This window comes from Grampus griseus, assembly GCF_964374135.1.
Source record: "Grampus griseus genome assembly, chromosome: 5".
NCBI lineage: Eukaryota > Metazoa > Chordata > Mammalia > Artiodactyla > Delphinidae > Grampus > Grampus griseus.
Genome location: NC_138998.1, coordinates 137,560,926 through 137,831,647, shown reverse-complemented (window position 1 = coordinate 137,831,647; position 270,722 = coordinate 137,560,926). Strand labels below are relative to the sequence as shown.

Below are 270,722 nucleotides of genomic sequence, written 5' to 3'. Positions count from 1 at the left end.
TTGCAATGGTGTGTTAATTTCTGCTTTATAACAAAGTGAATCAGCTATATATATACATATATCCCCCTATCCCCTCCCTCTTGCCTCTCCCTCCCACCCTCCCTATCCAACCCCTCTGAGTGGTCACAAAGCACGGAGCTGATCTCCCCATGCCATGCAGCTGCTTCCCACTAGCTATCTATTTTACATTTGGTAGTGTATATATGTCCATGCCACTCTCTCACTTCGTCCCAGTAAATTTTATTTGAAAGCCCACCAAAATTTTATGTTAAAGCCCACCATCATTTTTGCTTTTCTTCTTTGCTGTATTTTCCAAAATTTCTACAGTGAGTATATACTATTTTTGTCACACGAAATATTTTTTCAAACACCTTAGTCTTAAATCCACCACATGAGCATACTATTTTGCTGCAAATGTTATTTAAGAAAGTAATAAGCTCTGTGTATTTCTTAATGCCTTTGTAAGTTAGTGACATAAACTGTGGCTCATGTGCCCTAGAGAATATACATCTGCTGATCATATAGTATAACTGAGGAAGACCCTATGGGGCCTCCCTGGACAGACCCCTCCCCCCATATCCTCTGCCTGCCTCTTGTCTGTAGAAAACCTATAGTTATCTCAGGCCTCCCCTGAGTCACAAAAGCCTGGCTCAAGAATTAATGATTGAAAGGATGTGAACATGTAGTGACAAAAGTATCAGTTGGGCCAGGAGAACTGGTAACAATTTAAACAGTAAATCAGCCATGTGGCAGTCACAGAACCTTTAGTTCCTCCCTGAAGGACATAGATAAAAGTATTTGATGCACATTCCTGAGCTGTTTTACAGATACTAAAGCCTCCCCCAAATGGAAGAAGCTAACTGCATGATGATGGTGAGCACGTAGCCCCCAGAGCAACTGGAGCCTGAGGATTGATGATGTTAACTCCTATGACACCATCCTGATGACTGGTTCCCTCACCATCAACCAATCAGATACTTGTGCACAAGCTGACCACCCACCCTACAGCACCCCCCTCCCTCACTTTACCCTTGAAAACACTTTCCTGAAACCCATCAGGAAGTTCTGGGGTTTTGACCATCAGTTGCCCACACTCCTTGTTTGGTGCCTACAGTAAGTCCTGCACATTCCTTCACACCTGCATACCACAACCCAGTAGATTGTCAGTAGATTGGCTTTACCGCACACAAGGCCAGAGGACCCAATATTGGTAACAACAGGGCAAAACCTACCTCAATCTTGACACCCCCTCCAGCTGCCTGCCCTAGGGAGAAAAATATTTCCTACTTGAACTAATAGCTAACAATTTTGAGGTGTTTGCCAAGCCAGACCTGCTCTAAGGGCTTTGCATAAACCACTCCCTTAAACCACACAACAGCCCTAAAACCGGGTCCTATTACTATCCATCCTCACCGGTGAGGACTTAGAATGGGAGATGAGGGAATTCCCTGGCAGTCCAGTGGTTAAGGTTCGGCACTTTCACTGCCGAGGGCCCGGGTTCGATCCCTGGTCAGGGAACTAAGATCCCACAAGCCTCGAGGTATGGCAAAAAAAAAAAAAGAAGAATGGGAGATGATAGGAAAGGTACCGGTGTATCCAGGATTTGAACCCAACCCCATTTATGTCCACACCACACCAGAAAAACTCCTGATTTCCTACCCTCAAATTCCCAGTGCTCCTTTATTTCACTATGAATTACTTTTAGAAGCTTATCCTTTTAATAATGACCATGAAAATGTACAAATCAGAAATTTGAAAACTCCAGCTGACACATCTTTTGTTACAGCGACATCAGTGAGCTTCAAGATAATTAAAAGGAATACAAAACATTCCAAATGAGTCTTAAAAGAAAGCTCAATGAATCTCCGACTTTGAAAATTCAATTCAGAAATAAGTTGTCTACGGCTTCCATGGTGGTGCAGTGGTTGAGAGTCCGCCTGCCAATGCAGAGGACACGGGTTCGTGTCTCGGTCCGGGAAGATCCCACATGCCGCGGAGCGGCTGGGCCCGTGAGCCATGGCCGCTAAGCCTGCACGTGCGGAGCCTGTGCTCTGCAACAGGAGAGGCCACAACAGTGAGAGGCCCGTGTACCGCAAAAAAAAAAAAAAAAGAAAAAGAAATAAGTTGTCTAATCGAATGAAGATGCAAGAGGCTAATTATTTCAGATCTCTAATCCCTGATGTTAAAGTCAAATAACAGTACTTTTAGATCTGACCTAATTTTTAACAGAATTTACTTTTTTTTTAAACTTTATTGAGGTACAGTTCACAAATAAATTGTAAGATATTTAAAGTGTACATTGTGATGATTTGATATGTGTATACATTGTGAAAGGACGATTTGACATAATTTTAGTGATAAAAGTATGAGGTACTGGCTCCAAACTTCACAGAGATCCTCGAGGGATCTTATAATAAATGATACCAGATGCTATGTTTGGTTTATTTATATAATTTTACAGGTAAAATAAAATGAGAAATAAAGGCTGATTTTTTTTAAATTTTTATTATTTATTTATATTTTTTATTTTCCTTATTTATATTATTTATTTATATTTTTATTATTATAACAGTGGTGACCACCATAGTAGCAGTAGTGGGTAGAATATTGTCCCGCCAAAATTCATGTTCCCCCCAAACCTCAGAATGTGATCTTATTTGGAAACAGGGTCTTTGCAGATGAAATCGATTAAGGATCTTGAAATGAAATCATCCTGGATTTCAGGTGGGCCCTAAATCCAATAACTGATATCCTCATAAGAAGGGGAGAAAACACACAGAGAGACACAGAGAAAAACACTATGTGAAGACAGAGGCAGAGATTGGAGTGATGTGGCCACAAGCCAAGGAACACCAGGAGCCACCAGGAGATGGAAGAGGCAGGAAGGATCCTCCCCAGGAGACTTCAGAGGGAACACAGCCATGCTGACACCTTGATTTTGGACTTCGGTCTCCAGACCCATGAAAGAATAAATTTCTGCTGTCTTAAGCCATCAGTTCTGTGGTTATTTGTTACAGCAGCCTTAGGAAACTCATACAGAGCTATAAAGGCCTATGTTAATATGTAGCATGATGGAGGTGACCACCATAATTACTAAAAGGCAGTTCTTCAGCTTCGTACAGTAAGGGCCTCTCCCCCTTTCATAACACACAGACAGGAAAGAAGTACTTCTTTCCAAGGCAGAAACAAAGGTGATAGACTGGAAAGAGCTAGAAAAAAAGAGAGGGAGAGACCATTCAGATGGGAAAGGACGTTCTGAGGAGCCTCCATCTTTCAGGTTCCTCCAGTCCTGAGAACCAGGGTTGGGATGTTCTCTTAATAATAAACAGCCACTTTTGGACTTCCCTGGTGGCGCAGTGGTTAAGAATCCGCCTGCCAATGCAGGGGACACAGGTTCGAGCCCTGGTCCGGGAAGATCCCACATGCCGTGGAGCAACTAAGCCCATGTGCCACAACTACTGAGCCCTCACGCTACAACTACTGAAGCACGCGCGCCTAGAGCCTGTGCTCCGCAACAAGAGAAGCCACCGCTATGAGAAGCCCGCACACTGCAACGAAGAGTAGCCCCTGCTTGCTGCAACTAGAGAAAGACTGCATGCAACGAAGACCCAACGCAGCCAAAAATAAATAATAAATTTGTTAAAAATAATCATAATACTAAACAGCCACTTTTGTTACTGTCTTGGGAGCACCAGCAGCAATGAACCAGCCATCTTTCCATGAATGACAAGTCTAGGGCAACACTTGTCTAATGTATGTCTACTTGGAGATGGTGCCCAGCTCACCCACAACAAAAACCACTACCCAGCTTATATGAATAACTCACCACCCAAGGTTGTAGAAACACATAACGCAGCAAAATTAAGAGTGGGCACTCTAGGGCTTCCCTGGTGGCGCAGTGGTTGCGAGTCCACCTGCCGATGCAGGGGACACGGGTTTGTGCCCCGGTCAAGGAGGATCCCACATGCCGTGGAGCGGCTGGGCCCGTGAGCCGTGGCCGCTAAGCCTGCGCGTCCAGAGCCTGTGCTCTGCAACAGAGAGGCCACAACAGTGAGAGGCCTGCGTACTGCAAAAAAAAAAAAAAAAGAGTGGGCACTCTAACAGGATAGGGAGGAGCAGGTGGTGATGGGACAGGGAAGCCTTGTCTGGCACCAACCCCTAAAAAGCCAGAATTAAATGGGGTTGGCTTGAATCCCACTTCTGGGCATATGCCCAGACAAAACTATAATTGGAAAAGATACATACACCCCTACGTTCATAGCAGCACTGTTTACAAGACATGGAAGCAACCTAAATGTCTATCGACAGATGAATGGATAAAGAAGATGCGGTACATATACACAATGGAATATTACTCAGCCATGAAAAAGAATGAAATAATGTCATTTGCAGCAACATGGATGGACCTAGAGATTACCATACTAAGTGAAGTAAGTCAGACAGAGGAGACCAATACCATATGCTATCACTTATATGTGGAATCTAAAATAAGATACAAATCAACATACCTAGGAAACAAAAACAGACTCACAGATATAGAGAACAGACTTGTGGTTGCCAAGTGGGAGGGGTGTAGGGGAAGGAAGGAATGGGAGTTTGGGATTAGCAGATGCAAACTATTATATACAGAATGGAAAAACAACAAGGTCTTACTGTATAGCACAGGGAACTATGTTCAATATACTTTGATAAGCCATAATGGAAAAGAATATGAAGAGGAATATATATATATGTGTGTGTGTGTGTGTGTGTGTGTGTGTGTGTGTGTATATATATATATATATAACTGAGTCATTTTGCTGTACAGAAGAAATTAACACAACATTGTAAATCAACTATACTTCAATAAAATTAAAAAAAAAAAGAAAAAACAGGGTCTGCTTGGAGATGCCCACTGCCCCCTATTACATAAAAACAAAATGAAAAAACCATAAAGGGAAATGTGATAAATTTGAGCTACACAAATACAAGATACAGTATAAACAAAATTCAAAGGTAATTGACAAACTGAAGGAAATATCTGCAGCATATACCATAGTCCGAGTTTTACAGAATGTCAAAAGTTCTAACAAATCAATTTTTACAAAGATGAACGCCAACTGAAAAAGTGGGCAAAAGGCAAATCACAAAATAAGTACAAATGGTCACTGAAAGTACAACAAAAATGCCTATCCTTCCTAGTAATCGAAGTTGTGAAAAACTCAAAGTAAGGTGTCACTTTTTGACAATAACATGGGCATACTTTTTTTTTAATTTTTAAATTTTATTTATTTATTTTTGGCTGCATTGGGTCTTCATTGCTGCACACAGGCTTTCTCTAGTTGTGGCGAGCGGGGGCTACTCTGTTGCACCGCGTGGGCTTCTCATTGCGGTGGCTTCTCTTGTGGAGCATGGGCTCTAGGTGTGTGTAGCTGTGGCATATGGGCTCAGTAGTTGTGGCACATGGGCTTAGGTGCTACGTGGCATGTGGGATCTTCCCGGACCAGGGCTTAAACCCGTGTCCCCTGCATCGGCAGGCGGACTCTCAACCACTGCGCCACCAGGGAAGCCCCTACATGGACATCCATTTTTAAAAGAAATAAGATTATCCGCAAATGTGGATTAAGGATTGGAGACATTTGCCTGGAAGGCAAACTTTCGTATACCTTCAGAAAGCCTCAAAGTGGGTCTATCCTTTGATCCTTCAACTTCACATGTAGGAATTTATCCTAAAAAAACAGTCGGGTGACCCCTAGGATTCATCTACAAGGACATTCAACAGGGCATTGATACAATGGGAGGGTGAGGAGGAGGGAAGAGGAAAAAAAGAAATAATGTTATTGTTCGTTAATTATGCCTACGCATCACTGAAAACTCCTATGCAATCACTAAGAATAACCTATAGGGCTTCCCTGGTGGCGCAGTGGTTGGGAGTCTGACTGCCGATGCAGGGGACACGGGTTCAAGCCCTGATCTGGGAAGATCCCACGTGCCGCGGAGCAACTGGGCCCGTGAGCCATGGCGCGTCCGGAGCCTGTGCTCCGCAACGAGAGGCCGCGGTATTCAGAGGCCCGCGCACCGCGATGAAAAGTGGCCCCCGCTCGCCGCAACTAGAGAAAGCCCTCGCACAGAAACGAAGACGCAACACGGCCATAAATAATTTTTTGTTTTACAAAATCACCTATAATTTTTATAGGTGATTTTTACTTTTTCTTGGTACTTTCCTGTACATGGTAACTTCTCTACACCAAACATGCATTGCTTTGTGATCAGATTTTCTTCCACCAAGAAATCCATCTTTATAAAGGTTAACAGAAGCGCTCTGCGCTTAGTCCACGGCCCTCCCAGGCTGGGAACCGGACATGTGCATCGGACTCAGATTCAAAACACCCGGTGCGCGGGCGAGAGCTACCGGGCGCGGGAAGGAACCGCGGGGTCAGCTCGCTCGGCCCGAGCGCGGCCAGGGCGTAGGCGGGATCCTGGGCGCCGAGGAGGGGTGGCTGGAGGCTTGTTTGCGAAAGTCTATGCAGCCAGCTAAGTTCACCCTCACGGAAGAGTCAGGTGAGGCAGGCCTCACAACCCGACCCTGGACACCTGGCCCAGGACAGAGGCGCGGACCCGGGTGCGCGTGCGCGCAGGCCTCGCGGCCCCGCCTCTCGTTCCTCCCCTCCTGCCCGGCCAGTCCCAGAAAGCCCCGCGCGCCGGTTTCCAGGGCGACGCGTCAGAGCCAGGAGGCCGCGAGGTTGGCGCTGCAGCGGCAGCCGCGCGGAGCAGGTAACAGACCCGCTGCCGCCGCGCCCCACAGCCCAAAGTCTCCGCCCTGCCCCAGCCGAGCCTGCTGCTAAACTTTCCGAGTCTTCCGGTGTCGCCCGGTTCCTCAGTCCTGGCCCCTGCCCAGCTCGGGCCTCGCTGCTTGGCTCTGCAGTTGGTAACGTAGGCAGGCCGTGAGGCCGCTTCCTCCTGCAAAGCGCAGCCTGGTGAAGAGCGGCCCTCGGCGTCCTTCTTCCCAGTTCAGACACTGTGACTGCGCCCACGCAACACACTCACAAGCCCACGCTGGCCCGGGGACCCGCGGACCCGCCCGCGGGAGCTGGCCCGGGTATGGCCCGGGGGAGGGGCCCGGCCAGTCACCTTACCCCGCCTTCCGGCCACGCCTTCTTCCTGCCCCGCCACGCTGGGGCCGATTTCACCCCTTCACCAGCTTGCAGGCTTTCGCCGACATTTTTCTTTTATATCTGAATCTGTTACCTTAAATTTTGCATCTGCCTGCTTGCTTTTGCTTTGTTTTTTCCTTCTAACCTTAGCGCTGACATTTCCCTAATCCCCATCCCTGGGAAATCTGAATCCTTTGCAGTGTCTTCTGTGTTTTTGTCCCTCACCCGCTCAACTCAGCCTTGGAGCCCTCTGTCCACAATTTTCCGGTGGTGCGTTAACATTTCCTTGCCACACGTGTGCCAGCGGTTAAGTTTTCAGGCCAGTTTTTCACTGCCACCCATGACCTCGAACTTTTTTTTTTTTAATCTACCCTCACTTCCTAGGTGAATTCATCCAGTCTCATAGGCTCAAAACCCATCTAAATGCGAGTGAACCCCACATGTGTATCTGCAGTCCTGACCCTCCTCTGAACTTCAGACGCATGTCTGCCTGCCCATATCTCTGCTTAGATGTCTAAGGCATCTCCAGCACAGCAAGTCGAGAACATTCCCGCCAACCTGCTCCTCCCTTGCTTTTACCCACCCCAGTTACTGGAAGCCATTCTCCCAAGTTGTCTGGGCATTAGTGTCCTCCTTGACTCCTGTTTCTCTCCCTCCCCACATTCAGTCTGTCAACACATCCTTCGGAACGTATCCAACGCCCACTGTCAGCACCCTGGTCCAGGCCTGGATTATTTCAGTAGCCTCCTAATTGGTCTCCCTGCTTTGAGTATAGACAGCCTTATGCTGTTTTCTTTTTCTGTGTTATTTCATGTACGTTTTTTTTTGAAGTATATGAATTTTATAGTTTCCATAGATAAAAATACAACATCTTTAGTATGCATTTTTGCGACTTTTAAACAAAGTAGACGAAGCTACGTAAGCACCTTACGATTAAGCTAAAAATTGAAAGATGCCCTTTAGCTTTCTGAGATATATGACAGTGTCTCTGGATAGATCTATGGCAAGAACTTTAAAACTGACTTTACGGAAGAATGAAAGAATTCTTCCAAGTGAGAAAAAAAGTCACGTAGGAATTTACGCTCCGTCTGTTCTGTATTCTTTCTTTTTTGGTTTTTTAGAGAAGCACCAAAAGAGGCAAATTGAAATGAAGACAAGTGAGCATTCCTACGCTGATCACTTTGATAGTAAGTACCTGGGCGCTGATACTCCAGTCAGGCACAGAGTGAGGCAGTGATTGATATGACAGGTCCCTGCCCTCAGGGAGCTAATGGCCCCAGACACCTGTCCCCTTGCCAGTTGCAAACCCCCAGCTTCCGTTGTCTCTTTTTCCATCTAGTGAAACCCTGACGGACCAAAGTATAATGGTAGGGCAGCTGCAACTTGCAGAGGGTCTATAGGATGTTCCGCCCTCCAGCCTGCCCTTGTCCTGTCACTTCATAGAGGCTCTTAAAGCCACCTGAGGGGAATCTCCTCCATCTTCAGCTGACACAACTGCAACCCCCCTGTGGTTTGGATCTCACCCACTCCCACTTGCTGTCACTCTCGGCTGTCCATTCTCTCACCTGTGTCATCACCTCTTCCATCTTGACTGGCGCTTTCCCTCGGCTTTTAAACATGCTCAAGGGCTTCTCTGGTGGCGCAGTGGTTGGGAGTCCGCCTGCCGATGCAGGGGACGCAGGTTCGTGCCTCAGTCCAGGAGGATCCCACATGCCGCGGAGCGGCTGGGCCCGTGAGCCATGGCCACTGAGCCTGCGCGTCCGGAGCCTGTGCCCCGCAACGGGAGAGGCCACAACAGTGAGAGGCCCGCGTACCGCAAAAAAAAAACATGCTCAAGACCTCCCATCACAAAAGAAACAGAAACAAACTCCCTTGACCTCAGTTCTCTTTCATTTTCCAGTTATTGCTCAATTCCTCATCCCCCTTGACAGGCAAACTTTGGTAAAGAATTGCCATATTCAGTGTGTGCATTCCCTGCCTCTCATTCCTCGACCCACTCCAGTCTGCCCTGCACTAACACCGCTCATCAGACGTTCCCGGCCACGTCTTGTTCAGTCTCTCAGCAGCACGTAAGTTTGACACTGCTGCTCCCCTCCCACTGGCGAAGCACTGTCTTCCCTGGGCTTCTGCACCCTCAGCCACGCCCAGCCTTCTGATCCTCCGGCTCCCATAGGTCCAGCTGCTGGGCAGCAGTGCCTCTTCATACCTCTCAGACCCCTGCAACTCAACACGCGCGAGACCTGGCAGTCTCCCACCACCCCACCCACTGGGACCCCTTGACCTTTTCCCTCACCCCAGCATCCAGTGGGTCACCAAGCCCTGGTGACATTGTCCCCTGTGCATCTTTCACATCATCACGGGCGCCTTGGTCCAAGCTCCCGCCTTCCTTCGTCCCGCCTCCTGCATCCGCTGCTCTCTGACTCTTCCCTCTTCTGTTCTCCCCCGCTGCAGCCAGAGTCACCTCTTCGGGAGGCAGTGCACATCATCCCTTCCCCAGCCTCTCTCTCTTTTGCTTACTGCTAGCTGGCTGTTCCTCTTGGATGAAAGATCCAGACCATAAACATGCCTTCCAGTGACCCTGCAGCTGTTCACCCCCCTGACCTCTGGAGCCCCATCTGGAACCGCTGGCCCTTGTCACGGGGCCCAGCCACAGGGGCCTCCTCTACGCGCCAGCCCTGGCACTGCCTTCTCTGTGCTGTTCTTCCTTCCCACCCTCCATTCCTCTTTGCCCAGTCAATTCCCACTGACCCTGCATATCTCAACTTAGAATGCACCGCTCTAGGGAAACTCCCAGGTCACTGTCTAGATCAGGCTTCTTTGCCACATATCCTCACAGAGTTGTAGCTCTTTCCTTTAAAACACTTAGAACAGTCACTGTTGTGATAATTTTATTACCGACGTGTTAGCTCCACGAAAACAGACATGTTTCTGTGTTCATTATACCCTCCACACCTCACACAGCTCCTGGCACATGGTACACACTCAAATGTGTGTTGAAAGAATGAATGAAACGGACATTCGAATGTGTAACATCAAATGTGGGATATTTTCGTAGAATTTTATTAAAATAGACAGAGTGAAAATTCTAGTAAAAAGGAATCAGGTCAACACTGTAAATTAAAAAGAAATGTGGCAGTGGCCGGGAGGGGGCGCTAAAAGTTCACGCGTCTGTGCATGTAGCCCTAGAGTGTGGGCTCTTCCTGTAGCCCATGCAGGAGCTGCATTTGCCGCCACCTGGTGGGAGCAGAGAGGCACAGCTTCTAACCCTGAAGGCGCTGCCTTGGGAAGCTGAGTCTGGGGATGAATTTGAGCTCTTTGTCAAAAATCAATTAAATATATAAAATTGTTAAATAACCAAAACCTACATAACTTGTCTATAACCATCCAAAGCTTGAATGGCACAATTCCATGTTATCCAATAAAGCCTGAGATTTCTGATGTATATAGGTATATTTAATTGATGGACTTTCATGCCGGACTAAACCTTAAACGTCATTGAAAACAGCAAATTTCGTACATTAAACCATTGAGGCCAGGCAGCTAGCTAGTAGTGGCAGAGCTGGAACTAGAACTCAGACATCTCGCCACACAAGCCTTTTTCCTTCTGTAGCATACTTCCTCTCTTCTTAATTCCAGTGTTCATTCCTTTCTTTTTTCGGCTGCGTTGGGTCTTCGTTGCTGCGCGTGGGCTTTCTCTAGTTGTGGAGAGCAGGGGCTACTCTTCGTTGCGGTGCACGGGCTTCTCATTGCGGTGGCTTCTCTCGTTGCAGAGCACGTGCTTTAGGCACGCGGGCTTCAGTACTTGTGGCTCATGGGCTTCAGTACTTGTGGCTCGCAGGCTCTAGAGCACAGGCTCAGTAGTTATGGTGCACGGGCTTAGCTGCTCCATGGCATGTGGGATCTTCCCAGACCAGGGATCGAACCCATGTTCCCTGCATTGACAGGCAGATTCTTAACCACTGCGCCACCAGGGAAGTCCCCCAGTGTTCATTCTTAAACTTCCTTTCTTCAATATTAGAGCAACCACATTTCTGAAGCCAAAAATTGGGACACATCATCTTAAAAGTGGACACAGTGTTAGAAATCGTGTTCTTGAAAGCCTTGAGGTATGTGATCATCTTGCCTGTTTTTATAACTATTTTAATAAGCTAAGGGAAGAGCTTTTCTGGTCATTTAACATTCTGCTGAACTTTAAGTCAAAGAGTTCAGGCCTTTTGTTCTGTAGGAAGACCCTCAACCTGGGTCTGGTCGGTGTCTCCCCCGACCTGACTCGGGCCTGATCCTGGCAGGGAGACCACAGGGATGACCCTGTGCTCTTCTCAGTTTCCGGGAGGCACATGAGGTCCCCCTGTCCCACTGGTGGTGCGGGCCTTGCTGACCTGGTGATGGTCAAGGTGTCTGCCAGGTTTCTCCACAAAGCCACCCTCTTTCCTTTTGTATTTGATTAGTGTTATCCCAGATCCCGTTCTTTATCGGACTTCTGTTCACTGGCCTTTAGCCTCCACTGACAAGTCCTGCCTGTTTCAACTACCTCTCTGATGCCATCAGTCATTGACCCTTTCAGCCATTCCTTGTACATTTATTAGCTGTCATTCTACCATAAGGAAGAGCTTTCTCTTCCTTTCTCTGTTTATTTATTCATTTGTATTAGTATGGACTCATGGGTTCCTATCTTATTTAATAGGTTGTCATCTTATTTCATCCTTATTTATTTTGATGCTCAAATTGTCCTAGATTTGATCAGTGAAAACTTCAAGTTGGCTTCTGTGTCCTTTTTCACATACCAGCCTTATCTTGTACTTTGCCTGCCCCAAGCCTGAAATCGTCCATTTCTCTGAGGAACCCTAATTCCCTTTAGTAGAGAATGGTATTTAGTGGAGAATGATGCTGAGTGTGCTTATTGTTACCGGGGTGTCATTGCTTCTAGGCCTTCAGCAGAGTTAGGAAAATTACCCCCACACACACACGCGCGCACACACACACACAGGCACGCACATATGCACATATACGCACATAGATTGGTAACTAGCTATCCTCGTGTGTGTATATATATATATATATATATATAATATATATAAAATATGTGTGTATATATATATTAACCCAATATTCCCTATTCTAATCGCACACCTCAGAGTTATTTCTAGACGTCCCCCTTTCTATGTAAGTAAAACCCTTTCAGGCAGAAATAAACTTGTCTTCTATGATTCTAAATATATTTATTTATTTCCTCAATTATCTTGTTTGCTCTGTGTAATTAATTTCCTGATCTTGCCACTACCTGTCACCTTTTGTCACACACCCCCACACTTCTCCTCCCCACCCAGCCCTCTCTGCCTCCGGGCATGCCTCCACCGAAGCCCCTGCGCAAGGGCCAGCCTTCTTGCTCTTTAAAATCCCCGTCCTGAGTGCTTGATAAGGGAGTTTGCTCGTTTCCCCAGCTAGTTTTTCTGAAACCATCCCACCAGCTCCCCAGAGTTGGTGATCTTTCTCCTAGGTGTAGTCCAGACAAGGTATAGCAAGATGGTTTTGAGAGCGTTAAGTTATTTCCCCAAAGCACGTGAAGTCATCCTCTTCATTGACTTCTTGAAGTTGATAATAGTATGTTTCATTTACATTTTAATAGCCTGCTTTTAGTCTCATTTTGATTTATGATGTTTTTCATGATAACTTCTATTAGTCTCCTGTTGCTGCTCTAACAAATACCACAAACTCTGGCTTAAAACAACACAGATTTATTCTCTTATAGTTCTGGAGGTCAGAAGTCTGAAGTGAGTCTCATAAGGCTAAAAATTAAGATATCAGCAGGGTTGGTCCCTTCCAGGGATTCCAGGGGAGAATCCATTCCCTTGCCTCTTAACAGCTTCTAGAACAGCCAGTATTTGGCCTGTGACCCCCTTCCAACAACCTCAAAGCCAGCAGGAAAACATCTGTCTCTGCCTCTTCCTCCCTCATCCCACTGCTATCTTCTGACTGACTCCCCCTGTATACCTCTTATAAAGGTTTTTGTAATTGTATCAGGCCCACATGGATAAACCAGGATAATTCAGGATAATCTCCCCACCTCAATCAATATCCTTCAAGTGGTCATCTGCAAAGTTCCTTTTGCTCTATGCAGGTATCACATTGTGTTCACAGGTCCTGGGGATTCACAGTTTCTAGGGATTAAGATGTGGACATCCTTCGGGGCAGGGGACAGTATTCAGCCTAACACAGTACCAAATGTGGCCTAAATCTTAAAACTAGGATTTTAACTCCTTTCTTTATGGCAGGTGATGAGCAACATGTAGACAATGATTAGGAACATGACTTGGAGATCTTTGCATATCCACACATACAAAGATATATTTCAGTCTTTTATTTATTTATTTTTTTTTTTTGCGGTACGCGGGCCTCTCACTGCTGTGGCCTCTCCCATTGTGGAGCACAGGCTCCGGACGCGCAGGCTCAGCTGCCATGGCTCACGGGCCCAGCCGCTCCGCAGCATGTGGGATCTTCCCGGACCAGGGCACGAACCCGTGTCCCCTGCATCGGCAGGCGGACTCTCAACCACTGCGCCGCCAGGGAAGCCCCAGTCTTTTATTTTTTTAACAACCATGCAGTATCAGCATTACTATTAATCATGGGTACAATAACAACGTTTCATCCAATTTTTAAATTTTTGCCATTCTGATAGGTGAAACTGGAATCTAATTCTTTTGATTGGCATTTCATTAATTAAGAGCAAGCTTGAAAAACATTTTATATATATTTTTGGTTGTCTGTGTTGCTGTAATGTGCTTGTTCTGTAATGTGTTCATACCCTTTGCCCATTTTACTTATGGAGTATCATAAGAGTTCTTTGTAAGTTAAGGAATTAGCTCTTTGTCATATGTGTTGAAAATAGTTTTCTCAGTTTCTGAAGTGCCTTTTAACATTATGATTTTTTTTTTGTTATAGAGAAGTTTTAAATTTTTATATATGCATCCAAAATAGGAGCACTTAAATACATAACAGAAAAAAAGGGAGAAATTGACAGCAGCACAATAATAATAGGGGACGTTAACACTCCACTTACATTGATGGACAGATCATCCAGACAGAAAATCAATAAGGAAGTTCTGGCTTTAAATGACATATTAGAACACATATATATATAGATAGATAGATTTTTTTGGGGGGGGGTGCTTTTTCCATCCAAAAGCAGCAGAATACACATTCTTTTTACGTGCACATGGGACATTCTTCAGGACAGATTACATACTAGGCTACAAAACAAGTCTCGGTAAATTTAAGAATATTGAAATATATCAAGCATCTTTTCTGACTGCAATGCTATGAGACTAGAAATCAACTGCAAGGAGAAAAAAAAAGACAGCAAAAAAAACAAACACATGGAGGCTAAATAATATGCTACTAAACAACCAATGGATCACTGAAGAAATCAAATCAGATATTAAAAAAACACCTGGAGACAAATGAAAGCAAGAACACAAGGATCCAAAATCCATGGGATGCAGCAAAAGCATTTCTAAGAGGGAAGCTTATAGCAGTACAAGCTTACCTCAGGAAACAAAAAATCTCATATAAACAACCTAACCTTACATCTAAAGGAACTAGAGAAAGAAGAACAAACAAGACCCAAAGTTAGTAGAAGGAAAGAAATCATTAAGATCAGAGCAGAAATAAATAGAGACTAAGAAACAATAGAAAAGATCGATGAAACTAAGAGCTGGTTCTCTGAAAAGATACACAAAATTGATAAAACTTTAGCCAGACTCATCAAAAAAAAAAAAAAAAGAGGCCCGAATCAATAAAATCAGAAATGAAAAAGAAGTTACAACTGACACCACAGAAAAACAAAGGATCATAAAAGATTACTACGACCAACTATATTCCAATAAAATGTACAACCTAGAAGAAATGGACAAATTCCTAGAAATGTACAGTTTCCCAAGACTGAACCAGGAAGAAATAGAAAATATGAACAGACCAATTACAATTTCATTAGTAATGAAATTGAATCAGAAATAATAATTTTTTTAAAAGTTTCAACAAACTAAAGTCCAGGACCAGATGGCTTCACAGGTGAATTCTACCAAACATTAGAGAAGAGTTAACACCTATCCTTCTCAAACTATTCCAAAAAAATTGCAGAGGAAGGAATGTTTCTGAACTCATTTTACAAGGCCAGCATCACCCTGATACCAAAACCAGACAAAGATATCACCAAAAAAAAAAAAATTATAGGCCAATATCACTGATGAACATAGATGCAAAAATGCTCAACAAAATATTAGCAAACCAAATCCAACAATACATTAAAAGGGTCATACACCATTATCAAGCAGGATTTATCCCAGGGATGCAAGGATGATTCAATATCTGCAAATCAATCAATCAATGTGATACACCACATTAACAAATTGAAGAATAAATACCATATGACCATCTCAGTAGATGCAGAAAAAGCTTTTGACAAAAGCTAACATCAATTTATGATTACAAAAAAAAAACCCTCCAGAGAGTGAGTATAGAGACCCAACATAATAAATGCTATATACGGCATAATAAATGCTATATATATATATATATTATATATATATATATATATATATATACATATATATACAGTTCACAGCTAACATCATACTCAATGATGAAAAGCTGAAAGCGTTTCCCCTAAGATCAGGAACCAGACAAGGATGCCCACTCTCACCACTTTTATTCAACATAGTGTTGGAAGTCCTAACCACAGCAATCAGACAAGAAAAAGAAATAAAAGGAATCCAAATTGGAAAGGAAGCAGTAAAACTGTCACTGTTTGCAGATGACATGATACTATACATAGAAAATCCTTAAGACGCCACCAAAAAACTCCTGGAACTCATCAATCAATAAAGTTGAAGGATACAAAATTAATATAGAGAAATCTGTTGCATTTCTATATACTAACAACAAGCTATCAGAAAGAGAAATTAAGGAAACAGTCCCATTTACCATCACATTAAAAAGAATAAAATACCTCGGAATAAACCTACCTAAGGATGTAGAAGACCTGTACTTGGAAAACTATAAGACACCAATTAAATATACTGAAGATGACACAAACAGATGGAAAGATATACTGTGTTCATGGATTGGAAGAATTAGTATTGTCAAAATAACCATCCTACCAAAGGCAATCTACATTTTCAATGCAATCCCTAGCAAAATACCAAGGACACTTTTCACAGAACTAGAACAAATAATTTTAAAATTTGTATGGAGGCACAAAAAACCCCAAATACCCAAAACAATCTTGAAAAAGAACAGAGCTGGTGGTATCACACTCCCTGACTTCAGACTATACTACAAAGCTACATTAATCAAAACAGTATGGTACTGGCACAAAAACAGCCACATAGATCAATGAAACAGAATAGAGAGCCCAGAAACAAAACCATGCACTTATGGTCAACTAATCTAACACAGAGGAGGCAAGAACATACCATGGAGAAAAGACAGCCTCTTCAATAAGTAGTGCTGGGAAAACTGGACTGCTCCATGTAGAAGAATGAAATTAGAGCATATTCTAACACCATATACAAGAATAAACTCAAGGATACACTAATATGTATAAAACAGATAAGTAATAATAACCTGCTGTATAAAAAAATAAATAAAATTTTAAAAATAAATAAATAAACTCAAGGAACTTCCCTGGTGGTCCAGTGGTAAAGAACCTGCCTTCCAATGCAGGAGACGTGGGTTTGATCCCTGGTTAGGGAACTAAGATCCCACATGCCACGGGGTAACTAAGCCCAGGCACCACAACTACTGAGCCCACACAACTCAACTAGAGAAACTGCGTGCCACAAACTACAGAGCCCACATGCTCTCGAGCCTGCACGCCACAACTATAGAAGAGAAAACCCGCATGCCACACCTAGAGAGAAGCCTGTATGCTGCAACGAAAGATCCTGCACGCCTCGACAAAGATCCCATGTGCCAAAACTAAGACCCAACACAGCCAAATAAATAAATAAATAACAAATAAATCTTTTAATAAATAATAAAAATAAACTCAAAATGGATTAAAGACCTAAATGCAAGACTGGAAACCATAAAACTCCTAGAAGAAAACATAGGTGGGATGCTTTTCTTTTTTTGACCGCACCATGCAGCATGTGAGATCTTAGTTCCCGGACCAGGGATCGAATCTATGCCCCCCTGTAGGAAGTGCGGAGTCTTAACTACTGGACCACCAAGAAGTCCAGGTGGGACACTCTGACATAAATTGTAGCAATATTTTTTTTGATCTGTCTCCTAAGGCAAAGGAAACAAAAACAAGAATAAACAAGCAGGACCTAATTAAACTTAAAAGCTTATGCACAGCCAGGGAAGCCACTGACAAAACAAGAAGACAACCTATGGACTGGGAGAAAATGTATGCAAATGATATAACCTATAAGGGGTTAATATCCAAAAATATATAAACAGCTCATACAACTCAATGTCAGAAAAACAAACAACCCCATTAAAAAATGGGCAAAAGATCTGAATAGACATTTCTTCAAAGGAGATATACAAATGGCCAAAAGGCACATGAAAGATGCTCAACATCATTAATCATCTGAGAAATGTAAATCGAAACCAAAATGAGATATCACCTGAAGCCTGTTAGAATGACTATGATCAAAAAGACCATAAATAACAAATGTTGGGGAGGATGTGGAGGAAAGGGAGCCCTTGTGCACGGCTGATAAAAATGCAGGTTGGTGCAGCCACTGTGGAAAGCAGTATGGAATTTCCTCAAAAAACAAAAAATAGAACTACCACATGACCCAGCAATTCTACTCCTGGGTATATATCTAAAGAGAATGAAAACATCGATTCAAAAACATATATGCAACACAATGTTCATAGCAGCATTATGTACAATAGCCAAGATTTGGATGCAACTTAAGTGTCCATTACCAAATTAATGGATAAAGAAGATGTGGTATATATGTGTGTGTATACACACACACACACACACACACACACATACATACATATACATATACATGGAATACTACTTAGTCATAAAAAAGAATGAAATATTGCCATTTGCAACAACATGGATGGACTTGGAGGTTTTTATGCTAAGTAAAAATAGAGAAAGACAAATATTGTATGGTATCACTTATATGTGGAATCTAAAAAATAAAATAAACTAGTAAATGTAACAAAAAAGAAATAGACTCACAGATATAGAGAACAAACTAGTGGTTATGAGTGAGGATAGGGAGTGGAGAAGGGTAGGTGATAAGTACAAATTATCATGTATAAAATAAATAACCTACAAGGCTATATTGTACAGCACAGGGAATATAGCCAAAAATTTATAATAACTGTAAATGGAGTATAACCTTTAAAAATTGTGAGAATCACTATGTTGTACACATGAAACATATACTATTGTAAATCAAGTATATCTGAATAAAAAAGCTTTTAAAAAATTTTATGCAGCCATTTTTACTAATTGTTTCCTTTGTGGTTTGTGAGCTTTATTTCTTACACTCCATGTTTTCTTTCAACATTTACATTTTTAATTCATCTAATATTTAAGTGTAAGAAATGTAATAAGAATTCACTTTTGTTCTGATTTCCAGACAGATGTCTAGCCTGTTGCCCCACACCATCATTTCTTGGAAGTCTGCTTTTCTCCACCTTTATCTTATACTAGGTTTCCATATGTATTTGTTTCTGTTTCTGAACTCTTTATTACATTATATTGCTCTGTCTATTCAAGCACTATTATCAGACTCTTTTAATGACTATAGTTTTATATCACAATATCTGATAGAGGTAGTCCCTTCTCATCATTTTTTAAAAATCCTTTTGTTCTTATGCATTTTTCATATTCATAATTATATGAATTTAGTATGATCTTGTCACATTTCCAAAAAAAAATTACTCTTGACATTTTTACTAGGAATACTGTGATTATGTACATTAAATTAGGGAGAATTTACATCTTTATCACCTTGGTCCTTCTTATATAAGAACACTATATGTCTTTCCAATTACATAAATCTTCTTTTATTTCTTTCAGTAGTTTAAAAGTTTTTTTCATATTATTTGTATTAAACCTGTATCAGATGTTCTAAATTTTTAGCTGATATATAGTAAGTGGGATCTTTTTATCTATTTTCCAAGTCATTTCAGTTAACATATAGAAAAGATTGATTTTTATATCCATTTAATAGCCAATAGTTTTATTGAATTCCCTTTATTTTATACTGTTGTATGGGGTTTTATAAGTTTAAAATCATGTTACCTGCAAATAATAAATGATTTGCCATTTCTTTTCCAATATTTATACATGTTATTTCTTTCTCATGTCTAATTTCATTGGCTAGTACCTCCAGAGCAATATTAATTAGCAGAAGTGATCGTTGACATCTTTATCTAAATCCTTACAGCAATGTAAATTAATGGTTCACTGTTAAGCATGAGATTAGTTTTTAGTTTGAGATATGTATTAATATTTCTTTATCATATTGGGAAAGCATTCATTTAGGGCATCTTGAGTTGGGTCAGCACTAGTGAGAAGTTTTTCAGGAGTAATGGATATGGAGAAAGGACTTAAGAAGCATAGAGGCACCCTGAACATTCATTTATTTAGTCAATCTTTATTGAACACTTTATTTCCCAGGAACTCCTCTAGGCACAGGGGATACAGCAGTAGACAAAACAGTCAAAAATACTGCCATTATGAAGCATACAATTTAATTGAGAAGTCGGGCAACAAATCAGATGAATAAGTAAAATATGTATGAAATTAGACTAGTGATATGTTCTAAGAGGAAATATAGTGGGAAAGAGAATAGGAAGTGTTGAGAATGGGTGAGAAAAGAGGGAAAACTTGTAAGTCAAACTACCGTTTCCCACGAAGCAGGACTGAGAATACAGTTAAGAATACAGTTACCTACCCACACAATAATTTGGGTTGGTAAACATAGCCGTAACCACTTTTTGAAAACTAAATGGTCCCTATAAATTAATTATAACTTCACTACAGAATATTTACCTTTAAGAATTAGGATTTTCTGGTTGTAATAAAAGCCAAGAATCTGACAATTTGTGAGATAGATTGTTGAGTCAGAAGGTTACATTTCAGTACATAATACTAGAGTCTATCAATATCAGTGCTTCTAAGATAAGATCCAGTGCCCACCAGTAGTACCTGCTGCTTTCAGGCAAGTAACACATAATCCAAAAACTTTCATTATTCATGTTCAAATTTTTATTAGAATGGAAGAACAGGCAGGTGGGCCACACGATCTTTTGTTTTGTGCCCCAAATTTTGAGATGCACTGCTCTGCTGTGGCCCCTTCAAATCTTATTTCAGCAGGACTGTTTGATAACTACAACCAAGAATTTCCCAATCAACTGCCAATAACTGATTCACTTTGATAGAGAGAAAGCCTTATAGTGTGTGAAGTATAAAGCAATCCATATGCAAATGAATATATATAAATTAATACTGGTTCAAAACTTTTAATTTCCAATTATATAAATGTTTATTGATGAGCTCTTAACATTTGCCTTTTGTAATATCATTCTAGGTTTTTTGAAATGTATTAGTTTCTTTTTTTAATATAAATGTATTTATCTGTTTAATTTTGGCTGCATTGAGTTTTTGTTGCTGCACGCGGGCTTTCTCTAGTTGCGGCGAGCGGGGGCTACTCTTCGTTGCGGTGTGCGGGCTTCCCATTGCAGTGGCTTCTCTTGTTGTGGAGCACGGGCTCTAGGCACGTGGGCTTCGGTAGCTGTGGCTCGCAGGCTAAGTAGTTATGGCTCGCAGGCTCTAGAGCGCAGGCTCAGTAGTTGTGGCACACTGGGCTTAGTTGCTCCAAGGCATGTGGGATCTTCCCAGATGAGGGCTTGAACCCGAGTCCCCTGCGTTGGCAGGCGGATTCTTAACCCACTGAGCCACCAGGGACGTCCCTGAAATATATTATTTTCTTAGAAATAGACCAAAGAATGTCAGAAAACACTACCCTGGAAACTTCATAAATATTACAGTGTGAAGAACCCTCCGCTCAGGACACAAAGTTGATTTCTCATACATCTTAGGAACATTTGGTAAAGAACGGCAGATACGCATTAATTCATTTTAAAACATTTTTGCATGTGTTTAGTTTTTGGTCCGCCTTGTTGTAAAAGTAGAATTGAAGGCAACTACACAAGACTGTAGTATTCAGAATTATTCAGATGTATATCTCGATCTTGAACATTCTCATTTCTCATTCTATAATTAAATGAATGTGATATACAAACTTACTGTATTTATAAGCAGCCACCCCTTTTCACCACTGTGCATTCCAGAAAAAACATATCATCAACAGGGTCACATTTTTCCATTAGGTTTTTAATTGTGGGTTGTATTCCTGAGTCATACACAACAGCAAAGAAACTACTATAAACTCTATAATGATAGCAATATAGTGAAATTATGTTTCAAGTGCAATAAAATGGGCACTGTTATACTGTAAACACTAATTGTTTAAAATATGGTGCCAAAAATTTGAACTATACACTATCATAAATTTGATATCAAAAACTGGTATGCTAACTATATAGTGAGCATTAATTACATAATTACTAACTTTATTTTCAAATCCTTGAAGGCAGAGTTTGCCTTTTTCCTAACCCCAGTGCCTGGCAGACACTAAATAAATGACATTTGACTGAACATTTTAAATTAATTAATTAATCAATTAATTAAAAGGAACATTAAGGAAATAAAAAGAATCCAAATCGGAAAAGAAGAAGTAAAGCTGTCACTGTTTGCAGATGATATGATACTATATAGAGAGAAACCTGAAGATGCTACCAGAAAACTACTAGAGCTAATCAATGAATTTGGTAAACTAGCAGGATACAAAATTAATGCACAGAAATCTCTGGCCTTCCTATACACTAGTGATGAAAAATCTGAAAGTGAAATTAAGAAAATACTCCCATTTACCACTGCAACAAAAAGAATAAAATATCTAGGAATAAACCTACCTAAGGAGAAAAAAGACTTGTATGCAGAAAATTATAAGACACTGATGAAAGAAATTAAAGATGATACATATAGATGGAGAGATATACCATGTTCTTGGATTGGAAGAATCAACATTGTGAAAATGACTCTACTACCCAAAGCAATCTACAGATTCAATGCAATCCCTATCAAACTACCACTGGCATTTTTCACAGAACAAGAACAAAAAATTTCACAATTTGTATGGAAACACAAAAGACCCCGAATAGCCAAAGCAATCTTGAGAATGAAAAACGGAGCTGGGGGAATCAGGCTCCCTGACTTCAGACTATACTACAAAGCTACAGTAATCAAGACAGTATGGTACTGGCACAAAAACAGAAAGATAGATCAATGGAACAGGATAGAAAGCCCAGAGATAAACCCACACACATATGGTCACCTTATCTTTGATAAAGGAGGCAGGAAAGTACAGTGGAGAAAGGACAGCCTCTTCAATAAGTGGTGCTGGGAAAACTGGACAGGTACATGTAAAAGTATGAGATTAGAACACTCCCTAACACCATACACAAAAATAAGCTCAAAATGGATTAAAGACCTAAATGTAAGGCCAGAAACTATCAAACTCTTAGAGGAAAACATAAGCAAAACACTCTATGACATAAATCACAGGAAGATCCTTTTTGACCCACCTCCCAGAGAAATGGAAATAAAAACAAAAATAAACAAATGGGACCTAATGAAATTTAAAAGCTTTTACACAGCAAAGTAAACCATAAACAAGACCAAAAGACAACCCTCAGAATGGGAGAAAATATTTGCAAATGAAGCAACTGACAAAGGATTAATCTCCAAAATTTACAAGCAGCTCATGCAGTTCAATATCAAAAAAACAAACAACCCAAATTAAACATGGGCAGGAGACCTAAATAGACATTTCTCCAAAGATATACAGAGTGCCAACGAACACATGAAAGAATGCTCAACATCATTAATCATTAGAGAAATGCAAATCAAAACTGCAGTGAGATATCATCTCACACCAGTCAAAATGGCCATCATCAAAAAATCTAGAAACAATAAATGCTGGAGAGGGTGTGGAGAAAAGGGAACACTCTTGCCCTGCTGGTGGGAATGTGAATTGGTACAGCCACTATGGAGAACAGTATGGAGGTTCCTTAAAAAACTACAAATAGAACTACCATATGACCCAGCAATCCCACTATGGGCATATACCCTGAGAAAACCATAATTCAAAAAGAGTCATGTACCAAAATGTTCATTGCAGCTCTATTTACAATAGCCAGGAGATGGAAGCAACCTAAGTGTCCATCATCGAATGAATGGATAAAGAAGATGTGGCACGTATATACAATGGAATATTACTCAGCCATAAAAAGAAACGAAATTGAGTTATTTGTAGTGAGGTGGATGGACCTAGAGTCTGTCATACAGAGTGAAGTAAGTCAGAAAGAGAAAGACAAATACCGTATGCTAACACATATATATGGAATCTAAGGGGGAAAAAATGTCATGAAGAACCTAGGGGCAAGATGGGAATAAAGACACAGACCACTAGAGAATAGACTTGAGGATATGGGGAGGGGGAAGGGTAAGCTGTGACAAAGCGAGAGAGTGGCATGGACATATATACACTACCAAACGTAAAATAGATAGCTAGTGGGAAGCAGCCGCATAGCACAGGGAGATCAGCTCGGTGCTTTGTAACCACCTAGAGGGGTGGGATATGGAGGGTGGGAGGGAGGGAGACTCAAGAGGGAAGAGATATGGGAACATATGTACATGTATAACTGATTCACTTTGTTATAAAGCAGAAACTAACACACCATTGTAAAGCAATTATACTCCAATAAAGATGTAAAAAAAAAAAAAAGTAAATAAATAGTCATCTTTCTCCCGGCTCTTTAGTTCCAAAAAAAAAAAAGGAACATTAGATGGTTTGCTTAAAGCCTAGATTTTTAAATAATACACCACATAATCAGAAATCCATATATGTGGAGACTGCTTACATTTTTTTATTGATAACAATGTGGTGTAGCCCTACTTACATTAATACAAATATACTCTAAAACAATTTAATCAACTTAAAGGTAGTTATAGGCCTGATACTAGCCCTCTATCAATTTTTAACAGATCAATGAGAAAACTACCATTTAACAGACTGAATATTCCAGAGAGCTGCTTAATATGTGCTTTCAAGGTACATGCTGACTAGGAATAGCCAAAAATCAAAATTGGGGGGCTTCCCTGGTGGCGCAGTGGTTGAGAGTCCGCCTGCCGATGCAGGGGACGCAGGTTCGTGCCCCGGTCTGGGAAGATCCCACATGCCGCGGAGCGGCTGGGCCCGTGAGCCATGGCCGCTGAGCCTGCGCGTCCGGAGCCTGTGCTCCGCAACGGGAGAGGCCACAGCAGTGAGAAGCCCGCGTACCGCAAAAAAACAAAAAAAATCAAACTTGGTTTTACCTTGCTGATGACTCTTAGATTCATTTTCATGAATTAGAATGGAATTCTCACAGGTGAACCCAAACAAACCCATATTCCGATTATATAAGTAGAAATTTTAGAACAGTTCTGGGTCCTGGGATTTTCAGAATTCTAAAAATGTTCTCTCTTGGGGAACTTCCCTGGTGGTCCAGTGGTTAAGAATCCGCCTTTCAATGCATGGGACGCAGGTTTGATCCCTGGCCTGGGAACTAAGATCCCACATGCCTCAGGGCAACTAAGCCTGTGAGCCGCAACTAAGATCTGACACAGCCAAATAAATTAAAAAGTAAATAAAAATGTTCTCTCTCTCTGGTAGGTATAATTTGTGTTAAGCCCAAGTAACTCTTTTGGAAACTGAACCACCCTGGGAAGATACATCTGAGTGTATGAGTGACCTACACCTGTGTAACAAATCACCCCAAAACTTAACAGCTGAAAACAACAGTGTGTTCGGCCACCACTCCAAAAAACTACTTTGATAAGATCATGATTTTATTAAAATTAATGGATTAGAGATAGAGAAAATATGGTATTATATAGATTTTTTCAAAATTAAGTAAATACACATTCTAGAAAGCATCTATTAACCTAAATAAACTAAGTTGTTTAGCATAAAATCCCGTTCTTCCATTTTTCTGCAAGATCACTGTGGTTTCATAACCTCCTGGGATCGATTCACACGGAAGTTTGCTGTTTTATAAGTCTGTCTCCCGTTCTCAAATGAACACCTACTGGCTGGAAAAACAACAACGAACGTTTTTTATCCGGTGGGTCAGGAATCCGGGCACAGCTGGGTCCTTTGGCTCAGGATGTCCCGCAAGGCTGCTTCAGCATGTCGGCTGGGGCTGCAGTTACCTCCAGACTCGGGGGGAAGTTCCAAGCTCACCCGAATGGCTGGTGGTAGGATTCCGCTCCTGCAGCCCGATCGACGGAGGGCCTCAGGTCCTCCCTGGCTGTGGGCCTGAGGCTTCAGTTTTCTGCCATGTGTGCTTCCCCGTGGGTCAGCTTACAATACGGCAATTGGCTTCCATCAATGTGAGCAAATGAGAGAAAAAGCGAGGGTGATTAAGAAGGAAGTCAGAATCCTTTAGTTACCTTACCTTGGAAGCGATACCTGAGTCACACTGGAGGGGACGGGATTATACCAGGAAGTGGGAGTCAGCGGAGGCCCTTAGAAGCTGCCCCCCATGCTGTGTGCGTTCCAAAGACAGCCTCAGAAAGGTACGTGGTAACTCCCTTCTTTATCACTCTCTGCGGAAGGAAAAGTGACTGACTACACATGGAAGAATCACCCGGTTGTTTTCCCAGCTGAATGAATGTCTGCAGTTAGGTGACCCTCAGCATCCAGTAGACTACAGTGAGGGGCTACTTCTGCCTCTTGATAACCAGTGGAGAGGCCTTGGTATCTTCCAGACAGTGCCTGATCACCCTTTCCCAGAGCCAAACACAGTTCAGACTGAGTCTAAGGAAGCTCGAAGCGGTTCTTACAGAAAGATTCGGGAATAGAACTGGTTTGGGGACTTAGAGCATTCTTTTTTTGTTCTAGCATGTATATGTATATGTATATGTATATATATATATATATGTATACATATGACTGAATCACTTTTCTGTACAACTGAAACTAACACAACATTGTAAGTCAACTATACTTCAATTAAAAAAAAAACAAAACAGCCAGCCTTAGAGAATGAGACTGTAATTCACTAACTTTTAAATTGTTGTCATTGTTGTCACCTGATGTGAACTTTATATTTCCTGTGAATATAATCTCCCCAAAGTCCAGTCTCAGGAGTCTTACATTTTAGGTAGAAAAAAATATAAAAACCAAACTGAAAATTTTTCCAGAAAATACTTCAAAATAATGTGTTGTTTTGTATTCCTAATTATTCATTTATAGTTAAATATATTAAAGCACAGGTTCATTTCAATGTCAATAGCTATAAATCTAAAAATACCTTTCTTCTATTAGGTTGTTTACTATGTCATTGGCTGATCTAACAGAAAGGAATCTAGATGGACATTTCCCCAGTGTGGCCTTAGAAAACGGCAGGAGGTCTGCAAAATGCCAGAGCAGCCGCCCAGGTTTTCCCAGGAACAGCAATGATTCCGACAAGAGTGTTGATTACAGCAGATCTCAGTGTTCCTGCAGAAGTTCAAGTTCTCACTACGATTATTCAGAAGACTTTCTCTCTGAATGCTCAGAAACCGCGGCTAAAAAGAATTATTTAGAGAAGCCTGTAGTGAAAGCAAAAAAGGAGAAGAAAAAGTATAATGTTTCTAAAATCTCCCAACCTAAAGGTAAGAAGCAAAACTTCCCAACCAAGACCAAATTTCTGGTTATAATGACATTATTATTTAATGCACTACTATCTGAAGTGGTCCATATTCAGTTTTATTGTTTTTCCAGATTGTAAATCATACACATTATAAGTGAATTTTTATAGAAGGAATGGGAAATAGAGAAATTAAGGATAATTACAAAATAACAGAAAGTTAGGCTTAAAACATAAAGCCTAGCCCTCTTGCGGTTTTTAGTTAACAGGTGGACTTGTTACAGAATACCACAGTACTTGGAATTCACTGGCCTCTTGCCTTTCATCTCAGCTGAAGAATCAAGGTTTCAATCACCAATGAAATGTAAATATCTGTCTCAGCACCCCAGGAAGATGGTCTTCACATCCGGTGAGGCATATTGGCAAAGATGCTCTTTAGAAACAAGGAAGGTTCAAGAGGCTGTTAATAATGTCATTTCCCTGTGGATTTTAAAAGGACTCCATCAGCTCCTAGCTATCCGAATTGGGATTAGCTTTGCAACATCCTAGACCTCTTCACTCCCCGCCCCCTGCCCAGGCGGTTATTATTCCCAGACAGGCAATCCTAGGCTTATAAATATTCCCTATGTAGAAACAGCTGGAACTCTTTTTCCACTGTGACTATCAGAACTGCCCACTCAGTAGCTGGAAAATAATTAAGAGCCTACTCTAACTGGAGCACATGTAGTGTCACATTTACCCAGTACCTGCCTCCCATCCCCAGCCTGCCATGACCAGCTGTGCCTAGGACCCCCAGTGAAGATCTACAATCTTCAATTGCCCTTCTTCCCAGCTGTAGAGCAGGGATTCTTCGTCTAAGACCCACATCTGCAAACCCCAGGGAATCCTTTGCATTTTTGTGTGTATTTAATTGCATTTGTGAACTTTCTAGGGAGAAGGACCCATAGTTTTCATCCAGATTCTCGGAAGGTTAACAGCCCTTTCTCTGGAGAGGTGGAAGTCCCACACATCCTGGCAAGGCCCAGGGCAGAAGACTCTGCCATGGGAAGTCTGTTCGGGCATTTGTAGATATAATCACAACAGCACATACATCATGGACAGGCTCTACAGTCATACTCCCTCAGCCACATTTGAAATTTACGGAACTCTGAAAACCAAACGTTTTTTTATATCTTTGGCACCAACACTGATTTGGCAACAAAAACCTGATTTGAACTGACATGAGATTCATCTTTATTTATTTCACTTTGTGCAAAATATAATCATATAAATTTCACTACAAAAATATTCATTACAAAAACAAAGTGTGATGTCCCCAGCCCTACTGGGCGTACTTTGGAAAATACTATATATGCATCACGAAGAATAAACCCCCCAAAATTCAGAAACAGTTTGGCCCCAGGGGTTTATGACAAGAAATCCTCAAACGATATACTACATCTTACATGGAGTCTGGGCTTTTGTGGGACTGCGTGAGAATGCAGTTAGCATTTATAAAACCATTTCTACAAGAAACGAACTGTATTTTGAGTTCTAAGCACCTTATAATTTGACTTTTAAAAACTGATTCCTCATTTATTTATTCCGCAAATATTTATTGTGTCCTTTATGCAAGATACCTGTTCATAAATTGGGAGCAGCCTAAATGAACTGTCACTTCACAGGGGACTAGAACCTAAATTCCATGATCCGAGTGAGGGCTTGCTCTCCCTTGGGTACGCTTTCGTGTATAAATACTCTGAAATTATTTTAAGCAAATCTTGGCTGCATCATTAACCCAAATTATATGTCCCTGAGGATCCTCGTACTGGTGTATGATGACCTTAAAACACTCATTGTAACATCAAGCTTTGTCACAGAATGATAAAAGTGTCTCTTGGTTTATTCTTTTGTTCTCTCCCAGCTCATGTTTTGCAAGTGTTTGCCAAAAAAATTTAATCAGCAAGTAATTGATGAATTAATGCTGGGTTAATGTAATTCTAAGCAAAAAGGCGTTACGTTTTAGCCAGTGCAGTCCATTCTCCAGTGAAGGTTCAATTTCTGTTCAGCTTTCTTATATATAAAAGTAGACCTCTGACCCTCAGGGGCTGGTAACACTGGATCAGGAACCACCACTACAGACCCAGAATTCACTCAAGAATAGTAACATCAGAGATTATTTTCAATTCCCATCTTAGAAAAGCAAATTTTATAGCAGAAAAACATTTCATAGAGAAAAATTATAGGGATAAAAAGAGGACTTCAGTATGATAGAATATTTGCTCTGGTCAGATATTGGAGATTTATTTAAATCAATGTAAATAGCGAACAATATATTCCTATAATTTGATTTTTCTTCCTTTTGTAGAAAAATGTACTTTCAGAATTCCTTCAATTATATATCCCTCCTTGATGTGTTTTGTCAATACAGTGCTAAACTATGTGATAGTCATTCCAAAACTGGTATACAGAAAACAGTTATTCTACTGCATTCAATTGCTCTGGACAGCTTTTGCCCTGTTGTCTTTAGTCGGGGGAAGGTGGAAGCCCTGCGGTGGGGTTGAGGGGATGCCCTCTCCAACACTAATGCCAGGGCTCTGGAGAACAGGAAAGGGAAAAGCCTGCCTTTAAACCTCTTCTTACCCTGGTCCTTGAAGGAAGTGAGCTACGTCTTTTAAGGTGACCTGGAAGACAGAGAGAACCTGGCAGAGGACAGAGCCAGCGCCAGCAGGGACGTGGCTCAGGCTAAGGACCAGAACCAGATTGAGGGTGTGGACGACTTCGCGAACAGAATGGGACCGAGAGGCCAAAGAGGAAAGTGACCAGGAGACGGGGCTACGACGGGGCCAGGGAAAACGGGTGAAGAGACAGCATGGGTACAGCAGTGAGACAGGAGGACAATCGTGCTTTTAAAAGGAGGGGCAGGGGCTTCCCTGTTGGCGCAGTGGTTGAGAGTCCGCCTGCCGATGCAGGGGACAGGGGTGCGTGCCCCGGTCCGGGAAGATCCCACATGCCGCGGAGCGGCTGGGCCCATGAGCCATGGCCGCTGAGCCTGCGCGTCCGAAGCCTGTGCTCCGCAACGGGAGAGGCCGCAGCAGTGAGAGGCCCGCGTACCGCACACACACACCAAAAAAGGCGGGGCTGAGGATGAGGATATGCACCTGGGGAAATGGACGGGCTGGAGCCGGTGAAGAGGCGAGTGCGCGGCTGTCCTTAGGTCTATTCAAAAGAACACAGTTCACTCTTTGTAGTAGGAAGCATGCCTACTCTTAAGCAATGAGAAGAGTCCCTTTTTGGCTAACATGGACTTAAATGTACATGTTTTTGGTGAATTAAGTGTTTTAGCTTTGTGGTTTAACAATTAGTTATCTTAAGAATAGCTAAATCATTCAGCTAAATCTGCCTTATTGTGTGAAATGGGACAGAAATTGTAAGCTTTACCATTCTTACGTATAGGTTAGGATAATGAGATACAAATCTTTAAGGATTAAACCCTATTTCAAGTTTCCTAACCTTTATTATTATACAAGCATGCATGACATATATAGTATGGATTCATTCTACATCACTCCAATGCAAGTGGGATATTTACCTTCCTGAAGCAAAACAGTCTGGTTCATTCTCTCACACGCACCCACTAGGGTAGATAAGACATTGAATCTCAGTCATGTTTGGGGAATGAAGGGCGTATGGGGGGCCTTACACAGACAAGGACGTTTGGGGAAGGGTCTCTGGCCCTTCCATTTTCATCACGTCTGTTTCTTGTCCAGGCCCATGTGATCCTTAAAAGGCTGACACCTCCTGTTTTCGAAGCACCCAGGCCCTCGGTGCACATCTCGACCTGGGGCCTTGGCCAGTGCCCCATGCCCGTGGGGTTTAGTCCCCACTCATGCTGACTCTGCCCTCCCATCACTCGAGTCCAGCATGAGGTGGGGACACAAGCCTCCAGTGCCCACGGAACCCACCACCCCTCATCCCTCCAGGCTCAGGAGAATCTCTTTCTCCTCCACTGTCACACCACCCAAGAGCTGGAAGGCATTACAAGTTGGGGTCAAGTTCAATCATGCCGGACATGGTGTGGAGCCTGAGAGCCCTCAGCCACCCCTGTTTTCATCCAGCCTGATCCACACTGCCTGGGTCTAGAACTCCCCCAGCCAGTGCCCAAGGTATTAGAGTATCCGGCCTGATACAACCACAGACACCTCTTCTCTGGCCTTCTAGTAGGTGTCTTAAGAGTCTGACCTCTGCTTCCCAGTTTTCAGTGTGCTCAAAAGTCTATTCCAAGATACTCAAGTATTCAACCTTAGCCCCTACTACATTGTTCCCAGTGGGAAAATAAAAACCTCTGGAGGCATAGTTGTAAAGACAGTCCATTGGTTATTGATTTGATACTGATCCTGTGATCATTGTGAAATCTGTGTGGTCTGTCATGCTCAAGATTCACATGCTTTATCCTCAGAAAGCATCTTCTGTTTCTGTTGACTCATTGTTTCCATCACAGGCAGAAATGCCTTTCCCACCACCTAGACCAAACATGCTAATAAGCCATGTCTCAGATGATGTGTCCACACTCGGCCAATAGCTTAGGGTTAGGACTCCAATGACACTGGCCACTAAGAGCCTTTCTCTCTCCACGATGAGGACAATATTTTTTTCAGATTCTAGAATCCAGTTTCAATCTCTTTCTTTCTCAGAGTATAGATATACTAATATGTGCACATGCACACACACATATAGTTACATACACAGATGCACATATGAATATCATACAGATGCACATACAATACATATGGGGCAGTGACAAAGGTACATAGACGTGAGTCTGTCTCACCACTTACCAGTTGTGTGCCCATTGATAAATGACATCACTCAGCACAGTTTTTTCATCTTTAAAATGGGATAATAATACAATGAGGTTACACATACATTTGACATACTCGAATTCGGTTACATAAGCTTCGTGTAATATCGTTTAGATGCTTTTTGTTCAAAATAGAATCCCAAATACAAACCATCTAACTGGTTAATTTAGTGCTCACTCAAAAGTAACAGAGGAAAAACTGGTTGTGTTGGGTTTATTGAGAGATGGAATCCTTATATGAATACTCTAAGCAGTTTAATGGCTTTTTAAGGTTCTTTTTAAATATATGAGATCATCATATATATAACATTAGGCTCTAATGTTACACTGTGATTGCCTTGTAACGTTTTGTTGGAAGAATTACGTCAGATAATCTACATAAAGCATTTAATTCAATGCTTCACATATGGTAAACCCTTAGTAAATGTTATCGAGTATTATGATTTTCAGTATACCTTTTATGATAGAAATAAGTACAGGTTTTAGAGTCAGAGAAGACCTGGTTTTCAGTTCATTTTATGTCACTTTGTGGTTATGTAACCTTTGAAAAATGACTTATAATCTCCAGCTCTAAAATAGACTACTGACGTTAAAGGATTGTATTAAATGAGATACCTAAACATAAAGTACCCAGCCTAAAGCATGGGTGTTCATTCAGTGTTAGTTCCTTCCCCTTCTAGTTGGCATGTGTGTATGTATATGTGTGAGGGCAGGGGGCGGGGGGCATTACACACGCCTGTATATTTACATATCTACATATCTATATACACATTACTAGTAACAAACTGGATTATCTGCTTACACAGGCCAGAAGGAGATCGCGGTGGAGAAAAAGCACAACTGGAATGCACCATTTTTAAATTCTCAGATCAATGTGGCTGCCCAGAGACGAGATGCCATAACTCACCGCATACTCTCAGCAAGGCTTCACAAAATTAAAGAACTGAAAAATGAATTAGCCGATCTACACCGCAAGCTGGAGGCCACCGTCGCAGAAAACCAATTTCTGAAACAACTCCAGCTTAAGCACTTGAAAGCTATAGGAAAATATGAGAATTCACAAAATAATCTACCTCAAATTGTGGTTAAACATCAGAACGAAGTAAAAACTTTAAGGCAGCTACTCAGGAAATCCCAGGGAAAGGAAAGAGCCGTGTCTGGGAAACTTAGAGAAACAGACAGCGAGCTGTTGAAGACTAAAGATGCCTTGCAGGCACTGCAGAAACTTTCTGAAGACAAACATCTTGCAGAGAGGGATGAGCTTACTCAAAGATTGTCTGTTCTTACAACAAAAATGGAGGGGAATGACAGACAAATACAGGTCTGTATTTCAGAGGTCTAGAAACGTTAAGTTTCCAAAGTTAATAGAGAGAGGGTGCACATTCATCATATATGCCTGTGGGATGAAGCACTACCAGCTGCTGTGCTGAGCAAGAGCACACGGATGGTGGTGTCTGATGGGGGGGGGGGGGAAGGGGAAGGGGAAGGGGAGGGGCACAGGAGAGAGAGAAACAGCTCCTTCTGTTGTGCACTGAGCGAGAGGTCCTGTGGCTATGTTACCCAACCTAACTCGGGTCCGCTTGCCCGTGCACAGTAAAGCCAATCTACTGACACTGGGCTGCAGTGAAGGACGGTGTTTACTGCAGAGCACCAAGCAAGGAGTCCAGGCAGCTAGTGCTCAAAAGGCCCAGACTCCCTGATGGCTTTCAGGGAAAGGTTTTTAAAGACAGGGTGAGGGAGGGGGGATGTGGGCTGTGTGATCACCTCGTGGACATTCTTCTGATTGGTTGGTGGTGAGGTAATCGGGAGTCAGTATCATCAGCCTTCTGGTTCCAACCCGACTGCAGTCTCCATGCTGGTGGGCAGCATGCAGTTAACTTCTTCTACCTGATAGGGTTTCAGTATCTACAGAACAGCTCACAGGACATGGCTCAGAATATTAACTGTAGGCCCTGAGGAGGGACTAAAGTTCCTTTACTTTGTTTAATGGCTAAACTGTTATTACTTTGTCTTTCTTGACTATTTTCCTTTCTTTCTTCATTTTCTCATTTCTCTGATTAAATTTACTCTTTGGAACTCAGGAAAGGCCTAAGAGGATAAAGCTTTTCTACAGACCAGAGGCAGGTGGAGGACACTGCAGGGGGTGGGGTGAGGGGTTCTGTCCTGGGAAGGCCCTGTGCGGTTCTGCTTAGCTACGGCTGGGCTCATTTATCTGGAAATGACCATCTCTCAGGCAGTCCAGCTGCTGAGGTCAAGGGAGTTTGTTCACATGCTGAAGGGGGTTGTGCTGTGCTGTGTTGTGGGAAACCTCTCCTAGAAAGCAAGCCTCTACTCCAAACTGCCTTCTTAAAAGGCTACTTCCCTAAACCCTGAGTGCATCTCCTCGCCAGCCCCCTCCTTGTTCTGTCCCTCATCAGTCTGTCGAGACATTTCTAATGTCCTAGAAATAGAAAATTTCCCCAGGTAATATTCCTGGGGACAGATAGGGAAAGGGAATTTAAATAATTTTAGAAATGAATAGATAGATAATCCTCAAGGGTACATGGTGGTCAAAAGCCTGGGGATTACATTACAAGGGATGATTTGGGAGAACACTCTGATCATATTGAGAATTCTGCCTATTTTACATTAGGTAGTTTCGGTCTCTATGGACATAAACACAAATGGAAGTGATTTACTGTTTAATTCCCTAAAGGTGAGAGACAAGTATTTTCAATGATCTTGAAATAATAATAAGATATCAAGTTCATTTCAGCCACTGTTTTTTCTGTTATTTCTTTTTTGGTGAAACCCTCCTCTATTTTCAAAGAGAATTTTTTCACATAAAATGGATATGGAAGCTACAGGAAATAATGAGCCACCTCATTTTTCATTCATGTAAATAGTGTACCAAACTTCTAAAGTTTGGCCTTTCGGGTAGGATTGGATCCATCTTAGCATCTGTCTGTCATGTGAAAGTAAATGTATTTGTATCTCATCTACATATTTTTTACACAAACATGTTCAAGTAGCTCATGTTTTTAAACTACAACCAAAACCAAAAAGAATTTGAGAACTAATTAGCTATTTTCTTATCGGAGGCACTTGGTTGTATGAGAAATTTCATTTGGTTGTAGGGCATTTGGTGGGAGAAAAAGTTTGTGGGCCAAAACATGTCGGTATTTTTTTTAATGTTAATATGTTAGGAAATGGGATTTTTAGCGATTATTTCGCCCTATTAGCTTACCATATTTTCCACTTTAATGAGAAAGTATTAATGTTGTAACGAGGGAAACCACACTTTATGGAAAAGAAGGAAAGAAAAGGCCTTTGGCCAAGTTCCTGTCAAAGACCCGCTCAAATAGTTCTCCAGTAAAACAGTTCTCATTCCACAGAGAAGGCAAATACGCAACAGTGAGTCCTTCGTATGTATAGATGGTTACTGTGCTAAGTCAGTCGTTTCATTGGCTTATAATTCATCCACGTGGTGTGGCTCTGTGAGACCCCATCGTAACTTCCCGTCTCAGTTATCTGAGAATCACAGTCCGAGCGTGATGGTCTGCACTGACGCTGGTCAACCCTTTGGCAAGAGAGATTTGAAAGGTTTTCACGGAGTGCACCATGCTAAGTTAGTGGTATACTTCATTTCAACAGAACTGCTTAGGTTTAGTTGTAAAGTATAACGTTGATTTTACTTATTGATTTTTCAGGATCTGTTCCAAAAATTTTTTTTACCAAATTCCAGAGTGTAAAAAAACATTAGGCTGGAAACATGATATTTATTCCCTAGAGTTGGGATCTGGAATTTTTTGGCTTTTTGTGTGTGTGGTAATATTTAGTTCTAATATGTGTCCTCTAGACAAGCCATCCACTAAAATTGTATTAAAATTTTGCACTTTTCATAAATGTAATTAGTTCCATTAGAGTCGAATTATTTTATAATACTACACTGGTTCCAGAGAGTTGAAATATATACTATTTTCAGAGCTTGGAGAAACAACTGAGGCTGAACAATAAAGCCTTTACTCGGCAGTTGGCCTTTGAGAACCAGAAGACCTTAGCAGCTCAAGCAGCTACAAAGACTCTGCAAATGGAAATAAAACACCTTCAACAAAAACTTAAGGTACTTCTTTTAAAGCAAAATGTAACAAAATTTGTGAAATGCTGCTTCCCAAACTATCAGAGCTATTTATGCCTAATATATCTTTGAATTACTTAACTTCAAGTATAGCTTTCTCAAATTAACTTTTTTCCCTACAACCATATGAACAGAGGATCTGAAATTATGAGAATCAGTTAACAGCCTGGTGAATATGTAATTAGAAAAATTAAAACTCTTGTCTATTCATTCACAAGACTTATTATCATTTTTATCTCATCACATGAAGTAATATTGTACTTTGTTAACATTTTAGTGGAACCCAAAATAAGTTTTTCTATTTAAAAAATTCACTTATAACATTAAAATATTTAGAGTAATTTTTGTAGCCCATAAATTCATTTTTTCATTTTTTTTATTGAAGTATAGTTGATTTATAATATTGTGTCAGTTTCGGGTGTACAGCAAAGTGATGCAGTTATATTTTTTTCAGGTTATTTTCTGTTATCGTTTATTACAAGATATTGAATATTGTTCTCTGTGTTGTACAATAAATCCTTGTTGCTTATCTACTTTATATATACATAAATCATTTTAAGGCCTCACTTGCAAATATGCTTACAAAACTGTCTTTTAAAATGTGCCCTCACTTGGAGAGTATTATGCTAAGTGAAAAGTCAGACAGAGAAAGACAAATACTCTATGACATCACTTATTTGTGGAATCTAAAAAATACAACAAACTAGTGAATATAACAAAAAAGAAGCAGACTCACAGATAGAACAAACTAGTGGTTACCAGGGGGGAGAGGGAAGGGGGAGGGGCAATATAGGGGTAGAGGAGTAAGAGGTTCAAATTATTAGGTATAAAATAAGCTACAAGGATGTATTGTACAACACAGGGAATATAGCCAATATTTTATAATAACTATAAATGGAGTTTAACCCTTAAAAATTGTGAATCACTATACTGTACACCTGTAACATATAATATTGTACAGCAACTATACTTCAATTTTTTAAAAATCTGCCCTAAAAGTGAGAATTAAAAATATTTTCTTTGGGGAGTTCCCTGGCAGTCCAGTGGTTAAGACTCAGTACTTTCACTGCCGGGGCCCAGGTTCCATCCCTGGTTGGGGAACTAAGATGCCACAAGCTGTGCAGTGCAGCCAAAAGAAAAAAAAAAAAAAATTAAAAAAATTTACTTTTCAGACTTTTGTTCTTTCTGCCTTCAAGATTTCTAAAATGTGCAACAAGTTGGAAAAGCTAGATAAAATACTTAAGAAATATAGGTCGTTCAAGCCTCAGTTAGTAAATCTTAAGCATGATTCTTTAAGACAAGAATCTTTAGCTTTTATGTCAAATAGGAAATACAGGTTTCCCAGGAGCCTTGAGAGCACTCAGAGACAGGGAAGAAAGTTGGATGTAAACTCTCCCTTTGTAAAGCAGGGGAAAGAGTTCTGTTTCATTCTTCTCTGGAGCCTCAGGAAACTTCAGAGAGAAGAATATGCCAGAAAATGGGCGTGGCTACAGGAACTACCTTAGAATCTAACAGAAGAGGCTTCAAGATCCACTGGTCAAAGCAAACACACACACATATGGAGACACAATCAGGGAATTTTAAAATAAAGTTTGTGCTTTCATATGCAGCCATGTGCACATATATACTATACAGTCATTAAAAAACAATTTTGACAGGAGAAAAGCTTAATAATTAATGAAATGCTTAATGAAAAGAAAGATACAAAATTCTATATTCAGTAACATCCAAATTTATTTTAAAAAGAAAAGTAAATATACGCAATGGATTTCTGTGCATCTGTAAAATGGCATGAGGGTTCTTTATGTTGTAATATGGAGTAATCGCCAGGATATATTGATAAGTGAAAAAAGGAAGGCAGAGGGAAGTGTGTAGTATGCCATCATGTAAGGAAAGGAGACAATACAAATATATCTACAAATTTGCTTCTATTTTGAAAAAAGCATAGTAGGATAATAGTGGAAATGGAGAAAAAATAGAGTAGAAGGGACAGCTATAGAACCTAGATTTCCTTGAATATCTTTTTGGTAGATTTGACTTTGGAAATATGTAAATATTTTGTGTAATTATGAAGCAGAATGAAATGTAAAAAAAAAAATCAAAAAACGTTCCCTAAAAATCCAGAGTAAAATGAAAAAAAAAAAGAGCCCACTGTGTATTCCAGTGTAGGCATAATGTCACAGAGAGACACCATTCCAAGAGACTTAAAACACGTCAATTTCACTGCATATGCCTAGTGAAATACACTCTTGATGACAGAGTTGGTACGGTTATTTTGAGACTGTTGTATGTATCTTATGGAATAAAGCACATAATGAACTATGTTGGTGTCACTGAGAACTGGGATTTGGGAGATGGAAGAAAGAAAATACAGAAGTAGGATAAGGTCAAATAAAAATCCTGTAGTCCTGATTGTGAACTGAAGTGAAGGTATGATTTTATGATACATTTTTATCTTTAAAAATAAATACATATTTCCTAATGTGACCCACTCACTAACAATGAATACCCCTAATGACATACTATCATCTTCAAAATCCATAACCCACTAAAAAGAACTAAGGCACCTTAAAAAAATTCTAGGTCTGGAGCATGAACTATACTACGTGAGCCTGGGACATATAGAGAAGCAAGGAAACTACAAAGAACCATTAGGGTAATGTCAAAGAGATTCAGGAGCCAAAGATGGTTCTTACTGGCCAAAGATGGGGCAATTTAGGATCAGTAAAGATAACTGTGTGGATTGAAACTTAGCAAATATACAGAAATCAGAAAGTTCATAAGGATATTTACAAAACAAAACACCTCAGTGATTACTCAGTCACCTTTAGGGGATGCTAGGGAACCAGCACACTGTTTCAAAAACTGGTAAATAAAGGAAAAGAAACAATTACTTTTACCTTTCCTATACTCAGAGTAACCAAATAACTTGTGAGAAGGGAAGACCTTCCTTGTAAAGGCATTTCCATCAATAATGAAGGAATGAAAGGATGAGAATATCACTATTTTGGAACTTCTAATGAAATAGTGGATCTGAGCAATGATCGCCACAAAGGGAAACCATCCGATGCTATGCACTTCCTGACAGACGTACACACCTCCACCTAAGGAGTACTATTGCCAGAAAAAACATACCTAGATATGATTAAATATTTAGCTCTAACAACCAATTTAAGAGAAATATGGTAGCAGGGGAACATGATAAGCAACGCCTCAGGGATGCGATCAGCAACATCAGACTGTGGCAAACTCTACAGCACAAACTACCCTGTTTCCACAACAAATAAATATCAATGTGAAACAAATAAAAGAGATGAGGGTGGGAACTTATAGAATAAAAGAGACTGTGAGGAAAAACTCAACAACCAAAAAACAAATAACCCAATTCAAAAATGGGGCTTCCCTGGTGGCTCAGTGGTTAAGAATTCACCTGCCAATGCAGGGGACATGGGTTCGAGCCCTGGTTCGGGAAGATCCCACATGCCGCAGAGCAGCTAAGCCCGTGTGCCACAACTACTGAGCCTGCGCTCTAGAGCCTGCGAGCCACAACTACTGAAGCCCACGTGCCTAGAGCCCGCACTCCGCAACAAGAGAAGCCACCGCGGTGAGAAGCCCGCGCACCACAACAAAGAGTAGCCTCCGCTTGCTGCAACTAGAGAAAGCCCATGCGCAGCAACGAAGACCCAATGCAGCCAAAAATTAATTAATTAATTAATTTAAAAAATATATATTGTCCACTCACAATGGTTTGTTACTCTGTTAAAAAGCTAGTGTTTTTGTTTTTTTTTTTAAAGCTAGTGCTTTTTGATGTCGGGAATGATATATAATGATATGGCCCATTTCTGTTTCTGCTGGAACCTATAGATTTTATCCAAAGAACACTGAGCTCACTTTAAATTGTTTTTTTTACAAGAAATCAAGGTTGATAAAAGCAAACAATTATAGAAATATTGGTATTGTGGTTCTCTTTAGGAGAAGGGTCGAGAGCTGGAAATTAGAAACATCTATACTAACCAGATACTTAGAAATTTACGTGACAAAGAAGATTATCCAAAAGGTAAAGTATGTTTTAATTATTTTTGCTCGAAATCTATTTTGAAGTATCTAGTCAGATTTTCTAACTTATATCACCAAGATAACAGACATTTTAAAAACTCGTTTTTGTTAAGCATTGAGACACATTTTGTGATTCTAGAATAACAAAACTGTGACACGGTTGAAACAGCTAGAAGAGAATAGAGAGGCTTTCCCGTGTTCCCATCCTCCACTCAGTCTTTTATGTCCCTACTCGGGTGAATGAGACGGTAACTTTCAACGTGATGCAAAACGTCTGCCAAATACTGGACTTTCTAGGTAGATCTGTTAGCCACTGTGTGGATTCTTAAGGTTAACTTTATTTAGGTACAGTTTACCCCAATACGATGCACCCGTTTTAAGCGTGCAATTCCATGGGTTTTGACAAGTGCTTATACCCATGCAACCACCACCTCCCTCAAGATTTAGAACACCCACCCATCTCCTCAGGAGGTGCCCCCTCATGCCCCTGGCAGTCAGGGGTCCCCCAGCCCCAGCCCAAGACAACCTCGGATTTCCTCGGTCACAATAGCTCAGTTTGCCTGTTGTAGAATTTCATGAGTGGGATTGTACAGCAGGTCCTCTTTGCTGTCTGGCTTCTCTTGGCCAGCATGTTTTTGAGACGCATCTGTGCTGTGCTACTATCACTAGTTTGTACCTTTTTATTGCTGAGTAGTATCTTTTCCTTGAAGACAAGATGTACTTATTCCCTCCCCCTCAAGATCTCCCAGCGTAAGATTCTGCTCAGAAGAGGCACAGTAGGAACACTTGCCTCTCATTTTGCTACAAGTAACTATGTGTTTACTTTTCAAGGCAACAACCTCAGATTTCCTTGCCTGCCTTTGTTTGCTTTTGGTTTATAATCCAGAACAACAGCCAGCAGAGAAGATGATAAAATCAAACGTGGGGTCATTTAAATGGGATAACACTTCAAGGAAAGTGACTACTAGGTTTAGCGTTCGTGCACTTTAGCGTGGGCAATCCAACCATCGACAACCAAGAGCTCTGACACAGGAGACACGATGGCGCACACTCTCTGCACAGCTACGGTTCTGAATCCCTTCTGCCAGCAGGGACAGCCGTGTCCTCCAATGGCAATGCCGACCCATCCTAACGCCTGCTTCTTTGGTACTTTACCACTGTGATCGCCATAACCTCTGGGGCCCAAAATAAGACAAAACAGGCGAGATGCTAGGGCAAAAAGTGAAACTGGCAAATGTTATACATTTACTGAAAATCTTTAGAAAACATCTACTATACTTTGTTTTATAATTACATTACAAACTTCAGTTGTTATTTTACATTTAAAGTCAGTATTGCTTCCAAATGTAAAATATGTTTCTTACATATAATACACCTGTTCTGTAGTTTCTTCAACCAAGTCAGTACAAGCAGAAAGGAAAAGTGTTTCACTTACAAGTATGCGACACCAGGAAACCCAAATATCGGAAGATGTTCCATCTTTGACAACTAAGGTACAGCAAATTTGAATTCTTGCAGTGTCTAATTAAACATATCTTTACAAAAATAAGCTTTACTCACTTGTTCTATACAAAAAGTATTTGTATTCATTAAATAAAACACAATTTAAAATTACCTCTACTGCCAAAAATATGTTTTTGCCACTTTTCTAAATTATAGGGTAAAAAGACAAGAGGAAACATTGGTCATAAAGAAAAATCGATTGAAATAATCCATGCAAGTTCTCACTGTATCAGTAAACTACCAAACCAAGAGGATTCCAAGAGAAAATATGAAGGTAATTTTAACAACTTTCAAAAGTCTCCTTTACTTTTTTTTTTGGCTGTGTTGGGTCTTCATTGCTGCATGCGGGCTTTTCTCTAGCTGCGGCAAGCGGGTTACTCTTCGTTGCAGTGCGCTGTCTTCTCATAGCAGTGGCGTCTCTTGTTGCGGAGCACGGGGTCTAGGCGCAGGGGCTTCAGTAGTTGTGGCTTGTGGGCTTAGTTGCTCCACGGCATGTGGGATCTTCCTGGACCAGGGCTCGAACCCGTGTCCCCTGCATTGGCAGGCAGATTCCTAACCACTGCGCCACCAGGGAAGCCCCTCTCCTTTACTCTTACTTTATTTTTTTTAACTTGTGAATTACTCAGTGTGTGTATAAAAGTATATATAAAACATATATATTCAATTTAAAGAACTGTTATAAAACGAACTCCACTACCTGCTTAAGACGTGGAACATTACTGTCCCTTGGGACACCCTGCGGGCCCTTCATAACCATAACCCTCCCGCCGCCCACCACAAACAACCACGATCTTCCATTTTATGCCAGCTTTTCCGCACAACTCCCGATCCCATGTGTATTCTTAGACAACATGTTCAGTTTTAAAAAACTGAGTCTCAATCTCAAACCCAGCTGAGTAAAGGGCAGCACTGCCCCTAAAGAAGATTCCACAGCAGGCAGGCTGGCCGCAGCTTCCCTGAAGGCACCGGGGCCCAGCCAGGGCCAACGTCATGCCGGGTCCTGGGAGCTGGGGACCCATCGGAGACAGGCAGCGGCAGGGCTGCTCTGCACATGGGGTGTGGGGAGAGGCCCCGTGTGCTGGACCCCCGAGAGAGAGCAGAGGGTTCTGTGTGGTGAAATGAGGGTCCTCAGCCCACCCAGGCTGCAGGCACCATAGTGAGGGCGACAGCTTGGCCAGGCCCCACGTGGTCAGGTCAGACCAAGGACACTGGAGGCTGGGGGGTTAGCGGGGCAGGGGCTTGGTGGTGCAAGCCCTTAATGCTTAAGCCCTTGCCTTGGTGCCCTCTGCGGTCCTGGGGCCTCCCTTCACCCTTCCTGCTGGTTCCTGTCACCCCTTCGCCACCAGATCTCTTTCCTACCCTGTGTCCTTCCCTTTTCTGGTAAACGCCATCATGTCCTACGAGTACAACCTCTACTGGCTTCTTGAGAACACTTGCGTGGAAGGCAAATCTGTGTGCATTTCCTCTGGAGATGTCATGTTTCTACTTAGACTTGATTAATAATTGACTGGAAAGAAAATTCTAGGCTGGAGATCATCTTCCCTCAGAACGTTGATGACACTGCCCCATTGTTTCCATGTTAAGTTATTGCTAAAGGGACATCTGGGCGACACCCCACCGGGCTGGGCAAGCACAACCTCCCTGGAAAGAGCAGCCGCGGGAACAGCCCCCGAGGGGCCCAGGGCCGTGCCGGGAGGGGCCACCTTTTAGCAGTGAGGCCAGGCTGGCTTTAGAACGAGGTTTAAATAACACCGAGGGTGGGCAGAACCCCTGGAAAGCCACTGGCTCCCATGCGGTTCCTTCTGTGGTCACTGGTCAGTTTACATTTTCCACCTATTTTTTAGTCCATTTTCGTAATTTTTTTTTAAATAAACTTATTTATTTTTGGCTGCATTGGGTCTTCATTGCTGCACGCGGGCTTTCTCTAGTTGCAGCGGGTGGGGGCTACTCATTGTTGTGGTGCGCGGGCTTCTCATTGCCGTGGCAGAGCACCGGCTCTCGGTGCACCGGCTTCAGTAGTTGTGGCTCATGGGCTCTAGGTGCGCGGGCTCAGTAGTTGTGACGCACGGGCTTAGTTGCTCCGCGGCATGTGGGATCTTCCCGGACCAGGGCTCGAACCCGTGTCCCCTGCATTGGCAGGTGGATTCTTAACCACTGCGCCACCAGGGAAGCCCCATTTTGGTAATTCTTACTGTCCTAGAAAGTTTCCTCATTCACTTGACAAATATTTTCTGCGCATATGCTGTGTCAGGCACTGCTCCGGGCCCTGGGGACAAGATGCCCCGCCCTCGGAGCCTGTGCCCTTGGAGAAGACCTGTGGGGCTGCGAGAGGGCGGTGGGTGCTGGAAAGAAGGTCCCCACCGAGAAGGGGACAGGGAAGGGGCTGAGGGTGAGCTGACGGCAGCTCAGGAGACTAGAAGGAAGTGATCCACGTGGAACCCCGAGAAGAGATGGTCCCACGGACGCTGGGCCCAGAGGAGGGGTCGCACAGGGGGCGAGGAAGTAGGAGGTGGTGTGTCGGAGGGGGCGGTGGGCAGGGCGCTTCGGCCACGATGAGGACCGTGGAGCCGGGAAGGAGCTGGTGCGGAGGAGGCACCAGACCTGCTACTGGGCGGCAGCGGGGAGGCCAGGCGGGGCTGGGGAGATCGTGGAAAATAAGTACTTTCCCCCATGTTCTCAAATGTTAACATTCTCATCAGGTATCATAGGGCATAATATTAACAGCTATTTAGAGTTAATTGTACGTTTGACTGGCTTCCAGGCTCAGCATTAATTCTTTTTTTTTAAATCTACTTTTTTTTAACTTTTTATTTTATATTGGAGTACACCATTCTTGAAACATACTTCTTTCTCCTGCTAGTATTATTTTCATTCTCCTAGAGTATAAGTGAATAATTTTATTCCAGAATGTAGTCACATGAGGAAATGTTCCAACTCTTTGCACACCCGATATTGTCCCCATCCTCCCTCACAAACGATGGCCTCACTGAGCGGTTCGCCGTTAGCGATGCTGTTTGCTCAGAACCCGCGAGGGTCTGGTCCTCTGAGGAGGGGAGAGCTGCACACAGGGCTTCCTCGGTGCCTGGGGAAGGATCTGCAGAGGAAGGGACATCTTTCCATACAACAGTATTCTGCGATCATCTCCTCCTGGCAGTGCATGCTCACCTCCTCATTCAGTAACTCATTTTCCACAATCCCACGCGCTCTAATTCTTTTAACCAGGAATCCTTGAACAGATGTTCAGGATGTTTCACTCTTACTATACCAGGTTACAGGACTTCCCTGGTGGTGCAGTGGTTAAGAATCTGCCTGCCAATGCGGGGGACACGGGTTTGAGCCCTGGTCCAGGAAGATCCCACATGCTGTGGAGCAACTAAGCCGGTGTGCCACCACTACTAAGCCTGCGCTCTAGAGCCTGCGAGCCACAACTACTGAGCCTGTGTGCTGCAACTACTGAAGCCCGCATGCCTAGAACCCATGCTCCACAACAAGAAAAGCCACTGCAGTGAGAAGCCCGCGCACCCCAACAAAGAGTAGCCCACGCTCGCCACAACTAGAGAAAGCCCATGCGCAGCAACAAAGACCCAATGCAGTCAAAAATTAAATAAATAAATTTATTGGGGGAAAAAAAAACACAAACAGGCTGCAGTGAACATCCTTAGACGCATCTTTGTGTATATTTGTAGGGTTTGGTTCTACGAGTGAAGTTGTTGGGTCTAAGAGCATGTTCCCTTAAAGTTTTGATAGATACTACCAACCTGCCATCCAAACTGCACACCAGCTTACAAAGCCACCAATGGGGAACCAAAGTTCCAATGTCCCCATATTCTGGCCAACTCTGGAAATTATCTGCCAATTGGATGAGTAAAAAATATTCTCTTGTTTTAACGGGCACTACTTCTAGCTGGTGGTGTTGAACACCTATTAATAACATATTGGCAAAGTTTATGAATATCATTTTCTTTTGGTTTCATAATTCTCATTTATCTGGTATGTTCTAGGAAAGTATAACATTTCAAGCTTGTTAATACCACCTTTCCCTGTATTTGCTTTCCTTTTTGTCATTGTAACGTGCTTGTCAGTAGGTGTAAATAACTGTGTTCAACATGCCATCTTGAAATAGAAATCCATTCATTTTAAACGTCAGTAAATTAACTATTTTTCTACTACAGATTTATCAAAGGAAGAGGAACATATAGAAGAAGCACAGCCATCTCTAGAGAATATTGGACAACAGAGAGAGAGAACAGAAGATCAAGAAAAGAAAACCACTTTAGTAAAAGAAGAACAGGAACTACCACCAGAAAGAATTCAAGTAATCCATCCCGAAGGGGAAAGTGGTCAGGAAGACGATACAGTAAATGAAAAGTCTAAAAGAAGTCCAGAAATAAGTGAAATGGGTGAAATGCCAGATAAAAATCCTGCTCCAAATATCAAAATACCCTTCAGACAAAGAAAGCATTATTCATTCACAGAAGCGATCGAAAACTTGCATCATGGGCTTCCTGCCTCCAGCGGGCTGGCCAATGCAGGCAGCACGAGGTGCACTCATAGCACAGGCAAGCACCACAGCCACAGGGGAGAAGTGAGGCTGGAGCACCCTACTGTCACCTATGAACCCTCTTTTGGTACATCTTCCAGAACAAAAGCAAATGACACAGCTTTCAGAGAGAAGAAAAGCAGTCTAATGGAAGAACTCTTTGGATCAGGCTGTGTCTTAAAACAGAACCAAACAAGCACTGCTGTCATGAAGGGGCCTGAAGAGACTTTGCAGAGTAAGAAGATGCACCACCTACCCGCTAGTCAGGCCTCTGCCAGCAATGCTTTTGGAGACTCTAAAGTAACTGTGGTAAGTTCTATTAAGTCATCTTCACCTACAGAAGGAAAGAGAAAAATAATTATTTAAATATATTCCAATATCCTAATCCACTCTGGTTTGATATTCTGGTCTTATGTGCCTTTAATCTCGTAGTTTTAATGTGTGTGTGTGTGTGTGTGTGTGTGTGTGTGTGTGTTTTCAGTACTTAAATTGACTTTGAATAATTAAGGCTTTGTTTTATTGCTAATCTAATTTTTAGAAGTTCATTGTATATTAGCCAATGACAACAAACACAAAATTACATCTTTTTTCTTCTACAACTGACACATGTCCATTATCTTTTGGAAGACTGATTTACTACATGGCTTCAATATACTATGGGATTCCATAGCTAGTTAAGTGTAAGGTAGTCAACCTAAGACATACACATGTCACGCATGTAAGAACCTTATCAGGAATCAAATTACATTGTAACTTAAAAACACGGAAGCAGCTCTGAAAGGAAACAATATAAGAAGCCTCTATTTAAAAAAAAAAAAAAAAAGCACAGCAATTACCAAACTTGGTTTTATGAAAATTACTTTTGAGCATTCTCTTATTCAGCTAAACTGGGCATCTAATATCCTGCCCTTGTGGGTGACACTTTCCTCATATACACCCAAGATTCAGTATTTTTTATCTGTTGCATACCCTGTACCCTGACCGTTTTTCTGTTAATCTTGCTCTTTAAAAAGAGCACATTGGTATAATCAGGGTCCATGCAAGTTAGCTGCTCAGTCCTAATGATTATATTCATTATACTTAGATTATTTTATATTAGGACTATACAGAGGAGGCTGTACTCCCAATGTTAATCAATTAACTTACTTTCATTTATTTATAAGGGCAACCTATTTGCAATGTAGACCATACTATTTCCAAACATGTTTATGGGTTGGTGTGTAATACAGGCAATGAAAAAAATTAATCAATAGTTGATCTAAGAAAGAAATGGAAAATTTTATTCAAGCCAACCTAAGGATTATAACCTGGCAGTCCTTCAGGAAGTTCTGAGAACTGTTCCACCCATTAGAAGTCAAAGTGCGGTTATATAAGTTTTTGAGGCAGAGGGCTATATATCAAGTGATGTATTATTGACAGTTTACACAACCCAGATCTACAGTATGAAGCGAGTAGCGTGCATCATCATGACCCCTTATAAGACTAAGAAGGAAGGTTATCTCCTAAACAGTTGTGACCCTTCCTAAGATTAAGGAGGAGTGTTATCTCCCAAGGAGGTCTGGTTAATGCAGATGCACAACGCATACTAAAGTGGAGAGAGAAGGCCCAAATGGGCAGAGAAAATTTTTATGTTTAAAGTCTTGCCATAAAATGTGAATTTTATTTCATTAATATCAACACACTTTTGAAAATTGAGAATAGTAAACTTTCAAAAGGGAATGAAAGTCATGGTGGGAAAAAAACTGTGTTTAAAACCAAAGATGAGATAAATACTACAATTGGCATAAGCTTTGATCTTTATGAAAATCACAGTGGAAAAAAAAAAAAGAGAGAGAAGGAAAGAAGGGGAGAGAGGGAGGGAGGAGAGTTAGAATTCTCAGAGGCGTAACATGGGGAGATACACAAATACACATGAAATGACACAACTACCAAGCTCAAAATTCTAGAGAAATGTACTCAAAGGATTTAGAAATGGTGTACAGAGTAATATTATAATATTGCAATGCCTACTCCTGCTTTATAGCAGATGGAGGATTTTTCAAGGGATCTTTTCTTATGCCTACTCACAACAAAAGCACAAATGATAACATTAAATCAGCGCAGTCTAAAAGTGCTTCTGGGGAATTCCCTGGCAGTATAGTGGTTATGACTCCACACTTATCACTGACAGAAGGCCCGGGTTCAATCCCTGGTCAGGGAACTAAGATCCCACAAGCCATGAGGGGCATGGCCAAAAAAAATTAAAACTTAAAATAAAAAATTAAAAGTGCTTTTGTACAGAATAACTATTGAAATATAATCTAAGCCTGTTACCTTCTGGTCATCTTGTTTAAAAAATTATATGCATAGGAAGTTGTGGGGTAATAAATTAAAATGTTAACTTTTTATATCTGAGGAATGAGATTGTGGCCAATTTTTAAATTTATTCTTGGTAATTTTTTTTTTACTATGATTTTCTATAATGAACATGACCTTGTAATCAGGAGGAAAAAAGGTTTCAAAATAAAAACAAGAGATCCATTTCCTGTAGTCTGGTAGAGAAGGTACTCTGGCACTCCTGCTGTAAAAAAGCTAAAAATGCCATATTAACTATACAAACATGTTTTTTAATCAGTTGTTCAGCCGGTAAACACTCAGGAAAGTGGGCATCAGGGAGGCAGGCAAACAGAGCTCTGAAGTCAGCTCACCTAATGGGCTGTCAACTGAAAAAAAAAAAAAATGAACAAACTAAAAATTGAGAGTTGCGTTTTATTCGGCGGACAAAATTGAAGACCTAAGCCCAGGACAACAGCATCTCAGATGGCTCTGAGGGACTGAGCTGAAGAGGCAAAGCGGGGGCCAGGATATACAGGAGTTTTTGCAGCAAAGACCAGGTAATAGGAACATCAAAAGATTACTATTAAAGAAAACCAGACATCTCAAGTTAAGGAATTTAGTGCTTTTCTGTATATGGGAAGATGCAAGTCTGGGCTCACTGAAATCATTCCTTTGATGTGCACCTGTTCTGTCTGGGGCCAGGAGCCTGTGTTTTCCCATCCTGAGTCCCCTCAGGGTGCACCCTTGGAGGGGGGGGTGGGGGGTGGGTGGGTGTGTAGCTGCCGTGGCTGACAGCTTGATGGCGGGCATCCTGTTTCCATCCTGAGTTCCCTCAGGGCTCACCTTCAGGGAGGCTGTATTATGATGGCTGCAACATTCTTTGTTTACTGATACGGCAGGAGACATTTTTAGTTCACAGGGCATTTGCTGAGCACCCAAAAAGCCTCCAGGACAAAACCCAGGGGACAAAACCAGCCTAAGTAGGGGCCTAGGAAGAGGTCCCTCTCACAAACTGGGACATCCAACCTGAGTGAGCTACCAAACTTAAACTCTGTTGACATTAATCAGCCCTCATCCTATTGGAGAGCCTGAAATTGGGTTACCCGGTCTCTGTAATTTAAAGTTTAAAGCGATTTAGGCTGGTAGTACCCCCAGGGCAGTGGAGATGCAAACCCTCTCTGGAAGAAACTACCTTTAATCCAGGCCTCAAGAAATTCCCCTAGAGAGGTCAGAGAAAGACACAAGAAAACAAGGTGCTATGAGAACCAACAGGAACAACAGATATCTGGGTCAGATCTACGAAAACTTCACATATCAGCGTTATTACTGTGGACAGAGAATGCCGCCTGCCGTTTCACTAAACGAAGGATGCTGTGGCCAGAAAACCATCAGCCACTGCAGCTGCCCCTGACTGCTGAGGGGATTCAGGATGGAGAAAAACAGGACACAGGCCCTAGACAGGAAAGATGCATATCAAAGGAATAATTTCAGTAAGCCCGGACACCTCAGGATATGGCTGAGTTCCAATAAAATCAACACACTCGAGCCTATAGGCCAAGTCCAGCTGCTCCCTGATTTTGCAAATAGTGGTTTGTTAACCCTGTTCTAACAGATAAACTTCAAGCAGGAGGAAAGTGATTTGAGATAAAAGGTCTCGTATGCAAGAGACTGGTAATTCTAAGAGAACATTACCGTTTTATACAACTCGTGGCGTTACAAAAAAGTAAGATATAGCTAAAGTATCAGGTATCTATCACATAGGTTTATGACAAGAGTAGCAAATACGTCGGGAGGGAAAGACTGGAGCTAAACTGTTGTGAGTCTTACACTGCTGATGAGGAGAGAAGAATATTAACTTTAAGCACTGATAAATTTTCTAGTATAAGCACTATAGCAAAAGTCAAATAACTTCAACACGTATGGGCGAGAGGGACGTGAAAAACAAAAGGTAATTGTGAGATAACAGAGTGTATGTATTGGTCTCTGCCCCCAGTTCTCGGCACAGGGCTCCTGAAACCTGGTAACTGAGTGATGAGACCACCAGGTGCATCTTTGGTTCTAGTATTTCATCCTTGACCCCAGTTCCTGACACGGAGCTCCTAAAACCCTTGTCATTTCCTGGGTGACAGGAGTGTCTTTTGTCCTAAGAACGCGACTCTTGGCGGGCTCCTGAATGGCTCCTGGATGGGGGCTGGTCTTGGTTAGAAGCTTAGACTGTAGCTCCGCACCCCACTGTCTAGAGAGGGGGAGAGGCTGAAAATGGAGTTAATGATCGAACATGCCTACGTAATGCAGCCTCCATAAAATCCCAAAAGTACAGGGTTGGGGAGCTTCCGGGTTGGTGACCCCATGAAGATCTGGGGAGACTGGTGTGCCCAGAGGGCACGGAATCTCCCGCCCCTCCCCACATACCTTGCCCTGTGCTTCTCTTCCTCTGGATGTGCATCTGTGTCCTTTATCCCATCCTTTATCATGAACTGGTAAACAGTAAGTAAATGGTTTTCCTGAGTTCTGTGAGCTGCTCTAGCAAATTAATCGAAGCTGAGGAGGGGGTCGTGGGAACCTCTGAGTTCTAGCTGGTCGTTCAGAAGCACAGGTGACAACCTGGACTTGGGGCTGGCATCTGAAGTTGGGGGGCAGGGGAAGGGGGAGGAGGGCAGTCTTGTGGGACTGAGCCCTCAACCTGTGGGATCTGATGCCATCTCCAGGTAAAAGAGTATCAGAACTGAGTTAAACTGTTGGACACCCAGCTGGTGTCCCAGAGAACTGCTTGTTATGGGGTAAAACCCACACGCATTTGGTGATCAGAAGTGTCAGGAGTTAAGTATTCTGTGTGTGTTGTAAAGGGGACAGAGGAGAAACGCAGGAGGAGGAAAGAACTGTAGGTTCTCCTAAAACAACAAATAAGGAGGAAAAAGAAAACAGGAAAGTGGAACGAATACAAACAAAAATAAAAGTACAAAATAATATGACATAAACCAAATATATCAGTAATTTCAATAAGTGTAAATGGGCTATATGTTCTAATTAAAAGACAATATAGATTGGATTTTTAAAATACAGCCATGTGCTTTTTATACACATATCTAAGCCACTGAGATACAGAAGGTCAAAGGGTGAGAAAAGGTCTGCCAGGCAAATACCATCCAAATGAAAGTTGGTGTAAAAAAAAAAAAAAAAAAAGACCTGAAGGCAAAAATTATTGCTACAGATAACACAGGTTACTATAACACAACAAAGAGTTCAATCCACCAGGAAGCTGTATGAGTTCTAAACATGCATACATTTAACAATAACTTAAAAACATAAAGCAAAATTGACATAACTACAAGTCTGCATCATAACGGCAGACTTTTATATACCTTTCTCAGTAATGGATGGCTCAGGAAATAAAAGAACAGCAGTAAAGATAAAGATTTGAATAAGACAACTGGTAAGTCTGACCTAATGGACATATACAGAAGCCATACCCCAAAACTTTAAAACTTGTATTTTCCACCACCAACAGAGTATTTACAAAAATTCTATCCAAATATATTTGAAAGTTGAAAAGAAATGGATAAATCCCTACCCTAACATGCCTAATATGACTCAAGAAGAAATATAAAACTGAATAACCCCAGAATCATTATTAAGACACTGAAATCAGTAGTTTAAAATCTTCCAACAAAAATAAGAGAAAACCCAAGCAAGTTTTTACGAGCAAGTTCATGATATATTCAAAGAATAAATAATTCAGATCGTAAGCAATCTAGTCCAGAATATAGAAGGAGGAACACTCTCCAACCCATTCTTATGAGGCTTGCAGAACCTTGATACCAAACCAGATAAGGAAAAAGGCAGTAATTCCACACTCATCATTTCTACAGCATCATACCAAACATCCCAGCCAGAGCAATTAGGCAAAAAAGAAATAAAAGGCATTAATCTGAAAGGAAGAAGTAAAACTACCTATATTCACAGATTACATGATTTTTACATGGAAAATCCTATGGAATCCACTAAAAAATGTTGAATTGCTAAATGAGTTCTGAAGGTTACATAAAACAAGATCAATGTACAAAAATCAATTTCTGTACACTTGTAACAATCTGAAATTAAATTTTAAAACAATCCCATTTATAATAGCTTCAAAACAAGAGATGTGGGACTTCCCTGGTGGCACAGTGGTTAAGAATCCGCCTGCCAATGCAGGGGACACAGGTTCGATCCCTGGTCCGGAAGATCCCACGTGCCGCGGAGCAACTAAGCCCATGGGCCACAGCTACTGAGGCTGTGCTCCAGAGCCCATGAGCCACAACTACTGAGCCCGGTGCTGCAACTACTGAAGCCCGTGCTCCGCAACAAGAGAAGCCACCGCAATAAGAATCCCACCCACTGCAACCAAGAGTAGCCCCCGCTCGCCGCAGCAACAAAGACCTAAAACAGTAATGAAAACCCAATGCAGCCAAAAATAAATAAATAAAATAAATTTATAAAAAAATTTTTTAAATAGTGACACGTTTAAAAATTAAAAAAAAAAAAAGATTGAACTCAGTGGTAAGAGTCAGTATTCTGAGTGTTGAAAGAGGGATGCATACACTTTACATTCCAAACATGCAGGCAGAAAAGGTGACCCACACAAACAATAGTGAACCCAGAGAGAAAATGAACCGTCTGCCCTGCGATCCACATGGTGTGCAAACCAACTACACAAAGAGCTTTAAATCTTGTGACACCACCAAAAGGCTCTGTCATGAAGGACCGGTAAGAAAACAGCACCCTAGAAAATTTCCCTGTTAACTGGTAACCCCCCAACTATGAAAATGTACTCCCTGTAAAAGGTATATGTGGCCCTAGTGGAAAACCATTATGTGTGTTTTTTTTCAAGTTAAATATCCCTGGGTACTGACTTAACACGCTGGAAGGGGTATAAAAAAGTCTAAGGAACAGTCTCTGGCCGTAAAGGCACTTGCGGCATCGACAGAAAACCCTTTATCACAAAAGTATCTAAAACATTAGAAATAAAAACACACAACAATAGACACCACAAGTCAATACAAAATTAGTTGACAGAGCAGTCATATTGATACTACTTAAGATGTTCTGACGAGGAAGGGAAGAAAAAAGAAATCACTATTATCTAAAGCGGTCAGAGAAGGCTTAAAGGTCCAATAAAATATAGATTGGACAGGAGGGGCCAGTGTGCGCACCACACACATGCGCGCGCACACACACACACACACACACACACACAGCCCCCCCACACACAGAGAGCTATGTATGTGTAAGAAAAACCATGGGAGGCCACAAAGTCTGGCCAGGTCAGGGAAGAGGAAACTAGTTGAGCTAGCTTTCCACCCACTTGCACTGGCAACAGAAGAACTGTATTAACCCCATACAAAAATGACTGTGGGTTTGTACATAAAGATTTCCCTGCTTGACTCACCATAAATATAAAGCAAACAAAATTGGCGTGATGAGAGCTTTAGATGTATTTTTTTTATATATATTTATTTATTTTATTTTATTTTTGGCTGCATTGGGTCTTCGTTGCTGCGCGCGGGCTTTCTCTAGTTGCGGTGAGCGGGGGCTACTCTTTGTTGTGGTGCGCGGGCTTCTCATTGCGGTGGCTTCTCTTGTTGCGGAGCACGGACTCTAGGCGCGTGGGCTCAGTAGTTGTGGCTCGCGGGCTCTAGAGTGCAGGCTCAGTAGGTGTGGCGCACAGGCTTAGTTGCTCCGCGGCATGTGGGATCCTTCCAGACCAGGGCCCGGATCCGTGTCCCCTGCATTGGCAGGCAGATTCTCAACCACTGCACTACCAGGGAAGCCCACTTTAGATGTATTTTAAATCAAACAGATGTCTATTCTCACATGAAACTATAAACTATACCCAGTAATTTTAAATAGAAACACAAAACCTACAGCTATCAATAAAATTTTAGAAAAGAGCGAAAAGCACAAATGTTAACACCAGTCGTCCCACTTCTGTGGAATCACAGGAGACTTTGCTTCCTCACTCCTTTTCTGTGCTTTCCAGGTAGGATTTAAAAAAAAAAAAAAGCAAACAGTTTTTGTGGGGGTTTTTTTTAGGTATTACTTTTTTTTTTTTTTTTTGGTACACAGGCCTCTTACTGCTGTGGCCTCTCCCGTTGCAGAGCACAGGCTCCAGACGCACAGGCTCCGCGGCCATGGCTCACGGGCCCAGCCGCTCCGCAGCACAGGTGGACTCTCAACCACTGCGCCACCAGGGAAGCCCTAGGTATTACTTTTTAAAAGCTATTTTAAAAGCACGTACATCGATATTCATAAATGTATGGAATACCATGGGAAGAATCATAAAGAAACTAGTAATAGTGGAAAAATGGGTGACACGACAGTAGAAGGTCAGAAGATGTACTTTCATCACATCCCTTTCTGTATCTTTTGAATTCAGTGCCACGTTTACTACCTATTTAAAAACAAACACCAGGGATTTCCCACTGCAGAGGGCACAGGTTTGATCCCTGGTCAGGGACCTAAGATCCCCCACAAGCCACTGCACAGCCAAAAATAAATAAATAATAAAAACTTTAAAAACACACACCATTTTTCAAAAACCACAAGAATGTGAAATGTGATGGACATTTAAATTTCCCTTATTTCATCTTCACAAACTATTAATGTATGTGGAAAGAGTGAACAGCTGTGAATTATAAATTTTTTCCTCTAGCCTCAGTAAAACCTGTCAAAAATCTTGCAGTATTAATTGCAAGAACATATCCCTGGGAGATAAATACGGGTCTTGTCAGGGAGACTTTCACCAATTAGTGATCCCAGGATGGTCCACAGTGCGCGTACCTGGCCACCCGACTGTTGACTATGTGACCTGCCATTCACGCCACAGTTCACGAATCACATAGGGCCTGTGGCCTCGAAGGGGCCCAAGACCCCGAAGCTTCCTTCTGCTGCTATCATGTCCTCGGCAGGTCATCTGCTCATGCTCTGTGGCTAAAACGTACCTGTGAGGTGACTGGACGCTGGACACTGGTGTTTGCTGTAAATACAGCCGTATTCCCAGTTCTACATCCTCTCCCAGAGCTGCAACAGCCTGGGGCCGGGTGAGTCTGAGTGATGAGGGGAACCCAAAACCCACTCTGTGACCATCAACTAAAGCAGCACAGTGCTCCGTCTCTACACAGCTCGATTACCAGAAATAATAACGAACTTACTATCACACCGTCAGGGAACACAAGGATACAAAAGTGATCTTTTAAACACTCGTGCTAGAAGTTCGCTTCACAGGGCCGTGGCCCACTTAGTGATCGTTTCAGGCCCTCTGCCACCGATCGGTCGTAGCAAGTAAGTGGCCGTAAGGAAGGAAGTCACACAAGCACTTGCAAGATTGTAATTAGAAAAAAGTGTTTTTAAAAATACTGAGCAGAATTATACTTGACGGGGCAAACATGTAGCCGTTGAAATTAACTTAATCAGCCTTCCCAGTTTGTTTTTTAAGTTTGTTCCATTCTACAGAGCATAAATATTAAATGCTTTAAAAATACCCTTCATTCGAAATACATTAAATATAAAACACACTGTTCAAACACAAAACAATGCATTATGGGCTCATGAATACATTTATAAAACACAGTAATGAAAAGTTAACAGCTTCAAATAAGTGGATAACACCATCCAAAGGCTTGCCCAACAAATGACATTTTAGGAAGGAAAAAGCACAAGCAATGTCAATTAGTGTTATTCTCCTGGTAGTACTGCATGAGATTAAAAAACAAATTTTCAAATTCTAGTAGTAGTATTAAAATTAAGTTACTTTCTAATCTGGATTAAAAATAGCACAAAGTCTTTAAAGTACTTAAGTTATTAGAAAAGTTTGACTTTCCAGTTGGCAATGTGACCTTTAAAATATGCCGAGAGTGCAAATCACAAGTAACAACATGTAGCCCATAATGTCACACACTTCTTATCACAAATCTGGTGCCGTGCTGGCTGGTACACACGAGACTGGCCTCCATGGCTCACAACAAATGTACAAAACTGTGATTCTTCTAAGAATCTCAACATGAAGTCCAAGAACAAACACGTTCAACAACAACAACTAACCTGTGGCTTGTGTTTCCTTTTTTAAAAAAACAAGCAAACAAAAATAAACAAAACAATAAAACAGTATAAATCAGATTTGTAATCTCCTAAGTGAAAATTCGTTTTTGAAAGTGCTGTAGCCAAATTCATCTTCTTTTTCAGCTGAAAGGGTGAAGCACAATGGCCACAACTTTGTTACAGACTAAAATCCAACAGGTAATTCCAACACCACCTAAAAATAAAGAAATTCAACATGAGAGCATGCCAGGAGTTCCGCCCACATTTCCTGCCTCTGCTACCTTTGACTTTAGGAAATAGAGCACTTCAGTCCTTTTTGAGTAGTGTTGGGCTAACACCAAGTTTGTGTTTCCTGGGTTCAAATTGATCACTTTTTGCGGGGGGGGCTGCTCTGGGTCTTCGTTGCTGCACGCAGGCTTTCTCTAGTTGTGGCGAGCGGGGGCTACTCTTTTGTTGCGGCGCGCGGGCTTCTCATTGCAGTGGCTTCTCTTGTTGCGGAGCACGGGCTCTAGGTGCGCATGGGCTTCAGTAGTTGTGGCACGCGGGCTTCAGTAGTTGTGGCTCTCAGGCTCTAGAGCGTGGGCTCAGTAGTTGTGGCTCTCAGGCTCTAGAGCGCAGGCTCAGTAGTTGTGGCGCACGGGCTTAGCTGCTCCGTGGCACGTGGGATCCTCCCAGACCAGGGCTCGAACCCGTGTCCCCTGCATTGGCAGGCAGATTCTTAACCACTGCGCCACCAGGGAAGCCCGCAGACTTTCTACTGATTCACAGAGCTGCCTTCTTTACTAAGCAGGAACTACTCAAAACAACAAACAATGATTTGAATTTATCTTTCCTGCCAGAGGGATGTGCATCATTATTTATGATATTAATAGACTGTAAGACCACCCTGTCAGATGATCTGTTTCTCCCTTCCCACCAAAGCATTACAAGCACGAAGGAATGTTTACCCACACCTTTCTTGCCCCACTGATGCTGAGAGACAGGAAGAGAGGCCACAAGATGCCCGGAAGGGTGGCCTCTGGCTCCTCAGCTCAGCAACACTGAGAGCCACCAGCTACAACAATCCTGGCTGGGTCCGGGAAGAGGGAGGGGGAGGGGAAGGAAGGGGCCTGGCTAAATTGGAAATCTTTGACACGGTCATCCCTTTGACTTAGCGATTCACCTCCAGCGTGATCACAAATCATAACCAAAGACTGGCTGACCAGGATGTGTACTGCAGCGTCATCTCTACAGCAAAAACTGGGGACTTAAATAAATATCCTTTAACAGGGAAATTAGTAAATTATGACACATCCAAATCAAGAACAGCTATTCAAAATTCCTTAATAAAGAAATTTATTAAGCTGCCCTCTCAGCACACCCAGCAGCACGTCCGTCTCTACTCTGAAGAAATTTATTGATGTGGAAAAAGACTTACATAATAAGAGGGGTAAAAAATTGTATGTGCCAGATAACCTTAACCATACAAAAATAAATAGAAAAGAAAACTGGAAAAAATATACTGCAATGTTAAGAGCGGTTCTCCACAGCTACTGAGTCTTTTTAAAAGTTTTTTCTTATATTTCTAATCATTCTACGATGACATGTACTAATTTTAACACCCAAAAGAAATTCTTTCAGAAGTCAAAGAATGGCCGATAGCAGGAAATGCTGCAGAGGGGCTAAGCATAGCGTGAATTGAAAAGGAGTCACAGAATTTGGGAACCAGAGGTGATGTTCCAATAAACGGGGTATCAGACCCCAGGTACTGGGCTTGGATCACGGAGGCAGGCTTGGGTTGGACTGTAGCCCCGCTACTTCACATTTCGGTGACACTGGACACGTAAGTCCTCTAGACATCAGCTCCTTTGCTGCAAGCCCTGTGTGAGGCGGAGACGCAGAGCTCTCACTGTGGGCGTCAGGCTGAGCTCAGCTGACCGAACCTCCCGCCACACGCCCCTAGGTCAACCTGGCCACGCTCTCCCGCCACGTCTGCCAGCGCCCACGTACCTGCCACTCCAGTGGGAAATGCTACCAGGCGGTCTAGTGGAGTTATCCACCGACTCGGCACCACGGCCACAGGGACAGAGTAGTACGTCCAGATGAGTGTGACCATCAGGGCAGCCTGCAAAGACACGGCTGGTGAGTGGAAACATCCCGCCAGGCACACAACCGATCACCACGGAAGACGAGGAAACATGGAAACAAACCAAGGAAACTCTCCAGATCGGTGACCTCAAACCCTACCCATCCAGTCCTCACAGCCAGCACATACACACTACCAGATTAGCTGATAGAGTAACCAAGGTCTCCCCCAGCGTAAGTGTTCTTTCCTCACTGAGCACCTCCTCTAAGCAGCCAGCTTACGCTAACTACACCTCATCAGTGACAAAAGTGACCTCACGCCTCTCAGATCCTTGAAAAACTAGCTACCGCTCTCACCCACACACCCAAGTGCAGAGGTGAGCCCTCTGCGAGGTTAAGTGGCGGGACGAGAAGCGCTGCCTGCCCTCTCCTCCTTTCCCAGCAGCGCTCGGGCAGCTGTCTTCCATCCCCTTCGTGGCCTTGAACGTGCCACTCGAGCGATCGGACCTCAGACCGCGGCTTGCTCAACTCCTCTCCCTGTGAAACCGCTCTCGCACCAAAGGGACAACGCCTCAGGATCAATGTCCTCAAACAAACCCAAACCACCTGGGCTTTGGGGGGGCTGGGCGCAAATCTTTTCCCCCAGGAAAGATCACACATAGGACTGAAACTCGGAGACCATTTACAGCAGCCACTAAGTGTGCGAGCGGCACTTCCACACCCTCGGCTGAAGGAAGCAGCCACAAACAGAACAAGTAAACATCCCCCAGGTAAGAACGTTGGGAATCAAAGGTCTTGGACTGACGTGAGAATGACGTGTTCCCTGCCTGAGAGCAGGCATCTACACGTCACCTACATGTCTGCACACCAGGTGACAAGCAACAGCCACAGTCACTGACCACCTTAGAAAATACAATGCCTAAATATCTACAGTCACTGACCCCCTTAGAAAATACAAGGTCTAAATAAGCTTCCTCACTCCATACACCCCCAGGCTCCCAACACTGCACTGAAACAAAGGCAAAATGAAAGAACTCCAGAGAAGCGCATCTGCTAAAACATCCCAACATTTAACAACTCTAAAAGACAAAGGCTAAAAGAGACTAAGAGAAACAAAGGCTTCATTTTAGTCTAACATAGAAATTCACAGAGTGTTCAGAGTTACACGCTAGCAGGACCACACAGCACAGCAGCTGAAAGGGGAAAAGCCAGAATTCCCAGGCCCGGATTCTGGGCCACATGGTCTGGAGGACAGTCCGTTACCAACTTCAATGACCCCAGGTGACAGAATAGGACACTTACTTGCAATATGTAGAAAGCAACACTTATAACCCATTTTATCTTGGCCAACTGAGCTGTCCGTGCTTTCACTGAAAGGAAAAACAGGATGAAATGGTATCAGTCCTAAAAAAAAATGAAGAAGATATTCAAGCACACAGAAATGTTATTTCTTCTCATAAACTATTTTCTAACTATGTATGTAACATCTGCTCAATATACTTAGAAAAGCAAGTTCCCTGATGGTCCAGTGGTTGGGACTCTGCACTCTCACTGCCGAGGGCCTGGGTTTGATCCCTGGTCGGGGAACTAGGATCCCACAAGCTGCGCAGCACAGCCAAAAAGCAAACAAACAAAATACACACACACACACACACACACACACACACACACACTTAGAAAATATAAAATAGAATTTCTTTGAAGTCACCCACTGTGCCGTTACTTAAAACAGAATCACCCACAGATTATGAGATCTGAAGCTTTAATTTTAAAAACTCTTAAAGCTATTCATCTAAATCAGAGACTCTTTTACGAGGCACTTACCAACGGGACTACCTTTTTCCTCCTGGATTTCCCAGACCACACAGCACACTAATCCGTACGTGGGAGTCAGGTCTGTCTCAGGCCTGGGCAGGCCCCTGTGCATGTTCTACTAGCCACGCACTCTCTCAGCACACAAGCTGACCTCCTATCCATCAGAGGAGACTGTTAGGAACGGTGGCCAACATAAAGCTGAGTGAGACCTGATCCCCAGCCTGAAGTCTACACTTGGATAAGGACACTGCTGGGCATTTTTTAGAGCCTTCACAAAAGCTCCTGGGAATCCACCATGAGATTTTTCTAGGCTTCTCTCAGAAAAGTGTTGAATTTGAAAATGTCAACCTACAGAGAATGAAGAAAATCAAAGATGTTAGAGGTTTCTGTGTGGTTGCGTGTTTTTTTTTTTGTTCTTCTTTTTTTTTTTTTTTTTTTTGGCCATGACTCTCGGCTTGCGGGATCTTAGTTCCCGGGCCAGGGATCGAACCCGGGACCACAGCAGTGAAAGTGCCGAGTCCTAACAACTAGACCACAAGGGAAGTCCCCAGGCTTCTGTGTTTAGAAAGCAAAGGTTCACCAGCAAATAAGGAGAAAGTAACAATTATTATTACTGGGTCTCTTCTAGACAACTCAAAAGTCTCTGTCAGCATCAGAACCTCAAAGATCAAAGCACATGTGCCGTGCCTCTTTCTATAAAGATTTCTCTGTTAATCAGCTCGTACGAAGCTTCCCACGCTACACACGAGAACAGTACCGTGAGTTTTGAGCTTATCAGTCATCTTGTTGATCTTCCTCTCCAGCCTGGCGTATCTGGCAAACTCATCCATCATGCTGACGGTGGAGAGCTCCTGCTTCATGCCCTGGATCTCTGCTCGCATCTGTGACTCCTGCTTCACGTCCTTCTGCAGCACCCTGGACATCTGGTGGAGGTGGCAGCCGGGATCAGCCTTCTCCCCCACCCCCTCCCCCATCCGCTTGCTGCCTCCTGCAGCTGGGCACGCTGCCCTTTACCCCCACGGCCAGGCTCTGCTGCCCGGTCCCGGTCCTGCTGCCCCCGACCACAGAAACGAAAACTCCCCCCCACCACACCCCGCCCCGTGAGTCTTTATTCAATTACGTTTTTCCTTCTGCAGATATGCCCACGGACTGCTACAGCACAAATGTATGTATCCCTCACTTTTACTGCAAAATTGTGATTACAGGGTGAAAACCGATTCCATCCCCAGAGCTCCATTCAGGTGACAAGGACCGTGCACGCCCCTCATTCCTGTACAATTCTGTGCTAAATTAGGTGGGCCGAGCAAGGGGGGTGCCGGCGGTCAGGGATGAAGCGGTGGCAGGTGAAGAGGGCATTCCCGCAGAGGGGCTGCCTGGCGTGAGAGTCGGGGTCCCACAGCAGGAGGGGCACACGTGACAAGAGGAGGTGGTGGTGGAGGCCGAGGGCGAGTTACAAAGGATTGCGCAAGTCACGGAGACCTACTGAGGATACTGTGAGCCAGTTTTCTCACTGTGAGAAAAGGGAGTGAGAAACATGCATCGGGAGAGAACCAGAATGAATCCCGTGGGACTGGATGAGACCTGGAGGCACAGGTGTGACCTCGTGGTTTTCCATAGATACACAGACAGATGAAATAACAGACGTAAATGTTTGTGAAGAGGAGTCTCTGACCGCCAGGCCCCACGTGGGACACGACCGGCCCAGGAGCCCTCCTGGCCGCCTGGACAGTGGAGGGGACCCAAGTGTGACGGCACCTGCCCGCACCGTCCCCAGACGCCCCCCACAGACACACACAACGGCCAGGACACCGCCAGCGGCCCGGGTACACATGCAGTGGCTGCCAGGTAGCACCCAACAACCCACCGGGACAGGTGAAGGTCCCAGGAGAGCGAAGGGAGAGCAAGGGGACCACACTCGCACCAGCGCGGGGAGGTCCACGGGCGACCTCGTAGGGGACTGAGAATTCCTCAGGGACTGACCCGGAGTGATGAGTGTACCTCCCCAAATCAACGCCCATGGTACCTGGTGAGATGCAAAGAGAACACAGCATCCTTTATGTGACATCCTCGCCAAACACTGGACAAAGATGTCCACAGGAGGCCATTGTGCAAAGTCACTGCCCTGCGACATTCGGAAATGTCATCCTCGCAATTCAAGGCAAGACCAAGACTCCTTCTAGACTGAAGAGACATGACAAGTATGTGCTATACATGGTGCTGACTGGGGTCCTTCTGCTACAAAGGACGTCACTGGGACGAGGAAACCCTGAACGAGACGGGAGGATTGTACCTGACAGCTGTACTGCGGCCAAGGCCACTGTTTATACACTAATGTACTGGGGAAAGAGGGCACTCGGGTTGACAACTTACTTTCAAATGGTTCAGGAAACAAAACCAGTTCTTTCTAATGAATGTATAACTTTTTTTGCACATTTGTGTTTGTTTCATCTTCTTAAAAATATATTAATAAAGATACATTAATAAACTATATTAATATATTTCCCTGTACTGGTACATAGCTGGTGCACAATAAATCAGTCTGTTCCTCTAGCCCCTGATCCCCCCTGCCTGGTGCACAGGAGGGTGACTCTTCAGTTCGAGCTGGCCAAGGACATACACTCTAGCCAGATCCACCCTAGAGCAGAAAACAGGAATGCACCAAATTATCTTTAAAAATCACAGAATCACCTTAAAGAGCAAGGAATTCATAGATGCTGCTTCAACTCTGTAAATCAAGAAACAGGGGCAGGGACTTCCCTGGCGATCCAGTGGTTAAGACTCTGTGCTTCCATTGCAGGGGGTGTGGGTTGGATCCCTGGTCCGGGAACTAAGATTCCCGAATGCCATGTGAAACAGTGAGGCACAGCCAAAAATTCAAATAAAGGTGTATTTTTTAAAAATTTGATTAAAAAAAAACAGGTGCAGGGTGGAGAAAGGACTTTCAGAGGTGATGGAGATATTCTCTACCTTGATTGTTTCAGTGGTTACCCTGATTAAGTGTGCCAAAACTCATCAAACTGCCCATGTACAAGAAGTGAATTTCACTGAATGCAAATTACACATCAATAAACCTGACTTTTAAAACTAGGATGTAGGGCTTCCCTGGTGGCGCAGTGGTTGAGAGCCCGCCTGCCGATGCAGGGGACACGGGTTCGTGCCCCGGTCTGGGAAGATCCCACATGCCGCGGAGCGGCTGGGCCCATGAGCCATGGCCGCTGAGCCTGTGCGTCCGGAGCCTGTGCTCCGCAACAGAAGAGGCCACAACAGTGAGAGACCCGCATACCGCAGAAAAAAAAAACAACTAGGATTTAAAAAGAAATAGAGGGGGGACTTCCCTGGTGGCGCAGTTAAGAATCTGCCTGCCAATGCAGGCAACACAGGTTCGAGCCCTGGTCCAGGAAGATGCCACATGCCGCACAGCAACTAAGCCCATGTGCCATAACTACTGAGCCTGCGCTCTAGAGCCCGCGAGCCACAACTACTGAGCCTGTGAACCACAACTACCAAAGCCCACGTGCCTAGAGCCCATGCTCTGCAAAAAGAGAAGCCACCACATGAGAAGCCCTCGCACAGCAACAAAGACCCAACGCAGCCAAAAATAAATTAAAAAAAAAAAGAAATAGAGGGGCAAACACATTACGTACACAGCATTATAGAGAATACGGCTGTGCTTCACAGATTTTTTTAATCGAAGGCTTGTAGCAACCCTGCATCAACCAAGTTTACTGGCACCATTTTTCCAACAGTATTTGCTCATTTCACGTCTCTGTGTTACATTCTGGTAGTTCTCATAATATTTCAAACTTTTTTATTATTGTTATATTTGTTATGGTGTTCTTTGATTAGTGGTTTGTTTTTTTTTTAGGCCACACCACGGGGCTTGCGGGATCTTAGTTCCTGGACCAGGGATCGAATCCCAGCCCTCAGCGGTGAAACGGCAGAGTCCTAACCACTGGATCAGCAGGGTATTCCCCGATTAGTGATCTGTGATGTTACTACTACAACTCACTAAAGGCTCAGATGATGGTTAGCATTTTTTAGCAATAAACAAATTTTTAATTAAGGCATGTATACTTTTTTTACACAATGCTATGCTACTGCACACTTAATAGACTCTAGTGTAAACGTAAGTTTTTTATGCACTGGGAAGCCAGAAATTGCATGTGACTCACTTTACTTCAATATTCACTTTATTGCAGTAGCCTGGAACCAAACCCACAATATTTCCGAGGTACGCTGTACATAAAACAATTAAAAACTGGAAAGACCAAAAATGGTTACTCAGGAGTGGAAAGTGAGTGAGGACAGGAGAATAAACTTGAGGGGAACTGAAGAGATTTGTGGTTAAAATTAGGAAATGCAGCGCTTGAAGAAAAAATGAATATATTACATCTACAAGTACAAAAAAAGCAAATTTGGAAGTGTTTAAGTTTGCAAATAGGTACCAACATTAATCCAAGACCTCCTTACAAATAACTGTTAAAATATACTAGAATTATGAATTGAAATGTAAGATTTAAGGAGATTTGAATTTTTTAAATGTTCTTAATATTAATTTTTTTAATATTTATTTACTTGGCTGCGCCAGGTCTTAGTTGCGGCATGTGGGATCCAGTTCCCCAACCAGGGATCGAACCTGGGACCCCTACACTGGGAGCACGGAGCCCTAGCCACTGGACCACCAGGTAAGTCCCAATATTAATTTTTAAAACATAAACATCTGGGGCTTCCCTGGTGGCACAGTGGTTAAGAATCCACCTGCCAATGCAGGGGACACAGGTTTGAGCCCTGGTCCGGGAAGATCCCACATGCCACGCAGCAACTAAGCCAGTGCGCCACAACTACTGAGCCTGCACTCAAGAGCCCGCGAGCCACAACTACTGAGCCAGCGCACCACAACTACTGAGCCCGCACGCTTAGAGCCCATGCTCCGCAACAAGAGGAGCCACCACAATGAGAAGCCCGCGCATGGCAACGAAGACCCAAAGCAGCCAAAAATAAATAAATTAAATAAATAAATTTTAAAAATATATATCTTAAGTCTTTTCTTTTTAAATGTCTATCAGGTTTTTAATTTTTTTTTTGGGCTGCGTTGGGTCTTCGTTGCTGCATGCGCGCTTTCTCTAGTTGCGGTGAGCGGGGGCCACTCTTCCTTGCAGGGTACGGGCTTCTCATTGCGGTGGCTTCTTCTGTTGTGGAGCACAGGATCTAGGCGCACAGGCTTCAGTAGTCTCTTAACCGCTGTGCCACCAGGGAAGTCCCCTGAAGTTTTTATGTACTCAAAGGTGTATTAAATCTCCCACTTGACAGAAGCTGATAAACTGTGTAGGGTATGGTTTTTCAAAGACCTGGAGATGGGTCCACAAGTAATTCTAAAGCAGAAAAGAAAATAAGTTTTTAAAGATCAGTGAGGGAATTCCCCAGTGGACCAGTGGTTAGGGCTTGGCACTTTCACTGCCTGCTGCCCAGGATCAAATCCTGGTCAGGGAACTGAGATCCCGCAAGCCATCAATCAATAAACAAACAAACAAACAAACAAAATTTGCTTTCATAAAAAAAAGTACGGTGGGAGAATCTGGAGAGAAAACAAGGGCAGAACCAATTCTTTGCTTCTCTTGTCTCCAGACGCTGGCCCTCTGCCTCTGTGAGATCACAGTGTCCTCCTCAGTCACCCTCTGATCCTGTCCAAGTTGGACACTCCCTCTGCCAACAAAATGCCAGGACTTGCGGTGGCACTGGGGTTGTTCAAATCCTCACTCCCCCACTCAATGGCTGGCAACTCTCTGGACCAGTCCCATCTGAAAATCGTGCCCGACGACATTTACAGCCCAAAGGCTCCTCCCTCCCGGAACACAGCAGGCATCCCTGGGAATGGCGGCTCAGGCGTGTCCTTAACACCGCAGGGAGACCCCTCACCCCGGGAAGGGCCAAGGTCCAGAACAACCCCACATGCCCCTCAGCCAGGACCGGCCAAGTCGGGCCCACTCCTCGCAGCCCTGGTCCCCGGCACGGGGGAGTCCGCATCCGCCAGGCCGCACCTGCTCGTGCGCACTCAACCCCCCTCGCCGCCTCTGTCACCCCCTCAAACAGCACTTGGGGCTCATGCTTGTCCACAGCAAGAACTCTCTAGGCGACCGTGCTCCCTGGAAACGGGGAGGGTCTCAGCAAGGCCCTCAGCGGCAGGCCCTGCAGTGTCCACCCCTCACCTCAGTGGCCCAGGCCCCTAAAGAGAAAAGGGAAACGGCCCCTTTTTAGACCAGCAAGTTAAGTGATTTTGAAGTTGTCAAACACAAAAGTGGCGGCCAGTCCCACACACCAAGTCCCAGAGGACAGCCTGCGCTGCACCCATGCTCAAGATCTGCAAAGCAGGGAGGTCTGTGAGAAAGGGGCCCCTGGCGCCTGAGCACCGCACGCGGCTCTCGGGGACCCGCAGGCAGCCCTCCCGCGCGTAGGTCCTGGGGCGCCTGCGCAGGGCACGCATCTCTCCGCAACCCGCAGGCCGCCCTCCAGCGCATAGGCCCTGGCACGCCTGAGCAGGGCACATGGCTAACTAGGAGCTCCCCCCGCCCTCGGCCACGCCAGTCCTGGGGCCCGGGGCGCCTGCACAGCGCGCCTCCGGCCACGGAGGGGGGCGCTCCGCAGGGTGGTCTTTGTCCCCTCTGCCTCCGCCTTTGGTTGTGCTGGATCGCAAATGCATCCTGTGGCTGGAAAGGAAACATGAAAGAACTCGCAGGAAAATTCTAACCAAGTCAACGCCGAGGATTGGGCGTCCTTATCCAGGCACCCAGCCCCCACCCCAGTATTTGGCTGAGGTCCCATCCCAGGACCTTGCAGCACTCTGCTGGGAGAGGACTTCTTGAACTTGAGAGACTTCCTCAAAGGGCCTCTCCTGACTAATGGGAAGGTGCGCCCCTTCCCTGCTCTGGCTGAAGGGAAGAAGCTTTGGAAACCCTGGAAGGAAGGCTACAGTCTGAGGTGCAGGGGGCATGGCCCGTTCCCAGTCAAACTGATCCTCACTGGAGTCTTTCCCACGTGCATCCTCAGATCAGCGCCTGTGATGGGGCAGCCTGTAACGGTCAAGAAGCAGCAGCATTTTACCCTACACGGGACCAGCGCGTTCCTTACAGCTTTTCACTGACCCTCAACACAAACCATATCTCTTTATTACTTTTCCCTGTTTGAACACCAGCAACTGTACTCTGCTAGGATAATGTTATCCTTCTGAACCTGGCTAACAATTCTGACAGTGTTACAACCAAGGGAAAACGGGTCTAAGAAGGCTAACTGGTTGGAGGTTAGAGAGGTTACACAGCCGGTAGGATGCAGCAAAGGACGTGACACAGGTCCAAGGACAAACCCAGTGTTCATTCACTTGAACGACAAACAGCCACCCTGATAAGGCACAAACCTCGTGCATGTGTAGACTGCAGCAGTAACTTCTTATGAGAGTGTGCTAGCTGCAGGGCACAGGTTTGGTGAAGGAGCCAGAGGTGATGACAGTTCTTATTTACAGCCACTGCCATATCCCAAACACTCTCCTCCTTCCCCCTCAGCTTATGAGAAACTAGGAAAAATTCACAGAGGACTACAAAACCAACACAGCCTCTTTCAGCAATTGAGGTTAGTTTTGTGTGTGCGGTTCCAATATAAGGTGAAATGAGATGGGGTACATAGGAAGAATCGAAGTGATACTGCATGTAAGATGGGCAGGCAACCCACAGAATGGGAGAAGATGTTTGCAAATCATGTATCTGATAAGGAGCTAATATCCAGACTATATAGAGAACTCCTAACTTAACCACAAAAACGCAGCCACTCACACTCGATGTGGGCCTCCAGAGTGCCCTTCCCCTAGGGAGAGCGCCTGCAGCCCCATTAGAAAAGGGGCCACAGACCTGAATAGACTGTTTTTCAAAGATATACAGATGGCCAATAAGCAAATGAAATGTTCAACATCACTAATCATTAGGAAAATGCAAATCAAAACCACAAAGAGAAGCCACTTTGCATCCATTAGGATGGCTATTATCCAAAAAGGAAAAATAATAACTAAAAATAACAAGTGTTGGAGAATGTGGAGAAACTGGAACACTTGTGCATTGCTGGTGAGAATGTACATGATGCAGCCACTGTGGAAAACAGTACAGCAGTTTCTCAAAAAGATTAAAAACAGAATTACCATATGATCCAGCAATTCCACTTCTGGGTATTTACCCAAAAGAACTGAAAGCAGAGATTTGAATAAACACTCGTACACGAACGTTCTAGCAGCATTATTCACAATGGCCAAAAGGCAGAAACAATCCAAATGTCCATCAAAAGATGAATGAACAAACAAAATGTGGTATATACATACCGTGGAATATTATTCAGCCTTATGAAGGACAGAAATGCTAACACAGGCTGCAACAGGGATGAACCCTAAGGACATTATGCTGAGTGAAGTAAGCCAGACATAAAAGGACAAATATTATACGATTTCACTTACATGAGGTGCCTAGAATAGTCAGATTCATAGAGACGGAAAGTAAAACGGTGGTTGCCAGGGACTGGGGGAAGGGGCATGTGGATAACGCCCCGTGTTTACTCAGGACAGAGTCTCAGTTTAGGAAGCTGCAGTTCTGGAGACGAAGGGTGATGAACAGTTGCACAACAATGTGAATGTACTCAATACCACTGAACTATATACCTAAAAATGGTTAAAATGGTAAATTTTATGTTATGTATATTTTACCACAATTTTTAAAAAGTAAGAAAAAAGAAAAGTGGGCTGGGGCCTACTCTTCAAGGGTCTTTTATGCAATGCTGAGTACTTCGGACACCATCTTAAAGACAAGGAAGCATCAGGAAAGATTCCCAACAGGGGATGGGATTAAGAGAGAATTGCCTCAGGACAACTTGGGTGATAAGGTCCTAGAATAGAGTTTTACACAAAACAGGCACCCGATGGATACCAGTAGAGTAGAACAAAAAGAAGTAGAAACCCTGTCTAGTCTCATATACCCCACCACCACCACCAATTTATACCAGGAGAGAAAAGCAGAACTGAGTTCCCAGGACACTGGTATAGTGTGTGCACCCCATCTTCGAGTCTCGGCCTAAGTCAGACAGCCCCTCACTCCCACTGTCGGCCTACAGAGGGCGCCCTTCCGCGGAGAACAGCTCCTCACCTTCTCCACACGCACCTCCCATCAAATATGCCACCAAACCCCCTATTCACGCTCCAACAGGCAGAGGGGCAGACCTCGGAGAATCACACACCAAGGATCAAACCTCCACCCCAGCAATCACTAGCTGGATGTCTTAGGACAACTACTAGACTCTGAGTCAAACACACCTCCTCTGGGAGGTACAGGAAGATGGCATGACAGTCACGGCAACCGTGGCGACTGGACACGAGGAAATTACTCATGATGGACAAAACGCCCCGCAGAGAGTGCTCCCAAGTGCCCGTCGCTCCTCTGGGTATAGGAAACATCACAGAGCACTGGGATTCTAAGTCTACACTGTCTCCAACCCCTCCCGCCCCAAGAATGGGGGCCCCTGCATCCTGAGACCCGTCCCCAGGGACCCTGCACAGCTGCACTGCACGCGAGAAGGCGAGACTTCCCGGAGCCCCGGACGCCGTGCTGCAGGCACTGGCCCTCCCCACGCCCCCACCCCAGCAGCCTGAGGCTGCTCGACGCCCCCAGGAACCAGAGAATAATGGAAATGAGTGCGGCTGGCAGAAGGGCACTGAGAACTCCAGACCGCTGCCACGCGAAAACGTGGCCAAGCGTTATCAGGCATTTTTTTTTTCTCCCCAAGAATCCAGAAAACCGGATATGGGGGTAAAGCGTTGCGACTTGACATTAGCAACTCACTCAAAAACATCTTAAAACACAGAACGGCCCAACCAAGACGCCTCTGCAGGCCGAATCCGGCCGTCGGGCGGCCAGTTTGAGACCCGTGTCTACGGCACGCTGGGGCGGCAACCCCACCGGCCCCTGGAAGGCCAGATAGCCACTTACGAAGGAGGAGAAGGACGGGAGGAGGATCCTGAGTACATTGCACCCAAACACGAAGCTGAGCACCAGCAGCCAAGCCCAGCGGTCGGCCTCGGCCGCGCTCATCTCGGAGGCTCACGGCGGCGCCAGCTCGGCTAAATCAGCTCCACCTGGGACCAAGCCGGAGGCCGCGCGTGCGCAGTGAGCCCAGCGGCCCGCAGAGGGGCGCCGCCGCGCCTGCGCACTGCGCCGCACGCGGGGAGGCGGGGCCGTCTCTTGCTCCGCGCTCTGGTTAACGCCAGCCTTGCCCTTGGCCTTCCCGGCTTCCGTAGACTTCTCGCACCCGCCCCACCATCCCGCGGAAGCTGTTTTCCAGATTCGGCCTCCACCATGTCTCTGGTTTTGTTGTATCTGCAAACCACTTGTGTGGTTATGTAATTAATACTTATTTTAAACTGACTCACCTTTATTCCTAAATAAATGTATTTTTAAATAAACCTTTCCGTAAATAGAAGCCTACGGTAATGATAGTAGCAAGTAACCGTAAAAAGAAAAACGTTTTGTAAGTAGTTTTTAGTAAGTCGTGTTTACATTTCAAAGCTAAACATTGTAGTAAATCTAAGTAATTTACAAAACTGCATACCTGAGGTCCTGGTTACATTCAGCCTGTAATAAAATAGCCTACATTTATGGGAAGATGAGGTTTTACAGCGAAAGAATCCTAACTCACAGTTATGTGTAGTAGGTAAAGCAAAAGATGATTAGCTGCCTCTTCTGCCCTGGTTGGAGTCTGAGAACTAATTCCCAATCAGAATGAATGGAGGAGCTGTGGTTCTACAAATTTCTGATTAAAGAAAACATGTGAAGCGAAACTATTCGATAGAGGTAGAGGGAATTATTTCCATGGAGAGGTTTCTTGGCCGGTAGGTGATGCTGAACTGACCAAAACAAAAGACAGGCTTGGAGCCTGCTTCTGCTCCATAGCCTTCCCCTCCAGCTGGACCATCCAAGGCAGCCTGGCTGCTAGCTCCTCTACCCACTAAAGGTTTGGAAGGATTGGAAGTAGAAACCACCTCGTGAAAAGTGACAGCAGATCCTCCGGCCTCCATCTCCCGGCCCCCAGTCTCTGCTTTTCAGGCGGAAGAGGAGAGCATCGCCTGCTCCCCACCCGTACCACACCCCATCCCAGTGCCACATCCCCGCAGGAGGAGGATCACCAATTCCTGGTGAGATGAGAATTTGACAGAAAACCCTGGAGAATGTCCTGGACTGTACAACAGTGGTAGGAGAGGACCAGCTGTACCTGGCCAGTGTGAACAACTCAGCTCTCTCCTATTGCTCCATCTGGGCAGCTCTTAAGAAGTGCGCTAACAAAGGCTGCCAACACCATCCGAGTACCACACTAGGCCATCAAGTTAAAAAGAAAAAAGTATCCGTCCCATAGAAAATAAAGACTGTGATAATGTCACAAATGGATTTCAGTCCAGAGCAAGACTGGCAGAAAATACTAACACCATTGGGGGTTTTCATCAAACCATTTCTTGTTCAGAACAAACAAGTCTTGGAACCTCTAACATAATACAACAATTCCTCTTCATAGGACTTCAGAGAATGTGTTTAGCAAGCCCTATATCAGTGACTTTTATGTTGATTTTAAACCAATCACGACTGAGATTGGAGAAATGAGTACTCTAATAGAGACCAACTCTCCGTCAGAGACTCAGAGGAGTGTCAGCAGGGACCAGAGACGTGCCCAGAACTGAGCGATTTAGGGCCAGTGACTGAGGGTGGCCCACCTGAGGCAGAGTCTTCCCAAGACAGGCACACCCAGAAGGCAACACTGAAATGCAAAGTGAAAATGAGATTGCCTCAACTATTCCCAAAACAGGGAAAACAGAGGGGACAAAGAGAAGAAACAATTTAGCAGGAACTGAATTTACCTCTTCTTAGCTTTGCCCGCTTGGTTTTACTAAATGAAAATGATGATGATGATCACATACCAGGTTGAATCAAAGAACAGACTATCTTTCCACCGGGAACTAGGGGTACATCAATATTCAGAGTAACTTAGGTAAAAATCTGCAGTGTTTATTTCAGTAACTGGCTGTCACAAACTAAGCGCAGGCAGATACCTCATTTGCACAAATTTTACAGCCAGCATATTGCTCAGTGGCTGTCAGAGGACTGGACATGTCCATATGTTGGCAGCCAGTTTTAGGTCCAAGATAGCTAACGATGAATGAAGTATTAGGATCTCTTGGAAAACTGCATTTTAACGTAGTTGAATGTTCAAGCATTCTTGTGTGTGTGTGTGTGTGTGTGTGTGTGTGTGGTGTGTATGTGTGTGAGGAAGTAATCAGAGAGGAAAATATCATAGATTGTAATTCAAGCTATTTTGTTGTTTTTTAAACTTGTTAAACTTGTTTAACTAGTTTTAAAAAAGCATTTCTGCAAAATTTTTAAATGCAAATGTTAAATATCTTTAAAAGCAGCGAGGTTATTGCTAGATGGTGGTCGAACAACATTGTGAATGTACTAAATGCCACTGGACTGTATGCTTTAAAATGGTTAATTCATGTCATGTGGATTTCACCTCAATTTAAGAAAAATATTGCTACAGCCAAATAACCTTTAAAATGTTTTTATTTTTGTCTCTTTGTTATGCTAAGCCCTTCTGAATATGCAAAATTCAACAGGTTAAAAATTAATCTTCTTATTGTTATTAGTGCAATAAACTTCATTTAGACCTCAAATTTTCACAGGCTTTTACTATGTCCAGAAATTTATCCCTAAATAAAACTGTCATTAGCTTTTTCTTTTTCAAAAATTATTCTAAAATAATTTCAAACTGAGAAAAATTACAAAAAATATAAATGGTATCAAGAACACCCAGTACCCTTTCTTTATATTCACCTACTTTAACATTAACATTTTAGCCCATTTGCTTTATCTCTTTCAAAATACCACTAAGAATATTCCCTTATATAATCACAGTACATTCATCAACTTCAGTGAAGTTGACGTTGATACAATACTTTAATCTGCCATTTGTGTTCGTTCCAGTTTTGTCAGTTGACTGAATAATGTCCTTTGTAACATTTTCCCTCCATTACAAGATCTAGCCCAGGGTCAGGCATTGCATTTAATTAACATGTCTCTTTGGCCTCCTTTAGTCTGGACCATTTCCATAGCCTTGCTTTGTCTCTTATTACATTAACATTTTGGAAGAATTTGAGTCCAGTTCCTCTACATTCTCACCAATACTCGCATGGTCAGTCTTTTAAATCTTAGTCATTCTAACAGGTGTGTAGTTGCATCTCACTATAGTTTTTTGCTATATTTGCATTTCCCTAGTGACTACTAATATTGAGCAGGTTTTTACATGCCTATTTGTCATTCTTATATCTTCCTTGATGAAGTATCTGTTCAAATCTTTTGCCCCCGTTTTTACTGAGTTGTTTATTTTCTTAGTATAGAGCTTTGAGTTCATTCTGGACACAAGTCCTCTCTTTCGTATATCCTTTACAAATATTTTCTCAGTCTGTGGTTTATCGTTTCATTCTTCTAGGTGTCCTAGAAGGTGTCCTTTGAGGAGTAGATTTTAAACTATAGTAACAGAAAGTTAATCTGCCTGGGGCTGACGATGTGATCAAGATTGGCTGAGAAAGGACAGCAGGGATTTTTATCCAGGTGATTTGCATGTTCTAAAACTGGATAGTGGTGATGATTGCACAACTGTGTAGACTTACTAAGAATCATTGAATTTTACACTTAAGGCAGGTGAGTTTTATTCAGTGGGTTTTTACCACAATTAAAATTTTTTTTAATTTTAAAGATTAAAAAAATGATTAATTTAAAGGGATTAAAGGCTTCTGTGTCTCAGACACTTTACTAACTGCAGGATATAATATTTTAAATAGAATATTGATTTATTTTTTTAAATTTATTTATTTTTTTATTTTTGGCTGCGATGGGTCTTCATTGCTGCACGCAGGCTTTCTCTAGTTGTGGTGAGCGGGGGCTACCCTTCAGTGCGGTGCAGGGGCTTCTCATTGCGATGGCCTCTCTTGCTGTGGAGCACAGGCTCTAGACGCGTGGGCTCAGTAGTTGTGGCACACGGGCTTAGTTGCTCCACAGGCATGTGGGATCTTTGCGGACCAGGGCTTGAACCCGCGTCCCTTGCCTTATCAGGCGGATTCTTAACCACTGTGCTACCAGGGAAGCCCTGCAGAGTATAACATGTTGAGGAACCAAATGTCCTCAGTCCTTGTTCTCCTGGGGCTTAACTAAACAAATAACTGTAAGTACTGTCAGTAATTGCCAGCAGGGCTTCCCTGGTGGCGCACTGGTTGAGAGTCCGCCTGCCGATGCAGGGGACGCGGGTTCGTGCCCTGGTCCGCGAAGATCCCACGTGCCGCGGAGCGGCTGGGCCCGTGAGCCATGGCCGCTGAGCCTGCGCGTCCGGAGCCTGTGCTCCGCAACGGGAGAGGCCCACGTACCGCAAAATAAAAATAAAATAAAATAATTGCAGCATACAAGTGTTTAGAAGGTGCACACAGATTCATCTAAGCAACTGCCGCTCTCCTAGTTCCCAGGCGGGATGACAGGTTTATGGGTGCTCATTAGATTGTTAGTAAATAACATAAAACGAAAGAGGGTGGGAATTCCCTGGCGGTCCAGTGGTTAGGACTCTGTCCTTTCCCTGCCGAGGGCGCAGGTTCGATCCCTGGTTGGGGAAATAGGATCCCCCAAGCCGCGCATGGCACGGCCAAAAAAATAAAAAATAAAAATAAATAAATAAAAGACCTCGAAACGGGTCTCCCTGCTTCTGCCCTTGAGCCTCTAAGACCCAGAGCAGTCAGAGTGGTCCTTTAAAAGAAATAAAATAAAATATAATAGGGTATGGATGAAATAATAACGTTATGTGCACCACTTAAAATTGTTTTTCAAAAATGTCGTACGAGGAGGGGGACTTCCCCAGTGGCGCGGTGGATAAGACTCTGCCCTCCCAACGAAGGGGGTCCCTGGTTCGATCCCTGGTCAGGGAACTAGATCCCACACACATGCCGAAACTAAGAGTTCGCATGCCACAAACTAAGGAGCCCACGTGCTGCAACTAAGGAGCCCACCAGCCACAGCTAAGGAGCCCGCCTGCCACAACTAAGACCCTGTGCAACCAAATAAATAAATATATATATATATATATTTTTTATGTAGTATGAGGAGGGAGGGATAAACTAGGAGTTTGGGATTAACATTTACACACTACTATATATAAAATAGGTAACTAACAGGACCTACTGTAGAGCACAGGGAACCGTACGCAATATTTTGTAACAACCTATAAGAGAAAAGAAGATATATATATATAAATAACTGAGTCACCTTGCTGTACACCTGAAACTAACAGAACCTTGTAAATCAACTATACTTCAACTTTAAAAATGTAGTACAGGATGCTATTAAATACAAAGGGGCCTGATCTAGTGTGCGGCTTGAGCCTGTAAGAACTAACGAAGGACTTCATATACTTCAGTCTTTTCATCTCACACCCCCGGAAAAATACACTAGATTGATTAATGGGTCTCTGTTAGAAAGTTCCAAAAGAAAGAGAGAAAAATACAGCTTTCTGATGCCCTCCCACCAACCGTGAACTTACTCGCACTACACCGGAAGAGGCAATTCTCTTTTCCCTTAGGTGGGCTCAGAGATGAGAGAGGTGGAAGGTTCCACATCAAGTTTCACCATGTCTTGTATACAAGACAAGCACACAAGTGGATTCAGTGAATCTACAAGTCTGAGATCACTCATCCCACTTAGGGCTGTTAATGGCAAGAATAACTTTGCTGGTCCAGTTAACAGGACAGGTAACTTTTGGTAATAGGAAAGCTCTTTTTAGATCGAACCTAAATTTATGGTATTTCATACACAACGTGGTAGGCTGAGCTGATCACATAGGCTAGTATCACTGAAAGGAGCAAAGAGCATTGTATGACGTGCAAATATGATCAATACAAGCGACAGGAAAATTATGCCAAATGATGTGAAGTAAAGACCATAAATCAGAGAATTAAACTGGATTACACTTGGGCTCAAAAAGCAGGAAAAGATATCTAAGACTCATCTATTTTTGCTAATTATTCTCTGAATGGAAAGGAAAATGAGAGGTCATTCAGATGGGAATCACATTCTATATCATTTAACTGCAATGAAATGTCACATTCTGATCCCTTTCTTCCCATTTTTTCCTTAATGAAAATTACACCAAAGGGAGTTCTTCATCAATTACAATGTGTCAGTTACAAACTAAGAAAGGATTCAGAAAGAAATCTTTATTATTATTATTATTATCTGAAAAATGTAAAAGTAGAATTAAGAAAACATTTTTTTTCTGCTTTTAATTGTTATTCTAGCCAACACTCCAAACCACAGATGTGGGGCAACATCTCACCAAATTTGGGACAGCTTCCTCCTGTAGGTTTATGAATGGGGCAACCCTCAAACCATGTCAGCTGAACACATCTACACCATTGCCTCTGCTTTTATTTTATTTAATTAATTAATTAATTTTTTTTTTTTTTGCCTCTGTTTTTAGAGTTCACACAAGCCAGGGAAACCTTGAACACTTTCATGTGATTTCAAGAGTTGGGTAGAACAAGTGCCCCTTAATGATGGAGTAGACTCTTTCTGCTCAAGCCTCAAATATTACAAAGTGGCTGCCCATTTGAAGGGGTGATTCTTTTTTGAAGCCACAGAAGCTGAGCAATCTGGAAGAGATGCAGGGAGTGTTCCTGCTATAGACGGAATATTTGTGTTCCTCCAAAATCCAAAAGTTGAAACATAATCCTTCATGTGATGGTGTTAGGAGGTGGGGCCTTTGGGGTGATTAGGTCATGGGTGTGGAGCCTTCATGAATAGGATTAGTGCCCTTATAAAAGAGACCCCAGAGAGCTGCTTTCCCCCTCCTGCCACTTGAGGACACAGCTCAAGACAGCCATCTATGAACCAGGAAGTGGGTTCTCACCAGACAATGAATCTGCCAGCACCTTGATCTTGAGCTTTCTAGCCTCCAGAATGGTGAGAAATATATTTCTGTCTTTTATAAGCCATTCAGTCTATGGCATGTCTGTTACAGCAGCCCAAACAGATTAAGACATTTCCTTTTCATATTTGGAAAGCCAAACTCAACTAGGGAGCAGGAAAGAATAATGTGACAATTTTCCAGTTTCCAATTTTTTTCTTAGTGTTCTTTCTAAAATAACAATCGATATTGTGGACTGCTGGAAGGGAAAGCTTATAACAATAATTCCAATGATCTTATCTAATAACAAGTATTTATATAGTCATGTATCCGTAAAGTTTGCAAGCAGGCTAGAAATATATACTGCATGGTAAGTTCTATGTCTAGTAGTCATCTTTGGGCTCTTTGTTTGTGTTGGGGCATTTCTGGCCAACTCATTGAGCATAGTGGTCCTTGAGAGCTCCTGTATCAGGGCCTGTATCTTTGCTTTCATCTGCGTCCTTTGCATCTCATCTTTCTGCAGCAACTTGGATATCCAGCAGAGCAGTGAACAATAGGCATTCAAGTGCTCTGACCATCACCTCCCTTCGCACCTTTTGCTCACGGGCTCACACCTGCCCTAGTTTATCTTCCATCTTCACCACATGGACAAACTGGCCCAGAGACTGGGCTTCTTGGGATACAGTACAATTCAGCACAGCGCAATAGGGTCTGGAACTCTTCCCACTTCTCCCTTTCTACTCTCTTTAACTTAAGTCTGGTTCCCTCCCTACCACTCACTGAAACTGCTCCATCAGGACAGTGGGTGACATCCTTAGTTGTCAGTGTAGTAGACACTTTCCAATCCCTATTTGACTATCCACATACCTGTGGTCTCAGCCCTCACAGCACATCACTTCTTTCAAGCTGTGTCCTTCCCCAGAGCTCCAGACCTGTAGATCCAACTGCCTGCTGAACACTGGATGTTCCCTAAGCACCTCAAACTCAAAGTGTCAACACCAAACCCACCTGCTTCCCCTCAAGCCCCTTGTGTCCCCAACCTGGTGAGTGGCTCCCCATCGACACAGCCTACAGGACACAGATGATGATCAGCCCATTCCCTTCTTTGTCCTTCCTCACAGGGCCTGTATTTTGTTCAGGCATCCACGCCCTCTACTCCTGGCCCTACCCCCGACTCGAGGGGTGGACTTGATTTGCTCTAAGAGTATCCCATCCCCCCTTGCATGTGACCCAGTTCTGACCAGTAAGTAAAGGCAATCAAGTGAGGGCTTCTGGGAAAAGAGACATGCTTTGCCTGGATGCTATAAATCTGGATGTGACATCTGGAATTGCACTTCCAGACTGAGGATGAAGCCAACTCAGAAGAAGGAGTCTATAGCAGCCAGGAGCACAGCAAAAGGCAGAAAAGAACCTGAGACTGTGATAATACAGTAAGCCGCTGAATCCCCCAGTCTGGAACACTCTGTCATGGGAGGTAATCCACCTTCTTATTGTTTATGCTGATTTGGGTTTCTATTACTCCTAGCCGAAACTCTCCCTCCTCTCCCTCCCACCCAATCCACTGAAGAATCCTGCCAGTTACCTCCACCAAAACACATCCCAAATCCCTCCCTCCACTGATCTGCATCCCCACAGCCAACATCCTATTCACTCGTTGCGTAGACAACATTAAAATGTCTCCTCTGGTCTCCCATGCCTCCTCCCAGCAACCAGACTTCACATCGCAGCCTCTCAGCCTGACCTCTACTTGGAGTCCAGATCAGTGACATAAGTCCCCTTCATAGCTCCGCCACTGCCCTCACATCCTGGCCACTGCTTTCTTCTCTAACTACAACACGTAGTTAATTAATCTCTCCTTCCAACACGCCAAGGTCAATCCTACCTCAGGACCTTTGTAGGAGCTGTCTCCTCTGTCCAGAGGCTTCTCCCTCAGATCCCCCAGAGGCCAGGTCATCTTACCCTTCACTTCTCTCCCCAGAGACCCCTCCTGACTATCCCATCTACTAGCCCCATTCAGTGTGCCTCCAGCACATTCTATATTGTGACAGTTTTCTTCCTTCAAGGCACTGCCACCCTGTGAAGGAATCTCATTATCTTTTTTATTTGTACTCCCACTAGAATGGAAGCCCCATGAGGACAGGCAACTTGACTCTTGTGTTCACCACTATATCCCTAGGTCTAGGACAGCACCTGGCATTGGGTAGGCAAACTGTTTAACTTTGTCTATCATCACCAATTCTGCGCTACATTATGCTTGTAATTCTTTTTTCTGAAATCCCTTGGGGAAAAAAAAAAAGAGAGAGAGACTTCCCTGGTGGTCCAGTGGTTAGGACTCCACGCTTCCACTGCAGCAGGCACAGGTTCATTCCTGGTTAGGGAACTAAGATCCTGTATGCTGCACAGCGCAGCCAAAATAAATAAATGAATAAAATAAACTAAAATTCCTGCAATCAGCTCCTCATCGACCAGGCTGAATCAACGCGTGATTTTCCAAAGCGGGACACGTGGACCCCAGGGTGGAGTGGTGGTAAGCATACTTCTGTGAATGTATACAAAGGTCCTGAAGGTTCTTGGGGATTTCTTTTTTTTTTTTTTTCTGCGGTACGCAGGCCTCTCACTGTTGTGGCCTCTCCCGTTGCGGAGCACAGGCTCCGGATGCACAGGCTCAGCGGCCATGGCTCACGGGCCCAGCCGCTCCGCGGCATGTGGGATCCTCCCGAACCGGGGCACGAACCCACGTCCCCTGCGTCGGCAGGCGGACGCTCAACCACTGTGCCACCAGGGAAGCCCTCTTGGGGATTTTTTTTTAAATTTTGTGTGTTCAGGTGATCGTCGACATTCAGGATCACCCAGCATAGACTGCTACTTTTGACCAAGCATTGCCTATTTTTGTGCCTGTGTTGGGTGCGTGTTTAGGTTTGGCCCCAAGTGGGGCCAGCTTTCCACAGTTTTACAGGTAATTGTAAAAGCATCTATAAAACTATAGATGATTTTAATTCATAAATGGTGTTATCTATATCACACGAAACCTAAGTCGCACCACAAAGGGCTGAATGAATGATCGCTTGTCAATTGTACACATAAGGTGCCAGAACAAACGCCACAGAGATCATATGGGCCAAACACCATAGGCGTGCAGCAGTTTGCTTTTAGCAAAACTCATTCTTCATGTTAATGCTGTTGGTTTACATTTTATTGGTTTTGTAGAGATTTGGGGGTTCAAAAGTTAGTTTCAGATTTATAGTTGTTTAAAACCTCTAAGCATTAAACATTCCAACCTTATCTTAAGTTTTCAAAGACGTAAGTGAACTCTATAATAGAAATAATTTAAGTCAGGACTTGCAAGAACATTTTGTTGTTTTATACAACGTGCCACATGACGTGTACATACGTGGTTATACACTGCAGCGTCCTTTGTGGGAACGAAAGCCTGGGCACAATTCGAAAAGTCCAGTCAATAGAGAATTGGTTTTAAAATGTTTGGCACATCTATACAGTGGACTACAATGCAGCAATAAAAAGAAGGAGGAATCTTATAAGTACTCGTAGGAAACAAACTCCATTAAGTGAAAAATGCAAGTTGTCAAACAGTGTGAAAAATGAGAAAAAGGAAGGAAAAAAATATATATACACATATATTTGCTTGTATGTGCATAAAATATGTCTGGAAGGAGCCACAAGAAGCAGCAACATTGGCTCCTCCTTGAGAGAACCAGACATCTGGGGGGGACAGAAGTGGAATGGAGACTTCTTAGCAATCTTTTTTTTTTTTTTTTTTGCGGTACGCGGGCCTCTCACTGCTGCGGCCCCCTCATTGCGGAGCACAGGCTCCGGACGTGCCATGGATCATGGGCCCAGCCACTCCGCGGCACGTGGGATCTTCCCGGACCAGGGCACGAACCCATGTCCCCTGCATTGGCAGGCGGACTCTCAACCACTGCGCCACCAGGGATGCCCTCAGCAATCATTTTGCACTTGGAATTTTGAGCCACATAAATATTTCTTCCAAAAATAAACAGAAATATAAAAGGTGGCATCTATAATCACGCACGCTCACACACAGGCATCTCAAACTGCCTCTGGAGGCTCGGCAGAAGACACAGGTGAGAAAAATCAGCAGCACTGGGACCCTGGCACTCTGGAGAAAGGAAGCCTCCTTGCAAGTTATAAGGTCAAGTGCAGCCTGTGGAATGCACACACAAGGGAGGCCAGGAGAAGCTGAAGAGCTCAATTTGTATGTGAAATCATCTGATTTTGACATGTTGCCGAAAAAGTCTTTAAAACTTTACTGCTGATATCTAGCCAGAAATGTATACATTAAGTGCACAGCTCGATGAATATTCACAGGGCGAACACAACAGTTACAAGTAACATCCAGATCAAGAAATGGAAGATGGGGCTTCCCTGGTGGCGCAGTGGTTGAGAGTCCGCCTGCCGATGCAGGGGACACGGGTTCGTGCCCCGGTCCAGGAAGATCCCACATGCAGCGGAGCGGCTGGGCCCGTGAGCCATGGCCGCTGAGCCTGTGCGTCCGGAGCTTGTGCTCCGCAACGGGAGAGGCCACAGCAGTGAGAGGCCTACGTACCGCAAAAAAAAAAAAAAAGAAAAAAAAAAGAAATGGAAGATGGCCAGCTCCCTAAAGCCCTCCGCTGCTCTGTTCCAGTCACTCCCCCCCCACCTACCCCCACTACTATCCTGACTTCAGACAGACTATATTCGTTGTGCCTGCCTCAGTACAGTGTATGAACAGGATCACAAGTACTGTGGGCTGGCATCTTTCTCTCAACATCGTGCCTGTGAGATTCATCCACCTCTTGTGTGCAGTTGCAGACAGCTGTTTCTTATTGTTCATACTTTTCCATTTATTCATCCATTCTCCTGTTGGTGGGCATTCAAGTTGCTGCCAGTTTGGGCCTATAAAATAGCTCAGATATGAATATTCTATTTCATGTCTTCTTGTGAACAGGCCTAAGCATTTTTGTTGGGTATGTTTCTAGGAGTGGCATTACTGAGTCATGGAGTATCTATTTAGCTTTGAAAAGATACTAACAGTTTCCCTACTGTGTTCTCGGTTGCTCCACGTGCTTGTTTTGGCAACTTTAAAAAAATCCCGACCAAAGCAAACATCTGTAGGCCGCAAGTCTCTCACCTCTGGCCTCGTGCCTCTTCAGTTCTCATGGGAGAAAGATCTTCATGAGGTTGAGATCTCAGCACATCATCCCTTAATTAAGACCGTACGGGATTCCCTGGCGGTCCAGCGGTGAGGACTCCGAACTCTCACTGCTGAGGGCCCAGGTTCAGTCCCTGGTCAGGGAACTAAGATCCCACAAACCGCACAGCAGAAAATAAAACAAAACAAAAAAACCCAAACCTTGCAATGTCTCCCACTCCTTGGATAATGGCCAAACCCCTTAGCCTGGCATCAAATGCTTTCTGCAGGCTGCCCTTCTTTTTTCTGCCTCTTTTCTTTAATCTTCACTTTCCACCGTCGATGGGCCCATCCGTGCCATTCTGAGGGCTCTGGACGGCCGTCACGTTCTGTTAAGTCTGCACGCCTTGAGATGTGCTGTCCCTCTTCCTCCGGCTTCCCCTTTCCCTTAGTAGGCCCGGCCAATTTGTGTACTTTATTCTCTCCACTAAACTACCACCCCAAGTCCTTGGGAACAGTGTCCTGCCTTCAGTCTCTCTACCCCAGGGCCTATCACAATGACTGGCACAGGGAACATGCTCACTACATGTTTGTGCCACAAACTTGGACTCTCTGATGCTATCATTTTTTAATGCAAATAGGAGAGGGGAAAAATAAAGAAAAGTAACCTATAAGGGAAAAGCATCTGAAAAAGAATATATGTATATGTATAAATGAATCACTGTGCTGTACACCCAAAACTAACACAACACTGTAAATCAACTATACTTCAATTTAAAAAACTTACTAATTCAACAAACATGTAATAGTTTCTGGGAACAAAGTGGTGTCAAGATTAACAGGGCTCCTACCCTCATGGAACTCATACTCCTGTGAGGGAGACAGGCAAAAAATAACTAAACACATAAAGCAATTACAGAATGTGATCAGAGCCATAAAGGAAATATGCAAGGTGATGTGAAAGGAAGCAACAGAAAAAGGGGAGATTAGAGAGGGACAGGATTGCCAGAATGGATCTCAAGAAGAAGAAAAGAAAAAACTTAGTGTTCTCAGCAAAAAAAAAAAAGAGAGAGAGAGAAAAGGATAAATTTCCATCTTACCCTACTCCCCCCAATTGTTCTTCCCAAAGGCAACCACTGGCACCACGTCCTTGTGCATCTTCCTGAAATATACAATGAACGTATAACTTTATACTCAATATAGCTGTTTAGTCTCGATAGATGCTGTGCAGATAACTGGAGATGGGGAGTTGCAATCCTAAACTGAAAGGCCAAGAAAGGCCTCAATGAGATAGTGACATCTGTGCAAAGATCCAAAGGGGATGAGGAATAGAGCAGCACTGGTCTGACGCAGTGCATGAAGCATTCCAGGCAAAGGGAGCAGCAGGCGACAAGTCCTGAAGCAGGACTGCCCCGCCTACTTGAGGCTGGGAAGGTGAACCGAGGGAAGCAGCGGTGAAAACCGTTTGAAGTGGGCCAGATGGCAGAGGAGTATATGTCACTTTAAGGACTTGAGATTTTATTTTCTTTTTTTTTTGGCGGCGCAGCGCAGCATGCGGGATCGTAGACCCCCCACCAGAAACCCGCGACCCCTGCAGTGGAAGCGCAGAGTCTTAACCACTGGACCACTAGGGAAGTCCAATAATTTCTTGAATGAGAAGGGAAGGCACTAGAGTTACTGATCAGGAGTCAGAGTCTGACTAGTGGTTTTCAAAATTCACTTCTTCCGTGAAGAGCGGCCTCATTCTTTTTCGAATGACTAGAATACGTAGCTCATTAATCTACTACGTGAAGGTGAAGGTGTCATAGTTTCTCCGGGCCTTTCAAATGGTGGACATTTAGTCTGTTTCCAAATTTTCGGACTCAAAGTACTCCATGAATTTTCTCTTCTTCTCCATGAATTTCAGCTGACAATTTTCCGATTAAAACCTTTTTCTGCATTAACCCAACTGAATCAGTCCTTCTAAACATAATTTTCTTATTCATTAAAGAAACTGGGTAACATGTGACCTCACAGGTTCCGGGGTTCCCAGCTCAGACCCCCCAGCCTGAAGCTCTTTCCACCTCAGAAAGGTGCTTAGGTGAGCCACGTGGTTAAAAAACAGGCAGGAGCCGGATGGGCGTGCTTCCTGTTTCACTTCTGCACAGTAGATCAGCCGGCCAGGGGGTCTGAGAGTGGGTCCGCGTCCTAGGGCCGGTGGGGGCCGGGACTCAGACGCCCACTATGCTCCTGAGACAAACCGCCTGCACCCACGGCCCCCCAAAGGACGGATGACTTAAAAGAAGCTACAGAAAGGCCGGACCGCGAGCAACCTTGTATGGTAGCCGGGCCGCAATTCCATGGCCTTCGCAAAGACCCGCGCCTGCGCACTGGAGACCCGCGCGTGCCCGCGCCGACTTTCCTTCCCACGGCCTCCCTTCCCGCTCCTGCGCACTAGGACGCATTTCCCGCAGGCCAGCAAGACGGGAGACCTATTAGATAGCCTTTCTTACTGACTGAGTTGGGAGAAATTGGTTCGTACTTGAACCTGTTGTCTCTCCCTTCCCAGTCTGTGAGATCCAATTGACCCTAGAGGGGAGAGACCCTATCCTGGGGCTTTCCGGGAGCTGACGGGCGCTCAGGTATCCAGCAGGGTGGTGAGCGGGCTCACCCGGCAACCACGTGGTGGGCCTCCGCCAATCGGCGCGTAGACCGCACTTTGCAGCTCAGCTTCAAACAAACTACCGTGAGGCGAGAGCTGCCTGTGGGGCCCCGCCCCCTCGCCTGGGTCTGGGGCCCTGCGAGACGGCGGGCGGGTAGGGGCGCCGAGAGCGGGGGCGGGGCGCAGTGGTCGAGTGACGGCCCGCCTCACCTATTCGGGGCCCGGGCCGCGGCGTGGTGGGCCCCGTAGCCAATGGGCGGGGGCGGGGGGCGGCCCGGCCGACGGGGAGGGGGAGCCCGCGGCTGGGGGACGCGGGGGGAGGAGGGGGCGGGCTCGCAATCCGGTTCCATCCGGTTCTCCCACCGCCCCCGCCGCGGGTCCCAGCAGCTCGGGCGGCGGGAGGAGCGGCAGCGGCCAGGCAGCCCAGGTTCGCGAAGGCTCTCGGCGCGCCGCGGCCCGCAGGCACCCGGCACGCGCCCGCCCTGCCGCGACGATGCCCAAGAGGAAGGTGAGCGGCGGCCGCGGCCCTCACACGCCCCCCTCCGCCGCCCGGCCGGCCCCGGCGCCCCGCGAGGCCCAGGCCTGCCGCGCTCTCGGCAGCGCTGGGCCCGCGAGGCGTCCGGACCTGCGGCGGGCGGGCGTACGGCGGCCCCGGGCGCGCCGTTCTGGAACGTTCGGCGGCCCGAGAAGCAGGGTGGGAGATTCGAACGCGGCGGCGGGAAGCCGCTGACGTCACGCGGCCGAGCATTGTTCTCGCGGGCGGGCGGGCGCTGGGCTCGTGGGCACTTTTGTTTGCGGGCTGCGTCCACTCGCCGTCTGCTTTCTCCCGCAGGTCAGCTCCGCCGAGGGGGCGGCGAAGGAGGAGGTAAGAACCCGCTCCTCTTCTCTCCCGGGGGTGGTTTCGGTTTGCACCGCACCCCGCATTCCTTGCTCATTTTCCTTTTTTTCTCCCAAAGCCCAAGAGGAGATCGGCGAGGTTGTCAGCTGTAAGTAAAGCGAGCCCCCTGACCTCTCTTTTCCGTGGGATTGTACCCAGGGAAGAAACTCAGTGCTATCTTTGCCTTTCAGAAACCGGTTCCTGCAAAAGTGGAAACGAAGCCAAAAAAGGCGGCAGGAAAGGTAGGTTTCACACTCACCTTAAGAGATCGTGGTGTCTTCGAAATGCTGCAGTGCTACCTCACGCGCATTGCCAGCAGCTGAGATCTTGACTTTGAGAATCTCGAAATCAACTACAGTTTGATGTCATAGTCTCCTAAAAAGTCATAGTGTTACCTTATTTATCACTTTAATTCTATGTTATAGTAACTTCAATAAACAATGCTTTTTCTGGTTTGGGTAAAATACAGTAGATGTAGTTATCATCCCGGTTTACGGGAATATAATGTATCACCTTAATGCTGCTGCAGAATTTGGGAAACTTAAGACGGCTAAAAATATTGAAGAATAACTTTCGCTTACCAGGGAAATCCATTCTTTGTGTTGTGTATGTTTTGGTTAGGGGTCCTCTGTTGGTTGCGTGCTTGTACTTCCTCTTTTGACAATATCAGCAAGGCTAGGACTGAGGCCAGGAGATAGGGAATGTGTAAGTTTTTGCATGTAAGGTGCTCGAGGCAAGGTAGGGGGACATATCTTATGTCCAGGGGTAGATCAAGAGCTGTGTTCTCCGAAAACATGATTAACAGTCTTCTAAAAGTATTTTATATACCATTATATGTATAGGAGTTCACTAAGTTATTTTATCGTGAATAGTATCATGGTTGCTGCTCTAGAATAGATCCATGATTGCTTTATTCACATTGCCGGTCTTTGGGTAGTTGTTGGATATATATATGTAGGTTTGAAAACTTTTAAGTTGGAAAAGCTAAATGTGTGCATGTTATTTGTAACTTTGTGTTTGGATTTAGCATTGATGCCACCCTCTGTAAAGCTCTTCCTTGTTCTTCAGGGGAAATTCATGGTGTGATTAATTTCTGTTTACTCAAAACTTAAGTGAGAGTTTGCTATTAGAAGTCTCTCCCCAAAATCCTTATCGTCATTACCCCTTTCCTAAAAGTGTAGGTGAAAGATAAACACTGCATAATCAAAGATTCCTTTCATTTCTTTCTTTAAACATTGTACAGAGCTGAGTGTAAAAATCTTAACGTTTTTTCAATAGAAAGTTCTGTTTTGTGATCCTTTTTAAGAGGGTTCAAGGAAGGTGTAGGCGTAGTATGTCAACTTGAAATTTCTTACACCAGAAAATAATGGGATAATTCTGTATGAGAAATAAGAGTAGGCGGGAAAAATAGTGGCTCTTGTTGCAAAAAGTCTGCTTGAACAGTGTACTGTTTTATTATTACACGTTTTATTATTTGCTTTTTTAAATAAACTGATTGGATGGAATACTATGCCTGTTTTCTCAAATTTTTCTTTTCTTTAATTTTTTTAAAAATTTATTTTTATTGGCAGTCTTGGGTCTTCGTTGCTGCGTGCAGGCTTTCTCTAGTTGTGAGTGGGGACTACTCTTTGTTGCAGTGTGCGGGCTTCTCATTGCAGTGGCTTCTCTTGTTGCCGAGCACAGGCTCTAGGACCACGGGCTTCAGTAGTTGCAGCACGCGGGCTCAGTAGTTGCGGCTCGCGGGCTCTAGTGCACAGGCTCAGTAGTTGTGGCATGTGGGCTTAGTTGCTCCGCGGCATGTGGGATCTTCCCGGACCAGGACTCGAACCCGTGTCCCCTGCATTGGCAGGCGGATTCTTAACCGCTGTGCCACCAGGGAAGCCCAAAGTTTTCTTTCTTTATTTACCTGCGTCTGTATTTTGATTTGCCCTAAAATTTTTTTTTAATGAAAACAGTTCAAATTTACCTCCAGTTGGGTTTGGGACATCAGTTATAATCAACAGGTAAGTTTTCACGTCAGTGTTTCTTGAGAAACAAACCTGTCAGTTCAGTTTTCCCAAAGGAAAAATGATGAGGAGAGGGGAGGAGCCTTTTTCCCCTTTTAGTTTCAATAATATATCTTTGTCTTCATAACCGAATCGTTTTAAAGCCTTAAAAAGGAGGTAAAGCTTTTGATGTATTGATTACCATACTACGGACGTGTTGATTTATTTTGTTTTGTGTCACTTTCCGGCTGTTGATAGTTAAAATGGTATTATTTCAGTCCAGGCTATTGCATAGTTCTGTTTTCACATTTCAGGTTTTACATTTTTATGTTACTGTAATAATGGTTATTAAATTAATGAGAAATCTAAAGAAATCAGATTATAAAAGAATCATTTTTAAATACAGAAACGATTGTCACACTTCATGGTGGCAATGTATGTAGCGGTGTTGTCCCAAATATGTTTGTTTAGGTAATTTATTATTCTAAAGATACTGAATTACTAGTAGTTGTCATGCATTCATGTATGGAATGCCATTATAGAAGTATCGGTCACTATTGGTCTTATCTAAGTCGGCTGTTAACTACATTCTCTACTTACAGGAAATACTTAAGTGTCTCCTTCCCAGTTGATGGTGTCCAGAAATACTGTTTTATATTACTTTAAAGTGGCTTAACCTTTGAATCTCTTATCATCATACTAACACCTGTGCTTTTCAGGTTCTTCAAACACCTAAATGAAAACGATAAACTCAAAATTGATCCTTTTAGCTACTTCTTATATGATATCAAGGGACTAACTGTAGCAGAACTGTAGTAGAGTAGTCAGTCTGACCTTAACAACATGGTGCTTTTCTCAGGTGAAAGGTCTTAACTGTGAGGGTAACCATCTTGTCAAGACAGTGGTTTTGATTATTTTTCCTGCTTAAAGAGTTTGGGGGTAGGTAGGGTTATATTGGGGAAGCGATTCCTCCAGCATTTCTTCACTTCATTTGTTCTCTCATGTGGAACTTTAGAGAATAGCGGGTAATTGAGAAAGTGGAGAAGGGTTGTAGCTGAGGCTTTAGGTTTAATTAGGTTTAATTGTTGTAAGTCTGATGACGCTTGGTGTGCAGGTGTTGTTAGTGGTCTCCTCAGTGCGCTGTGTGGTCCTGATTACTGGGGGTGGACCTTAAGGTGTGTCCTGTAACTCAGAGTGACACACGACCACATTAACATTGCAACTGCGGTGGATGCAATCGCTCTAGCAAGTCAGAAAATGTTAGTAAGTGCAGAGTTGATACTTAAAATATATTCTTGTTCTGTCACAGGATAAATCTTCCGACAAAAAAGTGCAAACAAAAGGGAAAAGGGGAGCAAAGGGAAAGCAGGCTGAAGTGGCTAACCAAGAGACTAAAGAAGACTTACCTGCAGAAAATGGAGAAACTAAAAATGAGGAGGTCAGAAGTGTTTGTGTGTTGTTCATTTTGACTCTGAAGAGCAGATAATAAACTATATTTTTATGTAGCAGATAAGGCAGTCTTTATCCTTTAGGATATTGAACAGAGTTTTGTACAGTAACTCCCAAGTGAATGGACAGATTATTTTTATGCATTAGATCCTATTTGAAAATATATGTGTAAATGGGTTTTTTTAAGTGAGTGAACAAGAAATTGTAATGTATTCAGAATTTCAAAATCAGATTCATGATCTTTATTGTATATAGGGTTCATTAATTTAATTGCTTGTGTGAGTTTTAAAAAAGATTTAATTTACTAAATGGTATAACACATTTTTCTTTCTTTAACATGACCTAGGGGTTTTCTTTAAACAAATATTCTAGTCTTTTTTTTTTTCCCCAAATTGCCATCTGTAGAACTGTTAATATAATCTTGTTTGGTTTTTATATTCTGGATATTGCTTTAAATTTTTTTAATTGATTCTCATTTGTCTTATTTTTCCCACTTTCTAATAAAGAAGGCTTATTTTTCTTAAAAGCCACTTGTCTAGGATTAAGTAGTAACTTAGATTAAGCAATTAAAAAGATTGATGTCCTTAATCTTTATCCTTTTAATCTCTGAGAAAAAGAGGTTTTACCTTAAAAAAAAAAAAAGTGTGTTGCAAGGTTGTGGTAAATAACTTTTTAAGCCAAGCCTTTTTTTTTTTAACATTGGCTAAGCAGAAAATATAAATAGAATATTAATTTTTAGACTTTTATATTTATAGATCAGATTTTAACGTAATAACTACTTACTCCCCCGATTTGCAGTCACAAATTCCTAAATCTAACCCCAAGTCAAATATTATGTGATAGTAAGATGAAATTAATCCAGTTATAAGGGGAGAATGAGGCCTTCTGAGCCCTTTTATCAACTACAGTTGATTCTCGTTATTCATGATGGTTGTGTTCTATAAGGTTGCTCTGTATGCTGGACAGTTGCTCATAGTGGAAATTCTCAAAATGTTCTCATCACAACATTTCCATCAACAGATCAAACCATAACCTTATTTTATGTGTGTCTGTTTAATGTATGTTTTGGGTAAGTTAATATTGAACTCAGGGCCAACAGAAACAGCACTATAACTCGTGCCTCAGTGAAGCTGTCTAACGTGGGTCTTCTCCACATGGCGCGTCACAAGCTTCTTGCATAGCACATAGTACTGGACAGCACTATACTTGTCTAGTAAACATTGTTGACCAAAAGCACAAAAAAAATGTGAAATGTGTGGCACTAAACGGAGTGTGAAAAAGACACTTGTTTACAGTGTTACAGCTGAAACAAGGCAGGAGGGCCTCAGCTGGGAATGTCTGTGTCGGGTGACTCATATTTTTGCTGCTCTGTATCTGTACGTACATGACCATGGAACATGAAACATGAGTATTGATTTGGGGTTACAAATAAATTTTAGTGAGTCAGTAAATTTATAAATACAGAATCTACAAATAATGAGGATTGAATGTATTGTTAAGACTTAATAATAGTAATGAGTAAAACTTACACTGTATTAAATGCTAAATATCTCTAACATTATAACACTGACACAGAAGTCAAATGTTCTATCACTGTTTTTCCTTTGATTTTGCAGAGCCCAGCTTCTGATGAAGCAGGAGAGAAAGAAGCCAAGTCTGATTAATATCACACACCTGGTCCTATCAGTGGTCCCTGTTTCCCTTCTTGTACAATCCAGAGGAATATTTTTATCAACTATTTTGTAAATGCAAGTTTTTTAGTAGCTCTAGAAACATTTTTAAAAAGGAAGGAATCCCACCTCATCCCATTTTTTAAGTGTAAATGCTTTTTTTTAAGAGGTGAAATCATTTGCTGGTTGTTTATTTTTTGGTACAACCAGAAAATAGTGGGATATTGAATATGGGAGGCTTTGATTGTCTTGGGTGTCAGCTTAACATTCCACAGATGGAGGGTAGCTTTTATATCCTATAATACAAAGCATACTACATGGCAGTTTGGAGTCAGTTGCGCATTTAATGTCTTAAACACTTTAAATTACTTCTCTTCCCACGTTGTTTTTGGTAGAATTGTTTCCTAAAGCAAACCACTCACCCCTTGATCTTGGCTCTCCTGGGCAGAGTTTTGTGCACTCTGTAACATCTTCGGTCGTGGTAGTCCAGTTCTTCTAGTAACTGTTAATGTGCTGTGAACGATTGACAATTTGAGTATGTAGTGTATGTGATATTAAATTGTGAATTAGTGGGACTTACGATGTAACAGCATATCAATATTTGAAGATATTGGTACTTGATATCCTGTGAAGGAAAATTTGCCCCCAAATTTTAAGCTGGAAAGTCACTGGAATAACTGTTCAGAAAAGAATCACAACTACATGATTTTTTACGTTTTTGGTACGTATGTTGAGAATTATGTACAAATTGAAATGTCTGTGTACTGATCCTCAAAACAACAAATAAAATCTCAACTATGAAAGAATTTCTTGAAGCACATGGATTAAGTTGTGGTTTAAATTTCATTTTAAAGAATTTTCACATTTGTTTTTCCAAAGTCTTAATAAAATTTTGGAAGAGTGGAATAGTTCATTTTTTCTGTAATACTTCAACAGTGTACTTTGAAGATGCTTTTGTGACTAAATTGGTTTAATGGGAAATCAGTCCCCTGTTAATTATTCACTCTTCCTGTGAACTACGCTTATAAATACTGAATAAGCTAGCACGGGATCTTATAGGTTTGTATTTGTGTATTTTCGAGATTCGCTTTCATGCAAGTCCTTCCCTCTGTTTTGCCGTCTAAATAGTCTTTAGAGGTGGTACTGGACACTGCTGCTTTGGCAAATGCAGAAGTGGAGCCAGAGATGGCATCTTGCCAAGGTCACCACTAAAGAGGGAGAGGCCTTGGAACGAAGTTTAGAACTCTACGTTTGATGTTATTTTGCCTGTGGACTTGATTAGTAGGAGGGAAGAATGCTTTAAAAATCAGTCCTTGGGGGGACTTCCCTGGTGGTCCAGTGGTTAAAACTGAGCTTCCAGTGCAGGGGCTGCAGGTTCAATCCCTAGTTGGGGAGCTAAGGTCCTACATGCTACGTTGCTGTGTGGCCTGGCCAAAGATTAACGACGAGTCCCGGGGGATCATAGAACTCTGCAAGGGCTGTGTGCTGCTGGAATGCCCAGTGTGAACAGAGCTCACAGAGGTGAGGTGTGGCATCGTAAAACATGAAACTACAGAAAGAAATGCAGAGGACATTGATTTGGGTTGAAATGACACCCAAAAGAGGGCTTTGGCAACTCTTGGGGAGTGGGAAAATTCTTGGTGGAGGACCTGAAACAGTGATGCAAGCAGATTTGCCTGTAGTTTCTAAGTTTTGTTAGACTGTTTGGATATGCAAATTTAAATGGAGTTGAAACATTTTCTCTTGCTGTGTGTATGGATACTTCATGCGATTTTTTGGTACCAGAATTTCTAGCAGCTACTTGTTGCAGTTAAAGGGTTAGCTTAAAAAATAAGGGGAATTCCCTGGTGGTCCAGTGATCTAAGACTCCACGTTCCCAATGCAGGGGGCCCAGGTTCGATCCCTGGTCAGGGAGCAAGATCCCATATGCCTTGACTGAGAACCCCCATGCTGCAACTAAGACCTGGTGCAGCCAAATAGATAAATATTTAAAAATTAAAAAATAAACCAATGGGGAAAAAAACTAGTGAATTTTAACCCTGTAACCCATCTGGCAGTGTTCATTTCGTATTACCCAACCGTCCACCCCTAGGAATGTGATAAATGTTTACAGATGCAAAGATTTTCTTATTCTGAGCTCATTGCTAGTAATATGTTTAAAAAGATTAATTAATTTTCTAAAAAGCACAACAGGTAAGGTTTTTTCACTTCTTGTATAGATTGATACCTAAAAGAAATTGCCTCTTTTATAGAAAATTGGAATGTAGTACTTCTAGATCCTTGCCTTAAGCGTCCTTTTATGATTTTTTAATGATAAAATGAACCCTCAAGTGGGTGTTCTCTTCAGCTGTCAAAAGAAAACAATTACTTTAAAAAAAAAAAACCAAAAAACACGTTGAGGCATCTTTTCTGGGATCAGTACTTAGAAAAAGTTAATTTCTTGCCCTTTCAACAACTAGTTGAATGAGAACCGAGTGATAGGAATGGTTGAGTGGAGGTCAGTTCAGATGTCCTAGAAGGACAAGGAAGATAACTGTTTAGTAATGATGCTAACAAATCAGACAGTCTCGTTTGTTAACTAGAAAAGGCAGTTAGCAAGAACCCTGCATTCTCTTGGCTTGTTTGAGGTTGAGTTTGACCTTTCAGATGTAGACTAATCAGGAATTAAGGCATGGAACCTGGTGCCTGATGCGGAGATGCATGATAATCACGGAGGCCCTGGGAAAGGAGTCTTGTCTGGGTGTTTGGTAAGTGTGGATACATGTGTGAGGGCGGGGGCAGGGAGAAGTGTGTGTGTGTGTAATTTCAGTACAGGGGCAATCCGTGCTCACTGGGGGAAAAACTCAGGAAACAGACAAGCTAAGAACACCCGAAATTATAATTCACTCACTAGGCAACTGTTTAAAGATGCATTTTTCTCAGATCCTTTTCTGTGTTTTTACAAGTTTACAAAATTGGTGTCATTATACATCCGTGTTTTTTTTGTTTGTTTGTTTTTTGGTGTGTTTTTTGTTATTGTTTTTTTGGCCGAGCCTCACGGCTTGCAAGTTCCCCGACCAAGGATTGAACCCATGCCCCCCTGCAGTGGCGACATGGAGTCCTAACCACTGGCCGGCCAGGGAATTCCTGCTACATCCTGTTTTGTAATCTTTCTCATACTGTGTGAACTTTATCCTAGGTTAATGAGTATACTTACATAGCGTTTGTAAGCACTGCATACTATTTTATTTCAAGAATGTAATTTGTCATTTAGACGTTTTCCCCATTAAGACAAGCATTGTGAAACTAAAATATGGGTGATTTCTATTAATGCATACAGATATACCCTAAATATATATTTGCCTATCACAGTCCACAGTTGTTCCATGAGTTTGCAGTAAAAATACATAATGGCAAGACGGTTGAGAGTTTCAAGACATTAAGCTTAAATAGGTGATGAAGAGTCTTAAATAGATAATGGGAAGCAGCTCAGTAACAAATTGATTTTCAGATCATAAATGTTTAGGGTTGTTAAAAAAACAAAAATAAAGTAAAATCATTTAATCCCAGAAGCTGAAAGTAATTATTTTCACCGTGTTGAATTTTCTTCATATATGTTTGGGTTTTTCTTTAGTTGTAAAATGTTTTAATGTTTGCTTATTTGTTCATTGTATGGCTGTGCCATAATTTGGCCATTACAGCTTTTCTTTTTAATTAAGGATAATTTTACCCATACTCAGAAGCAGCACAGTATACTAAATCCCCATATTCTAGTTAACCAGTCCCCAGAGCCATCCAACCATTGCTAATCTAGACCATCCTTATTATTTTGAAGCAAATAAGGATGGATATTTTAAAAATAGTATCTATAAATAGGAACTTAAAAGTGAACAAAATGCACAGGAAGCAGATATTTACATAGGTAGTAAAAATTATTAATTTATCTTTGGTCTTTTACACATTTTGTCAGGGAGTTACATGCAGATTCAATTTAACGAGAAGCTACTTTTTTCTTTTTCTTTTTAATCCAGTGTGGCTAGTTCCATCTTTAGCATCAACATATTACCTTCGGATGCTGATTCCACATTGATTTCTTTTTTTTAAGTAAAACATTTGCTCAAGTTTATTGAATAGCATTAGATTAGATAGGAAGCATTAAAGAATTGAATACCAGAGACCAAAATAAAAAGTCTGTGCAAAAGATGTGAGTAAAAAGAAAGTTCATCAAAGCCAAGGTGTAAAAGAATACATCTAAGTATCACTCTTTAAATCCTTTTCCTGAATATTCTATGAATTTAAGTCTGGGGATCTTTGAATGTTACTAGCTTTTATCTGTGACAGTGAATCTTATAAAGGAACTCTTTAAATGAAGTAGAAGAAGGACCTCGTTCTTCTCGATAGTGAGCTTTTAAACGAAGGATATCTATTATGTGAACCCTCTGTCTCTTGGAAGGCTGAAATTCCATGGGTTTCCCAGGCAGCTTTTAAAATCTTTTATGGGGGCTTCCCTGGTGGCGCAGTGGTTGAGAGTCTGCCTGCCGATGCAGGGGACACGGGTTCCTGCCCCGGTCCGGGAAGATCTCACATGCCGCGGAGCGGCTGGGCCCGTGAGCCATGGCCGCTGAGCCTGCGTGTCCGGAGCCTGTGCTGCACAACGGGAGAGGCCACAACAGTGAGAGGCCCTTTTTTTTTTTTTTTTTTTTTTTGCGGTACGCGGGCCTCTCACTGTTGTGGCCTCTCCCGTTGCGGAGCACAGGCTCCGGACGCCACCAGGGAAGCCCAGAAAATACTTTTGATTGAACTAACTTTAAGTTGAGCGCTGTAAATGAGAACTCTTGCTCATAAGATCTGGCTGTGGTACTTACTAGACTATGGCGTTGGTTAAGTCCCGCAATGTTTCCTTACATCTTTAACTGTGAAGATTACTGCTGTGTTTTAGGTTTAATTCATAACTGTAAATTCTGTTAATATTACATTTTATCTCTGAAAGCACTTTGTTACACAGAGAAAATTCAAGTTGAAAAATGTATGAAAGCTAATGATACATTCAATTTATGTATGAAAAAATTTAAATACACTACTCTGCTATGCATGATTCATAGAGAGGAAAAGCTGAAAGTCTTGCATGCTTGGATGTGTCTGTATAAGGATGTGGCTGTGTATTAAAATATGCAAGATTATAATTTCCACCAATGCTGATTTGGGTTTTCACAAGAAATATATTTAAAGACAGTCTTAGCTGTTGTAGCATGATTTCTCACTTTTTGCTTCACTTCTTATTTATCTTATTTTTTTTTAATTTTATTTTTGGCTGCGTTGTTGGGTCTTCATTGTGGCGCGCGGGCTTCTCATTGCAATGGCTTCTCTTGTTGCGGAGCACGGGCTCTAGGTGCGGGGGCTTCGGTAGTTGTGGCACGTGGGCTCAGTAGTTGTGGCTCGTGGGCTCTAGAGCACAGGCTCAGTAGTTGTGGCGCACGGGCTTAGTTGCTCTGCGGCATGTGGGATCTTCCCGGACCAGGGCTCGAACCCGTGTCCCCTGCATTGGCAGGCAGAGTCTTAACCACTGCGCCACCAGGGAAGTCCCAGAGAAAAATGCCCGTTTTTGATGCTGGCCAAGACCCATTTTGAGTCCCGAAGTTCAGAAGAGCAGTGTGCTCCTTTGCCAAGTATCCAGGCTCTGTTTATCCCAAAATCTAAAAAAAACATTTTATTCATATTAGCTCAATTAAATTAGTTGAATTTAATATTTAGTTCATTTTGGCTTCAAAGATAAATAAGAGGGGCTTGGTGCAGTGGTTGAGAATCCGCCTGCCAGTGCAGGGGACACAGGTTCGAGCCCTGGTCCGGGAAGATCCCACATGCCGCGGAGCAACTAAGCCCGTGCGCCACAACTACTGAGCCCACGTGCCACAACTACTGAAGTCCACGTGCCTAGAGCTCACGCTCCGCAACAAGAGAAGCCACAGCAATGAGAAACCCACACACCGCAACGAAGAGTAGCCCCCGCTCGCTGCAACTAGAGAAAGCCCGCACGCAGCAACGAAGACCCAGTGCAGCCAAACATAAATAAATAAATAAATGTATTTTTTAAAATGGGCATTTTTCTTTACAAAGAAAAATATGACTTGACGGAAGGACGTGAAAGATCTGAATAGATGAGGAATACAATGTTCCTAAGAAGAGTCAATATTTAAGGGGGTCAGGTCTTTATATCTAAAAATGTAATGCAATTCCAATCAGAGTGCCAGTAGAATTGCCATCAGGAGTTGGAAATCTGACTCTAAAGTTCATCAGAAAGAGAAAATTGTGAGACTAGTCTAGAAGTTCTTGATAAAAGAATATGAATAAGGGGTCCGTGCCCTACCAGATATCAAAATGTCCTATAAAACTACAGTAATAAAAGCAATGTGAGGGACTTCCCTGGTGGTCCAGTGGTTAAGACTCCACGCTCCCAATGCAGGGGGCCCGGGTTCAATCCCTGGTCGGGGAAACTAGGTCCCGCATGCCACAGCTAAAACAAAGATCCTGCGTGCCGCAGCTAAAGATCCCACACACGGCAGCGAAGATCCCGCATGCCACAACTAAGACCTGGCGCAGCCAAATAAATAAATATTTTTAAAAATTAAAAGCAATGGGATTTTGGAGCAGAAATAAACAAAAAGATCAATGAAACAGAATAGGCCAAAACATTAATTTATGATAAATTGTGGCATTTCAAATCACTGAGGAAGAGATCATTCAGAAAAAAGTTTCAGTCCAATTGGCCATCCATTTAGGAAACTATCAATTAGTGAATTAGGTTCTCTACCTTGCACTACACACAAAGAAAAATTCCAATAGATTAAAAAATCTAAATATAGAAAAACTCTCAAAGTATAGAATAGTTTTATAATTATGAAATGGGGAAGGCCTACCTTTCTCCACAAAGTAATACATCTGAAGCCATAAAGGAAAAGCTGCATATTTGATGTTGTAATATTTTAAACTTTTATTTGGTGTTATTTAAACAAATATCTGAGAAATGTTAGAGAGGGAGAAAATATTTGCAATACGTATAACAAACTGTTAAATGTCCAAAGTATAGAAAGAATTCCTTTGGTCAATATGAAAAAGAAAAAACTCAACAGAAATAAGAGCAAATGATATGAAAAGACAATTCACAAAAGAAATACAAATTTTAAAAATAGTTATTTTTTAATTGGAAAATATGCATACCATAACATTACTGTTTCAACCATTTTTAAGTGTACAGTTCTCTTGGCATTAAGTACATCTACATTGTTCTGCGACCATTCATCTCCAGAACTTTTTCATCTTCCCCATTGAAACTCTGTATCCATTAAACAATAATTTCCCATTCTCTCCTCCCCCCAGTCCCTGGCACCCACCATTCTACTTTCTGTCTGTATGGATTTGACTAAGTACTTCGTGTAAGTGGAATCATATAGTATTTGTCATTTTGGGCTTATTTCACTTAGCATAACTTCAAAGTTTCACCCATGTTGTGGCATGTGTCAGAATTTCCTTCCTTTTTAAGGCTGAATAATATTCCATTTTATGTATGTAACACATTTTTTTAATCCATTCTTCTGTTGATGGACACTTGGGTTGCCCCCATCTCTTGGCTACTGTAAATAACGCTGCTATAAACTTGAGTACAGATTGTCCTCGACTTACAATAGAGTTACATCCTGATAAACCCATCCTAAATTTAAAATATCATTAAGTTGAAAATGTATTTAATACACCTAACCTACCAAACATCCTAGCTTAGCTTAGCTGACCTTAAACATGGTCAAAACACTTACGTTAGCCTACAGTTGGGCAAAATCGTCTAATACAAAGCCTATTTTGTAATAAAGTGTTGACTGTCTCCTGTAATTTATTGAATACTGTACTGAAAGTGGAAAACAATGGTTGTCTGGGTACAGAGCGGTTGTTGGTGTCCGGTTGTTTACTCTCGTGATTGCGAGGCTGGCTGGGACCTGTGGCTGCTGTTGCCCAGCATCACGAGAGAGTATCAGGCAGCATGTTGCTAGCTCGGGAAAAGATCTAAATTCACAATTCAAATCTGTGAATGTGTATCACTTTCACACCATTGTAAAGTCAAAAATCATAAGTAAAACATCATAAGTCAGGGACCGTCTGTATTCAAATATCTGTTTACATCTCTGCTTTCAGTCATTTTGAGTATATATCCAGCAGTGGAATTGCTGGATCATATGGTAATTCTAGGTTCAATTTTCTGAGAAATCATCATACGATTTTGCACAGTGGCTTCACCATTTTACATTCCCACCAGCAGTGCACCAGTGTTCCAATTTCTCCACATCCTAACAAATAACATTTGTTATTTTCTGTAAAAAATAGTTTTAACTGCACTAGAGATGAGTGCAAATAAAAACAACAGATACCATCTTCACCTATTGATTGGTTAAAAAATGAAAAAGAATGATATTTCATGTTGGTAAGGATGTGGGTTTAAGGGCATGCCTTTACACTTGCTGGGTCAAAGTATAAATTGGAATGACCTTTTTAGAGCACAGTTTGGTAATAACTTATCAAAAATTTAAATTAACATATCTTTTGTGATGGCTAATTTTATATGCCAATGTGGCTGGTCCATGGTGCCCAGATATCTGGTCAAACATTATTCTAGATGTTTCTCTGAAGGTGTTTTTGAATGAAATTTGCATTTTAAACGGTGAACTCAGGGTAAAGCAGCTTGCCTTCCATAATGTGGTGGGCCTCATCTAATCAGTTGAAGACCTGCATAGAACAGAAGACTGACTTCCCCTGAGCAAGAGGGCTTTCTGCAGCAGATGGTCTTGGGACTTGAACTGCAGACTTGGGACTTGCCAGCCTCCATAACTGCGCGAGCCAATTCCTTTAAATGAATCTCTCTATATATATTACACATTCTGTTTCTCTGAATGTGTTTAATACATCCTTTGACCTAACAATTTACTTTTGAAGAATCTACTCATACTACAATTGCACAAGGATATACATACAAGAACATTCAATGTAATAGAATTTGTAATAGTGTCCAAATATCCAACAATAGATTATAGTATATCATCATTGTTCCGTATTATGGAATAGCACTTGGCTAAAAAGAATATGATGCCGTTCTCATGAATGTATTTGGATGAGCATGGAATAAGGGCACTTGTAAACAGTTAACCGTGGCTACTCCCCCCAGAGAGAGGGCTTCAAGGCAGAGGGGAGCAATGGTTAGAAAGGGAATTTAACTTTTGAATTGATTTATGTCTATATGATTTGAATTTACTGAAGCAAGTCCATAATACTTTTGTAAAAAACTTTTTGAAACCAAGGAGAGAAAAAGAAATCCAGGTCCAGATCAGTTTTTTTTAGAGGTTAGCTAGAGAGTCTCAAAAAAGGACCAAGAGGCTGGGGTTCCCACTTCAGGGTGAACTGGACAAATCCCTTGGTGGGTCTGGGGGTCCTGAACAAAGTCAGAGCTTTAGGTCTTCTCCGGGTAATTTTAACACCTCCCTTCCACCCCACCCCAAACTGGCCAAGAATCAGGGTCATGGAGGTTGAGGAGAGAAGGGTACCTGACTCAGAACAACTGAACGGAGTGGCAGCTAATGGGAGGTTACAGCTTCCAGCAGCGTCAGCAATTTATTGATAAGTTGAAGACGTTTCTGAAGAAGATCTTGCAGTCAACCCTTGGTGAGACATGCCTTGGCAGGAAAGAGGAACAGTATACTTCACAACGGTTTGCCATTAAACAGCAGTGTGCCCTCTGCATTTCAGTATGGACATCTCCACCATCTGCTCTGTCACAGTTCCTTTTGGATGAAAGGCTCTGGAAAGAAATCTTCAAGTATCCATAAAAATATCGTAAAAGACGAGTAGGGGGCATTCAAGGAGAAGATGGTCACTTGAAAAGAATCTATTCACATCTCTTATAGTCCTGTGCTCACCCTCCCTCCTTTACCCTTCCCTAAATCCCTCCAAGAAAAAAATCCCTTTCACAGAGGACTACAGTCTCCACGTAGACAGACCAAAAGCTGCGAAAGGGCTTAAGTGTCTGAGGATGAGGCAAGGCATCTGAATATCCAAAGATAAGGTTTTTTTGTTTGTTTGTTTGTTTTGGGTTTTTTTTTTTTTTTTGCGGTACGCGGGCCTCTCACTGCTGTGGCCTCTCCCGTTGCGGAGCACAGGCTCCGGACGCGCAGGCTCAGCGGCCATGGCTCACGGGCCCAGCCGCTCCATGGCATGTGGGATCTTCCCGGACCGGGGCACGAACCCGTGTCCCCTGCATCGGCAGGCGGGCTCCCAACCACTGCGCCACCAGGGAAGCCCAAAGATAAATTTTTTAAAAGCCTTCAGCTGCATGATGAAGGGGAGGTTATTTGTTTTTTTGCTGTGCTTCATGGCTTCCATTCCCAAACAGGAATCGAACCCAGGCCCCCTGCAGTGGAAGCGTGGAGTCCCAACCACTGGACTGCCAGGGAAGTCCCCTAGGGGGTATATTTTTGAATTAGGGTCCTTTTTTACTTACTTCATGACTGGTTTGGGGGCTATATGCTGATTTATCCCCAGCTCTGGCAGGAAGCACTGGAAATAAAGTAATCAGTGACCCGATATGCTTGACGATCTAGCTCTTTGCTCTTGTTGCATGAAAAATGATTTATCAGTGGAAGGCTCACTGGTGAAACAACGGTGTGTGATCAGGAAGATAGAGTCATGCACTCATTCAACATGTGGTTATTAGGATGGCCCCTGTGTCTGGGTAAGGTGAGAGATACTTCAGTGAACAGGCAAGTTCCCTGCCCTGTTGGAGCTTACGTTCTGAGGAGGCCAGCAGGAGACAAATGAAAACTACATACGTGAGATAATTTCAGGAAGTCAGGTTATAAAGAAAACAAAATGAGGGCAAGACTCTAGAAAATGGAGCCATGTTATTTTGCAGAGGGTGTTTAGCGAAAGCTGCCCTGGGGCAGCAGCATCTCTGAAGAGACATAGAGGAAAGGAGCCCCCCATGTGAGGGTCTGCGGGAAGAGCATTCTGATCAGAAGAAACAGCAAGTGCAAAGGCCCTGAGGTTGACATGAGCTGGGTTTAGTCCAGGAATTAAAGGCAGGCTTAATCAGGGTTAGGGAGAGCAGTAGGGGCTGAGGAGAAATAGGTATGCAGGAGCCAGATCACAGAAAGAGTCTGGGTTTTGTTCCGAGTGTGATGGGAAAACACTGAAAAGGGGATCAATGTGCTCCAGTTTATACTTTTAAAAGCTAAATCTGGGGCTTCCCTTGTGGCACAGTGGTTAAGAATCCGCCTGCCGATGCAGGGGACACGGGTTCGAGCCCTGGTCCAGGAAAATCCCACATGCCACAGAGCAACTAAGCCCGTGCGCCACAACTACTGAGCCTGCACTCTAGAGCCCATGAGTCACAACTACTGAGCCCATGAGCCACAACTACTGAGCCCACGCGCCACAACTACTGAAGCCCATTCACCTAGAGCCCGTGTTCCGCAACTAGAGAAGCCACTGCAATGAGAAGCCTGCGCACCACAACGAAGAGTAGCCCCCGCTCGCCACAACTAGAGAAAGCCCGCGCACAGCAACAAAGACCCGACACAGCCAAAAATAAAAATAAATAAATTTATTTTTTAAAATAAAAATAAATAAAAGCTAACTCTGGCTGCTGGAACAAATTGCCACAACATTGGTAGCTTAAAACCACACAAGTTTATCACCTTGAAGTTCTGGAGGTCAGAAATCTGAGATGCGTCTCATTGGGCTTAAAACCAAGGTGTCAGCAGGACGGCGTTCATTCTGGAGATTCTAGGCGACATTCTGGTTCCTTGTCTTTTCCAGCTTCTGGAGGCCGCCTGTATTCTTTGGCTTGTGTGCCGCCCCTCAGCGATTGCATCATGTTGTCCACTGTTTCTGCCGTCACATCTTTCTCTGCCTCTGACCCTCCTGCCTCACTTCTCTTTACAAGGACGTTGGGCCCACCCAGATTATCCGGAAGAATCTCCCTGTGTCAAATTTGTAACTTCATCCCATCTGCAAAATCCGTTTGCCATGTAAAGTAACAAAGTCACAGGTTCCAGGATTTGGACGTGGCCACCTTTGGGGGCCATCGTCCTGCCTACTACACAGGACAAGGGTGGAAGTGAGACAGCAAAGGAGGCTGAGAGGGGAGACGGTTTGCACCTTGGAGGGCGTGTTTTGTTTGTTTGTTTGTTTGTTTTTGTTTTTGGCCACACCGCGTGGCATTTGGGATCTTCGTTCCCCAAACATTGGCAGGCGGCTTCTCAACCACTGCGCCACCAGGGAAGCCCGAGAAAGGACTCTTGTTCGCAGCTTCAGTGCCTGCCAGGTCCTGCATCTCTTGGCAAAGAGGGTAAAGAGAATGAAATTTTGTTTCCAGGAAGTTGTAGAGCAGTAGACAGTAAAATTCTACTCTCAGACAACGGAATTGAAAATTGTCTTCACTTCACATGTAAAGACCCTGCCCCTGAAAGTGTTCATGGGTGCCTAGTAAATTGTTCAAGTCTTCCTTTATCAGGAGATTGACATATGCAGATATTTTAATTTTATTTTGAAAAAGACAAAATGCAGGGTCTTCGCCTCTCACCAAACTTGCCCACGTGAACTCATTCTTGTTTCTAGGCCTTTCCTCAGGCTTTTTTTCCACCAGGAAAGCCCTTGATTTGCTCTGCCTGAATTCTACTCTTCTTTAAAATCACACCTCCTAGGAAACCTCCTTAGATTTTTCTAATCCGCATCGAGGGCCGTCTTCTTTGAACTCTTAGATTATAGTCACAAAGAGGAATATAAAAGCACCCATTCATTGTTTACCCACTATGTTTTTAATATACTTTAAGTATATTACCTAATTTCATTCTCACAAAACCCTACAAAAGAAGAATCATGTCCACATAATATATGGGAAAACTGCAGCAGACACAGATTAAGCAACTAGCTAGAAAGTTGCATGGCTAGAACTTGAGTTTTATTTCAGTTTTATATGGCTCAATTTTAACCTTCCAATAAAAGTTTTGTTTCCCCAATTTGTGGTACAGTTTTTTTCCCAACATTTTATTATGATAGTTTCAGATATACAGAAAAGTTGACAATTTTATAGAGAACACCCATGTACCCACCACCTAGATTCTACAATTGATGTTTTCACTATACTTGCTTTATTCCATATCTTTCTGTTCCTCTACCCGTTCCTCCCTGCAACCAACAATTCATCTTGTTTTCTTCATTTATTTCAAGGTCAGTTGCAGACATCAGGACACTTCCCCCTAATACTTCAGCATGCATATAATTAATTAGAGTTCAATATTTGTTTATGGTTCTATTTTTTTCTTTTGAGGTGAAATTTGCATCTGCTGAAATGTTCGAATCTCAAGTGTACTGTTGATGAGACACACCTGTGTAACCCAACCCCCCCCCCCAGTCAAGATATAGAAAATCATCATCACCCCAGAAATCCCCTCACACCCCTTCCTGTTCCATCATTACTCCCACTCCAGTCTTACCTTATCCACCATAGATTAGCTGTGCCTATTCTAAAACTTCATGTAAATGGAATCACGTGATATGTACTCTTGTAACAGGTTTCTTTCACTCAGGAATGTTTTTGGGATTGAGATTCATCCATGTTATTGCATGTATCAGTTCATTCCTTTTTTTTTTTACTGAAGTATAGTTGACTTACAATGCTGTCTTCATTTCAGGTGTAAAGCAAGGGGATTCAGTTATACATATACATATATTCTTTTTCAGATTCTTTTATGTTAATGGCAGAAATGTTTGTATTGATAGTAATGGCGGAAATTGATAGGAGCCCAGTGTCTCTCAGTAGGGGATTGGCTAAATTAACTTCATCACATCCTGCTTCATAAGCCTAAGACCTCCTTTACATTCACCACACCTTTCATGTTTGGGGGCCCCCTTAGGAAAAGAAAGGAAACATGAAAATAAGAACTTGCACTCTTAGTGGAGGAGAAAGGGATGAACAGGCAAAGTACAGAGGACTTCTAGGGCAGTGAAACTTGTCTGTGTGATACCATAATGATGGATAGCTGTCATTAGATATTTGTCTAAACCTATAGATTGTACAACACCAAGGGTGAACCCTAATGTAAACTATGGCCTTTGGATGGTAATGATGTGTCAGTGCAGCACCATCAGTTGTAACAAAAGTACCATCTGGTAGGGATGCTGACTGATATCAGGGGACGCTATTCATGTGTGGGGACACGAGGTAGAGGGAACTCTCCATAACTTGCAGTCAATTTTGCTGTGAACCTAAAACTGCTCAAAAAAAAAAAAAAACCTATTAAAAGAGATTTTTTTTGGCCGCACTTCACGGCTTGCAGGATCTTAGTTTCCTGACCAGAGATCGAACTTGTGACCCCTGCAGTGGAAGCACAGAGTTTTAGCCGCTGGGCCATCAGGGAATTCCCAAAAGAGATTTTTTTTTTAAACCCAAACTTGTATTCTCTTCTCAGCTAAATTCTACCCAGAACTGTGTGTACCTTTCTCATAAATAAATCAAGATATCTGAAAATTTGTACATACTCTGTGTGTAAAATTTGTGGGAGAAACCTCGGCTTAACAATAATGCCAGCTAAAAAAAAAAAAACAGGGCTTCCCTGGTGGCGCAGTGGTTGAGAGTCCGCCTGCCGATGCAGGGGACGCGGGTTCGTGCCCCGGTCTGGGAAGATCCCACATGCCGCCGAGAGGCTGGGCCTGTGAGCCATGGCCGCTGAGCCTGCGCGTCTGGAGCCTGTGCTCCGCAACGGGAGAGGCCACAACAGTGAGAGGCCCGTGTACCGCAAAAAAAAAAACAATAATGCGAGCTACCTGTTCAATTTTACTACTTTAATAAACAGTTGCCCTGTGAACACACTTAATGCCACTGCATTGTACGCTGAAAATGGTTACAATGGTAAATTTTGTGTTATATGTATTTTAGCAAAATGAAAAACAGAAACTGTTGTCCTGCTAATGAATCCCCCCTGGAGTGATTGGGTCATCTCTGCTCCAGGAAAGGTTGTAAAACCCCAGGATTCTTCCCGGCTTCAACGAGACTCTTGGTTGCAGGCAAAGCCTTCCACCCACTATCCCAGAAATCTTCATAGCAGCATGCATTGTTCATAGCCGTAAAACACTAGAAACAGTCCAGACGTCCGTCCACAAGAGAATGGGTTAATACATGGTGTACATCCATCCAACAGCATATTAAACAGTTCTTAAAAATGAATGGACCGCAGTCACATGCAACAAGGCTGAAACAGAAACACTACCATATGGAGTGAAAGAAAATCTCAACCAAGCATACACAGGTTTTCACTTATTTGCTTCCATCCACTTGATCTCTGTTCTCTTTTTTTTTTGGCTGCTCTGCAAGGCCGCTCTGGTCTTGTCCTTCTTGGTTCCCACAACTTAGGCCCCAACTTGTACCTCCTTCAATACAATCTTTTCCTTTGAACCATGAGAGTGGATGTTTGTTTTGGGAGAGATCTCAGCTGATACAGCTACATATGATCTCACTTTTTCAAAGCTCAGAACCAAGGATGCTAAACAGTATGCTATGGAAGGAACCTTATATACCTAGTAAAACTATTTATAACTAAAAACCAAAGCAGTGTCTGATAAACATACAGTTCAGGCCAGTGGGTACCTCTGGGGGCCAAGCAGGGGATAAAATTGGGAGGTTAACTTCAACAATGTTGATCATGTTTTGTTTTGTCTTGGTTTTTGGCTGTGCCACTCAGCTTTGGGATCTTAGTTCCCTGACCAGGGATTGAACCTGGACCTTGGCAGTAAAAGTGAAACAGGAAGGAAGGGGGCAGGGCACAACCTTTGAAAGAATGACATAGCCTGAGGACATGACATAAAAGGATTAGAACCAAATGGGTCCAAGATGGTGGACAAATCGACTTCCACTAGACCTTGAGCCTCAGTATACATTCATTGTAACACATCAGCAAGCTAAGTGACACACCCACAGGCTCCATGACAGTTCTAAGGAGACCATAATGATCAAAAAGTGAGTGGTGGCCCAATTCCTGGAAATCCCTACCCCTTCCTAAAATAGCTGGAATACTCCCCCCACTCATTAGCCTATGAAATTACCCCCCACTATAAAAACTGACAACACCATACCCTGGTGCCTTTCTCACCTTCTGAGATGGCCCACACTCTGTCTATGGAGTGTGTTTCTCTCTAAATAAATCCACTTCTTACCTATCACTTTGTCTCTCATTGAATTCTTTCTGCGATGAGACATCAAGAACCTGAGCTTCATTAAGTCCTGAAACCAGGTGTGTGATCTCAGTCGGAAGACTGTGGGTTTGGGCCGGGTTCGAGTCCCAGACTCATGGGTTCAAGTCCCAATCTGAGATGCATGGTTTCAAAAGCACCAAGTCCTAACCACTGGACCACCAGGGAATTCCCATCATGGTCTAACTCTTTAATTGGATGGTGTGTTCAAGGGAGTTCATTTTAATACTAGCTTCATGACTTAATACATAAATTATTTTACATGAATCAACTTTGAAAGCTAAAATATGGGGGAGGGACAGATCTGCTAAAACATAAGAAAAGAAAAAATCTCATAGGAGGCTGAAGTAAATGTTATAACCTAACATTATGAAATAATCTAGTTGGTACAGCCCAGAGGCAGAAAAAAAACCCTTGGACAAATCTCTAGGTTATTTACTGTTAAGTTTTAAGAGTTCTCTACATATTCTGCATAGCAATCCCTTATCAGATACATGATTTGCAAATGTTTTTCCCATCTTTCACTGGGATTTTGATTAAGAAAAATTTGGGCTAGTTGTCTTAGTCCATTTGGGCTGCTATGACAAAATGCTATAGACCGGATGGCTTACACAACAAACATTTATTTAGTAGAGTTCTGGAGGCTGGAAGTCCAGATCAAAGTGCTAGCAGATTTGGTGTCTGTTGAGAGTCCACTTCCTGGTTCTTAGACAGCTATCTTTTAGCTGTTTTGTCAGGTGGTAGAAGGGGCAAGAGAGCTCTCAGGGTCTCTTTTATAAGGGCACTAATCCCATTCATGAGGGTTCCACCCTCATGACCTAATCACCCCCCAAAGCCCCACCTCCTAAGACCATCACACTTGGGGTAAAGTTTCAGTATAGGAATATTGGACAGGGGGGACTCAAATATTCAGTCTGTATGAGTAGACATCCCAGATCTTGTCAAGTGTTTAATACATCACCCTATGGAAGAGCAGGGCAGTTTAAAAAATGAAAAACACAGGGGAGCTACTAAAACAAATATTTTCAAAATATTGTTAGAGAGAGAGAAGCAGATTAATTTAATAATTAAATTGTACTTAATCTCAAGCAAATTAATCATTGCATGATTTTATTTATGTTAAAAAAAAAAACAGGGACTTCCTGGTGGCACAGTAGATAAGAATCTGCCTGCCAATGCAGGGGACATGGCTTTGATCCCGGTCCGGGAAGATCCCACATGCCTCAGGGCAACTAAGCCTGTGCTCCACAATTACTGAAGCCCATGTGCCCAGATCCCGTGCTCCGCAACTAGAGAAGCCACCACAAGGCGAAGCCCGTGCACCACAACGAAGAGTAGCCCCCGCTCACCGCAACTAGAGAAAGCCCACGCTCAGCAACGAAGACCCAACACAGCCAAAAATAAATAAAAAATTAAATCTTAAAAAAAAAATGTAATCAAACTTGGCATCACCTCACAGTATCCAGAGTGATATTGTGCCCCTCCTAATATGAAGCAGTGAAAAATAAATGGTATCACCTATGAGACAATCTTGTCCAAAATGTTTGGCCTGAATCTAATCATGAAGAATAATTGCACAAATTCAGAATGTGAAACAGTTCAGAAGACAAATGGCCTGGACTCTTGCAAAAAGTCAATTTCTAAACAAATGTGGGAGACAATAGATGAACAACAAGGACCTACTGTTTAGCACAAGGAGAACCTAGGGGTAAAACAGGAATAAAGACACAGACCTACTAGAGAATGGACTTGAGGATATGGGGAGGGGGAAGGGTAAGCTGTGACAAAACGAGAGAGAAGCATGGACATATATACACTACCAAACGTAAAATAGCTAGCTAGTGGGAAGCAGCTGCATAGCACAGGGAGATCAGCTCGCTGCTTTGTGACCGCCTGGAGGGGTGGGATAGGGAGGGTGGGAGGGAGGGAGAGGCAAGAAGGAAGAGATATGGGAACATATGTATATATATAACTGATTCATTTTGTTGTAAAGCAGAAACTAACACACCATTGTAAAGCAATTATACTCCAATAAAGATGTTAAAAAAATAAAAAATAAATAAAAAACTACAAAATAACAAAAAAAATCTTGTAATAACCTATGATGGAAAAGAATGGAAAAGGAATATGAATATATATAGAACTGAATCACTATGCTGTACACCTGAAACTTACCTTATATTGTAAATCAACTATACTTCAATTAAAAAAACAAAAACCAAAGGTAGGGGAGAATGTTGGGGAAGGAACAATTCAAAAGGTCAAGGACCTTTTGTTCCTTCTTAAGGGCTACAGATAATATTCTGAGCCATGTCCTGTGAGCTGTCTTATAGATAATGAAACCCCTGCCAGGTGGAAGGAGTTAACCACATGATGATGAGACTGTAGCTATGACATAAACTGCCACAGTTCCAAGAATTGGCCTCAAGGAAGTGGGAACAAACCGACCCTGGAACTGAAGACCAACTCTACTTAAAACAATCAAGATGATGCTGATCAGACCACCGATGACCCATTTCAAGCTGACTGTCAGGGACTTCCCTGGTGGCGCAGTGGTTAAGAATCCGCCTACCAATGCAGGGGACACGGGTTCGAGCCCTGCTCTGGGAAGATCCCACATGCCGCACAGCAACTAAGCCCATACACCAAAGCTACTGAGCCTGCGCTCTAGAGCCCTCGAGTCACAACTATTGAAGCCCGCGTGCCACAATTATTGAAGCCCGCGCACCTAGAGCCCATGCTTCTCAACAAGAGAAGCCACCGCAATGAGAAGCCCACACACCACAACAAAGAGTAGCCTCCGCTCGCCGCAACTAGAGAAAGCCTGTGTGCAGCAACGAAGACCCAATGCAACTAAAAATAAATTTAAAAAAAAGAAAAAAAAAAGATGACCGTCAGAGCTACCTGTGCTGTTTCTGCATGTAGCCCCTCCCTCAGCCTATAAAAGCTCTTGCCCACTGATAGTCAGTGGGGGAAGTCGATCTTCGGACAGGCATCCGCCCTCCCCCATCCCCCGTTGCCGGCATCCAAGATAAAGCAAGCTTTCCTTTCCACCACCTTTGCCTCTTTATTGGCTTTTGAGTGGCGAGCAGCCAGTTATAGGTACATATTCAATTATTTGAGATGAAAAGCCATGATGTATATGACTTGTTTCACATGGGTCAGGTGAAATAAATATAAGGCAGCGTGGCAAAAAGTTAACAATTGATGGACTACCTAAAGGATATACAAGGTTTCTTTAGTACTGTTCTCTCAACTTTTCTATAGGCTTGGTGAATGTCAAGATAAAAATTTGATGGGGAAGAATGCAAAAGAACAGTAAAAGAAGAGCATCACTTGGTTAATAAAACACGTGCTTTGACGTTGTTAAACTTGGCATTGCATTTCTTTGGAATCTTGAAATAAATATTTTTAAAATGTGGATATTTTTGCTGAAGCGTCTAAATTTAGATTACAGGGTAGCCATGGAGAAATATTTGCCCTTTGAATCAGATGCTGAAAAGGTAGAGTTGATTTTGGCAGGGTGTGCCCTGCCTACTGGCTAGAAGAAAACGTTCTCCCTATGCTAAGCATATTTGAATTTTACAGTACAACTATTCACAAGATACATTTACTGTTTACCATAACAGGAGTTAGGACAGAAATCGTCCCTCTTATGGAAAGGAGGAGCTAGAGGAATCTAACAGATGAGGTAACGATAAAAACTATATGGAGAGGGTGAGATGCATGCTTGGTCTTGGGAACACAGAAAGGATCTAATTCTAAGTATTTTTTTCATATGTGGAGGAGCAGAAGGCACCATGGAAACTATGTAAGTGGAGTCAAAGGAAAGGGCTTGTGAAAATAAGACAAGGGGTTTTATTAAGGGGGAACGTTGCTTCAAAAATAACACGTAAAGTTTATTGTAGATGATTTTAAAGACATAGAAAAGCACCAGGAAGAAAACAGAGCCACCAACATGCCACCACAGAGGATAGCATTTAGGTTGCTTCTAGGCTGTTTTCTACACATTAGTAAAAATGATGATGATGATGATGAGCAAATGTCTATTCTGGGAATCTAAAAAAGAAAACAAAGGAACAAACATAATACAGAAACAGACTCACAGATACAGAGAACAAACGGGTGGTTGCCACAGGGGAGGGGTTGGGGGGGGATGAATGAAATAGGTGAGGGAGATTAAGAGGTACAAACTTCCATTTACAAAATATATGTACAACATAGGGAATATACTCAATAATATTGCAAAATCTTTGTACGGTGACAGATGGCAACTAGACTTATCATGGGACCATTTTGTAATGCATAAAAAGATCACATTGTTGTACACCTGAAACTAATATAATATTGTAAGGCAATTATACTTCAATTAAAAATGTAAAAAAACAGGGACTTCCCTGGTGGTGTAGTGGTTAAGAATCCACCTGCCTTGGGCTTCCCTGGTGGCGCAGTGGTTGAGAGTCCGCTTGTCGATGCAGGGGACATGGGTTCGGGCCCTGGTCCGGGAAGATCCCACATGCCGCGGAGCAGCTAAGCCCGTGCGCTACAACTACTGAGCCTGCGCTCTAAAGCCTGTGAGCCATAACTACTGAGCCCACGTGCCATAACTACTGAAGCCCGCGCGCCTAGAGCCTGTGCTCCACAACAAGAGAAACCACTGCAATGAGAAGCCCGTGCACCGCAAGAAGAGTAGCCCCCACTGGCTGCAACTAGAGAAAGCCCGTGTGCAGCATTGACGACCCAACGCAGCCAAAAATAAATTAATTAATTTAGGGCTTCCCTGGTGGTGCAGTGGTTGAGAGTCCACCTGCCGATGCAGGGGACACGGGTGAGTGCCCCGGTCTGGGAAGATCCCACATGCCGCGGAGCGGCTGGGCCCGTGCGCCATGGCTGCTGAGCCTGCGCGTCCGGAGCCTGTGCTCCGCAACGGGAGAGGCCACAAGAGTGAGAAGCCCGCGTACCGCAAAAACAAAAATAATAATAATTAATTAAAAAAATAATGTTTTCACATCATATTGCATTTGACCCCACAAAAATAGTCTTTCATTATTGAGGGGGAAAAAGAAGGGTTTTATTATACACTTTGCTACGTGCCAGGTACCCACATTTTCTAAGATAACACGACTCTGCGAAGTGAGAGCTATCCCTTTTGTCTTTCACTAACAGCACAGTCACCATGTTCATCTAACTTGCTCACGTGCCTAGTACGAGGTGGAATCCAGAGTCAACTTCACGTCCTCTGACCTTTTTGTCCTCCAGAAATAGATAAAAGATGTATGATGTTATCACTAATCTTAAATTTGCATGTAAGAATTCTTGTACCATTTCAAAGAGCTAATTATCTTTATGAGCGACCAGAAGTACATTTAGACCAAAAGTATATTCTTTGAGCATCTAAGGATCAATGAACTCATTCAACAAAAATTTGAGTGTCTTATATTCTAGGCATGGTGCCTAGAACATATATTATTTCTTTTAAGTCTCAAGAAGATCCCTGCGAAATTATTACAGTTTCCATCTTTCAGATGAAGTGAAGGGATTTTCCCCAAGGGATGCCAGCTAGTAAGAACACAGCCACTGGTGGCTTTGTAATGAGCCGGCCGACCTGGTGAGCTGAACAGCATTTCCCAGAATTCTCCTCTCTGTGTGTTTTCATTGCGGGGGTGGGGGGGGGCTACAAAAGACATTCTGCGTCCAATTGGGAAGGGAGGGGTGGAGCCAGAGCCCTGTGGTGGTTTACACTCAGCAGGACTATGCAAGGCACCCAGGTGCTGTTGGAGTTCACCTGCGCAGGTTACTTGCTGGCCCAGCCTCTCCGGAGCTACTCTTTTCTCGCCCCAGATGCTCCAGATGTGACTTAGCTCTTTGACAAAGAGTGCTTTACCTTCTCTCACAGGACACCACATCCTCAAATTTGGAGCCTGGCGGTGAGCTGACATCGGTTCCCCTCTGTCTCTGTGGATTTGTCTGTCCTCCTTCTACCCACTTTATGTACAGTTTTTTCTCTTTCCGACTGCCTGCCCTGTGGACGTCAGGCTCCAGCGTTAGAAAGCAAGAGGATAGCTTTACAGAGACCGTTTAACCAGCTTCCACAATTGCAGAAGGTCAGATCCTTGTTACGTACCCAGTGGTTTGCTTTCTGTGATCGAACCCCGATTATTGATAGAAGCCCAAACTTAAAAACCAAACAAACAAAGAAAAAACCAAAAAAACAGAAGACAACTGTTTTCTGTGGCCAGATGGAAATAACTTGATCATTCATCTTTAAATACCTTGGAGTCACAGCTGAACCTACTTTTGAGAATTATCTAATTAAGCTGAGAGGGAAGAGAGGTATTTTTTCCAGAGTCTGGAATTTTTGAGTGATGAATTAAATAGTTTCATGTAACTTGGCAAATTATTAATTACGTTACTGGAGTTGATTATTAGGATCTTAAAAGTTGCTTCTGGCACCTATAGCTGCTGTAATAAATGATCACAAACAGTAGCTTAACACAGATTTATTATTTTATATAGCTGTGGATGTCAGAAGTCAAAAATGAGTTTCAGGGACTTCCCTAGTGGTTAAGAATCCTCCTGCCAATGCAGGGGACACGAGCCCTGGCCCGGGAAGATCCCACATGCCGCAGAGCAATGAAGCCCGTGCACCACAACTACTGAGCCTGCTCTCTAGAGCCCACGAGTCACAACTACTGACCCTGCGTGCTGCAACTACTGAAGCCCGTGCGCCTGGAGCCTGTGCTCCGCACCGAGAAGCCACCGCAGTGAGAAGCCCCTGGGCGCCACAACTAGAGAAAGCCCGTGCACAGCAACGAAGACCCAACGCAGCCAAACATAAATAAATAAAATTTATAAGGAAAAAAAATGAGTTTCAATGGGTCAAAGCCCAGGTGCTGGGGGTAGCTGTGCTCCGTCTGGCCGCTCTGGGCGAGGGTGAGTTTCTGGGCCTTTTCCAGCCTCTAGCCGCCCACATTACTCGGCCTGCGGCTCCTGCCTCCAACTTCAAAGCACGTCTCTAACCTCTGCTTTCCTCCTCTTGGACTCTGACTCTTGCTTTCTTTGGATAAGGACCCTTGTGATTGCATTGGCCAACCTGGGTAATTGAGGATAGGCTCCCGATCTGGATCCTGGTCCTTAACTAGATCACATCTGCAAAATCCCTTTTGCTGTGTAACATAATATATTCACAAATTCTCAGGGTTAGGATGTGGGTATTTGGGGGGAGCCTTAAATCTGACTACCACAGGCACCATGGAAGTTTTTCCTTGTTTCTTTTCTTCTAATGTAAACTTTTAATCAACATGTAACATCTATTTAGAGAAGTGGATAAGTCATAAGCATACGGATGAATGAATTTTTCGCCAAGTGAATAATACATCCCAGATTAAGAAACAGAGCATACTCCAAAATCCAGAAGTGTCCTTCCCGTCACTCTCCCCACCCCCAAAGGCAACCACTGTCCTAACTTCTAATGCCACAGGCTCATTTTGCCTGGTTCTGAACTGCACATCAGTGGAATTATATAGTATGCACTCTTTTGTGTCAGATTTTTTTTTTTGATGAGGACCATTTTTAAAGTCTTTATTGAATTTGTTACAATATTGCTTCTGTTTTTATGTTTTGGTTTTTTGGCCACAAGGCATGTGGGATCTTAGCTCCCCGACCAGGTATCGAGCCCATACGCCCTGCGCTGGAAGGCAAAGTCCCAACCACTGGACCGCCAGGGAATTCGCTTGTGTCCGTCTGATTTCTTTTGCTCAATCCTTATGAGTCATTTATGTGGAACATCCATTTTCACTTCTGTATAGTTTACCAGTATTATGAATAAATTTCAGTTTCTTTATCCATTCTACAGTTGTTGGGCATTTGGATGTTTTCCGGTTGGGAACTATGATAAGTAGTTCTGCCATGAACATACTTGCACGTGTCTTCTGATGAACACAAACATGCATCTCTGCTGTGTGTAATCTGAGAAATGGGACTGCCGGGTCACGGGGTTTGCATACACTCAGCTTCCCCAGGTACTTCAGAAACACAGTTCTGCTCCATCCGCATCCCTCCCATTCCTGAGGCTGCCCCTTACCCCTGTCCCTGACCTCCTTGTTATTCTGCAACCTCTGATCCCGCCTCCCAACACCCTATGCCCCAGGAACTGGCGACGGGGTAAAGTTCAGCTCTGGAATGAAGCTGAGGGATCAGATGAATGTAGGTACTTCATGCATGCCTTGGTTGATTCTTAAAATGATGCAAGTGTTAACTGTCTATTTATTTTAGGCTGTGACATAATGTCCCTTGGGTCAAATGAAGGTGCATGCCAATGGTGTGTTAAAATACATGCATTCAGAAGACGACTGGGGTGTTTTGTACTTGGTGGCAGGGCATTAAAGCTTCAAGTGTCAGGTGGGAAAGAGCATCAGAAAGGTTTTTAAAAAACAAACAAAAAAACAACCAGGAGAATGGCAAAAAATAAATAGCTTCTTCCACCTGATGGAATCTTTGCTGGTTCTAGGCTCTTGCGGGGAACTTAGGAAGCTCTGAAAGCTGTGCTTGGCTGGTAGCAAGCAGATAGCTTGTGTGTCTCCTGCTTTATGTAGCTGGCAAAGTTTAGTTCTGTGTTCTTTGCCACTGGGGGAACTTTATACCTATAGGTCAATCCATCCCCATCTTAATGAGACAACCATGCAGTTAGAATCCTTGAAAGGCTGTAAGATTGTAGAGAATTCAGAGTATTGGGCTCGTCATTATTCTTTTTTTTATAAAGAAAAAAAGAGAAAGCTGAAGAACTTATATTCTAGTAATTCCAGTTACTAATTAGAAAGTGTTAGCCATGTCGGACCAAGATCTGTATCAAGGTAAACGTTTAATTTATAGTGTACCTTGTCATCATAAAATTGAGTTTTTGAATATTTTACTGCAAAGAGCAAGATGTTCTTTTGTCATATTCTGCTCTCTGCAAAGTCTTTATAATTAAATTCTGTGGGATGTGTAACCTTTGTGAGGTTAGATTTTGGCAAAGCTTGTCTAATCGGTTTGTTGTAGGAAATTCTATCTTTTAGTTGTTATTGTTATGGAAAATAAATCTACTCACAAAATTGTAATGAACATACCCACTTTGGGATAATTCTCACACTACCTATGACTGCATTAATTTTGTTTCTGTGTGAGTAGTACGAATCCATGGGCTGGTCAGTATTCTAGCCTCTGCTCTCTTAAAGGCCTGGAGAAAGAAACCAACCCCTGTCTAACCCCACACAAAGCCCAGTTCTTCTGGAGGTTAGGCTGGGTCCTATGGGGAGTAGGTTGATAAAGTCTTTCCCTCTCACGTAGCTAGAAAGATTCTGGGTTCTTAATTCAAACATTATCTTAACCTCATCATTGCCATCATTCATATCTTAAACCTTTGGTGGCTTTAATTTTTTTTTTAATTAACATTATTTTGTGTTAGACTGTGGGTTTCTTGACCTGCTCTAGGCCAGACTTGCCCGTAAGTGAAAATGAGGGACCAGGAAGCTTTCTCCAGGTTGTAAACAGGGAAGTTATTACTGCAATTAGGTGTCAAACATCATCACAGAAAACGGGAAGTCTTCCCTTAGGCACCCAGCTTACACTCCACCTGCACTACCCAGGAGGGCGGTATTCCCCAGCGAGGTGACCCGGGGTCCCTGGAGCGCTCCTTCAACCCCAGCCTCCACCCTTCGTCCTTTCCTCTTTACAGACTTCCTCCTGCCCAGGGCTTCCGCTCCCTCCCAGCAGCTCCAGAGGCTCATCTGTCGGGCGGGCCCCGAAGCCAGTTTCCTTGGTCTCCTCATCTTTGCCTGAGGAAGCCCTGAGGAAACCCCAGAAGGCGGTGCCAGCTTGAGGGGAGAGGCTGGAGAATGGGGGAGGGGGGAGGGGGTGCTTTCTGTCTTGGGAAACAGGAGGGAAGGAGGCGGGGCACAACCTTTGAAAGAATGACACAGCCCGAGGACATGACGTAAACTCATTAGAAACAAATGGGTCCAAGATGGCAGACAAGTCATGTCCACTAGACCTTGAGCCTCAGTATACGCTCACATAAGCAAGCTAAATGACGCACCCACAGGCCCCATGACAGTTCCAAGACCGACCGTAAGGATCAAAAAGTGGGCAGGGGCTTCCCTGGTGGCGCAGTGGTTGGCAGTCCGCCTGCCAATGCAGGGGACACGGGTTCGTGTCCCGGTCCGGGAAGATCCCACATGCCGCGGAGCGGCTGGGCCCGTGAGCCATGGCCGCTGAGCCTGCGCGTCCGGAGCCTGTGCTCCGCAACGGGAGAGGCCACAACAGTGAGAGGCCCGCGTACCGCGAAAAAAAAAAGTGGGCAGTGGCCCAATTCCTGGAAACCCCGCCCCTTCCTAAAATAGCTGGAATACTCCTCCCCCTCATTAGCCTATGAAATCACCCACCCCTATAAAAACTGACAACCCCCATACCCTGGTGCCTTTCTCACCTTCTGAGATGGCCCACGCTCTGTGGAGTGTGTTTCTCTCTAAATAAATCCACTTCTAACCGATCACTTTGTCTCCCGCTGAGTACTTTCTGCGATGAGCCATCAAGAACCTGAGCTTCATTAAGTCCTGAAACCAGGTATGTGACCTCAGTTGGAAGACTGTGGGTTTTGGCCGGGTTCAAGTCCAAATCTGGCTTTAGGCTGGGTTGAGTCCCGGCACGTGGGTCCAAGTCCCAATCTGAGGTGCACGGTTTCAGCTGGGGCTCAGGCCGGAGGCTGCTGGCGGTGAGCCAGCTGGTCCCGGGGGCACGGGGCGCCGTGTGGCCAGGGAAGCAGAGGCCACGCCATGCCCACGGGAAAGGCATGACAGAATGTTCCATCCCTGGAGTGCTCAGTCCTCTCCCCAAAGCAGCCTCCAATCCTGTTCCTGAAAATTCTCTTTCCACTCACCTTCATCTCTTGAAACTTTGTTTTCCTCCTGCCTTTGAGGGAAGCCAGGAGGCCCTTCCCTCACGGGGTCACTGTGGGCTGGGGCCTGGAGAGGGACAAGGCATTCCCGGCCTTCCAAGCTCTACTCGTGCTGGCCTTGTCTTCATGGCAACAGCCTGGGCTGGGGGCCCGGTCTCCAGGTATGTTATGAGCCAAGAGGACTTTGTGGGCTGTCCGCAGGTCTAACCACCACACCATCCAAAAGGTTTATGAGTGAATGTTGAGAGCATAACTATCTCGTATTGAGGAACTGTCTGGTCAAAAGGAATTTTTCATTAAACATCCGACAACTATTTATTGTGTACTTACCATATGTTAGGCTTGGTTGTAGCTCTAGCGGGATTTCAGAGAGCAAGACACACAAATCTCTGCCTACTCTCATAGAGTGGGAGGAGACAGGCAATAAACAAAAGAGATGAGCAAATTTCACAGTAGGTTAGAAGGTCGAAAGTACTAAGGAAAAAAGAAAGCAGGAAGGAGAAAAGGGAAATGGGGGTGCAGAGTGAGGGTAAGTTTTACTTTTATTTAGGGTAGTCAGGGAAGGTCTCTCTGGAAAGGTAACATTTGAGCCAAGACTTAAAGGAAGAGAGGGACTGGGCCATGCAGTTTTCTAGGGGAAGAGCGTTCTGGCAGACGGAACAGCAAGTACCAAGGCCCTGAGGCAGCAGCGTGCCTGGCACAACAAGGTGGCCAGTGTAGGCAGAGCAGAGTCAAAGGAGGGGAGAACAGTGGGACAAGAGGTCAGAGAAGTACCAGGAAGGCCAGCTCCTTGGGGCTTCTGGGACTTGGGCTTCTCCTCTGAGTCAGATGGGAACCATCGGAGTGTTTTGAGAGGAGGGCAGACCTGACTGTTTTTAAGGATCCTTCAGCTGCCTGTTGAGAATGGGTGGTAACAGGATGAAGACAGAAGGAGGAAGACATTTAGGAGGTTGCTGTGCTCATCTGGGTGAGAAGTGGTTAGATTCAAGATCTCCTCTGAAGGTGGGCTCATCAGGGCTTACTGACTGATTGCACGTGTGATATAAAAGACAGATGATTCTAAGATTTTTGAAAAGAGATTAACCAGGACCCAAATGATGTAAGAAAGGTTCTGTGAAGGAAGGAGTTTGGGGATCTAGAAGGATTCTTTCAGGCTAGAGGACAGATATATACAGACAAGGAAGAAATACGGGAGCAGAGGGGAGACCTGGAGAGCAGGTGTTCTGGACAGCCACAGGGGTTACAGTGGAGGGTAGGAATCATTTTGGAGAGAATTAGTACCTATAAGAGTTCTGCAAGAAAACAGAACGCATAATCTGCTGGGATAGTTGAGGAGCATTAATGATGCTATTTACGAGGGTGTGGGCGGTTAAAATAAATCAGCAAAGGATGGCACAGCGCCCTGGGCTGCCTCCGATGGCCATCTGACTCAGAAGACAAGCCCAAGTCCTGGGGGGCCAGGGAAGGTAGGGGTATCAAAACCCCGAGATTGTTGCTGTGTGGAAAGAGGGCTGTCCCTCGTGAACTGTGGCCTCCAGGAGAGGAACAGTAGCCGCCACTAACCTACAGCTTGGCAGGAAGGGAGCTGGGAAAATAGAAACCCACCCCTGCCATCTCCCGCTGGGGCCTCCTACTGGATGAAGCCAGAGGGCAAGAGAGCCCTTAACTGTTAGTGCAGTCAGCTGGGGGTGCAGCAGGGGCAGTGCGGGGGGAGGGTAGAGCCTGGATAGCCCCCCTTGAAAGCCCACCCAGCTTTCAAAACAAGCCAGGAGTTCAGCTTTAGGTGATAGGGACCAAGAACGGCTTGAGTAGAGAATATGCCAAGTTGTGCTTCGGGAAATGTAAAAGTTGTGATAGGATTAATTGGGCGGGGAGTCAAGGAGGAGGCTCTTTGGTGACCGAGGGAATGGAGAGAAAGATACTCATTTTTATGTGATAGCATCATGCTAAGAGAGAGGCATTGTTCAAAGAGTTTTACAGGCATCCTCTCTGGCAGAACTCCCAAACAACGCCAGCCATTGCATGAGCGTGAAAGAATACACGTCAGTGGTTTAGCACAGTGCCCAGGATATAGAAACATTCAACATGTGTTATCTGTTAGCTGTCATCCCCATTTTAAAGATGATTAAAAAACCAAAAACAAACGTTGTGCCACAGAAAAGTTGCTCAACTAGTAAGTGGTGTTCAAACACAGGGGCATTCTGATTCTGACTCCCACATTCCCAAGGTCATGTCCAACCTGTGTTTTCTGCAACGCCCTGAGAAACACTTCAAAGGAAGAACTGGTAAGTCTTGGAGACGGACACGGGCCAATGCCTGCAATGTGGGAACACTAGGGACCGAAGCCAACAACAAGGGAGAGGCAGAACTGGAGAGGCAAGAGATAAATGTGGAAACAATTTGCTGAGGGAGGCAGGGACAAGTTGCATTAAGGGGACAGCTGGCTGGGTTAGACTTAGAGGGAAGAAGAGGCCCTGAGAGAAAGGTGACACTGCCAGAAGGGGGAGGAAGGGCCTTGGGAATTAGATGCAAGGTCTGTGAGTGACTAGGGGCTGATCCCAAAGTCAGACACCTTCATTCATTTTTCCTTTTAAAATCCTCTGGAAGCCACGGAGCCACTAAGCCCATGCGCCACAACTACTGAGCCTGCGCTCTAGAGCCCGCGAGCCACAACTACTGAAGCCCGCGCGCCTAGAGCCTGTGCTCCACGAGAGAAGCCGCTGCAATGACAAGCCTGTGCACCGCAACGAAGAGTAGCCCCCGCTCGCCGCAACTTGAGAAAGCCTGCGCGCAGCAAAAAACACCCAAAACAGCCAAAAAAAAAAAAAAAAAAAAAATCCTCTGGAAGTCTCTCAAGATGTTAACTCTTCTATTTCTAGGGATTTATCTTACGGAAGCCCGGGAGCCAGTGTTTACCACATGGTGCCCGCCTTAGAGAAATTCAGTTTTTGTTGAATGAATGAAATGATGCAGGGCTTTGGGTGCACTTGAATTCACTTCCATGTACTGATTCAGTTTTGTGGTATCGTTGTTCTGTAGGTCCAACGTCATCTACTTTTTTACATCCCTCAGAACTATGCTGATACTGTGCCTGCATCATGGATGTCTGCTAGCTGAATCTAAATTCAGTTAATAATGGACATTTGCATTAACATATTGATATTAGAATCTGAATGATGTATATAATTTTCTTTGCATAATCTCCACTGCTCACAGACCGACCTCATTTTTTACTTTTAAAATTGACCCTAATCTACTCTTTAATCCTCATTTTGGACCACTCTCCTATGTGAACTGTTGGAAACAGTCTGGTTTGCTCACCATTTTCCAGATGTGCTTTTCACACTTAATACCTTTGTGACTCCTAAATGGTGACTTGGAAGGCCCCACTGAATTTTTTTTTTTATGATTCATCCTTAGGCAAATTCTTAAACTTTCTAAGCCTCAGTTTCCTCATTCTTAAAATGAGAATAATAGAGTCTAGCTCAGACTTGCCTGTGGTGAGATAATGCACGTATTATGCATTTTCAAATTTCAGCTCTCTCATGTACTAGCTGTGTGATCTTGTCTAGGCCCCCTGGTCTTTGGGCTCTGATTTCCTCCTTTATGAAATGTGGCGAGGGCAGAAAGCATTCTGCAGTGCTTGTGCTCAGTTTAAGGTAGTACTGTCCCACCGGGCTTGCAGCTACATGTCCTTGGGCGCTTCTCAGTCTCTCTGGGCCTCAGCTTTCTCAGTTGTGAAGTTAGCGTATTAACAGCACCTGACCGTTGTGAAGATCAGTGATGTGTATCCAGGATGCTTGCCAAGGACTAAAACATCATAGTAGTTCCCTTTTAGTGGAGATGGGTGACAGCATTATAGCTGATGTCACCAGCCATTAAGATCTTCCAACCCTTGCTTACAAAGCACTTTTTTGATAATTTAGTTTTCCGTGTAGCTTTCCTGTGGTGAAATTCAAAAGCTATTTCCATTTACCCAAAAGCAAACCTTAGTGTGTGCATTTGGGATGGCTTGGATTCAATTGCGTGAGGGACCCAAACATGATTCTCGCCTTATTTGGAGACCACTTCAAATAAGGCAGGTCCCAACTATGGAGTTGCTGATGGACAGTTTTCTCCCCTTTCCTCCTCTTCATTGTCTGTAAGTGGGAGTCAAATCTGGGTTTCTGTCACTTGACAGCTGAAGGGGGAAGATATTCTGCCTCTTGTCAGAAATCCTTGTGTCTCTATTCCAAACCTAGGAACAGTGCTTGTCATGGACGTCAGGGTAAGTTGTAAAGGAACTAGTAGGGCTTGTACAAGGGAAAACTCCTGTCATCTTTTCTGACCTCTTGTAATGGTTACCATGCTGCCCACACCAAAATTGCAGTTTTGGACAATGACCAGTGCTTGGGATATAAATTCTTGTAACATGTTTTGGGGCTTTTACTTTTATGATTTTGCTACAAAATGAAATATGCAACTCCTTCGTCTATCTCTGAAAGGTTAAATTCTCTCCTCTTCATGTCTTTGTTATTTGCTAACTTTGGTAATCTTGTAGCATCAGATCATACTGTCCCACAGGAATATATGCGCTGTAACTTCAACTAATCAAGTTGTTCCAAGTAGTTATCCATCGTAACAATTTAACTAGCCAGGATGCCCTATCTCAGTTGGTGGCACAACCTTGACCTACTAAGCCCCAAACTTGAGACTTTTGTGACTTTTCCTCTCATTCCACTTCAACCTCATCTTACTGATTGAACTTCCTATTTCTGAGCTTCTTTTTAAAATTTATTTTACTTATATTTATTTTTGGCTGCATTGGGTCTTCGTTGCTGTGCGCGGGTTTTCTCTAGTTGTGGCGAGCAGGGGCTACTCTTCGTTGCAGTGTGCGGGCTTCTCATTGCGGTGGCTTCTTTTGTTGTGGAGCATGGGCTCTAAGCACGCGGGCTTCAGTAGTTGTGGCATGTGGGCTCAGAAGTTGTGGCTCGCGGGTTCCAGAGTGCAGGCTCAGTAGTTGTGGCACAAGGGCTTCGTTGCTCCGTGGCATGTGGGATCTTCCCAGACCAGGGTTCAAACCCGTGTCCCCTGCCTTGGCAGGTGGATTCTTAACCACTGCACCACCAGGGAAGCCCTGAACTTCCTATTTCTGAACCCGTCTCTCTCTCCATCTTTACAATGATTGCCCTAATGCATCTCATCTCTTTCCTATTTTCGGGGTCGACTAAGTGATTTTCCTGCCTCTTGGTCTTAACCCTTTCAAATCTATCCTACAATGAAAAGAATCCTTTCTGGCTTAGAACCCTTCAGTTGTTCCCAATTTTAACTCCCCCCCCCCAATTTAAACTTTGATTTAATGGGTCCCATTCATACTTCCAAAGTCACCCCAAGTAGTCATATTAAACTTGAATTCCTTAAACTTGGAATGTTATTCATGTCTTGGCCCTTTGTTGTTCATGTACCTGGAATCCCTTTCCACACACTGAAGACTCAAACTTCTACCATCTCCCCCTCCCACAGGTGGGTTAACCTTCCTTCTGGTCATTCTTTGCAACGATGTAAGCATCATTTCTCCTAAAAGACACTGAAATCTTGGATGGCAAAGCTGTAGCTCATTCCTTCATCTCAATCCCCATCAGTGTTTGCTGAACCAACAGATACAAGAAAAGACTGCTGATGCACTCGTTCAAACACGTTTGGATCGCTCCCTTACAAACATATATAAAAACTTCTGCTATGTGGTGTCTAAATAATTAAAAGCTGGCACGTACAGGGTGCTTGCTGTACGCTAAGAACACATATTAACCCATTACACCCTCACAACCCTATGAAGTAGGCACAAATATTATCTACAGTTTGCAAGTGAGGAAAATTGAGGCTCAGAGGTTGTGATTTGCTCAAAGTCACACACTGAACAGCCCGGCAAGGCCCAGGGTCAGTCCCACTCCAGGGTCTGCTCTAAACCACTACCTTTAACTTTTCTATGCTGTGGTTGTTATTCTACTGCGTAGGAATTGGGATTACAACGTCCTCTCCACGAGGACAGTATTTTGCTCGCTGTTGTACCTTTGGATTCCGAATAGGGCTCGTTGGCTATGCCGAGTGAATGAATCCGCAGCCTACCACGGCATTAAGGGAATTTTCTGGACCCTTGTGCACTGCTCCAGCCTCAAATCCTACTACTGTCTTCCAAGAGCATCCTAGTGACGCATGGTTTCCGCCCCCCCGCCGCCGCCCCGCCCCTCCCCGGGTGTCCCTCAAGGGACTGGGCTGCTGCGTGTCTATTGCCCGCTTCCTCCCACCCGCCTTCCTATCCGGCTAAGTCATCGCCGGCCTGGACTGCCTTCCCGGACTAGCGAAGTTGACATCCTCAGCGTTGTACTGCATTTTCTTTAACCCTTTCTACAAGACTGCTGGGCTCTCCTAGGACTGCGGCTCGGCCTCATGATTCTATCTTCTTCTACTGCACGCGGCAACGTGGACTCTTAGTAGACGTTTGCTGTGCTCTCCAAGCTACAGAGGCTCAGTGTCCGCGGCCCCCCGGTCCCCACCCCCATCCTGTGACTTCCCCACATCCCTCCTCCACTCTCGGGGGAAAGCTTCTCGGCCGGCCTTCTCTTTGCGGGCGACACGATTCTCAGTTGTAAGGGTTTCGCGTCCTCGAAGCAAGCGATCTTCCGTGGGGGGCAAACACACTGGCCCCAGATGACCGTCCGTGAGGTCCTTTCCGAGAACCCGAAGCTGGCGACCGCGCCGCACTCGCCGCGCGCCCTGGGACCCCCGCTTCCGCGTCGAGGGGGGTCCGCTCCGGCCTTCGAAGCGGAGACCTGTCCCTCTCCCGCCCCCGCCCCAGCACGACCCCCACCCGACCTCCGCCCCCGCCGCCCCCGCCACCCTCCCCTCAGCGCAGTCGGACCGCCGCCTCACAATGGCCGGGCGCCTTCTCACCGCGCGCAGGGATCCCGGCCACGCGCGCTCCCCTCCCCCACGCGCCGCCTCCTCCGGGGCTCGGCCCCTGGCGCACATAGTCTCCACCCTGCGCCCCCTGAAGCGGAGGAGAGGGAGGCGAGGCGCGCTCTTCCAGCCGCGGCCCGACCGCCGTTCGTCCGGTGGCGCCGGCGGCCCCCCACGGAGGAACTACTTTCTCTCCCTCAGGGGCACTACTTCGCGGAGGCGTCGGCGCTGGCGGCGCGCACGGCATGGCGGCGGCAGCGGCGGCGGCGGCGGCGGCGCGCCTGAGGTAGAGAGACGCCGGCCCGGTCAGGCCTCGGCACGGCCTACACGCTTCGCTCACCCGCTCCCGCCCCGGCTCCGCGCCCGGCCATGGCGGAGTCCTCGCCCGCCCGACGCCCGGTGCCCCTCATCGAGTCGGGTAAGACGCGCCGCCCGCGGCGCCCCCGCCCCGGCCGCGGCCCCCTCCCCGCCGCCGCGCCTGCTCCTGACCCGACTCCCCGTCTCCCCGCAGAGCTGTACTTCCTTATCGCTCGGTACCTATCGGCCGGCCCGTGTCGGAGAGCCGCCCAGGTGAGTGCGGGCCCGCGGGCGGCGGCCGCGCTCCGGGGGTCGCGGCCCCGCCGCCGCCTGGGGTCGCGGGAGGAGGGCGCCTGGCGGACCCGGGGTGCGGCCCCCGCCCCCCTAACTGCGCGTCTCTTCGGCTGCAGGTGCTGGTGCAGGAGCTGGAGCAGTACCAGGTCTGTGCTGCGCGGCGGCGCCCGGCCCGCCGCGTCCCCTGCGTCCCCTGCCGGCCCTGCCCGGGGGCCGCTCGCCCGGCTCCCCCGTCCCCCGCCCCGCCGCCCCCCGCCCCCCGCCCGGTGGTCACTCGTGTGCGTCTCGGGTCTTTGCAGTTGCTGCCGAAGAGGTTGGATTGGGAGGGCAACGAGCACAACAGGAGCTACGAGGAATTGGTGAGAGTTTTGACATTTCCATCCCGGTGTTTCCGAGTGCCCGCCCCCCGCCCCCTTTTCTGGTCTCCTGCTGGAGGGGCGAAGTGACCGAGCGGCGCTCGGAGGGGGCGGGAGGGCGGCCCGGGCGTCACCGGGACGACGGGACTCCCCCCTGTAGGTAGTATTTTGCTTTGGGGTGGCCGGGTTTGTTTGGGTAGGAAACGGCTGCGGGGGGCGAGGTGGCGGGGTGGGTCCCCAGGTGCAGTGCTTCTGGTGAGAGCCGGGGGCGCGCCAGCCATTCAGCGAGCTGCTCTCATCCGTGTTTCTCCTGAACCCGACTTGTAACTCGACCTGTGATTGGTCTTCCTCCTTTTGCCCCGCCCATCTTCTCCAACCACTTGTTCCTAGGAATAGAAGCTTCGGTGTCTGAAAGGTGGAGAAATGTTTCTCTTTTTTCCCTCAGCAGAGTAATAAAAAATCTTGGCTGCTGTGAGACTGTGCCGCTCCTCCAATACTTGTGCCGCTGTAAACTGTGCTACACTTGTTGAATGCCTTAGGAAAGTTAATGTGATGAATTTTTACGTTGCTGTTTAGTGTATGTTACTTAATATAGGCTCTAAATACGCAGTTTCTTTCTGGAGCACCATTTAACATAGATTACAGTTCTCTTTCCATTGTATTTTGTCGTCTTTTTTAGTTGCTCTCACAGTATATATGATTTGGTTTGATTCATTCGTTTTGTCCTTAGTGAAATAAAACATTTTTCAGGAAAATATTTTTCCAATTTGTATATTAGGACAAAGGATTTCTTTAGTTGCCAGGTCATATTCAGCATCTTGTATGCACAAAACAACTGGGGGGGAAAAAAAAAGAGTTCCTGAATGATTTTTTACCACAGTTCTAATACCTGCAAGCAGAAGTTGGTAGAATATGATCACCATTGTTGAATTATACAAAAGAACAGAAATAGGGGGATTTGTTATCTGTATGTGAACAGTTAAGTATTTTTTTAAAAACTTAATTGTAGTTGATTTACAATGTTGAGGTAATTTGTGCTATACAGCAAAGTGATTCAGTTATATATACATTCTTTTTCACGTTTCTTTCCATTATGGTTTGTCACAGGATATTGAATCTAGTTCCCTGTGCTCTACAGTAGTACCTTGTTGTGTATCCATTCTCTATATAATAGTTGGCATCTGCTGACCCCAAGCTCCCAGTCCTTCCCTCCACCACTCCCCCTCCCCCGTGGCAACCACAAGTCTGTTCTCTGTGAGTCTGTTTCTGTTTTCGTAGATACTGAACACTTCAGCGTTAACAGTTAAAGTTGGTTGAATGTAACAAAAGATTCTATTTCAATTGTCAGTTTTAATATTTGCCTTCCTAGAGTTTTTTGAAGCAAACACTTAAAAGTGAATATTTTCAAGCAAGTGAGCTCTAAAGGTTCTGTATCATGGCAGTTTTTATGTTTTCTTGAGTTTGACATTTTGAGACTTAAGGAAATGTTTAAAGGAGTGCTCCGTTTTATTGTTTTACTCCTGTTGGTAGGTGAAAACAGTGTTGTCAGTGAAGCAGAAAAGCATTAATATTTTTTAAATTTATTTTTTATTGAAGTATAGTTGAATTACAATGTGTTAATTATTGCTGTACAGCAAAGTGACTCAGTTATACACATATATACATCCTTTTTCATATTTTGCATCATGGTTTATCATAGGATATTGACTGTAGTTCCTGTGCTGTACAGTAGGACCTTGTTGTTTATTCATTCTATATATACCAGTTTGCACTACTAATTCCAAACTCCCAATCCAACCCTCTCCCACCTCCCTCCCCAGAAAAGCATCATTGACATGACAGTGCAGTCATGCTGCTGAAGAGAAAATTGCTTACATTTTGAAATAAGCGTAATGCTGTAACTACTGGAAAAGTTTCTTTAAAAATAGATTTGTATATTTTTTGGCTTTTGCTGGTAGAATTGCTTAAAACTTAAAATTCTGCTTTAAATTATTCAGAATCTCTCTTTGTGATATATCCCTATGATGTGGCTGTGACATATGTCTTCTCATTGTCTGGATGATTTGTCTGATGGGTATCCTCTTCCTCCTTTACCTTCCTGCCTCCTCCTCTCCCAGCACTAAATGGTAGAGGATGAGTTTCCTGTATAGAGAATTATTCTTTTGTCAAAGGTATGAGTAGCTTCTAGTTCTCCAACAAAGTCTCCTTTTTTTAAAAAAAAAATTTTAAGAAGTGTTTAAATATACACAAATGAGAATAATGTAATGAATCTGCATATATCATAAACAAATTCATTAGCAATTTTTTTTTTTTTTGTCTTTTGGCCTCACCCTGTGGCATGTGGAACTTCCCTGACCAGGAATTGAACCTGCGCCCCCTGCAGTGGAAGCACGGAGGCATCACCATTGGACCCCTGGGGAAGTCCCCCAATTTGCTATACTTATTTATTTTTTTATATTTGGCTTGAATTGGGCTTCAGACAAGTTCCATGCATTGGGCCGAAATTAAATCTCTTTTTATCTTGCATAGTATTTTTTTCCCCATGCTGTTGATTTACTGAAGAGACTGAGTTATTCTGTAGAATGTTTCACATATTGGTTTTGTCTGATTGTTTCTTATAATGTTGTTTGTTTCTTTACTTTGTTTAATTTATTCCTTTTTCTCAGTAGTTCGCATTCTTGGATCAGAACCACCTGGGAGCTTTATAAAATCTGGATGCCCAGGCTATGCCCCAGACCAGTTAAATAAGAATCTTTGTGGTGGGGCTGGACATTACTATTTCTTAAAGCCTTTCAGGTGAATCCCATATCACTGTTTATAAAGCTACAGTTTATCTTAGACTTGTGACCATGCTGTTATTCCAGCATGTACTTTGGAAGTAAGAATGTTTTTGATACTTCTCAGGAGAATTGAGACTAGTTCTCTCTCAATACCTAACCCTGCATTAGCAGTTGGACCTGTGAATTTAATTGGAATTTTTATGATTTATAGGTGGTGAAGAAAGGGGAAGAGTGAAATAGAAGTATAGAACTGGGCATGGGAATTGGGAAGGACGAGGTTTGTAAAAGGAGGGGTGTATTTAAAAAGGGGAAAGTGATTTGATATACTTTGTGATTGAGTAACATGATAGATCAATTTTTGTAGGCAATCTCTTAACCAGAAAAAAAAAAATCAGAAGATTCGTATAGTGTAGCCTATCATTAGGGGATTTATCATCATTAAGTTGTCATTTATTTATTTTTGGCTGCGTCCAGTCTTCGTTGCTGTGCGTGGGCTTTCTCTGGTTGTGGCGAGCGTTGCGGTGACTTCTCTTGGTGCACAGCACGGGCTCCAGGCGCATGGGCTTCAGTAGTTGCAACACGCAGGCTCAGTAGTTGTGGCTTACGGGCTCTAGAGCGCAGACTCAGTAGTGGTGGCGCACGGGCTTAGTTGCTCCATGGCATGTGGGATCTTCCCGGACCAGGGCTCGTGTCCCTTGCATTGGCAGGCAGATTTTTAACCACTGTGCCACCAGGGAAGTCCCTTGATATATATATTTTTTAAAATAATGTTTGAGTAGGCCTTTTGTGTGAGGGAAAGTCTTCAGAGTTATTTGTATTGAAATCAGTATCTGGTTTATTAGAATTGTAAGTGGTCATAGTTTTTAAACTTCTACGTTCATTTACAAATTTTAGAAGTCTAGTAACATATAGAAACAAGTATATTTGTTTTTACATTTTGATTAGTGTTTAATTTGTCACAAGAATTAAATCTTAAAATATTTAACACCAACTTAATATTGTTAATTAAATTTCCTTGGGGGTTTCCACACTATATATGCAAATAGATGATGATTTTAATCTATAGATGTCTCAAGATGGCAAACATAAGATCTAAGCATAATGTTTCTAAGAATTTAACTGTTGTAAGTATATTTTATTTATTTATTTATTTATATTTTTGCCCGCTCCATGCAACACGCAGGATCTTAGTTCCCCAACCAGGGATCGCACCTGTGACCCCTGCAATGGAAGTGCAGAGTCCTAACTACTGGACCACCAGGGAATTCCCAGTATATTTTTATTTTATTTTATTTATTATAAATTCATTTTAATTTATTTATTTTTGGTTGCCTTGGGTCTTTGTTGCTGCGTGCGGGCTTTCTCTAGATATGGCGAGCGGAGGCTACTGTTCTTTGTGGTATGAGTGCTTCTTGTTGTGGTGGCTTCCCTTGTTGCGGAGCACGGGCTCTAGGCATGTGGGCTTCAGTAGTTGTGGCATCTGGGCTCACTAGTTGTGAGGTTAGTTGCTCCGCAGCATGTGGGATATTCCCGGACCAGGGTTCGAACCCGTGTCCCCTGCATTGGCAGGTGGATTCTTAACCATTGTGCCGCCCGGGAAGTCCTATTTTATTTATTTTTATTTTAAAAAAATTTATTTATTTGGCAGCATCAGGTCTTAGTTGCAGCATACGGGATCTCTCATTGTGGCGCGCGGGCTCCAGATCTTGCGGGCCCAGTAGTTGTGGTGCGTGGGCTTAGTTGCCCAATCAGTGATCGAACCCGTGTCCCCTGCATTGGAAGGTGGATTCTTAAACACTGGTCCACCAGGGAGTCCCGTAAATGTATTTTAAATTTATTGTAGCAAATTATTCTTTTTTACTCTTACAAACATTAAAAATAGTTCAGTTATTACAAAACTTATTACTATATCAGAATAACTATAACTTGCACAAGTGTATTCATACTTCTTTTCTTCATCTCTACTTATTTGTCAACCTTCCTCGGTTTATGAATTCACTGTCCAAACCAAGGGGAGAGTGGTATTACCATCTTGAGCTCCCTACTGGATTAAAGACTCAGGTTATGATTGAAGATTATGACTCAGGTCTTGAAATTTGGGTGCACTGCCACATAGACTCTACTGTAGTCTCAAATTGAGCCTTTTTTTTAAAAAATAGCAAGGCTACTTATTTACCCATTTCAAACAAAACAACTCCTGGGACTTCCCTGGCGGTCCAGTGGTTAAGAATTCCCTCTTCCACTGCAGGGGGCATGGGGTTGATCCCTGGCTGGGGAACTAAAATCCCATATGCTGTACTGCACGGCCAAAAATAAATAAATAAAACTCTGTTTTCCCCACCTGTATTGCAATTAGTCACATTACCATTTTATTTTCATTGTGGGATTCTAAAGACCCTTCATCCTGAGTGCAGCTTATTTCTTTCCTCTCTGCATTTTCTTTGTACTTGACTATAGAGATCTATCATTCTACAGGCATTTCATTGACAACACTTGGGAACACTTAATGATCATGGTAGTGTGATGATAAGTTACAGTCTAGCAATAGAGCAGTATTAAATCAGAAATTTGGGTTTTGGTGCCAGGTGGCTAGGCTGTAATCTTGACTTTTTAGCATTACTTACTAGATGTTCCAAGGCAGATTATTTAATCTCTACCTCAGTTCCTCGATCTGCAAGACAAGGGTAATAATAATTATATCAAAGTGTTGTGAACCTTATATGGAAATAAATGATTTTGCAGTGTTTATTAGTAACAATGTTGATAGGACAGTAAGTCATAATATTGTTAGACTTCCCCTTCACCTAATTTATATTTGTAGGGTCTTATGAAATAACAAAATACAGTCTTTATGAGCTCTAACACTTGTATGAATGATACCTGGTATTCACCCTTATGGATGACCACAGAGTAGGAAGGGGAACGGCAGTCTCTATACCTTAGTGCTGAATAACGGTAGTGGTGTCACTATCTGAGTCACTTAGCCTTGACTCTGCTACTTTATTATTTATTTACTTAATTTTTTGGCTGTGTCGGGTCTTAGTTGTGGCGCACAAACTCTCTCTAGTTGTGGCGCACAGGCTCAGCAGTTCTCACGGCCTTAGTTGCCCCGTGGCTTGTGGGATCTTTGTTCCCCAACCAAGGATGGAACCCGCATCCCCTGCATTGGAAGGTGGATTCTTAACCACTGGACCACCAGGGAAGTCCCTTGACTATGCTACTTTAAAAGAGAATAGTTATTAGTTATTTTGTTTTCATAGGCTCATCTAATCATAACAGTTACTTTCCTCTAAAGCAGGGGTCTCTAACCCCTGTGCTGCAGACTGGTACCTGTCTGAGGCCAGTTAGGAACTGGGCCGCACAGCAGGAGGTGAGTGGCAGGCAAGCGAGAGAAGCTTCATCTGCCGCTCCCCATTGCTCCCTCCCATCACTTACATTATGCTTGAACCATCCCCCCACCAACCCCCCCCCCCCCCCCGCCACGGTCTGTGGAAAAATTGTCTTCCACGAAACTGGTCCCTGGTGCAACAAAGGTTGGGGACCGCTGCTCTAAAGGACAAAGGTCATGTGATGTTTTTCCTTTCAAATTGTCTAAATCCTTACAGATTTTAAAAAATCTCCTTCCTATGTGGAGTTATCTGTCTCTCTTTTTTTTCCCTTAGTTCTTTACTTTGAAGCTATGTTATCAGGTGCATACAAATTCCAAACTTATCTTCCTGTTTAGTTGATCCCCCTCCTTCTTTCAAATGGACTTAATTTTTTAGAGCAGTTTTGGGTTCATAGCAGAATTGAGTGGAAGATACAGATTTCCCATACACTCCTGCTCCCATAGTCTCCCTCATTATCAACATTTCCCACCAGAGTGGTACATTTATTGCAGTTGATGACTATTTTGACATACCATGCTCATCCAAAGTCTATAGTTTATGTTAGTGTTCTCTTACATTTACATTCAGTGCTCTTGGTATTGTATAGTCTGGGTTTGGACAAATGTACAATGACATGTATCCACCAATAGAGTATCATAGAGTAATTTTACAGCCCTAAAAATCCTTTGTGCTCTGCCTAAATATCCCTCCCTTCCTCCCTTCCACTAATGTTTTTGCTGTGTCCATAGTTTCACCTTTTCCAGAATTTGACCCTTATTTTATTTTTATTATTTTAAAATTTGTTTATTTTAAAATTTATTTATATTATTTTTATTTATTTTTGGATGCATTGGGTCTTTGTTGCTGCACACGGGTGTTCTCTAGTTGTGGTGAGTGGGGGCTACTCTTCGTTGCGGTGTGTGGGCTTCTCATTGCGGTGGCTTCTCTTGTGGAGCACAGGCTCTAGGCACGCGGGCTTCAGTAGTTATGGCTTGCGGGCTCTAGAGTGCAGGCTCAGTAGTTGTGATGCATGGGCTTAGTTGCTCCGCGGCATGTGGGATCTTCCTGGACCAGGGCTCGAATCCATGTCCCCTTCACTGGTAGGCGGATTCTTAACTGCTGCGCCACCAGGGAAGCCCTGACCCTTTTTTTAAAAATTAGGAAATACTCTCTCTTCATACTTCTTGCCTTAAAGTCTAACATTGCCTCGTGTTATTGTAGCCAGCCCAGCTTTCTTTTGGTTAGTGATGGCATGGTATATATTTTTTTTTTATCCTTTTACTTTTGGTATTCCTGGGGTCTCATTTTTAAAGTGTGTCTCCTGAAACAGCATGTAGTTTTATTCAGTCTTTTAGTTGGAGTGTTTAAACCATTTGTATTTAATATAATTACTTAAACATGATTGTGTTAGACCTACCAAGTATCTGTTTTATATATGTCCCATTTATTTTTCCTCTCTTACTTTCTTTTGGATTAAGCAGCTGTTATTCTATTTATTTTTTTTATTGCTTTTCCATAATATATCTTTTTATTGTTTTAGTGGTTACCCTAGAGATTATAATATGCATTACCATTTACTTTAGGTACTTTAACCACTTCTCATATAAATGGAGTTAAAACTATTAGTTGTCACCCTCTTGTCCTTTGGGCTATTAGCATATTTTACTTTTACATATGTTATAAATTTTTCCAGATGTTATTGTAGTTGTTTTGTTTTATTTTATTTTTTTTGGCCACACTGCACAGCATGCAGGATCTTAATTCCCCAACCAGGGATCATACCCGCATACCCTGCATTGGGAGTGCGGAGTCTTAACCACTGGACCACCAGGGAAGTCCCTGTAGTTGTTTTAAAGTCAATTTTCATTTGCTTATCCACTTGTATATCTTTCCTGGTATTTTTAATTCCTTCCTGTCTTTCCATGCCTCTTATATGTGATTATTTTTTCTTCAGTCTCCACAACTTATTTTGGTATTTCTTTTAATGAAAGTTTGTTGGCAGTGACTTCAGTTTTCCTTTTTCTTTCTTTCTTTTTTTTTGGTTTGAAAACTTCTTTGTTTTGACTTTATTTTTAAAAAAATATTTATTTTTTTGATTTATTTATTTTCTTAATTTTTGGCCGTGTCTGGTCCTAGTTGGCAGCACGTGAGATCTTTCATTGTGGCGTGCGGTCTCTTTGTTGCGGTGCTCAGGCTTCTTTGTAGTTGTGGCGTGCGGGTTTTCTCTCTCTAGTTGTGGCTCATGGGCTCCAGGGCACGTGGGCTCTGTAGTTTGCGGCATTTGGCCTCTCTCATTGAGGTGCGTGAGCTCAATAGTTGTGGCGCGTGGGCTTAGTTGCCTTGCAGCGTGTGGGATCTTAGTTCCCCGACCAGGGATTGAACCCGCCTCCCCTGCATTGGAAGGCAGGTTCTTTACCACTGGACCATCAGGGAAGTCCCTTGACTTTATTTTTAAGGTATTTTTTTTATTTTTAAATAATTTTTACTCATTATTATTAAAAAAATATTTTTAAAAAATTCTTTTCATTTATTTTTGGCTGTGTTGGGTCTTTGTTGCTGCGCGCTGGCTTTCTCTAGTTGTGGCGAGTGGGGGCCACTCTCGGTTGTGGTGTGCAGGCTTCTCATTGTGGTGGCTTCTCATTGCAGAGCATGGGCTCTAGGTGCACGGGCTTCAGTAGTTGTGCGCAGGCTCAGTAGTTGTGGTGCACAGGCTTAGTTGCTCTGCGGCATGTGGGATCCTCCTGGACCAGGGCTTGCACCTGTGTCCCCTGCATTGGCAGGCAGATTCTTAACCACTGCGCCACCATAGAAGCCCAGATTTTTTTTGTTAATTAATTAATTTGTTTGCTTTTTTTGGCTGTGTTGGTTCTTCGTTGTTGCGTGCGGGCTTTCTCTACTTGCGGTGAGCAGGGGCTACTCTTCCTTGCAGTGTGTGGACTTCTCATTGTGGTGGCTTCTCTTGTTGCGGAGCACGGGCTCTAGGCACGCAGGCTTCAGTAGTCGTGGCACGTGGGCTCAGTCGTTGTGGTTCGTGGGCTCTAGAGCGCAGGCTCAGTAGTTGTGGTGCATGGGCTTAGTTGCTCCATGGCATGTGGGATCCTCCCGGGCCAGGGCTCGAACCGGTGTCTCCTGCATTGGCAGGCGGATTCTTAACCACTGTGCCACCAGGGAAGCCCCCCAGATTTTTTTTGTTTTTAAGCTGTGAAATTCTGGTTGGTTGGTTGGTTCTGGTGTTTTTTTCTTTCAGCACATTAATAGTGTAAAGCCAGCAGTCTTACTATTCCTTCTTTCAAGATAATGTTTTTTCCTCTGGCTGCTTTTTAAGATTTTCATTTTGTCTTTAATTTTCAGAAGTTTTACTATGATATACTGTAGTCGTTATCGATTACTACATAAAAAATTATCCTAAACTTAGTGACTTAAGACAACACAGATTAATTAAGTAATTATTTTTACTTGGTTGCGCCACACAGCATGTGAGATCTTAGTTCGCCAACCAGGGATCGAACCCGTGCCCCCTGCACTGTAAGAGCAGAGTCTTAACCACTGGACTGCCAGGGAAGTCTCACAGATTTATTATTGTCTCTGTTTAAGTCAGGAGTCCAGGCACAGCTGAGCTGAATCCTCTGTCTCAGTCTCTCTCAAGGCTGCAATCAAAGTGTTGGCCAGAGCTGGGGTTTCAACTGAAAGCTTGACTGTGGAAGGATCTGCTTCCAAGTTCACATCGTTTTTGGCTGGCTTCAGTTCCTGGAATGGATGTTAGACTGAGAGCCTCAGTTCCTAGTTGGCTCTTGGCTGCACTCAGCTCCTTGCCACATTGATCTCTCCAACATAACAGCATGCCTCATGGAAAGATGAAGGCAGAGAGGGCAGTAGTCTGCAGGCAAGACAGAAGTCACAGTCTTCTGTAACCTAATAATGGATGTGTTACTCAATGTTAGTGTGTTCTGTTGGTTAGAAGTAACTTACTCAAGGGGAGGGGATTTCACAGGTCTGAGTACCAGAAGGTGGGAATGTTGGGGTCCATGTCAGAAGCTGCCTACCACATGTGCCTAGGTAGATTTCTTGGCACTTACTTTGCTTGGGGTTCTCTGAGCTTCTTGAATCTGTAGAATATCAAGTAGTTCACTGTATAATTAAAGTCTCCTATGGAAAGCATAGAAGAGTAGGGCAGAATAAGTATTTTGAAGAGACAATGGCTGAGCATTTTCCAGCATCTGGGCCATCTCTGGGTCTGCTGCTTTTCGCCACTCCCTCTCTTGACCCTGGGTCTCATATTTTGCTTTGTTGTATGTCTCATCATCATTTTTTTTTTTTTTTGCGGTACGCGGGCCTCTCACTGTTGTGGCCTCTTCCGTTGCGGAGCACAGGTTCTGGATGCGCAGGCTCAGCGGCCATGGCTCATGGGCCCAGCTGCTCCGCAGCATGTGGGATCTTCCCGGACCGGGGCACGAACCCATGTCCCCTGCATCGGCAGGCGGACTGTCAACCACCGCGCCACCAGGGAAGCCCTGTCTCATCATCTTTTGAAGTATACTGGGCCTTTTTGCGTTAAAAGAGTAGTGTAGTTAGTCTCAGTAAAGGATGTGCTTTTTTTCCTCTCTCATAGCTGTTAGTTTGTGGGGTTGGGTCAATCTGATTTGTAGCTGATCATCTCTGGCCTTTGGTGCAGCTTTAGTTGCATTCACTTCATAACTGGCTTCACGTGTTTTGAGGGTGGGATTGAGACTCTTGCAGCAGAGTTTGGAATTCGGGCACCAGTGAGATTCTTTTTTTTAAAATTAATTAATTATATTTACTTTGGCTGCGTTGGATCTTAGTTGATGGCATGCGGGATATTCGTTGAGGCATGTGGGATCTTTCTTTGCGGTGCACGGGCTTCTCTAGCTGTGGCATGCGGGTTTTCTCTTCTCTAGTTGTGGCACGTGGGCTCTGTAGTTGTGGTGTGCGTGCTCTCTAGTTGAGGCGCGTGAGTTCAGTAGTTGTGGTGTGTGGACTTAATTGCCCTGCGGCATGTGGGATCTTAGTTCCCTAACCAGGGATCGAACCTGTGTCCCCTGCATTGTAAGGTGGATTCTTTACCACTGGACCACCAGGGAGGTCCCACCAGTGAGATTCTTGAGAGGTCTATACTTTATAGCTGAGTTGCCTGCTTTCCAAATTTGTAAGATCTTGCGCTATTTTATAGTCCAGTTGCCTACATTTTTGTTCACGAAGAGTTCTCTTTGCTCTCCAGTTCTACCTTGTTGTCCTATCCCTAGCCAGCTGCTCTGCATCCAGTTTTTGGCCCTGTGCAGTTGGTGAAGGCCTGTGGAAGGGAATTGGCATGGGTGCAACTCACTCTGAGGAGGCTCCTTAGTGTTCTAATCAGTCGTCAGCCCACAGGTGGCTGTTTAAAAATTTGACAGATTTTTCCTTTTTCCTTATGTCTGCGTCAGTTCTTCCTGCCTGTCTGCTATGGATGAAAACAGCTGTGAGTGTTTTTTCTGTTCACAGAAGGGCTCATCAGTTCCTGGGGTACAGTTAATTTAGATTTGTTTCCTTAGCCCTGTGAAGGGGGTAGATAATCTAGCTTGTTCTCATTTTTAAGGTGAGAGCAATGGTTTTTCTTGCATTATCTCCTTTGAAATAGTTGGAATAGATAAATGATTACTTTTGACTTTTAAAAATTATGTGGCACAGGAATTCCCTGGTGGCACAGTGGTTAAGAATCCACCTGCCAATGCAGGGGACACAGGTTTGAGCCCTCGTCCGGGAAGATCCCACATGTTGTGGAGCAACTAAGCCCATGCACCGCAACTACTGAGCCCGCGAGCCACAACTGCTGAGCCCCCCATGCCTAGAGCCCATGCTCCGCAACAAGAGAAGCCACTGCAATGAGAAGCCCACACACCGCAACGTAGAGTAGCCCCCGCTCGCCCCAATTAGAGAAAGCCCGCACGCAACGAAGACCCAACGCAGCCAAACATAATTTTTTTTTTTTTAATTTATGTGGGACATACAACCACCTGTAGTTATTTGTAGGTACAGCTAATTATATTTCTTGGCACATAGTAGGCGCTCAGTATTTATCGAAATAATTAATGTTTAATGCTTAGTATATTTTTTTACTGAGAACCAGTCATTAACAGTTTGGTTATTAAATAGTGTTTTGTCTGATCTTTGAGTTCTTAAAATTTCTCTAAGAAGTGTACTTCATTTGTAGGGCAGGTAGGGCAGTGTTTAGCACCGAATGGTCACGAGATACATGGAAGTTATACATCCCTTTTTTTTTTAAAGCTCCTTAATCCATTTCATTAGGAACCTACAAAATAGAATTTTTCAATGATTGTTTATTATCTTTCCTTTTTTATATGGAAATGGGGAAATGGCATTTTTTTAAAATTATGTATATTCAAATGATAGTGTTTTAAATCAGACGGAACAACAACAACAAAATCTTGGTAAAACAAGAAATGGGAGAAATAAAAACTGATTTCTGAACCAAATGTGTACTTACACAATAGTGAATCACTGGGAAATGTAGTCATGGACTAGGTAAGCTCCGTGTGAAGAAAACATATAGGAATTCAAAAGCGTTATAGCACATAACTCTTTGTTTTTTAAATAGATAGGCCTCAAAGTTTTTTTTTTATAGCACATCACATCTTTTTAAAATAAATTCTCACTTTTCTTTTTTGGCTACATTGGGTCTTCGTTGCTGCGCGCGGGCTTTCTCTCGTTGTGGCGAGTGGGGGCTACCCTTGGTTGTGGTGTGCAGGCTTCTCATTGCAGTGGTTCTCTTGTCACGGAGCATGGGCTCTAGCCTTGAGGGCTTCAGTAGTTGTGGCACGTGGGCTCTAGAGTGTGTGGGCTTCAGTAGTTGTGGCTCGTGGGCTCAGTAGTTGTGGTGCATGGGCTTAGCTGCTCCGTGGCATGTGGGATCTTCCCAGACTAGAGATCAAACCCATGCCCCCTGCATTGGCAGGTGGATTCTTAACCACTGCGTCACCAGGGAAGCACCAGGACTATTTTTTTAAGGAAGTACGTTTATTGGCGGTTGATAATTCATCTTTTCTGAACTGCCTTTTTATATCTTTTACCTGCTTTTCTCCTGCTGTCTTATTGTTTTGCAAGAATTCTCTATATGTTAGGTTATTCTTTAGTCTGTCACATATTCTAAATTCCTTTTTCCAGTTTGCAAGTTGCTTTTTAGTTTTCTTTGGAGGTTTTGTTTTTAGAGGTTTAAGATTTTTAACTTTTTACACGTCTTAATCTTTATTTTGCTTTTATGGTTGTTCTTAAACCATACTTTCTGTACTAGAAAATTATAAAGGCAATATTATGTATTTACTCATTTATATTTTTCCTAGGTCATTTATAATTTCTTTTTAAAAATTTTTATCGTTTTATTTTTTTAAAATAAATTTATTTTATTTATCTTTGGCTATGTTGGGTCTTTGTCGCTGCACGCGGGCTTTCTCTAGTTGTGGCGAGCGGGGGCTACTGTTCGTTGCAGTGCACGGGCTTCTCATTGTGGTGGCTTCTCTTGTTGCGGAGCATGGGCTCTAGGCTCATAGGCTTCAGTAGTTGTAGCTCACAGGCTCAGTACTAGTGGCTTGCAGGCTCAGTAGTTGTGGCTCGTGGGCTCTAGAGCACAGGCTCAGTAGTTGTGGTGCACGTACTTAGTTGCTCCACGGCATGTGGGATCTTTCCGGACCAGGGCTTGAACCTGTGTCCCCTGCATCGGCAGGCGTATTCTTAACCGCTGCACCACCAGGGAAGCCCATAATTTCTTTTTAAATGTTTTTATGTAGAGTTTATTTTAGCATTTGGTTGGTATGATATATGAATCTAGCCTTTTCCAGATTGTCAGTCAGTTTGCAGGTAACATCTGAGTCATCTTCTTTCTCTGCAGAGAATGCAGTCATTATCATTTTCTAAGTTCTTTCTGACTTTCCTCTATGGACTTTTTCTGTTCTTGTGACATTCTGTACTATTTTTATGATTGAACTTTTTTTTTTTTAACGTCATTATTGGAGTGTAATTGCTTTACAGTGATGTGTTAGTTTCTGCTTTATAACAAAGTGAATCAGCTATACATATATATATATCCCCATATCCCCTCCCTCTTGCGTGTCCCTCCTACCCTCCCTATTCCACCCCTCTAGGTGGTCACAAAGCACCGAGCTGATCTCCCTGTGCTGTGTGGCTGTTTCCCACTAGCGATCTATTTTACATTTGGTAGTGTATATATGTCCATGCCACTCTCTCACTTCGTCCCAGCTTACCCTTCCCCTTCCCCGTGTCCTCAAGTCCATTCTCTGTGTCTGCGTCTTTGTTCCTGTCCTGCCCCCACGTTCTTCAGACCAATTTTTTTTTTTTTTTAGATTCCATATATATGTGTTAGCATACGGTATTTGTTTTTCTCTTTCTGACTTCGCTCTGTATGACAGACTCTAGGTCCATCCACCTCACTACAAATAACTCAATTTCATTTCTTTTTATGGCTGAGTAATATTCCATTGTATATATGTGCCACATCTTCTTTAAACATTCATCTGTTGATGGACACTTAGGTTGCTTCCATGTCCTGGCTATTGTAAATAGAGGTGCAAGGAACATTGTGCTACATGACTGTTTTTGAATTATGGTTTTCTTAGGGTATATGCCCAGTAGTGGGATTGCTGGGTCATATGGTGGTTCTATTTTTAGTGTTTTTTTTTTTTTTGCGGTACGCGGGCCTCTCACTGTTGTGGCCTCTCCCGTTGAGGAGCAACAGGCTCCGGATGTGCAGGCTCAGCGGCCATGGCTCACGGGCGCAGCTGCTCCACGACATGTGGGATCTTCCCGGACCGGGGCATGAACCCGTGTACCCTGCGTCGGCAGGCGGACTCTCAACCACTGCGCCACCAGGGAAGGCCTATTTTTAGTTTTTTAAGGAAACTCCATACTGTTCTCCATAGTGGCTGTATCAATTTATATTCCCACCAACAGTGCAAGAGGGTTCCCTTTTCTCCACACTCTCTCCAGCATTTACTGTTTGTAGATTTCGTGATGATGGCCATTCTGACTGGTGTGAGGTGTTAACCTCATTGTAGTTTTGATTTGCATTTCTCTAATGATTAATGATGTTGAGCATCCTTTCATGTGTTTGTTGGTAATCTGTATATCTTCTTTGGAGAAATGTCTATTTAGGTCTTCTGTCCATTTTTGAATTGGATTGTTTGTTTTCTTGATATTGAACTGCATGAACTGCTTGTAAATTTTGGAGATTAATCCTTTGTCAGTTGCTTCATTTGCAAATATTTTCTCCCATTCTGAGGGTTGTCTTTTTGTCTTGTTTATGTTTTTCTTTGCTGTGCAAAAGCTTTTAAGTTTCATTAGATCCCATTTGTTTATTTTTGTTTTTATTTCCATTTCTCTAGGAGGTGGGTCAAAAAGGATCTTGCCGTGATTTATGTCATAGAGTGTTCTGCCTATGTTTTCCTCTAAGAGTTTTATAGTGTCTGGTCTTACATTTAGGTCTTTAATCCATTTTGAGTTTATTTTTGTGTATGGTGTTAGGGACTGTTCTAATTTCATTCTTTTACATGTACCTGTCCAGTTTTCCCAGCACCACTTATTGAAGAGGCTGTCTTTTCTCCATTTTATATTCTTGCCTCCTTTATCAAAAATAAGGTGACCATATGTGTGTGGGTTTATCTCTGGGCTTTCTATCCTGTTCCATTGACCTATATTTCTGTTTTTGTGCCAGTACCATACTGTCTTGATTACTGTAGCTTTGTAGTATGGTCTGAAGTCAGGGAGCCTGATTCCTCCAGCTCCATTTTTCTTTCTCAAGATTGCTTTGGCTGTTCGGGGTCTTTTGTGTTTCCATACAAATTGTGAAATTTTTTGTTCTAGTTCTGTGAAAAATGCCAGTGGTAGTTTGATAGGGATTGCATTGAATCTGTAGATTGCTTTGGGTAGTAGAGTCATTTTCACAGTGTTGATTCTTAAATCCAAGAACATGGTGTATCTCTCCATCTGTTTGTATCATCTTTAATTTCTTTCATCAGTGTCTTATAGTTTTCAGCATACAGGTTTTTTTGTCTCCTTAGGTAGGTTTATTCCTAGATATTTTATTCTTTTTGTTGCAGTGGTAAATGGGAGTGTTTCCTTAATTTCTCTTTCAGATTTTTCGTCATTAGTGTATTAGGATGCAAGAGATTTCTGTGCATTAATTTTGTATCCTTCTACTTTACCAAATTCGTTGTTTAGCTCTATTAGTTTTCTGGTAACATCTTTAGGATTCTCTATGTATAGTATCATGTTATCTGCAAACAGTGACAGCTTTACTTCTTTCCGATTTGGATTCCTTTTATTTCTATTTCTTCTCTGATTGCTGTGGCTAAAACTTCCAAAACTATGTTGAATAATAGTGGTGAGAGTGGGCAACCTTGTCTTGTTCCTGATCTTAGAGGAAATGGTTTCAGTTTTTCACCATTGAGAACCATGTTGGCTGTGGGTTTGTCATATATAGCCTTTATTATGTTGAGGTAAGTTGATTGAACTTTTATAATATATAGTCAGCATTGTAGGTCAAAAAGAAGGTGGTCATTAAATACATTGTGTTGTGCTTTAAGGTGCTAGGGAATTAGGAAGGAATTGGTTTTGAACTATACCTTAACCAATAGCTGTGTAGCCATGTACGCTTTCTGGCCTTGTATTTGGGAAATAATATTTCTGTTCTAAATTATTTAATTGCATTTACTTAAGTATTTTAGACATTTCAGGGCTCAGCACCTGAACCTTTGACTCTCCACCAAGTACATTTCTTTTATTTGATTCTTTGTAAACTCTTGATTTATGTTTGTATTGCACTTTATGAATTTGTTTTAAAGACATAGGTAAAATGAATAGGTTTTATTTCTTTTGGCCATTTGGAATAGGGCAGACTTCTGGGTGAAATAACTGAGTCTGGCTAGGAGATGTTTTACATTGATGTTGAAATCTGTGGTCTTTACTATGTACATGTGGCTGAAATTGTTATTTGACCAAGAACATTTATTATTTCATATCTTCTGTAGGCTATACATGTGTAAAATTCATGCATTTTAAAGTGCCTATTTCGGGAATTCCCTGGCGGTCCAGTGGTTAGGACTCTGTGCTTCCACTGCAGGGGGTATAGGTTCTATCCCTGGTCAGGAAACTAAGATCCAACAAGATGTGTGGCACCAAAAAAAAAAGTGTGCCTGTCTCTTCTGTTTTAATACATCTTGTTAAACAGTATTTTTAGAAAATGAAGTTTAACTTCTTTGGGAATATTTGTGTCTTCATTAAGTTCCATATGCAGCGGTCCCCAACCTTTTGGCACCAGGGACCAGTTTCATGCAAGACAGTTTTTCCACGGGGTAGGGGGAGATGGTTCAGGCAGTAATGCGAGTGATGTGGAGCGGCAGATGAAGCTTTGGTCACTCGTCCGCTGCTCACCTCCTGCTCTGTGGCCCTCTGACGGTCCTTGGCCTGGGGGTTGGGGACCCCTGCCATATAGGATCCATACTTTAATTAGTCTTTGCACATTTTGATCATTCTGCTAAGAAAATTCTGTCATTTTGATTTGGTACAACAAAAATCTCAAGGTGAGTGTTTTCTTTTCAGAAGTCAGGTGATTTATGTCTAAAGTCCCTGAGAATTTTGCATTCTGTGTTTTATTCTTTTCAGGTGATCTGATGGTAGTTCAAGAAACAGCAGGAGAACTCCCTGTCAAGTGTATCAGAAACCGTATGGGAATTACCTGGTGGTCCAGTGGTTAGGACTCGGTGATTTCACTGCTGGGGCCCGGGTTTGATCCCTGGTCGGGGAACTAAGATTTCACAAGCTGCGTGTTGACCAAACAAACAAAAAAGAATATCAGAAGTTTTAGGTTTTTTTTCTCCTGAATAGTTTGTAAGTTGGAAAAGCTTATATGGTCTAGAAACAGGGGTCATTGTTTTGCTAAGGGAGGAAGAAAATATTAATAGATTGCACAGAAATGCTAACTAAGGATGTGTCCGGGCAATGAAACTGAGAAGAAATCTCCTGAGGCAGGGGACCGTTCCTGTAAAAATTCTCCTCCCTAATAAAATAGTCACAGGAAGAAAGAATCCTCCCCTTCCAGCATTTCCAGGCTATGATGGCAAGAGCTGCAAAAACCATCCAGCAACGTAAAAACTAAGAGTCTGAGGGGAAAAAAGCCAAAATGTCAAGGCTGCCGAAGCAGAAAGACACGCTCTTTAATGACACCATTAGATCACTGCATCGATTCCATCTACAGACTTGTAAGACACCATTACATATCTTTATTATTACTTAAGCCACTGCTTTGCAGCAAATGGAGTATTCAACAGCCTATTTTCATGTGCTGCGCAATCTTACAAATCATAAAAGCATGTCCACCAATCTGAATACCTGTAACAAAGTCACCCACCAACCATCTCAGTAAAGTGAGGCTTGTCTGGAAAATGCTATTAATGCTGACTTCAGTGTTGGCTAAGCAGGCAGTCGCTGCTCTGGGAAGCTAAAACTGGTTAACTTTTTTGAATTAAAATACATTGAAATGCTTTTAAATGAAGGATCTTCATGCCAGCACTAGAACACTTCTCTGCCTAGGTCCTTTTGTAAATACTGTTAAGCTCCTTTTTCCTCTTATTTATATAGGAATATTCTGCCATTGACTACTAAACTTGCACTTTTTATTTATTTATTTATTAAATTTTTTTTTTTTTTTTTTTGTGGTACGCGGGCCTCTCACTGTTGTGGCCTCTCCCGTTGTGGAGCACAGGCTCCGGACGCGCCGGCCCAGTGGCCATGGCTCACGGGCCCAGCCGCTCCACAGTATGTGGGATCTTCCTGGACTGGGGCACGAACCCGTGTCCCCTGCATCGGCAGGTGGACTCTCAACCACTGCGCCACAAGGGAAGTCCCTATTTATTAAAATTTTTTAAAAAATTATTTTGGCTGCGCCATGACTGAGTTGCGACACGCAGGATCTTTAGTTGGGGCATGTGGACTCTTAGTCGTGGCATGCGTGTGGGATCTAATTCCCCAACCAGGGATCGAACCTGGGCCCCCTGCCTTGGGAGCATGGAGTCTTACCCACTGGACCACCAGGGAAGTCCCTAAACTTGCACTTTTTAAATAAAGAAGAATGTCTGTCTCATCAGAAGCTGGGGGGAATTTCTTAAGCAAGGAAGGCACCAAATTTTTTTTTTTTTTTATAAAAGGCAGTGCTTTCTGTCACTTCTTATGTTTCATTGTTATACTGTACTTTTCATTGTTATAGGAATTATGATATGGTAGTTTACTTACACGTTTTCTGTTGTAGGATTTCTAGGTGTAGCTTAAAATAATTTGAGGGAAAGCTAAAGATTGGACAGGTACATATTAAAGATATTAAATATTAATTCTAGATCCTGATTAGATTACAGCATCCCAAACTTTACAGAAAAAGCTACTTTTCCCCATAACGTTCCAATTATTTATTTATTTGTTTAATTTTTGAATTTTATTTATTTTTTTATACAGCAGGTTCTTATTAGCCATCCATTTTATACACATCAGTGTATACATGTCAATCCCAATTGCCCAATTCATCCCACCACTCCCACCCCCTGCCGCTTTCACCCCTTGGTGTCCATATGTTTGTTCCCTACTTCTGTGTCTTACTTTCTGCCCTGCAAACCAGTTCATCTGTACCATTTTTCTAGGTTCCACATATATGTGTTAATGTACGATATTTGTTTTTCTCTTTCTGACTTACTTCACTCTGTATGACAGTCTCTAGATTCATCCACGTCTCTACAAATGACCCAATTTCATTCCTTTTTATGGCTGAGTAATATTCTGTTGTATATATGTACCACATCTTCTTTATCCATTTGTCTGTTGATGGACATTTAGGTTGCTTCCATGACCTGGCTATTGTAAATAGTGCTGCAGTGAACACTGGGGTACATGTGTCTTTTTGAATTATGGTTTTCTCAGGGTATATGCCCAGTAGTGGGATTGCTGGGTCATATGGTAATTCTATTTTTAGTTTTTAAGGAACCTCCATACTGTTCTCCATAGTGGCTGTGTTAATTTACATTCCCACCAACAGTGCAAGAGGATTCCCTTTTCTCCACACCCTCTCCAGCATTTGTTGTTTGTAGATTTTCTGATGATGCCCATTCTTACTGGTGTGAGGTGATACCTCATTGTAGTTTTGATTTGCATTTCTCTAATAATTAGTGGTGTTGAGCAGCTTTTCATGTGCTTCTTGGCCATCTGTATGTCCTCTTTGGAGAAATGTCTATTTAGGTCTTCTGCCCATTTTTGAATTGGGTTGTTTGTTTTTTTGATATTGAGCTGCATGAGCTGTTCGTATATTTTGGAGATTACTCCTTTGTCTGTTGATTCATTTGCAAATATTTTCTCCCATTCTGAGGGTTGTCTTTTCGTCTTGTTTGTAGTTTCCTTTGCTTTGCAAAAGCTTTTAAGTTTCATTAGGTCCCATTTGTTTATTTTTGTTTTTATTTCCATTACTCTAGGAGGTGGATCAAAAAAGATCTTGCTGTGATTTATGTCAAAGAGTGTTCTTCCTATGTTTTCCTCTAAGAGTTTTATAGTGTCTGGTTTTACATTTAGGTATCTCATTCATTTTGAGTTTATTTTTGTGTATGGTGTTAGGGACTGTTCTAATTTCCTTCTTTTACATGTAGCTGTCCAGTTTTCCCAGCACCACTTATTGAAGAGCCTGTCTTTTCTCCATTATATATCCTTTCCTCCTTTGTCATAGATTAGTTGACCATAGGTGCGTGGGTTTATCTCTGGGCTTTCTATCCTGTTCCATTGACCTATATTTCTGTTTTTGTGCCAGTACCATACTGTCTTGATTACTGTAGCTTTGTAGTATTGTCTGAAGTCAGGGAGTCTGATTCCTCCAGCCCCATTTTTTTCCCCCAAGACTGCTTAGGCTCTTTGGGGTCTTTTGTGTCTCCATACAAATTTTAAGATTTTTTTGTTCTAGTTCTGTAAAGAATGCCATTAGTAATTTGATAGATATTGCATTGAATCTGTAGATTGCTTTGAGTAGTATAGTCATTTTCACAATATTGATTCTTCCAATCCAAGGACATGGTATATCTCTCCGTCTGTTTGTATCATCTTCAATTTCCTTCAACAGTGTCTTATGGTTTTCTGCATACAGGTCTTTTGTCTCCCTAGGTAGGTTTATTCCTAGGTATTTTATTCTTTTTGTTGCAATGGTAAATGGGAGTGTTTCCTTAATTTCTCTTTCAGATTTTTCATCATTAGTGTATAGGAATGCAAGAGATTTCTGTGCATTAATTCTGTATCCTGCAACTTTACCAAATTCATTGATTAGCTCTAGTAGTTTTCTGGTGGCACCTTTAGGATTCTCTACGTATAGTATCATGTCATCTGCAAACAGTGACAGTTTTACTTCTTTTCCAATATGTATTCCTTTTATTTCTGTTTCTTCTCTGATTGTCTTGGCTAGGACTTCCAAAACTATGTTGAATAATAGTGGTGAGAGTGGGCATCCTTGTCGTGTTCCTGATCTTAGAGGAAATGCTTTCAGTTTTTCACTATTGAGAATGATGTTTGCTGTGGGTTTGTCATATATGGCCTTTATTATGTTGAGGTAGGTTCCCTCTATGCCCACTTTCTGGAGAGTTTTATCATATATAGGTGTTGAATTTTGTCCAAAGCATTTTCTGCATCTATTGAGATGATCATATGGGTTTTCTCCTTAAATTTGTTAATATGACTTTTTTTTCTTCAATTTGTTAATTAGTCAGGTTATGTAGACCCTACTACCACTTTCTGTAACTGCTACCCAGGGCTTGAAGGGGCTTATGCTCACAGCAGTATTTGGTGATAATGATAGTAATACAGTGATTCTAGGATTGTTGCTGATAAACTTTCTGAGACTGAATATGCCTGCGAAAAACAAGATGGTAGAGAGATGGGCTGTTTGACCATTGAAGGGACTTCGTTTCTGGCTTTACTTCTGAGGACCTTGTGTAACTGTGGCTTACTCATTGAAGTTGCTGTTAGAAACTGTTACTAACGTTCATATCTAGGACTTGAAAATATTAAAGGAAAATTAGCTATTTATTATATTGATTTTTGTCTATGATATTTTTAAATATTCAGGACCATTTTTTCTTTTTTTTTTTTTTTGGTCTGTATTGGGACTAGAACCATATTATTTTTCAGATACACCTTATTTTGTACAAAAATAGGATAACCCCACCCCCACCCCGATCTTTGATTTGATTTTGTTAGAATCCTCAGAAAAGCAGAGAATCTGTAATTCTCTTTATGGGAGTTAATAGCTGCCGGATGGAGTCCGTGTTCCTATAGTATCTGGACTTTGTCTTTATCTACTTGCCTATGTTGAAGTCTTTTTTTTTTTTTTTTTTTGCGGTATGCGGGCCTCTCACTGCTGTCGCCTCTCCCGTTGCAGAGCACGGGCTCCCAGCGGCCATGGCTCACGGGCCCAGCTGCTCCGCGGCACGTGGGATCCTCCCGGACTGGGGCACGAACCCATGTCCCCAGCATCGGCAGGCGGACTCTCAACCACTGTGCCACCAGGGAAGCCCTATTTATTTTTTTGAGGTATAATTGACATAATAAACTGAACATAAAGTGTTCAAGTTGATAAATTTAGATGTGTTACGTGTACCGTGACCCAACACCTCAGTGAAGATAGTGAACATACCTATTACACCCAAAAGTTTCCTCTTCTTTTTTTTGTGTGGTACGCGGGCCTCTCACGGCCGCGGCCTCTGGACGCGCAGGCTCAGTGGCCATGGCTCACAGGCCCAGCCGCTCCGTGGCATGTGGGATCCTCCTGGACCGGGGCACAAACCCGTGTCCCCTGCATCGGCAGGCGGACTCTCAACCACTGCGCCACCAGGGAAGCCCAGTTTCCTCTTCTTTATAATTCTTCCTGCTTATCTACCAGCCCCCAGTTACCTGTGACCTGCTTTCTGTAACTATATATTAATTTGCATTTTCTGGAGTTTTATATAAATGAAATCATATAGCATGCGCTCTTTTTTCTGGCTTCTTTCAGCATAATTATTCTGATATTCATCCACGTCGTTGTGTGTTATTAAATTTTTTTATTGCTGAATAGTATTCCATTGTACAGACATACAGTAATGTGTGTAGGCATTCACCTGTTAATGGACATTTGGATCGTGTTCACTTTGGGGCTCTTAAAAAGTAAGCTGTTCAAGAACATTCACATACAAACCTTTATGTGGATGTGTGCTTTCACTTTTCTTGGGTAAACACCTAGGAGTATTATAGCTAGATAATATGGTAATGTATGTGTTACTATTAAAAACGCTACCCCATTGTTTTCCACAGTGATTGTTCTGTTTTACATTTTCACCAGCAGTTTCTCTGCATTCTTGCTGATCTTGGTCTGGTCAGTCTTTAAAATTAGTTATTCTCGTAGGTGTGTAGTGATAGCTTATTATGATTTTAATTTGTGTTTCATCAGTTACTGGTGATGTTGAGCATCTTTTCATGTGTCTGGTTGCCATCTGTATGTCTTCTTTGGTGAAGTGTCTAGTCAAATCATTCTTAAAAATTAGGTTTTTTAAAATAGTGTTGATAGTTCTTTATATATTCTGGATACAAGTCCTTTATCAGATATATGCTTTGCCAATATTTTCTTTCAGTTTGTGGTTGTCTTTTCATTCCCTTAACAATACCTTTTGAAAAAACAGAAGTTGTTAGCTTTGCTGAAGTCCATTTTATCGATTTGTTCTTTTGTGGGTTATGCTTTTGGTGTCATTTTAGAAATCTTTGCCTAACATCACGTCATAAAGAGTTTCTCCAATGTTTTCTTTTACAAATTTTACGGTTTTAGATGATACATTTAGATCTATGATCTGTCTTGAGATAATTTTAATTTATTGTGTGATGTATACATTAAAGTTAATATTATAATTATTTTTTGGCAAATGGGTATTCATTTGTTCTGGCACCATTTGTTGAAAAGATTATCTTTTTTTTGTACCTTTGCCAAAAATCAGTTGTTCTTACATAACAAGTCCTGAAATCAGGTATTGTTCGCCCTCAACTTTGTTCTTTTTCAAAGCTGCTTTGACTTTTCTAAGCCATTTGCATATACATTTTAGAATAAAATTGTCAATTTCTACAAAAAAAGCCTACTGGGATTTTGATTGGATGGCTTTGAATCTGTAGATTAATTTACTGCTTATTTCATTCTTTAATTTCTCTCAGCAGTCTTTTGTAGTTTTCCTTGTACATGTTTTTCACATGTTTTATCAGACTTATCCCTAAGTATTTATAGTTTTTGAAACTCTTGTAAAAAATGTTGTTTTTGAAACTTGCTCTCCAATCAGGTGTTGTCCAATAAGCATGTGGCTCCTGATCATCTGTTGCAAATCTGCCAGCGCATCGGTCCCATGTTGGATAAAGAAATTCCACCCAGTATTTCAAGAGTCACTTCTTTACTTGGTGCAGGAAGGCAGTCTTTGCTACGTACAGCAAAAGGTACCTTAATTTGAAGAAGTGTTCTGCTTTGTATTACTAGCTTAATAATTATTATAATTGTGAAGTAATGTAAGCATTGTGGAAGAAAGGTGATATGTAACTAAAAACCATGCTGTGGACTATAAGATTCTCTGCATTTAGCATAGATGTTGAATTTTATTACATCAGTGTTTAATGGGTCCTTCTGCATTTAAAAAAATGATAAAGGTATAGATGTTAAGCTTAAAAGCTTGAATTTATTCTGAGATGTGTTTGAGGTTTTATCAATGTGAGTTCTTATTTTTCCATTTTGTAGCTCACTTATAACTTCATTGAATGTAATTGTATGTGTCTAATAAACTCTTTAAATGCTAGAAGTATTTCACTTGATATTTAGATTCTGAAGCCCTTTTATAAGGGGAAGTGATTTTCTAAATTTGGTAGCAGTTTGAAAATGAGCACCAAAAATGTACAAATGCATGGTTCTTTTTCACCAGTTTTTTTTGCGAAATTATGTGGTAGCAAAATGTTTGGAATTGCTGTTCTTTTTCTGTTAGCTTGGTATAAATTACTTAGACTCAGTATATGTATGTGATATGATCTATGTATACAACGTGGCTTAACTGCTAATGGGCAAGAATGTTGGCTCTTCTGATCCTGAGTATACGTCAAGTTCATCCCTCATGATTATTTTTAAGATCTGTTGCTGACGTGATGCTGCCTCTTAGATGCTCCACCAGTGTAAAGTTTGACTGAGAAAGAACAACCCTTCCTCTTGGTTCCATGCCAGACTGGTTTGTCAGCTTTAGTTGTTTCTCAGTGCTCTTATGGTCATGCCACACTGTGGCTTGAATCAGGAAACTGTTCATATTCTTCCTTTTTCTGTGTCCCTATTCACCTTGTAATTATTCTGTTTTAGGTTGTTATATAGTAGTTGCCTGGGTAGCCTGTTTTCCTGTTTTCTTTACTTGTGTCAAGCTCAATGTCGTTTTGTGATGAGCACTGCTTTAGAACTGGCAGACCTTAGAAGAAACTTCAGCAAGCTGTCCTAGGGTAGGGACCATATTTCTCTGTTTTGTACTAGTGACGCAAGAGGATGCCTTGTAACTGCTCTTTGATAATGATAGTGGTAATGAATTCATTCATGTAACACATGATATGCCTGTTAGTTTGGGGCACCCGAGGCTCAGTAGAGGGTTTATATAATGCCTTTCTTACCTTCCTCTTTCAGTTGTGAAGAAGCACATTTCTAGCACAGCATGATCTGTATTCTGCTGCTATCTCCTATAGAGGGGGTAGACAGTTTTTCTTAGTATATTTGCTAAGAGGGATAGGATTTGAGAATTAGTGTTCAGACTCAAAGATCCTACATATGCTCTTTTGTAAAGGATTATCTATGATCCTAAAACAAGAGGAAAGTCATTTAATTTTGTCAGTACTTTCTAAGGAGATTAAAATCATGGTAATATTGGCCATCATTATTTTTAAAACTCAGTAACATTTCAATAAGTTAATTAAGTCAGGATTTTCTTATAAACCAAAAAAATTGAAATTTTCCTTACAAAAATTTCTGGTTTTGGAGAGTTGGATCGGTTGTGATTAAGACCTTTATCATTAATAATTGTATGGTATAATTCTGCAATGAAAAATAAAAACCTGTTTGGCATTGAGTGGGACTTGGAGTCAAAAGATCTGGTTTTATGGTCCATCTTGACTAATCATTTACAGTGGATCTCTTTAAAGGTCCTGGAACCTTTGAGCCTCAGTTACCTCACTTGTAAATTGGCAATGATACCTACCTCACAGGGTTGTTGTGAGGATTCAATGAGATAATGTATGTGGAAAGCACTTTGTAAATTGTAAAGTGCTACACAAATGTTAGTTGTTGCTGTTGTATCTGAGATGTCTTAAATTTTTTTTTCCTTCAGAAATAGTCTAATAAACCTCTAGGGCTTTTCTGTTAAAGTATATTAGTTGGTAAACCTTTGAATAAACAGTTTATTACAATATACGTAAGTATTCTATAAAATCTTTCTTGGGGTTAACTTTCAAGATTTTATGTGTATCTAAAATTCATTTTAAAGACTGCAGGCACACAGTTTGGAAGGGCTCTGCCTTTGCTGCTCTTCATAGAGGAAGACCTCCTGAAATGCCGGTGAATTATGGTTCCCCACCAAATCTTGGTAAGTGAGGTTGACTTTTTAGAGGCCCAAAACCATTTTTAAATTTCTTGACCAACTTTGTAACTTCTATATTAAAACTTAAAAGGTAGTACTGGTAATGTTGTTTCAGATTTGTGGTTTTCCTAAAATTATTACTAAAAGTAATAAAAGTCAATGAAAACAATCTTATTTTAATAAGAAGTCTGTACTAGTGCTTATAGTAGAAGAGAATTGGGAAGAAACTTCGTCTTTAGGATTTCTCGAGCATTGATTTTTGTGACCCTCTAGAAATTGTTTTGGAGGTTTTCTTAGCTTTTTACATATTGGCTCCCCCTTAACCACTTTCATTGTTTTTATTTCCTAGTGGAGATACATCGAGGAAAACAACTCACAGGGTGTTCCACTTTTAGCACAGCATTTCCAGGAACTATGTATCAGCATATAAAAATGCACAGAAGGATTCTCGGACATCTATCTGCTGTTTACTGTGTAGCATTTGATAGGACAGGACATAGAATCTTTACAGTGAGTTAACATTTTAAACTCAATTTGGTATCATCTGGAGCACTTTAGTGTGCCTCAGAATTATCTAGAAAATCTTATAAAACATGTAGATTCTATCTTTCCTCTTTGTCAGGAATTTTGACTCAGTAGGTCTGGTGTGGGGCCCATGAATTTACATTTTTATTCAGTATCGCAAGTGATTCAGATGCAGATAATCAGGCCTTGCGTGTTTTTTGTGATACACTGATTTAGAGCAGTGGTTCTTGAGCATGATCATCAAGGATGCTTAAAAATATGCATTCCTAGTACTTCCCCTCCAGCCCATTCTAGACCTACTGAATTAGGTTATAGTATGTATTAACCAAAAACAGTCCCCCCAAAACCCCTCTACATTAATCAAAAAGACCCCCTTCCCCCAAATCCAAATCTCTACAGGTGATTCATATTCACATTGATTAATCATGATCTAGGGGAATTGATTAACACTGAAAGATTATTTTATAATTGTTGTAAAACTATATGTAAATATTTGGAATTTAATTTACCATTTTAATGTTTTAAGGGAAAATTAAGGTGGGTAAGAAGTTTAAATTTCATTTTTCAGTTGTTGAGACTCAGTAGATACTCAAATATTTGCTGAATGGATGGATGCTTGCTGGTACTATAAATTTGAGACTCTGTTGCTTAGTTATTTAAAATGAGTGTTCTAGTCCCATTATTTTTTGTTTTTGGAATTGCCACTTAATCAACTTGTGAAACATAGATCAGTCTTAACTAACATTTGTCAAATTATTTAGCTTGATGTGAGCTAAACGAACGTTTAACCATTGTTAATTGAAATGGGTGAGCCATGAACTTTTAGTTGGACTTATTCCATGGCAGAGAATTTGGGGAAAATAGTATTTATAATAAGTCTAAGCCATAGAAATGAAAACTTCAAGGTATCTTTATTATTTGATTTGAAGAAAAAACTATTATAAGTGTTCTTGGCTGTCAGAAAAAACTATTGTAAGTGTTGTTGGCTGTAAGATTCATAATTTGCAGAATGTTCTACAGTTGGAAAGAGAGGAGGAGTTATAGACACTTAATTTGAGTGACATGTAAATGGTATTTTTTTAAATGATAAAAAAGCCTTGCTGTATTAACATTTTATTTTTGGGTGTATTTTTTCTCAGGGTTCAGACGATTGTTTGGTGAAGATTTGGTCAACACACAATGGCCGCCTATTATCCACATTAAGAGGTCATTCTGCAGAAATTTCAGATATGGCAGTAAACTATGAGAATACAATGATTGCTGCAGGGAGCTGTGATAAAATAATTAGAGTGTGGTGCTTGAGAACTTGTGCTCCAGTTGCTGTGCTCCAAGGACACACGGGGTCAATTACATCTTTACAGGTAAACCAGCTTTAGTGTTCACATTTGTGTATTATCTCCTTTTCCTTTAAAACTCTTTTTCTTTGGAGATGAGAAATAGTAAGATGCTTAGTAGTTATATGCTCTATTTTAAATTTAGTAATGAAGAGAAATATAATTAATCATAGTTCCATGAATCTTAGAAGGGTGATGTAACAAATATGTAATGCAGTTAAGAGCTGTATATAAAGGCTTGATGGATGACTTATTGTTTCCCTAAGGTTTATAGTTGAACTGAATGAGTGTCATTACACACTCATGGTGTTAAAGGAGAAAAATCATCAATTTAAGACTTGTGGATTTTGATGAGTGGATTAAATTTGCTGAAATATATTAATTTTTTTCCTTCCTGGGGGATGTTAATTTTGAACCACATACACAGTAGACAGAATAGTATGATGAACCCCTATGTGCCCTTCACCTCAGGCCAATTCTTCTTCAGCCATTTCACCTTGTACCCAAAGCAAATCCTAGATTTCATATCATTTCTTCTGTAAAAAACTTCAGTATGTCTTCCTAAAAGACATACTGTGTTTTATTAGAAACATTATCATCACACTTGTTTGTTGATGTTCAAATTTCCAGTTGTTTCATAAATAGCATTATTTTGTTTAGTTTGTTTGAATTAGGAATCAGACAAAGCCTGTACCTTACAATTGCTATAGATTAAAAGAATTTTAAAACAATTGCACAGTGTTGTCCAATTTTTTTTTTATAACCACTTGCAGTTTCTTTGTTGAGGAAGTTGGGTTTATCTATAGAGTTCTCACAGTTTGGGTACCATTTGCTTCCTTGTGGAGTAGATAACATGTTTCTTTGTATTTCTTGTAAGTTGGTTGTTGGATCCAGAGCAGTAGTTTTATTTAATGTGCATGAGAATCACTTGGAGGCCTTGTTTAAAACACAGATTGCGGGGCTTTCCTGGTGGCACAGTGGTTAAGAATCCGCCTGCCAATGCAGGGGACATGGTTTGATCCCTGGTCCGGGAAGATCCCACATGCCGCGGAGCAACTAAGCCCGTGCACTACAACTACTGAGCCTGCGCTCTGGAGCCCGTGCTCTGCAACAAGAGAAGCCACGACAATGAAAAGCCACAACAATGAGAAGCCTGCGCACCGCAACGAAGAGTAGCCCCCTGCACACCGCAACTAGAGAAAGCCCGCATGCAGCAATGAAGACCCAACGCAGCCAAAAATAAAAACAAATATAGATAAATAAATTTATATAAAAACAAAAAAGACAAAAAAACACAGATCGCTAGGCCCCAGTGCCAGAAATTTTGTTTGATTCAGAATGTTGGAGGCGGGGCCTGAGAATTTGCCTTCATAACAAGTTCTCGAGTGCTGCTTCTGCTTCTTCTTTATATATTATTATTATTTTAAAAATTTTATTTCATTGTATCTTTTATTTTATTATTTATTTATTCATTTATTTAATTTTAGCTGCGTTGGGTCTTTGTTGTTGTGTGCAGGCTTTCTCTAGTTGCGGCGAGCGGGGTCTGCTCTTTGTTGCGGTGCGTGGGCTTCTCATTGCGGTGGTTTCTCTTGTTGCAGAGCACGGGCTCTAGGTGCATGGGTTTCAGTAGTTGTGGCATGCAGGCTCTAGAGCACAGGCTCAGTAGTTGTGGTGCACAGGCTTAGTTGCTCCGTGGCATGTGGGATCTTCCCGGGCCAGGGCTCGACCCCGTGTCCCCTGCATTGGCAGGCAGATTCTTAACCACTGCGCCACCAGGGAAGCCCTGCTCCCCCTTAGGGACTACACTTTCAGGATCATTGATCGAGAGGCTTGGTTACCTTGAGGTATGTTCTTCCAGGCATTGAACGTCTGGTGGACTCTGCAGTCGTCTTAGATCCATTAGTACTGAGAATGGTGCTACTCAGTCATTTTTTTTTTTTTTTGAAAATTACGTTTTGTTAGTAGATAATGATTTGTAAGGCCTTTTAAGACATGTTGGTGCTTCTGATTTGAGTTTGAGTAAGACAAGCAGAGTGGTTTCATTTTCATATGTGAATTTACCTAGGGTATATGTTAAGTGGTCTATAAGTAGATTTGGTGTGAAGTTCTGTGATAAAAGTGACTTTTCTCAACTCCTGTGGCCAATATTCTTGAAGAATAAAGACTGCAGACTTATTTTTGAAGGATGACAACTCTAATTGGGGTTGTGTTTTACTTTGAAAATGTAAGCAAAATTTTTGATTTGCCTGTTTATTTTTTGGCAAGGAGTATATTGTTCTCTAGAGGATTTCATAGGTTAAAAATTAATTCAAATCCTAGCTATGTTCTAGAGGTTAAAAAAATTTTTTTCATTTTGTTATTTGGTATGAACTTATAGGCAACATAACAGCAAATAAGAACATTTATAATACTTTTTGAGGGTGTCTGTCTTAAAACCATTAGGGAATTCTTCAGTGTGAAAGTGGAGCTCTGGACTTCACTGAAAGCCCCATTCTTTTGGTAATGGGGGCCCACATGTGTTTACTACCTACTGAATATATCAAAAAACTCTACTTGGGTGGTGATAGGTTTTTATACTTCAGAAGGCTTATCTGTGCTTGCTAGTGGTTACTCTGAAGTTCAAAGTCAAGCAAATGCATGATTTTAGTTATTAATCTTTTTCATGTTCTTTGCCTTGTTGTTACTGGCATGTATAAACCATTTTAAATTTTAGTAAAGGTTTTCTTTTTATTTATTAAAAAAATGGTATGTAAGTAATATGGTTTGCAAAAAAATTAGACAGTAGTTAATAGCAAATAAAATTAAAGACTTCCATAATCTTACCATCTAGAAATAATCACTTTCAGTATTTTAGCACACACCTTTCTCATGGGTAGCAGTATACAGTGTCACTTAATATAATTTACATTCTCAAAAATGTCAGTATTAGACTTAACTGGGTTAGAGGTAGAACCTTTTGTCTATCTAAGAGGATCAAGTGAACATTCTTCAGGAGTAAAAGACATAATGCAGAGCTGGCAACTATAGAAAAGCTGGATGAGGGTGACAAAAGTATCTGAAGTACTAATGAGAAATTATGGGACCAAGATACAGTAAATAAGGAAAGCCCAGGGAGAGGAACTTGAGTTTGAAGGCATATGCCAGTTTCACAGGAGGTGGCTGAGAAGCTTAGCTGAAATTTTGACAGACTTGTAGGGTTGGGGAGGATATATCTTGGAAGTATGTATGCATAATAAATTCATAATAAATATGCAAATTTCATCAGAGAACTAGAAGTTAGTAAAAAGGAAATTCTAGAATTGAAATATATAACTGAATTTAATAATTTAGTGGATGGTTTTAACAGTGTATTAGATGCAACTGAAGAAATCAAAGAGAGAATTAATGAGCTGGAAATGGGGTTAGAAGAAAATAAATAGATGGAAGCACAGAGGGAAGAGTTTGGAATGTACTGAAAGAGATTAAGAAATAGACAGGAAATGCTGAAAAGATTCCACACGTGTATACATACATATATACCATATGTGTAATTGGAATTCCTGAAGAAGAGGAGAGAATGAAGCAAAAGCTTTGTTTGTAGTGATAATAGCTGAGAATTTTGCAAAATACGCTAAAGAAATAAAGCCACAGATTGAAGAAACACTAAGGATCCTGGGCAGAATAAATATACAGACATACTAAACATTACAGTGAAAGCTTTAAAACCGAAGACAAAGTGAAATCTTAAGTAACCAGAGGGGAAAATAAAGAAGGTATAAAACTGATGGCTAGCTTCTTAGTAGAAGCAGTGGAAGTTGATAGACAAAGGAGTACTCTTCTTAAAGTGTTAATAGGAAATGACTGCCAGTCTTGAATTCTGAACCTACTGAAAATACCATTGAACTACAATAAACACATTTTCAGACAAATGGAGAGTTTCTTAGTGATGGAACAGCACTAAAGGGAATTCGAAATAGTATCTATTAGGCAGAGAAGGAATGTGATCCCAGGCTTGGAATAAGAAAGAATGAAGAATTAAAAAAACAATGTGTGTGAGCAAATGGAAATAAACATTGACTCCATGCAACACATGTAATGTCTTAGGGTTTTAAATTATGTATGGAATTAAACTAACAGTAGTAATAGCTTGTATATAGGGAGGAGGTAACTTTAGTATTTGTTAGATCTTTGCATTTCATAATCTCTAAAATAATTAAAAGACTAGCAAGAGAATATATAACTACTAAGCTTAATAGAGGGGGAAATATGGAATAATAAAAAAGCAAGAAAGGAAAGAAAAAGAAGTGTAGGAAAAGTACTGAGATGAAACTAGGATATCATTAAATGGCATTGTAATCATAGATTACTTGTAAATGCATTAAATGGTCCGGATAAGAGAGAAAGATTTCAGACATAATTGAAAAACAAACCTCACCTTCAATATAAGGGTATAGGGAGTCTGGATGTAAAAAAAAGTAAAGGATGGAAACAATTATCCAAAAATTAACCATAAGAAGGCTGGTATAACATACTAATATTATTAGATAAAAAGGCATTAAGGCAAATACCAATTTTAGAGATAAAGAGGGACAATTTATAATGATTAAATGTTTCATTAGGCAGGAAGAAGAGTTCTGAATTTGTATGTGTTCAGTAACACAGCCTCAAAATACATTAAGCAAAAATAGAACATATGGGGAAAAATAGACCTCCATAATATTAATGGGCAATAAGCACATCTCTGGCTCTCTCAGTAGTTGGAAGAACAATCTGTGTCATTAAGAATATAGATTTGAACAATGTAAATAATAAGCTTGATCTGTATGATACATTAGAACACTGCGTATTATATTCACATCATTTCTTTTCAGTCTTAAGTGGATTATTATATAAATATTGTCCACATTCCAACCCTTAAACTAAGTTCTCAATAAATTTGAAAATACTGAAAATAATCTTAAGTATATTCTCCAGTAGTGCTATTAAGCTGGAAATTAACTAGCAGCCAGAATTAATAGAATAATCCTCACTTTTATAAATTAAGAAATACACTTTTATGTAACCCATGCATCAAAGATGAAATCACAATAAAAATTTGAGAATATTTTGAACTGATTAATAATGAAAATATTATAATTATAACTTGTGGGATATAGAGTTTGGTAGCCAGCCACCAAGATGGTGCCCAGTGATTCTTCCCTCCTCATGCTGTTACCCATTGGTAGTCTCCTTGTTGAATAGGGCTGACCTGTGTAACCTATAGGATACTGGGAAAGTGATGTAGGGTGACTTCCATTGCTTGATTGTGAAAGGTTATAAGACAGTGGGAGTCACTGTCTTATTCTCTTGACGTGAATGGAAACATCTGTCTTTTTCTCTTGACTCACTTGTCTTGAGGGATGCCTGCTGTGTCATGTCGACAGGGCACTCAGACAGCCCTATGGAAAGGTCTTCATGGTGAATAATTGGAGTCTCCTACCTTAGCCATGTGAGTTGGCCTTTCTGGAAGCATGTCCTCCATCCTCATTTAAGCCTGGGCTGACATCTTGACTTCAACCTCAGGAGACCCTGAGCCAGAACCACCCTGCTAGGCTGTTCTGAATTCTTGACCCTTAGAGACTGTGAAATAATGAATATTTACTGTTGTTTCCAGTAGCTAAGTTTTGGGATAGTTTGTTATACAACAGTAGATAATTAATACCCAGCTGAAGCAGTGCTCAAAGGGAAGTTTATAGCCCTCAATGCATATATTAAAGAAAAGGCTGAAATTCAGTGATTAGATGTATTTCTCAGAAAGTTAGAAAAAGAACAGGAAACAATTAAGGATGGAAAAAATAATCATAACAGTAAAGAGTATCAACAAAGCCAGAAGTTCTTTGAATGAAATACTAAAAATGGTGTAAGACTGAGATTAATCTAGGATCAAAATAGAAATATCATAAATATTATCATATTTGAAAAAGGGAATCACTATAGACCTTTCAGACACTAAAAAGTATATTTTAAAAGTTTTATATGGAAAATTTGAAAATGAATTATTCTAAGACTGGCACAGAAAGAAATAAAATCTGAATGGACCTGTAACTATAAAATGCATTGAATCTGTAGTTAAAATTCTTTCTCTACCTGTTAGTATTTCTGTCAGAAATGTTTAACCTGAATCACATGAGGAAGCAGTCAGACAAATGCAAATTAACAGTTTATGAAAGCAATCTATATCCTTCAAAAGCTTAGTTTCAAAAAGACAAAAGGTGGGAGAACTACTTTATAAGGGAACTAAAAACTGTGACAAATATAAATATGTGATTTGGATCCTGTCTTTAAGAGAGGAAAAAAAAAAGAAAACCTATAATGGACATCTGAGAAATTGGGGGAAATTTCAATATTAATTGTATATTAAATGTCTTGAGTCTAATAAATGTATTATGTAGGAGAATATCATTGTTCTTAGGAGATACATGCTGAGGATTTTAGGGTTGAAGTGTCATGATGTCTGCAACTTAGATTCAGATGGTTCAAGTCCATCCAGTAGCCAGGGGCAAGTGTGGCAAAATATTAACGATTGGTGAATCTTGGTGACTGGTATGTGAGTGTTCATTGTACTATTCTTGCAGCTTTTATGCAGATTTGAAAGATTGCAAAGCGACATTTGGGGAAAATGAACAAATGCTATACTATCACTGCAACTGTTCAACATTAGCAAGTACTACTAAGCAAGAAAAAACAAAAATGTATAAATATTGGAAAGAAAGAGAAAAAAATTCTCATTTTCTTTTTTTTGGCCGTGCCGTGTGGCATGTGGGATCTTAATTCCCTGACCAGGGATCTAACCCCTGCCCCCTGCAGTGAAAGCATGGAGTCCTAACCCCTGGACTGCCAGGGAAGTCCCCCAAATTCTCATTTTTCAAACAGTTTGATTACCTACTTGAAGAAGCCAAGAGAATCAATGGAAAATGCCTTGACAGATTTCAGTTTAATCTTACAGTAGTTGTGGGACTAGATAGTGATAATGGCTGCAGAGTATTGTGAATGTACCAAATGCCACTTAATTATACATTTTAAAATGGTTAAAGTGGTGAATTTAACGTTGTGTGAATTTTACCCCCTCCTCCACTCCCCCATGCTAATAGCTCTGTCTAGAATGCACATGTGAGCACACAGGAAAGATTTGCATTTTAACAGTTAGTAGGACGGCTTACTACCTTTAAATAATGCATTCTTTAATAGCAAAATAGAGGATCAACATATATTAAAGACTGCTTATTTTGTCACTGAATAAGTTGTAAAAGTAGAAGTTATTATGCTCTCAGGCACATGTTATATACTAGACAGTTACTCAGGATGTGTGATTTCAGGAAAACTGTTTTGACTTTGGAAGTAGACATGTGAGATTGCAGTACAGAATCACAAAGCCAAAAGGGACTTTGAGAAATTGCAGTTCTTACTGTTTCCTTTATTTAGAGGTGCATGTTACAGTCATCGATGAGTAGCTTTGAGGTTGGTTAATAAAACATGGCTCTATGTCAGCGATACTGCATTTGAGGAAATGTTGTTACTTAGAAACAGTAAAAGGAAGGCTTCAAAGTTAAAAATGCCTGTTGGGTACTAAAAAAAAAAATCTCTTTTTTTTAACTTAAGAGGATTTACCTGGTGAATTCTATAAAACCTATTAGAACTGCTGAGAGCTTACTAAAACATTTAGATATAGGACCCATGTCCTAAAACCAAAACTTTCTTATAAACCATCAATAATCAGTTTGCAAATATAATGAAAAAAGTACATAATTCATAATAGCAACAAAAGCTTCACATAGGAGTAAACTTAACAGGAGACGGGGAAAGGTCTTAAAAATAATGGCAGAACCTTGGGTGGTGGGGAGGGAATAGTCTAAATAAGTGAAAATTTCTACCATGCTCCTGAATCAGGAGATTCAATGTTGTAAAGCTGTCACATCTCCAGATCATGGTGTAAAGTCAGTGTATTTACATTTGAAATCCCAGTTGCTTTGTTCTAATCGAACTTGGCATGTTATCAAGTTCATTTAGAAAGAGAAAGATAAGCACAAATAGCCAACCACCCACCCAATCCCTCAAAAAAAACCCTCAACTTTTTGCGATACTAGGTATTTAAAAATGCTTTAAAAGATGTTATAAACAGTATAGTGTCAACCCAGGGCTAGACAAAGACATCAGTGAGACAAAATAGAGAGCAACAAACGTCTTGTGTATCTGTCATATTAAGTGACCTGTGTTCTAACTAACTTTAATTAAAATTCTTTACTCTGTGTTTGCAAGGTTACAAATTTTACCTTGTTTTAATTAACAAGAATTATCCAATTGTTAATATAATTTCAGTTACTACTTTTAATGGGATATTCTCTAAAACTCATTGTTAGTCCATATTCTGAAACATATCTACTTAGATGTAAATAATCACTTAAAAAACCCTTGATTTCATATATTCGAAGAGAAGGAGCTTAGAAGAAGCTTCACTGAAGAAGTCGTAGGTTCAAATTTTATCTCTCTTACAAAGTGTATATAACCTTGGGGAAAAGCATGAAACAGAGATAATAAACTCTCTCTCTCTGGCATGTTGTAATGATAAGTAAGTATGTAACTCATACGGAAAAACAAAACCAACCCATTTCTTCCCAACACTTCCTTTTCTCTTAATGGCAATACTGGTCTTCCTTTTGCATAAGTTCCTTTATCTTGAATGTCTCATGAGTCAGCAAGTTGTGTTGCTTCTTTCATGAAGGTAGGGGGTACTGCCATCCAGTTAAGGTTCTTGGATCAATTGGATTGATTCTTGGTTCTTTATCTTATCTGTTCCTTTTCAATCAATATTATATACTGCTGTCAGACAGATCTTTGGGTTGCCTTCAGTGTTTTACTTGAGAACTACAGTTAACCTCTTAACTTGGTGTTATTGGGTCCAGATTTTCTATCCATTTAACCCATTTCCATACCACTTCCAAAATGAACACTTAGTCTTATAGATCTTTCTGTTAACTATCACATTCCCTCTCACTTTTGTATTTTTGTTCATCTTATTCCTTTGCCTAGTGCGTTTTTCTTGTTTTCCTTATATTTTTCTGTCTTTTAAGCTGCCTTAAAAGCTGCCTTTGGTCCAGGATGTCTCTGGACCAAATTGATCTTGCTTTCTCTAGCTTGTTTGTGTAGCACAAATGTTAGCCCTGTTCCAAAGTTACGATATAATTTTTGTGTTTTCTTATAATACTTTTATGGTTTTGTTATTTAAATATTTAAAATGTTGATCACTTGGAATTTATCCTGCTTTACAGTCTGAAGAATGGATCCATTTTTTCCCAGATCGTTGCACAGTTGTCCCTTTACCATTTATGCATTTACGATCCATTGTTTCCTCAACTGATTGAGATGGCTCCTTTATCTTAAGTCTTGTGTATTAAGGTCCAGTTTGGACTTCACATTTTTCCATTGGTCATTCTGTCATTGTGTACCTACTGTGCCCCATAGTTTTAATTAATTGGCTTTGTGGTCGGTTTCACATTGATAGGACTAGATCTTTACTTTCTCTTTGTAAAAGTTTTTCTGACTGTTCTTGTTAGTTTTGAAAATAATCATTTATTGAGATCACATTACATTTACAAATTAGAGATAGACTTCATTTTTTACAGGTTATGAGTTTTCACTGCAATAATATTACCTATGTTTTGGATTTCTTGTGTTTTACTTAAAGTGTTAGTTGAAGTTAACTTTGAAAAACTGTTTAACTTCAGTAGCAGCTCAGGAAACTGAATTGCAAATGTTATTCCTTTTTAGTTTAGCCCAATGGCCAAAGGCTCTCAAAGATACATGGTCTCTACTGGTGCTGATGGGACAGTTTGTTTTTGGCAGTGGGATTTAGAATCCCTGAAATTCAGGTAAGTGACTTTAATTGTGTAATAAGTTTTCTTTTTTAATGTTGTTACAGTTTAGTCTAGTGAAATGAAATCTGATTATAAAGAGAAATTGTGTATTGTGGTTCCGTTTTTACTTTTGAATTTAATTTTTGTTATACACAGCATATGTGCCATATTGACTACTGTTTACACTGTACGATTTAGATAGTTGGATATGTGAAAGGAGCATAGCCATGCTGTCCTGGTGGGCACATTTTTTTGAAAAAGAAAAAGTGATAGTATATATGTGAACATTTTGAAAAATGTTAGAAAAGTATAATTACGTGGGCAGAAATTTAGGAAGGATCCTTTAAGAATCAGACCTGGATCATAGCCCTGCACTGCCCAGTGTGTTACCCGCTAGCCACATGTCTCTATTGAGCACTTCGGGTGTGGCTAGTGCAATTGAGGAATCGAATTATTAATTTAAATTTAACTGATACGATTCAGTTATTACAAAACTTTTAAACGTATTTCAAACAACTTGAATATGTGAATTTAGTTTTTCATCTATAAGTTTTATGAAATCTGAGTACAGATCAAGTATTTTTGATGAAAACTGTTCAAATTGAGATGTATTATTAGTGTCTAGTATGATCTGGAAGATTTAAAAGATTTAATATGAAAGAACCTAAAGTTCTCAATAAAACTTTATTAACATTGATGTGATATTTTGGATATATTGGTTTAAATGAAGTAAAACTAATTTTATCTTTTTACTTATAATGTGGCTACTAAAAAACCCTAGTTTTATCTTTATACTTAATGATGTGGCTACTAAAAATTTAAAGTTACACGTGTGGCTCGCATGCCCTTTCTGTTGGACCATGCTATCACCCGGTGGTTCTACATCCTACTCTGCGGCCTCGATAATGGATTCTCTCACACTGTCTGAGCTTTAGTCACCTAAGTTACAGAACGGGGGTTAGTAGGCTTGCTCTTTCTGTATACTATGTTCTGTATAAGTTTGGGGATTGGACAGTTCTCTGAAATCCATCCAGCTATAACAGCATATGTGGAAATATTTGGTATACTGTGAGGTACTAGAAATAAGATTATAACATTTAAATATGCTAGATTAAAACCAATATTTTAAACCATGTTAATGTGCTAAACTAATGTATTTTTCTTTTCAAGTCCACGTCCCCTGAAGTTCACTGAAAAGCCTAGACCAGGCGTTCAAATGCTTTGTTCTTCTTTTAGTGTTGGTAAGATAACTTTAGTGTTTTTTTCTTAGTTTTATTTTAGCATTTTGAATGACCACATTATGAGAGAGAGCTGGCAGAAAGGAGGCTTAAAGTGTCCATATGAGCAGTTCTTGTGCCATGTGCCCTGTGTGTATGATAAACCAAGAATGTGGTTCTTTTAATTGAACTGCATGTTTTTGGTAGTTTAAATTTGTTTTCCACACATCTTGTGAAATTATTCTCCATTTTCTTGTACAGTGGACTTGTGTGAAACCCTTCTTTTTGGGAGAGGTCAAAGATCTTTCCCCATAGAAGTCTGAAAATTTGAACAAGTGAACTTTATATTCCAAAGCTAGGTTTAGGTGTGTAAAGCTGTTCGGAAAGCAGAGCCCCTTTTCATGCATTTTCAGAGCCGCAGCATCTTAAAGTCATTGTCACAACTAATACAGCAGAAGGAGATAGTGAACATTTCCAGTCTGAATTAACTTTTAAAAATTAAGCCTCATTTGATGTGTGCTTCCTGCCCTCCCCCCCCACCCCAGCACCACCAAACAATTCTCCGACACTAGTTAGGTATCCTATAATTCAACTCAATTCTGACACTACCTACCTAGAGAATAGTGTGAGATCCCACAGGTTAAGGGCTCAGTCCTACAAGATGCCCCACCTACCCCCAGCCTCAGACCAGGTTGTCACCTGTGCTTCTGACTGATGGGCTATATAGAGCAGAGATTCCCACAACTTCCTCCTTGGGTTTGATTAATTTGCTAGAGCAGCTGACAAAACTCAAACATTTTACTCACTAGATTTTCGGTTTATTATAAAAGGATATAATTCAGGAATAGCCAGATGGAAGAGATGCATAGGATAAAGTACATGGGAAGGGGCACTCTCTGGGTGTGCTATTCTTCTCTGATCTCCACCTGTCCATCAACCTGGAATCTCTCTGAACCTTGCCCTTTTTTTTGCGGTACGCGGGCCTCTCACTGTTGTGGCCTCTCCCGTCGCAGAGCACAGGCTCCGGACGCGCAGGCTCAGCGGCCATGGCTCACGGGCCCAGCCGCTCCACGGCATGTGGGATCTTCCCAGACCAGGGCACGAACCCGTGTCCCCTGCATCAGCAGGCGGACTCTCAACCGCTGCGCCACCAGAGAAGCCCTGAACTTTGCCCTTTTGAGTTTTTTATGGAGGCTTCATTACATAGGCACAGTTGGTTAAATCATTGGTCGTCACTGTTGATTCAGCTCTCTCCCAGCTCTCTTATCACATGGTTGGTTCCCCTAGCAGTTAGCTCCCATCCATAGATGCTTTCCAAAAGTCACCTCATTAACATAAACTCTGTTGTGTTTGAAATGGGTTTGATGAAAATCAAGACACCAGTATCACTTCACTTAGGACATTCTAAGGGTTTGAGGAGTTCTGCCAGAAAAAGGGATGAAGACCAAATATGTATTTCTTCCTAAAAGTCACAGCATTACACTGCATTAATTTTAAAAGTTCTTTATACAATGAATTAGAAAACAGATTTATTGAGATAAATTTAGTTTTGGCATAGAGAGCTTGCTTAATTTAATATAGAAATTTGGTTAAGATATTTGTTACAAACTGGATTTTTTAAACCTTAAAATTTTTATTTCAGGTGGTATGTTTTTAGCCACAGGTAGTACTGATCATGTAATCAGAATGTATTTTTTGGGTTTTGAAGCACCTGAAAAAATCGCAGAACTTGAAAGTCACACTGTAAGTATTCACGTTTTAAAATTCTGTAGATTGTTAATATTCCTGTTGGTACATAGCCTCATATTGCTAAGGGAAATTGTTACTGATTTTAATTTTAACTTAAATTTAGGGGGAATTGGAGGTGAAACATGATATTGACAAACTCAGCACCTTATGGTGCCAAATACTTTGCAGTGGTTATTTCAGCTTTAAGTCCAAACTCTTGATTATGATAATTAATCTGGGTGATTAGGTTTGAATTGGGTCTATTTATCTAAACCAAACTCATGAAATTAGAATGCTGTTTTATCAATGTGTACTAAGATAGATAACTCTCAGTATTCTGGAGTGCTGGTTAGCGGTCAGGTCATCTTTTCTCCTGTAGGAAGTTCTGTGAAGTTATTTGATAAAAAAAATCACTTTAAAAGAAATTATTATTATTATTTTTTGCACATAATCATCGAAGTGAATATGCCTTGTTTTCAGCTATTTAAACCTTTTATTTTGATCACTATCTACACATCAATTTTTATACAGATGTAATTAATTGCAAATACTGCTTTAATTTTAGAAGTAGGCTTCTTTTTACCACATGTGTCTGTCTTTGAGACAAGAGCTGTATCTTAGTCTTATTAGGTTCGTAGTTAGATTCTTTGCACTTAAACGTACAATATATGTTTGAATGGCAGGGTTAAGCAGCGTAAGTGCATATCTCTAGCTTTAAACCAAATATGCTTCTGGCTGTAAAACTGAGTGGGTTTTCTTTGTGTACAGACTATGTAGATGATTACTTTTGTGTTTGGTTTTTTCCCCTCTTTAGGATAAAGTTGATAGTATCCAATTTTGTAACAATGGTGATCGGTAAGTAAGTGTGTGTGTGTTTGTTTTTTTAAATTTTTTAATTTAATTTTTTTTATACAGCAGGTTCTTATTAGCCATCCATTTTATACACATCAGTGTATACATGTCAATCCCAATCTCCCAATTCATCCCACCCCACCCCCACCCCCCACCGTGTTTGTATTTGTGAGTGTGTTTTTAGGTAAATATACTATGCTTCCTATTAGTATAACTAATATATCACTTTGTAGGTATATATCATATTGCAGGTACTTGTTAGTAAATGTAATAATTGAAGGAAAAGTGTCTGGGGCAGGGAGGAAACAATTAAATGTAAGTTTTTAGAATTGTAGTTTCTGCAGCCTCCTATGACCAAAAAGTTTTTCTTTATCTCGCTGCTGGCTAAATGTTTGATTTATAGGAAAATTAGGTGTAAGGATAAAGAAATTTGTTATATTTGAGTAGTTAAAAGAAAATCTTTTCTAATCTCCCAATCACTGTGATGTAGTGCAACAGAATTATCACTTAAATTATATCCTTTATGGTCCCCAGTGTCTTTTCAGGTACCTTTCCTAAACTGTGATTTTTTAACACTTAACTTTATTAAATGATTGATTTATTTTTACACATGGCTAGCATGAATTAATTTGAGTTTAGAGTTAAAATGCTTATAATGGTGCTTTTGGTCTTACTGTTTCTTCCATACATTTTTTTTGTGTGTGTGTGGTACGCGGGCCTCTCGCTGTTGTGGCCTCTCCCGTTGTGGAGCACAGGCTCCGGATGCACAGGCTCAGCGGCCATGGCTCACAGGCCTAGCCGCTCCACAGCATGTGGGATCTTCCCAGACCGGGGCACGAACCCGTGTCCCCTGCATCAGCAGGCGGACTCTCAACCACTGCGCCACCAGGGAAGCCCATCTTCCATACATCTTTAATTGTCCTTCTCCCCCCCACCCCCCCTCCAAATACTTATTGTACATTGTCTTTTCAAAACTCAATCTATTCGAGAAGCTAGTGATTGAGTTTGAAATGTGCTTTACTTAATAGGGCTAGGCAAATCATAGCAAACCAGATTTTCTCTGTTTAGATACGCGCTAAATTCCGTGTCTTTTGGAATAAACACCTATAGATTTACCTGCAGTCAAGATAGCTACAATAAAAATTTTTTCACTTGAAATATTAACTGTAGCCCTTGGTAGCACGTATGTGAGTAGAAGATCTTCTTTTCTTTTAAGGTTTTTAAGTGGTAGCAGAGATGGAACAGCACGGATTTGGAGATTTGAGCAGTTAGAATGGAGAAGCATCTTACTGGATATGGCTACAAGAATCTCAGGGTAAGTTGAGATGGTTTGTTTCTAAGTAGGTGCATCCTAAGTACTTGGTCTCCCTCTCTCTCTCTCTCTCTCTCTCTCTCTCTCTCTCTCTCTCTCTCTCTCTCTGGTTGGTTGATCGCTTTGTTCAGGGGACTGGAGCCACCTCCTATTAGAAGAGCTACGATCTAAGTGAATGGCTCCCTCCTGCACATCTGACAGTTAAATACTTAAACCTCATATATTCTTTTATTTTTAAGAATTAATTAATTTTTGGCTGCGTTGGGTCTTCGTTGCTGCGCGTGGGCTTTCTCTAGTTGTGGCGAGCGGGGGCTACTCTGTTGCGGTGCACGGGCTTCTCATTGCAGTGGCTTCTCTTGTTGTGGAGCACGGGCTCTAGGCACATGGGCTTCAGTAGTTGTGGCTCGCAGGCTCTAGAGCACAGGCTCAGTAGTTGTGGTGCATGGGCTTAGTTGCTCCGCGGCATGTGGGATCTTCTTGGACCAGGGCTCAAACTCGTGTCCCCTGCGTTGGCAGGCGGATTCTTAACCACTGTGCCACCAGGGAAATCTCCGCCTACTATTTCAAAAAATATATAAAAATAACTCAAGTATATCAAATGTGAAAATTTTCAGAAAATTCTACTTTTTGAAGGTAGGATTTTTGGAATTTTTAAGAAGACACAGCTACGTCTGGCGAAAAAAGCAAACACACTTTATTTAGGTTTAAAAAAATTAGGCTCCAGTGGGAGTGAAAATTTTTCTTTTTGTATGCTGAAATTTTGGTTTGTAAAATGGCATTGAAGGCAAGTTTGTCTAACTGTCCCCCTCCCTCAACCTCCAAAGTCTCAAAAACGTATCTTTAGCATCTTTGAGATAAGTTTAGTACTTTGCAAGATAAATATTACAAATTTCAAATACATTGCTTTTTTGGTTTGTATATTTTGGGAGGCAGTACAGGTGGTAGAAAGAATATGTGTTTTGGAGTCAGACCTTTGCTCAAATACCATTTACACTGTTTATAGCTATATAATTTTGACAACATCATTTAATATTTATTAATCTGTTTCATCATCTGGGAAGTGAGACTACCTGCCTTTAAGTATTGTTGGCAATTTTAAATCATATGAAAATTTCCAGCACTGCTTGGCCTAGAGTAGGCATATCAATATTCTTAGGAGTTTTTCTGAGAAATGTTACACATTTTAGATCTTCATGTCTGCTTTATTTTTAGTAATAGTAGGAGAAATTAACCCATTCTCTGCTGTGGCTCAAACAGTTGTATTGGATTTCAAAATAAATTTGATATTAATATTTTTGTGGAATGATCTGTGGTAGAGAATGGAAAGAATACATACTAGAAATCTGATAATCCTTGTTCACAAACAAATCTTTACAGTTATTTAAAAATGTTACATCTGGATATTTAGAAGCATCTTAGTGTGAAAGTAAATAATAATGAAAGAATGGCAGTGAAGAACATTTGAAATGGTATTCGCCCATGAATAATTATTTTATTAGGCAAAATAGGAATACCATTGTAAAAACTTGAATAAAAATTTTTAAGTGAGACTGAGAACTATTTATTTTTCTTGTTGTCACCCTCTCTTCATGGAGAGAACTTTTCTTGTATTTTCCCTCATGGTGGAAATATTCTTTTCTCATTTAAAGTTTTACTTATTTCAAATCTTGAAAGGCAGTGTTTTCTGTGTGTAAAAATTGATGGATATATTTGTTTTAGTGTTCTAATCTTGGCTAATCAACTTGATGAAATGCAACATGTCTGTTAGTAAATTCAAATGAAGTGTGGAGGGTCTTAGCCTGTATTCCATTTTGTCATTTATTTATTTTATTTATTTGGCTGCGTTGGGTCTTAGTTGTGGCATGTGGGATCTTCATTGCGGCATGCAGGCTTCTCTCTAGTGGTGGCGCACGGGCTCCGTAGTTGTGGCACATGGCCCAGTTGCCCCGTGGCATGTGGGATCCTGGTTCCCCGACGAGGGCTCAAACCCGTGTCTCCTGCATTGGAAGGTAGATTCTTAACCACTATGCCACCAGGGAAGTCCCCTTTTGTCTTTTATGTTACACTTCCTCTGACCAATCTAGTTAGATTTATTCTCTCATTTGTGTTCCATGGTGCTGACATAGATAGGTGTTACATAGCACTCATTCCATATTCTTGTAGCCGTTTTCTTTAAAATACATGTTTATTATATGCTTAATCATTTCTTAGAATGTGCTCTGTGATTTCAGAAGCAGCTAGGTCCCCCCAGTCCCCCCAACCCCATACTACTGACTGCTGTATTTTATACAGAAGCTTTGCATATTGCTTTCATAAAGGCAGCAAAACACTGCAGACGTGTATCCAAGACCGTTCTTGGCAAGGACCTGTAGGAACAGTTTATAGGGAAGTAGAAAGAGATGAATGCAGCTCATTTACAGTTCAGCAAATTGAGAGTCTGTGTCAGGCACTTTGCTAGACGTTGGGGTCATGAAGATGAATTACCTTCTTTCTGTCTTCCTGAAGTTTTTTGTCATCTATAGAGAGTGAAGCAGTTGAAAGTATTACTTATAGGGCTTGGGGTCAGGAGAAGGGAATAATTAGAAAAGAGGTAGAGAGAAAAAGCTTTGCTTTTATGAGCAGCGGCGGTATTCTGAAATCTGCCTGTATTCAGTCTCCGAACTGTTTGTAAATCATCCCTTACCCCTCGGGATTTTGCCCTTATCTGTTTATAGATAATCTTTTGCGGGTCAGATGTGATGAACTCTCTATCGAGTTGGTAAGGTATGGACATGAGCTGGATTACTTCAATTATTTTTGTATTGATGAGGGATTGTGTACATTGTACAGCCTCCTACACATATAGCATTGCACATTTCATATTTTTTTTCTTAGAGATTTATCTTTAGAAGAGGAAAGGTTTATGAAACCCAAAGTAACAATGATAGCTTGGAATCAGAATGATAGCATTGTTGTCACAGCTGTGAATGATCATGTCCTCAAAGTGTGGAATTCTTATACTGGACAACTGCTTCATAACTTATTGGTAGGTAGTTTTTATAACATACAACAAATCAAAAATTTTTGAACTATAATTTTATTTTTAATAAACATGTTTCATTTATATTATCAAATGAATAGAAATTTATATATATACTAATGTATAAATTACTGTCATTAATACATATTTAAAAACTGTTATACACTGTGACAATATGGGCTTTTAATTTTAAACTTGTAACTTGCAAACCCTCCTTAACTGTATGACTTTGTTGAATAAAGGGACATGCTGATGAAGTATTTGTTTTGGAGACACATCCCTTTGATTCCAGAATTATGTTATCTGCAGGACATGATGGCAGCATATTTATATGGGATATTACAAAAGGCACCAAGATGAAACATTATTTTAATATGGTAAGTGGAGTGAGAGGTATCTTTATGCATGTTTGCATTTGTTCCAAGTATTTGGATAATGAAGTGTAGCCAGAAACCTATCTGCATATTTTGGCAGTTTATATTTCTAGAAATCAGGGTACTACCTAGTCTGATAAATATCTGATAGCCATATATACGTACATACATACAAATGTGAAATTAATCTGTATAACTAATTCACATGAGGGGAAGATTTTCAAAATTTATTTATTTAGCTTTGTGTGTGTGAATTTTCCCTGTCTGTGTTTAAATTGGCAAAATTATGGTAATTCACACAACTTTTTCACTATTTAAATTTATTAAAACATTTGATAATAGGGACTTCCTGGCCATCCAGTGGTTAAGATGCAGCACTTCCAATGCAGGGGAACTAAGATCCCACATGGCACGTGGTGCAGCCAAAAAAAAAATTTGATAATAAAAAATAATACTCAGAGTCATCTAGGGAATCGAACATCATTGTTTGTTTTTCAGTGTTTCTGCTTTTTGCACATGAATATTTGAAAACCAGATTACGATCTTATTGCATGTTTTTAGAATTTCTTATACATAACTACAATACAGTTACCAAAATAGGCAAATTTAACATTGATAAAGTAGCGTTATCTAATCCAGGTTTACATTCAAATTTTGTCAGTTGTCCTAATAACGCCTTTATAGTTATATTTTACCCCTTGGACCAGCATCTGATTCAGGATCATGCATTGTATTAAGTAGTTATGTATCCCTAGTTTTGTAAGATCAATAATTCTGCCTTTTTTTTCCCCTATATCTTGCCCTTTTACAGGCAAATAATGTTACAGGATATCTCTGTTTTGTCTGATACTTCTTCATGATACAATACTGTTTCACATTTTTTTTATGTAATAAAACATAAATGATAGTGTGCCGTCCATGCATTATATTAGACGGCACATGATATTTATATGTTCCACTGTTATATGGTGGTAATTATTAATATTTGGTTAAGGTGGCATCTGCCAAATTTCCCCACTGATTTTTAAAATAGTTGTTTTTTCTTTGTAAATTTTAAACTGATTTGCTCAGAGACTATGTAAATGTCTGGTTCCTCATGAAACTTTCACAAATATCAGTATCCATCGAAGGCTTTCTAATGGCATCGTTCTTTACATATTTAGTAGTTGGCATTGTTGCACATAGTTTTGTAATCCTTTCTCATTTTATGTAAAGAATGTTTTTCAAACCCTTAAATATTTTTTAAGAATTTGCAAATGTATTTGTGACGGTAAATTCAGCCTATCTTAGAAGTATGTTACCTATATGTTTAATTTACTGTTGTCGAGTATTTAAGTGGTTTCTAAAATATGCACAGTAACAATACTTTGAATGTTTTTATACTTGGCTGTTTAGGTAGATCCCTGATTATTTCCTTGGGATAAATTCTGAGGGAAATGTGTAAAAGGGCTTGTACATTGTTAAGACTTTTGATTTATATATATATATGATATATATATATATCATATATATATGATAGGTTTTATAAAATTACTCTTCAGTTTATATTGAGATCCAATTCAAACTATAATTAATTTTTGAGGCAATATAGTAGCATCCTATAGGTGAATGATTCTTAGATATTTGATTGAAGACCATCTTAGTTCATGTGTTCCATGTTTTTGTTGGGTTTTTTTGACCTTAAAATTTTCATTTCAATGTGCTTACACTGGACAGTTTCTTCAGCAAACAGTTTAAAATACAGTTTTTTATTTATTAACATTAAGTGCACTAAAACAACTCAAATAGCCTGACCCAAGTACATCATTGGGCATCTCTGAAACTTGCATCTCTGTTCAAATTACTGGAAAAAGAACTAAGCCTTCTTCAGTTTTTCTATGGCCTTAAAATTCATAGGTACATCCATCTTTTAATTAGCCTTTAAAACTCAATAGGAACATTACATACTAAATTTAATCTATTAAAACAGAAAACTACATTAATTCAGGCTTTAAACAGAATATAAGCTAAAATAACCTCTAAGCCAAAGAGTAATCTGAAAAAAGTCTCAAATGGGCAACGATGATCTTATTTCCAGTCAGACACCAAAAATTGGCCTTGTATACTGAATTCTTGTTACCTTTACTGCTCAGCTGAGAGTCTCCTAATTCTCTAATGCTAGACAAATTACGTAGGGTTGTAAACTACTAACAAAAACAGTATTTCATTAAGTAAATAGTTAACATAATGTGACACTGAAGTGTTCTCCAGGCACAGTTGAAGGTCGGATTTTGTCAGGAATCATTGTGTAGGACTCTTCAGACTGCAGGTAAAAACTGGAGTCTGTCTTGCTCTGCCTAGGTAGGTTTGCCCACTTGGGAAAACTTCCTTCTCAGCAGGTACCCTGAGCAAAGCTTTTGGTGCAGTAAGTTCCACATGTATGATAGGAGAGTAGCTGCCACCATCTTTGCTTTACCAGCCAAGGGCTCTCCCCTCCCCACCCTCCTCTGCTTTACTTGGACTGAAGGTCTCAGGCCAGAGGTGTGAAGTGGTGCCAGGGTGCAGGTTGGGCTGTGGTGGAGGTGGCTCTTCAAAGGACCCTGGGGGTGAATCTGTGTAATAGGAGGGAAAATATTTACACATTTTTTTCCTTTTTATGTTATGAGAGAATGCAAATTTGTATACATGGATTATCTTATTCAGCAAGTCCCTAAATATCCCAATACCTTAATTCCTCCCCCCCACCCCATTTTGTTAATTGGCACTCAGTCATGTGTGGTATAGCAGTAGTGAATTATTGCTTTTCGAGTGGGTATTTAGGTATGTATGTGAGTTTGTTTTGGCAGTTAGCTGGGTGGATGAATCCTTTTTCCAACGCTGATTTAACTTGTCCTAAAGTTTAATTATTGGAACGTTATAGGCTGAGACAACAGATAAGCATAGCTCTACACTATTGAGTTAATGAAACAACTCATTTAACTATAAATTGATAATACTAAACTACTATAATTTACAGTTAAAAAAACAAGAATAAAACAGAAAACAGTTTAAAAGTTATCTCTTTAAGGCAACATTCATGATGCACTTAGAGTATTCTTTCTGAAATTTGTGGCAGTTTGAAATAAGGTAGTTGCAGGTGCAGGCATTTACATATGCACCCTTGAGACTTTGCAGCATTACAAATTTTGCGTTTCCACTTAGTCATCTAAGTGGAAAGCTTAAACTCCATAAAAGTATTGATTTTAGTTCATGAATTCCAAACTTTATTAATCTTTAATCATTTCTCTTGTAGTTTTTTTTTTTTTTTTTGCGGTACGCGGGCCTCTCACTGTTGTGGCCTGTCCCGTTGCGGAGCGCAGGCTCAGCGGCCATGGCTCACGGGCCCAGCCGCTCTGCGGCATGTGGGATCTTCCCGGACCGGGGCACGAACCCGTGTCCCCTGCATAGGCAGGCGGACTCTCAACCACTGCGCCACCAGGGAAGCCCCTCCCTTGTAGGTTATTAATCAAAAGATTTTTGTTATATATTGAAAGAAAAGTTTGTGAAATTGTCATTCACATGTAAGAAGTAAAGAAAGCCATTTTGGATTGGTTTATGATCCTTCATTTGATCAATTTGAGAACTAATTCTTAGAAGATCTTTTGAGATTTTTTTCTAGGCTAGTGGTATCTAAAATGAATTTTATTTTCTGAAAATATTAACATGTGCTTAACGAAAACTTTGTTTAAAAATTCGGTTTTTCAGAAGTTGATATAGCAAAAGCTCTTACACAGAAATGGTCATACATTTTTCCCTCTGTGTTTCCTAGATTGAAGGACAAGGACATGGAGCTGTATTTGACTGTAAGTTTTCACAGGATGGACAGCATTTTGCCTGTACAGATTCTCACGGTCACCTTCTGATATTTGGTTTTGGATGCAGCAAGCCATATGAAAAGGTCATTTCATATACTTTCTCACAGCATGTAAAATAGTTATAAAGGATGTTTTGAAAATAGGTTAGATGTATTGATTTATTTTTTTTTGTCTTTTCAAACAAAGTTAACTGGTTAATAATTTATTTTCTTTAACATGTGTAAACCTCAAAATATCAATTTGTAAACTTGCCTTTTCTAGATTCCCGATCAGATGTTCTTCCATACTGACTATCGGCCACTGATTAGGGATTCTAATAATTATGTCTTAGATGAGCAAACTCAGCAGGCTCCTCATCTTATGCCTCCACCATTCTTGGTAGATGTAGATGGAAATCCTCATCCAACTAAGTATCAGAGATTAGTACCAGGCCGAGAAAATTCTGCAGATGAACATTTGGTTCCACAGCTAGGTTATGTGGCAACAAGTAAGTTCTAAGTCTTTTTTTTTGTTTTGTTTAATTTTTAATTTGAAAAATGTAAGTAATAATACAAAGAACTTCTGTACTTTCAGATTCACCAGTCCTTAATATTTTGTTTTATTATTGTATCGCTGGATACATATTATTGTTTTGAACCATTTGACACTTACGTTCTGGCCCTCATGTCCATTTACCCCTAAATACTTCAGTATGTATTTTCTAAGAACAAAGATATTTTCTTATGTAATCATAAACTGTTATCAAAATTAGGACATTTAACAATTATATAATACTGTTATCAAATCTATAGTCTGTAATCAAATATTATTGTTCTAATAATGCCTGTTATAGCTTTTTTTTCCTCTCTTGATGTAGATTTTAATTTGGGACTGCACATTAAATTCAGTTGTCATTGATTAAGTTCAGGTTATGCATTTTGGAAAGAAGACAACATAAATGGTGTTGTAGCCTTCCTGGAGTATCATGTAAGGATGCTCATGATTGTGTTTTGTGCACTTATTGGTGGCGCTGACTTTGAACACTTGGTATCCGCCAAGGTTTTCCACTATGAATTTTTTTTTCTCTTTGTAATTATTAAGTAGCTTGTGGTTTAACTAACCTGTTCTATTTCAGACCTTTAGGATCCATTGATAATATTTGCCTGAATCAGTTGTTACTCTGAACGTTGCAAAACGGTTTTCTGACTCTATTATCATTGCATCTGCATTTTATCATTAGCTGGCCATCTACTACTCTCCCATTTATTTATTTCGTTTATTAAGTTTTAGTATGGACTTCCGGGTTGTTATATAGTGGGTTACAATCCAGTACTATCATTGTTTAGTTGCTCATATTATCCTTGGATTTGGCTGGGAGAGTCCATTCAAGCTGAGTTTTGTGTATTTTCCCAAGTCCCCATCATTCCTTGAGCACTTCATTACTTTCTGGCAAAAGATGTTCCAGTCCCGTCTTGTACTTTGCCTGTCCTAGCCAAGTACAGAGTTTTTTGTTTTGTTTGCTTTTGTATTTGTTCATGGCAGTGTAATGTTTTTCCCTAATATTATTAAATGCTATTTTTTATTTATTTTTATTTTTTAAAATTTTTTGTGGTACGCGGGCCTCTCACTGTTGTGGCCTCTCCCGTTGCGGAGCACAGGCTCTGGACACGCAGGCTCAGCGGCCATGACTCACGGGCCTAGCTGCTCCGTGGCATGTGGGATCTTCCCGGACTCGGGCACGAACCCGTGTCCCCTGCATCAGCAGGCGGACTCTCAACCGCTGCGCCACCAGAGAAGCCCTAATATTATTAAATGAAGAAAAAAGATGCTTCTATTTTGTTTGGATGAGGATTAATTTACTGAAACTAAATCACCTTAAGGTTAAAGATTAATGTAAATCACTATATGTTTACTCTTTCAAATTTTTTTATTAGTTTGATTGAAGTGTACTTTATATACAACAGAATTTACCACTTTTAAGTCTACAATTCATATGAGTTGCGAAATGTTAAACAGTCATGTAAACCACCACCACAATCAAGATACAGAACATTTCCATTGCCCCCAAAAGTTCTCTTGGGCCTGTTTGGAATTAGTCCTCTCCCTTCTCCTGGCCCCTTGTAATGACTGTTTTATTTTGTCACTTTGATTTTTCCTTTTTAAGGAATTTTGTATAAATGAAATCATACAATATGTAGTCTTTTGTGTCTGGCTTCTTTAACTTAACATGGTTCTTTTGAGATTCCTGTTGCAGGTATCAGTTGTTTTTTTCCTGTTTATTGATAGTGCAGCATTGTATGGATATACCATCATTTATCTATTCACTAGTAGCTGAAAACCATTAGTCTTTTTTCCATTTTGTAGCTGTTTTAAGGAGTGCTGAAATATCCAACTATCCTGTGAATTTGTCTTATTTTTTTCTTCAGTTCTCTCAATTTTCTCTGTATGTATTTTAAAATTCTGTTATTATATACCTACACATTTCAGATTGTGCTCCTGATGAATTCTTTTTTTTTACAATTTTATTTATTTTTGGCTGCGTTGGGTCCTCGCTGTGCATGGGCTTCCTCTAGTTCTGGTGCGCGGGCTTCTCATTGCGGTAGCTTCTCTTGTTGCGGAGCATGGGCTCTAGGTGCGCGGGCTTTAGTAGTTGTGGCACATGGGCTTCAGTAGTTGTGGCACGTGGGCTTCAGTAGTTGTGGCTCGCAGGCTCTAGAGCACAGGCTCAGTAGTTGTGGCCCGCGGGCTTAGCTGCTCTGCGGTATATGGGATCTTCGCGGACCAGGGCTCGAACCCATGTCCCCTGCATTGGCAGGTGGATTCCCAACTACTGTGCCCCCAGGGAAGTCCTGAATTAATACTTTCATCATTATGAAATGTCCCTCTTTATCCTCAGGAGTATTTCTTGTTTTGAAGACTATTAACTTTGTTTCATATTAAAGTAAATAATCCAACTTTTTAAAATTAGTGTTATCATGTTGTATCTTTTCAATTCTTCTAACCAATATGTCTTTATATTAAAACAGATTTCTTGCAGGCAGCAATCTAGTCTGACAACCTGTCCTTTAATTGGACTGTGTAGACCATTTACATTTAATATAATTATTAGCGTAGTCAGGCTTAAAGCTCTACATAATGCTACTTGTTTTGTCTATCCTTTCTGTTCTTTGTGCCGTTTCTCCTTTTTTTCCAAACTTTTTTGAAGTTGCTTATTTTTTAGTGTTTTATCATTATTGCCACTAATGTTTTATTAGCAATACCTGTTAGTCTTACTTATTTTTAATGGTTGTTCTAGGGCCTAAATTGTCACTGTGTAGTTTGCAGACCCATGGTTTTATCCATGACCTTTTATGGGGTCTTCGAGGTTATGACTATCTTCATAATAATATGAAACTATTATTTACCTTTGACATTTGCACTGATGAAACAGAAGCAGTGGTGGGTGAAACATTTGGTACCTGAGCACAAATCAAGGCCGTGGCACCAAACTGCTAGCGGTCATTGTATTCTCCACTGATTTGAACACACATTTTAAAATATTCTGAGTGTTAAAATTGGAAATATGCTTAAAACAGTTCTTGTTTGTGTCTGAAGTCTCTGTACTGGCTAGTGGGAACGTGTACTATTGCCAGCCCTGTGAGAGTTCTGGCAATTTTTTGGCATTAAAAAATGGCTTGGCTTTTTCATGTTTTATTCCCCAGCATGGTGGAGTTTTAACCAATGTGTGCACATATTATTTAGCCAAAGAATCGATTCCTCATTGTGTACCTCTGAGCTTTCTGTGCAATCCAGTCCTCTCTGATATTCAGCCTTGCATATTTTAGTCTTTCCCCTGCTCTCAAACTCTGACCTCTGTCTCTCAACTCATTGTAACCTCTGGATGGTACTGTTACCTGGAGCAATCAAAAGATTGGGCTCCATTGTCTTCTCTCAGGGATCACAGTCCTGTGCTGTTATCCAATATCTGAAAGCCCTTCTTTCATATATATTTTTTCCAGTGTTGTAGTAGTTTATAGTGGAAGGGCACTGTAGTACTTAAGCCTTTATGTGTAGAACCCTTCTTTAGTATTTGAATGGTGACTGCATTATGCCAAGTAGAAACAGGTATCATTCTTGATATTTCCCAAGTTACGTTTAAATTCAGTGCTGCGAAAGAAAAGTTACATAGGGTTTTTTGGGGAGGGGAGAGGATTAGAAGTCTCCTTTTCTGCTGTTTTCCCTTTGGTTCTATGTTGTGATCTTAGGGATGTTATGTTATTCCTAGTCCTAATTAAAGTCTTTTTATCCTTTTACGAAATTTTAAAAAATATACATTTATTTATTTTTATTTATGTTTGGCTGTGTTGGGTCTTCGCTGCTGTGTGCGGGCTTTCTCTAGTTGTAGCAGGTGGGGGCTACTCTTTGTTGTTGTGCAAGGGCTTCTCATTGCGATGGCTTCTCTTGTTGCAGAGCATGGGCTCTAGGCACATGGGCTTCAGTAGTTCTGGCACGTGGGCTCAGGAGTTGTGGCTCGTGGGCTGTAGAGCACAGGCTCAGTAGTTGTGGTGCACAGCCTTAGTTGCTCCATGGCATGTGGGATCTTCCCGGACCAGGGCTTGACCCTGTGTCCCCTGCATTGGCAGGCGGATTCTAAACCACTGTGCCACCAGGGAAGTCCCTTGTTATCCTTTTAGATTAGGGCTCCACTTCTTGCTGTCTTAGTTCATTTTTTGACAGTGGTCAAAAAATTTCCGTGGATTTTGTTTAGCTCTTCTAAATTCTTCATTGATTTCCACAGTAAAATGGAGATGTCATCAATAAGATTTAAGGGATCTAAAAGTAGATTAGTAGAATAGAAGTATTTTTCCCCCTGAAATAGTATATGACATTTTTCAGTTTCTGACGTGTTACTATGGATGGAAGTATATCTTTGCATTCTTTTTGCCTAATACCCTATTAATTTCAATTTGTTAAGGTTCTGCTTATAAACTGGTGGGGGGGTGGTCCATGTTATTTATTATGTTCAAAGAAGATGCGTTTTATGGTGGGAGGATATGTAACGAGTTGATTGCATGAAACTGTCAATGTTTAGGTAAATTTCAAGACCTCACAACCATCTAACACTTTTTATCCATGAACACTAACTGAACCTATTAAATATCTCTGAAAATGTATTATTTGAAAAATAAAGAAGCAAAGACACTTAAAAATATCTGATTTTGTACGTGGAAGATTATGGCTATGCTTAAAGCTTATTTGAAAGAGTGACTTAAGCTTGGTGGGAGAGGCATGTGGAAACTGCCTCCCTCAACTGTGCATACTTGGGGTGGGAGAGAGCTGGAGTTGGGAGTGGTCATTTGTTGAAGGCCTAAAAGGTGTTACTTTTTTTTATTTCATAAGACAGAGAAATGCCACTGCTTTTCTCTACATCAGAAATCGCACATTATTGGTTGTTATAGTCAGAGAGACCTTGAGAGATAAGATTTTAATGAAATACTTGTATAAATGAGGGGCGTTAATGTGAAACAGAAAAACAAGACTTTCACTTTCACTCAAGTGTGTTTCCAGGTGCTCACTGCTAAGGATTTCAGAACCTCTGTTGAGGTTTTTGTGGTACTTAGTACCCTAAAGTTTGTTTTGAATTTTTTTCTGTGACTTAATTAGTTATGAATATAAAGGATATCTTTAATTGATTATTTTTGGAAAACGAATTCTGACAATTGCTAATGTAATTTTAATTGTAGCCTATTGAAAGTTTTTTCCTCTTCATATGTATTATGATTTCATATTCATTCATTGAATTTGCAGGTGATGGAGAGGTAATTGAACAAATTATAAGCCTACAAACCAATGACAATGGTGAACGAAGCCCAGAGTCCAGTGTTCTTGATGGAATGATAAGACAGTTGCAGCAGCAGCAAGATCAGAGAATGGGAGCAGGTCAAGATGCTGTTCCAAGTGGACTTTCAAATGGGGAAGAAACACCCCGAAGAGGTAATAAATATATGAGAGGTATTTTGCCTTAATATGGCTGGATTGAAATTGAAGAATAAATGAAGTCATTGTCCCCTACATGCAGTGTAAAAAGCCTTAAGCAATGTACGCTTACAACTTGAGTAGTAGTCTGGAGGTAGCTTTATTAGGTGTAAGGTTGATGGGCTAACAAATGGACATTTGAATTTCAAGTACTATGAAAGGCTATTGAAATCTTTTTGCTCTAAAATAAGAGTATTTACAAAATTACATTAAATAAGAGTAAAGAACAAAGTGTTTTCTAAAGGAAACACTAGATTTCCTTTCCTTTATAATCCTTAAAAAACTGAATTGAGTATAGCCCTAACGTTTCTTACTGAATCAGAAAGCTTGAAGTGAGTTTTCAGGGCAAAGTACTTGATATTGGAATGTGGTAATAATTATGTTAGTGGAAATAATCTAGAAGAGATGGGCGATTGTTATGCAACTGAAAACTTACTCTAGAAAAGCTAAAACCTTGTGGAAGATAAGAGAAGATTTGAGAGGCTGTAAAATGCTATAAAATTTCCTGTCTCTTTATCGCTCAGTGCTGTGTTCTGAACAGTTTCTTCAGCTCTTTCTGCCCTTTCACTCTTTTTTTTTTTTTTTGCGGTACGCGGGCCTCTCACTGTTGTGGCCTCTCCCGTTGCGGAGCACAGGCTCCGGAAGTGCAGGCTCAGCGGCCATGGCTCATAGGCCTAGCCGCTCCGCGGCATGTGGGATCTTCCTGGACCAGGGCACGAACCCATGTCCCCTGCATTGGCAGGCGTACTCTCAACCACTGTGCCACCAGTGAAGCCCTGCCCTTTCACTCTTGATCTTCCTTTCATCTAATCTGCCTCGTAACTGGGCTTTAGATTTTTTTATTATTATTTGTTTTTTATTTTGGCTGCATGGCTTGTGGGATCTTTTTTGTTTGTTTTTAATTTCTTTTTGGCTGCGTTGGGTATTCATTGCTGTGCGCAGGCTTTCTCTAGTTGCGGTGAGTGGGGGCTACTCTTTGTTGTGGTGCACAGGCTTCTCATTGTGGTGACTTCTCTTGTGGAGCATGGGCTCTGGGCGCGTGGGCTCAGTAGTTGTGGCTCACGGGCTCGAGAGCGCAGGCTCAGTAGTTGTGGCACACAGACCTAGTTGCTCTGTGGCATGTGGGATCTTCCCGGACCAGGCATCGAACCCATGTCCTCTGCATTAGCAGGTGGATTCTTAACCATTGTGCCACCAGGAAATCCCAGCTTGTGTAGTTCCCCAACCAGGGATCGAACCCAGGCCCTTGAAAATGAAAGTAGGGAGTCGTAATCACTGGTCCGCCAGGGAACTCGCAGTGCTTTAGATTTTTATTTGCAGCGACTGTTAGGTCTACAAGTTTCATTTTTTTCTTTTTAAAATATGACTTTAAAATTAGTGCCTTGTACTTTAAGTCTTACTTCTTTTATACATTTAACTGTTTTGGATTCTAGCAGCACAGAATTGGGTCTATCAAAACTTTGTTCTTCACATACTCTTTTTTTTTTTTTTTTTTTTGATGTACGCGGGCCTCTCACTGTCTTGGCCTCTCCTGTTGTGGAGCACAGGCTCTGGACGCGCAGGCTCAGCGGCCATGGCTCATGGGCCCAGCCGCTCCACGGCATGTGGGATCTTCCGGGACCGGGGCACGAACCCGCGTCCCCTGCATCGGCAGGCGGACTCTCAGCCACTGCGCCACCAGGGAAGCCCATTGACATACTCTTATTTTTCATTTACACATGCTCCTCTTTTATTTGTTTTAAATCATGATAATAATCTACATCTTTTTATGTGGTCCTGTCCTGTTTCCCTATCCCAAGATAACAACTATTCTGAATCTCATGTTGATTCTTTGCCTTTTAAAAAATAGATTTGACACTCTTAAATGTATGAATAAAAAGCATTTGTTTTTAAACTTTATCCAAAGGTTTATAAAGGTTAACTTTATCAAAAGGTTTATAAAAGGTTTATAAAGCGACTTAATTTTTTTCACATAGTGCTGTATTTTTAAGATTGCTCAGTTGTCACATTGGATTAATTTTGACTATTGTGTACTCTGTTGTATATCTGATTTTATTAATTCATTCTCTTGATGGGCTTTTGGGTAGTTTTGAGATTTTGCTAATCTCAAACAGAAATGCTATTAACAGTCTTGTATGGGTCTCATATACACTTGAAAGAATTTCTCTCTCTCAGGTATGTTTTTTTCCTAAATTCTAGAGTAAGATGTGAACTTTATCCCTTAGGCTTCATTCTATATCTTCCAAGAACTGGAACATTCTTTTATATGATCATAATACAATGGTCACAGTCAACAGACTTTACAGTACTACACAATGTACAGACTATACGGTACTGCTCTCTGATGTACAATCTTTACATTTCCCCACTTGTCCCAAAATTGTCCTTCATGGCTTTTTAAAATTTTAGGGTTTAATCAAGCCTTGGTCCATGTGTTTAATTATTGAGTCTCTTTTAATTTAGAACAGTTCCCTCATGGCACTGGTACTTTTGAAGAGTTCAGGCCTGTTGTTTCACAGAATTTCCCTCAATTTGAATTTGTCTGATTATCTCAAAATTGGATTCAGGTTAAACATTTTAGGTAAGAATACTGCATAGTTGCTGTGTTCTTCTCAGCGCATCAGAGCAAGAGGCACCAGATACGTATGCATTTTTCTGCACCTTGCTTTTTTCCCTTAACAGCATATTCTAGAAATCACTCTCTTTCCATTCACAGAGCTTGTCTTCATTACTTTTTTTTTTTTTTTTTTTTTTTTTGGCGGTACGTGGGCCTCTCACCGCCGCGGCCTCTCCCGTTTCGGAGCACAGGCTCCGGACGCGCAGGCCCAGCGGCCATGGCTCACGGGCCCAGCCGCTCCGCAGCATGTGGGATCCTCCCAGACCGGGGCACGAACCCGCGTCCCCTGCACCGGCAGGCGGACTCCCAACCACTGCGCCACCAGGGAAGCCCTTCATTACTTTTTATAGCTTCATAGGACTCCACTGTGTGGAATAACCAGTCTTTGTAATTAATCTGTTTATGGCCACTTAAGTTATTTTTCATGCTTGCTATTACAAGTAATGTTGTGATACATATATTTTCTTCAAACTGTTGGAGAATAATACTATGACTTGGGCAGTCAAATTTAGAATTTAGGGCTTCCCTGGTGGCACAGTGGTTAAGAATCTGCCTGCCAACATAGGGGACATGGGTTCGAGCCCTGGTCCGGGAAGATCACACATGCCACAAAGCAGCTAAGCCCGTGCGCCACAACTACTGAGCCTGCGCTCTATAGCCCACCAGCCACAACTACGGCGCCCACATGCCACAACTACTGAAGCCCATGTGCCTAGAGCCCGAGCTCCGCAACAAGGGAAGCCACGGCAATGAGAAGTCTGCCCACCGCAATGAAGAGTAGCCCCCACTTGCTGCAACTAGAGAAAGCCCATGCACTGCGACGAAGACCCATTGCAGACACACACACACACAAAATTTAGAATTTATTTTTAGTTCTCAATTCAAAAAGTGTTTCTTAAACATCAATATATTTTAATACAAATTTTGGATTAATAGCAGGGGCATTTAATGTCATTTTTAATAGATGGAGTATAATATGTTGTGCAGGGCAAATTGGTTCACATTTGATTGGTGAACAGAATGTTGTACATAGAAGAATGCAGAGGTTTGTTCATTCATATTTGAGTTTTACCCTAAGCACGGAGAGCTGGTGTATTTGGAGTAAAATTTAATAGCCTCCCGTAGGAAAGGATATAGCCCCCAGTTTTTTTTGTTGCCTTAGTAGCAGGATCCCCTTCACCCTGTGGTTCAAGAAAACAAGTACTTTGCCTGGGATTCCCTCCACATCCCCCCAGGGTGGTCTCCATCCTTTGTGACTTCCAGCTCTTGGGAGGTTGCCCTGCCTCCTGTGTCTACCTGATCAGCTCTGCATAGGCTTAGGGCTTGATGTGGTCTGCATTGCCCTGTTACCCACTCTTCTAGCTCCAATTCAGGTGCTGCCAGCATTTCCCCACTTTGCATTTTTGTGAATTTTTAATAATGGGCTCTGGCAACTTGCTTGCTTGAGTGGCTTAGATTATTATCTCTTTAGGTCATAAATAATGTTTTTTGTTAGAGCTCTTATCATAAAGCCACCACAGTTTGAGGCATCTATTTGCAGTGCTAATTTTTCCAGAAAGATGTGTTTTTAGTTTGCAGTTTTGAGGAAGGCGAGGTTTTTAGGACTGCAAATATAACATTATTATAGAAAATGCTTGTACATTAAATTTCAGAAAGTCTAATAAAAATGGAAATTGAGCTTAATAGTTATGTTAGTGTTTGTAGTCTACATTTTTTAAAGAGATCTGTTTAAATTTATTTTGGCTGCGTTGGGTCTTCGTTGCTGTGCGCGGGCTTTCTCTAGTTGTGGTGAGCAGGGGCTACTCTTCATTGCAGTGCATGGGCCTCTCATTGCGATGGCTTCTCTTGTTGTAGAGCACAGGCTCTAGGTGTGCGGGCTTCAGTAGTTGTGGCTCACGGGCTCTAGAGCGCAGGCTCAGTCGTTGTGGCGCACGGGCTCAGTTGCTCCTCGGCATGTGGGATCTTCCCGCGCCAGGGCTTGAACCTGTGTCCCCTGCACTGGCAGGCGGATTCTTAACCGCTGCGCTACCAGGGAAGTCCCCATGTAGCCTACATTTTGATCTCAGTCACATTAAGATTCTTTTTTCCAAAGTTTTTTCAGTAGATCTTTTTTTTTTTTGGTTTGTGTCTTAGTAGGAGGAATGTATATGCATATTAGATTGAAGTTTGTTTTGTAATCATTCTTGACAATTTTTCCCTAGGTTTTAGAAGACTAAGCTTAGACATCCAGTCCCCTCCAAATATTGGTCTGCGTCGTAGTGGTCAAGTGGAAGGTGTTCGTCAGATGCACCAGAATGCTCCACGTAGTCAGATGGCTACAGAGCGTGACCTGCAGGCCTGGAAACGAAGAGTGGTTGTACCAGAGGTACCACTAGGCATATTTAGGTTTGTTTTAGGATATCTATTAATATTGTTTATATCTGCGAAAATATATCTATATGGTTATTTACACATTTTAATCATTAGTGGTATAAATAATCATATACATATATTTTAGTAATGGGTTGGGATGTATTTTAATTGTGGTAGGAAAATGTCAAAATTGTTCTCTAACTCCATAACCAATCTTGTTTCATCTATACAAACACCCCCTGTTCTCCCTTCAGTATTATTTTGAAAGATATTCCAGACATTAATATCATTTTGTCTAAAAGTATGTCCGTATGTAATTTCTAAGGATAAGGAATTGTCTTAAAATATAACTATAATGCCATTGTCGTATCTTAAAAAACAAACAATTCCTCAGTAGAACCAAATAGCCAGTGTTTAAATTTCCAGTTGTTCCAAATGTCATATTTTTAGTTTTTTGCAAGAGTATTTCGTAAGTGGTAAAATTCCATCAGAAGGCACATAATATCTTTTTCTTTATTTCTTTTCTTTTCTTTTTTTTGTGATGCTAGCAGGAACTGATACTCACTGCCCAGGTTCATTAATTCATTAGGGATTATAAATAATGATATTTCAGCTCTGAAGTCTTCATTATCTTGGCTACTTCCAAATAAAAATTTACCCACATCTACTATTTGATTATCCAGTAGTAAAGTTTGTATATAATAAACAAGTTTCTGTATAAAAAACAGGATAGCTGCCTGCTCATTTTGCTTTATTTACCTTCAAAATAAAGATTTATTCCTTTATATTCTCCCGCAGTGGCCAGTTTGTGTGTTTGTGTTGTTCACTGTATTAATTACACTGCTGTGATTTAGCTTATTTCTAATGTCCTTGTTAATGTTTAAATTTTTTTTATCTCTGGCCAGGAGGAGCTTCTTCAGGTTGGCTCCTGAGTCCTTTTGAAATGATATAGTAGCCTTGTGTAGCATCTTTGCTGTCAGGCGTGGCAGGGTGTTATAGGTTCTTCTTGTAAATTTCTTGACCTAGACTTAGGATTAGTCTTTTCTCTTAAGCAGCCCTATTTTCTTTTAGTGAGAAATGATATTTCATAAGTATAGTGTGGATCGTAGGGTTTTCCTTGTACTGAATTGTGATGTACTGATTTTCAAGTTATCAGAATGGAGGCAGCAAATACTGTTTTTCATTGATATCTAAAATGTTTCAGTATTCTGTCATGTTTGTGTCTCATAATAACTAATACCTTGAAGATAATTTTGTAAAAGTTTTCATGTGTTTAGCCAGAAGAGTCAGTTGATTGGTGGAGTAATATTGGATAATACTTATATTTCATACAGTGAACTTAAGGATATTTATAAGTATATGATAAACTAATGAAAAGCAAAATCTGGAATTGGGATGAGAAATACAGAACATCACTGTCGTGTATGCAGCATTCTATAATTAAGCCTTAAAATTATGTCTGAGTTGCATGCTCATCAGAACTGAAAGTGTCATTTTAGGATACTTTTTGTTGTCAAAATCAAGGGAAGCAAATAGGTATCAGGAGTGAAAGTCCTGAAGAATAGTTCCTTAAACGAGCATTTATTTTTGTTAACATAAAGGAAGACTGGAAGTAGTTTAAGGCTAGAATCATGGTTCCCCAGCATTTTCCCCGGCGGCAAAAAGGACATTTCTAGTTGAAGGGATTTCATTTAAGCAGACTTAATGGTCCCACATGACATGTCTCCTCATAACTCATTGACCAGAATGTCCTCATATGGCCACACTTAGCTACAGAGGAGGCAAGGTAATACAGTCTCTATTTAGAGCAGCAAAGAGCCTAGATGAAAATTGAGATTTTGCTTCTAAGGAAGAAAGAAGAATGGATTTTGTGAGTCAGCTAGCCGCTGCAGTATAATTTTCCCAAAGAAGAGCATAGCTCTTTCTAGAACTCTATTCTAAAATACATTTGAGTTTTTATGAAGGAGATGCTGAGTGATACAGTAGAATCCTTTAGAGAATGGATTTGCAATCTTGGAAAATCATAGGTACATTCTGAGTAGCTAACACGAGAGATTCTGTTTGAGTTGGTCCTCATAGGGCCAATTAAAATACAAATGAATGAATATTTCTGTGTTAAATACGAAAAATAGGACCTACTAGCTGCCTCTGAGATTTGGGTTATATTAAATTTCTAGAAAAGTGTAGTTTGCCTTAAGTTTTGTTATAAGTTTAGGAATTTTCTGTATTAATTAAAAAAATACTTAAGTTATGATTCCCAGAATCATAATGATTAGTTTTTTTCTCTATATATCCTTTATTTATCAGCAATTAATATAACTGGGTACTTAAATTTGTAGGAAGTTGGAAGACTTCAGAATAGAGAAAGGTGAAGAAGAAAGAAATCTTTATATAATTGGAAGAAAGAGGAAGACTCTCCATCTTTCACAAAAGGTAACCTAAATTCCATTTCCTTAGGAATAAACAAATTAGAAATTAAACTGAAATTTATAGTTTTCTTTTTGATCACTGAGAATATTAGTAATATTAGTCTTCTGTTTGGGATTTAAAGTAGTAGACGTAAAGTTGTACAGGTGTTAGGAAAAGTGGCTTGAAACTTGCGGGAAGTAGCCTGATGCCTAACAGTGATGAAGGATTCTAGAAAATTATTGTTGGGATTTCCCTGGCGGTCCAGTTGTTAAGACCTTGAGCTCCCAATGCAGGTGGCACGGGTTTGATCCCTGGCCGGGGAACTAAGATCCCACATGCCTCACGGCACGGCCTAAAAACAAAATGTTATTGTCTAACAACCCCTAGAACATTGCCAGCCCATCAAAAGCATTTTGTATCCATTCCCAATCACTACTCTCTCCTTTCTCCTGCAGGTAACCAACTGTTTGACTTTTAAAGATGCTGGTTAGCTTTGTCTGTTTCTGATGTTTTCCAAATCATGCATTTATAAAAAATCTTAGATGTCACAATGGTTTGCGACAAAGCCCAACCCTACCTGAGAAAATCTTATTCCTTAGTGTTTAATTTCTTGACCATCATATGTGAAGTATTAACAAGTTAATGGAATTTATACAAAATGTATGCACGATCAGTGCTACAAAACTATGGTGAAAATGGTTGTGTTTGCAAGATATTCTCCCAATTGGTCATTCAATTTTGTAGCCATATTGTGAGAAATGGCCTGTGCATGCCTGTCTGCCACATTAACTGCCTTGATGCATGGTGTTTTTGCTTATGACTTGGGCTTTGAGAATTAAATAAAAATAGTTTCTATCTTATTTAATTTAAAAATAATTCAAATCTATTATGTCAAGTACTGAAAAGAAAAAAATGTTGACTATCTTCAGCTATAGTTAGAATATTTTCTCATGATAAAAAGCCTTCAAAGTTAAATTTACTAAAATTTTTAAGAAATTTTTTCATTTGTTTTATTTTTGCTGGAAAAATTTTGAAAGATTTTTAAGCATTTGATTGCTGTTATGTATTCAGAAATTTCTAATTTGGATATGTAATTTGATACAATCTGTAATTAAATACATCAAAAGTTATTCAAGAAAGTTATAAAGTTAAATGCAGAGAGCTTTAAAAATTTCAATTTAGCTTTTGTCTTAAAAATGTTATCTATTTTAAACCCTGTATTGGATAAGAAGGCTAAGCCTTATACTTAATCTGTTGATGTACAAAGTACAGATATACTACATAAGTGTTTACATACTGTATGTATTGTCTGTGGTATTACAATTCGAGGGAGCAAATTAGGAGAAAGTCAAGTTTCCTATAGGGTAGTGGTAATGTTAAAAAAAGGGTAAGAAGGGCTTCCCTGGTGGCACAGTGGTTGGGAGTCCGCCTGCCGATGCAGGGGACACGGGTTCGTGCCCCGGTCCGGGAAGATCCCACATTGCCGCGGAGCAACTAGGCCCGTGAGCCATGGCCGCTGAGCCTGCGCGTCCGGAGCCTGTGCTCTGCAACGGGAGAGGCCACAACAGTGAGAGGCCCGCGTACCGCAAAAAAAAAGAAAAAAGAAAAAAAAAGGATAAGAAACACTGATCTAAATGTCATACAGTATGTATATGTAATCTTTTGTATCTGGCTTGCATTTGCCCTTGTGAGATCTGTCTTTGTTGTGAGTAGTTGAAGTTCATTTGTTTTCACTGTTGGATAGTATTCCTTAATGAGAATGTTGCTGTTTATTCTTAAAGGACATTTGGGTTGTTTTCATATTAGGAATATGAATTAGGAATAGTATGTTAGGAACAATATTGCTTTCAACATTTTGTACATATTTCTTGGTATCTGTCTGTATTTCTTTTTTTTATTACTTTTTTTTTTTGCGGTACGCGGGCCTCTCACTGTTGTGGCCTCTCCCATTGTGGAGCACAGGCTCCGGACGCGCAGGCTCAGCGGCCATGGCTCACGGGCCCAGCCGCTCCGCGGCATGTGGGATCTTCCCGGACCGGGGCACGAACCCGTGTCCCCTGCGTTGGCAGGCGGACTCTCAATCACTGCGCCACCAGGGAAGCCCCGTCTGTATTTCTTTTGAGTATATGTACTGGAGTGAAATTATTGGAGCATAGGATATGTGTATATTCAACTTTAGTAGTTAATACCACATGTGGTTTCAAAACGATTGCACTCTTGCTTATAGTGAGATAAGTATTAAAGTCTCACTATGTTTGTAGATTTCTTTGTTTCTACTTACTTTGCTTTGTGTAGTTTGAAGCTATGTTATTTGGTGTGTACAAATTTAGAATTTCCCTTTTTCCTACTGAATTGAACCTTTTACCATTATGAACTTATCTCTAGTAATGCTTTATTCTTCAAATTCTTGTATATGAATGTAGCTATGCTAGCTTTCTTTTGGCTAGCATTTGCATAGTACATGTTTTTATACTTTACTTCCTGTCTTTCCCTTTTGCCTTTTTTTTAAAAAAAATTAATTTATTTTATTTATTTTTGGCTGCTTTGGTTCTTCGTTGCTGTGCACTGCTTTCTCTAGTTGCGGTGAGCGGGGGCTACTCTTTGTTGCGGTGCACGGGCCTCTCATTGCAATGACTTCTCTTGTTGCGGAGCACAGGCTCTAGGTGTGCGGGCTTCAGTAGTTGTGGCACACGGGCTCAGTAGTTGTGGCTTGCGGGCTCTAGAGCACAGTCTCAGTAGTTGTGGCTCATGGGCTTAGTTGCTCCGTGGCATGTGGGATCTTCCTGGACCAGGGCTCGAAGCCGTGTCCCCTGAATTGGCAGGCAGATTCTTAACCACGGCGCCGCCAGGGAAGCCCTATTTTCTGTCTTTTTTGTTTTTAGACTGTTTCTTGCTGTTCTGAATTTTTTTCTGACCGAATATATTCCACTCAGTTAGTTCTCTTCAGCTGTGTGTATCCTGCTAATAACCTTGCGTTCTTAGTTTTAGTTATTGTATTTTTCTATTCAGAATTTTCCAGAGTTTTTAGTTTTCTGCTGAAGTTCTCTTTATTTTAATTCCTTGAAAATCAGCCCTGGTTATTTAAAAAACCCATTTCTGGTTATTTCATTATCTTGTTCCCCTGTTAATCTCTTTGCATTCTGTGTTGATTTTTTTCTCATTTTATTACAATCACATTTTCTTTGTTGCCTGTATTTTTGATTGAATGTTAGATGTTAGAGATGGTTTGAAGCCTAGGATGGCATTTCTTCTCCAGAGAAGGTTTTAATTTGCTTCTGGTAGGCTACTAAGGCCACTCTCAAGCCTGTATCACCTTCACCCAGACAAGGATGGGCTTTTAGTTCCTTGGGATTACTGTTTATCTGTAGTTTACCTATAGGTCTAGATTATAGCTCTTTGGGCTAACAGCTGAAGCTTGAGGTGTTTGCCTATACATAGGAGACTCCGAATTGTAATTTTTGTTAGCATAACTCAAGAGTTTAGTCTGTCAGTTTTTTGCTTACCTGCTAAACCTTTCAGCTTCCTCTTCCAGAGTGAAATTCTAGGGTTCTTTTTTATTGCTTGTATCCTTTTTCGTGTATTGGTCCTGTAAATCTTCATAGCCTTGTCAGGTATATAGGGCCCTCAAACCGTTTTTTAAAAAAATACATATTTTGACAGATTTTCTTGTTCTTCTTAGTGGTAGTTTTGGTCCATCTGAATTTACATATTATTAGTCATGAAATTCATTAATAGGAGTTTTTGCCCTAACAAAAAAAGTACTGACAAATTAAGGAAAGAAGAGTTGTATTAAAATCAGCCAGGGTATATTGTTCAGGATATGTTGAAATGATAAAACATCTCAATGATTATCAAACAGATGGCACTAACGTGAAAATTGATTTGTATATCAGTTCTGGGAATATGTACTTTCACTGAGTGATCTCGCATACGTGACTTTGGTGTTGGAGGAATAGCATGTGCCCTCCCCCGCCCCCCCCCCCCCGCCGTTTCAATCTAGCTATTTTATTTGGCTGATTTTAAAAGATTATTTAATTATTTTGTTTTAATTAAAAAAAAGATATTTAAAAAATTCAAGCACAACTGAAAGTACTGACAACAAATCATCCAAAAAGTTAAAACCTGGAAATAACTAGGATTGATATTTGAGGATCATTTCAGATATTTCTCTATACCTGTGTATTCACACAGTGATATATTCCTTAAGGTTGGTTACTGCATCATAATATATGAATATATATTTTCACTTCTAAGATATATATTTTAAAGTGATTTCTTTTTTGGATTATAGTTATTATTATCTAATTTATGGTAAGCCAATTAACTTACGGTTTAGTTTGGGAAATGATGATCTAATGTGCCTAAATTTAGCCATGTTTTCTAAATATCTTAAAAGTAACAAAAACCAATCTTGGTTAACAGTATGTGGCAAAAATACCCATTCAAGAATATTTTATTTTTTGAACTATTATTATTATTTTTGCCTTAAATCCTTTTGGGATTGGATAGAGTGCGAAATACTTTATTGAAGATTGTACTTATTTAAGAGTTGATTTTCACCTGCATGTTTGTGTTTCAGTCTGATTCCGTGGCTTTGATGTCACAGTCTAGGCAGAGGACATGTAGGCGTAAATATCCAAATTATGGTAGAAGAAATCTTGGACGGTTTGAGTTGTCTTCTGGAAATGAATCTTCAAGCTCCGTAAGACATGTGAGTTTCATAACTTTAAAATATATAAAATAATCTTGAATAATTTGTCTTAACTCTTTACTTTGAATCTACCTTGAAATTTTGTGGAAGTATAGTATTCTCTAGAGATTAAGATGAAATTTCACATTTGAATTTCTCTAACAGTTTTGAACAGCTTTGTTATACCATGTAAGTGTACAATCTGGTGGTTTTAGTATATTAACAAAATTGTACCATCACCACCACTATTTAATTTCAAAATATTTTAATCACCTAAAAAGAAACCCTGTACCCATTTGCAAGTACTTCCCATTCCCACTCCACCCAAGCCCCTGGCAACCACTAATCTTTCTATCCCCATGGATTTTTGTATTCTGGACATTTCATTTAATGGAAGCATACAGTATGATCTTGTGACTGGCTTTTTTCACTTACTATGTAATGTTTAAGGCTGCTTCCATGTATAGCATGGATGAATACTTCATTCTTTTTCATTGCCCAATATTCCATTATATGAATAGACCACAATTTGTTTACCCACTCATCAGCTGGTGGATATTTGTATTATTTCTACTTCTTGACTGTTACGGATGTTGTTCCTTATCATCATTAATGTACAGGGTTTTGTTTGGCCATAAGTTTTCAATTCATTTGGGTTTATATCTGTGAGTCAGTTTGCTGGGTCATATGGTAACTCTGTATTTTAACCTTTTGAGGAATTGCCAGACTGTTTTCCAAAGTGGCTGTATTATTTTATGTTCCCAGTCAGTAATGTATGAAGTTTCCAGTTTCTCCACATCCTTGTCCACGCTTGTTATGTTCTGTCCTTTTGATTTCAGTTGTCCTGGTGGATGTGAAATGGTATCTCACTGTGGTTTTGATACATTCCCCTAATGACTAATGATGTTGAACATGTTTTCGTGTGCTGTTTTCCACTTGTATGTCTTTGGAGAAATATCTATGCAAATCTCTGGCCCATTTTTCAATTTGGTTGTCTTTTTTATTGCTATAAGGGTTCTTTATACATTCTGGATACAAATCCTTTATATCAGATGTATGACTTTGAAATATGTTCTCCCATTTATTGGATTGTCTTTTCACTTCTTTGCTTGTTTCCACTGAAGCACAAAAGTTTTACATTTTGATGAAGTCTAGTTTGTTTTTTCCTTAGTTGCTTGTGCTTTTGCCATCATATCTAAGAAGTCTTTGTCTTAACCCTTTTCTTGACTTACAGTAATCATATGTAAGTTACTGTTCTTTTTGATTTTTTGGGGGGAAACCAGTATTTCTGTAAAGAGTTTTTAAAGGTTAATATCAGAATGTTAGTATTCTCTAATCAGTAATGTTTTGAGGATTGAAATGTTACATAAGGATGAACAATTTGAATTCCTCTATAAAGCATTAAGGTAGTAGTCAAACATAGGGTTTGAATTTAAATCCAAATTCTTCTACTTCGACAAGTTGGTTAAACTTTTGTGCCTCTGCCTATATCTGTAAAAGTAATTAATAGTACGTCCCTCAGAGGTGTTGTGAGAATTCATTTAGTTAACCATGTAAAGTGTTTAAAACACTGCCTAATATCCAATATGTTAGCTGCTAACCGTTCACTTAAATGATTTTGTGTTAACACCTTTCTTATTTATTTTCTTCTTCTTTATATGTATTGAGCATGTTTTAACCTTTAATGATTCAGGATAATTACGATAAATGTTCCCATCCATCCTCACTAGTTTCTGGCATATCTTTCCTGTGTTTTCTTTTCTTCTTTCCCCTATATACTCAATTAGATACATGTATATTTTTTCTCCTTTTGTACACAAAATGTCGCATACCACAGATACTCTTTTGCACTTGGGTTTTTTCACTTAAAATATTCTTAAAATCACTTCATATCAGTTCATAAGTGCCTTCCTTATTTATTTATTTATTTTTAAAGAGTTGCATCATATTTAAGTTATCTGATTGTAACAGTTTATTTAACCACTCTCCTGGTTATGGGCATGTAGGATGTTTACAGCGTTTTCATTTTAAATAATGCTACAATGAATAATCTTGTAGATGTATGTATTTGTCTAATGATGGAGATGTTATTGCGGGGGGGAGCATTCCTTGAAATGGGATTGCTGGTCCCAAAGATAAACACGTTTGCATCTTATGAGATGCTGATAAAAATTCCTCATAAAGGAGAATTCCAACTTGCTTTCCTCCCTGTGGCGTAGGAGAGTGTCCGTTTTCTTACTGTTTACTAACAGTGTGTTACAATTTCTAATTTTTGCCAATTAATTGGCGAGAGATGGTATCTTAGTTTTATTTTTTATATGTTTTGGCTATTCTTTTATGTGATAGAATATTATATGTAACATGAAATTTACAATTAGCTGTTTTTAAGTATACAGTTCAGTGGCATTAACTGCATTTACAGATGTATGCAACCATCACTACTCTTCATTTCTAGCACTTTTTCATCATCCCAGACAGCAGCTCTGTACTCATTAAACAAGAACTCTCCCTATTTCCTTCTCTTCCCAGCCCCTGGTAACCTCTCTTATACTTTGTCTCTATGAATTTGCCTGTTTTAGGTACCTCATGTAAGTGGAATCACAATATTTGTACTTTTGTCTTTGGTTTATTTACAGTGTAGTTTACATTTCTCTTATGTGTGAAGTTGTACATATTTTTATATATTTAGAGTCTTTTTCATCTTTGTGCATTGTGTGTCATGTCTTTTGGCCATTTTTCTATCGTGTTTTTGGCCTTTTTCCCCCTTCAAGTTTTAATTTTTTCCACCCTGCTACATTACTGTATTTTTGAGTTAATTTTATCATTGGATTCTGTGAAGTTTTCCAGGTACACTCTCATTTATACAGTATTCAGTTTTACTACTTCTCTTCTAATTTTTATACTTTTAATTGATTTTTCTTGTCTAATTGCAGTGTTTAATACTTCCAGTACATTGTTGAATACTAGTGAGATAGTGGACCATATTCCTGTTGTCAGTGGAAATGTGTCTGCTATTTTCACAATAAGTAAGATGCTTTGTTTTAGGTTTCTACAGTATACATATATATTATGCTAGGGAAATAGCAACTAATTCTTATTTTCTTAAGTGTTTCTGAAAAATCAGGAATGATTATAGATTGAGTTTTAATTTTTAGATCAGTAGTATTAATCTTACGATTTTATGTCTTAATTTGGTTTATTTGCAATTAATGGGGTACTTTTAAATTAACACAAGTATAATGTAGAATGTTAAATCTACTTGATCTTTTAAGATAAGTCATAATTTTGTGTTATGGTAGTTTACCTCCTACAGTGGTATGAATTCATTCTCCTGAGTGTTGCAGATGGGTGGAGACGGTTGTGTATATGTGTATGTTGGTTCCATTATGCTTTAGTTTGGAAAGCACTGATAGTAGAAAAAGTATGGGTTTTAGAGTTGGCCTGGTTTCTGATTCCATTTCTTATACTTACTCTTCTGTGACCCCAGGCGTATTTCTTTACATTTCTTAGCCTTGGGTTTCTCTATATATGAAAAGGTAGTAGTGGGCAGGTAGTGACTTGAGATAATACAAAACAAATTGGCAAGACGGAGCCAAGATTTGTGGGGTTTGAATCTTGTATAATTTTAGGGACGTTCTTTAGAAAAAGAATTCAAAGTTACAGATAGACACAGGGCCTTGGTAGGCAAGTTAAATTGAAAACCTCTGAAACAAGTTTCATTAGCTTTTTCTTAACCCTGCCTCTGTTTACAGAAGTATTTTGAGAGTTAATGCAGATAAAACATTTAAAACTTTTTCCCAGAATGCATCGTTTCCAGGTAGTAGATTTTAAGAGTTTATTTTATTACTGTGATTTTTTAGAAGTCTATTTTGAGCATAAAAAGCAGACTCGTGTTGAGTAGATCTAGTGTGGTTGGCCTAGGAATCTGTACTCCTTGAATAGCATTGGGCTCACATTTTGAGGAACATTTTTTAAGAATATGTTTACTTTGCATTTTGCCTACTCAAATGAAGTAAACAAAATAGCTATTTCCTTGCAGTTCCATCTTTTTAGTTTTGTTTCTCCATGGCATTTTCATCATCCGTTTATGATTCACTTAATGTAAGTAGCTGTTACAGGAAAAGGTTGTATCTCAATTTAAAAGTACCTGCTTAGTATCCAAGACCAGAATTTAAAGTAGATGGCAGCTATTAGGATTGTGGGAATTAGCTGCCTGTTCCCCTCTCTTCCTTTAAAGACTTCCGTGTTTCAGGTTTAAAAAAAATTACACAGTAAGTACAGCGAGTTCCCATATACTGTTTCCCTAACTGTTTCCTATGAATAACATCTTGATTTAGTGTGGTACATTTGCTACAACTGATGAACCAATTTTATACATTATCATTAACTAAATTCTGTAGTTTACTTAGGGATCACTCTGTGTTGTATGGGTTTAGACAAATGCATAATGTTATGTATCTACCATAATAGTATCATACAGAATAGTTCCACTGTCCTAAACGCCCCCTCTGCTGTACTTAATCATCACTCCCTCCCTCTTCCTGAGCTACGGGCAACCACTGATCTTTTTACTGTTTCCATAGTTTTGACTTCTCTAGAATGTCATATAGCTGGATCAAACAGTAGGTGGCCTTTTCACATTGACTACTTTCTAGTAATATGAGTTTAATTTTCCTCTATGATAAGTCTATATTTAGCTCTATAAGAAACTGCCCAACTATTATCCATAGTGGTTGTGTTACATTTTGTATTCTGATGAAAAGTGAATGAGAGTTCCTGTGCTTCACATCTTTTTAAGATGATATTTCTTCCCAACTTCATCTATAGATTCAACACAGTTCCAGTCAAAATCCCAGCAAGTTTATTTTGTGGATATTGGCAAAGACATTCTGAAGTTTGTTTGGAGAAAAAAATGACCCAGAATAGCTAACGATACTGAAGAACAACAAAGGTGCAGGACTGATAGATACATTAAGACTTAGTATAAATCTCCAGTTTTCAAGACAGTGTCGTACTGGTGAAAAAATAGACAAATAGATCAGTGGAACAGAATAAGGAACCCAGAAGTAGACCAATACAAATATACTCAACTAGTGTTTGATGGAGGAACAAAGACAACTCAATGGACAAAGCGTTGTCTTTTCAACAAGTGGTGTGGAACAACTGGACATCCACATGCAAAAAAAAAAATCTAGACACAGTCTTTTCACAAAAATTAACTCAAAATATCTCATAAACTTAATGTAAATGTAAAACACAAAATTATAAAATTTCTAAAAGATAACATATAATAAAAATCTAGGTGACCTTGGGTGTGATGATCACTTTTTAGATACAATTCCAATAGCATGATCCATGAAAGAAAAACTTGACAAATAGAAAAGCCTGAAAGATACTGTTAAGAGAATGAAAAGACAAGCCATGGACTGGGAGAAAATACATGTAAAACTCATGTCTGATAAAGGACTTGTATTCTTTTTTCTTTATTAAAAAATTTTTTTTAACATCTTTATTGGAGTATAATTGCTTTACAATGGTGTGTTAGTTTCTGCTTTACAACAAAGTGAATCAGTTATACATACACATATATTCCCATATCTCCTCTCTCTTGCGTCTTCCCCGCACCCTCCCTATCCCACCTCTCTAGGTGGTAGGACTTGTATTCTTTCTTTTTTTTAATTTTTTTGAGAAAAGGACTGGGAAGGTCTTCTTTAAAAAAAAATAAATTTATTTATTTACTTATTTTTGGCTGTGTTGGTTCTTTGTTGCTGTGTGCGGGCTTTCTCTAGTTGCGGTGAGCAGGGGCTACTCTTCGTTGCAGTGTGCGGGCTTCTCATTGTCGTGGCTTCTCTTATTGCGGAGCACGGGGTCTAGGCGTGCAGGCTTCAGTAGTTGTGGCACATGGGCTCAGTAGTTGTGGCTTGCGGTCTCTAGAGCTCAGGCTCAGTAGTTGTGGCGCATGGGCTTAGTTGCTCTGCGGCATGTGGGATCTTCCTGGGCCAGGGCTCGAACCTGTGTCCCTTGCATTGGCAGGCAGATTCTTAACCACTGCGCCACCAGGGAAGCCCAGGAGTTGTATTCTTAAAACTCAATAAGAACACAACCCAATTTAAAAATCGACAAAAGATCTAACGGGGACTTCGTTAAAGAAGATATACAGATGGCAGATAAGCACATGAAAAGGTGCTCAACATCATATGTAATTAGAGAATTGAAAGTAAAATGAGATACCACTGCCCACCTATTACAGTGGCTTGAGTCCAAAACACTGAGAACATTTACATTGACTTATTAACTTTGCTCAGAGAATGGCCTCTTGTATCAGTTTCTTTTGTTAATAGTAGTAGTGTTAAGTCTCACAAATATTTTCTATTGTCTAATTTTTCGATAAGAAAAAGGATGTAGTAAAGACACTTGCTTTTTGTTTTAAGTTTACCTATTTTATTACCCGGTTACCATACTTACTCCTGAGATGATTAGAATGACTGTGTGGTTTCTCTTGCCTTGTGTTATTTAATCTCAGAGATCAAGATTTTTATTTTATTTTTCTCCCCCTCACAAAATTAGGAGACTTCCTGTGATCAAAGTGAAGGTTCTTGTTCTTCTGAAGAAGAAGAATGGAAAAGTGATAGAAGAAGTGAAAGTGACAGTGAAAGTTCAAGGTACCTGTTTTTACTCGTTTTAATCTTCTAAGCATTTTAGTCATGACGTTGAATGGAATCATACTTGAATGGCATTCAAGGTGTAAGAGCTTCCAACTGTGGAACAACTAACATTGAGTTTTTAATACATTTAAAAGGAGAAGAAAGCTGGATTAACTGCTATTTCTATAGAAAATATTTTGGGTATTTTTTTTTGGACTATAAAACATTTGAGCCAACAGTGTAAGTATGTGTACTCAAAACATCAATTTAGTCTTGGGCTACATTTATAAAGAGGAGTATACAACGTCTGTTTGGTAAAATCACAGTTAAATTTATTACTAGTTACTGCATACCTTGATGTAAGTTCAATTAACTATCAAGAAGAAAAAAAAAAAGGGACTTTTATTCAAGCCAAACTGAGGATTATAACCGGGAAGCAGATTCTCAGGAAGCTCTGAGAACTGTTCCACCTGTTAGAAGCTGAAGGCACAGTCATATACATTTTCAATGATGGTACATCAGGATGACATACTGCTATTTTATATAAAGTTCACGAAGGATACATAGTCCAGATAAACTTTTGCAAAGTGAGCACCAAGCACTATGACCCCCTACAGAGCTGGGAAAGAATGTTATTCTTTTAAGAAGTTAAATTGCTAACATCAGAAGAAAGAAAAAATTTGATCTTTGCTGTCGAGCAGGCACTCCCATCTTTGAGCAGCTCTGGTTAATGTGTAATGCCGATGCCCGCTGCACATTAGGGAGGGTGGAGGCCCAAATGGACACAGAGAGAGAATTTTATGTTTAATTTTTCTTGTCCTGCCTTAAAATATAAATTTTATTTTATCATACGTATTACCTTTTGTTTAGTTTTGGTATCCAAATTTCATGGGACTAAGATGTTAACATCTGTTCCTTGTCTTGGTAAATGTCAACTTTGTCCTGGCAGATGCTTCAGCCAGAAACCTGGATATCATTCTCTTTTCATAACATTTCCATCACCAAGTCTAGAAAATTCTCCCTTCTAAATATGACTCAGATTATTTTAATTTCCATTGATACTGTGCTTTACCGAACACCATCCCATACTCCTGGCTTCCTTTCTTGTCTTCTTTTATTCCATTATGCTTAGGAGCTGGAGTGATTTCTAGAGCACTTGTCTACCCTTATTTTTGTTTGTTAACTTAATTTTAATTGTGGTGAAATATACAGAACATAAAATTCACCATCTTAATTGTTTTTAATTGTACAGTTCAATAGTGTTAAGTACATTCACAGTGTTGTGCACCCAATCTCCAGAACTTACTTCGTCTTGCAAAACCGAGACTGTGTACCTACTAAACAGCAGTTCGCCACTCCACCCCACCCACCCCTGGCAACCACCACTGTCCTTCCTGTCTCTATATTCACTATCTTTTAATTCAATTTTTCTTGAATTTTATTGTACAAAGCAGATGCTCTTAAGATTTTTAAAACAGCTCTTTTTATAACATAAAATATAATACAAAAATAATATTTGTAATAAATAGCTTTTGGAACTGTGTGTTATCAAGCCTGAGAGGTATGTGGTTGGACAATGATGGCCCCAGTAGAGGATTTTTATCCTTTTCTGTGTTTGCTAAAGCTGGGAGTGGGCCAGGGGCTAGTTTCCTAGTTTCCTGTTTGACTCTGCTTTTGCTCCAGGGTAGGTTAGGACTAGGCCCTCTCTGGGATCTTTTCTCATATCAGGGAGAGTCCCCCTGTTGGCAAGAAGCTTTGTCCACTTAGAGCTTTCTGTTCTGTGCTTTCCTTGTGGCTCTCAGTGTAGTCACTGACAGTTTGTCATTCTACTTACAAATTCTAGTCCCATTTTGGAGCCTCCTGCGGTTTAGGGGGTGTGCTGCCTTTCTGCACAGTCTCTCCTGCTTTCGTAGCTACACTTCACTTTTGGAAAGGGTATTATTAGTTGGCTCTAGATGTTGTCTTCTATGAGGTCTCATCCAAATTATACTTCAAAAAATTTCTCAGGCTTATATCCTTAATTTCCAGTGTCAGTGAAGATTTTTCTCCTTCTCATGGTCTTTGGTCATTTCAGTATGCACTGATAGGGAGGGCAGTCGAATCTTCCCAGGATCTTTTCTTTCCTCCTTGTTATCTCTCCTCTCTTAAGGTTGTAGGATGAATTTACTCTTAGGGCTTAGATTCTGGTTCTGTATGACTGAAACTGTTTTCCTCCCTAGTGGCTCTTCATCTAGATATTCTGATTGGACGGCTGACGCAGGCATCAATCTGCAGCCTCCTTTACGAACGTCATCCCGTCGACGAATTACTCGGTTTCGTAGTAGTTCAGAGGACGAAATGTCTACTGAGAATTTATCTCCTCCAAAAAGGAGACGAAAGAGAAAGAAAGAAAATAAGCCTAAAAAAGAGGTAAGAAAAGTATATCTTTAAAAATACCATCTATCTACACTTTTATAGTTTCTGTCCATATTTAGAAATAGAAATCTTTGGGAATTTGGAGGCTTTATTATTATTATTTTTTTGATCGATATACATCATCAGGAGTCAAATGTACAATGCAAACAAACTTATTTTTGGAAAATTTCCTTTGTTATTAAAACTTCTCTAATCTGCTCTGAGTTGGACTTGGCACTTATACCTTTCTGAATCTGTAACTTAGAGGGAAAGCTCTATTTTGCTCAGATCCCCACCATAACTCTTATTTTGTCCTCCAGTTCCAACACCAAAAATATACTTCAAGGCATTTTAAGATCCTTTCTTCTTGTTTTGTCTGCTGTTGTCCTGTTTCCCATTTTCATTTGACATGTTTTGTCTTCATACTTTTCTCCTAATTGTAATATTGCTATACCTTGTTCCATGTACAGTGCTACATGTGCTCCTGTCATATAGGTAGCTGTTGTTATTTAAAGATGCTATGTCTTTGTATTAGGTATCTATTGCTGTGTAACAGATCATCTTGGAACTTAGCTTAAAAACAAGAAACATGTATTATTTCATGTTTTGATGAATCAGGAATTCGGGAACTGATTAGCTGATTTTTGGCTCATGAGGTTGCAGTCATCATGTTAGCTTGGGTCACAGTTGTCTAAAGGCTTGACTGGGGGTGGATCTTTGAAGTTTGTTAATGGGACAGTTGGCTGCTGGCCTCAGTTCCTCACCATATGGGCCTCTCCATAGGGCTGCTTGAGTGTCTTCTTGACATGGTAGCTGATTGTCCCCAGAGCAAGTGATCCAAAAATTAAGCAGGGGCTAAGCCTTTTATGACCTAGTCTTAGGAGTCGCACATCGTTACTTCTGCTTTTTTCTATTTGTTAGAAGTAGTTGGAGCCCACATTGAGTGGAGGGTACTTAGGCTCCACCTCTTAGAGAGGAAAGGAGTATCAAATAATTTGTGGTTGTATTTTAAAATTACCGGTCTTTTCTTTTTAATGGTTTTTCCATTATGGTTTATCACAGAATATTAAATATAGTTCCCTGTGCTATACAGTAGGACCTTGTTGTTTATCCATCCTAAATATAATAGTTTGCATTTGCTAACCCCAAACTCCCATTCCATCCCTGTACCACCCCCCTCCCCCTTGGCAACCACTAGTTGTTCTCGATGTCTATGAGTCTGTTTCTATTTCATAAAAGTTCATTTGTATCATATTTTAGATTCCACATGTGATATCATATGTAAGATTACCAGTCTTAAAACCTCAAATCAAGAGGAGACTCCCTGAGATGATTAGTCTGTGGTGAAATTCACTGTGGAGTCTTGGCAAAGCAGCCTTAGTGTGAAGAGGATCCAGCTGGAAATTAGACCCACTTCATAGGATGTAAAGTGCTATGCAGAATCTGTTAGAAATTCAGGAGATGCTAGGAAAGTGCTAGGTAGATATACAATGCTTGCACAGCTGATAATGTTCCTATGTATGCTGTTTAAAAATTAATCATTAGGTGACATGCTAATAAAACAGCCATTCTGAATGGTGAAGTCTTTTGTTTTTCAATTAAACAGTGCATGCTGCCCCTTTCTATTCTACTAAACTTTGTTTTCTTCCCCTTGGCAGAATCTGCGGAGGATGACTCAGGCAGAGCTTGCAAACATGGAACGTTTATATGAATTCCATCCTCCGGTTTGGATAACTGACACCACACTTCGGAAGTCTCCTTTTGTTCCTCAAATGGGTGATGAGGTGAGAGTAATAAAGTTTAAAAATGTGAATATGGAACGTAAAATTAATATTACTCTTAGGTTTTTATTTTTAAACGTATACTTCCCTTTTGTAGGTAATATATTTTCGACAGGGTCATGAAGCTTATATTGAGGCTGTCAGAAGAAATAACATTTATGAACTGAACCCTAACAAGGAGCCATGGAGGAAAATGGATCTTAGGGTAAGATGATGGTATTATTAAATCATTAAACATTTAGCACATACATGTATAGTTAAATTATTTATAAATCCATTAAAAATAACCTACTGGAGGCATACTTCATTACTACCTTTCTGTTAATTTCCAACTTAAAAACATTTCTGCTGTTACCTGCTAAGCATTAAGGTCTAGTCAGAAGACATGCTTGTCACTGGGCACTCTGTACATTATTGGAAGGCAGCTTGGCTGTATATATCATTAATCTTAAAATGATTGTACCCAGGACAGATTTTCAAAAGAAGTGCAAGTTTTCAAAGAAACCAACACAAATTGGAGAAAAAGGTTCAACCTCACATGTAATAAAATACAGAAAAAACTTTAGCTTCTCTGTACTTAACCAATTTTATGTATGTACGTATTTTTAACACTTAAAGAAAATACCATGTTTTAACAAGTAGCAAAGGTTTAGGTTTGTTAATAGTTGTTCAACTTGGTGATAAGGGTGCATGAAACAGGTGCAGGCTCCCTACAGGGTATCTTGGCAGTTGGAATTGAAACTAAAAATATTTAGACCTTTTAAATCAGCAGTTCTACTTTTGGTAATTTAGGAAACAACCAGAAGTGCATACAAATTTAAATTCTATATCACTGTTTATAAAAACAAAAAATTAGGAAAAAATCCAAATATCCCACAGTACTGAACGAACCAAACCATGATATATTCACACATTTGGCTCCTATGTAGAGCCCACCACGTAACCGAGGCTTTTAAAATGTTTGTAGAATGAATGTTACGTATTCACAGTGTGTTACTAAGAGGAAAAACGGAATGTGAAATTCTGGTTTTGGTTATGATAAAAATTTAAAGACATATATGGTCAACCAAAATAAATACATTAAAATGTTGGTGGTGATTACATGTAGAGTAGTATTACAGGTGATTTTTAATCTTTATACTTCATATTTTTGATACTTTCATTAACTGTTAGAAGATGAAAAAACTCAATGGCTCTACTTCTTTGAATTTGGCTTTAGATACATTCAAATTTGTGTCTCTTTCACTTATTACTGTGTACCTGAGGACAGCTGATCCTCATATTTCTTGTTTTCTGTATTTACGAATTTGCCTTTCTCACTGTTTGCTATTTGTAACACCAAAATCACTACTCAAGGTGCTTTCTAGTCATTTGCAGACATGCAGTGTGGCAAAAGATTTGAGTTGTCTGCCCAGCATGTTCTCAGCTGAGGTTGAACAAGGTGACACTTCCTTCTTTTGAGCTCTCATATTGTACATAAATGTTCTTTTTGCAGTCTATTCAGTGCCACATTAAACATTTTTCAGATTTTTGTGCTTTTTTTTTTTCCAGATTTTTGTGTTGGTGACTTGCTGTTTAAGATGGCCGCCTAGCGTAGTGCTAAAGTGCTGTCTTGTGTTACTATGTACAAGAAGGTGATGATGTACCTTATGGAGAAAATCTGTGTGTTAGATAAGCTTCTTTTAGGCATGAGTCATAGTGCTGTTGGTTGTGAGTTCAATGTTAATGACTCAACAACGTAGATTAAATGACGTGTCTCGGGCTTCCCTGGTGGCGCAGTGGTTGAGAGTCCGCCTGCCGATGCAGGGGACACGGGTTCGTGCCCCAGTCCGGGAGGCTCCCATATGCCGCGGAGCGGCTGGGCCCGTGAGCCATGGCTGCTGAGCCTGCACGTCCGGAGCCTGTGCTCCGCAACGGGAGAGGCCACAACAGTGAGAGGCCCGCGTACCGCAAAAAAAGAAAAAAGACGTGTCTTTACATAGAAATTCACATTACACAAGATACTGTCTTAATTAGGTGACTGAAATATTACGACTGGGGGCCTGTAGCCACCTAGCCTTGTATTCCCTCCAGGAGCAGTGGTTCAGTGTTCACTGGGAACTCACTAATTCATCATTTTGGGTGGCACTATAGAATAGTAAGAATGCTGCAGATAATGAGAACCAACTGTATTTTTAGCACTTTGGCACATTATAACAATAATATTTTGTGCAGTGAATAAATGGATGAATCATCTCATATTCTTAGTATTAAGGAAACAGGTATTGGGGGAAGGCTAATTACAGTATAATGAGTAGGAGGCTCTATCATGGTAGGAAGTTTCTCCCATTCCCTGTCTTACCCCTACTGCCTGGAATAGGTCACGGCACATAGATCTTCAACAAATATTTATTGAAATGTATTAGGTAGAAATTTATTGTCAAGTTTTTGAAGAATAATAAGCCAAACGCTTACATATTTTGATTTGCATAATACAAAGTTAAATAAATGAAAATGTTTCTTTAGGAAGAGAAGAAAGCCAGAAGGAAATTCTGATTGTGCACAGTGGTTATGTTTAGATACTGAGCTGATGGGTGATTTGTGTGTTCCTTCTTATACATTTGTTGTGTTTTTTTCTAAAGTTGGTATATTCCTTACGTTAGAAACAGTGTTAAATACCGGTCTTCAAAAAGATGTGAAGATTTAGCAAAAACAATTGTAATTAATGGTAAATTAAACCCCTCTTCTGGTTTGGAATCCTAAATTGTGAGCTGACTTAATTTGGCAATATGTGGAGAATTATAATCTTGAGGAATTGCTTTATTTTAACCATTTATTCTTTTAAAAATATCTGTTAAAGGATCAAGAGTTGGTCAAAATAGTTGGAATACGATATGAGGTTGGGCCCCCTACACTTTGTTGCCTCAAACTAGCATTTATAGATCCTGCGACTGGAAAACTTATGGACAAATCTTTCTCTATTAGGTATGTGTTACTTTTTAAAAAATGGAATTATTTAAATTTAGATTTTCCCTCTCGCTGATCAGCATGTCCTTTGCATTCAGCTGCAGGGTAAATAGTAGAGCACTGTGGACAGCCCAAGATGTAAGTTGAAGTTCTGATAGATGGGACCCACTGGAAGTAAAAATACTGGTACTGCAGCAGCAATTAGGCGGGAGCGTGTTTTATACATTTTTCATGCCACTTAAATGTGTAGAGAATTCTGGCCTGTAGTGGAAATTGCTTCCGCATTTGTTTTTGAGAAAATGTTAGAATAATTTGCTAAACCTGTGCTGCCCAATATGGTAGCCGTTAGCCACGTGTGGCTGCCAAGTACTTGAACTGTCGCTAATTTGAATTGAGTGTGATGTAAGTGTACACATTGGATTTTGAAGGCTTGGTATGAAGGCAAAGAATGTAAAATATCTCATTGTTTTGTATTGATTATGTGGTGAAACAATATTTAGGATATATTGGGTTAAATAAAATACACTATTAAGATTAATTTCACTGGTTTCTTTTTACTTTAATAAGGCTAGTCAAAAATTAAATATTACATATGTGGCTCCCATTGTATTTCTTTTGGACATTGCTGCTCTAGACTATAACCTGTTGTGCAGGAAATTTAACAGTCTTTTATTTTTGTTTAGATATCATGATATGCCAGATGTTATTGACTTTCTTGTATTGCGTCAATTTTACGATGAAGCAAGACAGAGGAACTGGCAGTCTTGTAAGTCTGTCCTTACTGAATTTTATATACCCTGAGAAATGAATCTCTCATTTTATTGCTCTAAATATTTTGGTTGTGGTGCTGCTTATTATGGTGGATGCAAACATGTAAATTCTGGAAAGAAATATAAGACTGCTAAGTATATTTTGCTTAGGGCTTGGTATGGTATGTGACATTTTGGAAGCATGATTTCTTACTCCTGGAATAGACCTTCTATTTCCTTTCAGACTTGTCCACACTGCATTACTTCCATCTTTAATGTGACACTGGTATAATTAACAAAATTACCTGTAATGTAAAACAATAAGAAATTTGAAAAATAACACAATAATGTTCTGGTATGCCAGAATATCTTACCTTTGATAATCATATCAACCCAGACTTAAATAGGTTGACTTGAGGTAACCATTCCTTTAAAACATAAAAAATTTGTGTAAAACTTAACGGTTTATAACCATGCATTGTATGGGTCGACAGAAAAAATAAAATCACCTAAAGGTGGGCACTAACTTTTGAATGTGGCTTTTTGAATGTGGTTTCAGTGTGGTTTTCATGGTGACTATTTAAGGCAGGCTGGTAGGCTCACTTGCTTAGACTTGTGTAGGTTATTAATCTCCTCAGGATATAATTGATGACTGTAATTAGGCCAGCAACTGTAATAGTTATTTCACAGGTGTATATGTATTACTTTCCAGTATGTAATGCTGTCCGGGGAGCTCATGTATTGAGTTTGACTTTAGTCACCTAGGAGAATGAAAAGTCATTCTCCTTTTATCAATTTTAGTGAAATACTGAGTTCTACCTAGGCTGTGTCAGCTGGTGTACACATTCATAAATGATGTTCAGACCTCATTAATTTTCGTAATTCCTGCAGCCTTTTTCTGCAGGCAGTAGAAACAGGTAAATAAATTCCCTGAGTTGTCCCTATTTGTAACGAAATCTTATCGGAGAGTGTGGCTGCTCTTAGTAGACTTTTTTTTTTAGTACACTATTTTTAATGGTAATGTCCACACAAGTAATCAGGGTTATTTTGGGGACTGGAGGTGTAAAGGAAAGTTTTCTTGAAGAGAAGCATTTAGCCACCAAAGACAAAACAGAACAAAATAAAAAACAAACCAAACAGCTGGAGTATGTAGAAGTTAATGTTGTACAGCCAAGTTCCAAAGAACTTTATAGTTTCCTAGCCAGTCTGGTTTTCAACCCCCATGATGTGTAAATTAGAAGCTCTCATTTTGTTCTACCAACATACCCATTCAAAAAGATTTCTTAACCTTGATTCTCTACAAGTAAATGCTAGAGATTGATTCCTGACTACCCCTTGTAATTTGGTGGGTTTTGTTTTATTTTTGAGGTTGTGAAATTATTGTATCATATCTTCTATGCTAATTAATTTGTTTTTGCTCCCCCATAAAAATCTTACCTCTTCTGCTGAAGTTTGAGCAGTTATTATAGGAAGTTGCTTGTGAGAACTTTTTAGTGAGCAGATGTTTATCCTGCTTTTGACTAGCCAAAATAGGTTTATTTGAAAAATCTTAATGGAATAGAAATGCCCATTTTTACCATGAGAAAATGAATTTTTTAAGCCTCCTTTTAAGTTAAAGTTTTTAGTCTTATACCAAAGAACTATTTTTATCTCAACTGAAAGTATTCTAATGATAGATAAATAGGGAAGAAAAATATTACCTAACTAATTCTTGGTGTCAAAGACTGGCTCACTTAGTAACCATATATTTTTGTATTAGGTTTCTCAAAATGAAGCCCCTGGATTTGTTATTATTACAGTAATACTTATTGTAACAAATATTATAATTGATATTTGTTAAATTAGGTTATTTATAGAATTGGACAGCAATCCTGGTGTTACATCAAAATTTTGGTATATTCCTTCTATTAAAAAGGTTTGTTGCTAAAATTTATTAAGACTTCTTTTTAAAGTTAAAGTGTTTTGGAATATCTGTATTAATGAAATACTGTCAAAAGTTGAATTTTATTAATGGTAGAAGGGTGGTGGGATGAGGGGCTTATGGGTTTCTAATGATTTTGAAGTAAAATATACTTAAAGATCATGTTTATATAAATTTGAAAATATATTAACCTCAAAACATGTAGCTCCAATAGTTGTGATATTGCTATTTTTTTCAGTTTTACAGAATTTATTGAAAGCATACTTTCTTTAGTCAAGACCATTTGTGGGGAATATTCTCTTTCTTGGGAGTGATATGTAGCTTTAATTTTGATTGATACTATTTCTGTAAAACTTTTCTTAAAGAAGGAATTGTTAATCTACCAAAGAATTATTAATGAAGGATAAGTAACTTTTTTTCATATTGATTTTGTTTTGAAAATGATGGGATGGATGGGAAGGAGGAGATAGGGTTATTACAGCAGTCTGTGTTTCTTTTGTAATATATGTAAAACAAAGATCGAATACAGTTTCTTTCTCTAGAAGTTGTTAACAGTTATAGAATATATTTAGAAATGTATATGTATAATCTAAAATCACTGAAGTCAGTTGAAGTATTCTTTCCAGTTACTTTGGTTTGTATAGGGAGCTCTCCTAAGCTCTGCTTGTCTGCTTTTATATTATGCTGAGATAATGGGGTATGTGGATGTTTAAATCTTTTAAATAATAAATACGTATATTTAAGGGTACATTTAGACCTGATTTTTATTATGAGATCTTAAGAATTAGAACACCGTTTTATGTGGAGATATTTATATAGCAGCAACTTTAGAAGAATCATGGATTAACTTCTGATCATACGTTTATAACTTGTTTTAGTCAGGAAAAGTTACATATTTCATAAGTACATTTAATATGCTTATTAAATATTTATTGATTTGTATACATCGTTGTAAAAGATTTTTGAGTTTTGTTAAATTTTGTTCTTTGTAATAGAACTTATTTTGGAGTGGGCATTTGGATCCATTAAATAATGGAACCTAGTCATAAACCGTTTTCATCAATTATATTATATGGTTTTATACCTTTGGTAAATTGCCGAGTGTAGTACTATGTCTTTTTCACGTATGTTTTATCACTAAAGATTGCAGGTAAGTGGTGAAGAATGGCTAAGTTTAAGATAAAAATATTATTTGATTTGTTTTATCTGTCATAGGTATTTTGTAAGTTAAAAATGTTAATGTTAGCAAATTGATGTCTCAGACTTGGTCGTCTCTCTTATAGGTGACAGGTTTCGTTCTATCATTGACGATGCTTGGTGGTTTGGAACGGTGCTGAGTCAAGAGCCGTATCAGCCACAGTACCCTGATAGTCATTTCCAGTGTTACATTGTTAGGTATGTATGCAGATGAAAACCAGTCATCTGCAAACATTTGTTCGCTGCAGCAGGTTGTGGTATGAATGACGTGTTTCAGGTTAAAAAAAAAACACCATTGAGTTCGTTGTTAAGTCACGTCAGTCTCACCTTTGCAGCATCTCTCTAGAATGCCTCTGTTACTAGTACCCGCCTTGGTACAGGTTCTGCTTGCTTCCCTGGGACCTTTTTTGTAGCCTCCTAATATTTCCTCAACCCAATATTGCAGGATCATTGTTCAGGAGCACATGTTACTTCATTTCCCTTGTTCAAAAAAAGTCTTTGCTGCCTTTCCATTGGCTGTGGAAACAAAGTCCACATTCTGAAGTGTGGCATTCAAGGCCTTCATACTATCTTTCTTCACTTACCCTGGGTACAGGCCACACAGCATTTCTGGTTTTGTCCTTGAATCCACCATACATTTTTATACTTGTTTGTTATAATCTATTCGGAAAAAACCATACTATTTAAACTTACTGCTACAGTGAGGTTAATTTTTGCATTTTCTATCTTTTTGTTTACTCTTGTAGTGGGTACCTAGTTATTAGCCACAGGTTTATTTTTTATTTATTTATTTTTTTTGTGATACGCGGGCCTCTCACTGCTGTGGCCTGTCCTGTTGCGGAGCACAGGCTCCGGACGCGCAGGCCCAGCGGCCATGGCTCACAGGCCCAGCCACTCCGCGGCACGTGGGATCCTCCCGGACCGGGGCACGAACCCGCGTCCCCTGCATCGGCAGGCGGTCTCTCAACCACTGCGCCACCAGGGAAGCCCCTATTTTTAATTTTTTATTGGAGTATAGTTGCTTTACAATGTTGTGTTAGTTTCTGCTGTACAGCAAAGTGAATCAACTATACATATATCTCCTCTTTTTTGGATTTCCTCCCCATGTAGGTCACCACAGAGCATTGAGTAGAGCTCCTTGTGCTGTACACAGTGTTCTCATTAGTTATCTATTTTATACGTGCTATCAATTGTCTTTATGAAGGGCTAACCAGACTTTTTTTTGGTTTTAACAGGTGGGACAATACTGAAATTGAAAAACTTAGCCCATGGGACATGGAACCAATACCTGATAATGGTATGTAATTTTTAAACAATGAAAATACATTTTCAAGTTTTTATGTTACTAATGCACATAGAGCACATTTGTGGTCTTTGAGAAACATTTTTAAATTTATGGTAACTGAGCTTTACTAAAACAAGTGAACAGAATTATGTGTATCTGGCTCCTTAATTCTTATCCTGTTTCCAGCTTGTTGCTCGCTGTATCTTAGTCACCAACTGTCATTTCTCATGTAATTGTGCTTTAGTCTCTTCTTGATCTCCTTCACTTAGCCTCCATTTCTCTTTCCTCATCCTTATTCTTTTACCCTTGTTCTTTCTTCAGAGAAGAGCTCTAACCTGACTTCTGTCTTTTGCATTACCTCAACTTGTCTGAGAAGTAGAGTTCTTTGTTCCAAAGGCCGTATCTTCTCCAGTGCTTGCTGTCCCACTCCTTTGAACTTCTCTTGGACCTGATATTTACACTTAGTTCATTCCCTCCAACAATTTTAGTTTCCTCCTTCCTATCTCCATTCAAGTTTGGATTTGTGTCTTATACCTTAAAACAGCTTTCATTTCATTTTCTTGAACATTTTGCTACTGAATTACTTCACTCTTGTTGAACTTTTTGAAGGGATACCCTGTATATCTGTTGGCTCCCATCTCTCCACCATCAAGCTTTCTTTTATATTAGTGTTGATTCAGCATAAAAACATGCAAGAACTTGTGTCCTTCCACATCCACCATTTTTGACACATGAAATCTTTGCCCTGTGTTTTTTGCTTGTGTCTGCCTTAAGGGTCAAGCCCTTTTTCCTTTGTGTTTTTTTTTTTTTTTGGTACGCAGGCCTCTCACTGTTGTGGCCTCTCCCATTGCGGAGCACAGTCTCCGGACGCGCAGGCTCAGCAGCCATGGCTCACGGGCCCAGCCGCTCCGCGGCACGTGGGATCCTCCCGGACCGGGGCACGAACCCGTGTCCCCTGCATCGGCAGGCGGACTCTCAACCACTGTGCCACCAGGGAAGCCCCCTTTGTGTTTTATTCTCTGACATATCTCCATCAACTGTTGCCTTGCTTTACTTTGGAAATAAGGAGTTTTTCCTTTTTTTTCCTCTTTTTGTTTTTTTTTAACATCTTTATTGGAATATAATTGCTTTACAATTTCTGCTGTATAACAAAGTGAATCAGCTATACAGATACATATATCCCCATATCTCCTCTCTCTTGCGTCTCCCTCCCACCCTCCCTTTGCCACCCCTCTAGGTGATCACAAAGCACTGAGCTGATCTCCCTGTGCTATGCGGCTGCTTCCCACTAAGGAGTGTTTTTCAAAAAAATGTTTTCTAAATAACTACACTTAGCAATATGAAATGACATTTTGCGTTGTATAAAACATACATAGATAAGTGAAAACCAACATTTTTTTGAGGTCTTACTCTGCTGCTAAGAACTTCATATGTATCGATTCATTTAATCTTACTCTGAGGTGATGCTCTATTATTAATTTTACAGATGAAGGAACTCAGGCTCAGAGCGTTTTCAGTAACTTAGCTAAGTCACACACCTCTAAAAAGGATAGGAGTTTGGATTCTAGCCTAAGCCATCTGGCACCAACCAGTGCTTTTAACTGCTAGTTATAGCTGCCGCTTTGTAAACGATACCAAATCAATAAAAGCACTTGCATAAAGAGATTTTACATGTTAATGAGGCCAATAAGTCTTTAGAAGAGTTGTCAAAAGACATGAACAGGCAGAAAAATAAATTTGGAAGCATATGAAGAAAAGCTCATTTGCATTATCAGTCTCGGAAAGGTATATTAAAATAATAATATTTTAAATAATTTAAAATATTAAAACATCGTTTTACCTATCAGATTGTTAGATTGATACGTTTGTCTTCTTTCTGTTGACATTTTTCTTTTTTTAAAAAAATAGTTTTCAAGAAACTATTCTCTGAATATTTACATTGCCTCTTTTTCTTTTTAAAAATGTGCATACTCGGGCTTCCCTGGTGGCGCAGTGGTTGAGGGTCCGCCTGCCGATGCGGGGGACACGGGTTCGTGCCCCGGTCCGGGAGGATCCCACATGCTGCGGAGCGGCTGGGCCCGTGAGCCATGGCCGCTGAGCCTGCGCGTCCGGAGCCTGTGCTCCACAACGGGAGGGGCCGCGGCAGTGAGAGGCCCGCGTACCGCAGAAAAAAAAAAAAAAAAAAAATGTGCATACTCTTCCATTATCAATTTTTACTGCACTTTTTAAACATTTCATTTTGAAATAATTTCAAACTTAAGAATATTACAAAAAGAGTACAAAGAATTTCTGAACACCCAATTTTCTCAAATGTTAACATCGTAACACAAGTATAGTGCATTTATCAAAATCAGGAAATACCATTGATACAATTCTAATCTTATAGACCTTTTTCAAATTTTGACCATGGTCCTAATGTTCTTTCACACATTGAATTTCATTGCCATGTCTTCTTCGTTTCCTTTAGTCTGGAATCCCTGAATCTTTCCATTATCTTTCATGACCATGACACTTCTGAAGAGCACTGGCCACTTTGCAGAATTTCCCTCAGTTTGCGTTTGTCTGATATATTTCATGATTAAGTCCAGAGTTTGCATATTTGGCAAGAGTGTCAGAGAAGTGACGTTGTGTCTTTCTCAGTGCATCATATCAGGAGGCACGTGATAGCAGTTTGTCCTGTTACTGGGAATATTAACTTTAATCATTTAATTCAGGTGGTGTCTGCCAGGTTTTTCTGCTATAAAGTAACTTCTTTTTCCTTTGATTAGTATCTTGTATGTGAACTTGGACAACTGAATTTAAATATAGTGTATATTTAGTTTGGTTTGATTTTTTTTTTCTTTTTTGATGGACTCATAGTTGATCCACCTGAAGAATTAGGAGCCAGTATTTCTGTCACTTCAGATGAGCTAGAGAAATTGCTCTACAAACCCCAAGATGGTGAATGGGGTCAGAAATCGAGAGATGAAGAATGTGAACGAATTATTAGTGGTATAGATCAACTTTTGAATCTTGGTAAGTTTTTTTACGGTGACAAGTTTATGTTCAAGATTCTTTTCCACAAAAGTATTTTAAAACAGTAGCATAATTGTGGTTGTGTTCTTTATTACAATTTGTATTTATTACTTTTTGGGTAAGCCTGTAGTGCTAATTGTAGTTATGTTTTATGAATGATTTGTAGAGAAATATCACTTAGAGGTAATGAATTTCTTGATGAAAATTCTTCCTTCTGCCATTACAGATATAGCAGCAGCTTTTGCAGGTCCGGTTGATCTGTGTACATATCCAAAGTACTGTACTGTAGTGGCCTATCCAACTGATCTGTACACAATTCGAATGAGACTTGTTAATCGATTTTACAGGTCAGTAGAAACCTACTTTAAAAAAAATTTGAAAAGATATTTGGCCAGTTAACCAGGTAGAGTTAACAGAGGTAATGGTGGCTGATAGTGACAGTGGTGGAGTGGGGGCTGATTGACATTATTTTCTGTTTCATTCTCTTCTTTTGTTATAGTCATTTCTTGGTCCTGTGTAAGACAGTGTGTTAGATGCCTGTGGGTAGGTATGGATAGAACCTGGATAAGGAGAAGTACCACGTTTCATTCCTCAGTCTTTAGTAGTCTGTTTTTCTTGCAAAAGCTGCTCCATTTAAATATAAAATTTAGTTAATAATGACTTTGGCCTTTGAAAGATTAAATCCTCAGAGTCATCAACTTTTTATCTCTGGCTTCTAGAGCTTTGAAAACTATAAAATTTCCCATTCTCAGTGATTTTTTTTTTTTTAAAGCAGGTGATGGTATTCTGTATGATTCAGCTGCTTTGAGAAATTATCTTTACAAAAAACTGACTTCTTGAGTTCACATTGTTGATGTTAATTTACCTCTGTAGTGCATTCGTTCAGAAACCAGTTTGTGAGTTTATAGTCAGATTGACTTTCTTAGGATTGATGGTATTTAACACATTTTCTTCATTGAGTCTCAGTAGCTTCAAATATACCTATAGGCAGTGTGAAAAGGGAGGGTTGCCCTTTTGGTTTTCTGGATGTGATTAAGTGATCTGTTACGACTTTCAGTCCTTAAATGTATTCTCTGCAGTTCAGCTTCCAGTATAATTGCTTATGACTGTGATCAAGTTGACAGTATTAGAAAGTTATTCATTATAACTTTACACTTACGGTTTAATTAATATATCATGCTGGCTTAACATGATGGATTTTTTTACTTGGTTTCTGTCTTTTCATTTTTTAAGCCCTAAATTGCCTGTTTTTTACTTTGAAGGAGGCTATCTGCATTAGTTTGGGAAGTCAGATATATAGAACATAATGCCAGAACATTTAATGAACCTGAGAGTGTAATTGCAAGATCAGCTAAGAAGATAACTGACCAGCTTTTGAAATTTATCAAGTAAGTGACCTCATATTATAGATGTTGTGGAAAAGTGCCTTTGCATATTGTGCTCTTAAAACTATCCAGTTCTTAATTTGTGCTCTCTGAATTATACCCTTTTAATGTGTTACATTAAATGACATTTCTTTACATTTCTTCTTTTGTGATTGTAATTTAGGTAAAGGAATGAGAAATTGAATAGTCCAATTTTTTCTATTTTTAAAAATTTTGAAATAATTTTATACTACAGAGAGTTGCCCTATGTATACATATACCCTTCACCTGTTTTCCCCTTAGGTTAACATTTTACACAACTGTGGTGTCCTTATGAAGTGTTAAGAAATTATCCTTGATACAGTACTATTGACTAAAGTGTAGAATTTATCTGGATTTCATCAGCTTTTACATCAATGTTTTTTTCTGTTTCAGGATCCAATCCAGAATTCCCACTGCATTCACTGTTTTGTTTTCTTAGTCTCTTTTAATCTGTTCTCTAGTCTTTCCTTTCTTTTATCACTTCATCATTTTTTAATGAGTGCTGGACACTTATTTTGTAGTGTGTAATTAATTTGGCTCGTCTGATATTTTCTCATGATTAGATTGAGTTTTAATCTGTTTTGGATTGTATCCTGTGAATATTCCACACTTTTCTTGCATTTGGAAATCGATTTGGACTAGTAGGATGAAAACTGACCTGCAGGTTGAGATCCAGGTTCTAACCTAATCTGTTCTGGTGAAATTTTCTGGGTGACTTTGCACACATTACTCAGCCTCTTTCCTTTAAAATGAATGATTTTGCTATATGACCTTGTATGCCTTTCCCCCAGTTATAAAAATTCTTTGAAAGAATTATATACTGGAGGAGATAATTTATAAACTCTGACATCATTTTCAGTATCTGGCTACAAACTGGGGAATAACTGATTGCAGCTGTTTCACTCTCCTGGGCTGAATCTGTCTGATGTCTGGAGGACTCAAACTTATTGCCTCTCCTCCCAAAGTTTCTTCTTTCTACTTCAGGAAGGTCACATACCCATTTTCATCTCCGTTGTGTCTAGATACCCCTATTTTTTGATTCTTTCTTCTGCTGTGTTTACAGTGAGGTTAAGATATAATTTATTTTAGTTTTTACTTCCTTTTTTGCTTCTATTCTTTTTTATCTCAAATCAACCATTTTCCTGGTACTCACTGTACAAATATTACTAGTGGTGATAACTTTGAAAAACTCATCCGTGTATTCATCCAGTTGAGGCTATACATATAGTATTTCTGTACACACTTAAATTGAAAAAAAAATTAACTTTCAGTGTTCTAGTATGGTCAGTTGTTTCCACAGAGGATAGAGTAAAAACCTGATATTCTACTGCTTGAAATTAGGTGTGCATAGGAACTGTTTGCATAGTTGGGGAACTGTTTGTATCTTAATCTGTAGTTTGAATATTTGGAGACAGGGACTACATTTGCATACTGTTAAATTAAAAAATTGTCTTTTAGGAGTCAAGACTGTACAAATATCTCAGAACTTTCTAACACTTCTGAAAATGATGAGCAAAATGCCGGGGATTTGGTATGAAGTTTGTCAATTTTATAATGATTTTTGTTAATTTCAAATGATAACTTAGAATGAAGAGTGAAGTAGAAAACGTTGGTTACCTAAATCAATTCTTGCTATATTCCAATGAACTATGAAAATAGGGCACTTGATAAAACTACATTTTAAAATTATCTAGATCATCAATGAGGTAATAGCCAATAATTGATATTAAATAAACAAGTTATGTCTAAGTGAATTCACTTAGGTGTGGAATATATTCTCTTTCCAAATTTGAGATAGAGAAAGGTGTATTATAAGAAGTACCTTGGATATGTTTTTGGTAAAATCAGCATCTGAGGGAATTCCCTGGCAGTCCAGTGGTTAGGACTCGGTGCTTTCACTGCCGTGGCCTGGGTTCAATCCCTGTTTGGAGAACTGGAATTCCACAAGCCATGTGGCACAGCCAAAAAAAAAAAAATCAGTATCTGAGAGTTGGATTTAATTGTAATTAAAAACTAATGAACTTTACCATGCTGTAAGTACCCTAAAATCCTTCACTCAATATGGTGTTGAAGTGTAAGTAAAGGCAGATATCATTGATGTTGTGTAATTTCACTTCAGAGAAAATCAGGTTGTTGTATGGAGTTGCAGGAAGGATATTTTTTTAAAAACAGTGTGGTGTCAGTTTCTACACAGACTATCATTGTAGTTCACTGATTTTCATTGGAATAAAAATGGGGATGCTAATATGTGATTTAGGGAATAAGAAAATGTGTAGCGTACAAAATGTAGGAATCTGTGGGAGACTCTTCTGAGTTTTATGGAAGAGGTAAAAACACAAATTTAAAGCTCCTTGGGCATGTCTTCTGTGGACATGCACACGGCAACTTTTTATAGCTATATTTTGGATTTAGTGCATGTTTACGTTAGGGAATGTAAATGGTTATTAAGAATAAGAATAAGGGTTGGTTTCTTGGAGGGTGAGTGCCACAAAGACCATCTAATATTCTGTATTTTGAGATTTTGTTAACAAGTTATAACCCTCGTAAACCTAATGTCTTTGGTATGCTAAGATTATTGCATATCTAATGAAAATATTAACACTTAAAATGCTCTGATTTTTATTCCTAGGATGATAGTGATCTTCCTAAAACATCTTCTGGAAGAAGGAGAGTAAGTTAATTTGTGTGATTAACCTTAGTTGTTTATTTACTCTGTGTTTTCAAATCAACATAAGATTTTAGGTGTTGTCTTTGAAAAGTTACATTGATATTGATATTGAATATTTTATAAGAGAAATGGGAGAAATCACTGTAAGGTGGATGGCTAGGTAAGGTTTAGTGGAAGGGTTGGGATTTGGACTGTGTCCTCAGAATGAGATAGAGTAAGAAGAGGACACTTGAAAAGTAAGGGTTATTATGATTCAAGCTAAAAAAGTAGGAAAGTGTGGCATGTCAGTGGGCTACTGAGAGCATTGGCCTGACTGGCGTAGGGGTTGAATTTTGGAGTGAGCAAAGTGGTTGCGTCTGGCTGTTACGTTGGGAGCAGATTATGGTGATATTGTAAACCAAAGATTTCTTTTAAATTTACAGTAGAGAGTCAATTCCATAGCCAAAACAGATTTTGATTAAAGTTAGATAGATTTGTATTAAAGTTAGGAGTTCATTGCAAGAATCTCAGAGAAAAGGTGGGAAACTTAGTCAAGAATAGTGCTGGCTGGGAATTCCCTTGCGGTCCAGTTAGGACTCCGCACTTTCACTGCCGAGGGCTCGGGTTCAGTCCCTGGTCAGGGAACTAAGATCCCACAAGCGCACAGTGGCGTGGCCATTAAAAAAGAAAAACAAAAGAATAGTGTTGGCCTGCAATAGAGAGGAAGGAAAGAAGATGAGACCTTTTAATGGGAAAATTAACTAGGATTTGGTGACTGAACCTTTTTTAAAAATGAGGATTTGTTGGGAGGATAGGGGAGAACAAAGTGGGAAATAAGCTTTGGATATTGGGTAGTTAAAATTGTGGTGTCATCAGCAGTTCTTGAAGCTCTTATGTAAATGTTAATTAAAAGTAAAGCTTATTAATTGGAAAATGCTTAATAGTGTTATCTTATATTTCATTCAAATGCTTAAATTTAAGCTGTTTATCACATCAATTTTCATAATATGCTGCCTCAAATAACAATGAAAAGTTAAGATTTGAATTATTACCATTTTCATATAATTTCATTTCTAAACAGACTTCTAAGTATTTAGTATCTGTTTAGTATTTGTCGTGATTGCTGTAGCAAATTATAAATCTAGTGCCTTAAGCAATAAAAATACCTTGTAGTTCTGTGGATTAGAAGTTTGGCATGGGTCTCACTGGACTAAAGTCAAGGTGTCAGCATAGCTGTGTTCCTTTCTGGAAACTCTAGGGTAGAATTCATTTCCTTCCATTTTCCAGCTTCTGGAGCCTCATGGTCCCCTTGCATCTTCAAGTCAGCAGCATAGCATCTTCCAGTCTGCCTCTGACTCTTCTGCCTCCCTTGTATGAGGACCCTTGTGATTACATTGGGCCCACCCTGATAATCCAGGACTGTCTCCCCATCTCAAAGTCTATCGACTCTTTTAGTCATATCTGCAGAATCCCTTTTGCCATAGTCACAGGTTCTTGGGACTAAGATGTACACGTGTTCGGGAGCATTATTCTGCCTACTGCATTATCCGTTGTAATACTTCATGTTCTGTGAGAACGTTTTCTAAACTTAGGAGATAAGTGGTGGAATGAAAATGTTTTTAGAGTAACAGATGTGACACTGGGTTTTTTAAAAAGGTGGATTTTTTTCCCCAAGTAGATAGAAAATCATGTAATGACATATTATGACATAATACAGAAGACAACAGCTCAGTTGCATTCTTACCATTATGCTATATCATACCATAGTGTGGCTTTTCCAAGATTGAAAAAACTTTTAATGTTATGAATGTATTTTTAGGTTCATGATTGGAAAACAAGGAGCATCAAAGCAACCAATTATGTTGAAAGCAACTGGAAGAAACAGTGTAAGGAACTAGTGAACTTAATATTTCAATGTGAAGATTCTGAACCATTTAGACAACCTGTTGATTTGGTTGAATATCCAGTAAGTTGTCATTATTTGAATGTTTGGGGCTTTTCTTGTTGGTGTAGAGGAGGTTGGGATAGAGGTATTCAAATTAAAAAGTAAGATGTCTAGAATTCCCTGGTGGCCTAGTGGTTAAGATTCTGGGTTTTTCACTACCGTGACCCGGCTTCAATCCCTGGTCGGGGAACTGAGATCCTGCAAGCCACGTGGCGTGGCCCAAAAAAAAAAGAAAGAAAAAACCCCCAGCAACCAAAAAGTAAGATGACTAGGCTTCCTGTTAACTTTGTCTCTGACCACTAATTCAGCTGTGGAAGAGTTGTTTTACACAGTTTTCTTGAATTAATAGACACCCTTGTAACTTGGGTTAAGACGTAGTTAACCAGTGTTACGTAATATAATTGGAGGATTAGTAGGCCCAGCCCCAGGAAAACTATGAATTGGTTAAAAGTGTCTGTCTTTACTTTCTAATAGGGAAATGGAAAATGACCTAAAAAAAAAAAAAATTAGAAAGCACAAATTTACTGTAGGAAGCTTAGAAATTATAGAAGGGTATAAAGAAGGAAATAAAAACAATTTCATATCTTGCTGCCAAGTATATAATTTTGTTACATTTCTTGTCCATATGTTTGGATGTCTTCTTTAAAATTATTGTTGATTCTTAAGATCCTTGTACCCTTTTTTCTTCTGTCATTTTGAATATTTTAGAGATTTGATGCACTTACATTTCTAAAAACAGGAATCGAATCTTTGAACTAATTATTGTTTTTAAAACCTAGGATTACCGAGATATTATAGATACTCCAATGGATTTTGGAACAGTAAGGGAAACTTTAGAAGCGGGAAATTATGACAGCCCTTTGGAATTTTGCAAAGACATCCGGTTGATATTTAGCAATGCAAAAGCATATACACCAAATAAAAGATCAAAGGTAATTTTAAAAGTGGTTTATAAAAAAGAAAAAAAGTACGTGTGATCTGTGTAGATGGTAATTTTCTAGTGTTTGGTAGAGGTGGGAGCATAAAAGATCAGTGAGTAGAGTAAAACCACTGTTAAGCATAGAGTGCCACTGCCCAGGCATCTGCTTAGGAAACATCATTTCCTTGTGACACTGTTCCGCTTTCCTCAAGTTTTATAAACAAAAGAGTATTGGTGCGAGTGAGGACACCAGTGAAAAATGAACAAATTTGTATTTGATGTATAGAGTGAGAAAAATGTGTTTTCTTACATATGGGAATCTTGAAAAGTGGATTGGGAACTTAGTGATAGAGGCTGGAAGAATATTAAAAGTAAGAAAAGGAAAATCTGAAGTGAGCGTGGACTACTGATGGCATACTAACATTTTTTATCTGAAGAAGAAACACATCGGCCATCTGATTAGTTAAGAACACAAGTAGAGTGGACATTCCTAAATTTTTGTTCAAATGTTCTATGTTGGATAACTTTTCAAAACTTGTTGAAACATAATAAATACACAAAAGGATACACGTACTCTCAGTGAATATTCATAAACCTTTGTAGCCAGTGTGCTGGGTAATTAAAAAAAAAAGCAATAATTCGAGAGTAAGACTTTAAAATAAAGCCCTTGCTTGATGTTACAGCACTTTCTCTATCATCAGTGACTATCACTGCTAATTAACCATTTTGTCTTAATTTCACTTCTCCCTCATTACTTATTATCAGACTGCGTGCATTAATTCTTCTCTTAATCTGAGAACCTTTTCATTGCATTCAGTATCCAAATTGCTTATTGGATCAGTTTAACATACAAGTCTAACATTTTTCCAAGCTTGTGTTGTCAGTATTCACCATTTGCGAGACTTTCTTTCCAGACAGAAAATAAATTTCATTCATGTCTTTTTCCCTTTTGTTTAAAATATGTTTGAGGATACATCATACAACTCATGCATTTGAAGTGCACGATCTAGTGGGCTTTAGTATATTACCAAATTTTCAAAATTGTGGTTACATATATATATAAAACAAAATTTATCATTTTAACCATTTTTAAATGTATAGTTCACTGGCATTAATTACATTCACAGTGTTGCTCAGCCATCACTGCTATTTCCAGAACTCTTTCATCATCCCAAACAGCAGCTCTGTCACCAGTAAGCAAGTAACTCCACATTCTCCCTTTCCCTCAGCCCTTGGTAACCTCTAATTTACTTTGTATCCCTCTGAATTAGCCTATTGTAGATATTTCGTACAAATTGAATCACACAATATTTGGCTTTTGTGTCTGGCATATTTCACTTAAAATAGTATCTTAAAGGTTCATCCATGTTGTTGCCTGTATTGGAACTTCATTCCTTTTTTTGGCTGAATAATATTTCATTGTATGGGTATATGACATTTTGCTCATTCATCTTTTGATGGACACTTGAGTTTCTACTTTTTGGTTATTGTGATTAATGGGAATACAAGTATTTGTAAGAGTTCTTGTCCTCAGTTTTCTTGGGTATATATCTAAGAGTGGAATTTCTGGTTCATAGAGTAATTCTATGTTTAGCTTTTTCAGGAACCACCAAACTATATTCCATAATGGCTGCACCATTTTGTATTCCCACTGGCAATGTACAAGGATTCTAGTTTCTCCACATACTTGCCAAAATTTGTTATTTTCTGTGTTTTTTAAAAAAATTATAGCCATTGTAGTAACTGTGAAGTGTTATCTCCTTGTAGTTTTGATTTGTATTTATGTTATGACTTACTAAAAATTATATCTAGAATTTATTTAAATCAGATATAGTAAGACATGCAGACATGAATTGTCACGAAGGAAGAAGTTTATACTCACAGATCCCTAGAAACAGAAGTGTGTGATACAAGGTTGATGAGTAGGCAGAGGGGAGAGGAGGGAAGGGAAGAGTATGGCGCAGAGCTTAGATTGGGGTTTTCACAGGACGGCAAGGCAGGGCAGAGTAAACAGTCTGGGATTGGCTAGTTTGTAGTAATTGGAGCTTTGATTTGTAGGGGTGGTCTCTAGATGTCTGATTCCTGGCCCTGGGGTGATTTGGGTAGGGGGAATATTGGCTTGGTGTATGAGAGTTTGATAAAGAAGACTTGTTAGGTGTTTGATCTCTGGATTGATTGTTTTCTGTATCAGAGGTACACCTGCAAAAAAAAGCCACTTGCTATCTCTGGGAACTAGCCCTGGGATGGGGTAGTCTCTCCAGGATCAAGGCTCCAAATGCCAGAGCATCAATGATACAGAAAATAAGAAAATATAGTCAGTACACTAATGATGTTGAGTATCTTTTCATGTGGTTATTGACCACTTGTATATTTTCTTTGGAAAAATATCTATTCAAGTGGTTTGCCCAATTTTTAATTGGATTTTTTGTCCTTTTGTTGTTGAGTTGTAAGAATTTTTAAATATATTCTGGATATTAAGTCCTAATCAGATGAATGTTTTCCAGTTATTTTGTCTGTAGGTTGTCTTTTCACTTTTGATAATGTCCTTTGATGCAGAAAAGTTTTTAATTTTGATGAAGTCCAATTAATCTATTTTTTTTCTTTGGTTTCTTGTGCTTTTGGTTTCATGTTTAAGAACCCATTGCTACTTAGCGTCACACAGCCTGTAAGATGCCCAACACTATTATGGAGCAATTTGAAAAATATGTGTCAGAAACTTAAGTGCCATTTGACCCATTAATTCTAATTTTTTTTTTTTTTTGTACGCGGGCCTCTCACTGTTGTGGCCTCTCCCATTGCGGAGCACAGGCTCCGGACGCGCAGGCTCAGCGGCCATGGCTCACGGGCCCAGCCGCTCCACGGCATGTGGGATCCTCCCGGACCGGGGCACGAACCCGTGTCCCCTGCATCGACAGGCGGACTCTCAACCATTGCGCCACCAGGGAAGCCCCATTAATTCTAATTTTAATAATTATTTTTTATAGACAGTGTTAACTGTGGAAAAGACTACTTGCACAAAACATATATATTAAGGAGTAATTTATAGAGGCAAATGTTTGGAAATAGTGTTCAAAATAGTTTAAAAAAAATCCACTGCCAAATTCAGTGTCATGAAGATTCACCTCATGTGTTCTTCTAAGAGTTTTATGGTTTAGTTCTTATGTAAGCTATTGATCCATTTTGAGTTAATATTTGTGTATGGTGTAAGATAGAGGTCCAGTTTATTCTTTTGCATGTAGAAATCCAGTTGTCCCAGCAACATCTGTTGAAGTGACTATTCTTTCCCTATTAAATGGCCTTGCACCCTTTTTGAAAATCAGTTGGCCATAGATATATGGGTTTATTTCTGAACTCAGTTCTGTTCCATTGGTTTATACATATGAGTGTCTGTCTCTGTGTCAGTACTATAATGTTTTGTTTACTGTAGCTTTAGTAGTAAGTTTGGCAGTAAAGGAAATTTGAGTCCTCTTACATTGTTCTCTTTCAGGATTGTTTTGGCAGTTCAGGGGGTGCAATTCATTATGAATTTGAGGATTGACTTTTTCCATGTCTGTTTTCATAGGGATTGAATTGAATGTGTAGATTGCTTTGGGCAGTATTGACGTCCTGACTACTGTTTTTCTATCCTTTAACGCCAGATGTCTTTCCATTTATTTAGGTCTAATTTCTTCCAGCAATGTTTTGTAATTTTCAGTGGAGAGTCTTACAGCTCCTTGGTTAAATTTATTCCCACATATTTTATTGTTTCAGATGCTATTTGAGATGCAGTTGCTTTCTTTTTTTTTTTTTTTTTTTTTTTTTTTGTGGTACGCGAGCCTCTCACTGTCCACTGTGCCACCTGGGAAGCCCTGCAGTTGCTTTCTTAATTTCCTTTTTTGCTTGTTCATTGTTGGTGTATAGAAACAGAGCAGATTCTTGTGTGTTAATCTCATACTCTGTAATTTAGTTGGATTAATTTGTTAGCACTAATAGCTTTCTTGTAGAATCTTTGATTGCTTCTATATATAGGATCATTTCATCTGCAAATAGAGATAGTTCTACTTCTACCTTTCCAATTTGAATTATTTTTATTTCTTGTTTAATTGCTCTGGTAGAATTTAAGGTACAGTGTTGAATAACAGTGGTGAAACCAGGCATTCTTGTATCATTCCTGATCTAAGGGGGAAAGATTTTCAGTCATTTACCATTGTGTATAATGATAACTGTGGGTTTTTCACACATGCCCTTTTTCATGTTGAGGAACCAATAATTTTAGCACTCAATTTTGTTAAACAATTTTATTTTTAATTCAAATGTATTATTGAATTTTTCAGATGAAAGTGGTGGTACTCAGGAGTATCAGAGCTTTCAAACTTAATACGATTGAGGAAAAAAAATCACTCTTGTTAAAATTGGTGACTTATGCTAGAGTTCAGGTTTGAGGGAAAAGAATAATATATATACAAAATACTGGAAATAACTGTTAAAGACCACTTCAAAGATAAAGAGGGATTACAGATTTCACATATACTTATTATATGTATGTGTATATAGGTTTCCTTCTGTATTTGAACATACCCCATTTCTAGGTGAAGAACCAGCTACCTTAGGACACATCTTGATAACAGATACACGGAATAGATCAAGATAAAGCACAGATGCTCACAGATACAGTTCAAAACTGTGGTGACCTGCCTAAACAAAATGAGTCACAAAGAGATGTACACCAAGACACATCATAATTAAAATGGTAAAAGCTAAGCATAAAGAGAGAATTCTAAAGACAGCAAGAGAAAAACAAAGAGTCATAACGTAATAGATACCCCTTAAAGCTGTCAGCTGATTTCTCTGCCAGAATTTTGCTGACCAGAAGGCTGTCGAATTACATATTCAAAGTGCCGAAAGGGAAAATCTGTTGTCATTATACTTTTGTCAAAGCCCATAGAATATTCAACACCAAGAATGAACCCTAATGGTTCTGATGGACTTGGGGTGATAACGTGTCAATGCAAGCTCAGCAACCATAATAAATATATCTCTCTGGTTTGGGACGTTGCTAAAAAAACAAACAAACAAAAAACTGAGGTGACCTGATGCTGAGATGCTGAGTGTAGTTGCTGGGGAAGGAGCTTGGCGGTGCTACTCTTGCTGTTTGGGGTACGCACTACCTCTATAACAGCTTGCTGCAGACAAATGCTGAACTCTGTTTTCACCTTTTTTCATAGAAGTGAAAATCTCCTTTGGATTTTTTTTTCAGTTAGCGAAAACAAGTACTAATAAAGTACGTCTTTTGTAAAAGTGAAGTGGCAGAAAGTAGCGTTTTTGAAAGTGGGGATACCTGTATATGTATGTGTGTATATATGTATGTGTGTGTGTGTGTGTGTGTGTGTGTGTGTATATATATATATATATATATGAATATGGCAAATTCATACATTTTACATACTTTTTAAAGGTTCCCCAGTGTTAGTCTCTTCACCCTCCTCTACCATGCACCAGAATGATTGATATTTAGCTTTTGAATATTAGATTTTTACTTTACAGGAATGATTGTGGATGAGTAAAGAGTACTTCCTGTGAATACAGAGCTGTGCCAAAAAGTTATTTATAGCGGCACTCAACATTACATTGCTGTTCTTTTGAGGATTTGATGTTATTTAATTATAAAAGTTATTAGAACACAATCTTATATAAAGTTATAGGGCATAATGTCTCCTTTTGGATGTAAGCAATCGTTTTTTTCCCAATAATAATCTAAGTGGCATCAGAGGCAGTCAGATTTCAAGTAGAGAGTAGTGTAGAAGTGCTTTTGTTCCCTTGCCCCAAGGAGACACTGCTTTTCTGCTGCCTAAATAGCAGCCTTAAAACCAACCAGGGGGCTTCCCTGGTGGTGCAGTGGTTGAGAGTAAGCCTGCCGATGCAGGGGACATGGGTTCGAGCCCCGGTCCGGGAAGATCCCACATGCCGCGCAGCGGCTGGGCCCGTGAGCCATGGCCGCTGAGCCTGCGCGTCCGGAGCCTGTGATCCGCAACGGGAGAGGTGACAACAGTGAGAGGCCCGCGTACCGCAAAAAAAAAAAAAACAAAAAAAAAAAACAACCAACTTCCTATCTACGTTTGGGAGAAGGAGGCGTTTTGGGGATTTGTACAGGTAGATGTGGAAAAAAACCAGTTGAGAACCATTGACATACAGACATAAATCCTAGATACAACCAACCCTAGGGTTGATTGATTTAAAATTACTTTCTTTTCATCGGAGAAGTGTGTATTTGATACTTCCACTGTCCTTGCAGGGAAGCGATGGGAAATGAAGTAAGGAACAGTCATTTATCTATAACAGTGATATAATAGATTACAAGTAGCCTCAATGACTATAATTTTACTTGTAAAAATATTTTAAAAGATATTTTATAGTACTAGTTTTGCTTTCATGTCCTTGCAGATTTACAGTATGACGTTGAGATTGTCTGCCTTATTTGAAGAAAAAATGAAGAAAATCTCTTCTGATTTTAAGATTGGTCAAAAATTCAGTGAAAAACTTCGAAGAAGCCAGAGGTTCAAGAGACGGCAAAATTGTAACCGTGTCAATCAGTCTAACAAAAGTATCAGGTAAATTGGTTATTGCAGCCTTTGTGTGCAGTTTTTAAAAATTTCAGGTTGTGATACTTCTTTGATTTTATTAAGCTAAAAATTCTTAATCATTTTACAGTATATTCACTAAAGAATAGTCATTGTTTTTTATGGCTTGAAAGCATTCTCTGCATATAGAGCTGTTGCATTAATTTTTAATTATATACATTTGTAAGTATTTAATGAAAAGCATCAACTAAATCTTACTAAGGATTATTCAAAATATTTCTTGTCTTTTGCATAAGAATTTTTGTTTTTAATGCAGAGGATAAAATGATGACTGTGTATGGCTATTGAGCATTTGATCGTGTAAGGGAAAATGCCAGTTAGATGTAATGCACTCTATTTTCACTGGGGATTAGTTGTAGAGAAGAAATATAAAATGAAGGATTTATTCTCTTTATAGTAAATTAATATTAATTTATATTTTGCCATTTATGACTATGTAGCTTACATTACTATCAAATTTATAGATATTTTGACATGTAGAAATATGGAAATTGAGTTTTTCAGTGTTTAGTTTGTTTTCATGTACTTTTTTTTTTTATAAATTTATTTTATTTATTTATTTTTGGCTGCATTGGGTCTTTGTTGCTGCACGTGGGCTTCCTCTAGTGTGGCGATCGGGGGCTACTCTTGGTTGTGGTGCGCAGGCTTCTCACTGTGGTGGCTTCTCTTGTTGCGGAGCACGGGCTCTAGGCGCGCGGGCTTCAGTAGTTGCAGCACACAGGCTCAGTAGTTGTGGTTCGTGGGCTCTAGAGCACAGGCTCAGTAGTTGTGGCTCACGGGCTTAGTTGCTTCATGGTATGTGGGATCTTCCCGGACCAGGGATCAAACCCACGTCCCCTGCATTGGCAGGCAGATTCTCAACCACTGCGCCACCAGGGAAACCCATCATGTACATTTTGAATGTGCGCTATACCCTTGATGGATTTCCTCATGGTTGTTCTTGGGATTACACCATGCATCTCAATTGAAAACAATCTACTTCAGGTTAATACTATTTAATTCCCATAGATATAAGAATTCTGTTCTAGTTTAGCTCCCTTCCCCTTCTTATTTGTGCTGTTACTGTCATACAGTTTATATCTTTATAGGTTGTTTTATGAAGTTGTCTTTTAAATCAGATAAGAATAAACAAATTACTTATACTGTTATTTATGTTTACTTATGTAATTATCTTTCCCAGTGGTCTTTATTTCCTTTTATAGATTTGAGTTACCCTCTGGTGTCCTTTCTTTTCAACCTGAAGTCCTTTAATATTTCTTGTAAGGCAGACATGCGAGCAGTGAATTCCCTTAATCTTTGTTTATCTGGGAATGTCTTAATTTCACTTTTATTATTTAAGACTAGTTTAGTTGGCAGTGTGTTTCTTTTAGCACTTTGAATATGTCATCTTACTGCCTGCTGACCTCCAGTGTTTCTGATGAGAAGTCAGCTATTAATCTTACTGAGGTTCCCTTCCTTGTGCATATGGAGTTTTCTCTTGGTGCTTTCAAGATTTTCTTTTTGTCTTCATCTTGCAAATGACTGTAGGTGTGGATTTCTTTCCGTTTATCCTTATTGAAATTTGTCCAGCTTTGTGGACGTATAATGTTTTTCATCAGATTTGGGTGGTTTTCAGCCATTATTTCTTCAGATACTTTGTTCTGCTCCTTTTGTCTCCTTTGGGGCTCCCATATGTTGGTATGTTTAATGGTCTCCCAAAGGTCTCTGAGGCCTTCTGCATTTTTTTTCTTCATAAAGGATAGGATAAAAAGGAAAAGTTTTCACTCTTGAGCTACTATCACCTTGTCTACTGTTAAAAATCAAGTTTATGGGCTTCCCTGGTTGCGCTGTGGTTGAGAGTCCGCCTGCCAGTGCAGGGGACACGGGTTCGTGCCCCGGTCTGGGAAGATCCCACATGCCGCGGAGCAGCTGGGCCCGTGGGCCATAGCCACTGAGCCTGCGCGTCCAGAGCCTATGCTCCGCAACGGGAGAGACCACAACAGTGAGAGGCCCGCGTACCGCAAAAATAAATAAATAAATAAATAAGTATATACTTATGATAAGTATATAAGCATATAATTATTTCTTTTTGTATTACCCTTCAGCTGATATTAATGGAAGTTAAAATTTTGACATAACAAGTTTGAGTTTTCCTTTTTTTATTTTTATTTTTTAATAAAAGGAGGAAACCAAGATGTTACGTTTTACAGTCATTTGTCCCCCTCCCATTTGTAGCTGACAGATTGGATTTAACACATGGAAACTGAAAGACTACTTGTCTTTAAACATGGTCTGTTTACATGTGGAAACTTGAATTTTCTTGATTATGATAAACAATAACTGCTTAAAAGAACTGTGTTTTTTAAAAATTGAAGTATAGTTGATTAATTGTGGTTATCTTTAAGCTCCTAAAAGCTCCTTTGTCTTTTTTGTTTTAAAGGAAAACAAAACCAAATCCTTTTGTTTTAAAGGGTTATCTTTAAAAAACATGAATATTACTCAGATCTGTAATTTAAACCCAAAGATTGTCTTATCTTAAACTTCCACTGTTTTTCACCATAATCCATGGCTCAGGGGCCAATTTTGGTGAATTGGCCCTTAGATGTAAACAGATTGGTCTCAGAAAAAAACTAGCTTGTTCTCTTTTTTGCCTCTCTGTTCTTTCTCTTCAGGTTTTGTCAATTTCTCCTAATTTTATACTGTCTTTAGGAATATATAAATAGGAGCCTAGAGGGAATGTTGTCGTATTGAGACTCAAATTTGTAATATGGGCAGTTCCTTGGTGGCCAAGTGGTTAGGATTCCAGGCTTTCACTGGTGTGGCCTGGGTTCAGTCCCTGGTCAGGGAACTGAGAATCCCGCAAGCCGTGGTGCAGCCAAAAATCAATCAATCAGTCAAAATCACATCACATCACAAGCTCTATTGCAGATATAACTTTAAAAAAATTTGTAATATGAATGAATGCCTGTATTACATAAATGTTGGCTCCTCTTAGCATTTAATCCAAAGAATCTAAGGTATTCAGCATGATTTTCTGTAATTCTGTTACTTGGATCATTTGTTCATTACTCAAATTTGGAATAAAATGATGTCAGGTTTAAAGAGAACAGTAATCCATGCTAGAATAAGATGTTAATAATGAATATTTTAATGTCTTGATCATAAAGTTATTCTCAGGTTAAGTAATAATACACTTTATTTAGGCATCCTCTGTTTTGTTAAATATTGTTTTATTTTTTCTTTGACCAGAAATATCAAGCAGAAGCGCTTAAAATCTCAGGCAAAAGTAATTCCTGAGTTGGTAGGTTCTCCTGTCCAGTCTACCTCAAGTAGGGCAGCTTATTCTACAAGCCACAAGACAAGTGCTAGTGTCTCTTCGGGTGTTACTTCTGGTGATTCTTCAGATTCAGCGGCATCATCAGAAAGAATGAGGAGAAATACACCTGTCACTCTAACAAATGGCTCTACATTATCTGGTGAGAAATGGAATGTTATATATTCACCTGTTGAGCACTCACGTTTGTAACATTGGTAGTTACTGTGGGTTTAGAGGAGAGAATAAAGAAGTAAGACATGACCTTGACATTCAAGGAACTTAAATTTAACAGAAGAGATTTAAGTAATACATGGAATAATTAGATTATATTTGATAAATACTGTTCTTTGCAAGTGGTGCAGCCACATTTTAAGCAAATTTGAATCATTCAGGTTTTAAATAATGTGATATAAGTACCACTGTTTGTGCAAAATTTGACATTTAAAAATTTCTTTAAATTAAAAAAAGGACTTGGTAATCATGTAAGTTTAAAGCTGATGACCTAGTAAATTCTAAACTGTTTATTTTATTACTATTTGGTGGTATAACTGTAGCTGACGCTGACCCTTTGTTAGCATTGTGCGAATGAGGCCATGGTGTGTACATACTTGCATATTGCTCTGAGTGATTTTGGTGACTTGTGATGATGGTATAATGATTACTGTTGTGATTTAAAATAGTAGGATCAAACAGGTAAAATGCAGCCAAATTTTAGAGACTGGCAAGTCTTGCAGAAAAGTTTGGATTACTTAATAGGGTCCCTTGTTGTGAAGGAATCACATGACGAATTCTGTTTCAGGAAGATTAATCAGTTTGGCAGTGATATGTGGGGAAGGAGAAGAATCGGGAAACATAGTCAACATGATGGGAAGTGGGATACAGTAGGAGCAGGCAGAGTGGGCAAACTGCAGAGCAATTTCAAAGGAAGGAACACGATTTGGTGACTGATACCCCTCTAACAGCCACTCTGTTCTTTGACGTAGAGTTGGGTTGTAATATGGAGCAGAATTTTGTCTTTCAGCAGTATGTTCCCACTCATTTTGATGCAATATTTATTTTGTGATAGGCATGCAAGAACTGAGCCTGGATGAAGGAGCAGGAAATGTGGTTTCCTATCTTGTGCCTACACTTGTGCATATACTCATTAAGTATTATGGTGGGGGGAAATGACCTGTACTATTTAAATTATTCATCTCACACCTTTTCTACCTTTTTTGTGTGTGTGTGTGTTGAAATGCTCTTTCTTGAGCTTGGAAGCCTGTATGGTACAACTATGCTGTTAGGAAGGGCTACTAGAAAGAGACCTGAAAGCCTACTGAAATACTGGACTTGAAATGATTGTCTTTTCTATAGGAAATACCTGTCTCATAACAGAAGGAAGAAGATAGTGGAGCTAATAAAATTTTTAATGAAAGCTTGTTTATAAAATATATAAATTGTATTTTCTGAATCCAAACCAGTATTAACATGTTACTTTCAGAAATAAGAGAACAAACTTGATTTCAGATGCTGATTATGTACCTTTTAATACCAAAATGTTATCAGCTATTCTTTGGAACGGTTTTAAAAAATATACTCTCCTTTTCAGAGTATTTTAAGAATCTGCTTTTAGTCTATTGTTACAAAATAACTGCTTGTGTGTAAAGATAGGAGAATATATGTAATGAACTGTTGATGCTTCATTTTTCTTAGAAAGTGAAATGGAAGATTCCTTAGGTACCTCTTCATCATCTTCAGCTTCAAATAGTTCAGAGGAAAGCAAAGAGAGTTCAAGAGCTCGTGAATCCTCCTTACGTAGTGGGCTGGCCAGGAGCAGGATGACCAGAACCAGAGCCGCTAAAAGAAAAACTGGTGAGAAGAGGCTCAGTGGTACTTTGGAGAAATGTATATCAAGAGAATTCAAAAGCTAAATATTGGATGGTTTATTTATTTATTTACTTAAAAACATTTTTTTTTTAATTTAAATTTTTATTTATTTTTTGACTGCATTGGGTCTTTGTTGCTGCACGTGGGCTTTCTCTAGTTTTGGCGAGTGGGGGCTACTCTTCGTTGCGGTGCATGGGCTTCTCATTGCGGTGGCTTCTCTTGTTGCAGGGAGCACGGGCTCTAGGCGTGCAGGCTTCAGTGTATGCGGCGCTTGGGCTCAGCAGTTGCGGCACGCGGGCTCTAGAGTGCAGGCTTGGTAGTTGTGGCACACGGGCTTAGTTGCTCTGCGGCATGTGGGATCTTCCTGGACCAGGGATCGAACCCGTGTTGCCTGCATTGGCCGGTGGATTCTTAACCACTGCACCACCAGGCAAGTCCTGGATGGTTTACTGACTTAATGCATCTGCACATGATTACATGTCCTTTAGGCTTTTTTTTTTCTTGAGGTATAATTGACATATAACATTATATTAATTTCAGGTGTACAATGTAATGATTTGACATTTGTGTACTTTACAGAATGGTCACTGTGCGTCACCATACATAGTCACAAAATTTTCTTTTTTCTTGTGATGAGGACTTTTAAGATTTAGTCTTAGCAACTTTCAAATATGCAATACAGTATTATTAACGATACTTGCCATGCTGTACATTATATCTTCATAACTTATTTATTTTATAACTGGAAGTTTGTACCTTTTGACTCCATTCACCCATTTCACTCACTCCCTATGCACCCTACCCTCAGGCAACCACCAGTCTGTTCTCTGTATCTATGAGCTTGTTTTTTGTTTTGTTTTTGTAGATTCCACACATAAGTGAGATCATAGGGTATTTGTCTTTCTCTGTCTGACTTACTTCACTTAGCATAATACCCTCAAGGTCCATCTGTGTTGTCGCACATGGCAAGAGTCCATTCTTTTTTATGGCTGAGAAGTATTCGTGTGGGTGTGTACCTTTTTTATCCATTCATCCATTATCGAACACTTAGGTTGTTTCCGTATCTTGGCTATTGTGAATAATGCTGCAGTGAGCATGGGGGTGCACATATCTTTTCACATTCATGTTTTTGTTTTCTTTGGATAAACAGCCAGAAGTGGAATTGTTGGATCATATAATATTTCTATTTGTAATTTTTTGAGGAACCTCGATACTGTTTTCTATAGTGGCTGCACCAATTTACTTTCCCACCAGCCGTGCACAGGGGCTCTCTCTCCTTCACATCCTCACCAACACTTGTTATTTCTTGTCTTTCTGATGATAGCTATTCTAAAAGGTGTGAAATGATATCTCACTGTGGTTTTGATTTGCATTTCCCTAATGATCAGTGATGTTGAGCATCTTTTCATGTGCTTGTTGGACATCTGTATGCCTCTTATGGAAAAATGCCTCTTCAGATTCTCTGCTCATTTTTAAATTGGATTGTTTGTTTTTTTGCTATTGAGTTGTATGAGTTCTGGATATTAACCGCTGATTAGGTATATGATTTGCAAATATCTTCTCCCATTCAGTATGTTGCCATTTCATTTTGTTGATGATTTCCTTTGCTTTTTAGTTTGATGTAGTCTTGTTTATTTTTGCTTTTGTTGCTTTTGCTTTTGGAGTCAGATCTAAAAAATCATTGCCAAGAATGATGTCAAGGATTTTTCTACCCATGTTTTCTTCTAGTAGTATGATTTCAGGTCTTACATTCTTTAATCCACTTTGAGTTAATTTTTGTGAATGGTATAAGATAGTAGTCTAGTTTCATTCTTTTGCATGTGGCTGTCTAGTTTCCCAACACCATTTATTGAAAAGACTGTCCCTTACCATTTTTATATTCTTGGCTCCTTTGTCGTAAATTATCTGACCATATATGCATGGGTTTATTTCTGGACTCTCTGTTCTGTCCTTTAAACTTTTTAAATTTAGAAAGGTAAACTTGTTTTGGCATTAAAAAAATAAGGAACATCAGTACTAAAATGAAGTCATTTAAAAATGTTGAAATAAGGAAGACCTCTCTAATTTTACTGTTACTTTATTTTTAGGTCCAGTTTCTTTAGAAAATGGATGTGGTAGAAGAGCCACTAGAAAGAGAGTCTATTTAAGTGACTCTGATAACAATTTTTTGGAGACTGGTGAAAGTCTAAAAGCCAGAGCTGGAAGTAACCGAAAAGTGCTACGAAAGTGTGCTGCTGTGGCTGCCAATAAGATAAAGTTAATGAGTGACGTAGAGGAGAATTCTAGCTCTGAAAGTGTCTGTTCTGGCCGTAAGCTGCCTCACCGCAATGCTTCTGCTGTAGCTAGAAAAAAGTTATTACATAATTCTGAGGATGACCAGAGCTTAAAGTCAGAACTTGAAGAAGAGGAGCTAAAAGATCAAAATCAACCATCACCATTGTCCAGTTCTCATGCTGCCCAGAATACTGAAAATGGAGATTCAGAGTCAGAAAGTGATTTGCGGGTAGCCCGGAAAAATTGGCATGCTAATGGTTACAAGTCCCAAACTGCAGCAACTTCTAAAACAAAATTTCTTAAGATAGAGTCTTCTGAGGAAGACTCTAAAAGTCATGATTCAGATAATGGACGTAACAGAACTGCTGGCCCATCAACATCTTCGCAGAAACCTAAGGCAGAAAGCATCTCAGAGGAAGAGGAGGAAGCAAATTCTGAACCAAGAAAATATGGTGGTAGGAGGTACAACACAGGTCGCAAGAATGCTGCTTTCCTTAAAAAAGCAAAAATCTTCAGTGATTCAGAGGACTCTGAATCTGAAGCAGAAGATGGAGAAGACGGTAGATGTCATAAAATGGAAATTAACCCGAGTTCAGGGAATGTGAAGTGTGAACCTGTTGCTGGGTCCCAGTGTTTTTCAGATCATGTATCTGAAACTGATCTGGATTCAGATGATGACAAGAAAACAAAAGAAAAACCAAACAATTTTATGAAAGGTAATTCAAAACATTTAACCTTGGTTCACTGATTTTTCTCACTGTCCTTTTTTTTTTATAGCATACATGTCTTTTCCCCCCCATAAAACTTTTCTTTGCCACCTGTTTAGTTTTGCTTATGTAACAGGAAGCCTTGGCCATAGCTGTTTTTTTTCTCTTTTTGTCTTTTTTTTTTTTTGTGGTACGCGGGCCTCTCACTGTTGCGGCCTCTTCCGTTGCGGAGCACAGGCTCCGGATGCGCAGGCTTAGCGGCCATGGCCCACGGGCCCAGCCGCTCTGCAGCATACGGGATCTTCCCGGACCAGGGCACGAACCTATGTCCCCTGCATCAGCAGGCGGACTCTCAACCACTGCGCCACCAGGGAAGCCTCATAGCTGTTTTTAATAGAGATTTCAGTTCTTATAATGGAATGGGGATATTGTATTGGCTATGGGCTTAAGAAAAGCAGAGGCCGGCACATTTATAAGCTGTTGGTGATAATAGTTTGAGGAGAGGAAAGAAAAGGGTTGAAAGGAATGTGATAAGTAATAATAATAATAGCAGGAGCTTCCCTGGTGGCACAGTGGTTGAGAGTCTGCCTGCCGATGCAGGGGACACGGGTTTGTGCCCCGGTCTGGGAGGACCCCACATGCCACAGAGCGGCTGGGCCCGTGAGCCCTGGCCGCTGAGCCTGCGCGTCCGGAGACTGTGCTCCACAACGGGAGAGGCCACAACAGTGAGAGGCCCGCGTACCACAAAACAAAATAACAAACAAAAAAAAATAATAATAGCAGCTAAGAACAGTTACCAAGTTACCAAGCTATTTCTTATCAGGAAGTTTTTCTAAGTGCTTTACATTTATTTATGAACCAGTTTAGTCTTCATATCTTTTATGAGATAAGTACTATTATTATTATTATGTCCATTTTACTGATAATAACTCTGGAGCATGGAGAATTTAGATAACTTTCTGAATTAAGATTGTCCTGGTAAATGGAGATTGAAAAGTATTAAAGAGCAAGAGGCATCTAAAGCTAAGACTAACTGTAGTGTGTGATGGAACCTGTGAAGTTAAGAAGTTTCAGGGAGGCTGAGAGTGATGAGTTTGCATACTTTAGTGCAGTGATGAAGAGGGTGCAGTTTGTATTCATGTAAATAAAATACTCTAGTGTCAGGTGCTTTGTGTATATAGACAGAAAGGCATGGGATGTTATTGATGGGAGTATGTTATACTTGTGGCTGGTGCTGAGGCTGAAAAAGTCACTGTTCTAAAGTAGTAGAAGCCCAACCCATTCACCGCCACCCTCTTTCCAAGTTAGAAAGAATCTCGGACTTCAGTTGTTTAAAATGTTGAACATTTAATTCCTTTAGACTTAATCTTCTATTAAAGATTAAAAGAGTACTCTTTAATTTTTAGACTCTGCATCACAAGACCATGGACAAAGCAGAAAAGTTGCCAGGAAAAGGGTCTGTTCCAGTGACTCAGACAGCAATTCGAAGGTGGTTAAGAAAGCATCAAAAGCCAAAACGGGTCTCCTAAGAGTTCCTCGAAGATGTGCCACCACCGCTGCTACTAGGATCAAGCTAATGAGTGATGTGGAAGACGTCGGTTTAGAAAATGTGTGTACTAGAAGCAAAAAGGGAAGGAAAAAGTCCCTCCATTTTGCATGTACCACAGCTAAGAAGGTAGTGAGTGATTCTGAGGGAGATGTAAACTGTGACGTGCCAAACGAACAATATGGCTGTGAAGGGAAGCCACCTGGAGCCGACTCAGACGGTAGTACAAAAAGTATTAATCAGTCTTTAAATGAAGACTCAGACTCTGAAGGTATGTTGAATTCAAGACACAAGAACAGGCATACCAGTAGTCACAAAACAAATGTTGCACCTTCTAAAACAAAGAATTCCTTGATTGGGTCTTCGGAGGAAGATTCAAAAAGCCATATTCCAGGGAACGAGACTGGTAGAAAATGTTCTTCTGAGTCAACTCCGGTGCAAAAGGCTACTGCAGAGAATAACTTTGAAGAGGAACTGAATTATGGGCTACGCAGGTGGAATGGCAGAAGACTCAGGACCTATGGGAAGGCTCCTTTCAGTAAGACAAAAGTGATGCGGGATTCGCAGGAAGCAGCCGAGATGGCAGAAATGAAAAGGAAGAGACTGCATCCTGAATTGGAAAATGTGAAAGCTTCTGAAACAACAGGGAGCTCAAAGTGTGGACCTGACACTAGTCCCAAATCTGATTCAGATTTGGGGTCTGCCACTGAATCAGATGCTGACTTTACTGATGATACAAAAACCAAAAAGAGGAAAATGAAAGGAAAAGCAAAAGTAGTTAGAAAAGGTAAAACTTTTACAGCTAACGTATCTAAAACCGTGAGACGACAAAGACAAAGCAAACGTCCTAGGTTAAACGTGGATGATAATGACTGGGAGGATGTGGACTATGCAAAATCTAAAAGAGTTCTTCGGCGTTCAAAAATAAAGACGAGAAATCAGGGTAGGAGGACCGTGAGATACCATGATGGGGATGACGATAGAAGCTTAGAAAATGTGTTAGATTTTGATGATTGCACCTTATGACCTTGAGGGAAAACCAGTTCATTTAAAGAGGGAATGGACTGGAATTTATAGTGAAAGCTGGCTGTTGAAATTATTTTTTGTCCTACAATTCAGGGAATATATTTATATTTTTCTATGAAAAGTTATGAATGTGACTAAATCATGACTGTTATTTTTATTTGCACTTGCTTGCCTTTGTAGCAGCATTCAGCACAGGTGCCAAAATATGCTTCATTTTGGGGGCAGATCTACTTTGACAGTATTTACATATAGCAAGAGTTTGAAATACGTTAAACACTAGACATTCTGGTTATCAAAACCAATGAGCATTACTTTCATGGTAGCAATTGTCATACAGTTATTTTCAGAATTCGTCAAGAGGTGGTAGTTTCTAATCCCAGTCCTATTGTAGTATGAATTTCATGTGACCTTTGTTTACAGATTCTTCATAAATATTCTGTGCATACTGACATAACAGTTGTGGGAGGGGTAACCATGATTAGTAGGCAAGGTACCTACCACTTTTTTCTTTCCCTGGCTACTTGAGTAGAATGCATTATACCAGATTGGTCATTTTCATTGAAATGGTTTCCAATTTTTGTTTCAAAGCCCTGTTGGGTCTTTCTCTTTTTCTTTATTTTTAAGGAAAATATCATCCATTATATTTTATAAACTTGAATTTATAAAGTGCTGGTAAATTATTTTTTTTTTTTAACGTTTGTGCATTATAAACCTCTAAGGCCAGACCATAGTACTAGCATTTTCTTTTAAATTGTGCACTAACAAAATGCTATATAATTTGTCTTTCCAAGATCTCCTGGTTTCCATGTACGGAATTTAACCAAAATCTTGGTCTTCCATAGTCTTACTCTGTGAAATAGAGGAGTTTGTGTGCCTTAGATTTAGATAAAGTGAGTTCTTTAATAGAGTGTACAGGGCTAAAAGAGTAAATTATGTGTAATTTCCCCCCATCTCTTGAAATTGTAGAGTTGATTTTTGTTAAGAGTGCAATCACAAATCTCATTTATATAGGAAAATAGTTAAATGTCATTCTCCATCTCTTTTAGTCTACTGCTGCCATGTGCAATCCCAAGCATTCTTTGCTGGTGCAACTAAGTATCTTTATTAGTGACCTCTAGTTTAAATCTAAGAAACTGTCATGTGTTGTTGGAAAATAATTTTGAAATCCACTTAAAGCGTAACTTTTACATCATCAAATACCATAGTACACTTATTTTCGAGCCAAATATTTTTACTTGATAGGTTGTGCTACTCCAAACAGTATAGGTGGCCATTCCTAGCTTGTTTGTGCCTGAAGATGGACTTGATTCAAGTGGTTTACATATTTCGTAGCTAAAGGGGTATGTTACAGTACTCCCACCCTTTGTTATTTATTGGCCCTAACTGTGTTTGGTTTCAGACAAAATTAACCCTTTTCTCCTGTGTATCCTTAAGGTGGCAGATAAGGAAAAGCATCAGACTCTGGTATCAGTGTTAGAGTGTTCTTAAGTGTTGCTACTTTTTAGTTATCTTTTCCAGTTGACATGGTAGAAGGTACTTTCTCTTTCTACTCTGGTATAAGGGGAAGGATGTTCTTAGACATTACCAACTGAGGTAGGTGGTATACCTACCTCTCCTTTGGTTGTTGAGAGAGCTATCACCACTTCAAAACTATGATGCTTTTCTTCTCAAAGCTCGTGTTAACTGTATTGTTAACAGATTGAGTCAGGGTAATTGTCCTTGACTACTGACCTGAAAAAAATTAATGGCATGCTCTTCCTTAATTTGAAGAAATGGTGATAGATGTCGTATCCATTAATTTATTTTAACTCTTCTTAAGCTTCTCTGTTTTATATCTATTCTCAGGGTTATAACTCCATGTTTACCATCACCTGGAAAAAGGTACCAAAAAAATCCATAAATAAATATGGAATATATTCATAAATACATCAGTTCTTTTGGTAAAATGATACTTTGACCATTTAGGCTTCATCAATAGAACTAGTCTTATCTTTTGGACTGAATTAACTGAATTGATTGGCTGGTCAACCGTTCATAATTGTTCATTTTGTCCAAAATGGTTAGGCCTTTGTGTGTAGAAGCAGTATTTTGGTTTCATCTGAAAAACAAACAAACAAACCCCCCCAAAAATTGGCCTGGTGACTTTGAAAGTATGGTTGACAATGGTAGCTTCTCAAGTTCTGAAGTAAAACTAAGGGATTATAGAAAGAATCATTTTTATGGGTTTTTTTGGTCACGGTGCTATTCCTAAGGTTAACTTTGAATATGTGACACACACTGCTAAGTACCTTTAAGGAAAATTAATAAATAATTAATAGTTCAAAATGTTTACACTGAGCACTAGAACATGTTTGACTTTTTTTCTACTTTATGTGAAATGAGCAGGGATTTAATGCACAGATGTACTTTAATATGTTTGGGATCAGTTTGTATTTTTCTTGTGAAAAAAGACAAAAGGTTACAAAGTGAATGTGAACTGATCCAGAAGTAAGTGCTATAGCTTTCAGTTGCACTTGAAGTAACTTAATGATGTATATGAAAAAAAGACTACTGTGGTTGTTTATGTCCAAAGTCCTATGATTTTATTCATTTATGGTTAAAAAAAAAAAAGGTTTGAGGTGTATTTAGATTTGATTTTTGATTCCTTTGAAAGACTAATTTTACCAAGCATATTAAGACAAAAAGATTTCAGACGTTAAAAAAAAAGGTGAGGTTTAAAAAAGCTTTTTTCCCCCCACTTCCTGCTTATTTAAAAAGGGTATACTGACAATGTGTAGTAACTTCTGAATAAAAGGAAAAGTTTATCCCATTTTCAGATAATTCCTAGGGTAATCATTCTCCCTTTATTTTAGGGATTAAACCCTTTGTCAATTTAGTAATCCTTGAAAGAATGATAAAGCATTTATTTACTCACAGCTTCTAAGTTACAACAAAAAAGTTTCTTCTAGATAGTTAAGAGTTGTACCTAAAAAATAAATCAGTTTTATAATAAGAGAATGGGGGGAAATAACTTATGTTTTAGGAAAAGGCTCTTCAAAACCTAGAAGTGCAAATGGGAAAAGGAGACGTAAACCAATAAACATGCCATCTGAAGGTAACTACTGTCCAAAAATAAGACACGTCACTGAATCCTTCACACTCCATTGCTTGATGACTTCTTAAGTAAAAATTGTTATTTAGAGTAATGTTGGGTCCATACTGTGTTCCCTGTCCCTCTTCCAGCCTTTTTTTCTTTAGAATAATCAGAACACAGAATTTATTAACTTCACTGTATGGTATTAAAAACTAAAATGAAAGGATTTTATTAATCTCTCCTGTCAATACAAATTGAATTTGTGTTACCTGAAAAAAATGAGAGGTTTGTATATCAGTAGATTGCAAGAACATTGTTAAAGGTGCATACAATATTTTTGGTTTTCCTTTCTACTCAGTTGTACTCGTTTTTTGAGTAATATTTAAATGGCTAGAAAAGGTTTTTTTGCCTGCCTTTTTAGAGCTGAAATGCCATCTCCACTCTTTTCATTGATACTAAGTCAATATATTTACTTTATCAGGTATCTTGTGGTTGTCATCAAATCCTTTAGTACGTACATTGTATAGAAATTATAGTTCACTTATTCTAGTATGATGGGGTTTAACAAAGCACCTTCATTGTAGAAGAGCTTTCCGCCTGTTAATTATTTAAGTTATATCTCTCAACTTCTGCTGTGGGTATCAGGGCATAATAAAGCAGAAACCCTAAGAAATTTGCAACCTAACAGAATAAGACTGTCTCTTATTCTAGTATTCGGGAACACACATACCAGCGCAAATATATTTGTCAAAGCTAGGGAGAAAATGGAGCATTGTGGAAGAATCTAGTCCAACTTGATTTGTAAATGCTAATCCTACTTGTAGCTCAAATTGTGAATTTAATGGAAAGAACTGAAGTGTGAAAAGTATAATGGTGAGGGCTGTGTTGTGTTTTCTCACATTTTAAGAAAAGTTTTTATAGCTGTTTCTTAAAATTATATATGTTGCCTAAGGATACATGGGAATTCTCAAAGTTAAGAGAAATTTTTACCAATCACTCATAATCTGCCAAACTGGTTCCTGAAATGTTGTTAATTTGGTAGAAGAATGTCAAGACTCTTACTTGGCATCTCTTCAAAGATCGCCTTCATGGATTTGATGGAGGGAGGAGGGGCGGGGCCCTCAGCATTTGAGTCCTGCGGATTTGCAGGCTCTGTCTTTGGCGGCATGCAAGTCGCTACAGACTATTTGTCAAGACCGATCATTTCATTGAATTTAATTATCAGTGCTACAGCATATTGTCTGGTCACACCTTAGTTTTTACATTAATTTTAAGGTAAGTTTTATCATTTATTAAAATCTTTAATGGGAATTAGGACTGTAAAGAGAAAGAGGCATTCTGAAAATTGAAATGAGATCGCACAGACTATGTGGACTGCAGCAGCCAGCCCTACTTACTGTTGGTTCCACAAGGAAAATTATATAGAAATCATTACCTTTTTCAATCAGTGGTTAAATGTTAAAGGAATCTTTAATTTTTAATAGGTTGAAGTTGATTTCCTAAGTTTTGATCCACCCTTAGTCCTTGGACTGTATGGACATATTCAGTTCATCTGTAAAATTCTACCATTTTAGTGGAGCTTGTCAGAAAGGCACATCTTTAATTTTTCACTCCCACATGAGAGCTCTACTTTAACTTTTTCTAAATTAGCTCGTTACCACGACTGAGTCAGCATTGACACCTAGGAACAAATTTTTTAGACAACTGAAGTAGTAGAGTATAATAAATTTAAGTCATCATAATTATAAGCAAAGGCTTTTTTTTTTTTTTTTTAAACTACTACGAGCCTTCTAGCTGGTTAAGTCTGTGAGGTCTGCAACATCCAGTCAATTCCATTGCAGCTCATCTTTACCTCTTGTCTTAAGCAACTCTCCAACCTTTATTCATTTGTGATTTCTTCTCATGCAGGCAGAATGCAGGGCTACAGTTCGTTGTGAGCCAGGGGAAACTGGAGGGAGTCAGATGTTCTTGCAAAGGGGCTGCCGTTGGACTGTGTGGCCCTGCTGCTTTTCATTCGTAACTAATAAAGTAGATGGAAAAGCCAGTATTTACTTCTGATATCTTCTTATCCTGCCTATGTTAGTCTGAAATGATGTTAAGATCTCTCTGAAAAAATTCATTAAGCAGATAAATGTAAGATCCCTGAATTCATACTTCATATAGTCTTTATCAGATTTTTAGAAAAAAAGTTGCAGTAGCCATCACAACTCTTGTGAGAATCATTATATGACTGTTACCAATTAATTGCTCCTAGAGATGAAAGAAAACTAGAGTCAGATTAGCTGTAGATGCAAAACAAAACAAGGTTCTATGTACCCATCATTGAATGAATTAAAGACTTAAGTTAATGTGTTCAACCACAGAAGTGACCAAACAGAGAACAGCTCTTGGTTACAGAATTATTTCTGACAATCCCTTGACCTGACACTGCCATACTACAGACATTGACTTCTCAGTGTTACCAACTCCCCCTAGAAAAATGTTAAACCCAGCGAGTTACAGAAAACACTATTCTATAGCCCTTCTCTAAAGAGACTTTCTGGAAATTTACGCTGTAAGGAATATCAGTAAATGCTATTTGCTTCCTGAGTTTTGGTCATTTCACTGCCTATCAATGAAGGAGAGAATGAAGAAAGGACATCTCATATCTGCTCTGATAAGAGGCTTGCAGGACAGAGGTTATGACTTGCAACTAAAATGTTTCCCCTTTATAGGGATTTGATTTATCCACCAATCACAGTGACCAATAATGTCTGTACTTAAAGTATATGAAATAGGCTAGCATATTTTCATTTTGATTCAGACATTCTTTTATATTTTTCCAGTATCAAATTTGTTTCTAATACTCCCAATTGAAATGCTGATAAGATTAAAATTGTTTATGCTTCTGTAGCAGTGATATGAAGTTTATTTTGGATTTAGGAATACAATTTTGTATCATGAAGTATCATAATTGGAATATGAATGATCCTTAAAATACAGAAACTAGAGATTGCTGCTCTGAATCAGAACTGTAATGTCTATATCTAGGTTTCTATTCACTACAGACTATATTAGAATACATAGTGATCTCTGAGTTATAATTTAAAGTGGTCATCTAGGTAAACTGTGATGGAGCACTATTAAAGATGTAAATTTTCACTCTACTAGTGAAGTTTTTACCATACCCAAATAGGGAATCATTTACAGAAAAGCAACAATGCCTCAAGCACTCAGTGACTGTTCCAACACCTGTGGCTGACCCAAGACCATCTAGGACAGTAGGACTTTTGGGATTATACTGATTTGTTAGTAGTAAATGACACGATCACAGATGTATTTTTAGAGCAGTATCCTCCAAAAATTTTAAGCTTGTACCCTAATACATAAATTGGACTTCTCTCTAACCCTGAATTATCCTGTATATATTTCTAAAAACTGTTTGTGATTTTCTCAAGGACAATAAAACACTTTATAATTTACTAAGTTCTCAGTAATAAAATTAACACTGACTTACATGTATCTATTATTATATTTTAAAAAGTTCACCACTGTCATTCTTCTGTCTTCCTCAGATTGTTTTTATGAAATTCCCATTTTATGGTCTAAGTCTTCAGAGATAACAGCTTTATCAAGTGGAAGTTGCTTATACAGTATAACTTATTCCTGTATTCTCTCCCCTCTGGACATAGTTCATATTTCCTTAAAGCATTTTTAAAAGGCTAATTATAGTTTCTTCTGTAGAATCTTAACTTTTCCCTTATTTTGGATTACAAATGTCTTAAGAGTTGATATTTCTAGGTTCCTAAGTTGTCAGTATAAGTACTTTCATCACTACATTAAAAAGGAATTTAAAAAAAATAAAAAGGAATTAGTTAATGCAATTTAAATCATTTTGTCCCACAGAAAATTTTAGTGTAATAGGATTTTATCTATACCATTCAACTGGATATGTTGTTGGGAATGAACCAATTGCCTTTTTTTTTTTTTTTTTGCGGTACGCGGGCTGCTCACTGTTGTGGCCTCTCCCGTTGCGGAACACAGGCTCCGGACGCGCAGGCTCAGCGGCCATGGCTCACAGGCCCAGCCGCTCCGTGGCATGTGGGATCTTCCCGGACCGGGGCACGAACCCGTGTCCCCTGCATCGGCAGGCGGACTCCCAACCACTGCGCCACTAGGGACGCCCCAATTGTCTATTTTTAGTATTTTTTTCAACATGCAAATGGATGCAGTTTGTTGACTGATAATAGCATATCCTTATCTTACCATAAAGTACAAATTTCACCTTAATTTTGCCATATATTTTTAAAAACATCGTTGGAAGTGGTAAAGATACCACTTTAAGCCAGTCCTCCTTTCACTTCCCAATTTCATGTGCAGGGGACTCCACAGAGCCCAACGAAGGGTGTGGAGTGGGGGCGGGGGGGGGGTGGTGGGGGTGGACCTGCTGCATGGAGCCCCGCCCTGCTGAGTAGCTCAGCCTGCTAAAATGCCATTTTTGCAATGCCGTGGGACTTATACTGAGCACATCATGTCTTCAGAAATAGAGTTTCACTGGAAAAACAAATAGAAGACTGAGGCATTTGTGGGGGGTTGCTTTTAGCAGAGTAGTTCCTAATCTACTTTGGGAGAACTTTCATGGGTCTTGGAGAAAGCACAAAGCACATCTTTGAAACGAGTTTCATAGACTTAAGGTAAAATCTGAAGGGTTTTTCTTTCGAGTGTGGAAGACCTTCCTCATAATCCTTGCTCTGTTGTTAATGAACATGTCAATCCACAGAAGCCATTTTCACCTGTACTCATTTGCCCTTGGTGACAGAAAGATACACATCTCCCCTCACAAAAGGAAAAACTAAGAAGGCTGGTAATTTGTAGTTTCACTGCTACAGAGTAACCGTGTTGATAGCTGAGAAAACCCTTACTTTCTCTCCTTAGCAGTGAAGAGGATATAGTGGAAGTGAGTCCTCCAGATGTGTGGTGATTTCAGTATCTGCAGCCTTTCCTTATCAACTGCTGAATGTCTGGAAACATGAGGCAGCGTCCTACAACCTCACCCCCCAGCAAGACTTGTGAACATTTAAGACAGTTTTAGATAGTTTGACTCAGTGGCAGCAAGACTAGATTGCCAACAGATAAGGCCCAATATTCAGGGGCTGATGAACTTCAGATGCATTTTTATCAAGAGATATTTTTGCCCCAGATACTTTTGCTCATTAATCTTGTATTTGAAACTTGAAAATACAGCATTCAGATGTTGGCAAAAATAAAAATGGTATGAGCCCATCTAAGCTGGTAGATGTGGAGTGGTAGGCCCAGCACCATGGGGCAGCTCAGCACAGCCCCACTAAGATCCATCTGAGCTACCATGGAGGCTGCCTCAGGCCACATGAAGGACCTGCTTCTCTAGTGTGCCTTTTGTCCTGCCTTTTGGCTGGTGGATCCCGTCACAGTTTCTAGCTCACAGCTACAATAACACTTCCTCAAAGGAAGCTTTTCCTTGTCCCTTACGAAGTTAGGTTTCTAGAGTATTTCTCACAGCACCCTGTGCTTCCTTATAGCAACTATACTTGTGTGTGTAGAGTTCATTTCTTTTAGAATATTTAGCCTGATCCTCTGTGTGCCCAGCATATACCAGCTCAGAAAGTATCTGAATAATAGTGAAACTAGGATTTAATCATTTCAGTTATATAAAATGCTGAAATAATTTGAAAAAAAATGAATCTAGGATGAAAACCACATTTCAGTTATATAAAACTAATATACAGTTCCTTTTTATCTACTAGTTACCCATGTAATTTTTTTTGACTGAAGGAAACATTGGTGTTGGAACTAAAACCTTAACGATCTTGAAGTAGGGCTGATGCTGTATCATCAGTCATGATGGCATTTCCTTGTTTAGGTTCTAGGAAAATTATTTCAGAAATCATATTAATTCAACATAGAGTATTAGAAATGATACCAAAAATTTAAAACCTACAAAGTTCTATTGAAAAAATTCAGATTTTTAAAAAGTGCTTTTAGGTTAGTAGCTTTAGGTTAGTGACTGAACGTACTTAACTCCATTCTTACAAGTGTGCTACTGCTTTGAGTGACAGTTATCCTTCCAGATTGCAAAGTATGCCAGGTGCAAGGGATCGTAGCTTCTACCCAAGACTTCCTTTTGTAGATAAGGAAATGGAAGGTTGTATCAATGTCGAAAACGTATCATTGACGATGATCATTTATGTTTTTTAATTTAGCAATGTGAGTAGTTTTAACATTTATTGTTGAGGAATGTAAGTAGTAGTAAAATCTTGTTACAAGATTTTTCCATTTATATGAACTTTCACTCATTTTTCAGAATCTGTTCTAGAGACAGAGACCCCAATACAAAAATGAGAACATGTATGCATAATCAGAAGGATGCAGTGCAAATGCCTAGTGAAACTCTGAAAGCAAAAATGGTGCCTGAGAAAGTTCCCCGCAGATGTGCCACAGTTGCTGCAAATAAAATAATGAGTAATCTAAAGGAAACGATTTCAGGACCAGAAAAGGGGTGGATTAGGGAGAGTAGCAGAAGACTGCCCCGTCGAAATGCTGCTGCTGCAGCTAAGAAAAATTCCTGAATGTTTATATAAAGAGGATGACACAACCATAAATTCTGAAAGTGAAAAGGAGCTAGAAGATATTAATAGAAAAATGCCTTTTTTAAGGCGGTTCAGATCCTGGAAAGAAAAAGCACAGTAGTGACTATGAAAATGTAGAGTAGAATTGAAAACCAGGGGCCACAAGTAAACTGGCAGTTGCATTCTGCTCCTAGCTCTAAACGTTAATCCCTTGTTGGCACCTTCGGAGGAATTTCTAAAAGCCATAATCCAGTGGGTCAAAGTGGGAGGACGGCTTCCTCCTAGTCAGCCCTCGTACAGACACACGTTACAGAGAATTCTGGAGGGGAAATAGATTGTGGAGCCTGTAGCTGGAGAGGCGGGAAGAAAAGACAAATGGCCTGTCATGAGATTATTCCTTTCCAGAAAGGGAGGGCCTTGAAGAAATCTCTTGATTCTTCAGAGGAAGAAAATAATGGGAATTGTACAGGGTTGAGATTTCAAAATCTCAACCTGATGCTAATTTTCAGCGTTCTGCATTACAGTATAAAATTTCAGACCACCATGACTATAGTGTCATTAATGAAATAAGAGAAAAAAAGGCACATTTCAAGAGGAAGTGCCATTGAGCCTATTTGACTTTTTTTTTTCTTTTTTTTTTTTTGCGGTACGCGGGCCTCTCACTGTTGTGGCCTCTCCCGTTGCGGAGCACAGGCTCCGGCCGCGCAGGCTCAGCGGCCACGGCTCACGGGCCCAGCCGCTCCGCGGCATGTGGGATCCTCCGGGACCGGGGCATGAACCCGCGTCTCCTGCATCGACTCTCAACTACTGCGCCACCAGGGACGCTCAAGCCTATTTGACTTTTGATTGAAGCAAATACTTTAACAAGATCCAGTCCCCATAATTCGCAGCCCCCAAAGTTATAAACAACTTAAACTATAGAAGGATCTGGGGATTCAATGATGGGGATGTTGATAAATGAGTTCTGAAGTAGAGCGTTGGAAACAGACAATTAGAGAAAATCCATTAGTATTCTTCTTTTGTTTATAATACTGGAATTCATACTGAATGGTGACCACTTGATATGACTAATTCAGGGAATATATATTTTTCTATGAAAGCTATGAATGTGACTATCACAACTTTTTCTCATTTTTACTTTCATGTAGCAGCATTTACAGAGATGGCCAAAATGTGCCTCACTGTGAGGCAGATCTTAGTTTTAATGACATAGAAAATAAAAAGTATAGATCAAAACAGTCATATTTTTAGATGATACAGTCACATCCTCTTATGTTTCTCCATAGCACCTTAAAAGAACTTTATGAACTTATTACAAATTTATTACAGTCTCATCACAATGGCAGCATGTCTGGGCTATTTCAGTCCTTCACTAGGATTGGAAAATCTGGTCTTGATACTATAAAGAACTTATTTGCAATGAGGTTTAATTTGTTAATAGTTGAAATTAAAATCACCAGATTAAATGAACGCACTGTCAAATCTTTTTAACATGGTAACATGCTATTGGAAAACTGAATTGTTAGAAGCAAGCTGTTCTCCCATTTAAAAATATCTGTGAATATTAATATAAGATTTGCATGTGTAAATCTGAGAAAGTAAAATATAGAAACTTAAGGGTTTCTATTCCTTTTTCATTAGACTAATGTAGTGCATATTTTTTGGTTATACAGATCAACTGAGTGTCTTGATTACTTGAGAAATTTGTAGTTGCATGTCTGCTTAAAAAAAGGCTTTTTGTTGTCATTTTCTTTTTCTTAGCATAAGCCAGAGTATTTCTAACCTACGGAGTCTGTGTTCTTTGCTCTGTTTATAGTATATTTTCATCTGAAATACTGATACCAGTAACTTGTTACTAGTACAGGTGAGAAAGGGAAGAATTCCTAATAAACTGCTAATATTTTTAGGTGCATGAGGTTTGATTTTTGATCTTTAATGAAATGTTTAAACCCATTTTCAGTCCCATATTTACACTTAATTTCATAGAAACTTCTTATTGGGTATGCTGTGTCCTCAACAAATGCCATAAAATGAAAATGTTAAAATCTCAGTTTAAGACTATTTTATTCAAAGTGTTTTGACAGGTTCAGTGTCATGAAAATTTCATTTTGAAATTATAACTTACTGTGGTGGGGTTAATTTCTGTCAGTACTTGAGATTGTATCATCAGCCTTCTTTCATAGTGGAATCCCTTTTCTGGTTGACTTTTTAATTTGAACATATACGTGCCTTTTTTTAAGTGTTTGGCCTAAATTTATTGTAACTGCATGAAGTAAGCATTTGTTTAAAATTTAACATTCTTGTAAAACTCTCTCTCTCTGAAATGTATGCAGAATTTTAATCATGGCTAAATGTACTATCATTACCCTATTTATAATTTTAATCAGCTTTCCACAAGTGATTTTTTTCATAATGTAATTGAAATCAAATTTAGATCTTACTGGTAAAAATGAAGCTATTTTATTGAACAGAAGGACTAAGTGATGCCCAAACTTTTATTCTGCAATTCAGTCATTCTATAAAACCAAGTAACCCAGGAGTGTTAATGCAGTTTTAAAATATTACACTGGTAATCTTGTATATTCTAGCTTGCTAGCTATACCCAAAGTTTCCTAAGCTCTAACTGGATAGCAATTTGGTCTTATTGTTTATACTTAAATGTTCAAATTTCTTCAAAACAATATATTATTTTGCAGTAATGTGTAAAATTGCTAAATACTGATTTTATGGAAAGGCTTGTTCCACTTCTTTAAACAAGATGTTTCTAGCAACAGATTTCTGAGATTTTTTTTTAATCTCAAGAGGCTCCCCCGACCCCAAATTAGCACTTAACTTTGTTACTATTTATTGATAGGGTTTCAGAATGTAAGCAATGCCCTCTAGTTTCAGCACAACTAAATCTAGGTGAATGGACTTTTTTTTCTGTTGGGTATTTTCATTTACACTATGGTATAGTGTCCCTTTTCTCTCCTGCTTGGATTAGTGCTCCGTTAACTTTGTCTCGATTAAATTTGAAAGATGAGAACCAATTCAAAAATTACGTACTTTGCTTATTAATGAAAGGCTATTTAAAACGAAAACAAACTTTGTATTAGAAATGGACAAGTCTTAAAAAAGAAGCAACTATTTTTGCATTCTCATTAAGTCTTTTAGATCAGCTTGACAAGCATCAGCTTTTGAAATGTGACTTCCTATTGCCAGAGTAAAGGCTCATTTTTACAACACCGCGAAGCACTGTATTTCTTCCTGCCCTCCTCTGTCCACTGTCCCTAGGACGCGCCGGGCTGGCACCTACCTGGGGCGGTCGCGGTTTGAAGCTGGGTGCTTAATAAACCAAAGTTCACCCAGTCACTCCTAACGGAGAAGAAAACGGAAACGGATTTAACGAAGGAAAGGTAACCTGCCTGCCCTCTTCCCGGAGCGCTACAAACTGGGGCTGGGGCGGCCGAGCCCCTCCTCTGCCCGTTACCTGCTGGACGGGAGGCCCCGCCCCCTGGCTCGCCTCTCGTTTCTTGCCTCTCTAGCCCGCACTCATCCGATCTCTTGGTGGCCCCGCAGAGCTCAGGCGGCTGAAGAATAAACGCTCCGGGCTTGCGCCGCCGCAAGGACCGGGGCGCATGCGCGGGGGTGGTGCCCTCGGGGGGGGGCGGGGCGGTGTGTGATGGTGATCAGGGGCGCTTGCGCGGGGCGCCTGCGTCGTGCTGTGGAGCCGCAGTTCGGCCGGGAGGGTGTGAGGGCGGTTATGGCAGCCACGTTCTTCGGAGAGGTGGTGAGGGCGCCGTGCCGAGCCGGGACGGAGGACGAGGAGGAGGAGGAAGAGGAGGGGAGGAGGGAGACGCCCGAAGACGGGGAGGTCCGGCAGCAACTGGCGCGGAAGAGGTGAGGTCTTGGGCGCGACGTCGCAGACCCGGCCTGGCGGGCGCAGGAGCAGACGCGCAGGCCCGGGGTCGCGGCTGCTCCGCGCTCGGCACCGGTCCTCGAGGGGCACAGGGGGTCCAGACAACTCCGGGGGCGCCGGGTGGAGGCGGCTCACGGGGCTTGCTGCAGGCTCCGTGGAGCCGTCGGATCCTCGCGTCTTTAAAGGCATTCTTTAGCTTTGATGCAGGTGGTTTTCTGCGGGCTTGTTAGGTTTTCCACCGCTGCAGGGCTGTCTTCCCACTCCAGGTTTGTCGTGTCTTTGGTTTATGGACATAAGACAGGTCTTTTAGAACTTTCTTCGCCGCCGCACACCTCAGTATTACGTGTCAGTAGCAGATGGATGTGTCTTTTTAAAAACTGGATTATTTCCAAACACACAGACACTGGAGAAAATAGTAAAATGACACTTTAAGCCCATCCAGTCACGTAAGTTCAACAGTTATGAAGATTTTGCCACATTTATTTTATCTCCCTCCACCCCCTAGGTGGGTCCCAGTCACCGTGGCCTTTCACCGCTGCAGTTTTCCGAATGCGTCTCAACGATATAGGCATTGCCTTACGTATGCTGTCATCCTCCTTAACAATTAATAATACTTTTTGGATACTGTTTAATAGCCAGTCCGTGGTCAGATTTATGCAGTTGTCTCAGACGTGACATTTTACAGTGGGCCTCTGGAAATCAGAATCCTGGCCAGGCTTGCACCTTACATCTAGATGTTTCTTCTTTTGTGCTTCCTTTCGTTTGGAGCAGCCCCCCTCCTTTTTCACCCTGGCTGAGAGACTGATTGTCCTGCAGGCTGTCCCATGCTCTGGATTTGCCTGATTGCTTCCTCTTGGTGTCATTTATGCAGATGTGTGTCCATCACCTGCATCTCCTGTAAAGGGAAGCTCCTTCTAAGAGGCTTGGTCAGTATTTTGCTGGCACGGATGCCTCGGAGGTGGTATTTGCAGTTTCTCACTGCACACTGTGCCCAGTTGTCCCACTTTTAGGGGTTCTAAGATGGATTGATCAGTGGGTCAGCTGGACAGCTTGATCCCTCTTGTACAGTTCTCCAGGAACTTTGCAGCAAAGGGTTTTACCTGTTAGTTATCGTCGCCTGAATCCATTGTTTCCTTAGGATTATAATTATGTTCTTTACAGAATTAAAGTTTGCATTTTACTTAATACAAAATCGTACTTATAGTAGCCTTTTTGTCATAGTATAGTACTGATTACATTTAAATTGCTTTCGTTTCATCTTTCGTTTCTTGTGTTAGGGAGGTGCGGCTCCTTCGAAGACAAACAAAAACAACTTTGGAAGTTTCTCTGCTAGAAAAATATCCTTGCTCCAAGTTTATAATTGCGATAGGAAATAACGCAGTAGGTAAGTGCAAGTGCATTAGACGACACATTTTGTGGGAAGAGCAAAAGCTGAAGTTGCTTATTTATTTCCACCATAAAAGATTTCTAATGTCTGTTACTTTTTTAGAAAAAGTCGTAGCAGAGTAACTTTGTATCTGAGTGAATTCTACCCCTGCTCATGCGGCACTGTCTTTTTGATAAGCTTGAAAAATGAGATTTAGAGGAAATGTTCTTGGCTTTGGGAACTTACGAAGTCAAGGAAACACGGTTTCTAGTATACAGGTTTTCTTAGGCTTCTGGGCCTGTCGTGGCCAGACTGGGAGGGCAGCGGTGGCATGTGCAACACGGCCCCCTTGTCACAGTGGTCCTTGCATGTTTTTGAGTTAACCAGCTCCTTTAAAAACATATGGAGCACTCTAAAAATGACAATAATAATTGCTACATTTTTCAGTACTTGGTTTCTAAGATCTTCACATATATGAATTCATTTGATAGGTTAAAGCCAGAACGGTGCAGAGTGCAGCTAGAACAACGCACACACACACAAGTACAGAAACCTGTATCGTTTTAGGGGGTTCACAGATGTGGAGGAGAGCCTTGGGGAACCCCAGTGAAGATTCCTTGCCCTGTAAGGTACCCCTAGTGCTTGTAGAGGAGTACATGGTAAATAACTGCTGACTCATTTACATGAAGTTCTCCTGGCCTGAAATTTTCCACAAGGGTGTTACGGTGTGTGTCTGGTAAAGTCTGTCAGCAAACCTGTCTTCTCGATTCCTGGCTCCAGTACCACCTGTACTCAGGGTGTGGCCTTTAACTTCTTGAGGCCTCAGCGTGTTTTCCTGCAAGATGATGGTGTGCATAAGGTTGATGGTCTCAATGGCTCTTTCAGCTCTAAGATTCTCAAGTAACCTGAATATCTTTTTTATTGAATAGAAAATGCAACTTGCGGATCCAAACACTAACTTATGCGAATTGTTTTTCACAGCATTTTTGTCATCATTCATCATGAATTCAGGAGTCTGGGAAGAAGTTGGTTGTGCTAAACTCTGGAATGAATGGTGTAGGACAGTGGACACTACACATCTGTCCCCCACAGAGGCTTTTTGTGTGTTTTATCACCTAAAATCGAATCCCTCGGTATGTGGGGCCTGACTTGTATGTTTAAGTGGGGTTCCTTAGGCATCATTTATGTAGTGTTCCTTTGAATTTCATGTTCCTTTATGTCTCCTTTTGGGCTGAGGAATTCTGCCTGTAGGCAGTGTTAGTAACCACTTTTTTGTCTGGTTCTTGTTTTTTTATTTTTTAAAATTAAAAACAAATTAAAAACAAATTTTAATTAAAAAACCTTTTTTTATTGAAGCATACTTGGTCAACAGCGTCACTTTTTTGTTTATATAAATGTTAACATGGTGTGTTGGTAAACTTCTGAGGAAATTCTGAAATAACTTTTTTAGAAGCAAACCAGAAACATTAGATATTTAAACTTTGCCCACATTCAAAGTATGATTTAAGCTGGCAAAGGTAAACATGGGAAAATGCGTACCCGCTGTGGAAGCAGGGAGTTCTGCTTTGTCGCTGTATACCCACCCGGTATTCAGCCAATGCTGAGCACAGCCTAGGGACTCAGTTAACATTGAGCAAATGGATGCTTCGTGCATTCTAAATACAATTCTGTTGACCTTAAGCTTCCATCCTCACCTGATTCATCCTGATTTTTTTTTTTTTTCTTCTTTTGGCCGCTCCCCTCGGCTTTCGGAATCTTAGTTCCCCAACCAGGGATCAAACCCGTGCACCCTGCAGTGGAAGTGCAGAGTCTTAACCACTGGACCGTCAGCGAATTCCTAATTCATCCCGATTTTTTAAGTTATGAAAGATAACTCTGTAGCTGATGCCTAGTGATTTCATTGGAACCGTTTGTCCTAATCCTATCCTTGGGTTCATTGAGAGAAAGGAGTGTCCTGGGCGGTTTGGGAGACAGGTCAGGCAGGTGAGGTGGCCGGGCAGGTGATGTCTGTCTCGCCACCTGCTTGTCTGACAGAGTGCCGTTCCACAGCTGCTGAGTGCTTGAACAGAGGCCAGGGGCAGGGATTCAGACAATGCAAGAAGTCAGTAATTCCATAATACTATAATGTTAGCCTTGAAAACTAAAATTTGATTTTGTAATACTTACAGTTTGTTTTTGTAATATGTTATCCAAAGTTATTAAAGTTTACATAAGGATTTTTGTAAACATCCAGTATTTATAGGAAATAAGTAATAAGGAAGCTAAGCATTTTTTTTAAAGATTTTTTGATGTGGACCATTTTTAAAGTCTTTGTTGAATTTGTTACAACATTGCTTCTGGTTTATGTTTCTTGGTCCCGAGGCATGTGGGATCTTAGCTCCCTGACCAGGGATCGAACCTGTACTCTCTGCGTTGGAAGGCGAAGTCTTAACCACTGGACTGCCAGGGAAGTCCCAAAGCATGTTCTTTATCTGATCCTTAGTGGGAAGTTTTCACTCTAGAATACATCTGGAGGTCAAGCAGTAGAAATTTCTGTTACTGCATTTAGTTATACCATTGATTGGTTGGGTGTCTCTTGACTATCCAGAATCTTTGTGTGTAGCTAATTCCATATCTAGTCTTTCTCTTCCCCCTGTCCCTGGGCCCTCTTTTTCCCTCTTGTGCCGCTTCTTCATTTTTTTTTTTTTTTTTGGCCACACCACACTGCATGCGAGATCTTAGTTCCGCCCAACCAGGGATCGAACCCGTGCCCCCGAAGTGGAAGTGCAGAGTCTTAACTGCCGGATCACCAGGGAAGTCCTTGTGTTTCATTTTTTCCCACTTGTGTCATTAAGTGTTAGTGTTTCTGGCGATATTTCAATAGAAGACAAAGTTGACTTTTATGGATGCTATCATTCCACAAGCATTAATAATCCGGAATGTCATCCTTTTACAGCATTGTGCATTGCATGTTTTCACTTCAAGCACATGGTCTGGACATGGTGGCTAGAATAATATTGCCTTCCAGGCATCAGCAGTGTCCTAGGGTGCCGCTGGGCTGAGATGCTGCTGGGCTGCTGTCCTGATAGCACTTAATGTTTTTGTAACGCTTTTTGAGTTTGATCTTCACAGTGTGTGGCACCACCCACCCCCGGATGGGCAGCAGGCCTGGTGTCGTCTCTGTTTTACAGAGAGGACTCCGGTAGTACTTACTGATAGTATCTTTAGAATCTCCTGTGCCGGCCATCACAGTTGCTCTGTCAATGTGCACTTTTCTCTGATACTAACTGCCAGTAGTGGCTTGATTCTTAAATTTTAAAAAGAAAAATAAGTAAGGCAGTAGCAGATTAAGCAAAACAAGTGTTATCCAGAGGTTATGTTGGGATTCACATGATATGTATGTGATGACAGTGTGGGGTGTGTGTAACATTTATTTGACCTGACAGAAAACTCGGGGTTTGATTTTCAGGTTGTGCTCTGTCAATGTAGTTGCTACGTTGCTGAAGATCAGCAGTATCAGTGGCTGGAAAAGGTAAGAGAGATTCTGGGGTTGCTACTTCATCAAGGTTCCGTTTCTTTACACGTAAACCCATGTAGTCAGATGTTGAAGCGGGGTAAGTATTTGCTTTTTCCCTTAGAAATATAGTAGGAGTTTGTTACAGAATATAAAGAATACAAGAACTCGTTTGGCAAATGTGGTCAGCAATGTGCTAAAGATGGTTGGCCATAAAAACGTAAGACATAGTTGGGGCAAGTTACCCCCATGAAACAGCAGGGTTGCAGCCACGGGTGAAAATGGGCCGTGCTGACAGTGCTGCCCGGAAGCGCAGGGACGGGAGGTGAGAACCTGGGTTCCTGGGGTTGGTGCTCAGCTGACACGCACACCGGGGTGTCATCCGTTTTTCGTAGCATTAGAATGGGATCAGTTGAGGCTTCATTTTGTGGGAAAATTGAGCACATGATGTGTGCCCACTAAAACAGATTTTTCAGTGAAGAACTTAGCTAGAAATTTTAGAGAATAATCATTAATTTTGGTAGTTGCAGGTTATTATTTTTTAATTATTTATTTACTTATTTTTGGCTGCATTGGGTCTTTGTTGCTGTGCACACTTTCTCTAGTTGCGGCAAGCGGGGGCTACTCTTCGTTGCGGTGCGTGGGCTTCTCATTGCGGCGGCTCCTCCTGTTGCGGAGCATGGGCTCTAGGCGCACGGACTTCAGTAGTTATGGCTCGTGGGCTCTAGAACGCAGGCTCAGTAGTTGTGGCACGTGGGCTTCAGTAGTTGTGGCTCGTGGGCTCTAGAGCGCAGGCTCAGTAGTTGTGGCGCACGGGCTTAGTTGCTCCGCGGCAGGTGGGATCTTCCTGGACCAGGGCTCGAACCCGTGCCTCCTGCACTGGCAGGCGGATTCTTAACCACTGCGCCACCAGGGAAGTCCAGTTGGTAGTTGCAGGTTATTTTTAAATGAAATAGCCCTTTTATATACGTCTTTTCAACATTGCAACTTAAATCTTAGGCATATTTTTATGTAGGTATTACAATTAAGTTCATTAGAAATAAAAAATTTGATGTACACCTGCTTTAAACCAGATTGGCATACTTAGAAACATTTATTAAAAGTTATTCAATGCATTTTATTAAATGAGGAATTTTCTAATAAGATCTGTGAATCTTATGGTTGTATATATGATTTTATGCTGTGTACCTACGTGTATTTTCTAGAGAGAGGGTCCATAGCTTTCAGCAGATCTCAGAAGGGTGGGAAGCTGCCGTATTAATTGTATTGTCAGTTTATGTAGGGCGTTTTATTATTTTTGTACTATGGAACAGCTGTTCTCTCTCAGACTTGAAAAAATGTAGAATTATGCATTTCCAAAACAGAATTTTTTAATCAGTATTTCCCCCCCACCCGGGGATACTCTTCGGGTCCCTCTGCTGTTGGGTTCACGTCAGCCGCATAATCCTGATAATCACACACAGTCCAACAGGTGTCAAGTATTGTGGCTTCAGATGATAAGTATTTTAGGGAGGATGATAAATCAGGCCTTGTGAGTAACGTTATAGCCCTTAAATGGGACGTATCTGCTGACAAATGTATGTGGTGTTAAGTTTTGTGTTTATTTATAAAGCTACACTACAATTAAAGTCTCCTTATAAATCACTTACGGCACATAATATAAAATCTTTAGTTCCCTTGCTATTTGAAATAGCCATTTTGCTCTCTTCATAAAATATTTTCAAACAAGGTGCAATGACCTAAAATCTACTCTTTTTTTCCTTAAAAGATAGCTGCTTTTTTTATTTTCTTACATCACCAAAGATTTTAAAAGCTGGAAGGGTCCCTGGAAATCCATGAAATACCAACTTAGGTGGACATTGAGGTCTTGAGCGATTGAAACTTAGTCTACGATTGAAATAAATTTAAAAGCGAATTTAAGAATCATTTGCACTGATAAAACACTTATGAGTGCAACTTGCAAGTGATGTTCTTAGAAACATCCTTAATACAGTGTTCTTGAACCTGTTATATTAGTGAAAGGATCACTTCCTGTTGCTGATACAACACTAGTCTAAGTGGAGCGTTCTTAGAGATACCTGTGTTAGAAGAGATCTTGATCACGTCACTTTATCCAGTAAAGAATGGGTGTCATTCCCATTCACTTCTATTCAGTGTAACACTGTTCTCAACACTGATTGCAAGTAGTGATCTTAGAAACAGAACAAACTGGAACAAACCAAAAAGAATAATTTGCAGGCATCTGTGGCGGGCGGGAGAGGGCGTAAACGAACAGGTGCTCATAGTTGAGTGACTGCCTTACCTGCCATGGCATCCCTGGCTGTTAGCTGCTCTGCCTCCTTTGTTCCTGACTTCATTTAATCCAGATCACACCTCCCTCAGGTAAGTAGCCCTTAGTTCACAGGTGAGGAAGGTAACTTGGAGAAGGTTACCCAACTAGAAAGTGACAGAATTAAGATGAGACCCAGGTGAGGGCACAGCAAAGCATGGGTTTTGTTTTTCCATGGACAGTTCCACCCCTGCAAGGTGTGTGTGTGTGTATGTGTGTATATATATATGAATGGTGTAGATAAACAACTAGAGGGATGTTTCTATTCTGTCACAAAATTATATATATATATTTTTTAATTTGAAATCAATTTTGTGCTAGGTTTTTGGCTCTTGTCCAAGGAAGAATATGCAAGTAACTATTCTTACATGTCGACATGTTACTGACTATAAAACTTCAGAATCTACCAGCAGTCTTCATACTCCTTTCCTGAAAGCCCTAAAAACACAGAATTTCAGAGAGCCTCCTTGCTGTTCACTGCTAGAACAACCAAATATCGTGCATGACCTTCCTGCAGCAGGTGGTATTACAGTGCATAGCATTCACATTTTATCTTGTTATTACTTTATTCATAGTTATGAGTTGGACCAGTAGGGATCTTTTTGAGGCCGTTTGTTAATGATGATTGATGCCATTGTATTGCTGTTTCTCCTCACTAATTGCTCTAGTTGCTGGTATATTCTGTTTGGTTTGTGTCTTGAAACTTTCCAGACACACAGTTGTATGAGAGCAGCTCAGAGTTCTTACCTGTTAGCTTCCGAGTTGCCGTTTCTTTTTGGTCTTTGATAACTCATCATGCAAGCCAGTGTTAGATGTAAGTTGTTGGTGTATGAGAAGTTGGTAAAGTACGTTTTAATTGTCAGAATAGAAGCTTCAGATATTGAATTTTGGTAGTTGCTTCAATAGTTTATTTTTTATTCCTGTTACCAATTATACCCTAACATCATATCAAATTATGATTGTCACTTTTTAGTGGCTAATATGTTATAATAGATAATTCAGTGTTATTTGTTAATAAATGAAATGTTTTTAACTTTAAATGTTAAATTTACTAGAATAAATGGCTAAATATTTTACATTGTGCATTGTATATTTATTATTTAATTTACTTTAGTGTAGTCAGCAAAATTTTAATCTTGTGTCTTAGCTAACCCAGCTGTGTCTCAGTAGTATGTTCAGAAGATGCAAAATAAACATAATTGTAAAAGCAAGAGATAACTTAGGAAAATAAATTGGCTTTGAAAGAAAATGTGCATTATAATTGGTTCAGAATGTCAGTAAATGCTTTGATTAAAAGAGGCAACAGAGATGACTTTTTAAAAGCAGCCTTTATGAGTTAGAGGTATTTAATTTCAAAATCATATAACAGAAAACTTAAGTGATTTTTTTTTCTTGTATATTCATAGTTCTGAGTTATTGTCAAGTATGGAAAATCTCTGCAATTCTGTACTTATGTTATACTGATGTGATGAAATTAGACCTAATCACAGTTGAAGCTTTTAAGCCTGTACTTTCTTCCAGAAGCTTGAAAAGTTTGGTTAAGGTAAGGTTTTATCTCATTGACTTAATAGCTGAGTTATTATAATGAACTTAGTAACAAACATAAATGTATGGTATCAGTGTGAAACCTAAGCAGCACGTAGAGGTCCTTTTTTCTCCACGTAAAGAGAAAACTGCTGGTCTGGCAGTTTGAATTTGATTGTCACATATTCTTCTAGATATACTTCTGTAACTTGGAGAATATTTTGTTCATGTTTTGTCAGGATAGATCAGGGCTTTAAATCCCAGATGTTTGTGTGGAAAGATGTTTTCACTGTTCAAGAAGTTTCTGTAACTAATTAATTTGGAAGGTGTAATTTTTGAGAAGGCATTTTTGAGCACAGTATGGATCAAATTATCGTCATGTTTATTCACTTAATTTTACATGGGACTAGATGAGATGAATCTGTTCCCTGTTCTCAGTCTGGATATATCTGTGGGCTCCTTTCCCAGAAAAATACATATGGGAACATGTATAGAAAAGTTTTGCCAGTAATTTCAGGTAGTTTAGGAACTCCAGTCCTCTCCCTAAGAGATTAGCTGAAAGTCCGTGGACTCCTGGTTTAAGAACTTCTTCCTTAAAGGGAAGAGATTATAACAACATTGTTCCAAGTTGGAAGCGTTGTTTTATTCTAGAATGGCCATTGGTATTAGGGCAGCTTTTCTTGTAAGTTCTGTTGACGTCATCTCATTTCATAGCTCTCATAAATTAGTTAGATTGTCAACTCCGTGGGAACGTTTTCCCTTTTGGTGTCCCCAGATCATCCTGAATATGATGTGTAGAAGGCCCTCAACCATTTGTTGAATTAGTAAGAGTGAAACTGTAGCTTAGTATAATTCAAGTATATCTTTCAGATGAGCTAGAGTCATGGATAATCTTTCAGACAAATTGAGTTATTTTGTATTTAGCATCTCCTTCCGAGGATATAGTGACTAATAGTGCTGCTTGCATCTGTAGTTAACCGATTGGCTCTTCCCACTTCGTTGAGAGCAGGGGCCATGGCCATTGTGTCTCTTCTGGGCACTTTCACTGGAGCATCTTTGCCACAGACATTGTGGCTGCAAGCATGTTCACTGCAGAAATTTTCATCACATAACTAATTGTCTGAAAGGCAGTTTGCCATAAAAGATAAAATAACGAAAAATAAAAGAGGGACATTAAAAAGGACATAGTGAAACATGAGAAATGAATAACAAATTTAGAAAGATTTTATTGCAAAATACAAAATATTTGAATACATTTAAATATGTAAATTTATGGCGGTACTGTGCAAATAACAGATTCTGTGGGTTGTACGTAAGCTCTTGTCTTCCAAGTTGTACATACATGTGAGCATACGTGTGTGTATGTATATATACGTATACATATATGTGCACGTGTATGTGCGTGCACACACACACACACACACACAGGCTTGTTGATTTGTCTCTTCTTTCAGCATTGCACCTATTCTTTTTCACCAAAATTTCTTCCTTCATTAAGAGAGATATCAGTTTCCAAGACTGGGATGCATATGTGTGACCTGAGCCTCCTTATTGCCTTGTGAAACCTTTTCTGCACTGTTTGTTCTTGGCCTGTTGTCACATGTCCACTGGTGGACGTTCTAAGTAGTATGGGAAATGTGGACTCCACTCTGCACCTTCAAATCACCGAAGGATTTGTGAACTGGTGTGTTACCGTTTTCTAGTGTAGTACACGATCTGGCTTTATCCTCTCCTGTTTCACACTTCCCCTAAGTTTTGTCATCGTATTTTGTGTCAAGTCGATGTGCATAGTTGTCACGATCCCCTGTTTTAAGATGCCAGGTCTGCTTGTCACCCTGCACACCATCATGAGGGCCAAGGCTTAAGTGACTTAGAGAGTCCTGTGTCAACAGAGAGACCCAGACTGTCGGCCAGTTGTTTCGTCTTCTGTAGCTGAACTGCCGTGCGGCCAGTTAGCCCCGCGGTGCGCACAGTAGAGAGGAGCTGGGGCTGCAGCAGGAGGGCCGGGTGGGTTCTGCTTGTGGTGCAGTTGGTGCTCAGGGCACAGACGCTCCAGGAGCATCTGCACTCATTCTCAGACTTGCAAATCATCTGCCATGTGGGGTTTAAGTCAACTTCCAGTGTCTAAAAATATTCTTTGGAGAGGAAATTTAATTAACTTTTTTAAAGTGGCTCTTTGAACGGTGCTGTTTTCTTAATGACCAGATACAGTCATCCTGGCTTAGGTCATCTCTTCTGTCCTTCTCAAAGTGGTATTTGGTCAACAAAATGGAATTCTCTTGCACGCCTGCCGTGTGGACCCCACGGTGCTGGGTGGTCCACAGCCTGGAGGTGGCACAGGCGGCCGCTGTGCCAGGTGCCAGCCAGGGCGGGGGGATGGGGGCGAGGCTGACCCGAGGAGAGGCCCCACGGGGAGGGTGGCCCTCCAGCTGGACTGGAAGGATGGGTGAGTCCTAGGGGGAGGAACGTGCAGAGGGAGGCGGCGTGAGCACGAAGTTGGCAAGTTCAGGGTGCGTTTGAGGAGAGCGGTGGGGAGCGTGGTATTGGGGTGCAGACGGGCATGAGCTCAGGTGGGCCAAGCAGAGTGTTGTGTCCGTCTGAGGGCTTTAGGCTCCCGGGAGACCTGAGGTCCCGGTAGAGCTTCGGGCGGGGGGGGACACGCTCAATGTCGTGTCTGCCGAGCGAGGAGGTGAGGGGCAGGGCCTGTCACGTTTGGTGCCCTTCTCTGCTTCTGCCTCGAGAGTGTGCCTTGCTCCTGACTGAATGCTCAGCCTCACTATATGAACGCCTTTTTTCTCTCCTTCCAGAATATTCCCCAGAGCACAGAGATACTGAAGAAATTGATGACAACAAATGAGATTCAGAGTAACATTTACACATGATTCCAAAGATTGTTTTGTAGAGTATATTACCCATCCATTCCTAGAAGGGCAGCGGCGTGCACTGTTTTGTAGGTTACTTTTTTTTCAGGGAGGTATTTTGAGGATGTTAACAGAATAAACTTATTTTAAATTCATTGCAGTTTTTGTTCCTTTTTTACGCTGGTACTGTTCACACCTGAAATAAGTCAGACGTTTTTCTTTATCCACTAGGTGGGAGTATTGTTTTATTTGAATATTTTAAGGTAATAGAGTTAAATTGTTCAAAAGCTACAGATAACGACAGGTTTTATAATATGGAAAAATATATACTTTGGTGCAAAAATTCTGTATGAAACCTGAAAGTTGATGATCTATTGGTGATTCTTATTATTTGGAAAGGTTCTATTTTATGAGTTCTTCAGTTTTGTTTTTTTTGTGTGAATAAAAATCAATTTACTCAAAGTGAAACCAAAAAATTTGTGTTTCCTCATTTTCAGTAATATCTCACAGAAGCCTCTTTACGCAGACTTTCTGGGCTCTTTTGCAGGGTTAATGTGTCGACGTCCCCAGCTCTACTGCGGTAGAGTATTACACTAGAATGTGACTAGATCGTGAGCTCCAAGGAGCCACACTGCTTCACAGACCCACAAACTAAACTGGAACCTGCATCAGTGAAGATAAATTTTAAGATGGTGGAGTGGAGAAGTGCTTCTTATGTCTTCTACCTTTCCTCCTATTTCGTTATTGAGTCATTGATATGTTATAGATTGAGACAGCTTACCCATTTCTGTCTTCTAGATTCAGTGTGTTTGTTGCTGCTGGTTGGAGGTGGGCAGGGGAGACTGTCGGCTCCCCAAGTAAGCTCGGTTTCTCTCATAGTCAAGTGCTGTGAGGCTTATGCGTAGCACACGTCAACATGCCCGGGTGATAGAAACTGAAATATTTTACTTCTTGCAAGAATGTATGTATCCATCCGGCACTGCGTTTGTAGAGCCCTGAGGTAACACTGGGTTCTGGCCCCAGCTGGACCTGGAGTCTTTTCCTGCCCTGAGGGTTAGTGTGGAAAGTAAGGAAGATCCATCCTGGAGTGAACCTCTGTTCAGATCTCAGGGCAACCCTTACAGGCTGGTGACCTCAGGCAGATGCCTTCAAGCAGGGCAGATGCCCAGTTTCCTCATCTGTAAACTGCAGGTAAAACTAGAAATCAGGGACTTCCCTGGTGGCGCAGTGGTTAGGACTCCGTGCTCCCAATGCAGGGAGCCTGGGTTCGATCCCTGGTCAGGCAACTAGATCCCACATGCGTGCCGCAACTAAGAACTGGCACAACCAAATAAAAAAAAAACAAAAACAAAACTAGAAATCAAAGTTTAATGAATTAATGTAAATGTGCAGTCATTGTTACTTCCCTTGAGTCTCAGGTTTTCACCTGCCTGATGAGGATTCTCTCTGCTTACATTGTTGGGTGGTTGTAAGAATAAAAATATAAAAATGCGTTTGGTGAACAGTAGAGTGGTATTTCCACACACACACACACACACACGTGTACACACATGCCAAAGATGCCGACCTCGTGGTGCAGCCAGGAGGAGGCCATTTCCTTTTCAGCACTCCTCCCACCAATCTGAGACCCACAATTCTTGGCGATGTAGAGCGGCCAGGAGTGGAGTAGTTGGAAAAGTTTCATCAGGCGTGATCCTGGGAAAACCATAAAAACAGATACCCTGGGATGGTGGTTTCTCATTAATTTTGGTAAAGAAAGAATCACAGGCGGCCTCAGCTATCCAGGAATAAGCCTCTGCAAGAAGCAGCAGGTGGCACCTGCGGGAGATGGGTCATCCGCGCAGCAGAGGGGGCCGTAGTGAAAAGCGAGATACCAGAGACTTGGTGTAGGGTGTGCGGGTCCACAGCCCTGTGCGGGGGGCGCGGGAGGTGTCGGGGGAGACTCAGAGCTCGCGGACTTGGGAGGTCGCCTTTTCCGGGCAAACGTCGGGCTTGGGTAGGGTTCCCATTCAAAGGGGAGTAGCCGAAACAACATACGTGGGCCCCACGAAGAGAACTGGTGATGTAAAGGATAGGAAACGGCCTTAAAAATACAGAAGCGCATTCTATTGAAAACTATAGAAAACGGCTATTTTTTAGAATTCAGGGACTTTGGATTTTTCTGAAAGAATGAGAATGTATGAGATGAAGCTAGATGAAAGGAAAATTTGAGAACTGCATAGAAGATTTTGAAAGAGACAAGATTTTAACTTTAGAACTAAAATCGGTATCGTATAGAAGTGAAGGGCAGAACGAGTGCAGTCTGTCATCTGAAGTGTATATACTGTTACATGTAAATTACAGTATATCATACAGCGCCATTATGCGGCAGACTAAGCTGAAGTGGTGTCCTTAGTTGCCGAAGGACAGAAATGGAAAGATGACCCAGGGTGGCACGAGACAGCTTGCCTCCAACATGTAGGTAGTGTCCTGGTGAAGGGATCAGATCAAGACCGTAATGAACGACAACAGAGATTTTTCTGAAGTGAAGAAAGACTTTGAGTCTGTAAATTAAAAGAGCCCCATCAGTGGTAAGAACGAAGACATAAAAAGCTAGATGTACCGAACCTAAAGGCCAAAGTGCTAGGCACGTAAGAGCAAAATGATAACTTGTCCACTAGCTATTACTGCCTAATACTCACACTTGAACTTGGAGACTAAATGCAGCCATGATCCATTTCTTGAGTCTGCAGGTTGGATGAGTGATCCTGGTCAGCTGGTCTTGGCTCCTGTATCTGTGGTCAGGCGTCTGATGTGAGTTGACGGGGTCCTGGCTGCTCTGGGATGGCCTCAGCTGGTGTGGTTTGGCTCTCTTCCATGTGTCACTCCTGTCCCCCCAGCAGACAAGCCTGGGTCAGGGCTGTCTAGGCATTTCTCATGGTGATTACAGAGCTGCAAGAGAGGGAACAGAAACTAGCAAGTGCTTCTTCAAGTTTCTGTATCAAGTTTGCTGTAATCCCCATGGTCACATCCAGACAGTATGGGGGAGGGGGGCACTACCAAAAGGTGTGGATGGGGCGGGGACGAGGGGGCCGTTAATTTTGCCTGGTCTGCCCTCTGACCACAGTTACTCATGCCCCTTGCACGTGCAAAATATGTGCGTCCCAGTCCTAGGACACCCAGCGTCTCGTCCAGTATCCGGCTTGAAGTCTAGAATCTTGTAACCTAGATCAGGTCTAGATGCATCTTCTACAGAAACCAACAAACTAAGAAGACAAGGTGTCTGTTCTCTACACACCCAGTGCACAGCGGTGAGACAGGGACAGGCCATCTGCAGGAAGTGCTTCCACTTGAAACGGCTAGGAAAGACTAGGACATAGACCGTAGGCGTTGGTCTGTACCGACTCTGAAATTCCGCTGGGCAAATAGTGCCCAGCTCCCCTCCCCTGGGAGTGAGAAGTGTTCCTTGACGAGGCCCAGTTTCTGTCCTCTGGCAGAGCCTCTTCAGTCTCATTCTCAGCCTTTATCTAAGGTGTCCTTTTTCATCTCATGCCTTGTCTACTCTCAAAGAAATGGGCTTTGTTAGCAGCTCTGTAGCTTTCTGATTCATAGAAAGATGAGTGCCCGAAATACAACACTGTTAGAACACTGTGGGCTTTCTATGTATCTTTTTTTTTGGCTGTGCTGCACAGTTTGCGGGATCTTAGTTCCCTGACCAGGGATCGAACCCATGTCCCCTGCAGTGGAAGCGTGGAGCCCTAACCACGAATTCCCTCTATGTATATAATCATAGTTTGCTCCATGCTCCAAACATCACACTGTCAACAACTGTGAAGGGTCAGGGATTTTGCTGACTTGCAAACTTACAGGTAAGCCTGCCACAATGTCCTGGATCCTGGTATAGACTTGAGACCCTGGGATAGGGACAAAGGACTGTATTACAGCATAGCATGAAGCCTGTGCTTCTTGTTTGTATCAGTTTCACCTGCCCCCGTCAAGTCCTCCAAGGATGATGCAGAACCATCCAGGTGGATACTGTGATCGCAGTGGGTCTGCATCACCACTGAGGACCCTCAGGCTTAGGGAATCCAGATCTTTTATGATGGACAGCAAGCAAACCTGTCTTTTCTCTGTAGGAAACATTATTTCACTGGACGTTAAGCAGATTTGCCCTTTGCTCCAGGAGACACCACCTCTGTCTTCCAAGACCGTCTGCTCTACAAACAGCCTCGAAAAGATAGCATCTCTGCTCTTAACAAGTGCAGATGTGTGAGACTTCTCTCCCAATAGTATTCACTCCTCGCATCTACACTGCCCCTCCAGCCACTGAGCAATCCGACCAGTAGGATCTGCTAACAGCTTAGATG

General features: G+C 40.7%; 5 protein-coding genes across 8 annotated transcripts; 4 read left to right on the top strand and 1 right to left on the bottom strand.

Annotated features, from left to right (window-relative positions):
• Positions 1–26,621: 26,621 nt before the first annotated feature.
• LCA5L (lebercilin LCA5 like) lies at positions 26,622–46,337 on the top strand (the record flags this gene model as incomplete). Of its 2 annotated transcripts, XM_082654610.1 has the most annotated exons (8): positions 26,622–26,940; positions 27,178–27,324; positions 32,562–33,076; positions 35,720–35,857; positions 39,845–39,929; positions 41,315–41,421; positions 41,588–41,705; positions 45,604–46,337. In XM_082654610.1, the coding sequence occupies 8 exons, from the start codon at positions 26,622–26,624 to the stop codon at positions 46,335–46,337; spliced, it is 2,163 nt and encodes a 720-aa protein (XP_082510736.1). The 2 variants fall into 2 exon arrangements, with proteins under 2 accessions (XP_082510736.1, XP_082510737.1); XM_082654611.1 differs by lacking the exon at positions 27,178–27,324.
• A 7,471-nt stretch (positions 46,338–53,808) lies between these two features.
• On the bottom strand, positions 53,809–70,406 carry GET1 (guided entry of tail-anchored proteins factor 1). Of its 2 annotated transcripts, none has more exons than XM_082655475.1 (5): positions 70,253–70,406; positions 61,000–61,165; positions 59,730–59,797; positions 58,353–58,467; positions 53,809–56,577 (listed from the first exon to the last, which is right to left on the bottom strand). In XM_082655475.1, the coding sequence occupies exons 1-5, from the start codon at positions 70,352–70,354 to the stop codon at positions 56,504–56,506; spliced, it is 525 nt and encodes a 174-aa protein (XP_082511601.1). In that variant the 5' UTR covers positions 70,355–70,406; the 3' UTR covers positions 53,809–56,503. The 2 variants fall into 2 exon arrangements, with proteins under 2 accessions (XP_082511601.1, XP_082511600.1); XM_082655474.1 differs by lacking the exon at positions 53,809–56,577 and adding an exon at positions 57,731–58,222.
• A 14,989-nt stretch (positions 70,407–85,395) lies between these two features.
• Positions 85,396–91,838, top strand: HMGN1 (high mobility group nucleosome binding domain 1). Of its 2 annotated transcripts, XM_082655634.1 has the most exons (6): positions 85,396–85,547; positions 85,872–85,904; positions 85,996–86,025; positions 86,108–86,158; positions 89,211–89,339; positions 90,967–91,838. In XM_082655634.1, the coding sequence occupies exons 1-6, from the start codon at positions 85,533–85,535 to the stop codon at positions 91,012–91,014; spliced, it is 306 nt and encodes a 101-aa protein (XP_082511760.1). In that variant the 5' UTR covers positions 85,396–85,532; the 3' UTR covers positions 91,015–91,838. The 2 variants fall into 2 exon arrangements, with proteins under 2 accessions (XP_082511760.1, XP_082511761.1); XM_082655635.1 differs by lacking the exon at positions 85,996–86,025 and having other exon boundaries at positions 85,872–85,934.
• Positions 91,839–125,423: 33,585 nt separating this feature from the next.
• BRWD1 (bromodomain and WD repeat domain containing 1) lies at positions 125,424–247,825 on the top strand. The gene is made up of 41 exons (XM_082654396.1): positions 125,424–125,567; positions 125,661–125,719; positions 125,857–125,886; positions 126,040–126,099; positions 150,637–150,787; positions 152,851–152,949; positions 153,293–153,453; positions 154,608–154,829; positions 164,586–164,686; positions 165,842–165,912; positions 167,531–167,631; positions 168,431–168,471; positions 169,685–169,783; positions 172,655–172,805; positions 173,042–173,176; positions 176,961–177,089; positions 177,268–177,493; positions 182,773–182,958; positions 187,819–188,002; positions 190,309–190,402; positions 194,958–195,089; positions 201,636–201,730; positions 203,932–204,121; positions 205,765–205,890; positions 205,985–206,092; positions 208,727–208,851; positions 209,517–209,599; positions 212,787–212,898; positions 213,936–213,997; positions 216,845–217,000; positions 217,227–217,347; positions 218,263–218,388; positions 219,865–219,937; positions 221,036–221,077; positions 222,873–223,019; positions 223,778–223,930; positions 230,338–230,504; positions 233,763–233,989; positions 235,522–235,680; positions 237,783–238,685; positions 240,083–247,825. Exons 1-41 carry the CDS (start codon positions 125,519–125,521, stop codon positions 241,246–241,248), a joined length of 6,822 nt encoding a protein of 2,273 aa, XP_082510522.1. The 5' UTR covers positions 125,424–125,518; the 3' UTR covers positions 241,249–247,825.
• A 6,751-nt stretch (positions 247,826–254,576) lies between these two features.
• PSMG1 (proteasome assembly chaperone 1) lies at positions 254,577–266,531 on the top strand. The gene is made up of 7 exons (XM_082654322.1): positions 254,577–254,784; positions 256,081–256,187; positions 257,151–257,302; positions 259,618–259,680; positions 262,313–262,511; positions 263,398–263,534; positions 266,323–266,531. Exons 1-7 carry the CDS (start codon positions 254,648–254,650, stop codon positions 266,395–266,397), a joined length of 870 nt encoding a protein of 289 aa, XP_082510448.1. The 5' UTR covers positions 254,577–254,647; the 3' UTR covers positions 266,398–266,531.
• The last annotated feature ends 4,191 nt before the right edge of the window (positions 266,532–270,722 follow it).

What these genes read in the sequence shown, in the direction of transcription:
- GET1 (XM_082655474.1), bottom strand. Translation starts at nt 70,354, where the DNA reads ATGAGCGCGGCCGAGGCCGACCGCTGGGCTTGGCTGCTGGTGCTCAGC. An exon ending in TCCCGTCCTTCTCCTCCTTC is followed by an intron (nt 61,166 to 70,252) that starts GTAAGTGGCTAT and finishes CACCTCCACCAG; the next exon opens with ATGTCCAGGGTGCTGCAGAA. An exon ending in TGATAAGCTCAAAACTCACG is followed by an intron (nt 59,798 to 60,999) that starts GTACTGTTCTCG and finishes TTTTCCTTTCAG; the next exon opens with TGAAAGCACGGACAGCTCAG.
- HMGN1 (XM_082655634.1), top strand. An exon ending in GATCGGCGAGGTTGTCAGCT is followed by an intron (nt 86,026 to 86,107) that starts GTAAGTAAAGCG and finishes TTTGCCTTTCAG; the next exon opens with AAACCGGTTCCTGCAAAAGT. An exon ending in GAGAAACTAAAAATGAGGAG is followed by an intron (nt 89,340 to 90,966) that starts GTCAGAAGTGTT and finishes TTGATTTTGCAG; the next exon opens with AGCCCAGCTTCTGATGAAGC.
- BRWD1 (XM_082654396.1), top strand. Translation starts at nt 125,519, where the DNA reads ATGGCGGAGTCCTCGCCCGCCCGACGCCCGGTGCCCCTCATCGAGTCG. An exon ending in GCTAGGTTATGTGGCAACAA is followed by an intron (nt 177,494 to 182,772) that starts GTAAGTTCTAAG and finishes TTGAATTTGCAG; the next exon opens with GTGATGGAGAGGTAATTGAA. An exon ending in AGCAAAATGCCGGGGATTTG is followed by an intron (nt 219,938 to 221,035) that starts GTATGAAGTTTG and finishes TTTTATTCCTAG; the next exon opens with GATGATAGTGATCTTCCTAA.
- PSMG1 (XM_082654322.1), top strand. Translation starts at nt 254,648, where the DNA reads ATGGCAGCCACGTTCTTCGGAGAGGTGGTGAGGGCGCCGTGCCGAGCC. An exon ending in GCATGACCTTCCTGCAGCAG is followed by an intron (nt 262,512 to 263,397) that starts GTGGTATTACAG and finishes GTATATTCATAG; the next exon opens with TTCTGAGTTATTGTCAAGTA. An exon ending in GCTTGAAAAGTTTGGTTAAG is followed by an intron (nt 263,535 to 266,322) that starts GTAAGGTTTTAT and finishes CTCTCCTTCCAG; the next exon opens with AATATTCCCCAGAGCACAGA.